This window comes from Drosophila erecta, unplaced genomic scaffold (assembly GCF_003286155.1).
Source record: "Drosophila erecta strain 14021-0224.00,06,07 unplaced genomic scaffold, DereRS2 tig00000000-arrow-pilon, whole genome shotgun sequence".
NCBI classification, from domain to species: domain Eukaryota; kingdom Metazoa; phylum Arthropoda; class Insecta; order Diptera; family Drosophilidae; genus Drosophila; species Drosophila erecta.
The window spans coordinates 24,767,081-25,017,851 of NW_020825194.1; the positions used below are offsets into that span (position 1 = coordinate 24,767,081).

At 42.4% G+C, this 250,771-nt stretch overlaps 20 protein-coding genes and 3 non-coding genes across 25 annotated transcripts; 17 read left to right on the forward strand and 6 right to left on the reverse strand.

Moving 5' to 3' along the window:
* Window positions 1-461: 461 nt before the first annotated feature.
* LOC6553312 (solute carrier family 25 member 40) lies at window positions 462-2,798 on the reverse strand. The gene is made up of 2 exons (XM_001979173.3): window positions 1,982-2,798; window positions 462-1,488 (listed from the first exon to the last, which is right to left on the reverse strand). Exons 1-2 carry the CDS (start codon window positions 2,692-2,694, stop codon window positions 816-818), a joined length of 1,386 nt encoding a protein of 461 aa, XP_001979209.1. The 5' UTR covers window positions 2,695-2,798; the 3' UTR covers window positions 462-815.
* Window positions 2,799-11,610: 8,812 nt separating this feature from the next.
* On the reverse strand, window positions 11,611-48,769 carry LOC6553311. Its single transcript, XM_001979172.3, has 13 exons — window positions 48,729-48,769; window positions 48,358-48,514; window positions 43,936-44,868; window positions 40,386-40,583; window positions 39,603-39,755; window positions 39,354-39,542; window positions 39,117-39,288; window positions 34,059-34,190; window positions 31,850-32,017; window positions 20,441-20,630; window positions 15,312-15,463; window positions 14,508-14,623; window positions 11,611-14,412 (listed from the first exon to the last, which is right to left on the reverse strand). Exons 3-13 carry the CDS (start codon window positions 44,528-44,530, stop codon window positions 12,422-12,424), a joined length of 4,056 nt encoding a protein of 1,351 aa, XP_001979208.1. The 5' UTR covers window positions 44,531-44,868; window positions 48,358-48,514; window positions 48,729-48,769; the 3' UTR covers window positions 11,611-12,421.
* Window positions 48,770-66,779: 18,010 nt separating this feature from the next.
* LOC113563754 (acetylcholinesterase-like) lies at window positions 66,780-110,305 on the forward strand. The gene is made up of 5 exons (XM_026976100.1): window positions 66,780-67,404; window positions 99,692-100,058; window positions 101,585-102,489; window positions 110,035-110,198; window positions 110,265-110,305. Exons 3-5 carry the CDS (start codon window positions 101,840-101,842, stop codon window positions 110,303-110,305), a joined length of 855 nt encoding a protein of 284 aa, XP_026831901.1. The 5' UTR covers window positions 66,780-67,404; window positions 99,692-100,058; window positions 101,585-101,839.
* Window positions 110,306-117,942: 7,637 nt separating this feature from the next.
* On the forward strand, window positions 117,943-135,143 carry LOC6553308 (neuroligin-3). Its single transcript, XM_026976107.1, has 10 exons — window positions 117,943-117,967; window positions 125,822-126,097; window positions 126,989-127,186; window positions 127,825-128,217; window positions 128,785-128,821; window positions 130,771-130,983; window positions 132,649-132,787; window positions 133,036-133,187; window positions 133,365-133,477; window positions 133,599-135,143. Exons 1-10 carry the CDS (start codon window positions 117,943-117,945, stop codon window positions 134,738-134,740), a joined length of 2,688 nt encoding a protein of 895 aa, XP_026831908.1. The 3' UTR covers window positions 134,741-135,143.
* Window positions 135,144-148,928: 13,785 nt separating this feature from the next.
* Window positions 148,929-149,900, reverse strand: LOC113563755. The gene is given in 2 exon segments (XM_026976108.1): window positions 148,929-149,095; window positions 149,774-149,900. Coding segments are annotated over 2 exon segments (294 nt in total).
* Window positions 149,901-152,981: 3,081 nt separating this feature from the next.
* Window positions 152,982-162,984, forward strand: LOC6553284. The gene is made up of 7 exons (XM_026976109.1): window positions 152,982-153,296; window positions 153,937-154,403; window positions 155,386-156,566; window positions 158,243-158,514; window positions 160,740-161,142; window positions 161,385-162,284; window positions 162,346-162,984. The coding sequence occupies exons 1-7, from the start codon at window positions 153,250-153,252 to the stop codon at window positions 162,802-162,804; spliced, it is 3,729 nt and encodes a 1,242-aa protein (XP_026831910.1). The 5' UTR covers window positions 152,982-153,249; the 3' UTR covers window positions 162,805-162,984.
* Window positions 157,213-159,582, reverse strand: LOC6553285 (esterase B1). Its single transcript, XM_001979167.3, has 3 exons — window positions 159,413-159,582; window positions 158,852-159,318; window positions 157,213-158,534 (listed from the first exon to the last, which is right to left on the reverse strand). The coding sequence occupies exons 1-3, from the start codon at window positions 159,457-159,459 to the stop codon at window positions 157,348-157,350; spliced, it is 1,701 nt and encodes a 566-aa protein (XP_001979203.1). The 5' UTR covers window positions 159,460-159,582; the 3' UTR covers window positions 157,213-157,347.
* Window positions 162,924-165,115, forward strand: LOC6553283 (esterase B1). The gene is made up of 5 exons (XM_001979165.3): window positions 162,924-162,959; window positions 163,120-163,269; window positions 163,324-163,600; window positions 163,658-163,805; window positions 163,877-165,115. The coding sequence occupies exons 2-5, from the start codon at window positions 163,247-163,249 to the stop codon at window positions 165,061-165,063; spliced, it is 1,635 nt and encodes a 544-aa protein (XP_001979201.1). The 5' UTR covers window positions 162,924-162,959; window positions 163,120-163,246; the 3' UTR covers window positions 165,064-165,115.
* Window positions 165,116-165,393: 278 nt separating this feature from the next.
* LOC113563731 (esterase B1) lies at window positions 165,394-168,132 on the forward strand. Of its 2 annotated transcripts, none has more exons than XM_026975831.1 (5): window positions 165,394-165,463; window positions 165,523-165,796; window positions 165,950-166,100; window positions 166,847-167,580; window positions 167,642-168,132. In XM_026975831.1, the coding sequence occupies exons 1-5, from the start codon at window positions 165,450-165,452 to the stop codon at window positions 168,092-168,094; spliced, it is 1,626 nt and encodes a 541-aa protein (XP_026831632.1). In that variant the 5' UTR covers window positions 165,394-165,449; the 3' UTR covers window positions 168,095-168,132. The 2 variants fall into 2 exon arrangements, with proteins under 2 accessions (XP_026831632.1, XP_026831631.1); XM_026975830.1 differs by having other exon boundaries at window positions 165,396-165,463; window positions 165,520-165,796.
* A 786-nt stretch (window positions 168,133-168,918) lies between these two features.
* On the forward strand, window positions 168,919-187,554 carry LOC6553277. Its single transcript, XM_001979159.3, has 19 exons — window positions 168,919-169,049; window positions 169,147-169,450; window positions 169,577-169,727; window positions 170,571-171,304; window positions 171,369-171,807; window positions 173,763-174,418; window positions 174,515-175,356; window positions 176,579-177,096; window positions 177,163-177,371; window positions 177,583-178,086; window positions 180,897-181,772; window positions 181,902-182,347; window positions 183,009-183,027; window positions 183,216-183,385; window positions 185,265-185,577; window positions 185,959-186,109; window positions 186,169-186,732; window positions 186,795-186,964; window positions 187,022-187,554. The coding sequence occupies exons 1-19, from the start codon at window positions 169,039-169,041 to the stop codon at window positions 187,493-187,495; spliced, it is 7,551 nt and encodes a 2,516-aa protein (XP_001979195.2). The 5' UTR covers window positions 168,919-169,038; the 3' UTR covers window positions 187,496-187,554.
* On the reverse strand, window positions 173,720-175,722 carry LOC6553281 (tubulin alpha-3 chain). Its single transcript, XM_001979163.3, has one exon. It carries the CDS (start codon window positions 175,190-175,192, stop codon window positions 173,840-173,842), a length of 1,353 nt encoding a protein of 450 aa, XP_001979199.1. The 5' UTR covers window positions 175,193-175,722; the 3' UTR covers window positions 173,720-173,839.
* Window positions 176,058-177,507, forward strand: LOC6553280 (reticulon-1-A). Its single transcript, XM_001979162.3, has 3 exons — window positions 176,058-176,244; window positions 176,579-177,096; window positions 177,163-177,507. The coding sequence occupies exons 1-3, from the start codon at window positions 176,225-176,227 to the stop codon at window positions 177,474-177,476; spliced, it is 852 nt and encodes a 283-aa protein (XP_001979198.3). The 5' UTR covers window positions 176,058-176,224; the 3' UTR covers window positions 177,477-177,507.
* On the reverse strand, window positions 178,088-180,044 carry LOC6553279 (esterase B1). 2 transcript variants are annotated; one of them, XM_026975833.1, is made up of 4 exons: window positions 179,992-180,044; window positions 179,660-179,933; window positions 179,456-179,606; window positions 178,088-179,403 (listed from the first exon to the last, which is right to left on the reverse strand). In XM_026975833.1, the coding sequence occupies exons 1-4, from the start codon at window positions 180,003-180,005 to the stop codon at window positions 178,220-178,222; spliced, it is 1,623 nt and encodes a 540-aa protein (XP_026831634.1). In that variant the 5' UTR covers window positions 180,006-180,044; the 3' UTR covers window positions 178,088-178,219. The 2 variants fall into 2 exon arrangements, with proteins under 2 accessions (XP_026831634.1, XP_026831633.1); XM_026975832.1 differs by having other exon boundaries at window positions 179,660-179,936.
* A 400-nt stretch (window positions 187,555-187,954) lies between the features above and the next one.
* Window positions 187,955-188,669, forward strand: LOC6553332 (ubiquitin-conjugating enzyme E2-18 kDa). The gene has a single exon (XM_001979158.3). The coding sequence runs from the start codon at window positions 188,130-188,132 to the stop codon at window positions 188,589-188,591; it is 462 nt and encodes a 153-aa protein (XP_001979194.1). The 5' UTR covers window positions 187,955-188,129; the 3' UTR covers window positions 188,592-188,669.
* A 1,971-nt stretch (window positions 188,670-190,640) lies between these two features.
* On the forward strand, window positions 190,641-196,905 carry LOC6553331 (esterase B1). The gene is made up of 4 exons (XM_001979157.3): window positions 190,641-191,087; window positions 193,862-194,174; window positions 194,798-195,685; window positions 195,889-196,905. Exons 1-4 carry the CDS (start codon window positions 191,041-191,043, stop codon window positions 196,363-196,365), a joined length of 1,725 nt encoding a protein of 574 aa, XP_001979193.1. The 5' UTR covers window positions 190,641-191,040; the 3' UTR covers window positions 196,366-196,905.
* Window positions 196,906-206,128: 9,223 nt separating this feature from the next.
* LOC6553329 (esterase B1) lies at window positions 206,129-217,108 on the forward strand. Its single transcript, XM_001979155.3, has 5 exons — window positions 206,129-206,727; window positions 213,834-214,146; window positions 214,243-214,393; window positions 214,448-215,184; window positions 215,558-217,108. Exons 1-5 carry the CDS (start codon window positions 206,684-206,686, stop codon window positions 216,020-216,022), a joined length of 1,710 nt encoding a protein of 569 aa, XP_001979191.2. The 5' UTR covers window positions 206,129-206,683; the 3' UTR covers window positions 216,023-217,108.
* LOC6553330 (growth hormone-inducible transmembrane protein) lies at window positions 208,819-210,310 on the forward strand. Its single transcript, XM_001979156.3, has one exon. It carries the CDS (start codon window positions 209,022-209,024, stop codon window positions 210,117-210,119), a length of 1,098 nt encoding a protein of 365 aa, XP_001979192.1. The 5' UTR covers window positions 208,819-209,021; the 3' UTR covers window positions 210,120-210,310.
* A 618-nt stretch (window positions 217,109-217,726) lies between the features above and the next one.
* On the forward strand, window positions 217,727-218,026 carry LOC113564859. Its single transcript, XM_026983892.1, has 2 exons — window positions 217,727-217,807; window positions 217,864-218,026. Exons 1-2 carry the CDS (start codon window positions 217,773-217,775, stop codon window positions 217,985-217,987), a joined length of 159 nt encoding a protein of 52 aa, XP_026839693.1. The 5' UTR covers window positions 217,727-217,772; the 3' UTR covers window positions 217,988-218,026.
* A 1,230-nt stretch (window positions 218,027-219,256) lies between these two features.
* Window positions 219,257-223,936, forward strand: LOC6553328 (esterase B1). The gene is made up of 4 exons (XM_001979154.3): window positions 219,257-219,510; window positions 222,012-222,324; window positions 222,387-223,098; window positions 223,156-223,936. The coding sequence occupies exons 1-4, from the start codon at window positions 219,470-219,472 to the stop codon at window positions 223,779-223,781; spliced, it is 1,692 nt and encodes a 563-aa protein (XP_001979190.1). The 5' UTR covers window positions 219,257-219,469; the 3' UTR covers window positions 223,782-223,936.
* Window positions 223,937-231,902: 7,966 nt separating this feature from the next.
* On the forward strand, window positions 231,903-231,975 carry Trnav-cac. The gene has a single exon. It is a non-coding gene; the product is annotated as a tRNA-Val (tRNA).
* A 1,677-nt stretch (window positions 231,976-233,652) lies between these two features.
* Window positions 233,653-234,994, forward strand: LOC6553325 (deoxynucleotidyltransferase terminal-interacting protein 2). Its single transcript, XM_001979153.3, has 2 exons — window positions 233,653-234,189; window positions 234,606-234,994. The coding sequence occupies exons 1-2, from the start codon at window positions 233,719-233,721 to the stop codon at window positions 234,972-234,974; spliced, it is 840 nt and encodes a 279-aa protein (XP_001979189.1). The 5' UTR covers window positions 233,653-233,718; the 3' UTR covers window positions 234,975-234,994.
* Window positions 234,224-234,539, forward strand: LOC6553326. The gene has a single exon (XR_046823.1). It is a non-coding gene; the product is annotated as a small nucleolar RNA U85 (small nucleolar RNA).
* A 327-nt stretch (window positions 234,995-235,321) lies between the features above and the next one.
* Window positions 235,322-235,394, forward strand: Trnav-cac. The gene has a single exon. It is a non-coding gene; the product is annotated as a tRNA-Val (tRNA).
* Window positions 235,395-250,771: the final 15,377 nt, after the last annotated feature.

The following is a 250,771-nucleotide window of genomic DNA, read 5'->3' on the forward strand; positions in this document are numbered from 1 at the left end:
CTGTTTTTTTGACAGTCTGCTTCCGTAGTTTGTGCTTGCGAATGCTTTGTGTACTTTGTGTGGTCCTTAATAAAAACAAAGGACACGTAAAAAAAGAAGTTTCCGCTTGGGCAATTTTTTTGTAATAGGCGAATCATTCGAGCAAAATGGCTGTGGGTAAAAGAAATAAAGAAAAACACACTCTTCTGGCCTAGTGAAATTGAGTTTAGACTGAGGCCCGCGGGGAAAACGCAGGCTTCTTAATTACTCGCTAAAGTTTTTGATATTTTCGACTGTGATTTATGGATTTTCTGCACTCTATCACTGAAATACTTTCGGTCCACGGAGCCTTGGTCGCAAATGGCATGTGCAGTGGTCGAAACTCTGGCAAAACGTGACTGGCCGGCAAAAGAAATTCGATTACTGTTGCCGGAAAATGCCGAACCAACATGTGCGAGAAAAGCTAGCGCATTTTTCCCCGCTCCGTTGCAGCTCTGAAGTCAGTTTACCTGTCTTCCAGCTCTTTGGCATTTCCGTTTAATTCGCCTTTGCACTCGCTTTAATTGCAGTTAATGTAAATGAATGAATATTCCATTAAATGTCAACTTGGGGAGTGGGTTTCCCGGTATCCGCCGAGCAGCAGCACCGAGCAACAGGCAGCCGGAGACTTAAAGCTGCGAAAATGGAAATTGATTTTCCGGCTTCGCCTTATTGACGTAACACGTAACTCGAAAAGCGTTGCGCAGGGGTTTTGAGTCGGGAATATTGAGTCGTGTCGCCACCCAGGGTTTACATAAAATATGCGCTCTTTATTTACAAAGGAGCCACCCCACTCCCTACTCAATGGCATCATCCTTGACTGTCGTGGCTTTCGGGTTGTCCAGGAGTAGGGCCTCGTTATGATGCCTCACGTTGTAATGGAAGAAGAAGGACTTGCTGTACTCGAAGGTGGAGATCATTATGGCGCAGGCAGGTGCCACCTTCAGGAGCCTGGGTCCGCATCCTGCGAAGAGTCCCCTCACGCCGTGCATCCTGTAAATGCCTGTCAGTCTGCTGAAGGTCGACTTCTTTCCGAAGTCCCTCGCCGGCGAGTCCGTGAAGATGACCCTTTCTCCAAACTCAATCTGCTCGTGCGTCTTGACCACGTCGAAAGGAGTGGTCACGATAGCGGCCACTGTTCCCGCCAGCACACCTGCCAAGAAACTCAGACTGAACGAGGGCTGTGAGCCATGGCCCAGACTCTGCTTCAGGCTCTCGTAGATGGGCCAGTAAATCCCCGAGAAGGGAACGTCCCTGAGGATCGTGGGCCGCAGTCCCCGCCACAAGCCCCAAACGCCCTGCAGGGCCACCACGCTCCGGACGAACTGCAGCATCTGGGCGTAGGTCTGCCGCTGGGCTTGCATCTTGGTTCTCACCAGCTCGATGGGACTCACCACCGTAACTGCACAAATCCGAGCAGTCACCCCGGACATCATGGGAACCACCGACGGTAGACTTCTCTTGGTGTCCCTAGAGGTAGGTACAAGTTTAAATCCTTTAAAATCAGTTATCCTTAGTTTATATTTCTATATAAGTTTATATGACGCTTTTAGATTTCCGTAGGAGTTAGATAAGCCGTACGTCAGAGTATTTAATGCTTTTAATGCAGCACACACTTTTTAGCTGTCTCAAATATGTGTGTTGATAAACCTTAATTTAACGGCTTTCCATTTTAAATAAATATTTTAAATATAGTATTGCCAGTTCTGTGTGAACACAATAACAGCCGGCTTCGGATTATTCTCTTTCAATTGCTTATATCTGCAGTTTATTTGTTATCTAGAGCTAAAACGATTTTAAAATTTATTGAAACTAAATGGTTATTACTGCGCTTTTGCTAGCCTTTTATATGTACATTTTTGCTTCGGAAAAGTGTTTAAAAAGCGATTCATAGAGTAAAATACTGGTATAAATAGTACTTTTAATTAAAAGCTGTATATCGGGATGAGTATGTATAACGTACCTGTTTTCAAGCTGACGGGGCTCCGGCCTATTACCATAGTGGCGCTCGTACATCTGGAGGTATCTGGCCTTGAACTGCTCATAAGCCACGAAGTAGATTATGGTGGAGGGCAGGGCGGAGACGAGGGTGGGACCCAGGCCGGACCACAGAGCGGCCAATCCTTCGTGCCGGCTGATCTTCATCAGAGCATCCCAAGAGCTGGAAAACTGTGGTCTTGGCCTCATGCTGGCCAACTCGGGGCCATTGGGTCCACTGGCGAAGAGGTGGTCCATCAGCCCGTTCGAGTAGAAGAAGCACTTGTGGGCCGGCGACTGCTGCGACTGCATGCGGGTCTTAATTACGTCCAGGGGCGTCATGAAGCAGGCCGTGATCATGGCCCCGGTGCAGGCCGAGATCACCTGTTGCAGCGGACGGATCCGGAAGCGCGGATCGCTCATCACTTTTCGGGGCGCCGAATTCGAATCCGTCGCTCGGTCGATGGCGTCATCTTCCCGCGGGCTTTTTACGGGCCTGAGATTGCTGTCGCCGGAGGGACCACCACTTCCACCACTTCCACCGCCTCCACCGCTTCCACCGCTTCCACCACTTCCACCTGATCCGCCACCGCCTCCACCGCCGCTAAAGGACCTTGGGCGGGGTCCTCGACCCATCGAAATCTCCGATTCAGCTGGATTCGCCTCCGCACTGGATGCGCCCGAGTCTTCCTTCGACATGGCTGCCGTCTCCGGTGTGCTAGAACAGTTGAGGGAGAGTCGATCTGGTTTCCAATAGCATTTGTAAATTTACATTTATGAATTTCACATAGCTTGGTGCCAAAAGAAATTTGTGAGAAACATGACGTTTATGATGGCAACTCTACAGAGGAAGGAATAGAGTTGGCACACACTTTCCAAAGAGAAAGTGTAACTAACTTCTTGTTTTAGTTATAGATGGCTAAGCCGCGCATTGTTAATGGTCCGAATAGTCCGTGGCGGATTTTAATTGGTCTTCAAAAAGTTGACTTCGCATACACTTCATGGACAATCTAAACGGGCAATCGTTAATGTTTTTATTCAATTATTCACGGTGAAAAAAGTTGCTCGTTCACTTCGCTTCGTTGTTGGTGATTATAAGCTCCATTCAGAACATTCCTCTTTACTTATATGATTTGCCATTCCATCGCTCCTGCCAAAGCAATTAAAATACTTTTGCCCCAAAGTGAAAGAAAAAACCCATTCATTCCGGAATTGTTGTCGCTCCTGCTTTACTTTATTTTTGGCAATTAACATGCAGTACTCTCAATGCTGATGGCACTCGCACCGACTGTATCCGTACTTCCGCCCTCCATTTTCCGGACCCTGGCAGCTCCAGCTCCAGTTCCAGTTCGAAGGGAGGCGGTGTTCATTATGCCAAAGGGGATCCAATCTGCATCGGGAGTTTTGCATCCCACATCAACCGCACCTCAAGTCATCCCGCCTCGCATATGAAAATGTGTCAAAGGTTTGACGTACTCGAATGGGGTTCATGGGTTTGGGTTTGCTGCTGGGTCGATTTTGATTATCCACTCGAAACATTTCAGACGAAAAGTACATTTTACATATTTAAATTTAAACAGTTTCATTTAATAAACACATCAAATGTGCCTATATGTTCGTTAAATTTAATTTTGATTTTAATTATTAAGTTCACCACAATCAGTCTTTTGATAGACTTTTTTTTGTAACAAATGTAAACAAACATAAAGTTTTTGCTTATGTCCTTACCTGAAACAAACCCACATTTTGTTGGTGTGTTACTGCCCACAAACCAAGTTGACTGTTGGCGGAAATATAATTGACATCAACATTATGACTCTATATGGATTCCTGTATGCATTTGACACATGTGCCACCAGCTGACGTCGATTATTCGCACTAAGATCATGGCACGGCGAACATTTTTATTCAATCTTAGTGTAAAACATTTTTTATAAACGTACCTCGGGCCTTACATTTTATTAGTATTATCTACTTGTGTAGGGAAACTCTTTTGGTAGTGGCAAAAGTATTTGAACTATCTCCTAGGTACCTTTTTTATAATTATAAAATTATATATATTAAAAAATTATATAATTATATATATTATATTTATAAAAATACCCTTCGCTTGTAGCAATAAGCACAGGTGATTTGTCAATAGGTATGTGAAGTGCGCCAGTCGGTCTTCCCGTCGATTTGCTTGTATAAAAGTAGAGATCTCGGAAACTATTAGAGGTAGAATATTTGTGCAAGTTTTCTTTAAGAAACTACTATCGAATCACCAAAAGGCATAGGTGCAGTCCCGAAAGCAGTAGTTATCCTTGTTTCATATTACTATCTCCCTGGCACTCCCTTTAGCCTATTAACGGGTATCTGATAGTAGAGAAGCTCGACTTTTTTTCTCTGCTGCTTTAAACCCAATTTGGTTTTCTTAAGTGGGCTTTCTTGCTGTCGAAATCCTTTGTTGCTTTTGCCAAGGCCAGCCTAGAACGACAACAACATCAGCAAAGAATCCTTGGCAGAACATGCTGTAGCTCTTCTGGAAAACACGAGAAAATACTCGCCGAAGAAAAATTAGGGATGTTAAAGAAGAGGGGAGGTTGCCGGAATGTTACTCTGATATGATTTCCTTGCTAGACAAGTTCTTTAAAAGGTCACGACAAAAAATGGAGTGAAGTGAAGAGCAATAAGCGCAACTCACGACAATCTCATTATACAGAACCTTTCCTGTGACCATTTATATTCCGTGTTGTTCTGGTTAGTCCTTCACCGAATGCATTACCCTAACATTTGAGTTTTAATTTCACCTATATTTAGGTACCTTATTACTATGTAACGAAAGATCTCTATATAAACCCTTTTCTTTGAGTAATATGGATTGGAATCCAGAATACCCTTAGGCAGGGTATGCAGTAGTGCTAAAAGGAGGCCAAGGAGGTGCGTAGGCAGCTTGCAGGTAAGTCCCGAGCGAAGTATGCCAACATGCACATGACATACTAACTAGCGCTGCTTTGCATCGCCTCACGTCCTCCCCCGTCCAAGTTCCCTTCCGGAATCCCATCCGCTGCGTGACAACGTACCCGTCATCACATCACACGCAGACATTGTCTTACAGTTATGACTGGCGTTGCTATTTGGAATTCGACACGTACGCGGGCATCCCAGCACACGTAGGACGGTGTAATCCCGGGAAGGGATGTGTCAGGAGGTGGGCTTGGTTGGTGGCTTGGTGGTGTTCGTGGGGCAGCTTGTGCCGGTGTCGATTTTGACACGTTGCCAGTGTGTGGGAACTGGTAATTGTGGTGTAAAACTGTAGAATAACAGCACTTAGCTGGCTGCTAATACGAGCACGTGTCTGCTTTGTTGCACAACACGGCGTATGCGCAATGCGCAGCCCGTGCCCCGTGCCCCGTGCTCCGTGTCTATAATAAAAACTGCACAACACGAGCCCAATCGATTCGAACTCGTTGGGCTTTCAATTTGTCATTAGCAAGCTCGATTAATTACGAATTTCTGCTGTTAATCAAGTCCTCAGGCAAATGACTAGTCGGTTGGAATTAGAAACATTTGCCCATGTTATTATCTACATGGCGTATTCGCCCCAAACAGATATTAATTATAATCAGCTTAGAGCTGGGCGTTTTCGATTAACTGCTGCCAACTCATATGCATATTTTTATTTAATTAAAGTCGAGTGTAAACAGCCAGGGAATGTTGACAGGCGTCGGTGGAAAGCGATTGAAAGGACTTCGACGGGTGGATTCGACATATGGCGAGCCAAGGAAAATTCACAGACCCAAAAGTCACAAAGGCCAAAAAGGGAAAAGGGGAAAGGGGAAAGGGGAAAAGGGAAAGCGAGGGCAAGGCAAGGAGAAAATGTGGCACGCGGCATTCACCGCACAATTCCATTACGTAAAGCAAACATCAGATGGCGTTGGCTGCGCGGCATGATTGCGTTTGGTGCTTCTTGCGGCTCCGCACCGCCCTGCCCTTGTGGGCGTGGCGCCAGTAAAGGCAACATATTGAATATTGATGCGCATCGATTTCGACTTGAAAGCGGGAAGGTTCCAGCAAGCAGCCCACACACGCTTTCCCTCTCTTTGTTTATAATAAAAACATTTGCAATTTCTTGCAGTCACGCAGTGAATGGCATTTAACACTATTCAGCCTGGTAGTGGTCGGTAAAAAATTAAATTGGCTACTAAAGTGTCGAATGTAGCAGAGGAATGTATAGTCCGCATACTTAAAAGAGATTATAAAACCTTAAGCAGTGAATTGGTAAACATTTTTATGGACGGAAAGGGTATATACATGGTTGGCTTATACATATTCAGTGCTTTTGGAATTCGATATATTATTTTATTTAGTGAAATGGGTGCCCATCACATACCTATGTACGTTTTGTTTATAATGATTTAGAGCAAGGGACTTCGACTCAAGTTACCAAGGTTCTGCACCGCCAACTTATAACTTAAGCAACCCGCCAGTATCTGGAATATGTATTTTTTGTTACCCTGCCACTGCCTTCATGAAGAGATAACTCGATTCCGGTCGAACTTTTGACAGCAGAGTGTAAGTGCACTCAGCGCAGTTAACTGGCTGCGGCGTCTGCGAAGCAATTTGTGAACGCTCGTCGAGCATTTAAAACAATTGGTGCCAAACAATTACGCGGAGGGTGCTCTTCGGAGGAAAAGGAGCGCATTGCGTGGAAGGAAGCCAAAGAGTTCCTCGCCAAATTAGCGACAAATGTGTGGCGGCGGGCCGAGGGGGCGTGGCTGGGGAAGGCGGGCGGGCAGACTGCGACCCAAATTGCAAATTGCAACAAACTTGAGCCAAAGTGGGGCAACGATGGCGACAACGAGCGCGACGATGGACGCTTTGTCTGCGTAAGTTCGTAATAAGCAAATTAAATGCCAAGGGAATGCGGCCCTGCAAAGTAGGCAACAATAAAAATCCAGCGGCTGCCAATACGAACGGAATGACTTGGCGCATTAACACCCCGATGGCTCCACATGCCACATGCCACCAGCCACCAGCCACATGCAGCAGAAGCGCGATATCATGGGCGTTAATTGCCACCGAATGCATAATGTTGGGAGGGGGAGGGGCAGTGCGAAATGGGAAATGGGCGGCGGGGCGTGGGAAAACTCCACCGCCATGCTTGAGTGGTCCACACGAAGCGATTTTCGTAGCAGAGATGGCTAAGATTTCTGCAGTAACTCCCATTGTTTCGCAGTAACTTTAGTTACTAGTCACCTAGTTGTCTTTACTGAAGAATATATCATTGCTAATTTCCCTTTAAACTTTAATTCATTCTAGCATTTACTTTACTTAATGCTTCTTTATTCTGCTGCGTAAGCTTTCTACGTTAATTTAAGCTTTAATGTTCATTTTCTGAGTGTTCACTGAGGTTTTCGATGCGAATAGTTTGTATGGTATGGACAAATTTTCCAAATGTGTAGAGCAGTAAAACGATATGCAATTTGTAATTTTAGAAAAACCCAGATTGGGGAAGCATTTTCTCCACTGTAAGCTGGACCAAATCACGTTCTGCATAGCCTTCTGCGCTCTTCTACACTTAAATTTACTTTTAAAGGATCCCATGCGCAGTTTCCCCACAGTCCTTACCGAGTTTTCCTTGTAATTGCAGTTTTGCTTTCGCTTTCCTAGGAAAATATTTTTGATAGAGGAGAAGCGAGAACTAAAATATGAAAGCAACAAAAGTCGTAAAATATATATAAATAAAATGCGCTCCTCCATAAATCGCATACGTGAGAGAGTCCATGTGGGCGTTAGTTTTTTCGCTTCGTGCGTGCTGACTTGCCAAACATCCTGGCATCCTGGCACCCTGGCATCCTGGCATCCTGGCAGAGCAGCAAGCATCAGATCCTGGCTGAAATTTACAAATTTAATAAAGGGAAAAATATGATGGATGTAAATGCAAATGGGTCTTGTCTACATTTAAGCGCCGTGCAATGTGTTTTCGCAGATAAAATGGCTGTTATGATATGCTCACAGTTTTATTTATTTAAATTTGTTTCTGATGTGCAAAACAGTAATCGGGTAAAAAAAACAAACTATTCAAAACGCATTAACATAGTTTAGCATACTTAGGGCGAAGGTCGAAGGGCGAAGGCTTCCCACGCATTGGGTTTGGCCTTTTGCACTTGACCAATTTAAATAAATGGCTGAATATTATTTTATGGCGCCGAAATTTTACGTCCCATTGAACTTTGTACCGCAGAACAAACAAATAAACAATAGATAGGATTAATTAAAAAAAATGGCTTGCACCACAGGGCTCAGGCAAAAAATGTGTTTAATTAAATATTTATATTATTATTATTTTGCCCCATACTAGACCATTTCTGTGCACTTGCGAATTTATATTCATTGAGGTTTTCGATGCGAATAATTTGCATTTAACACATGCGCACAGTCTACAAGCTCGACCGCAAAATTACATTTAATTCTCGCAGCACAAAATTATCAACCAGCAAATCCGTTTATGCACTTGATGTCCTTAATGACTTTTGTTGTCCTTGTTTCTGTGGCTGTTTTCAGTTGTCTAGTCGCCCAATACAATTAATTAAACATTTTCCATTGGTATAGAAAATTGCTTTTTAGGTCTCATTCAACGAAAGTTGAATTCGAACGCACGCTAATGTTTGCCAGCAAATTATTTCCCAAAATTAAATTAGATATTTGCATATTATGCGTGTAAATTACCAGGACCAGAAACACGCCATCCACTATTTTTTATTTGAACTGTTTTAAAACCTACCACCGATAAACAATTTTTGCAAATCCAGCCCGAATGATTTCCGTGCAATTTTATTGTTTAGAGCAGCATTCCTACGCCTAATGGCCACAAAGCTACAATAATTGCTGAGCTTTAAATGATTTACCACTGCTCATACCAGCATGCAATTGCGTAATTTGGCACCTGTTAAATTATTAAAATGTTCATTATAAAGTCAAACAGACGACATGAATGAAAAAGTATGGAAATAAGGAAACATAATTTGCATGTGTGTTTATTTGCAGTCGCTGTTTTTGTTTCGGCTCGCATGCAATTGGCCATTTGCATTGTGCGCAATGTTTAACCAGCTTATTGTTCAAGGCTATTGATTTGAAGACCGGCTGCTTTGTGGGCATTGCACATGCACATTTAATAAATAATCGCACAAAAACAATAAAAAAAAGTGCATTAATTAGTCATTAGGCACTTCACGAAGTGAACGAAAAAACCGTGCGCTATTAAAATCGTTGTGGAGCATACGCATATTATATTAGCCATGTCGCTCTCAATTAGTTGCAATTACAGAAGATTAAATATGTACGCCGTAATCCGTTCTGTATCCAATTTAAGTTAAGCCGATAAAGTATTTTGGTTTTGGCCATGGCCTTCCTGTCATAACTGCTGCCCCTACTCCTCGTTCTTTTCGGCCTTTTTCAGTTAACCGGGAACTAGGGAAAGTCCCCGAGCAGTAAATCAAATCAGAGACCAGAACGCCATACTAGTATTTATGCATGAAAGGCTCCCCGTACTTGTCCCCACATTCTCGTTATTTACGATCCGCCCGCCCCTGCATATTTGACTTTAATATACTCTCGAGTTACTCTAATTTGTGGTTGTCAGCAAATTTTGGACAACAGTACTGCCGGCAAAATCTGCTTGGGGAATTTAATTTTTCTTATTTCTGTTTTGCGTTTTGCATTTTGCTTGTGGCTGTGGCTGTGTTGCCTGGGAACTTTGATTTGTTAGACTCAACTATTCGGCTTCTGCGGCTTTCCATGTTAGGTTATGAATTATTCAAGCTGGGCAACCAAAGGAGGCGGGAGATGGATGTGCTAAATTGATTCAAATGCTCAATATTTAATGGGGTATAAGTGTTTTTAACAATCGCAAAAGTGATTATGGGAAGACAGCTGTTTCTGTTCCCGTTTCCCTGTCTGTCTTTTCTTTTTGCCAATGTTCCTTGCAGAAATTCCATTACACGCATATCCAGCAAACAAACGTCCATTTAGCACTTTGCAACTGGCCACAAAAGTTGGGTTGAGTTTATTCAATTCGAGTACCATTTTACACATTTCGCACTTCACCGACACAACCGAAGACTGCGCACAAGGAATTTCTTCCGGCGAAAGAAAACTCCAACGATACATGGGCCACAGAACAAACTTGAGCAGAGAGGCGACAGAGGAAAATTGCGGAAAACTGGCCACAGCAATCTGATGGACTGATATGGAAAGCTGTAGGAAATCAGCAGCATGTTTTCCTTGAGCAGAACACAAATGTCAACACATTCTACGTCAGGTTGTCCAAGCGGTTATTATCGCAATTTATGTTCTCCTATGGTGAAACAGAAAGGATAAAATGCTTTTCGCAGGACTCTTGTGCTGCCCAATTAGTTCGCTCCGACAGGGTATTTTCTTAAAACTAAGGGAATCCTTGGCCAACGAAATTATTACTTACCTGTGCTCGCACAAAACGAGGCCCTGGGAAATCCGAAAGGAAAACTAGGAACAATTCATGGGTCAAGCAATATAATTACGAATTTTTAAGGCCGCTCCGGGGGGAAAACATTTCTGTTAGCCCTGTTTATGGCGGAGATTTTCAATTTCCCGTAGTTCGAAACAAACTTTCTGCGAAACCTGCGCAAGAAGCAAAAACAACTTGGAGACAGAGTCATTTGCATAAGGGCCCCACGCAGAAACGACACAATAACTCAATTCGCAGCACAAAAGCAAAAAAGGAAAATCAAATGTGCCACAAAGGGAATAAGGCATAAAAACCAACGCAGAAACTTTTCTGCCCAGGCAGTAAATCCTGCAGGATATGGCCCTAAGCTTAGCAACACAACGCACAACTATTGTTCGGCCTCGAGGGGAGCGACAACTTTGATGTCCTGGCCGGGGACAGATCCCAGTTTTAGGCAAGTGGAGAAGAGTTAACAACTATGCCCAAAACGCCAAATATTTGAAATATGTGTAGCAACGAAAATGTTGACGTTTGAACTGATTTCCAGGCGGTCTCCACAGTTCAGACTCCATCCAAACACTCGAAAAAAGTCTTTGCCGCGAAGGATGTGCTTCTAAGTAATACGTAACAATTTAAATTAAAATAAAGCTTTCAACTGCATAATAAATTATACCAAATTACAGGCAAATGTGCCGTGGACAAGTTTCCTTAAAACTGATTTATTTATATAACAGGAAGTCGAAAGTGCATATTGTTTTAGGCAAAATATGCCAAATCATATCGTCGAGTTTTGGAGATGTGTCGTTTCTTACCTCGAAATTTTGAAACTTTGAAGATAAACGCTGAAACTTTTTACGAGTGATTGGCTGGCGAAATGTTGTGGCAAATTAAGTTGGCGGCAGTGCGAAATTGCGTGGCCCGGAGAGTATTGGCAACAAAATTCACAGAGAAAACAGAAGTCAAACATGAAAGAGGAGCAGACATGTTCGTAAGTAGCTTTTGTTTGGTAAATTGGCGGCAACAATAGTTGACACAAGTTTTTGTGAGCGAGTGGCAAAATTCAAGGCATTGTTATTGGCAATTTCAGCTGCCATTTTTGCTGTCGCTTGTCATGGGAATATATAAAATCAGCCGCATAAAAATTGTTTTCATCTCTTGAATTCACTATATTTTCAGTATGTGCACATGCGCGGATGCTAGCTTATGATAAACCATCTTTAAGTTTAAGCAATGAAAATCTTTATCTTATAATACTTGATATTGGGATTTTGGGCGTTCATAAAACCTTCTTGAGTCCCTTGTTCTTCAGCTTAAACTACGGGTAATTATAACTTTAATTGTCCCTAACCTATTTTGTTTTATTCTAATTGTTAAAGAATTTATTAAATACTGCGGCTAATTTCGGTTAATCGGCTACTAAAGAACACTCTCTCTGTAATATTTCAAAGTATTTTTGCTAATTCCTCCTTTGTCATCACTTGTATTTGTGTACAGATACAACTCTTTTAGGCAATCCGATTACATTTGGACTTAGTTGGTAGATTTGCAGAAAAGGAAAACTGTTCAATGTTTCTTGTAATCAATCTAAAACAACTTGTTAAAGCTACCTAGCTATGCAATATTCTCTGGGAAATTAGTTTCCCTGACGGGAATCGCTGCTTATATCGATATGGCGAACATTTGCCGCAATCTCCAGGGGAACCTCCACTGCAATTTTCTTAACTAATTTACGCCGGCAGAAACTTTCTAACCACGGCCAGTGCCGCCAAGTCAAAGATAAACTTTACACCAAAATGTATTATTAAATTTACGCAGACCCGTAAAATTTCAGACCAGAGAAAACCGGAGAGATGGCATCCGGACAAATACTGGAGGGGCTAGGCAGACAGCTGTCTGTCGCCGCATTGCGGGCACGGCGGGAAGTCCTGAAGGATTCTTGGCAGGCGCTCCCTGGAGTTTCTATATATTGGTTGTAATACTTCGGCCGGGAGCTGGCTGGATCTGCTGCAGCTCGGTGCGTACGGTTCCAGTGGACGAGGAGGAGGAGGAGTCCGTGGTTGAGGCGTAGGATGCCGACGAGCCCGATGATATAGTGGAATCGGTTCGCTGCTGGCATCCCAAGGGATTTGCGGTGTTGTCAGTTGCCGTTCTTGCTTGCAAATCCTTTCCGGAAGCCTGCCGCTGCAATTGAGGAATGCGGCTTGCTGTTGCTATTCCCGTTGCCCCAAGAGATTCCCCAGCTGGTCCTCCGGGCGGTGCTGGCTCTGACTGCGGCTCCGCCGGCTTTGTGGGTCTGGGAATGAGCGAGTTCCTCGAGGGCGATTTCATGGGCTGCGCGTACAAATCGCCGTTGGGCGCCGCCCAGCTGCAACTTCCTGGACTGGGCCTAATCGCGTAGATGCACTCGGTCCGCTCGCCTCCCTGAGGGGGCGTGGTTTCGTGGGCCGGCGGTACGGACTCGAAGGATTGAAAGGATCCGCTGAGAGCTGTCATCGCCGACGACTCAGGCATTCTCTTCGCGCGCTTCAGACTGGAGGCGGGTGATTTGGGCACGATGGGACCGACAATGAGAGTGTTCTGTGAGATTTGGGGCTCCTTGAGGTCCTCGTCCTCGCCTCCGCAATCTCTGGCCACTTGGAGTGGCGAAGTGGTTATGTTGCTGCTGTCCCTCCGCCGCCGTCCAAGCGTATTGCTAATCGTTCGCGGCGGCGGCAAAGGAGCGTTGAAATTCTGCGGCGGCAAGGAATTTCTCTTGAAGCTGCTGTTAACTAAATCCTGTGTTGTGGGCAGGACCTTGGGGTAATTACGCTGCCGCAAAAGCTCCAACTGCTGAGCAGCCGTCAGCGGTATGACCTCCAGATCATCGGAGTCGTCTCTGCTCGTCACGTTGATATCCACATCGTCGGCATGCACGAAGCTGGTGACCTGCTCATCAGCAGCCAGGATCATGTCCACCGGATCCGAGTGGGAATGGGAGTGGTTCCTCAAGGGATACTGCTGTTGGAGGATGTCATCACTCGGCTCGGTCAGGGCCGAGTGTTGTCTCTGGAGGAGCATCTCATAGTGCTGCGGCTCGTGCATGTGCTGGGGGATGAGCAGAGCTGCGTCGGCCACCTCTATATCCTGGCAAATGATCAGCCTGCCATCGGATGAAATCGGCTGTGGAGGCGGAGTGGCCGTGTTGAAGCTGCCCGATTTCGGGGGTTCCTGACTCGACATCCACTCGCAGACTTTGGTGTGGGTATCTACTGTGGAGCAGCTCAGCGATCGCTGACCTGTCTTGATGGCCTCATAAGTATTTGATTTCCTGGTCATCTCCAGAACGAAACTGTCGTCTCCGTCGCGGGACTTGCTGCACCGCTTCAGTTCCTCATCATTGGCTCCATCGTAGCTGAGGATGGTGCCGCCCAATTTAGGAGCCGGGAATGGTAGGGCCTTGGCCCTTCGGCGGCGCTGTCGCAGCAAAAACGTTACATAAATCAGGAGATTGAGAACTATTATAATGGTAATTAGGGCTATCAGTAGCTGCATCGTGGCCTCGGACTTGGCAACTGTTTCAGGAGGCGTCTGAGGCCGATCCTCCGCGCTATCCAGTGGGCTTGTGGAGGTCACCAAGTCCTCGAACTCACTACCGCCCTGCGTCTTGTGCACATGACCGAAGGTGGGAGGAGCATTGTACATATTTTCCGCCGCTGTTTCGGTGGATTCGCCACTCTGTGCTGGTCCAGCAAGACTGGGCTCCTGGAGGAGCAGCTTCAACGTCCTCACAGGGTCCTCCGCTCCGTGGTCCCTCGGTCCGTACTTGCTCATGTGACCGGTAATCACCTCTTGACCGGGCTTCTGGAGCTGCTCCTGAATGGCCGCTATCTGGTTGAGCTCGTCCGGGAGCTCTTTGTTCCAAAAATTCATATAAATCTGGCGGTACTTGTAGCCCACCGTTGGCGGAATGCCTGGATAAAAATGAGAATAAAGAAAATGGTTTAGTTCAATCGCTATATTTTCCGAGAGCGTATAGAGCTTCCAGTATGCAATGACATGCACCTACCAATATTGAGGTATGCCTGAGCCCTCCTGTTGAATTCCGGCCAATCCAGGTCGTAGCGATCCCACTCCAGGGCGTGGGAGTTGAGGAAGATACCCTTCCATGGTGCCTTCGGATTTCTGGAAAAGCAGCATAGCAACCCATGAGAATTTCCGCCAACGGATATGTTGTCGTCTGGTGCACATTTTAGTCTCCACTTTTCCAGAAAAGAATCCCATTTTATAGACATAATCCGGCCATTCATTTGCTCATTTAAATGATATGGTTATGGCCAATAACCACAATCGCCGGCAGCCGAATGCCAAAACACCCTGCTAACGATCTCTGATTTCAGCTCTGATTGCCGCACCCATTTCCATTTTTTGCCCGGCCTTTTTTTTATCCATGAGCGGTGGTGGCCACTCCAACTAATAATATTTGCATGTGCCGCCACCCAATCCGGCTGCTGTAGAATAATAATAAAAGCGGCAGTAAAAATTCTATTCATTTCGCTGTCCGAGCGTTGCAGATTGCAAAACGTGCCGTATTCGAAGGCAAAGCCAATGCCAAACCAGAGCCACTAGTCGTTACCATTCCAGAACTCATGAATATCCCACACTGCATCCGCACCCGCATCCGCGCCCGCATCCGCACCCGCATCCGCACCCGCATTTGCATGCAGATCTGTGACTCTTCGTGTTGATGTTGATGGCCCTCCCAGCTTTATATTCCCCAGCCGTGCAGTACCACAAGCTCCCCAGCTAACTTTCTCCAAATGCACTTTTCACATCCGCCCTGTGGACCGAAAGTCCAGCAGGCAGTACTCACCCGGTCTTTACGAAATTCGTCCAATATGCCATTACCGCCTCGGAAAGCAGCTTTTCCTGCACCGTGTAGTTGCCGCTGGGAAAGGGACCTGCGGCGGCCAAAGGAGCGCCGAAGATAAACGCCAATTCCTCGCCCATAATGCTATGCGGTAGCTGTAAGTGAAATGGTATATATATCCAGTAAATATATATGCCAGTAAATCAAGCCGCTAGTGGAATACTCTAAAACGCAGACCATTAAAGAGCGTTGTGGGCCTATAGCTATAAATAATAAAGCATTACGGTAGGATGTAAGTGAATGATTTGCTTTCAAAACTAAAGGAGCACCCAATTCCTAAGATAAGCAGTTGTGGCACTCCAAAATGCCACGAACTTTAGCCCTTCCGGTAAAAGTCTTGTTCCCTTATTGTAAATACAGACTTAAGTCGCACACTTTATAAGAGTCCGCCTCGCAGGGACTCTGATTTAGGGAAGGAAATGTTTTTCGACCGGCAAAATGTAATGCGGTTGGAAAGTCGGTGGGCGACTATGAGATCGGTGTGAAATGTTTTCAGCAGTATTTTAACGGCTCCTTTTGGCCATTGTGACCAACCGGCATCAATCTTCTTAGACGGCCTGCATAAATATTTAGCTACCCGAAGACAGGACGAAAACCAGGACGAGGACGACAGCGAGGACATGGACGGGGAGGAGAAGACCGCCGGAGGGAGTCGCTGAATGTAAGTAGGTAATAAAGCCAAGTTTTTATTGTTGCCATGAAAAATGTAACAAAGTCACAAAGCATTGCTGTCTGAGCACATCAAAATGCCACTTTCCCGGAGCTGCTGACTGTTCTTTTCGGCTTGGTCCTCGGACGATGTCCTCTGCGCCGCTGAAATCTTTTATGGCATTTATGAATGATGAATTTCGCTTTTGATTTTCATTTTGCAATTGTATGGGAATTTGACGAAACGGGCAAACGGAATTCAATATGGCAAGACATGGTCTAAGCTTTTTGTTGAGCGTTCTGTGATGAATATACACGGTTCAATGGCCCCATAATGAAATCAAAGCGATTCTTTAAGGTTTTCCACGATTCGAACAGATTCGGCAGACTGGTTAACATTTTGATGCCCTGCCGGGGAAATGGACAGGGAAATATTTTCATATCAATCAAATTGAGTGCCTGCAAACACTAATATTGTTTGTATTTTTTGCGTTTGGCGAAAAGTATTTTGCCACAGCACACATTTTACTGCAAGTGCTTATGCTGCATAAAATCGAACCATTTTAATTAAATACTTCCGCTTTAATTCTGCAAACTCAGAATGCATAACTAAAGCATGTTCGTAAATTCGCCAAACATAATTTATGAATTTATTCGATTAGCCGAAACGTGGGCACTTCCTGTGCCAAATTTTTTATTGGCAAGCGATTCTCGCTTTAAAAATTACCGGAGCGGAGGCGGAAATTCAATTTGGAATAAATGCGCAACTTTCGTAATTTATGCCCCTCCGTGCGCCCACTCTAAAAATTCCTCCTTGTGCCCACGGCAACGGAAACAACAATTTGACTTAGCGCCATTTGTCGTAATAAACCTAATGGAGTTAATGGCACTCGCAGCGTGTAAAATTTCCAAAAATATTTCTCCGAATAGGCCTTTAGGAGGTCTTAGGATCAGTAACCTGAGGCAATTGCCTGGGCGTGAATTGGCCAGGAGGCCATTGCTGGGAGGGAATTGCTGGCCGCACCATTTGCCTTCGTATTTCTATAATTTTATTGGATTACGCAAGAGATTACGCTTTAATTTTGTATTTCTGGGTGCTGGTAATTAAATATTTTCGCTCGCAGAATTTTTGGCAAAAGTACGATGCACATTAAGCGGAACCGCCACGTTTTTTGGTATTTGCCAAACACTCGAGTTTCGGAACCTTTTTGCGGATTGCGGTCGCAAGTTTCAACCACGCACCAAAATAAAAACTTTAGTTTGAGTCATATTTATTTTATTTTCATAAATTTCTTTTCCTTCCTCAACCATTTCGCATTCTTATCAGAAGGAGAAAGCCCGTCGAGCGGCGGGAATGCCCAAATAGTCGAGGAAAAAACTTTTCAAGAAAAACGAAGGCGACCAGACGGGACATACTTCAAATGTTTTTTATTTGTGGGGTTTTGCGGAAAATTCTTGGGATGCTGACCGCGTTTAGAATGCGATGATAATGACGTTTGTCTACGTGGGTCTACGTTTGTGTTCCTGGGCCCCAGAAAATGCTGGATTTAATATGGGAAACTTATTAAACTGTCTTCGAGCCAAAGTCGTTCTCATCTCGTTTCCCTCTATTATGCCTAAATAAATTGGAACTTGTTTTGCCAAAGTTTTCGGCTCGCTGAGTTTATTGCTCAGCTTGGGAAATTAGAAAAGAAGAATAGAAAAATCTCCAGAGCAGCAATTTTGTCGAATCCCCATCTTGTTTATTTCTGTGCCATTTTGCGTTTTGTCCTCGGGATTAAATTCAGTTTGGATGTACTTAAAGCACAATTCTGATTGTGCTGGCACTTGTGCCAGTAAGTCCAGGCAGTGGATTCTGCTGACACCCTCGCTGTCCCTGGGATCAAATCAATTAAGCCCTTCCTAAAGCACAACAGCCATGTGGCCGGAATTATCTATGCGTGGAATAATATTCGCTTTTTTTAACAATCTTAACAATCGCCTGGAGGCGCAGCTTCGCCCCAGCAGAATAAAATGGAGCGGTCGGACACTTGAAGCCAAGTGCGTAAGTAGTCTCTCTGGCACATTTTGAGGCCGAGTTTGGGGCAAACAGGCAAGACATGTGCCAAAAGTTTCACAATAAGCCCGCGGCCCAAGGCAAATAGTCAAAAAGTGTGGGCGCTGAGTGCTGAGTGCTGAGTGGGCGTGGACCAAGTGAGTGGCTGAGCTCGAGATGGAGTGCAGAAGCGCAGTTTATGCACAAATTCATTCGCATTCAGGCGAGTTCTTGGCTGCGGCCCTGACAAGGGGAAAATGCGGCAACAGAGCGATGTTGGCATAAATAAAAGAAGCGCCAGCATGTTATGCGATTGTGTGGGCCTTAAGTTGTCTGACTGTTTTCCTGTCTGGGCCCCAAAGAAAAGTAAAGAAACAGCCACAACAAACAGCAACAGCAACAGAAGGTTGCGTTGGCGACAGCCAGCGATAATTTGTAGGCACGGCCGAGTATCCTTGGGATCCGCTTTTCATGTTCAAGGATACTCGGGAACGGCATGAAATATTTAACAAAATTTTATTCTGGCAATTTATTCGCACTAATGCGATGCCTGGCTGCAGAATCCGCCCATATATCAGGGGGCATAAAGATGTTCTTTTAGGCGATTTAGCTGCTTTCAGTCGATGGCAAGCGTTGGCCATTTATCAGACTTATTCTCATACTTTAATTGTGGTCTATTAAAAAGTTGTTGCACTCCACTCGCCACAAGCTGTTGTCGCACTCGAAAGGCCATGTTCATCTATTTTGCAGTTGCAGTTTGTTTTATGGCCAACTGGTCCGCAACTATGGCCATAAAAATTCGCTTAGCACAAGTCTAAAAGTTGCCAAAAATATAATACGAAATAATAACTTTCCGCTGGCCGGCGGGAGTGTCGCCTTTGTTTCGGATCCCTGTTTGAGTTGTTTTCAAATTCATTATTTCTGTATGGGTTGTTGTGGAAGTTTTGTCTCCGTCTGGTGAGCAATTTCTGTATTGCCATCGGGGTTTTCTCAGTTTTTTACTGCGAAGGCATTGGCGAAGCTCAAAGGACCCTTACCGCGGGGAAATCAGTGGGAAGATGAAAGGATTTCCCTGAAAATGTTTACTTACGCAGAGCGCCCCATTTGCCTATCAGTCCAATCATCTTAATTACAAATCAATAGGTCCATTTAACTGTAGAGTAGCAGAGGTCCTAGGCCAAGACAGCTTCATAGCAACACAAAGCTATCTATGCCAGGCAATCAGTAACAAATCCATAAGCATGACAAAACCATAAAACCAAGCCAACTTGGATGGACAAGGACACAGATAGCCATAACCATAGCCGTTCTGCTCCTCCGCCCCACGAAAGTGATCCCCTCTCGGACTCAAATGAACCCAAAGTCAAGAGGATGCTGTCTACTTAGCAAACTGTTTTTGTTTTGAAATTGTGTCCTTTCTCTAGTTATACCCGTTACTCGTAGGGTAAAAGGGTGTACTAGGTTCGTTGAAGAGTATGTAACAGGTCAAGGGAAGCGATTCCGACCATTTAATGTGTATATATTCTTGTTCAGGATCGCTAGCCGAGTCGATCTGGCCAAGTCCGTCAGTCTGTCCGTCTGTCCGTATAAGCACCTCGATCTCTAACGGCCATAAGCCGCCAATTATTTTTCGTTTTATTATTTGTCGTGCCAACTTCTATCTTATAAATTATATAACTTACAACTTATATAACTATCTTTTAACTTATAACGCCTACAAACCGCCCAAGACAGTCACGCCCCACTTTAAAACTATTTTTAATTTCATTACATTCTATTAGTTTTCCCATTTTTTATGGATATGCCAGAATAATGTTGAAATGTAATGTTAATATTGAAATGGGTATCTGGTAGTCGAGGATAGTCTATAGTTCTCTCTTGTTTTGGCTGCACTAGGAAAAATGGTTTCAAAAGTGATTCCTCAGTATATTTTTTTTATATACACCCAATACAACCCAAATTGGCATTTAGAGTATTTAAGTGTAACTACGAGAATAATGCGAATTAGAGGTATCCGCAGTATACTGATATTTTTTCTCTTTGTGCACATATTTAGCAATTTATGAGTTGCTGAGGGGTTCAATGCCTTCATTACGATCATTCCCCATTGGCAGCTGCAAACTTGCGAATTGTTTTGGCCAAAAAGCCAAAACAAGCACCGTCAGCCTCGCCAATGATGAACTGAATTCAACGGCCCAGTGCCACAAACTTTTCAGCATTATTGTTCCATTATTGGGTGGACGCAGTGCGGTTAGCGGAAAGGAAAGGAAAGAATCCAGTACATTATGGAAACTCATTAGATGCCAACTCACGCTGAGTTTAATTTAAATGCGCTGTAGAGTATGTAATTGGAATCGCCGTTCGGGCATTGAGGAGGGCTAATACTTACGTGGGCAAACGGTCCCGTCGCGCTGTTATGGCCAAATACGTACATATAATTGCGCCGATTGACATCCGCGTGGAACATCCCGGTTTGCAGCAGTGGCCCGACCACGCGGGCATCGGACAGTATGTCCAGAACCACGTCACGGTGCTCCAAATTAGTGGCCTTAATCGGATTGTTGTACATGTCCTGGTATCTGCGGAGAGAGAGAGAGAGAACAGAGAGTGTGGGCAGATCGTAAGTGTAGGCCACGAAGCAGGCAGACATCAACGCAACGTGGCGTATGCGTAATGTGCATTGTTAACATTTGGTGGCTCGCTGTGGTTATGGGTGTGCGTGTGGCACTCGTTTTGTGTATTTACTCTCGGTACGTAAAGCTTAATTACGCGGTTGGCTTTTGTGAGGAGCACCCCCCGTGGGACATCCAGTCAACAATGGACAACAATGGGGACTAATGCCGAGCATCGCGAATCAACCAAGGAACTAGCGCTGATTGCAATTGATTTTTGTGAAAGATTTACGCTCTAATCCCGGAACAATTAAGTGAAAGCCCCACGAAACAATGTGGAGTCAGCCATTGTTTGGGTCATTTTAACGTGTAACCTGAACTTGGATACAGTAGTGGAAATCTACTTTATAAAACATTTTATATATGGAACCCAACTGATGCATTTTAATACCTCAATCCGCTTATTTTAAAACAAAGCTTGTTACAGGTACACGGAACTTTAATGTCTTTATCTCTTTTGCAAACGTCTCATTGCGTTAAAGAAATACACAATAATATACACATTTAAATAACAATATAAAGTTTGACAACAAAATTCAAGATTAAACTTTTCGTTCGTAAAACTTCCGTTAAACTTTTCACACTTCACAGATTCAGCAGTTTGGGAGTGCTTTAAATGTGACTTTAATTTGTTCTTTAAAAGTTTGCTGTCTTCCACCTTGTTTATAGCCTGTTTGGTATTTATCACAAATAAGCAATACTGTTAATACATACAAAGGTATACCTCTCAGGTATAAAAGAAGCTAAATTCATTTAACAGAAAAAGACGGGCCAACAATTAAATCCAGCTTAAGAACACCTTTGGTAAAATGCCTCCCTGCTCTGGTTTTTCTCGAATACATTTGTTGCCCTTCACTCATACATTAGATACATCGGCGTGCTTCTGGTTAAGTCCATCCCAGCATGAAATTATTATGGCGCAGCGGGAAAGACATGGGTCTTGGAAAAATACAGAAATCCCTCTGTGGCTGGCTTGTGTTCATGTCAAGCACAACACTTGGCCTTTTCTAGCAGCTGTTGAAGCAGGTACAACGTGCCACAGGACACACAGACTCACACTCACTCCAAGGAATGTGTACGCCGGGTTTTCAACGTCTTGGCATGGCCTAATGGACAAATAAATAGAGCCATATTTTCCACATTTTCGTACGGGTTGTACTTAGTTTTCCTCTGCTGCCCGGATTGTCTGTTTGTGTTTTGTGTGCCACGTTATGTATTTTATTGTCGGCTACTTAAGTTATGCACTTTGACCTCCATTCAGACAGCACAGTCTACGTCGACCCCCCGTGAAGAAGCCTCGAGGAAGCAAAGTCAGCAAACGACGGGGCGTACGGTGCCACTCATGAATGTATGGCCCAAGGCGGCTCGCAGGACGCCGCGCGTTTGCTCTACTTGCTGCTGCTTATGCAGGATTCAAAGGACATACCCACAGCAGAGGCCGCAAATATAGGCCAAGCCTCTGCCAGAAGTGATAGGTGCCATGTCAGAAGTTTGGGACTCCAATTAATAATTTTCAAGAAAATTATCCGGTCGATTATCGAATGTTTGAGAGTATTCATCCATGTTTGTGCTCCACTAACTTCCGCTTCTGTATATCCAGTAGCCAACGCCGGAGGCACATGTTTGCATTGGAATCGTAGCCTTCGCTTCGCTTTATATTTATTTGCGGGTTCCATTGTAATCCCATCTAGTTGAGCAGCGCTTAGAGCGTTAAGATGGCAGTGCGCAATAAATAACAAGAGTGAGCTTCAGATTCTCCTTCAGCTTATTAGTAAAAAAGCGTTTGCTATACTTTTGGTGGTACATATGCTGAGGTTCCCGCAACAGCTCAGAACTTTGATCTCATTATGCTCCCCACAGTGGCGTTATTATAAGCTCATCGGAAAACCCGCACCAACCATCGACTTAATTAAAAATGTGTGCCACCATGATTATTCCGTTTGAGGTGGGGGTGGAGAAAGTTTTTAGCAGTCCATGGAGGAAGCAGTAAAAATGTGTCGTTGCAAATATAGTTTGGAAATCACGCGAAACGCTTGCAAAAACAAACGGAAAGTCGAGCAAACAAATTTTGAATGCCACCAGACCAGCACAAATGCTTAATTAAAAGTTGGACGAATGCGCATTTGGGAAATCCCTTGACAAACATGGAATAACCCGAAAATGTGGTGCTCTCGCCAAGGAAATAAGATTACGAGCAAAGTGGGCGCCAAACAAACAATAAGTGGAACGGTTCCGGGACTAAAGCCATACCAAAGTTTCGTGCCACCGACAATATAATTAAATATATACACATACTTGTGTATTTAGGCGACAATCGTACCTAAAACACACTCGCACCGCAAAACGACCCACAAAAGCCTCCAAACACACGAAAACACTCAAAAGTAACCGCAGAGCTCTCGAAACACCGAAACACCACACGGACACACATGCACTCGCACACACACAAACGCCCCCGACAAATGGCCACCGGAAATATGCACAACAAACACTCCCAAGTATGCAGTGGAAAAACACACCCAACAAAGCCGGCAAACACACAACGCATAGAAGGCGAAGAGGGGTTAACAAAGCCGGCTAGCGTCATTTGCTTTGCTACCGTGCCAGTGCCACGCCCACTCCTTTTTACACCTTGAGCGCAGCCCAAGGAATGACCATTCGGGGAACTCACACAAGTGCGCTTCCGTTTGGCAGTAGTGTGTGATTTCCTTAATTGTATTTTGTAAACTGAGGTGCTTTAATGACTGAGGTCAGTTATTTTTGTATTTCAAATGGCTTTCAGCTGATTTTAAAGATTTTATTTTGTAGTACACAGATCTTCAAAGTAGGTCTTTAAGAGTACTTTCCTGTATTGCATATAGGGTTTTTGCATACTGTATTTTCAGGAAGAGGTTGTCTTTCAACGAGAAGAGAAGCGAGCAACTAGGCATGAATTAGAATAAATAACAAGGCAAATTAGCACCCCAGTTCTTGTGGCCTAGCACAGGCAGCTCTTCGCCCCAACTTGGTTGCACAGTGTAGGTTGCTGACTTCCGCTGCTCGTTTCTGGAGCATGAAGCAACACTCACATTTAATTTCCGAAGAGCGTATGTGACACTTTAAATATTTCCGCACTCAAACAAACACTTCTCCGCCAGAAACACACACTCACGGACGGAGGCAAAGACGGATGCGGATGCGGATGCGAAAGCGGAGAGACAGATTCAGATGCAGACTGGGCCAGTCGGAGGTGCCTGCCGTACTTCTGGCCGGAGAGCCTGGTCTCCGTCTCCGGCTGTCTGTGTGCTGGCGCACAATTTTCCAGTGCACTAGATTTTTGGCAGCTGCAGAGCTGTAATGAATTTGTTGAGGAGTTTGCTAATGAAGTACGACCGGTTTTTCGAATAAAATGCAATTTGATTTTAAATTGCATTAGGCGGAAATTGCAGAGAACGGGAATATGCTCCTAATGGCATTCAGACGAGTGGACAAACATCGGAGCAGATGTCCTGGTCCCAAAATTTGTATATTCGCCTGGCGTGTAAGCCTTGCCTCACTTTAAGTGGGAGCAGACCTCCGACATTTAAGCACCACCTCAAATCACAGTTCGCCCGCGGCCAGGAAAAAGGGGAAAATCAAATCCCTTTAATCACCCAGAACAGCAACCCCCCCCACCCACCCGATATGCCCCTGAGCACAACAAGCAAAGCGAAACAACTCGAGCCCCATATCATAGCCGTGCCATAGCCATACCGACATATAGACACGGATGCGGACCACTAACTGGCGTTAATGCCCGACTTCGGCGGGGAATAGTGCGGGTTCATGAACCCCACTTAACGTGGATGTGTGTGAGGGGGCAGGTGGAGCGGTTCGCCCATTAAGTGTTGAACCGCTGCCAGGCTAAACAGCCAAGGCGGTGGAGGATGTGTTTGTGTGCTCGGCTACGTAACTCCTGCTACGTCCTTAATGCTAAAGAGCGATGGAGTGTGGTGGGAAGGATACTGATACTATATTTTGCCGCGGCACAGGACATTGTAGATCATGTCCATAAATATTCAAAGGCAGCATCAAAATGTGCACATTAAGTCTACTGCTCTAGAAAGAGTATTGATATCTTTTGGGCCTATAAACCTAGCGCCTCCCAATTATGTGTATTAATTTCTATAATCACTGCTGACTTACTCACTCGCTCCATCCTTATTACAATTTAACTGATACTGCTGTTGTTGATGGTAATGGTTGGTTAAACCAACGGATTTCGGGGTCCAAAGTCGAAAATAATTAACCGACCCTTGCTGTTTTTATTTAAGTCTGTATTTATTTTCCGCATATTTGTACTGGCCACTTCATGCTTGCCAAATTATTAAAGTTTCACTACACAAATTCGCCACTAATGCACTGGTCGACATGGCAATTGTTGAATTTAACAATTCACGGCCTTCGGTAATATGCCAGATTTCAATTATTTATTGCGTCCGCGTGGGCTTACAACAATTTCTGGTCAGTGGGGAATATAATGTAATATATTGCGTATACGCCCCCCGATCCGCCCCAAAAGCGTTTGCCCAAATTGCTTTGCCGCATACGCAAACTGTGCCGCTTTCCGAGCCTGTATATATACACACAGATACACACATATGCACACCCTCACACACACACAGACACTCACATATCCCCCAGCGCTGACAAACGATTATGAATAACTGCATCGCGCCGGGAAACGCGACCACTCATAGTGGCGGGCGAACGGGAAAATATCTCAGCGAGTGCCGTGGAGCGCGTGTGTGCGAATATTTATGCCGCTCACTGTGCAATAAGCGCCATTTTATTACACTTGAACATCTACACTGAGCAGCCGAGTTGAGCGCGGATGCAATAAGTGGTCTGGGTGTCTAAAGCCCAGAAATGTGAATAAAATATGCAAGTAAAGAGCTTAGCTCATGTCCATGTTGTGGAAAAGTATTTTGTACACGATAAAAGCTGGGTAATGCGAATTCATGCCTATCAATAATTTGGTTTCCCATTCAAGTATTTTATAACTTCACTTTAAGCACGCATGATTGCAGTTATGGGGAATAGGTTCTAGCTCATGGGGAACTATGTTATAAAATATTCACCTTTTGCTTTAACACAAACCTGCCCATTTAAACTACCTGAAAGCTTATAAAATTACAGAAAGGCTTTCGCACTTCATGAATGAATTTTCTCTCAAAATGCTCACCATTTCCATATTTGGCCAGAAAAGAAAAACACTGAAATATGCAAAGTAAATAATTGCTGGGGTTTGAGAGCTGCTCTCCGCCCGGCTGCATAATCGAAAGTTCTTAAAAATGCATGTCAGCGGGAGAGCGCCCCAAAAGGGGCGTGGTCGGCGTCCGAGGACGAGTGCATGTGGGCCATCAGAGGATGGCCAAAACAATCGCTGAGCTGGATTGAGTTTGAGCTCGCGTACACACAAGAGGAGTGGCAAAAAGCACGCATGTAATTTATGATGTTTCAGCGTGTAAACAACACGTTCCGAGCCGTCGAAAAAAGAGGAGGCTGCAACACGGGGAAGCATGCATCTGCACTAGTTGCAGCAACGTGTAATTTACGAGGGAAGTTGGCCAAATAAAACGGGAGCAACTGGTTCAAGATGCTGCCATGGGATACATGGACATGTCTATGCGGAACAAGAGCAGCTGCAAGCCAAATGCATATTTAGCAGGGATATTAAAGCGAAAAGCGTACGGGGCAGCAGCAGACAGTGCCATTTAAAAGTTTATGGCTCTTGCATCGCACACCCAGGGGCCACGCCCACATCATTGTTCTGGCCAAAAGCGGTTCGGAATTGGAGCTGGAAAGTCAGCTCATGAGGTATAAGGAATGACTGTAGTTATGGAAAAAAGAGCTCAGGGTATTATTAATTATTATTAAATGCGGAAATCAGCCAGGACGATACTAAAAATATAGAGACGAAAGGCGAAAGGACTTTAAAAGAAATCGCGTTTAGGTATCTGCTCTTGGCTTTCCCACAAACTGTGGCCAAAACTGGCAGCACTGGCCACAATGTGTGCGAGTTCCTGTGTTATTATCCACAGGCCGCGGATAATAAATTCAGGAGCTGAACTTCGGGAAATGCGCCGCCTGTCGCCAAGGATCACCGAGCCGACCCAGCGCTGCCGTGCATATTTTCGTAAATAATACTATAATAAATAAGTTTATGCTGTTAAGCGTCTGCTGGCGGCCCCCGGCATTGTTGGCCCGCTCCCACGGGCCCTGTTATCTATGGGACGCGTGTCTGGAGCGGTTTCATTGCGGAGTAAACAACTTTGCGGTCAGCCGGGTAATTAAGGAGCCCGCTCGAGGTTGCGGTTTATAAATGGCTGAAATTAAAACGACAATATAAAGCTGTCAGCGACACTTTGAGTAGGGTCAATTGTGTCGCGGCCAGATAAGCCAGGGATTAAGCGACTAAGCAACAGTTTACAAAGATGGCCGGGAAGATGACGAGGAATAAACTGGCGATGGGCGGCAATGAAATTCTACAAAAGTGGGGCAGCGGGCACTTCTTCTGTACAATGAAAATTCAATTCAATCACACAGCAGACGTGTTCGTGCTGATTCGATTTTCCCATCTCAGTCCGCAAACAAATTAAACTCCTATGAATTCAATTTGATTGCATAACAGCACAGCTGAACTCCTTGGGAATTACACCTGCAACTTCAACAGCAGCTAAAGAACCATCTTGAGATGAAAGCAGAAATTTGGCAAGCTTAAAAATCCCTGCTCCATTTTCCTTCTCTCTGAATAGTGCAAGTGAAAATCCCCAGAACTAAATCGCTTCCGGAAGTCGGCTGTGCCCTCAAGTACAAGATACGGATACAGCACTAAATAATTGCCTGTTCACTCCGACAGTTTTCCTCTCTTGGCCAAAAACAACCACAACCTGCCAGACATTTTCGATGGCCCCATAAATCTGAGCCGGCTGAGCGAATGTGTGTCAGCTTAGCGTTTAAAAGAACAAGGCAATGCTACGGTAATGCCAAAATAGCCAATTTCATGGCTAGTGTAAATCAAACACACCTGCAATTAGGACCACGACCACACGTGCTCGACACCCACCTGGAGCCTCAGCTGAGGAGCGGACACAGCTATTTGGGCAACGGCCCCAGAAACAATTTCTGGCAATAGCCGGGCAACTCATTAACATGCAGCACTAAGTCTACACAGGAAGAAATACCACAGCTCCGGATTGTGGCCAATATGAGAGTGGCATCAGTTTATACATGTATTCATAGCTTGCATATTGAATGTAGATACGGAAAAGTAATCAGTAATGTAATAGAAGGTCTTGATAACTGGGTACTACTGGGTACTGTATTATAGTTACTATTTTTAACCGGGAGAGCAGTATATTTTTTGGCCTGTACCTTCGCTTTAAGGCCTCTTAGTTCTGTGGCCATTGTCTGGCCCGTTCTGTTGTTGCTGGACGCTGGAGTAGCTAATTTTTGGGGACCACAGGTGCATGGGGGCGTGGGGCATTTGCCTCCGACGGTGTGGAATCTTTAACTGTATCTGACCAGCCATTAAACGCAGCCATGGAAACACGCCTCGGGCATGCTAAAAGGGGTCGGATAACAGGTCTCCGATCCGGCTGAAACCCTAGGCGCCTCGAGCCGAGCCGGCCATAATCCAAAAACTGTTCAGAATGGCGCAATGCCTAAAAGTTTTCAGTGCTGGCCAAAACTTGCGACACTGCAGCAGATAAAATGGCCCAGCTGAAGAGGATATGCTCGTAGAAAAGTGCATTCGAGGGTCCTTGCAGCGCCACTTTGAGCTGCTTTGAGTTGGTCAGAAATGAAATCAAGGCACGCGGCGGAAGCAATTGTGTGCGCTTTAAGGCGCCTCAAAGGAGGATTATAGAATTCATAGCGGGCTGCGGGAAAATTAAATGCAATAAGCTCTAAAGGTTGCCGGCGAAGTCTTAAATATGTATGAGCGAGAATATTATTACTCATATTCCCTGTCAGGCAATCTCGGATAAAGAACCCTACTTAGATCAGCGCAAAGATGTAAGTTAATCATCTTAGAGGTTACACTGTAGTAACCGTAACCCCTAAATAGTTATATAATATTAAAATGCCTTTTAAAACAGGGGAGCAGTTATTAGCTATTACACCAATGTTTAATGTAATTCTTACAATTTTTGTATTAAGTTTGATTTATTTTATGCTTGCTTCTAATGCTTTGGATAAAATATTAATTTTATATTATATATTTTTACCCGTTACCCGTAAAGTAAAAGGGTATACTGGATTCATTTAAAAGAAGGCGGAAGGCAGCGTTTTCGTCCATATAAAGTATATATAATCTTGATCAGAATCAATAGCCGAGTCGATCTGGCCATGTCCGTCCGTCTGTCCGTATGAACGTCTCGATCTCAGGAACTACAAAAGCTAGAATATTGAGATTAAATGTTGAGTTGAGTTTATTTCCCACTCTAACGCCCACACTTTTGACAAATGTTTTGATATTTTTTCAATTTTTTACTAGCCTTATAAATTTCTATAGATTTGCATTTTGCCATGCCCACTCTAACACCCACAACCCCCCAAAACTGTAACGCCCACACTTTTAAAAAAATATTAAGTTTTTTACATTTTATTATTTTTTTCCCTAATTTCTACCGATATTCCAGAAAATATTGGTATCTGACACTCGGGGAACTAAAATAGTAATTTTTTTTAAATATATGTAAACAAATTTACATACATATGGATACTACTGATCGGAAACGACATTTATTTTTTGTTGTGATTTACCTGATTTTGTGTTTGTTTTATTAATAATATACTACATATGCTATACTACGCATATTCAGTACCGATGTAAGCTCATTATATTAGTTGCACACTAGTGTCAAGTCTCTTAAAAATGGCCGTTCTATTAGCTGTTGGTATTTGACAATATTACACCTTATTGAGATATTTGATCTACATCGCAGGCTCATTTCTTGAAAGTGTACGCCATTTGAATAACCGGATTGAAGTAGGTGCAGGACATACAGGACCTGCGGGCGGCGCTTGATTGTCAAAGGTGTCGTGTTGAACATTTGATCAACAGACGAGTGCGGGCTAAAGGACCTGGAATGTGCCCCTTCACCTATCTTTCAACTTGAGAGACACCCAGGCTTGAAAAAAGTCAGGAGTCGAAATGAAATAAAACGAAGCACAAGCACGGCTGTCCGTCAATGACTGACTACGTTTTCCGTACGTTTTCCACTGCCTGATGTCCGATGCCCGATGGCCGATGTCCGATGTCCTGGAGTCCCAGTGCTGTTTGGGCCGCCATTTAATTCAATGACGGACAACAAAGCATTGCCACTGGGATGCAGTTAAGAGAGCAGTGGAAAGCGCCAAATATGTGCAAGCAAAGCCTGAAAGGCTGGCACTTCCACTGCCGCGCCCACACACCACATGCCTGCAGCCACCCACCCAACACCACCCACCTCCCACCGCCCACCGCCCACCGTCCCCATACAAAACAATTTCCCCTGGAGAGTTTCCATGTTCAGTTATTCGTATGTGAAAAAGCGCATCTGTTGTTGATTGTGTGGGCTTCCTTTCAATCGTTTGTTTGTCCTTCTTTTTTCGCTCAGTTGTCGTTGTGTTTTTGCTTATTTGTTTGTTGTTTTGTTGTTTATTCTTATGGCTGCTGTTGTTGCCTTTCAAGCCGTTACTGTTTTTGTTGCTGCGGGTGTTATTGCTGTTATCCGCTCCAGGCGAATGCCAGCAGCTTAGATAGTTTTTGGACCACTTTCCGCCACTCGAGGGGTATTCCAAGTTGGTAGCCCAGTTTGTACCGAACTGGTTCTGGACTGATACTGAAAGTGCTTTCGTAAAATTGATTGAAGATATCACCGAACAAACTCAATATCTGCATGCCAATTACCCGAAAAGATACATTTAAGATCGTGGAAGAGTCCTTGAATGTTATATTACCATACCTTATGTATTAGTTGAACTATCTGCTAACTTATTTTCTTTTTAGAAAGTCAGTTATAGCTTAATAATAAATTTAATAATGATATAGAGCACTTTAAACAAAGATTAAAAAGTATCTACCAAAAGTGATTTTATTCATTTATTAAACACCGATAAACTAAGTTAGAAAGACAACTCTATTGACAGTAAAACCACCTCCTTTCCGAAAAAAAATTGTTATTAAATTGAGCAATTTATACACTCCATTTAAGTTGGAGTTTAAAGGGTGTTTTGTTTACTTAATCTCAGAATCTGAAGAGCACGCACAACATTCGTTGTCGGCCCGAAAGGATTTTCAGTGTACATGTGGCATCGTCTGGACATTCCGCTTATAATCCCTGGTGGGCATCTTTAGAAACAATTGCATCTTTTGTGCAAATAACTTTATGGGATGACACCGAAAAGGGAGCTCAGGACGCCCGTTTTGGAGCAAGAAACGTTGACATTCAATGGACGTCGGTGGGTGGGATTTTCCCCTAGTGCCAGGAGGTCACTGCTGTGCATTGTGCAATTTATTTATTGCATATAAAACTTTCCCAGGAAGAGAGAAGGAACAGGTCCAGCAGCAGGACGAGGCGGAACAAGTTCTGCGAAAATGAGATAGTCGGTGGCATTGTTTTCCCCAAATGAACGGAGTAATGTAGACCCGCGGGAACGAAACCAGCTCAAAGTAATAAGCAGCCAGCTGATGACATAATAGTGCTCTCCTGCGGATCACTTGGGACAGTCGTTTATTATAATTTATGGTGGCTGCTCCAAGGAGCCTGCCCGACTACTTTCAAACACATTTCCGCACGGAATAAATTTCACTTTAAATTAAACCTTAAAGCCAATTTGGCTTCCGATGACGTCAATGCCGGAGTAAAGTAAATTGCCTAACCGACATTCCAGGCGGGCGTCGCTAATCCGCGGCACTTAGCAAACAAATTGCCCCACATAAACAATTCTAATTGAGATGAACGATAGGGCCGTGTCCTACACCCATGCAAACCAGTCAATCGGATCGCTCGCAATCCGGCAACTATGTTAAATGCGCAGTAAGTTAAACGGCTTCGGGCCGCGGGCTGGCCGGATTTGCATTGCCCACCGTCATAAAATGGAGCATAAATTTCACTTACTTCTTCAGCGTGGCAGCCAATGCCAAATCGGGGCGTACATCGAAGCGGCTCTGCATATAGAAGCGCAATAAATTATCGCGTTCATTTTCACGTAATCCTTCCTCGAGTGCTAATGCGGCCAGTGTGTGATAGGATTCTGACTCCGTGATGCCGAATAATAAATCATAACTGAAAGAGACAGCGAGAACGGCGTGAGAGAGAGGGCATGATGCGGTGGAGACGGTGGAGAACATGCACAGCTTGTGTACTTTTGTGCACTGCAAAAAGCAGGTGCAGCTTGGTCCACTCAAGGTGTTACTACAGGGGTTAAGGCAATGTATATGACCAAATTGAAAGGCAATCCTTGGGAAACCTAGTGCACAGAAAAGGAGACAAGCTTTATCACTCATACGCAGTGTGGACAATGGAAAGTTAAGTTTAAAGTGATTTTGTTTGATATGCTAGCCATACGCGGGCTTTAACAGGCAGGCTTAAAGGTAATCTATTTTAAAACAACTGATTCCAGCTATGTAATCAATATGCACACAACCTTTCATCGCTCAGTGCAGCAGTCCAATGAATCCCATAGAACGCAGTGAACAGCACTAAAATAAAACGAGTCCTCGATCCTGTGGCGTAACTTGTTACGCCGCCTGATAAATGGTGCGACTGGTGCTCGTCTACGAGAGCGCTGTGTGGCCAGCTCCAGGGATCCAGACCGGATCCCGACCAGGCCGCCACCCTGGGGAGGCCCTCGAGCGAGCAGCCGGGCATTGTCTTCCTGTTGCGCCGTGGACATGGCATTAAAAGTTCCAGCCAAGTTGGGCCGGAAAGTTTGCCCCCATAAAAGTAAATGCAAAGCTGCTGCAAAACTTGCTAAATTGAATGGAGCTGCCAATGGATTCGCAACTGGACACTTGAGCGTGCTCGAGGACCACTTTTCCTGCGCTCCTCCGGGAACCTCACAACCTCACTCATTTGGGAAGGCTTTAATTCTTGGTCATCGCTGATTAGGGTGATTAAAAGCCCAACCTGGACCGGGGGTTACCGGTCGAGTGAAACGTGCTTCCACCTCAGTTTCCCAACTGAACCGTGACCTGCCTCTCTGCGCCCGGAACCCGGGCTGTTTGCCGTAATTAATGGCTCTTCCTGGCAGCTATTATTCTATTTTTCTCGGCACTGCGTGTCAAACACGTTTGACTTGCAAAAGGATAACAATTAAAATCAAATTAATCACGCATTTTATTAGATTATACCGTGTTAGGTTGACTGAATGGCTGAGCAGCACGTGCCCTCCGGGAACCGGAATGGGGAATCCCGGCTGAGGAGTCCGGAGTCCGGAGTCCTGCGCGGAGTTGAGTTATTACTTGTTGCCCAATTGATTGATGGACGGGTGTAATTTCGAAGGGCCCGTTGCGACGGTGCCCAATCCCTCAAAGCCGCTCTTTGATGCGACCCAGGCCATTATTTGTATTAGGCTTATTTAATTTGATTTTGGCACACGTCGAAAATTCAAGTGTCTAATATTTAAGCTCGAAGCTGGAAAAAGCAGCTTTCAAATAGCACCAAGTGATCTGATAGCTATATTAAACGACGGCCCTGTGATTTTGCTAGTACCATTTAAGGTTGTAATAAAATAAATGCTACCATTCTAGGTTCATGTAATTCAATCGAATCCATTTTTCTCCATGCAGAATCAATATAACTGTTGGTTTTCAGTGTTTCACCTTCGCTATGACCGCAGCTGAACCCATTTCCCGTGCCGAAATAGTGTCTGGAGTCCCGAGCATCTGAAATGGACCAAACATGGGCGCAACGGATGTTGAAATGGATGTTTTTCGAGTCGTAATTTGCTTGATGATAGCTGAGCTAACGCCAACGCAAAATCGTCGCGTTAAATGGTTCACCCCAGGCCCGATTTTCACACACGATTTGACTTCACCTGAGGGCAAACACATGCACCGAAGAAAGAAATAGCAGACGCCTAATCAAGTAACGCACAATAAATAGTCCGGTGAGCTGTCTGTCCGGGCCAAAAGCGGATGAAAGGGAGTGTTTGACAGCTCCCCGAAGCACGGAGCACCAGTAAATATCAAACGCAAAGGAATTGGCAATGGTTGGGAAGGCTCCCTAGGTTAGGGAAAAGCAATCGCAATGGATAAAATGGGTAGAAATGGGTAGAAATGGGTAAAATGGCTAAAAATGGGAAGGGGGGAATTGCTTAACAAACCGGCTGAAGTGCTCCGTATAATGCCCCATGACCTTGTACGGCTGATTTGGTATTACATGTCCATCGACAATTGGACCCAATGATGTTGAAAATTGTGTGAGCGCCGTTGGTATGTGCAAGATATCCTGGTAGCTGCAAAGAAACAAGAGCGCCAAAAATGCGTTAAAAGGCCTTACAAACGAGCTGGGTATAAATGTAGCAGTAGATGGATATGTACTTTCTAAAGGGTCTGAAAACGCTCCGCTGGCTGACAGCGGTCACTTTTCACTTTGATTTGAAATTTCTAATAAATTTTATGTGTGATTTGTTGCCGGACAGTAACTCGCACGTACCGCACACACGTGGCCCCATAAAGCCAAACGAGATGGCCTACAAGATACACATATGGCCTTAAGGGCATTGCCAAATTACTACGCAGAAGATTAGGAGCGTCCGCGTGGAGCTCTAAAAAATAAGTATGGACAGGACTTTACTCATTATTCGAGATCCAAGTAATATTTAAGAATTGTGCAGGGCTTCAAAGCGCAATGCCAATATTACACAACATTTTTCGTTTTATAAAACCAGACAGAGGCTATTTTCACACTGAATAACTTCAGTCTTGCAGCTTGATTGCTAAGTCAACAAGAATTTAAGACCTGAAATAATTTGCAATTCCTAAACGCAAACGTCTTCTTAAGTTACGTGTCCAAAATGATAACTTCTAAGCCCAGCCAATAAAAGCGTTGGAGCTCTGAGGTTTCCCATTTTCACATATTTACATTTTCTTTCCAACTAACCAAATGCCTTCCATCAACGTAGGTGCTCTTATCACTGGCACTTGTGTTACTTCCTGAAGTTATGGATTTTTTCGTAAAGTATTTTACCCATTCAAAGCCATAATAGAGCCGCAATGCAAACCAATTCCCACGCACACACTCGTAGGGACTTACACTCGTATTTATGATGTGTGCGTTTTGCCAATACAAACAGGGGAACCCAACCTATTTTCCGACCTAAAAAAGCCACGTGGATATGAAATACAATCAGCTCACATACCGAATGCTCCTGCGATTTCTGGTCTGAAGCTGCGCTTGCTGCAAAGCATTTCCGTTCGCTGCAATATCTACGCTTTTGCTCTTTTTAGCCGCTTGGCTGGCTCGTTTGGCCTTCGTTCGGGCCAACCCACCGCACCCACGTATTGATACAAAATTGCAGTGGCAAAATGGTTCAGTTGGGTGCCATTTCTGGCATAGTTTGCATAAAAATCCACATGCCAGAGCTCCGGCTGAAGTGTCGATGGCACAGAAATTGGCACAAATTAAGAAAAGGACCAACAAAATCGACAAAATCGACAAAAAATATAGCCACAACAATCGGGGGAGAAAAGGAGAATTCTCGAATATTTTGGCCGCCGGAGTTGGACAGTTGTTATCTGGGAAATTCAGAGCAGAAATGAACCAGCCAGCTGAGGTGGAAGTGCTCGGAGTTGAAATTCAAATGAACAATCCGCATGCTCAGCTCAGTTCAACTCGGAGTAACCTTGGACCGAACCAAGTCCACAGTCATAATATTTGGTCCGCCTTTCGCCAATGATTCTGGGAATGCGGCTGCATTAAAACCCCAGGCACTCTTAATCATTCCGTCCTCTACGCTTGAATAAAACCCGAGTAAAAGCAGATCTGGGGGAGAAATTCAATTGGATGCGATGCCAAGGATGCCTGGCACCCATTCACATGCTAAGCCCGAAAAAATTCCGAAAATTGCCATCTGTCGGTGGATGTGTGTGTTAATTCACTCAACACCTTCGAATCCCATTGAAGAGGGACATTATCGTAATCCATTTAAGCCAAGAGCTGACTGCAGCAATCGATGCAATGCCATCAAACACTTTCGAGACCAAATAAAGCTGGCCCGCTCTTTAAAGAAGTTAAGCTGGGAGACACTTTCAAAAAATGGAAGTTTACAATTGCTTTTTGGTTAAGCAGAAACAAGTTTATGCGCTCAAGTATAGGTAATGCTTCATATACACATAATCAAAAGATATGATTACTAAAAACCCTATTTTATAATCAAGAAATTAAGTGTTTCAATGCATATTGCCATAATTCGCTTTTATATAAGAACGAATTTCTGTTTTTCTAGTGCAGCAAACTTCTGCAGCACATGAGCCTGGCTTATGTGGTCATCCTGGGCCTGGCTATCGGCACTTGGCCAAGTTTAGGACTGAAGTCTGCACCGCACGGCCACAGCTACGTGCGCTTGTGTTTTTCTCTGACTTTGACAATTTGTGGAAGCTAAAACAATTTTGGCAGCCGGGAAAGTGAGTTGTGCCCCTAGATTCGGGATCCGGAAAGACCACTTCATCGTCGAAGTTGTCGCTGCTGCGAAGTTGTTCGCCATGGAACAGTGTGATTTATGATTTTCATATGGGCAAGGGTTTATCTCCGCCCTGGTGTTGCCTCTTATTAGCTCCGCTGGTGCAAAACTGTCACAAGTTGAGCTGCAACTGCGATTAACTCGTTAGACACACAATATGTGCTCTCTATATATATTATTTTGTGTGTGGTGGCACAAACATAGATACTGGAAGCTGGGTACTGGATACTGGAAACGAAATGCACAATTTGTCAGTGTGCTGGTGGCAGGAACGAAGATTGATGATGTCCTTAAGGCTGCATGTAGCTACTGGAAAGACACACACACACACACACTCGTTTGCAGCGAATCCTGTGCAGGCAAACCGAACATTTATTATGCCCCAGTTTAGCCTTGTCTCTAGTACGGCTATAGTTTTAGTTCCGGGCCTGCTTAAGCTGTCTGTATCTGCTCGCTTTTCATTTAATGAATTTTTAATATACCTTGCGACCCGCATCGCGTATACGCGATGAGGCCGAGTTGGAATGCAACAACTGTTATAAAATACTTGAAAATACTTGCCGATGTCATGAATTTTGTACTGTGAATGGACTCTTATAATTCAAAAATGCACAAGCAAAGTTTGCTTTACAAAGTTCCTGCAATCTTAGAGTGCAATCTAATGAAATGAATTGCTCTTTTAAACGCCAAGTGGCCAATCAGAATCTAAGGCATTCAGATATGCATTTTAGACAATAGTTTAGGCAAGCTCGGCCAGGAGTAAACAAAGATCACAGGCAGGCAAACACATTAGGCTGGGGAAATAGGTAAATAATTTGAATAAATTAACAAGTTGGAAAAGCACACATTGAAATCAATGGCCAGGATTCGGGCAGAGGTTCTATTAAATATTTAGGAAGCCTAAGACCCGGAGACAAAGACTTATGCCTGTTTGTGAGAGTGGGTTAAACAAATGCGACTGTGACTCTCCGTTTGTTTGCACGAGTAGTTGTTACCTGTTTGTGTTTCAGTGGTGTGGGAGTATGCGTGTGTGTGAATTGTGTGCCTTTGCAGTAAAAGAGATGAGCACATTTGCTCAGTAATTCATGCATAATTCATTGCATTCATTTAACACTCGCCCCGCCTGGCACACATGCTACTAAACCTCTACTCACTCACTCATTCACTCCCTCCTCAGTAATTTAAGTAAGCTGCCACACGAGGCTGCGATTCCCAGGCTCAAACCGAAGCTTAGCTCATTCATTAAAACATTTCGAAACTAACCCTTTAGTTGAGGTATTCCTACTTGCCGAACGGCCTTGCAGATCGAAATGCTTTATATGAAATAAATGCAGTCGCACAGAATATATTCCAAATCATTTATAGATAATCATTGCAATTCTTAGCTGATGCAAACTCAAATCTCTTTCAAAATTATGTTCTCATGTATCATTCATTTTTAGTATTACAATTTGTTTACTGATAGTGCAACGCTCGAGATAATTTACCTCTAAATTAGGTTTTTAAAATGGAGCTGAATCCTTGTATTTTCCATACTGGGGTAGCCTAAAACAGTCGTACGCCAACTATTGCAGCAGCAAAAGTTCTGGCTCGGGTTTTCAAGTTAGTGTGCCAATTGGTATTAAGGACAAGAAAGCAAGTAGAAAGTTTCAAAGGCGCACACACACGTGGAAAAACCGACTGTTGCCTCACAGTGTTTGTTAGCGGAATGCATTCGAATGGCTGGAAGTTTGTGGGTGAGTGTGTGCTGGCTTAATTAACATAATTACTATTATTGTGCCGTTGTTGATGTAGTTTTACATATTATGTGACATGCGCCTTTTTTCATTTTCTATGCAAATTGTTTTTTAGTTCGCCCTTGTGTGCTGCGCATACAAATGAACTTCCTTCCACACAGGCGAAGTAAGCCCCACATGCATTAAATGCTGACAAATAAAAAGTGTTTTAAGTCGCGTTTACTTTTAAGTGTTTTAAAGCTCGTGCTCCAATGGAAAGGGACACTGGCATACTGATAGGATAAGCCGCTGAAATGCGGCAATGAATGAGAAATGGAATAAAACGGCAAAATCCTGCGAAAGTAGCAGCAAATTCATTCGTAAATTAAGTCTGCTTCTGTAAAATACTTGAAAAATGAAGCAATTATAAAGTGACTAAGCTGAATCCCTGTCATCCATCAGCTTCGAAATTGATGTTTCCCTTTTACTGACCTACTGTTCCTGGTAATCGCCACGCAAATTTTAAGCCATCGTCATTACTCCCGCTTAGTCGAGCTCCTATGAGCCAAGTTAGATGGGGAAGTTGAGCCCAAAGGCCTTTACGCCTCATTGACACCATGGTGCTGCAAGCTCGTAAATTCAACGAATCATTAGGCAGGTCACAAAGCCGCCAAATGCTGTTGGCCTGGCGAATTGAATCAAAGGACACAAAACACTATTCAAATGAAGATGCCAGTGCAAATGAAGTAGACAGCACTGAGCGAAAATAAGTAAAATAAGTTCGAGCTGTAAATCCAAATGAGCTGCCAAACAGCTAACGAATCATACGCAACAGGCGATGTCCATTCTTGTGCTCTTAAAATTAATTTCTCTCCGTGTAGACCTTTGAAAGCATTAGCCGACATTACGGCTGTTTAAAGCGGTCCGCATATCGCTGATGCGGTTGTTGGCGCCTAAATAATTCAATTGGTCGCGGACTACTCACCGTCGATGGCGCAAACAGTCGAGCAGGACATCGTCGTCCTCCGCCTCCACGTGCTCGTTGAGCGGACATTCGAGGGCATGGGCGATTTGCATGGTCAATTGCAGGGACTGATTGCTGGCGGCCCAGTCGGACATCGCGGATCCGGACATGAGGATGGCCCTGTGGAAGAGGCCTGCGGTGGAAGGGCGGACAATGTGTTCTCATCGAATTATGCCAGTCGTAATCCAGCCGACTCACCTGAGGCCACCGGCGATACCATTAGGTAATTGACACACGCCGCCCCCGTGCTGTGCCCCATTAAAGTGACACGCGAGTTGTCCCCGCCGAAGGCTTCGATGTTCTCCTTGATCCAGTGTAACGCCGCAATCTGGTCGAGCAGCGCGTAATTCGCTATATTATGCGCATCGATGCTCGGCCGCAAGAATCCTGTGAGCGGCCAACCACTGGTCAGTTTAGTCTGAAGGCAGAATTCTTGGAGGGACTCACCCAGCACTCCCAATCGGTAGTTGACGGTGACCACAATCACCTCTCCGTAGCTGGACAGCACGGAGCCATCGTAGGGATTGCCGCTGTTCCACTCGAAGGACTCGCCGTGCAGATAGACCAGCACCGCATATTGCTTGGGGGTGCTTTGGGGCTCTAAATGTAACATACAATTTGCATTCAGTTTAATTTAGTGATATTATTCAAAGGGGAAGCTATTACTCATGGTAAGGTTTCTATATCAAGATTTTTGACTATGCTCTACTATCGATACCCGTTACTCAAATGAAGACGGACTTTCTGGCGGCATTGAGTCTAAAGGATAGCCCCCCTTGCACAGTTTTTGTGTCTAGATGGAATACACTGGAAGAATATTTACTGCCGAGATAAAGTGTCTAGAACATCGCCATGCATTCTTTAATAATTTGTGGGCGTTAGAGTAGGCAGCGTTAAAATGATTTTGGCAAACCGATGGTAACTGGCAAGTCAAGTAGAAATATGAAGAAGTCATTATTCAAAAGTATGCACTTGGGAGATTCCGAGATTCCGAGATTCTGACGCTCATCCGGACAGACAGACGAACTGATGCTGATGAACAATATATATAGTTTATTTACACATGGCAACAAAACGAGTAACGGGTATAAGACGGCTAAGTGAATTAAGTGAATGCTACACGTTAAATGCATAACATGATAAACTGAAGTAAAGCACAATGTATGAGATTATTTGAGATTATTAATGGGATTTTATCAGTACTCCGACACCGTCACATTTTGGACCTACCTTCATGGGGCACATACAGATTGAGATACAAGCAGTCCTCGCTCTCCGTCCGCAGATAAGGCAGCAGGCGACTCAGGTGTTTGTGCCGAGCCCGGGACATGTTTTCACTGCCGTGGGGCGAGAGGTCAGGTAACTTCTGAGGACACACGGGCGGAAGATGCCGCGCTATCTTCAAGCCCTGCCAGGGCAGTGGGGCACCTGGAACCACAGAGGATAACAAAAGCCAATTACACAGTTCTACACATAGTCTACGTATAACAGTATTCAATGAATCGATGTAAATTACTTGTAGAATTTCTTCCTTGCCCACAAGAATGCCAGCCAATTTTCTTTCCTAGACTTTGATATTAATACTTTTCATATTATTGTAAAACAGTATTTTTATTACTCAGCAATAGTAGCAAGGAAAGGTAGCACAACGATTTCACGAACTAAATTTCTAGCGAACGCTGCACAGTTCTTAAAGAATTTAATATCCCCAGCAGAGAACTGACAAAGAGGTCACGCCGAATGACATCCTAACCCATTGTGGCCAAACACATTTCGCTTTTCTCCTCTGTTTCGCAGTCATTCGATGGCTTGCGAAGCGCTGTGGCCAAAAAGTCAATTCCGTATTTATGTAACACGGTCAACAGGCACTTGAAAACGCCATAAACAAGCAAACACACCACAGAGCTCGCACATCCTGCACACAAGTGCCATCGGAGACCAAAGGACACTCGGTGCTCCGTATTTGGTCCTGTCTGGATCCGATTCGTGGCCAAGTTGACTGCGGTTACGCTTTGGTGTTGCAGTTAACGTCAAACCGTGCTCGCAGATGCGGAGAATCGTCGGTGAGTGGACAACCACGATTTGGTCAAGTTAGTTCGGATTCTGGTCTCTGGTCTCTGGTCTCCGGTCTCCGGTCTCCGGTCTCCGGTCTCCGGTCTCTGCTTCCGAATCCAAACCCAAATTCCTGCGGTTTAGGGGATGCTGAGGGACAAATCAGAGCAGCTGAGGGCAATCCATCTCGGTGGAGAATTGGCAAATCGCTTACAAATTTTGACACCGCATTGTTACGGCTTCAGATTGTTTTGCGGTTATTTAGGGACGATCGATATGCAAATGCCGTGGCTTATGCAAATTAAGTGGCTTCAATCGCACGCACAGCTAGCTCTGCAAATATTACCATAAGTTCGAGCCAATGCAATGAAGATATTAGCTCAGCTTGAAATTAGCTTACAAAAATTATTAAAATAAATAATTGCATCATTTTATTGCGTAAAGAAATGCTTTATCTCGAAAATACATTATCAAATGAAGATTCTTCGCAACCATATTATTTTTTTTCTAAAAGTTACTACTCCTCATAACGCTATACGTTATAAACAGGAGGCAATCTTTGCAGATTACACTTTGTTAAATGGTAGTGTTTTAATTGTTAATACAAAATTGGCATTTAATCGTGTAATAAATCATTTAAATCATTAGTTATAAGTGGAATTCGAACTAGCTGGGCTTTCTTCACGGCACAATCGTTAAAAAAGAGGGAAAAAAAGAACTTTGAACCCATTTGCGATTAATTATCCCAATCATGTTTAATTAATAGTACAACTTGAAAAGCAATGTTTTTAGCACAACAGCATTTATATGCCCCAAACAGGGTACAAATCAATGCCAATTCCAATTTCGTTGCTGACTCGACGCTCCAGAAAAATAGGCAACATTTACACTTTGACACATTCGAAGCGGACGAATTTCATTTCGTCGCGTTATTGAGCCCATAAAAATGCGACGAAAAGAGCAAACTCCAAACGCGGATTCAATATGCGGATGTGAGCATTATTTGCATTTTGTTATTAATAAATTTCGCAGCAGGCAAAGGAAACGGCTCCAGAAAGATGTGGCCGAAATGGAAAACGTGTGTATTTGTTTGGTTGTCTATCACACAAACGCACAGGACTCTGTTTGCATACGGGTTTGAATGTCCCCTGCTTTGACAGGCTCTCTACACATTACGCATACGCAGCGTGAGCATATTTGCATTGGCTTATATTTGCGGGGCGAATTTCAAGGCAAGTTGTATCAGCGACAGCCTGTTTGCCCTGGCACACTCACAACAACTTCCCCCGACACACACGTCCGCGCCGCCCCCCTCCGCCGCCCGTTGTTGCCACTGCTGTTGATGTTGCTGCGGTGCAGCAATGTGTTGCTGCTGTGTGCCGCTGCTGTCCTCTCGGATTGAGTGCACGGCGCTGAAGTGCTCAATAAACTCAGCGCGACAAACGGCGAAGTGCAAACTGAAAGCTGAAAACTGCCTCTGGAAACTGCAACTGGAAACTGCAACTGGAAACTACTACGACACGCAAATCGCGGCCAACACTTTCGACAGCCTTTGGGCTGTTAATTTATTGTCTTCACGTAATGCAATTCGGAGGACCAAGGCATGTGACGCCGCCAACACTGCAAACATATGCTTCGACTGTTTGGACTTTAACTATTTTTTACTATTTTTTAAATGACTGCAGATCTGATTTAAAAGTTTAATCTCTACTAATCTGCACATACAGATTTTAGTAGCTGATACAAATAACAATGTCCTTGCCGTGGGAAAATAATATTCTTGGTGCACAGCACGTGCAGCCGGAGGAGCAAGTGGAAGGCGGAAGTGGCGGTGGCAACAATTGAAGCTGCGGCCTGTTTATGCCCAGAACGGCAGGATGCAGGCCCGAAGTTGGCTGAAGTGTTGGCAGCTCGGCGGCCTCAAATCTCACAGACAAGTTGGCACGGCAACGAAGCTCGTGTTTTGATAAGCAAACTTTAAATAGATATAATACCAGCAATTTTCACTCTTAATTAAACAAGCAAAATATCCATGCAACCATGTACAAAGTGCGAAACATAATCGCCCAGCAGATGGCAAAATAAAAGAGCGAGAGGCGGGGACTTACACTGCAATCCTTGTAAAAACAAGCTGCAATAATAATAGCCATCCGAGACAGGAAGCCACACACAGGGACGTGCTTCCATAACCAACATCCTGCCAGATCGGTGCTACAGAGGGCACATGTCAAGTCCTGAAAGCCTAATGCCGGGCCAGCTCAACGATAATTGCCTGAATTGCAGGCTAAATTCTAAGTGCCCAGCAGCGCTCCCAGGACCAACAGGATGTTGCAGGTTGGCAGGGAAGTGCGGCTGCATATCGGTTGTTGGAGGAGTGCCCGCTCCTTTTTGAGTTCTGGGGTTTTTGGGGTTTCTGGGTTTTCGGGTCGGCCTGTTGGTGCTGCAAAGTGGCAATTTGCCATCATATTTGCGGTCACAAATAGTGCTCCTGCCTGCGGCGGGCGGGCAAGAGGATAGAAATAGGTGCTATTCCACCAGCAGGCTCGCTATCGTTACTTATATTACGAATATGGCCCATTTCACTCATTTGTACTAACCTTTACTTATGCAAATAATAGTTAACATTTCATTATGGGGTCTTGAAAACCGCTCTAGTTCAAAGTGACTTAAAAGCTATGTAGAAATCTCCTGTTTGAAAATAGAGTTAAAGACTGTTTCGTACACTCACCCGGTGGCATGAAGCGTCGATTTCCGGTGGGCGCCTCCGCGTAGGGAAGCCCCAGAAACTGGTCCACCTGCCGCAGCCCGCTGGTCACCTGGAAGCGACGTGTGATGCCCATGAGCCGGCCCTGCTTCACCTGGATCTCCTGGGTGTACTGCAGCTTATCGGGGACCACGTGTCGCCTCTCCGGGTGATGAGTGGTTGACGGCTCGTCGGTGGCCAAAACTGCGACCACGGTGTTGCCAGTGGCATTGGCTTGGTCCAAGTGGCTTGTTTCATCACCGCCGAAAAGCTTGTTCAGACTCTGCCTGAAATGCAGCTCCAAGCTGGGCGGCGGGGCCTTGGCACGTAGCACCGTCTGATGGCCAATTGATCGTCCCGGAAAAGCCGGAAAGTCCGGCTGAATTGTCGTCGTGATGTCCCCGACAAGCCGCGATTGCTTTGGGGTTTCACGCAATTTCATTGCGTTTTCCAGCTCATTTCCTTTGTGCAGCGGCTGCTCTTCGGCTGCCACGCCCATTGGGGGAACGTGGCTTAATAGCTCGTGATTGCCGCCAACAGTCAGCAGAAATAGCCAAAATGCTGCCAAACGAAACTTCATGGCTTTGTTGTCCGCCTCCGGGACCTGGACTTTCCTGCTGCCTTCTGTGATATTTCGATATTAATTTCGGTCTTACACTTCCCGCTCCGTCCAAACTTTTCACATTCCGCTCGTGTTTGCCTTTCCTGTTTGGTTAATTGTTCTTTTCCCAGCGGCTTGCTGTTTTCCTTCTTTGTTGCGTAAAACCAAATGGCTCACATTTTCTGGACGCCGTATTTACATGGGTTTTCTTTGAGCGCCTTAAATAGTTTCGACAGTTTATTTACTCGCTGTTTTTAGCCTGCTCCTTTGTGCTGCTCCTTTCTGTATTTAATTTCATTTGCAACAAAAGTTTCGTCCTATTTTGTATGCGAAAAGAAGAACACCAAGAAAATGTTGGAGAGAAACATTAGGTAAATTGAATCAGCTCGGCAATTCCATTATTTTTTAATTTCAGTTTCTTAAGTTTAGGTAATACATTTGTTGGTCACTAAAGAAACGTGCAAATATCAACATATACAATTAAGCACCTTTAAAATTACATTATAATCGCATTTATGGTACAAACAAGGGGAACCTTTATAAATATGTAATCAAAATTGGGTAGAGAAGCAAGTCGGTGCATCTTAAATTAATGGGCCATTCTGATTGAGTCATAGCTCAGTTCTCAGTGCCTCTGCATTTTCCAATTGACATGCCATCTCTTGTGTGTCGGAAAATCGATGTGCTGTTCATTTTCAAAATCTCAAATATTATTTTAGAACTCATCCATGGCATGGTAGAGTTCATTTATTTATAGCGGCCCATTAGTTATGAATGCTCTTAGACTTTCGACTTTGTCAAATCGATTCAATCGGAGTGAACGGAAATGAAACAAAGGCAAGTTCCTACGCTTTTCGTCATAAATGAGATAAGAGTTGCCATTAAATCCAACTTTGTATACAAATCGGGGCGTCGAACAAACGTCCGTCTTTCAAGAATCCTGACATGTGGAAAACGAGCTCCGAAGGCTTTTCGCAATTTAGTGCCGTGTAGTTTCACATTTGCGTAACGTAAACAAAGAGCATTCGGAATAAATGGAATGGAAGATTTCCCATGACGATTAATCATAAAAGCAGGAATACCAATGAAAAATCAATTAGGTTCTTCTGTTTCTTTCGATCTCGATTTATGTCGACACGCCAACGAAGTGAGCTAATTTCGCTATAAAAAGTAAAACAAACGCAAAATCTAAAAACGCCAAGGAATTTTAATGTTTTTTTACGAGCGTGCTAAGAAAAGCGCAGTGGCGTAGGGAGGGGGAGGCACATGGGTGGCACATGTGTGTGCGGACCTCAAATGTGTGACAGAGTGTGGGTGCTCTGTGTGTATTCGTAAGTATATATCAAAATAATCACAACGCACCGACACACTAAAAGCATTTTCCACAGTAACAACAAACTAAGTAGAACGCGGAAAAATGTACAAAAATATTGAAGGAAAAGGCAGCAGCCGAAAAGTGAACGCCCTTTTAAAGCGCCGATGTATCGTTGTTTATATTTTAATATATACCACATATACGCTGCATGTTAATAAACAATACACTTTAATTCACTAGGTGCAGCTTTAAATTTGGAAGAAATATTTAATATTTAACGTAAACATTCTATTTAAGGTACAAAATGCTATTCACATCTGAACTGTGAAAAGTATTGCCTATTTACTTCACTTCAACAACAACCTAGAAAAAAGTAAAAATATCTTTAAGCGATTTTCCTATTTATTGCATTTTCTGTCCTATTTTTTAGTGCCTCTGTTTGCTTCTCCGGACATGGCCATGTGTGCATCACAAACACAAATAAATGTCAAGGTACATTTGCTGTGAACATAAATTGACCTTTGCCAAATACGAAACACGAGCATTTGTATTAAATACGAGAAAGGGAGTTCGAGCACTTAAAACTTCCATAAATTCCGCTACCAACTCGATCGAGGGCTAATTGAGTCGACATAAACGAATGTTGCTTTTGGGCCAGCTCGCTATAGCATTTTGTATAGTATTTTTAGAAGCAAACGAAATAGAAATCAATGCTATTTCTGTGATGTTTTCTTGGCAATCTATGGGTTTAACGTTCCACTAAGTGAAAGTAAATTAAGACAGCTGTCGGTGGCCATTAAATGCAAATTTCGAAAAACGAAAGCCAAAACTGCAGGAGCCAGTGGAATTGGTAGTCATAAAAAATAAATACAGACGCAGGATAGAACACAGTGGCAATGCAAATTTAAGCAGAACGCACACCGTTAAAAATAAACAGCAAGTGCTTAAAAATAAAAACGAATGAGAGAAAATATTCACGGAATTTCGCTGCATTGTCCGTGCACTCCACGAAATGTCGTCACCAAAGGCAAAAATAAATAAATAGAGGAATGCTCTAAAATAAAGGAGAAATCACAAGACAAACTTGCCAGTTGGCAGCTGGCGAAAGGAAACGCACCGAATGGAAACAAGCTGGCAAAATGGGAAAATCAGCGAGAGAGGAAAAGCGCAATTGGAGCTTGGACAAAGCGATTTGATTTGATTTGGATTACTCTGTCGCGAAGTCACTTATTTTCCGCCGGTCCACTTGGCCTGGTCAAAACAATTCGCGGAATGCTTTTCGTGCTCTGTTGCAGGCTCTTAGCCGCCCATTCCGCATTTGGATGGCAAAAGGGCGCTATTTGTGGGTCAATTGAAGTGTGCTGCCCGCCCGAATAACTTCAAATTGGAGCGAAAGGCGTGTTCTTACCCCTGGACCGCAGAGTCAATGTTGCAACACTTCGACATAGTTTCCGAGCAGCTGTGACACTGTCATAAATTATATTCCACCAGCGGTGTAACAATCCCGGCGAGAGTTGCTCCAGCGCTTTTGTGATGCAAATGATGGCAGAAGGGCCTCGTAGCCGGGGTCCCATGGGTTAGGCACCCTTAACCTCAGGAAAATAACGTTGTACAACACGCGGACGGACACAGCGAAATTTGCATAATTAGCACAGAAATGTCGGCGCATTGAGAGCTGTCACTTTTGACGCGCCAAATGAAATGGGAACTATAAAGTACGAGCAGTACAAAGTTGTCGAAACCAATTCTAGCCGACTTGCAGAAAACAAATTTGGAAGCTGGCAATGCAAAACAGCGGCAAAAAGTTCAACAAACCCCAGCCAAATGCAGAAGATCGTGCCGAACTATTTCGAATTATGCGATTTATTTTTGGACCCCCTCGCAAAAACACACGAGTGGGCGGTGGGCGTGGCGAGCTATCGCGCCAACTAAGTGCACTGTTTATTTTTAAATAATTCGGTTACTCGCAACAGAAGCAATTTAGCTAAATTTGTTTACACAATTGTTTTGTGCAATGCAAAGGGATTTAGTTTAAAGCCCGAAAAAGCTAATTTGCAATTGGGAGCACCCGAATTTGAATCCAATAAACACCTCGAAATTTGTGTAGTCGGATAATCTGCGAAAGTATTCGGATTATATTTGTTTTCTATTATTAACGTTGCTTATACATATGTTGAAATGTTTACGAACGTCACACATCACTGAGTTTCAGAATATTTCCTCTGTTTCGCACTTTCGCATTTCGCATAGGGGGAAATTTCCCGAGCTCCACAAGAAGTTATTTCACTTGATTTACTCGAACAACGAACGGAAAAACGTGTAATATATTTCCACATTTTTATATTAATTATTTTGCATATTTTTCATCGTGAAGAGGATTCGATTCTTAATTAACCCAAATATTTCTTTTGGAAATGCATTTTCACGGGCTATTTGGCCAATGCATTGCCGATAATTATGCGCGTTGTAAAATTGAAAACTTGTGCCTTACCAATTTGCGCTTGATTTGTTGTATGTTTGATCTGCCCGAAAAATGCGCAAAACGATTTTGGCAAGGACTCTGTTTTCGTTTGTCACTTTCTGCGGTCTTGCACAAATAAATCGAAAACTTTTCGATTATTTTTCATTCACTAACGACTGCACCACACCTAAAATAAATCACTGTGCCGACTTTACTTCTTCGAACTGATTAACTTTGGAGCCTCCTGCGCGTAAACATTTCCACTCGAGCACTTGGCACGCGCTCTGTTTTTGTCCCCCTTTTGCAGATATTTTCTGGCGTTATTTTTGGATCACGTACAAGATTTATTTCACTGCTTTTAGCTTGCCACAAGACTTCCCCTGAAGAGCCGAAAAACTCACAGCGATCAACATCCGACACGATCCACGTTCAAACTGCAACTGTTTGGGGACTATTCCGGCGGAAGAACATCTGAGCATTCTCGAGATCTTTTCTCTTAGATACGGTCTTCTCTTAGTTGTGAGTATTTAGTTTTGTACCGCGAAACTGGCGCATTATCTACTGTACGCATATATATTCGATTTTGCCATTTTCAAAAGCTAATTGGAAGAGTTTTTGCTAAGGCGCCTCAGGTTATCAGTATAATATTCCTGATTTGTAGAGCTCTCTTAACCGTTTCTGAACATATATAAATCTGAGTTTTGCAAATATTATTTACGCGTTGAGCACTCTCGTTTCTGCATCCTGCACATATCCCGTCGACTTCCTCCATTACCATAATTATTATCATATAAAAATTAGTCATTAGCAAGAGGCCTTTCATTACCTTCAATTTCCCAAAACTTCCTGGTCATTACCATATCTCATTTGGCGAAATTTCCACAACTTCCTCTTTAAGCACATGTAAATAGACATCTTTGGGAGTCGGGTGAAAAGATTTTCCTACTCCTCTTATCTAAGACTTCCTGCCGCAAATCTATCTCCAAGTCTAAGTGCGCAGGCGGGAGCCAAGTTAAAGTCTTAAATCAGCCTGGCTCTTGGCCAAGAAGTGGGGAAAATGCAAAAACTGCCTATGACCTAGGTCTACTTCTATTTGCCAAGGCTTTTTGCATTGCAGTAGCTAAGTGACTTGTTTGACTTCTTCATTGCGCCTTCACTTCATCGTCAATTTGGCTGGGCCACTACACAAAAGGGAGGATATCAAAGGGTTTTTTTCAAACTAGGTAAGGTTCAAGTCTCAGGACTAAAAGAAATACCACTAGTGACCTGTTAGATAGGTTTTCTTCTTTTAAAGAGGGTAAATCTAGTGAATGTTCCAAAATTTTCTCTTACAGAATTTTATTCGCTTTAGATATTTAGTCGTTGGCTTAATACTAATGCTGACTTAAGTCTAGACCCAACAACCCATATACCTCACATCACCGATTTGCGGCATGTCACCTTTCAAGCCATTTCAGTGTGTGGAAAAGGAAAAGGGGAAAAACGGCCGACAGCTTCGCAGAGCTTCACGCCCGGCTTTCTTTTTTTTGGCCACACACCTAAAACGCCTTTTCGGAGAAATTGAATTTACCAGCTTGACATGTTCGAAGTAACTCGAGTACCTAATTTACGACCATCAAAGTGCGCCAATAAATTTTCTTTAATTGCAAGTTAATTAAAATCGAAGCCCCGTGCCCGAGACGCAGTACTCGAACCAGGCGCACCGAAGAAGCGCCATTGGGAACGTCAGCAGGGCATTTAAAAATAACCAAATTCGACGTCAATGCGGCGGCACACATTCATCCCAAACGCCCAAACATCAATAAAGCAAGCCATACAAGTTTCTATGAAGCAAGATAATAAAGGCGGAAAAAAGTTAAATTAATTTTTTATGTCTTACTCGAAGAGTAAATCGAGAGTACTAACAGGTAGAAGGAAACGAATCGAACCTACAACTTACATATGTTATCGATCTTGTCCGTCCGTTTGTCCGTATGAACGCTGTGATCGCGGGAATTATAAAAGAAAATGCACGCAGCCGTTACTTCAGAACGTTGCCACACCCACTTTAATTTAATAAGTGCCTTGCACTTTGCCGCCCACTTTGTGACAATTTCTATAGATACGGCTAAAAAATCTTAAAATATCACTCTCCTCTCTTACTAGCTGAGTAACAGGTATCTGATAGTCGGGGAACATTCTCTCTTGCCTTCATCTCTGAATGGGAATGCAAACTTAAAAAACAATTTGGTCCGGCCCCAATTGCTTATATTTGAACGAGTTTAGCTTGCAGGCTGTCAATTTATCGAAAAATACATTTCTCAGGTTGAAGACATTTTATTATTTATGCCTGTTATATTTCTCAATAAATGCTCGTATTTTGTTCTTATATATTTAGATATATATTTAGTTTTCATATTTATGGCGCTTGAGGTGCCAAATGGATTGCATAAACAAATTAGCCCAGTTTGCTTACGAATTGAATAGAAATTGAAAGGATAACTGCAATTTCAGCAATAAGTTTTTTTGGTGAGTGCGTTTAGTTTTCTACAGAAATACAAAATAAAAATGATGTGGATAAAGAAATCTTTTCTCGTTTATTAAATAATAATAACATTCGACTTGTATTTTCCCTTACTTTCTAACCCAAACATTTTCTTACTCATACTGAAACAAGATAAATTCGGAAGGCCAAAGCTTTCAGTAACTATATACATAAAAAATATAAGAACAATAAATGAAACTGTGATTTAATTTCCAATATTTTTCAGACCGTTTCTATGTATATTATATATCCGGGTTTGATTAAATTTAATCAGAAAATTTGTGTTAAAAAAATGTCTGTTTAGCGAAAACTTATGCTTATGATCGAAAACCACTAAATACAATTATGTTTCCCATTTTTTCGAATATTCATTTGACAGCATATATAATTAGCATATATCTTCGTTGCCTTTGAAACTTTTTTGCCTTAGCTTCGGTTGTATTTCAGACTTTAAATAACTAAGCTGACATCTGATTTCTTGCTAAATTCCCAGTCACAATCCTTTTTGGTGCATTGAGTCAGGGATCTGGGGTCGAATGACTAGCAATTTGCAATCTAATTAACTTCGATTCCAACGACAAGGACATTTACATAATTGCATTTCGTGGTGCATAATTCTGCCAAGAGACACGCCCAGTTTCAGCCCTAGATAGGAAAAAATTAAACCGTCGCAATCAAGTGAAAAACGAAAGTTGCCCATGGCGCAGGCGAAAGGATAACTGAAAGAATGGGACTGAAATTAGAAAAGCTAAATGACACAAAAAGCCAGTGCGAACGTAATTGTGTTTTGCCGCTGCCACTGCAATTGGGTCCTGGTTCTGGCCATATGGCGGCCACATTACACCGAGTTAAACGAAGGCCGCGGAGCACAAAAAAAAATCAAGGGAAACCGTCAAGGAAGAGGCAACGGTGCCAAATGAAAGCCAACTCTAATTAAGTCGGCAATGGCCAAGTTGCAGAAACACAAAAGGAAAGACGAAAAGAGCGTTTACTTACTGGCCAGAATCAGGAAAGATGCAGCAGCCATTCCCATAAAGGAAAAGCCCAGCGGATGATTTAATTCGGCAGTGCACTATGTTAAGCCAGCTTATTTGGTGCTAATTATATGCCTTTAGTCGGGAAATTATGAATGCAGTTGGGTTCGCTTAGGTTGCCATAGATGGAAAGTATTAACCCAAAACAAAGCGAAGGAACTGAAATGGAGAAAGCGGCTCTAGACGGAATTAAAGTGGTTAAGTATTTGACTTCAGGCTGCCAGCGCAAAGTGAAGTGCAAATAAATTAGACAAAAATTGCTCTAGAAATGCCCCAAGAAATGCACTTATCTTTGCCTTGTTGACTCGCCAAAAAACTTGGTAAAGTGGAATACAAAAAATGGAGATACACAGGCAAAATTGAGGAAGATTCTTAAATTGTAACAGTAATATTATTATTTTGAATGCGATTCAGCAACAATTTAAAATCAAATGTGCTGAACAGTAGTTATTTTAGTCCACCTTGTATATGCAAATATATAAGTATTCGAACATAAAAGATACGAACATACAAAACCAAGAGTCGAGTTCCTCGACTATCAGATACCCCTTACTCAACTGGTGGGAGTGCAGGCTAAACATTTCATATCAAAGTTGGCAGCAAAAAAATAAAATAAATAAAAATTAAAAAAAAAGTTAAAAAGTTTAAGAGTTGTAGACGGTTAGTGGGCGTTAGAGGGGGCGTGGAATTAATGTGGAATCTGTGGAATGTGCCTGATTATTCGCAACTTTCCAGCTTTTATAGTTCCTGAGATCTCGAACTTCATACGGACGGACATAACAGTATATGTATATAATACTTTATGTTCATACTTTCCATACTTTTCAACGAATCTAGTAAAACCCCTACTGTACAAGGAACAGGTATAATAAAATACGAAATATTCAACCATTTTTCCGGCAAGAAAAAAGGCAAGTTGAATTATTGCAAACTTATTCTCCCCCGCTTCATTTTGGCTGGAATTCCGCTCCGTAAACTTGGCCCGAACTTCCCGCTAATCAGGGGAAATTTCTCTGCAGCGGAACGAGTCAAATTGAAGTGGTCCAAAACCAATTGAGCAGAAAACACAGCCAGCGGCAACCAGAACTGCCTCATGGGCTTTGGGGCAGTAAATTTGGCGTAAAATAGGCTATTGATTTTCAGCCCAGCTAGGCTAACTGGAATTTAACTAAACTTAGCTAAAGCGTTAAGAGACTAGGCTCTTTGTTGTGGTCTGTGTGTTTAAGGTCCCCTGTGCATATGCAAATGAAGCAGACAGTGAATTCATTCGTTTGCATTTAAATCTGTCCAGAGACGATTTCGTTTCAAATCTGTCTTTCACTCAACTGAAACTAAATGACACTCGTTTACGAATATCGCCCTCGAGCCATCCCGAAAAGAGGTGTAAATAAGCACCGAGTAAACAAAAGCCGCAAAAAAGGAATCTAAACGTTGACTAAATCAAAACGGACCCAGTCCTCTGAAAATGGGGTCCAGAGCGGAGTCTCCTCTTCAAGTGGTCAGCCGTGGAAGGTTGCGAAAAAAGAAAAACTCTGAACGACCGCACTTCGGACTGTCACTTGTATTAAAGGAAAAACGCCGCAGGCATTTTAAGTGTTGTTAATGCTGATGCGGCGGTGGCGGCGGCGGCACGAAAGTTTTTCCAGTGAGCAAATGAAACAAGTTTTCCTCTAGTTTCCCTTTTTGAGCAGCCAGCAACTCACGTTCCCGTTCCGCGCCCGCCCATTTTATGCATTTATAAAAACCAGGGGGCTCAAACTGAAAAACAAACCATGAGGAGTGGAAAAGTTTCGACACTTTTTGTTAACGCGTGGCTGCTTACGTGTGTGTCATTTAGCCCAAGTCCCAGTTCCCTGCCCCTTTGCTGCGCTTCTCATTTTGGGTCAGTTTCCATTAAAGTGGTGGTCAGTGGTGGGTCTGTCCATGCAAATGGCATCCGAGATTCCGCACAACTGGAAACTAAAATGGGATTAAATAATTCCTTTCATCGCACTCTCTTGGCCGTTCAGAAAGCGACATTAAGTGCGTTAGATAGCAATTTAAGTTTGGATAATATACCCCATACATCTAGATACGTTTTTTTGGCATCGGCTTTCGCATTAATTTAAACCAACCTAATTAAATTACCTTTCAGATTGGTTTTTCTCTCCACTGGACTGTTTATTAATTACGTTTTGAGCTAGTTTTTCAGAGCGCTCTTTTTGCATTGCACAATTATTTCACAAGGACCCTGCCTTTTCAAAAATGAATTAATCGAGATGTCTTTGTCATTTGCATTCAATTAGCCATTTATTATTATTACCCCTTTTTCCATCGGGCTCCTGTGATTATTATACATTTTGCAATGCAAATTTCGCGAGCATCTCGGCTTGCACCTTTCTGGTTGAATATTCATGATCATTTTTATTCCCGAAAGGACTCCGATTATTTCATAATTACGACAAAGGCAGCTGCAGCGAGGCACATTATGAAAATGGCATGAAATTAATTCGTGATATCGAAAAGGGAGACATCGCAGCTCCGGCCGAAATGTGCGCATCTGCTTCGCATTATAAATATGTCATATCCTGTTTCCTGCAGGCACACCGAGCAGCTTATCAGACCCACTTGCAACTGCAGTTACTCCCCTGAAGAAGCCTCAAAGGAAGCGCATCTCCCCATCTTTCATGTTGTCAAAGGGGGAAACACACCAGGCAGCCCGGGAAGCTCAGGCAAAGTAGCAATTCAACCGAAGGTTTCCTCATTTGCTGCACGCCACTGAGGAGCTGAATGCAAACAGGGACCGGTGTCTTCTCTTCCAGGTCCCTGTGTAAATCGGCGCAAAATGGTATAAATTTCCCTGCTTATTTGCAATGCAGCTCGATATACCCTCATGTGCTCTTGCGTATTAACTTTGGTAATGCACATAGATCTATGTAGACCGGGACACAATGCCAATGGAAACAACGTATATAAGAAAACAGTGCAGGGAAAAAACGGGGTTTGGTATCTGTTTGGTAATGTTGGGGGCTAAAAATTTGTATAATAAAATTGTAATAGTGTCGAGTACAGCAAGAGTCTTCCGTGAGTCTAGTGAAAAGCATAACCGGTAAGATCATTGAAGTGTTTCTTTCAGCCACAATCTTGTAACTGTACCGTTTGGCATATGCGTAGAAGAATACCTTACAGTTCTTGAAAATTAAAAATAATAATTAAAAATTAATTTCCACATTAAAAATAATGTACTGCAGAGATGTATTACAGCTATCACTTAAATGTGATAATATATTTTTACCAATTTCATTTACATTGCCTGCAAGTAGAGAGTCCGATATTCGACCTCGCCCTGATTAATATATTCTTATTCTGCTTTATTTCTGCACTGTTTGTTGTCTTTTGTGCTTTTTACACTTCGGGACTATTGTCGGCTTAATTGTTGTTGTGCCTTTTCCTGGTCCCTCTGCCATTGTTGTTGCGCATATTGTTTTTGCTGCTGCTGGCTGCTGGTGTTGCTGGTTGTAAGTGGGAGTGGGTGGGAAATGGCTGGCTGTCTGATTGTTGACGTGGCTGAGAAAGCGCACACTTAAGTGCACTTGAGCGTTTTTAATTAAAACGCAATTTTTCAACGAGCAGAAGTCGACTTGCTGAGCAACTGGGCAGACAAGTAGGTACCGGGCTTGGATTTTTTCTAAAGTATTCGCACATTTTAGTCCTCAAAACACAACGCTCTTCCATGCTGCATGCAAAGGAGCAACGCAATATTTTAAAGTATCTGAAGGGTGGTTCCAGGGTGAAGCAGTTCTGAAAATCACAATAAATCCACATGCATTGCTTTGCATTTAGATTGCGGCTACACACATCAATCGCGCTGGAAGCATTACAAGTAAGACCGTCGCAGAAGACCTCTTTCAATCAGAAGTGCTCCTGGCAACACCGGGGGTCTTTTAGTGGGGATTTGTTTTTCGCGGACGAGGAGACAACAGTTGGTGCCTCCGAAATATAATCAACGTCATCATGCAACCAGTCAACCAGTGCAACTTTGTAGTGCACCCTGTTATTTATGCAATTCCCCACTATGCACCTAAAGAAGATTTCTCTTTTCCAGACTTCCTTCTGCCTCAATATTTAATTATACTTATAAAGTTGTTCGCCATAAATTAACATCCAATCTTAGAATTGCAATTTGCGGGTTATTAAAAATTTCGAATTGAAATATTACTATTCAGTAGAAGGAACCCAACTAACATATTATTTATTATTTAACGAAATAGCGTTTTATTATAAACTACCTTATAGTAGCTGTGGCTGCAGTAGTGTAGGGCACCTAGATTTCTCTCAGTGTGCTCTGCTACTGATGTTGCTATTTCGCCGGATGATGTGACTGTGGATGAGCATGCTGGAGATGATGATGATGACAACAAGTGCACAACCCTTTGGCCCCCGGCGCTGACTCCACTTTCCGGGCGTTTGATGGCTCCGGCTTTGCGCTGTGCCCGTGGAGGATATGTACATATACGTGCCCGACGATGAGGGGCATGCCACATTTACCCGCTGCACTTGCCACGCGCGTACCAAAATAAACACGAATTTCATGTACTACCTCTGTCGAAGCCTGTGGCCCGCGAGGGTTGACAAAACAAGTTCGCAAGTGCAGCAATTTGGGCGGAAAAGCCGCGCAGATTGGAAGGAAAATGGACTGCTGCTGCCCGAGGAGCAATTGGAAATTTCTCTACCACTAGTAGAAGAAAAGAGTTTGCTACTTGTTTTGGAACAACGGATCACTAAGATCAACATACGGATAACGGTCGCAGTTCATTGCAACCTGTCATCGTTTTTAACTTCACGTAGAAATATCAGTGACTACTTTAATTAGTAATTAGCAATTAGTATTACATTTTTATACCCGTTACTCCTAGAATAATTGGGTATACTATATTCGTTGAAAAGTATGTAGCAGGCAGAGGAAAGCGTTTCCGACCCAGTTCAACTTATCTTAATCGGATTTTGAAGTGGTATACGGCACCATTCTCTAAATATCTGCATTTAAATTTAGAAATTAATTTTATAAAAATTTTGTTGTACATTTTTTGATGCTATGATGTTAAAGAAATTCAAAAAAATTAAGGAATGTTCCAAGGCTGAAGTTCTAAAATCCCTAACTTATCTTAATCTAATTTTGAAGTGGCATACCTCTAAATGTTCCTGTGTAATTCTCTACAAAATGTTTAATTTATCCCCAATTTCTACCGATATTCCAGAGAATGTTGAAATTTCCCGTTTGCACTACTAGTAGCTTAGTAAAAGGTATCTGATAGTCGAACAACTCAACATTCTAGCATTCTTCTTGTTTATTATTTAAATGTTTATTATTATGATACTACCATCTTTCAACATGGCCTAGATGTTGCATATTAGTTTCCTGTGACCTATATGATTGAAACAGGAAATCAATTAAAACCATCCACTCCCAAGCAACAAACTAATCAAATTCATAAGAAAAGCCATTGCAAAACTATTCAATACCGAAACCAGAAACCAAGACATGGCAGCCGTAATTAATACAACGTCTTCGAAATTCATATCATAAACCCACACAGAGTTCGAAGGACAACTGCCGAGGTGCAACACCACCACAGGATCCGCCTGCAAGGACCAAACGACAAATTAACAATAACTAATTGGAAGCTAATGGCCCATTCAGGCATTTACATCCCAGCCAAATTGGCAGCAGCAACAATGGGCGCCCATTCGTGACAAGAGCCACTCTGGTCGAGCACCCATAGACGTCTTCTCTAAGCCGGAAAATCCGAGCATCCTCAAACCAAGAAATACCCCATATTTCGGCATAATTAGCACACAGCCTGCAGCACAAATATGCAAACACGGCTCACACAGAGCGGACATGGCTCGCAGTGGAGGTGGTCAACTTGGCCAAGCCGGAGCTTGGATGCCGTGTAAAATATTTCCAGAGATGGTGTTTTGGGGAAATATTTAAATTGGCTTTCAAATGATTTTGTTTCCTAAGAAAATTTTAGGTACTTAACTTAAAAGAGATTTAGAAATTTGGGATATTTCAAACATACCAATTAAGTGAAGTGGCAGATATTGGAACCCAAGCATTGCACTAATTTAATATAAGCTGTATAACCAATGGAAAATGATGCCTTATCAGAAAGAATAAATGCGTCCACTTAAAAATTTAGCTACGCCGCTATCTTAATAACTCGAAAAGCAACTCGACTCGGCGTGGAGCCCATAAAAATCTCCTCGCACAGTGGCTTCTGGTTACTCCCAGCTTCATATTGACACATGTGCGTACGTGGTGTCTGGTAGATATGCATGGAGATATGGCAAACAGCTTGGAAGTTGGGCAGACACATCGTGCAAATGTGCGAACTCATTAGAGAACTCCGGCCGCAGTGAGCCACTGCCAAGAGGAGGCAATTAGAAAATGATTTAGCGCAATTTTCGATGTGATTAAAAACGGCGTCAGCTGACAATTTAAGACGCCATTTACGTGTGCCATTCAACAGCCAGAAATGGCAAATAAAAGTTTATGCCAAAACCTGCTAAAACGGCTGTAAAGTAGTAGGCCGGCTGCCTGGGAGTTCTGCTGCTAATTAAACGAATAAGTCTACCGCGGCTCGAGATGAATTGCCGGCGTCTTTGTCTTCGCATTCCCTTTAGCATCTTCATCTGGGCCCAATACTCAACTCTATTAGCATTACCATTGCCATTACCATTATCATCGCGAGCTGCAAAATAACTCAAGTGGCACGGCTGAGTGGCGAGATAGTTGGCGTGCCTTTAGTTACCAGTTGGCAGTTGCCAGTACAGCCCTTTCCCTGTACCACGTTAGCATTCCTGGGAGCGTGGATAGCCGTCATTCTGAGCCGTCCTTGGAGGTGGGAGTGTGTTGATGGGTGATGGGGCTCAGACTGACAGCCATCCTTCGCAGCTGTCTGCATCAGTCGGCTAATGGCCGCTTTGCGGCTCAAGTGGCAGGCGCATCGTGCCGCCCGGGAAGTCATGAAGTATTTAAGCCAAGCTGCAAGTTTGTGCAAACTCAAAAGCCCCAGCCGGGCACTGCCTTTGTAATTTGCTTAAAGACCCCAACCGCCTTGGAATGGAATCGGTTCGTTGGTTTGCCAACTTCTAGGCCATGAATTTGAATGCGACGACAGCAGGTTTTTCAAAGAGAGTTTGTAGTTCCTTTTTAAGAAATTAAATAATCCTAGCAAACACAGTTTTGCAGAATAACTGCTGCATTGAAATTAGTTTATTCATGTTATTCATATCATTCGAAAGACACTTCGTTTGGCCAACTGCGATTAAGCAGGCTATAAAAGAGCATATAACAATTTCGCGACTTTAAGCTTTAAGGCAATTCGCATTGCCCCTCCAATTAAAACGCGCACTTGTGCATTCTGTTCACTCAATCTATTTATTCAACTTTTCAAATTTTCCTGATTGTACCAAAAATGCAAATTTTCAATAATATGATCCCGGCTTCATCCATACCCCTATTTTCGGGTCAAAGCATCAGGCCAAATTTCGCGACCATTCCCCGATTCTCTGGTCCACCTATCGCATTTCATTGTTAATAAATTTGGGGCTTCATACATTCATGGAAGTTTTCAGCCCCCCATTCGCGCACCAGCACTCAATTTGTTGGCAAAAACTCCCGAATTGAAATCAATTTCGGCTCGCAACTTTCCAAGCCCCAAAGCTGTCAAACCGGGGAAAATGTTCAGAAAGAGGATGGGCGCCTCCAGGCAGCACTAAATCAATCACTTAACTATTTCCCTGCACTTTCAGTGCAATTTATTTACCAGTTCGCCGTAAAGAAAACGAACAGTAAGCCGAACGGAATAAACAAAACAATTGGCCGTGTGCAACCCGAAATAAAATCTGAAGCAAAAGGAAAAGCTTGAAATCATACAACATTTTTATAGAAAAACTCAGCCCAAAAACTCCCCATTGTGTGTTACTTTTATATACTTTTTTCTTGGGTTTGCGAGAACATACGCCAAAGCATGTTGTTTCTATGTATCGCTGATTTTGTTGTGTTATTTGTTGTTTATTGTTATTGCTGAAAAATGTATTTTATTCGCGTAGGTCGAGCGCTCCTATCTAGCTGCAAACAAAAATGCTCCAAAGGCTTTTGTTTGGCCCATATTTTTGGTTGGCAGTAATGCACAGAAATTGCTTACAACGTGTATTAGCCGAGTTTGATGATGCCCTTTGTCAATGCGGTGATGACACCGAAAGGCTTATGAATTTACACAAATGCCAGTTTATGACGTTGAATTAGTCCATCAGTTTTTCGGAATTAAAGGGTATACAGATTTGATGGAAAAGATTATTGCACCTGGGCTACAGTATTTTCTACATGTGTATTTTCTAAAGTGTAGTATGCAAATTGCCGAATGTGCTTTAAAAATTTGGTTTTGCTATTTTTTGTATTTATGTACTGAAAGTTGCTCGCACATTTTGTGCTTTGTAATAATTCTAATACTGCATATTTCATATAAATTCCATATTGAATTGCAAAAAAGTTGAGTGGGGAAGCTCGTTCGTTCCATGCCAATGCATTTTTGATTTTCAATTCCCGGTTTATCTGCACAGTTCAGAGTGAAATTTATTTTGCATGGTGTGGCAAGTGCTTTTCAGCATTTCAAACGACTGCTTTTCCTGCGCTCATTTATTAAAATCTTTGGGAATCAGACGCACTGCTAGCTGCTAAAAATGGCTGCAAATTTATGCATCGTGTCTACGGACTCAGTCGAACTAAACTGCGTCCTCAGATATAATCAGCGAATTTCCATCGAATTTGAATTCCCTAGTGACGACAATTTCCCGCTTATTGTCGTCCGCCCGCCATAAGGAAGCTAATAAGGGAGCTTGGCTAGGATTCCGAGTTATCATCCATCAATTTCCTTTTTATATTTTATCTTTGGGCAAGGCACATGTGACATTAAGTGCTGAAATCAAAAAATATTCAACAAATTTAAAGTAGTACTGTAGAAATGCTTGCTAAGTTAAATATAAATTACTTGATAGTTTGTGGCATGATGTGGAAAATATCGTATAACATAATAAATTCTAAGAAATATTTTAAATACATAGTTTACATTAACTGATTTAATCCAAGCGTCCCATTCAAGCCCATTTCAAGTCCCCTGAAATTTTTGTACTTAACGTCCCCGGAGGACAAAATAAAAAGTGTTTGTTTACCTTTTTGATGGCGTCGGCGGTGGCGGCGACAAAACCAAATCAAAACAACACTCGCGTCGCTGGCTCTCAGTTCAAACACCCCGCAGTCAGGCGGCAGAGGTCCCATTCGCATCCCAAGATGTTGTTGATGAGGCGACCTTTGCATAAAGATGCCATCCAGCCTCCTCTGCGGGCTCGATGTTATGCTAAATTTAAAATATGTTGCGGTAGAGATTAGGATCCGGCAGAGGGAGGGAGATGCACTGAGCAAAGTGCCGAACACCTCCTATGAAAATAGTTTCAAAAATGTAGTCCAATACAAGAAATGGAATTTCCCCGTGGTTTTCACTAATAGTGCTTAGTTATTAAAGCACACAAATGTATGCTGTAGGTACATAATGAGAAGTGTTCATATAAGGGAGGCATTCAATAAAGTAGTTGTAATAGATGGTGTTTATGAAACAAGTATACATAGGATGCGATCTCCCCATTTCTACATTGCATTGCAAATAAGTACTCTTTTTCCAGTGTACATTCCGCAGCTACTGCTTTACTTTTGCGCTCCCCTTGCGACATGTTCCTTGGGTTTTGACGCTGGTTGGCTGAGACATCTACCAGCTAACATCTGGCGTGGCATATCACACACGCGTGCGCGCTTTAATTAGCTCCTGGTAGAGAGGAATATCGGGGGACATGGTGCCCCATGGGAGGGGATACCCGGGATACAGTGGGATTGCGCACACTGCTTGCACATGTCTACTGGTTCGGTGTGTTCCCCCTGAGTCTGGGGAACCCATGGAATAATGGCTTCGAGAACTCGTGCCGATGTTTGGCCAGTGCGAACTCAAATTGCCAACTGCAATATGCGAAAATATAAATGTGGTGCGCAATTAACGACTGGGGGAAGAAATGTAAGAAGCTTTCTCTAACAAATCATCAATATGAATCATTTAACATTATTTCTTGACGATTGTTTTTCCTACAATGTTTTTCCTCGGAGTGTGTTTAGTGCGGGCATGCAAATGTTGGTCATTTAAAGTCAAGTCCGACTATTGTCGGAATGTCATGTTCCAAAATTGACCAGAGCACTCGGACTGGCATCATCTCCAGCACTGCTCCTCCGTCGAAAGTAGCCATTGCATGAGAAAGGTTTGTAAATTACATTTTTGAGCGCGCTGTGAAATGCAAGTAGCTAAGCGTCGGGTATCGATGCAGATTGGCTTGGAGCACAGCAGACACATGGACACCCAATGAGAATGCAGCTTAAATTGCATATGCAAAAGCTGGAATGGCTACACCAAAAAATATTAGGTTACAAGTTCATAATATTTTTACTTCTAGCCCCATATTGCTTGTATAACTACTAAATACTTCGAAATGGCTACATATGTTCATATTTCTCTAGAGTCTTATATTGAATATGGACTCTGTAAAAGTACATGATTTATTATCAACTCGTGATAAGCCAACCAGCTTTCGAACATTTTCCTTCTGTACGCATTCTCTCTTGAGTGGAAATGCATTTCGCTTGGGGTTTGTAGTTGCTGTAGTGGCTCCCATATTGCGAAATACTTACCCAAAACCAAATGCATCATCAGCATACTTACGGAACACCCAACACAAAATTTGATTTTCAACTGCGAAGGTATGTGGTGAGGTATTTGCCAGGGAGATGGACATTGACCAGCTGCCAGGCTTCGTATCATTCACATGCAGATGGAGTCGGGCCACCCGAAATTAATTCTACATCTTCCATTAATTTCATCAGAGGGCTCAGTCATCTCCAAAGAAAAAGTACATTCCCTCGTACAATCGCATTTCCGTTCATCATTCTATTGTTTGGCCTTTGGCTGCCAGACGCAAAACCCCTAGCAACATCCAAGAAAACGAAAAAAGGATACGGAATTCGAGACACGAAGTTCCTACGACTGTTGCAGTTTTGTCCCTGAAACGGGTGCAGCGGTTAAATTGTCCGTGAAGGATTTATTTCTTGGAAATTATGATTTATAAGGCCGGCAGCCAGTTGCACTCACAGCTTTCATGCGACGCCACAGACAAAAGGAAACCCCAAACCTAAAATCATTGCCAAGCCTCAAACACACTCCTATGCACCACTTTCTTTTATTATTTTTGTCCGTTGACCCCGATTCTTACTGTTCAAATCTCTACCTTTTGCTGAAAGAAAATGTGAAATTAAAACTGAGTTATTCCCTGCTCTTAGCTGCAGGTGAGCTATATTTTTTGAAAAAGCCGCAGTCAGCATATCCTAGCAGCATTTAATTTAATGCTCCTAAAAATGCATTTTTCTAATAATCTGGAACGACCATCCGTAACAACATTTTATTTAGCACTTGCATAAAATATTCATAAATTTTACCATTGCCAATGAAGTGCTATTAATATTAAGTAAATGAACTTATTTATTTTATTTTTAGTAATGAAATGAACTTCAAAAGCAAATTGGAATTTATCAGAACGCAGCTGGCGGAGATAAACAGAACTAAAACTAAACAACTACAAAGCACAAGGAACCCAAAATTTTCCGTAGGAGCTTCATGTACCGTGAAAGTGCTTTCGCTTCCTGGAAGCTCTTATTATTGAAAGGGCTGGGAAAACTAAAAGGATATTTTTGTATGAAGCTTTGGTTGGGGAAAAGTTTTTGAGTCCCTTTGCTAAACTTTTACATATGGTTCTTGTCCTTACTTAGTTGAATATTTAGGCTGTAGCGGGCTATCAGCTATAAAACTCGAGTATGAACACCAAAATTGTAAAGATGGTTCAATTCCTTACTTAGTTCAATATTTGGGCTTTAGCAGGCTATTAAACTCGCAAATAAACCTATCCCAAATTGATCGTTAATTCTTTAATCTAGAATAATTATTCTAGTGTCTTTGACTTAACCATCCCACAGACATCCCAGGGTTGTATCCTGTACAAGCGGCTCCCCTGGAAAATACGAAAATAGCTCCCCCATTTCGTGCTAAGCTTAGAAAGCTCATCTGACTCCTTTATTGTATTAATCGATAGGTATTTTTTGAATATTCCGATTTTTGTTTTTCGGAGCCTGTTTGATTTGATGACAGGGTTAATTTTCGAATTCCGAAAAGATTTTAGTTCATCAATGAAAAAATCCTCTTTAGTAAGAAAATGTTTGGTTTGTTTATTTCTGAATAAAATTGTGGCCAGCTCACTTACACAATCCACGATGTCAGCGGCGATAAGATTAATAAGATCCTTGTAAAATTTATTAAAAGCTGTGGGAGCCCATGCATCTTTGATGTCCTCTGTGGATCGGTTCTGTGGGCGGACCGTGCTTTGTGAGTGGAGATTCCTGTTGTTTCGGGAACTCGGTGTCGACGTAGTGTTCTGGTTCGTAGGTAGCGATAATCTCGTTGGCATTTAGTGGGTCTTTAGTTGCGTCCTGAGACTCCTCCGTATCTAATCGAAATTCGTCCAACCAAGGTTGCCGCTCTCCCTAAGCGGCACTCAAAATCTTCAGTTATTGTATACCATCAATATGCCCAGCGGGTTATCTGGCTCCCTAAATAATGTAAATCAAACATTAGGAATTAGAGTATCACAGGAATTTAGTATTAAGCTGAGATTCTATTCTTATCGTTGTCCTTAGTCAATTAACGGGACATTAATTGGACTCAATAAAACATAAACGTTTCACTATATACCCATCGACTAGTGTGCCCAGGTAGTGCAATGGGTTTTAGTCCTTTCAGGGATGGTCAGTCCAAGTGTGACCAGCTGTGTATCGTTCGTTGACGCGTTATCGGTATCCTAGTGTTGCGCTGTGTTTGAATTTGGGCGGGTGTTTGAATTTGTTTGATATCTTTTAACTTTATTATTTGTCTGGCAAAATAATTTTGAATGACGGGTATCTGAGAGTCGAGAAAATCGACTTCTTTCTTCGATTGTCTTCTTTATATTAACATTTTTCTATTTTAATTGGACATGTGGGAACTTCGGAGCCTGTCTGGCCTTACCAAATTAATCTTAAGAAATTTTGATAACAATTAATACAAACTGAGCGGTGATTATGCGCTCGAGGTGAATTCTAAGCGGTGATTCACTTATTTAAAAGTAATGAATGGATCTGAGAACTTAAGTTGTCGTTGATACCACTTTTATCTCACTTTCGGTTCTGCCGTTAATCCTTATCGATTTTCTGATCAAGACTGGCCTTTCCTGAAGCACCTAACAGCTGCCTTACCTAAAGGCAATGGTAATAAATCTATAAATTATTTACACATATTTATTTACCTTCCCAATTATATGCACAATGCCAATTCCAGATTAGTTTTTTCAGTTATAGTTTTTTCATGTGTATTGAGAAAGCCAGGTACTAGTTGATGTTTATCTGTAAATTAGAGCTTAAGCTAATTGTTAACAGCTGACTTAAAAGATAAATTAAAGATTTTAATTATTAAAATGGCAAAATCAAAGGAGCTTTCAGTTGAGCATTGACTAGTGCATCTGGTACTTCTGCATCAAAATTAGTTGAGTTTGTGGGCGTTAAAGTGGGCGTGTAAAAAAATTGTTGGTAAACCAATAGAAATAGCGAAGACATATAATCAAATGAAATAAAATCAAAACATTTCCTAAAATTTTGATCGTGGCAGCTTAGGACAGCTTGTAGGCGTGCCAACATCAGGAATCGAATCTAGTATACCCTTTTTTTGTACGAATAATGGGTATAAGAACTGTGTACAGTTAAAACGAAGGGCACACTTTGACATTAACATGACCAGTTTTAGTTTTAAATTGTTACATTAAGAATGTTTTTTAAATAAATCATCAAAGATATTTAAGGGCATAGTAATTTATTTATTTATTGTACGCTGTATGCTTAGTTATTAAAACTAAGTTACAGGATGGGTATCAGCCATAGCTGCAGAAGCTTTATTCTAATACTTATTCTCAATTTTTCCTGCTATTCATTTAGCTGTGTAATTGGTATTAAAAATTCACGCCACTCGACTATAGCGTTCTTGTCAACAACTCAACAATGTAAAACCCAATGAAGATCATGTTTATTTTTATTCAAATTTTAAAATGCTTTCGCAGGCATAGTTAATAGTTTAGGGCGTTTTGGTTTAAAAATGGATTAAGTTCAACAATGTTATAGCAAATCGATAGAAAAACGAACGAATAGTATACACTTTTACTCTACGAGTAACGGGTATAAAAGAGACACCTTAGCCACTGTATATAAAATTCTGCAGTGAAATACAAAGGCCTTCCTTCTACATAAATTAAATTAGTTGGCAATTTGAGCTGTAAAATAGCATAAGATAATCATAATAATAATTTTTAACTTTTTTCAAACCCATGTTAGTTGTATTTTTTCCTTCCTCTAGCCTAGAAATATTTGACTGTACTTTATCCACGACCTGATGTTCGTTAGCAACAAGTTAAGAGAGCTAAATTTTTTCGAAGTACAACAAAAAGGGGAGTTTTCCCACTATCGAAAAGCTTTCCCCTTCGAAAGGAGTGCTTTTCTCTTGGGACTTTTAACTCAAAAAAGCCAGCAAATGCCATGCGCCCGCTCCCTAAAATTTTAAGAGCTCTCTCGGTTAGTTCGTCGCCCGCCCGTTTGGCGCTGCAGTCGTCAGTGCCTTTGAATCGGCTACGCCCGAGCGAAGTTGGCCGAGAGGAACGAACGGCATCCTGTGGCCTGGGCCTCTTTTTGGCTGGCTGAAATGGCGAATTTCCATGTCAGTTCACGTTCGATATTTGTGTTGTTTGGTAGCGGCAATCGGGCGACCGTCCAAGCGCCTTAAAAACGAACCGAGCGCGTCGCGCTTATTCCCAAAAATCGTTCTCAAAAATACCACCCAGCGAGTGTGTGTGAGTGCGCGATTTGGCTATGATGTGTGGCTGTGTGCGTATTGAAGTTGTTGCATTGACAAGGAGCGACCAAAAACAACGCCCAGATAAGTAGGCAACGGATATATCAACTTCTTCTGACCTACTCAAGAAAATATAACGAAGCTAAAAGGCAGCGAGCAACGACGGAATTCGCAAGGAGCCAAGCGAAAATTTAAGTTGTTGTGCCAGTGTGTGTGGCTGTGCTCAAGTGTGCGTGTGTGTGAGGCGCCAACTTGCCCCGGCAGAAAAATATAAATAAAAAGTCAGCCAAATGGCAGCCCAAAGGCACAAAAAGTGAAAAGCATATCCCACAGAAAGAAAGAAATATTCAAGAAAATTAAATTCTCCAGTGAAGTGTGACGGAACGAAAAGCCATTCCGGAGAAAGTACGTACATTTTGCAAATCAAAGCAGGGCACTAGGATCCGGTCTGGACTATTAAACGGTAATTGAGTCATAAATCAAGCCATAATTAAACGAACTCACTGCTTTCTTTGGTCACTTCGCCACGCGAGATTAAACTTGAAATGGGCTTTCGGAGGCGATAAAAGTGCTTGATGTCGAAAGAAAACGAAAATCAAACTTCAGCCCGACCTAATCCATCATACGATGTACCTCGAAAAAAAGCGAGAAATCACATGGACCATGAGGGCTTCTTCCACTGATTGATTAGTTGTCGACTTGCGGGCACGCACAAGTCAAGTGTTTTGGCCACGAATATTCTGGCCGATTGGCGCCTTTCGTTATTCGATTGCCCTTGTTGTCTGCCATACAAACAGACAATCGACCTCACACCCTCCAGTTGAGCATTTGACATGAGCAGCGCAATTAGTCCACAAATCGGATTCTGATCCGCGACCTGCCAATGAACCCTGTCAGTCATTAGAGTTCAATTGTTTGCTGCTTGTCGCTTTGTGTATTTGCATTTCAGGCAGGCCCTTTTTGCACTCGGATTTTGAACATGATATTCCGTTGCTGTGAATGCAATTGCTCATTCATAATCCATTTATCCTCGCATTCAGCGAGCTTGTGAAACAGCAGCAAATAAAAAAGGGGATACTTGAAAATCTGAGCTATCATTGCAGTCCTTTTTTATCTTAGCTGTTTGCTATTTTAAATGGGATGGCAATTAGAGAATAATAAAGTTACGAACTTATAAGTTTAAATAAGTGCAATTAGTTTCAGTTTAAGCCAATGTATCTATGACCATCATGAAACATTTCGCTTAATATCTGCCTAATATAACCTGGTGAATGCGAAACACTTGAAAATTATCATTTTTTCAATATTTGTAATCCACGTTAACATTCAACTTACTCTGTTAACAATAAAATATTAGTGTTCAAAAGGATTGCAAAGAACATTTGTTAATTTTGCTTAGGTTTTTCTGCTCTAATACCTTTACTTGATTTTCTTTAATTATACTGAAACAAACCCAAAAATCATTAAGAAATTGTATAATTTATTCCATGATCGTTAATATTGCACTTTTAATGCTGATAAACATTTTACAGAATTTCAATAAATGATATATTTCTTTTAATGAACGAAACATCAAAATGAATCATTCGTTAATCAAAAACAATAAATAACACCGCAGAGAATCCATTGTCATAAATGTGAAATGTAAAATAGAAAAGTACTATTTTCGCTCTGTAATTAAATTTTAATTCGCTGCAGCATTATTCAGCTGTGTAGTTATTTTTCACCCCAATTTGATTAGGTTTGCCGAACAATAATGAATATCATGGTGGATTTCCCAAAAGAAAATTAACTTTTCTTGGCGCGTGTTCGCCCAGCACCCGCACTTGAGTTTTAATTAAATATTAATTTTGATGAGAAAATAATACTAGCACATTAGCGCGCTGACCACCACCAACGGCGATGACCAATGTAATTATTTGCCAGGACCGGAAGTGCTCACTTCATGCATAGCCCTGGCTAATTCCGAAGCTATATCCGATAGCTCCTGGCGATGGTGCTTAGTCGCTGTGATTAATAATGCCTAATTGCAAGTATTTGCGCCAGAGGAAAGAACTCCGCCCGAGCTGCGGAGGGACCCTTCCCCTTTTTGATTGATTGCCACATTTTGTCGCTCTAATACCGAGCTGCCTCGGATAAGTTCGTGGAATCCTTGAGTCTGAGCTCTGTGGATTTCCAGGGGGCTTGGCAGGGCGCCACGTTGCGGCACTTGAAAGCTAATCAACAATTAATGAGCAATTAATATGCAAAATTTGGCGCAGGCTATGGCGTGGTGATGGGCTGGTGATGTGCAATCGGGCAAGGTTTAAATGCATAAATTAATAAACGCTCATTCGATGCGCTTTTCAAGCGATGATGTCGCTCATTAGGCACTCACACACACATATGGGTTAATGAATTTGGCATGAATCAATTGGGAAGCTCAAATAAATCGACAACAATCGAGCAATGTTATATCAGTTAATTATTATGCAGGCGGAAAAACTGTAGTATTTTATTCTCCTGGCGCATCAAAAAAGTAAATAAACTGTAGCCAATAGCAAACATTATAAAATATGCTGCGCCTATGAAAGATTAACCACTTTTTGGTAGCCAACAACCTGAAATATGAATAAGGTTTATTAAATGGCAACTCCAGCAGAATGATTTATTAATTTCTTCCACGTCGAGCTGAATTTGATATGTGTATAGCTAACAAGAAAGTAATGGCATCTGTCATTGATATTGTAACGTGTGCTGATATGTGTGACAAATGCTCAAAAATATATTATTTTCGTAAAATGGCAATTAATTTTTGATGCCCAGCAAAGCACATTAAACAACTAAAAGCCGCACCAAGCAAACATTATGTTTATTTTAGCTTGTGCCATTTACTTGGGTAACAACAAAGTGAGCATTTCGCGAGCGGCTGGCCAAATTCATTTTCAGTTTCCAGCAGTGCTGGGTAAACTGTGCCGATAAGAAAATTATTCTAACCCAATGTTGCCTGGCAATTGCAGTAATAATATGTCACGAATCCGTGCAGCTAAACATAAAATAATGGCAGCCATAAATCATGGACATTGGCCTTGTCAAATGGCAAGAGTTTGATATATTTGCGGCTGGCGAATGCCAAAACTACACGCAATCGGAATACCAACTCAGACCGCAATTGAAGCTATTTGAATAATAGTCGGGTAAAGTAAATTAAAGTAGACCAAATGGGCCCCAGTTCAGACTTGCTACTTGAATGGCTGGCAAATTGCAGTGTAGTTGCTTTCCAGCTTAGATGCTTACACAGTTTCTTTATGTAAAAGTTATCATTTTATATTATCCCGTTTGAAAAAAAGGTTTATTGTTATTTTAGGCGGTGCAGTACAATCTATTCGGAATTTATTTAGCTTATTTAGTTAGCATACACATGAGAAAATTGCTATGAACACCTTAACACCTTGACATATTTTCTGTACAACAATATGTAATTTATAAAATTCGAAATCCCGACCATACATCATTTAAATCACCCTCCATCTGAGAAGCTGCGAGTTGTTTCAAATTTTTTCCCAAGAACTTTACCTCAACTTTTTCTCCATACTTTCCTTCTTCTGTCTGGGTGGGCATCAAAAATGTTGTTTAATTATGCTAATTTAAATTCTTTTCGCTCCGAGCTAATTTTAAACGCATTGCGTGTATTTTCGCGCCAATGCTTTCCGCTCCATGGCTTAATTTCTCGTTCCAGCATGGGCATAATTAAATAATATGGAGGCACACGTTGTCTAGCAGAAAAACAGGAAAAATCGAAAGCGAGGGGGAGGAAACAGCACCAAATGTAGAGATTGATGAAATCGACTCTGGCATTCATTATATTGTTTTGTTTTGCTTTGGTTTCCTTTCATTTTCTTGATGAGGGCAATTAGCAAAGTTTTCCAGCGAAGGCAAACAAGTGAAGCACACTTTTCCGGGGGGCTCCTGTCGCATGCATAGTTTTCGAGCAGCAGGACTATCCGCCATGTAATTGAATATTAATCATACGCCACCCACGCCCATAACTCACAGAAGGGGCGTGGCATTTGCATGGCAGGCTGGACAGGTGAACGAGAGACCCTGCCGCGAATCGAATGCATTTACCAAAGGCAAAATAAGAGTGCCGTGTATGCCAGCAACATTTATTTATGCAACAACAATGACAACAAGGACTTGTTGTCCCCATCCTGTCCGGAACCGAAAAGTCCACCTACGATAACTTCTGCCGGGCACCTGGCATCGCATGCGGGGCCATAAATAAATTTGCTCATATTTCAGCACATGAACAATAATTAAATTCGTTTATATGGCACATGGGATCGGCTAACTGTTCGGAGCCCCTTTTTCCCCGTTTTTTAACCCACCTTGGCCATCATCTTTGCAGTTTTTTGCGCTGACTGCTGACATCCATAATGGAATGAATGCTGATGCTGCTGCCCAATTAATTGTTTTTACTGCCGTTCTCGGTTGAATTTATTCTGCAGTTATTACACCCAGCGATTGGCAGACTAGCAAAGAGCCATATGGGTGCAAATAAATCCCAAGTTTATGAGGACGTACACCAGCTGCAATGAAACCGAATCCCCTTTTTTCGATTGATAAAATCGAAAATTAATTAAGGATTTATTTTGGCCTCTTTCTGGTGGTGCCGTTTAATGGCCTTACGTTTGTTTGATGGCTTTGAATATTCAATGTTTTTTCCATGAATAAAATTCAACAAATGGATTACCAAAGAGTTACTTATGCTCATGAATGGATTGCCTTTATGGATTGGCTTTATCTTGAGTTTGTAGTGTAAAAATCACATTTACTAGTGCATGAGCTTTCTTTTTGCTTTAATAATTAAAGTCGCTTTACAAGGCTTTTCATTCAATTATTATTAAATCTTTACATTAACGGGGCAATTTAAATCTTTGTTGCAATTATATCTTTCCATTTCTGATCCCGCAGAATTCCTTTGACCTTTTTATTTTCCCATTCCGAGAAGCAAGGCGAATATAAATTGTACTGTGGCAGCAATTAAATGAGCAATTCTTTTTCCTCTGAAACATGTGATAAATGTATCTGCGGCGGGACTTTCAATTATAATTAAAAAAACACATCTCTACAGAAACATATTTTAAAAGCGCATCAGAAGATCTGACAAATATTGATTTAAATGTGAGAGCCAAATTAAATTTGCATACATTAAGAATATGCCACATCACCCTCTGCGTTGATAAGTTTTAAATTTCTGACAAGTTGTCGAGGGAATAATCATCGCCCATGGCACTCGTTAAGCGCCAGGAAAGGGAAGCTTTTTTTCAAATCCGCCGAAGGACCATAAAATATCAATGTCTTCTCCTGCCAGCTCCAACTTAAGTCATTGCGTGTTGTGAACTGCCTTCAAGGACTTTCACGACTTACACTGAACAAATTTGTTTCTGAACCTTACTTTCATGTACCAAGCTGCCAAACCTATTTTTAACCTGGAAAGCAATTTATTTTAGGCTGTCAAGAATGTTTCAACTTCATTATTAAGAGACGTTTAAATAAATACGTCTGCCAGACATTCTTTCACGAGTGATTTTTTCACTCAATTACAAAGTCACACCTTTCCAAAAAACATTCCGAAAGGCGTTTTTCCTCCAGACATGCCAGTAAACTCTTTCTCCATGATTTGCTGGCGATTTTTGAGATCGCCTGCTATGAGATAAGCGGCGCAATGAAACACATTTTGCCTGGAGCAACCCCTTTACCCATTTCCCTCAGCTTTTCGTCTCATAAATGTTTTAACAGAGTGCCATTTTGAGACGAGTGTCACTTGTCTAAAGACAACAGCATCACTCACGCTCGTGTGAGTTCTTTTTGGCGAATGAATGATGAGGGGGTTCATCGCAAGCCGAAATTTGTTATTTTCTCACTGGCTTCTACTTAGAAAATTTTAATTTTGAAATGCCTGCCAGAATGCCGGGGGTAACTTTGGTATTTACGTTGAGGTTTTAAGTGACACGACGACGAGTTAATATCATAAAAATATGAAAATTGTGTCAGACGCAGGCGAAGTCTTTGGCGTAATGGTGGAAAAGAGGAGAAGTCTAATGTGATGTCTTGTACATATGTTTACAGGCAGATTTCAACTCACTTAGACAACTTTTTGATGTAACGCTCTGGATAGGAAATACTCGAGTAATTACGCAAAATTGCACGACAACTGGGGCTGTTTTCTTTTCTGTGGGGAAATCAATTCCCCTCAGCGCAAGATATAAATTAACCCACAAAATCCCAGATAAATATCTATTAGCCAAGCCGAAGAAGGCAGTGAAATCTGCTCGTGCCACGCAGTGTAGGACATAAACTTCACACGCTGGTCGCACCCATGACTTTCATTAGAGCCAGAATTGTTTTTCCTACTTGGCCTGGCTTATTTATGGCGCCCAAGGAGGAACGGTTTTCCTTTTGTTTCACTTGGTGGGCGATAATAAAAACGATGACGAGTATGATATGCATGTGTGGCAGCCTGGTCGGGCAATGAAACAGTCCAAGATAAATGGCCCGAATCTGGAATGCACAGAGAAACGAGTTTCGGAAGTTTCTCAATCCTTCTGACTAAAATATTTGTACTCCCCTTGTAGATATTCCTTACTCCCCTTGAATAAATAGAAAAATTCAACTAAAGTGGAACAATATATTTTTAATCTTGTTATTTTATATATAAACGGTATACATTCTTGTCAAGTAATGGGAACTACTTGAATACTGCATTCACTTTCTGTTTGTGTAAGCCAACCGAAACGGAATCGCAGGCAGACCAATATCAAATCATCCAGTAACATAGAGTACAATGCCGGCGCACTTGATTTATGTTTATTATGTTGCCCTGCCAATATAATGGGCCAGGATCCAGACCACCCCCGTTCCGAACTTGTTTATTACAAGACAATGGCGTTGACAACGGAAAGAAACAAAACAGAGGGCACAGGAAATATGGTGGCTGAGGAAAGAGCACCGCGACTGGCAATTAATATTCCATTCGCCGGCTCTGTCAATAGTTAACTACTTATTTTCGAGGCACACAGCGCTGTATTTAATCATTCATTCATTCGCTTTCCGTATTCAAGAGGCATTCACTTCGCAGCGAGGGAACCTTCAAATGGGATCCATTATGAGTCTGATGCGCAGGACTTGATTAATTGAAAATAAACCCGCTGCTAGACACTCAGTTTCGGCAACAAAGCCAGAGTCATCAGCTGAATGGGAAAAATTGAAAAACAAAACTGCGAGGAAAATGGGAAAATCAGAAAAATACGGAACCGACTACGGGACTATTAATGCCCATTTCAGTGCAATGCCAAACAATGCGAATGCACATGAAGGGAAATGAAACTTTTGTGGTGCATCATCCGGCGACAATGACATTGGCAGAACAAAACCAGCGACTCGCTGGCTGTGCAGCAATAATTTTTAATCCGCCATTGTTGCACACGAATCTCCATAATTACTGCAAAAACTTTTCTGTTTTCAGAGCACTCTTTTTGGGCGCCGCTAACCTTGAAATCACTGCACATCGAGTTTAAGGCTCCTTTGGTGAGTGAGGGTCGGCGTGCAACGCGTCGTATGCGTGATTTTTATGCAAATAGCCAACAATACGCAAACAAAGTCCAATGGCAGAGCGTTGCTCCATTTTACGGCTTCAGAAGGAAAGCGCCGGCGAGCGTTGGAGTGTGAAAATGCCAGCTTTAAATAAATTAAACGTAATGCGAACAGTGTGTGTATGAACTGGTTTCTGGTTGGTTTGCTAGTTGGTTGGCTGACTCCGAAGGGTAATTTTTTCAGTGGCTGCATGAATAGCATAATTTGTCCAGCGAATTGGGTCAAATTCAATGGCAAAGGAAGCTGAAAGCGTCAAATTCTGAGCACATTGATGTCAGGTACTGAATATTAAATTCAAGAAAGTTAACTTGTGTGAAAAACCCATCGTAATAATTTGGTTAGTTAAATTAATATAAATAGGGATTGTATCTTTTTTTTTTTTGAATTGCCACATTGGTTGGCAAAATGCAACACAAAATAGTTTGATTTTAAGCAACAAATATAAAATTTGTAATGTTACATGTATGTAGTACCTTTTGGCTTATAATATTTGCACATTAACAGGAGTAATTATCATTTGAAGCGTCTTTTCCTTTTGTCCTGTCCAACACAACCACAACCATTTTAAAGGCACACTTTTTCCGTGTCCTTTTTCCTTTGCCAAACCTTGACTCGCTGACTGATTGCCTCATTGTGACCATAACACACACCCAACTGGCTGACTGACATCTGATGTTCATTGTCAAAAATGCATCACAGCATCAACAGCCAGCCGAGAACTGTGCTAATTTGTTTTTGCACTTGGTGTCGTGTTTGCCTTATGTGTTTTTTTTATGCCATGGCCAGCTGGCCAAAACAAAAAGCAGTGGAAAAAACGCTGCAGAAAGACGGGGAAAAGCGGCAGGCAGACAGCATGTCAATCAAGCCCACGCTTTGGCTGAAAGAAAAACCCCGAAAAGGAAAAACGAGGAGGCGACAGAGGAAACGCCACCAGTGCAACAAAGTGTCTTCATTTTCCAGCCAGCAACTGCGACGCCGAGGAAAAGCCGGGTTACCCGGGTACCCTACGGCTGTCCGCTGGATGTAACTGCTGCACCAAGTTATGAAAACAAAATTAATGTCAGGCGCTGTGGGTCAGGTTGGTTTGCACACCCCGCTTAACACATTCAGCGGACCCTCAAAGGGGTTGGTGCAGAGAAAAACAGTACCGCATGATCTCATATCCATCTTCATTACTAAATTGAAGAAGCTGTATAAATCTGGGATGTATTTAAATTGGTAAATGCATATATTCTCTAAGGAAGTCCTCTCATTGAATGTTGTATAATTTAATCAACTCCTGAACAATTATATACATTATGTGGTGTATAATTATAACGTGGTTATATGGTCGAGCCAAATTTTTTAGAGTGCGAGTAACAGCTTTAGGTCATCAAAGCGAGTTTAGTTTTCGCCCTGCCACTCACGTTTTTGCACTGCCCGTGCCGCCTTTTCCGGCGACCTTGTTAATGACAAACAATATACATAGTTTGTGCGATGCTTTTTCATCTGACAAATGACCGCTTGGAGGCTTGAGTAGATGTCTCTGAGCAAATTCACAGCATCAGGCGTCTGTCAGCAGCATTTTTCCGAGCTGATTTTTCCGAGACCCTAAATAAATTCTCCTCGTGTAACTTCCTATGCTGTCTGGCCGGTCATTTTATGTGCGCAATAAAAAGAAGCCATTTCTTGGGGCTTCCACAGAGCGGCAGCATTAAGGGGCTGACTTTATACACAAACTGCGTGTACAGAGGAAGGAAAATCCCTGGAAAAGTATAATGAGGACTAATAACCAAGTGAGAAGCGCACCTGGTTTTTAAAATTGCAAGGCACTCTCCCAACAGGTGAAATTTAAAATTATTTTGTTATGTTGAAAAATACTAAATAAATAAATAGCTAAATATTTTTATAATATTCTTTCATTCTTGCCGTTGCCGAACGGTCATAAGGAAATGGTAAATTTGGTAAATTATCTTTTCCAGTCTACAAAGCTGTGCGCTCATTCCTAACCCCGTTGCCTAGATTTCTGGCCGACGGAAATGTCAACACAACAACAACTTGCCTTTGGACTTATTTTTATGACCCGAATTATGCAAAATTTGTTCCGTCTTTTTATTGGCATAGCAAAAATGTTTTTAATACGCAATGGTCTGGAACCAGAGTGATAAGCCTAAATTGAGGCAGACCTAAGCAGACAACTGCGAGGAGGTATAGGGAAACACACACATTTTTTTATTTTGCAGTTTATTTTGCAGCCCAGGCTGTTGAGCTTTATTTCTATTTGGGGCCAGCCCGAAAATTTCCCATAAAATATGGGTCAGTCCGTTGTTGATTGAGTTCTGAATGGGCACTGTGGCTCAGTTACTGGTCAGTTGAACAGTCTGGCATGTGAATCAAGTTGTGAGCGGGGAGGAAATAGAAAGATAATACAAACAAAAAAGAAAATGGTAAAACAGTGAAGGAGTAAAAGTGAAAATTATATAAACATGAGATTCGGTTCTGTTTACTTGGCACATGTTTGGACCAATCTGTTGTCTTAACTTTTTGGATTGGAGCAAGACTACTAAAGTTGTAGGGCAGGGTGATCGTTTGAGTGATAGATTTTAAGCAGAACTTAAATGATTTGTCATCGAGATCATTAATCCGCCAGTATTTTTTAAAAATATTTCACGATCGTGTTTGGTTTGATGTTGAGTACTGTCGGCATTTCTTCTTTCCATAAATGTTTAACATAGGATTTATTTATTTAATGCAAAAACTCGGCAAAAAACATATATGGCAAGGAAAAGTTTATAAGGAGAAAATGAAACAAAATAGCTGAAAGACTCCATCAAAAGACTCCAGTAAAATCTTTAATAAAAACCATCATAGCCAATAAGTTCATATAACAGCTTATTTAACAGGGTTTTGTACTAACTGGGTACTTAAGGGTATCATACATAGCCAGTCATTTAACCAATTTACTTCCAATCTCGGAAAATGCCAGCAAACTAAAATTCAAGCGGCACGCAGAAAACAAATGCAATTAAATTCTGCATACAAACACACGCAGAGTAAGAAATCTAGGAGTCCCGGTCGCAGGCTGCGTAATTTCATTGCATTCAATTACATGCTGGCAACAATAAAATCCTTGAACTGCCGGCCCACATCCTCCACTTTCCTAAACCACTTGGGCTGACCCACTTGAGCGACCCAGTACTTGAAAATGAGTCTCCAAGGAGCGCGCCACATTTCTTCCTCCTGCCGCCATTGTCCTTGATGCTGTGCGCCATTTTATAATAATTGCAAGAATGGGGAGCAGGACGAAGGCGGGGACGGTCTAAAGGAACCGCCTAAAAACAAATTGTACGCGACCCTCAACACAATATATTTTTAGCCAGCACACGCCCACCCCAGAATTCTTCCCCATTTTTGTGTATTTTGCTTGGGGTTGCTAGATTTCATAAAAGTTGGTGTGTATCTTTCATGTGTGAAGAAAATCAATGGCTTTAAAAACACTTCTCTTGCTTGATTTATTTTACTTTTGTGGCAACATTTTTCTTTACTTCTATTAGCAAATAAAACAATTTTTATCCCGCTTAAGATAATATTTTTTTAATGATAATGTCGTACTAATACATTGCTTGTCAACTTTTGGCAGTAACCAAAAATAAACATTTCCCATGTTACTTTGAGGGCAAACAAAAGGTAATCACTTTAAGCCCAAATTTGTCCCACTTAAAATAATATTTAACATCAATTTGCACACATAACTGATTTAGTTGGCCAGGTCAGGGTTGGATTTGAACAATTGATAGCCAAGCGAAATTGAATTCACAAATTGAGTTTCGGCTAAATGGCAAGCAATCAATAATAATCAAGTTTCAGTTGAATGACACTGATTAAAAATGAGAGCTGCATTGCGTGATACAAAATTGTTTATTTCTAGATCGCATTACACAAAGGATGTGGCTAAAAGTGCACTGAACACCCCTTTAAAAAATAACCATCCACAGAGAAGCATTCCACTATCAACATGCTTTTGATTCGTGCCACTTGTACGGTTTGCTCTTTCTAGGAGAGCCACCAGATAACAATCAACGGCAAAGCCAGCACTCAAGCCACATCCACCACTCAGTAGTCCATAGAAACAATTCGGCCCGAATGCTCCCTTCGATCCCCGGGCGGAGCTTTGTTGGTTAGCACATGTAAAATGCCAAAAACTTTGAAAAGGAGCCAAAGCGATAGACATCAATTTGAAAAATGGTCCAACAGAGCAGGAACAACCAAAAACAAACACGGCGAACAATGGGCTGCCCAAAAGCGGTGGCAGAACAAGAAGGATGGGTTTCTTTCATGATTTCGATTTGGAAGCACCCTGTATTAGGATTGTCTATATGTGCAGGAGTATTATCATTGTGAATTAGTGGTTTCATTTATAGCATATAGATATGACTTTCATTCGGTTCCCGTAAAAGGTGTTGTTTTATCCGGAAAACTCAAAGAACTGTTCTACGGATCAGTCCCCACACAACAACAGCCATCCAAGGACCTATACTTAGCGTTACTTCTGTGCTGGAAATTTGAGCAGTATAACTTTTGACAGCCAGCTCACACGGACACACGAGATTGCCCTGACCAGCAGGAAGCGAGCAATAAAAAATGTTACAGGGTGGCAGGAAGAGCAAACTAACGGACACTTACTGGCACCCACACAGAGACACACTCACACACACTCGGGCGATGGCTGAGCCATAACAAATGCTTGGCCATACGTCACTCATACGCCAGGTAGCCCGGCAGGATACGGTGCAGGTAGTCGTCCTAAGCTGCTGTACACAAAAAAAATAGGAAATGGAAGATCTCCAATTTGTTGTTATAAGAAGCCATTTAAAAAATATAAGTATTTTCTGATTGTAACTCTATAGTTCTGAGCTACTTATAAAATACATTTTTTGTATATTGTAGCGAGCTCAATTATTTAAAATAAAACATTTGTTGTTAATTAAAAGGAAGCTTGCATTCTTAAACAATTTTTTAAAATTTTTAATTTTTTAAAAATCGGTTAGTCGGTTCCAAAATCGTTTCCTGTGCATCAGTGAGCTGCGTCATGCGTACTCAAAATGAGTGCCCTTCGCCAAACGGGCGTCACCGAAGTGCTGGCTAGCTGGGCAAAATTCAATAAAAACAAATTGATTGCTTCGGAGGATTTGCGTGCATGCTGAAAGGCAAAGGTAAACACCATCCGCATCCGCATCCGCATTCGCCTCTATTCGGCTTACCCCACCTTTATGTTAAGTGGCACCTGACAGATTGTCAGCAGAAGCGAGGGCGACAAACTAGGGCTGCAAGCTGACTTTTGGAAGGCTGGAGGGGGTTAGTACCTCAAGCACGTCGGTCGATCAATATTTGGCCAGCGGCGAGGATTTATGCCAGCTCATTTGACTGCGTGCCTGCCGTGCAGTCCCAGTGTTTCCGACTTGACAACTTGATTTGGATGCGAGAAGCCAATGCCCAAGGCCTGGTCTATTCGCTAACACTCACATGCCGTGAAGTCCTGGCATAAATTCCAAAAGTAGAAAACATCGTTTGTTGCTCATTTGATGTGTGCTCACGCATGATTCCAGCGGACTTTCCGGCTGTGCTCCAAGGCGATTTATGTGAAGGACAGCAGAAGTTTGCCTTCGCATTTTGGCAAGGGGCATAAAACACATTAAAGTCCCTTTTACGACCGCCATAAAAGTCAAGTCAATTCGCCTGCTTGACCCTCGAAGAGCACAGAAATATTGTACTAAAAAGGTAAACATTAAAAAATCATGAAATCTCTACGAGCTGAGCAAAGTGAACTGAAATCTCGAACGTAATGATATTTCTTTCGGGATTAAAGAATATCCATAGAAAATTTTAAGCAGCTACGGAAAATCTCCTCGAGATAGATGAGAAACCCCTCTGATTCCATATTTCTCCTCTTTCATTTTTCTAAGGCATCAGCAAGCCATGCACTAAAAAAAAAGATGTCTAGGAAAATCATTAAATTAGCTATACAGAATTCACCTGCCAACTTTCATTGACATACACAGAATACACATTTTGCAAATAGCCTTACAAATGAATTGGGTATTTTAATTTTCCGATTACTTAGGAGAATTGTTACAAGTGCACGAAATCATTTGGATTCCTTCGTCACGAGTTCCTGCTCAACCCAAGCAAAATCCCCATCACAGCATGAATTATTTCGAGTCCCTGCCACACGCACACTGTTAAAGCCTTAGACAGCTATCAGAAAACAATACAAATCCATGGCGTACAAATATAAACATTATTTAAATGTTTCCCAAAAATATGCTACAGAAAAAACAACAACTCCGAGCAAATGTAAGGGCGGCAGCAGTAAAAAGTGGGACATAAAGGGGCCAACGGCGAAAGGAAAAAACGAAAAACAAAAATCAAATAAATGGCAATTTAATACACTCAACATGCCATTTAAAAGCACCAACGATTTCTGTTTTTGTGTTGAAATTGTTATTGAAGCAACATAAATTTGCCCCACGAGTCGTGTGGTGCAGTTGTTTGAATATGGCCGCACAACAAAGGAATCTCTCCCACACATGGGATGTGGCGGATTTGCCAAAGGGTTTTACGCCGAAATCAACCAAAATTAAATAAAACTCGAACTGGAATTGTTTGCCGTATCTGCGAATGCGAATGCGTAGTCCAATTTATTTTGTAAGCCGCCGAAAATGAAATAAAAAATCTGTTGACCAGCGCCATTGCAAATGCGATAACGGCTAACAGCGCCGCCGGATGCGACTGCGAAGGACATGCAGGACACGCAGGACACGCAGGACACCCTCAGCCAGCACATTTTGCTCGGCATACTTTTGGGCGCGCAGTAATTTGCTTTATTTAATTTTGGCCAGTCGTAAATCTGAGCAATCAGCGTCGGAAGACAAACAGGCCCTGCACAATCAATTAGCATCAATTAAGGTGCTCAATGAGGCGTGGGACGTGGATCCCAGATGCGGGCGATATGTCCACGTCCACCCGCCCCAAACTCGGCTGCAATTCCAAGCTCTTGCTGCATTGTCCGTCATGCAAATGATAACTAATTAAATGCGGATGGGAAAACTGCCGTTTGTGCTGGCCGACGATGCCGTTTGCTCTGTCGCCTGCAAACTTGTTCGAGCGTTGTGTCAACTTCTTGCACAGATAATGAGTTAATGAGTTTGTCAAAGTTGCTGCAGCACAACTTGGCCAAGAAGCGGGGCCTCTCAGCAGCAGCCAGTTGCCAAGCAGGCGGTTGTTGCAAAACGCCAGGGGAATCTCCTATGTTTGCCGTCTGAACTTGGCGAAGGATGAGTTGAGCGCGTTTCGTAACTCTGGCTGCCATATCCCATTAATTAACAGTAGGCTTTTAGTTTCGCTCACTTTAATAGTAAGGAAGATTGTTGGAGCTGTGTTCCTATCACTAGGTACGGCGACACACAAAGTATGTCTCTTTAAAACATGTTGCAAACTTAAAAACTGTGCAACAACACCATTTAAAAATGTTTAGCCATGCCATTCGCGCAGCGAAAGAAACAAATAATATTTATTAAGCCTTGGGCCTATGAAACCGGGCCAGGGATACAAACGAATATAGAAATATATTTCAAGGCACAACTTCAATTGTGCCAATAATTTTGGAAATTTATGGCGCAACTTCTTGATTTCGCATTGAAATTTTACGCACTACTTGCTGCAGCCGGAAACTTTGACAATAAGCAGCAAAGCCAAAGCGTCGAATCCAAAGCCGGGCACACATAAAACAAAGCAAACGACCAGGCAAACAGTGGGTCACACATTTTATGAGCCAACTCCGAACGAAGGGCACTTAAACCGCAACAAAGTTGTATGTGTTTAGACTGAAATCCCGCACCCAGCCCACGAATCCGACCCACTTCGCACCCTATGGCATAAAATCGGGCGCTTCAGCTTTTATGTGAATACTTTCGCCAAATTTATTTATACAACTCGTTGCCTTTTTAGGGATATTTAATGGCACAACGCTAGTGCTCAGACTGTATTTTAATTAAGACATTTTCTCAGACGCAGCCCAAATTTGCAATGTAAATGTATTGGAATTGGCCCTATGAATACCTACTATCTACCCGTCCATCAATAAATCACAGTAATAAATAGCATTTCTATCGATTTAATTACATTATTGGTCAATCGTTTTAGCTCGGTGTGGCGTTATTAGTCATAGGGACTTATTAGTTTCACGGACACATTCAGAGAAAATAACATTTTCCAATGAAGGAACTGCTATAATTTTAATAAAGATATTATGCTTTGCCGCAAAAATATTTTATTTTGGTGATCTTACCATAAAACACTCAAGCGCAAATCCACTAAAATAAAAAAGAGTGTAAGTTTATTTTCTGTGGTTGTAATTATCTAAAAGAGGTTAAGCTTTAACCAAGGTTAAAATATCTATAATCATATACCACACATTAAATATCAAATAATTAAAAAACTAAGTTATTTAAAAAACTACAACTGCTTATTCGAAATTATGGGAACAATCAAGCTTAAAACTAAGTTGTCCTCTAATAAAATCTGACAGTTGATAGCAAAGTAAGATAATAATAGATGGATTAGTAGCTATGACAAATAAATAATTCGTTTTTACAGTACTAATTAATATTCTGTCTTCATTTTCTTTCCGTGCTCTAGGTGTTTTTGAGAATTAAAAAAGAACACATTTCTGCGGCTTCGGTTAGAGTTCACACTGGATGACTTGATGACAGCCCAAACATTTCAATTTCATGCGCTATGTTATGGACGCTTAATGAAGCCGCAAGCATTTCAGCTTGCCAACCGCATAAAGTCACACGCCCGGCGCTTTTCACTGCCCCTTTCTCCGGCAGATGGCAGTTTATTAGCCAATTTAAGACAAAAGCTGCGACAGGCCACTCCAAACCATCCTGGGTCCTTCACTCTTTGCCTGTGGTGCGTTTTATGTGCTGCGATGAATTCTGGCGGCGTTTTTGTCGGGCTGCCATTCACTTAATGACTGAAGTACACACACACACAGAGAGAAAATAGGAGGTGCCTCGGGGGCCACGCCCCCTGGAAAAGTGCAACTGTTTAAGTTTCAAGGCGCCCCATCCCCAGTAGAAACTGTGACAAGTGTTTGACTTTGTCTTTAGTTTTCCGCCCGCTTTCCACAGACTTTTCCGCCGGCTTAGTAAGTGGCACTTTCTCGCTCTGACATAACGTTAATTATACGACTCGTTGACCGTGCTATTGAGCTCAGTTTTTGGCTTGAAATGTATAAAACTTTGTCATACTTACCACTCGTCGCCAGGGGGCATTTCCTTGACTTTTCCCCGGTTTTCTCAAGGAGTGCTGGGGGTTGCCAACTGTCACTTAAGTGTAGTTAGTGCTCTTAGGAGATATCTAATTCTAACTAAAGCCCTTTTTTACGGAGCCTTTACCTTCCTTGTATATTATATACCTCTGTTAAATAAGCTACTTTTCGTATTTAATGTATGACAGTGTCTAACCTGGTCAGTGCAGCCCTTGTAACAACTGCTTATTGCTCCTACTTTCAGGTATGTGAAGATTGCTAAATTGAATGTGCAGCAAAACGGTAAAAGGTAAAATATTAATTGAATTACTTCCAAGTTCGCCACAAAGCCACATTACCACATGAAGGCCAAATATTTGACAGAGGCAGCTGCATGAGTAGACTCAACGCACAGCCGCAAGGACTTTATGCTGCTGGTCCTGGTGCCGCTGCCAAAATGCAAATCAGACCAACGCATTTCATGCATGCCTGGCACTTTGGCCCACCGTCAACAGAAGCGAAAGCTATCTAGGTGGAAATTACAAGGAGTCTAGCAGATAATGCTGAATGCCAAGCCACGGCCAGACAAAAGCGCTTCCTGAGTGCGGTTAGCTTGGAGAATTTTCCCAGCATCCGCTGCCCATTATTATGTGCATCTATACTTTTCCATTACGGCTTTTGGAGATGCGGCATAGCTCTTCAGCTGGGAGTTAGCAAAGTGCCTAAGCAAGACTCGATGAAATTAGTCTATACCGTTAAGGATATTCGTTACGTATTCGTAATATTGTCAGCCCAAATTATTCCAAGCATCATCAGCAACTGCTTGCGCTTTGGGTTAAAGAATATTGGTATTAAACAGAAGATAATGTATAAGTTGTTTTAAGTGTTGAGGTGTTCACTGTAACCTGAATACGTATAAGGCTATACGCCGATTCGGTTAAGAATTTAGGTTTGCAAGCAAATCGTTTGCATAAAACATGAATAAATGTTCCTTTGTTACCAATACCCTTCTCTTAGCCCCAAGACCTACAGCTTTTCGCACTTCGCCAGAATGCCGCAGACACTGCCATTCTATCATTTATTATTGAATAATGGAGTAAATGAAGAAACTTGTTCGGCCGCCCAAAGCCCATGTGTGCGAGCCAGCTAAATTTATAATGCATTGTGGCTGCTCCTGCTGCTGTTGCGGTTAATGAGACTGCCAGCCAGCGTTTGACCTGCCAATACCCCACTCCACATATCTTTCGCACGTGGCAGCCACATGGGTTACGGTATAGATAGTTCCTTTTCATTAGATTGCATAATCACCTGCAGACACCAGGCATTGTGCGCCACTACACGTACATATTTGCCTTTGTAATACTTTATTTTGGCAGCAGGACTCTTTAACTATTTATGTGCCCGAGCTACACACAAACGCACTTGGGCCCGAAAGGAAACTTGCAATTTTGGCCAGATAATTGAATATTTAAGTTGCATCCAGACCGAAAGATACGTAAGCTTAACAACCACATAGTATTTATTGGAATCTAACGGATACATGACTGTGTAATCACAAGATAAAGCGGGCACTGCTACTTGTTTTCATAAGCAGGTAATTTTAATGAACTGAATGCGGTGTGTATATTTTGAGAGCCTTACGATGCATTTGTCAAATGGCATTAATATAAATTTGCTTCGCGCTGGAAATTACAGCGACAGAGGATGTCCCAATTTGCCATCAATGTGTCAAGTTGAATTTGAAAGCTGCTTAAAATCTTGAACTCATAAAGCTGTGTTCCACAAAATATGAAACAAAAGTTAAACACACATGCCCGGAACAAAGACCTTTCGCACACACATATGGGAAACCCAAAAATAATAAAATGTCCTGGGGAGAAGAAAACATTCAAATCGTTGCGAGAATCAGGCCAAGCTTGTGCTTTTTTTCTGGTTAGAGGAAACTTGGATACGGATACGGATTGGGGTTTCTGGTTCGCCGCAGCCACTGTGCGGGAATATCTATGCCACTCCCCACATTTTTGTTTATTTTCCAGGTCTTTGGGGAGGCATAAATAATAAGCAGCTGCAATTGCCATCGGAAAAGCTGAATTTTGCCGTGGCTGCGTTAAATATTTATACTTTTTGCTGGCTGATTCAGTGCGTGCCACATATAATAGCATCACTCTCGGTGCTCACATCACCGGCGTTTCCAGTTAGTTGATTGGAGGGCTAAGTGCACTGCACTTTCATACACAGGCAACTAATTGGGCTAACTGTCTGACATAATCAGATTATTTCCACTGGGCGCGCCTATATTCTACTATTTTTACGGACTATAGTAACTTTGGTTTCGAGCTTGCATTCCTATGAATTTTAACTGAGAACTAAGTGAGGAAAGGCCTACATTGTATTAATACACTTACGCTGTATCTGCTAAGATCCATTCTCCATTTTAATTTTAACCGATTTAAGAAAAAGAGTGTTGCTCTTACCCATTTTTGTGCATAGGAAGCCTCTGAACTTTCGACATTGCTAGGTTTTTTCTGTGTAACCTCAGGGTCCTGGAGATGCCAGGAGGTGTCCTGTATATGTGCGTGCCTCACATGCAAATGCCATTAGGGTTTCTTGCCGGGGGCGTGTCTACGCCTTAATTATGCTGCAAACTTGCCACACTCGATACTGCTGGTGTGCACTAAGAACCAGTGGATAGTGGCATTTATAAGCATGTGGTCTGCCCACAATTAGCAAAAGTTGCTGCAGGTGTTTCATGCACAAGTTGCCCCAGGTGCAGGAAGCTTCGATTCTACCCCAATATTCCTCCTGGCTGCGGTTTTATCTGTATTCCATCGCAACCCCTCCTTCTGCCGGGCTTGACACATAATGAAACTTGATTTAGCTGACAGCAAAAAGTCACGTACAATGGTGCGTATTAGTAATCTTGTGTTGACTTTGTTAGCAAGCACTTGAGCATGTCGCAACGGAAAAAGGTCCCTCCCATATCCCCTCCCTCCATAAATCGATATCTATACATCCATACATAGTGGAATAAAAAGAATGGGGGAATATTAGGGAAACACATAAGTGTCTACGCGCCGGTTTGTGCATCCTAACTGGGTTAGTGCATAGTTTCGTAAACTTGGCCAACTTGATTCGCAAAAGGTTGTTCTTAATAAAATAAGCTACTTCCGCTTCCTTGGCTTTCATATAGGAAATTCCGAATGAATAAATATAAATGTGTAACCTAAGTTAATTATCGCAGCTGTGCACTCTTAACATCCAAAAAATAATAATATGTAAAATGTTTCGTATCTTTACAAAATATTTACACATAATTTAGATTCAAGGGTCGGTCTATACATTTTTTTAAGACAGCTAATATTCTGGCCATAGGTGTTTCTGGTAGAAAGCCAATTGCATGTGGCCAGGCATTTTGTCGGCACTTGTCTGGCGTAATTACTACACGCATTCAACGAACATTTGACAGCCTACCCACTTGGTTAATAGAATTAGATCATAAACCGCTTTATTGTCTGCAGTTACGAGTATTACGCTACACAACAAAGCATTTTTATGACAGCCCGCCGATTCGCTCCCCCTGGAAATTGGCGAAAAACTCCGAGCCTGAATGTACCTCATTAAATTCAACGCCTCCCTTTTGCATACGTATGTGTGTATGTGGGCGGGACCAGTGGGCGTGGCCCTGCTGGTCAAGCCATAAAAAATGGAACTCATTTCGGAGAGGAAAATGGCGAGCTCGGTTGACGCACTGCAGGTGCGGCACATTACACCAGGGGATTTCGCTAGTCGTTTTGGTGAAAGTCTTCCTTTATGATTGTTACGCTGCCTATGCTTGGCTAGACAAAAAAACAAGGAGTATCTTGGGGTATGCTTGCAAAATGATTATATAAAATGTAAACACTGAAATTCGCACATTAAATATTCGAAATATTAAAGAAGATCCTACGAAGTCTTACTTTAATGTACTTTTTCGTTTAATTTTTGTTACTCCAAGAGGCTACCATCTTTCAAACATCCAATACATGACATAAAACTTTAAATAAATACAATAATTTCTTCATTCAAAGGTTGTTATATGATAATAACAGCAGCGATAAATGGTGCTGACATAGCATTAAGGAATATCTACATACCTTTAGCCTTTTCGTGCGAGAAAACAAGAACCTCCAGCAGACAAAAAGGAAAAGTACCCAATATAAAAAGGGAAAAATGGAACTGGCAACAAAACACAACTAGGGAAACTAAAAAAAAACGGGAATAAACAGAGGCAGGCAAAAAATTGCATGTTGCCAGCTAACTAAGACCTTGGCCCGAGGGAATTAAATGGAAGAGGCAGGCATAGCCAGAAAACCTGAGGAAAACTAGAAGCTGGCTAGTAATTATCGGAAAAAACTGCATGGTGAATTCCCAAACTAGCTTGGATAGTTGAGCAGTAAGCGTAAAACAAGGAAATTCTGCCACAAGACTCATTAAAAAAAGTATTTCAAGCTACATGCCTAAATAGCAACATATCTGCATTCTATGCATCAATTTTAGAGAGCACTTTCTTTTGCTTTATTCGTAAAACAAGTGTGTTTAAGGCATCTTTTTGCCAAGTTTCAGGTTTCACCAACCCCATACACAACTCGAATCTAGAGCGTGAAAAATCAGCGACACTTGTGCTCCCGTTGGCTTGTTAGCCATCAGCAGCTGCTGCCGCGGAATGTTGGTAGCGCCCCAGAAAACGGCCCCCAGGCCCAGTCAACGGATCTGCTGCCACATATCCCTCTTTTTTCTGCAATGTGGGCGGGTGGATAGGTGGCTGGGAAGCTGCGCTAACAAGATTCGACATTTGAACGAGAGTAATCCATCAGCTAACGTGGAGTACAAAAATGGATTAAGAAGAAATGTGTGTGTATAGCATAGGGAGGCGAAGGTTTCAGTTTCATATCGGGCCACGGGTTTTTCCTCCTATTTTTAAATCGCTTTTAATGTGCGGCATTTGCTCTCGTTTTTCTTCGCTTATCCAGCCGCTAGGATGTGCTTCATTTTTCACAATGGAATGAAAGTTCAATTATTTGATTTGACAGGCCCTGCCAGTAACTGGCATCAAAGACGACGGCTGCGAGCATCAGATTTTCTCGCACACAAACAATCGCAAGACCGACTGCCACAACATATTTTATATAGAACATGACTTTGACTGCCCCATTGAAGTGTAATTTATTAACTTCCCCGAAGCGAAATCAGTTTTTGCGTTTGTCGAGCTCTGAATACAGTCGATCGATAAACCAATCCCTGTCAATGCTTCAAATCGAGTTGAGGAGGGCAAAGGGCAGAGTATCAGTTCGGCAGTGTTTGCAACCTAAACTTTTCGTTTAAAGCCAGGAACATTTCGTATTCTAACATTGCGGACAGAGATACACAGATAAATATTATCTATTTATTTCCCGTGGAAAGAACTCCCCTCACTGGGCATTTCGTGGATTTCCGTTGGTGGTAAAAGTTTGATTAGCCCCAGCAAATTAAGGTGAAATACACAAATCCCGATATCTTTTCCATTGCTACCCTCATGGCCTGTGAGCTGTGTATTTCATGGCTCGGCTTACGTTTGCGATAAAGACGAACCCATAAACACACTCTGTTTGTTTATGGTCCGTGGGCACCGATGGCGCACATCCACCTCTTCGATCCAACAAATTTTAATGAGCGGGCAGAGCCCATCTGCGGGTTCATTTTTGGGATCAGCCCGCAGTCAAATAAAATGCTTTCCCTGCGGTTTGGTAACCCGAAACAGAAACTGTTAGATTTTATTTGCTTTGTGGGCGATAAGTGGTTGACAATGTGGATTTTGCTTTGCATTGAACCAGCAAAATGTCAGGTTGACTGGCTGGTTGGTAAAATGACTTTGCCAAGGGCATAATGGCCAGGTTTGAGTTTTTCTTTGACTGAAGTTCTAAATTAAATAATTATATGGTATTTAAATGTTGATGTGCTAAGCAAAAGCAAAGCAAACAGTCGCCTCTTTCTTAGAACTTACAATTCCAACGGCTTGCTGTAACACTGAGTAACACTCAGTCGAAATCCATTCGATTCTCATCAATTTTCAAGTCAAAGGCCCCACCGAATCACACAGCCAATCGAAATTCCAAGTGTGAGAACCAATTTGCGACTATTAAACGGCCCCAGAAACACAAGGAGCCGTGTATGCCAAAAGGATCCGATCGAAAAGGAAAGAATGAAAGCCGTGCGGAGCAGTCTGCTGTGCAATGCATTTTGTGTGGGTGGTGGATTCGGATACAGACGGGATTTGAATGGCAGCAAAGCCAAAGCGAGCAGTCAAGTGGGTGGGTTGTACACTGAAAAGTAGGGGAGCTTACCATTTAGGTAATTCCTGGTCTTAAACCGTATTATTAAAAATTAAATATCAAATAAAAATAACAACAGAGCTACGCATTTAGTGCTTCGATGCCTAAGTGAATATTTTTTGCATTATTATTTCGACTTCCAATATCCGTCTTCTTGTGCATCCGTGTATGACAGCCAATCTCGGGAAAGGCGACAGGCAGGCTAGCTGAGCTACGACTACAAATTGCAGTACTTGTATCTAGATACATTCGCAGAGCGGGCCAGCCACTGAAGCAGAAAGTTTGAATGGCTGAGGGTAAAGTGGATAAAGGCAGTCTGGAAATATTTGCATAGGTGACTACCCCCTTCCTGCCTTTACGCTTTCTGGCCCCTTTTTCCCTGTTTGCTCGCATATTGATATGCTTTTGGCCTTTTGTCGACCCTAAATGCCGGGCTGAGCGCTTAAAGGCAATCAAAATCCCTACTCACAGATGCGTTGCCTAAATAGTTAAACGCGAAATCCCCGGCTGGAATTGAGCCAAGATTTGGAAAGCGGGTGAGTGACTAGTTTCCCTTTGAAATTTGTTTGACTTCGCTACTTGCCATAACCCAGCTGCTTCAAACTTGTATGCTTTTCAGCGGAGTTTTCGGGGGCAAAAAGCCAAGTCGTGTTTAAGTTTGGCGATATGTGGCGGGACTGAAAGGACATTTCTCGACTTCGAAGGGAAGACATAATTCCTAAGACTAACCAATGAATAAGGGAAAACTTTTCAGAAGAGTGTTGAATGTAAAGAATCAGCAAATATGAAACAAATCGCAGCTATAAGAAAATTAAATTCCTTTACCTTTTTGGTAATTATAAAATAGCAAATTAGTACGAAATTGTAGAGTCCAACTTGAATTCAGTGAATCATAGTTTTCACTGCAAAGGGTATTGCTGGCTTCGGTTTAGTATTCGCTGATGCGATTCACACCAACACGCCCACATTAACAGCACTCACCCTGAAGTTCAGCCAGGAGGTCACAGATTGCGTATACGCCACGTCTTACGCTCGCTGGTTAGGCGAAACCTGCTTGCTGCCTGTGGAAACTAATTAAAATATGCACAACTTGCCAAAATACTTAAAAGCAACACATGTGGGCCGAGACGTGGAATGAGGCACTCTGCGGCATGCAGAAAATGTTGGTAAACGCCGCTTTTGCAGTTTTTTGTAATTTTCCACTCAACAGATTTCTCGGCTCCCTTGTTACCTGCCATTCTATATGCCGTTTACAAAAAGTTGAGGGAACCTGGCAGAGTGGGAGTCTTAAATGCTAGAAACTGGCTGCCTTCACAACAAATAGTTTATTTATGCGCTTATTCTTCGTTATATATGCACGGGCTTTTGTGTTGCGTTGAGAATTAATTTAAATTTCTTTCTTGGTTTCTGCTTAGTTGCAGCCAGGAGTGCAAAATTATGTGGACAAAGCAGCAGTGTTGGGTATGAATACATTTTGCATACCAGAAAATGGATGTGCTTCAGCCATGAAGATTTTAATGGACCCTGAATCCCAGATGAAGAGCTCGTTTTGCAACAGATATTCTGGGAAAAGGGAGTTGAAAATGGCTACGTTTTCATTTCGATCATTTAAAACGGTTGTTATGTAAGCCTTTGCGAGTTATCTCCTACTTGTTAGTAGGTTATCTCCTTAGCTAAACGACGTCCGCTGTTTTTTCTAAAGTTTTTAACTAATTTTCTTGTTTTCGTGTTGGGAACGCGAGTGAGCCATGCCAAATAGAAGCGCTGAAACTGGCAGAGCAATCTCACGATAAACTTTCCTGTGTCCTCCGTGCCGCGGAATAGATCAATTAAAGAGATTTGTTTGCAGCTAGAATTTTGTTTTCAAAACAGAAATCAGAAATTGAATGCATTCCTTCAGTTTTAAAGCCACCTGCTACACGATAATTTAATTGAATGTGCCAGCCGAGCAGGGCGAGTAATTAAAGTCTACGTTCGAGCTGGGCGGGGCGTTCAAATTAAGCCGAAACAATTTGGGTTGCCTTTGTTTATGCCATCGTTTGGCCAAAAAGCTAGAGCGACTGGGAACGCGCCAGCAGGCCACTTGACGCCTAATGACCAATTTAATGGGAAGGCGGAAAGCTCCATGGCGCTTTGTGTCCAGAGAACATTTGCAAATGAAATGGCCTGAACAATGTCAGGAAATTCGAGGAGGGATTGGCGGGGAGAGCAGTTCGACTGCCTGCCGATTACCTGTTCGGGTTGTTAATTAAGTTTAGGCAGCCTAAATGTTATGGCAAAGTTTTCTATTACCGGGCTGAGCCGGGCGGAGAGACGGGCACACGTTCCTTAATGAGGCACGTAGGCGTATGAGTAACGCAGTCAAACAGGTGAACTTACGGGACAGACGACGTGACACACTGCGTCCACCACTTAGACAATGGGGCGTATGCGTAGTGCACAGGATAATCACCTTTGCTTAATTATGGCCTAGATCTGGGGCGGGAATGCTTCTTTCAGCTATGAACCGTCCTTGGGCATTCAACTGGGCTGTACAACTGAAATATGCATGAAACTCAATCGGGGAATTGAAAAAGGCCCCCGAAATATTCCATCTAACAAATTTTGCAGCCAAAAGTTACCGAACCGAGGCTTAGCATGTAATACCATCCGTAACCCAGGAGCCACCCCACATATCTCCGTAATTCGAGACTTTTTCTTGCTGGTGCTCACAACTTTCACTGCTTGAAAGTTTTCGCACATGAGCTTCAAATTGCGCGTATCCCCCCCAGGGGAAAATGCCAAATGGTGGGGGCGAGGATGTAGGATGTAGGGCCCGAACTGAAATCGAAAATTGTTTGCCAAGCGAAGCGCTTAGCTAAATGTCTTCCGTGCCAGTTCTCCACTGGGAGGATGTCGATTGTTGTACAAGCCAGCGAAGGAGGAGGACGTGTAACTGGATAAGGAGGAGCTAGAGCGCAGGATAGGGGACCGTTTTCGAGTGGAGCAGGTGCACTCTTGGCCCACCCATTAAAACGAACGACAAGTGCAAACATCGGAGTCCCACACGGGAAGAAATAACAAAATGGATTCTACTTTAATAGCTATCTACAATCACTTTTTCTTTGAAAAATTCTGAAGTTCTTCGCGAAATCGATTTATAATTGGACTGGCAATTAAAACTTTATTTTACTTGCGTTTTGTATATACATAAATCAGACAAATCCTGGAATCTAAGCATTTCTGAATAATAAGCTAAGAGTAAAATAAAGTACAGCTAAAATGATTAAGTGGTTAGAATATCATTTCGATATAAATACAAAAACTCGAGGAGCTTATTCCAGTTTAAGAACTGTTCTTCTGTTTCTAAGCTTTTTGATGTATATTCTTGCATTTTTCATTTCTTACAATGCCCAATATTTTGCCAGTGCACCACGGACCACTTGGAAAATCCGAGCTCCCAAGCCATATTGGTGTATTTACATGCAGACAATATGAAGCAGTCGTATATGTTTATAACATCCGCAAATTGTTGAAGATAACAATTATTGTGCATTGAAAGCTGGGGAGTGAAGCGCAGGACGAGGGGCTAGGAGCACTGGAGCAGTACCAGCCGGAAATGACAGTTTACGGAAACACACAAAGCCAACAAGGACGCCAGGACCAAGGACCAGGACGGACACAAAAGCCAAGCCCAAATAGCCTGGAGATGTGCCATTAGGGCGGTCACCACCCTCCAGAGCCCCACAATTCTACCCACTTTGTGGTTAAGCAGATTTTTTGCCCGTGTGCTGTAAATTTTGCAACTTGTCTGGGGATAACTATTTCACCTTTACAGCTGCTGCTGCTCCTGCTGTCTCCCCAGGTGTTGCTCATTAGTGTAACAGGCTTTCCTATGCGGTAAGGTTGAGATTGTTCGGATTGAAGTATTACTGCCCAAGACTTTGGCTTGTAGCGTGAGGTTGATACTCATTAGGACCAGATTTGGAGTTGTTCTCAACAGGAATTTAAACTAACGTGACAGCTGAACAGGACGAAATGATCTGGAAAAGACCACAAATGCATAAGCAAATTAAAATTGAGTTGGTTTCAACTTATAAGAAATTGAAATACATCAATAATGACTTTCTTTTTCCTTTGTGAACGCGTATAGAGAGGTTCTTGGTATCTGAACAAAATCTTTTCCAATAAGATGTTGACTTTTAAGCCGCCTCTTTGGGTCAACCTAATTGATGTCTATTGTCTGGGCAGAAATGAAGTGGTTATCCCAGCATGTTTTTCCCATCAATACTTTGTTGAAAGGTCAATTACGGTTCGACCATCGTGTTATGTAACTCTATCCAGCGTTGACCTTGCATTATTTGGACCGGGTGATTTGCTCTTGCATATTTATAAGGCGTAGCGAAACAAGCAAATGTATTAACTAAGTGGGCAAGAACAAAGCCCAAAGCGAAACAAAATGGCGCGGAATGCTCCTATAACCGCACACACACACACAAAAGCCCAAAGGACTAAGGACCCGTTGTCATATCGCGCCAGCAACGCCCTCATTGAGTAAACATTGAGTCAACACTTCCGCTAAGATAACATCAACATGGCGCCAACATTATGGAAGGGCCGAAAGCGATGGCCAAATAGATATTCCATTGCAGATAACATGAGCCAAAAGACAAAAGCGAGGACAACGCAGGAGCAAAGCGAAGCCGGGGAAACCAGAGCGCTTAGCTCTTGGCCAACGATTTTTACCCAATAAATTATTTTATCTGCCATTTCGGCCAAACAAAACAAATACGCAGAATGAAGGCCGCGTCTCACGGCATAAAATGGAATTAGGAACGCATTGAAAGACACGAAAAAGAAGCACAGAACGACGCCGACTGCTTATGAAAACGTCATTAAAATACCCCAAACAGCACCTAGTTCCATGCCACAACTACCAAAAGTAATCCCGCACAAAGCCAAGGACGCTGCTTGTCGTGGGTGGAAATTAATTAAGACTAACGCGCTCAGTCGGGATGAATATTTAGGGCTTGTGTCCTTCGGCGTGTGCGGTGCAAATTGATTTGCGTGCGGGTGTGTTGCCTTAGGTGTGATAGAGCAGCGGGCTGATAAGGATTAGAAATGTCGGTTAGAGATTGCGATTTTGAAAGTAATGTTTTCTGTGTGCTGTTCTGTTCGGCTTTAAAAATTCTGAAAAACCAAATATGCGCACAGGCTTAAACCACATAGTAAAAGCCCTAGGAATATGTTATTTAAATGGCAAAAGTGCTAATAATGCAGCAAATTTGAAGCCTGTTTAGGTTTAGTTATAGTGCTTTATATTAACGCTGTGCTAAAATAATCTTACAGGTTACGCAATTGCCATCCCTTGCCATGATAATTTTTAGCTTCCCGCCTCCTCCACTTCTTGACTTTGCCAACTCTGCCTGCCGCGCCCTCTACCCTCATTATTTGGTCTGGCTTACGGGGCGTATGCGCAATGTCTTCGCCTGCCGATGAACGTTGCCTGCGTCATTGTCGTCAATTATTTTTGCATGTGTGTTGCTACGTAATGGCGTAATGTTGCTTTAATATCATTATTTCGTCATTTGCTGTTGGTGACCCCCCAAGGCAAAATTATTTCATGCGACGCCGACTAACGAATTCAATTTGCGAGTTTCTGGCAGGGCCGAAAAGCGCAGGAATGATTGGGAAGAGAGGCTGGAATCCCCTGGTATCGCATTATTTGCCAATATTAAACGATAATTTATTTCCAACTGCGTCGAAAATTTGCCTTCGAAATTTGTTAGCCGCAAGCGCTTTATTTATGTCATGAATGAAAAGAGAATTGTAAAATCCGAGGAAAATTAATTTTCCATGCATTTGCCGGACCCAATTGTGCGAAAAATTTATTGCTGTAGCTAATGTTCGGCCCAAGGATAGATACATGTGTATATCATTAGGAGAATTCCTAACGTTGAACTTTGCATAATTTAAACATTTTCTGATTGCGTTCAGTGCAAAGTTTAAAATTGCAAAGCTACCATTATAATTACACTTAAGCTTACTCTTCTTGCATGTTGCCTATTGAAACAAGGAAACAACTCATATAATTAATAATAATTCATATAATAACGGGCCAAAAAAATAAAAAGTGCGCCATTTGCATAGGGTTAACAACAATCTTCCATTGCCGCAAATATTTCACATATTTCAGTTACATAATCATTTATGGTAATATTAAATACAGTTTCGAGCTGCTTTAAGCCGCAGGCCACAAACTCCCCGTTTTATTTGCATTTTAAAATGCAGATGTATTATAATTCGCGCACAGTACTTTTTATCCCCACTACTTTGCAGATATTGTTTGCTATTTTCTTCTCGTTGACTCTCAGTTGCGCTCTTTGTGATGAAAGGCAGTTTAATTTCTTCCCTCGCTGTTGTGTAAGCCATTGTTTTGGCCATTTTGGTGGCAGAGGGCGGATTCCAGTCATTGGGCCGAGTAGTTGTGCACTTGCATACATAAATAAAGGACGTGGGCGAGCAAAAAATTATAAGCCTTTGTTTGTTGGATAGCCAACATAATGAAAGCTAAATCGCAGCAAAAAAGAGGCTGCCCATTAAGGCAATGAAGAGAGGCAGATAAAAAGTCAGACAGTTTTTCTCGGATATTATTATCAAGAGACGAACTCTGGCATGCAAAATGCATTTGGCTAAACTAAAACGTAGTTAAAAAGTCGCATTATTTCCCATCACTTGAAAAGTTCTCCACCCACTTAAATCTGCGTTCTTCTTTTTTTCGTTCTTCTTTTGGTTAACTCTTTTGCAGATTGCATTTTTCGCTCATATTTTCTTGAAGCGAATTTCTCACATTTTTGCATAAATTTGCATGAAAAATTGCAGTTTGAGTTGGTCCGAGTATCTGTCTCCTCTTTGGTCTCTTTTCGTTTTATCGGACGGACCTTTTTGCAAGAACAATAGTGGTCCTTGCTGTGATGTGTTGGAAACTGTTAGTTTACCCTTTGTGGTCCCAGATATTTACTAAAATAATTATAATAAAAAGTCCAGACAGTCGATGCTGAGGGGTCTCGCACAAAGCATTTCCATAATACACTATCTCCTCTTCAGTTTTCCTGACTTTACACGGGTATTTTCATACCCACTTAGGCAAGGCAAGGCAAGACAGTCATTTCAATAAACTCAAATAACAATGCCAGGGCAAGTAAGTCAGAAACATTTTCATTTCCATTTCCAGTCAGACAACTGCTAAACAATTTCACTTCCCATTCCCTATCCTCTATCAGTTTCTCTGCCATTCCTTTGCCTTTGGGTCTGGATTTCTTTTTATATTTCGTTTGGGTTGCTTCCACAACTCGGTTAAGCACCAAAACTGATTAAATTTCCGGAACTACATGACTGCGAACGTTCCAATCGATATTCTATAAAGCTATTTCTTTACACATACGGCCACAGCGGGAACGTTGAATATTTATGTCTTTCAACAAATTCAACTTAGTTGGTCACACAGAGATAGATTCAATTCTACCAACTAAAAAGGAACTTTTAAAACTTATATTACGATTAAGAAGTGTTACAATGCTACAAATACAAACACTATTATTTTTGAAACAAACTACTTAGTTGTTATCAATCCCAAAACATCGGATTGAAGCTCTTCTCCATGACTCGTCTGCTTTTATCAAACTTGCAGTATCCCTTGGAGCAGATAGATTCCGAGAAATCGAGGCAAACAAATATACATTGCACCTTGGGATTGACCAACTTTGAACTCTATGCTCATTGTGGGCAAGCCGCCTGCTGCCCCCTTTCTAATTGCTTGGCCCACAATTCTTAATTTAGCTGTGCTACTTAAGCAGTTTACTACCTCGGCGGCAGCGACTGCTCCTCGTCCAAAATGCCCTTTCATCCACCCTCGCCCCACCTCAAAAGACAAATTAATGACCCTTGGACCGGGTGAAATAGCTGGAGCTGAGGATGCGGATGCGAGTGCGAGTGCGGATGCGGATGCGGAGGCTCCGCCTAGCTGGCGCGGAATTTATGGAGCAAAGAGCTCAGAAAAAGTTGCGGCAGGCGGAAATTGCGGCCAGTTGGAAAGTCAAGAGACTACTGCTTGCTTTTGCTGGAGATGTTATTCCCGACCGGCTTTCCATGATAAAACGTTTTCCATAGCAATTCCCTGGGCCGCTTATCGCGTTTTGATTTTTAATTAAAGCAAAAGTATTTCACAAACTGGAATTTCGTTTCGTTTATTTGCAATTAAATTAGGCAAACAACATGAAGACACTCTCGAATCCAATTATCTCTGCGAGAACCGAGATACAAATTACAAATGTGAATAAAGTCGTTCCAAATACTTGTATACAAATTTGAACTTTTGACAACTTTTTGTTTTAAGTCCAAAAGTTCGCCAAGAATTTTGGGAAAGAATCAGCAAAGTTTGAGATGTTTTTCCTGTCATGTAACAAGCAGCATTATTGTGCACACAGAGATTTCGAGTGCGTTTGGCCTGAATCTTAGTTAGACTTCCTTCAATTATACTCAGATAGCAAGAAAGTAAGCGGGGCACGGAAATGTTAAAGCTGTTGGTCGACTAAATGGATATTTGTACATTTGTCACACTGTTTAACTTGAGGATTCCACCGCAGTGTGACGGCTCTCAACTCATTCACAATAGCAAAATAAAACAAAGCGCCTTTGCAACAGTGCGTATGATTTACAATGTTTACCAGAGAGTGGGCCGCAGTGAAGTTAAGTAAAGTCACTACTTCTGCGGACAACTTGACGATGTTATTTGTTGAGCAAACTAAGGAACTCGCACTCTAAAATCCCTTCTGGCCTGCCCCCTGTTTACTTATGTGATTCGACTTTCCGGTCCTGGCCTGGGGGAAATTATATGCGGGAAATGTAGTCAAAGCTCGCATAATAAATGAAAAGCATCAACAATCCAGCGAACGCCAGCGGTATGATTTGATGGAATGCGGGAATAACTCAATTTCCAGGAATACAATTAATTCAACTAGTGAGCCGAGGATTATAGGCGAGGCGGCAGCCGGGTCTAATTACTTTGCTAATGATCTGCATAATAATTAACTTACACTTAAGGGCATCACATAATTAAAATGTTCCACCGGCTCCGAGTCTGTGATTCAATTAATACCCTGCAGATAGCTCGCTCGTCCTACGGAAATAAGTGTACTTTGGTTTCGTAGTGCTCATGCTAATTATTAGCTAACAAAACCTTTATTAATCAATCGAAAGATTTAGGAATTTAATGAAAATCAGGGCAACATAAATTCCGTTTTGCTTGCCTAACTAAGAAAAAGTAAAATATGTATTCTTCAGCACAGTTCAGTATATTTACTAGATATCTAGGCAAACAGTTTTGCCTCTAAATACGCAAATGGTTCGTGCCGGATAATTACTAGCATTGTTCAAGTGCCACATGGGCTGGAATGAAAGGTCTAATAAAGTGTGCCATCTCTCTGATCTGATTGCAGCATAATCCGCGATGGAAGGACGCCAACTGGAGCCCCAGCAGCAGTCGGCCAGCGCCTTGTGTTCCTTCTCCGAATCCTGTTCATCGCTGAGTACCTGAACGTCTCCGAGGAGAATGTCAGCTTGCATGACAATTGTAGCGTGCCGGCATTCAGAAAACGCAGCAGCAGCAGCAGCAGCAGCAGACGACGCGACTGAGCGAGCAGTACGTGAAGTGATTCTCGAGAAGGAGCGGGAGTAGGACGAACAGGACGCGCTGCGGCAGGAGCAAGAACATCCCACACCCGACTTCCAGCGCACATGCACGACGGGAGGGCTTAGCACCTGCACTCGAGCCGCAGACAGCAGAAGAGCCAACGCACGGAATAAGTAAGTGCCAGCTGAATAAAAATGCCCTCTTCCTCCGAAAAAATAAGGTTTCTGGGGACAACGTACTGCTTTTCGGCTTATAAGACAGTGGAACACCTTTCTCACGCCATAAGTAGAACCTTCAAGAAAGCAAGGAATTACTCCTCGTAGAAGAATCAATGTTGGGGGATTTTCGCAGAAATGAAGTTATAAGAAAATGTCTCTAATAAAATTATTATAAATATTATTGAATTATTTAATTTGCATTATGTGTTAGTTATATAACATATATATAAAGGAAATATAATGCTTTGAACGGCCTGAAAAGAACCCCAAAACCAATCCGTCAATAAGCCTTATGCCAATTCTGTTAATGGGCCGCCCATGTCCTTCGTTCAACTCTTTGCATTGTTGATCCAATGACCGAATGTCAGTCAGGCAATGAGAAGGCCACAGCTTTGTTCCCTGCACCAATGGCCTCCATCGCCCACTTCCTAGTCATTCCACGTAGGCATTCCCCTCGGTTGCCAGGAGTCTCGGGTCTGCCTGCCTGCGAGACTGACATGTCTAGCATATGCAAAATGCCAAATGTCCTGGCCACCCAACCCAGCCCACTGCCCTGCCTGCCCACCCACAAAACCCCTTCGTTTGGATGTTGTTTTTGTCAACTACAACAAGGGCAAGGACACTACACCAAGTGCAAACAAGGTGATGCTCCAGCTGGCAAACATACCGAAAAACAAGAGGGAAGGCTACAGTCGCGTTCTCGACTATCAGATACCCGTTACTCAGCTAAAGAAAGTGCGAGCGAGAGACTTCAAAATTCGTTTGGCATATCGCTAAAAATTGGAAAAAAACCAATAATAATAATATGAAAAGAAATCAAAAATGTTTTCAAAAGTGTGGGCGTGACAGTTTTTAGCGGCTTGCGCGTTAGAAGGGGCGTGGTAAAATACCCATTGCAATTGGTCAAACTAATTATAAAATGAAAAGAAAGTGGGCAGATCAACTCGTCTAGTTATCCTGATCAAGAATATAAATATGTATAGGTTCAGAAGCGCTCCTTCTACCTGTTACGTACTTTCCAACGAATCTAGTATACCCTCTAACCCACGAGTAACGGGTATAGCAAGACGAGTACGCAGTGGGCGGGGCATTTTGATCCATTTCGTGAGCCTTTCTATTAAGGGGAAATGCCGAGTCAGAATACAAAACGGCAGAAAGGACAGAAAGAAATTGGCTCAACGAACACACTTCACTGAATTGCCCTGAAGAGAGAACCAGAGCCGAAGAGAAGAATGAAGAGTAGTAGATGAAGAACAGTTCAATCCGTAGCTATTAAAATGCAATAAAACACATTTCAGAAGTGGACCCATATATTTATAGATATAGCAAGTTTCGTCTTCTGAGCACTCTAAATTACATTTTAATTGAACTAAAATTACATTTAAGTGGTATATCTGTTCGTTGCTTCGCAAATTTTCTGTTCATGGTTGAATAATTGACCCCAACGTATTAATTTTAACCAAACCCTTTTTTCATTCCAGTTGTCTGAAACTGCCATATAATATTTTGCACAAGCCCAACAGAGTATCGCTGTAAAGTAAAATTGTATACGGGAGGCAAAAAGCGAAAATACTTGCTGAAACAAGCAAAGCGGAAACCAGGCCACGCCACAAACAGCTACTTGTGGTCAATTATACAAGGGCAGAGCGGAAAAAAGATAAAACACCAGTCGGACATCAAGTTGTCGAAAAAACACCGACAACATTGCGACGTGGCCATTTTGACCAATAATAATAATGGTTATGCTGCTCTCCAATCGACAACTCCCGCCATCAGCAGCAACGAGAACGCGGCGGAAAGTGCCGCCCACGGGGAGGAGGTCGGGGTGGGCGTGGTCATCTCTGCTGGCTCTGGTCCTCCTGGACATATATGTGTCCCGATGCTCGGCAGCCGGCATTAGCTATAGCAGCAACAGCGGCAACCTGAGCACTTCGCAAAAGAGTCCCGCGTCGGTGAATAATGGCGGACTCGTGCTGATCGGCTCCAGCAGCGCCACTTCCAGTTCCGTGCCCTCATTATCCCTCACTTCTTCATCGTCGGCGGGCTTGTCGTCCCCCGGCAGCAGCTCATCCTCCTCCTCATCCGCCACGAGCAGCAGCGGATCCAATGGCAGCCGCAGTGGAAGACCCACTAGCAATACCAGCAACTCGAACTCGAACTCCAACTACAGCCCGAACCATGATCAATTACCCGCCCAGCTCTCCTCGCGGATTATCAACACACGCAATGGCGCCATATCGGGCGTAATTGTCCAATTAGACGGAAGGCACTTGGATCCGGTGGAGGCGTACCGGGGAATACCCTACGCCTCGCCGCCGGTCGGCAATTTGAGATTCATGCCGCCCGTCTCCGCGGCCATGTGGTCAGGTGTCAAAAAGGCGGACAGGTGAGTCGGCTCTAGCATTTTAGCGCGGGGTATCAGGAGCCATTAAGCTGGATTAGCCCAAGTTACTTCCATACACTCGTATTTTACTAGGAACGATAGTACTTTGTAATATAGGTTTTAATTAGACTTAAAGAATGTTAAAAAGCCCTTGTAGAAACGACCCTTACTATATAATATAAATAATATATTTTTACCCCAATTGTGTATAAAGAAAGTGGTACATTTCATTTTGTTTTCAACCAAGCTCCATAATTAGTCCATCCAATCACATTAGGAAAATCCCGATCCGTCGTCCAAGTAATTACATAAATTCGCGGAGAAGTCTGCCGACTTTCATCGTCTGACAAAAGGCTTTGTCCATCTGAAAGCACTAAATCATCACCCAAAGTGTTGAGTGTGATTTGCCTTTCAAGTGCATAAAATGATCAAAATGCCATAAGTCAAGTCTCTCAAGAGGGCCCAACCATTGTCACCTCAATTAACTGACTCATTATTGAGTCAAGTGCGCAGGCGGCGGTCCGAAAATGCTAAAATGCTGAAATGCTGAAAGCCGAGTGTAACTGAAAGTAATGAAAATAATGGAAAATGCTACAACCCGTGCCCGGCCGGCGACAACAATGGACATAACGATAATGGCTTCTGAAAATAGGGAATGAAAAAATGGGGAAACACAAGTCAAAGGTCAACTTAGTCGGCCGACTTCCTCGCGGAATATCTCGCAAATTAAATATTTACGCCGTCCCCGGCAGCAAACAGCGCTACGGGAAAGCAGAAAGCAGCAGCTACACAGCGGCATCTAATTTACAAATGCTCCCAAGTGGCAAATCATTATTCACAAAGATGCCCAGAGATATTCCCGGCCCTTCGCATTCCCACTCCCATTCCCATTGTAAAAAGGGAAGCGGCAAAAGTTTTTCCCCTTTTCCCGGATGGAAAAGGGCCGCGAAATCGGTACGGCACACAGCGCGGCCCGGCAAATAAAATATAATTTTTCAAGTTTAACAAAGAACACCACCTGCGGCCGCGCAGCAGACAGATGATTCTCGCATTCTCGCATTCCCGAATTTCCCCGCCAATTTTTGGGTAATTCAAGGCCTCCTGCGCCGCATCATCTTCGCTTTTCCGGATAGGTGAGCGGCTTTATTTGTCAGTCCGCCCTGTTGACAGCGGGGGTCAGCCGCAAAAGGAGCCAATAAAACGGCTTGAGTAATGGTCGGAAGATTTTTCAGCACGTCAGCGTAATAAAGTTGTCCATGGACAGTTGGCACAATAGGTCATTAGCCTGATTTCGGGAAATGGATACCGCCTAGGATACCAAGCTTAGATACCAAGTTGTTACGTGGTTTCCATTTTAGTCCTTGTGCAAACTTTTCTTGACCTTTGATTAATTTTTCCCGATACGTCAGCGAGGCCAGCAGACAATATAATTGCTTGATTCAATTGCTAACATTAGTTTTCCACCTTTATCATGCACTCGTCACCTGTCATATTCTGCCCTTTGGACTAAAGTTGAATTTCACATTCCTTTCCACCACAAGTTACTCGTCAACTTTCGTCGGCCCCATTGCGAAAATAATTTCCCGCATCCACAAAAAATGGAGGCAAATAAAATAAGGAAAATAAAAAAAGAGAAAATTATGTCCACACATATTCCTAGCCCGGCAAAGGCGGAGGCGGCAGCTGTTCATGGCTTTGACAAGCCACGCGTGTCACCACCAAGCTACCAAGCCACCAAACCACCAAGCCACCCGGCCACCCATTGTAGCGCCCTCCACCCACTTTTGCAACCTCATCCACGCATTTTCCGCCGCAACGTCTTTAATAAAAATGAAATAAATTCCGCCAGCCACCTTGCACTTTGGTGCTGTTGTTCCAACGGCTGCACATTGGTCCTGGCCGTTGCCTGTGGCGTAAGGATTATGAAAAACAAGCGGATTAGTGGCCAACCTCTCCTGACCAGGTTCCAGGTTCCAGGAGCTCGGGACCCAGGGTCCCAGGTTCTGGCTCATAAACGGAGTGTAAAAATCGCAATAAACTGACGAGTTTTATGCATGACGCCAAAGTTTTTAATAAAGACGAAAGTAAAAGCTTGGCGCAAAAACGCTAAGTGGAGGAACTCAAGTTAACGATTTTCCTAATAAAAAAGCGCATTAATGAATGACGGGCAGGAGGTGCGGTGAGGGCCACCAGGACCTCAAGGACCATCAGAAAATGCGTGCAGCAGTTCGTGAGGCATCTCTTTCGCACCGGCAAACAGAAGCTTGCTCCGTCATTAAAAACGTTAATTCCAATTTGAGGCTCAAGAGCAAGTGGTAACCGCAAGGATGCGGAGGGTTAAGGGCCGAGAGGGGAGGTGGGGAGGCGGGAAGACATCTCCAGGACATCAGCCGCATAAATTTCCGACTGCCTCAGCGGCGGCGGTACAAACTGTTGCCCGTTTTAAATGAAATTGCGAAAATTCATTTTAAATTGGATTTTATTTAATTTGACTGAGGCAAGAAAGCTTTACGCCCGAAGCACATTTTCCGGGGAAGGTGTGAGTTCTGAGTCTGTGTCGCCAGCCAATCTAATTTGTGTGAACGTTCGGAGGGATGGAAAAATCAGGATGAGGACGACAACCTTCTGGCCCGTTGGCCACAGGTAAAATTAATCTATTTTACTTGACGTGGCCGCAATGTCGCGTATAATTTTATGCGATCCGGTGCCCTTCGTTCATCACCTGCCCATTCCATTAAAATCGGCACTGAAAAAAAAACCAGTACTGGCACGTAAATGTCTCTCCATTGAAGCTCTCTAGAACTATGTTGCATTTTAGTCGGCCCAAAGATAAACGAGATATTTAATATTGTTGTGAATTATTCTCCCGGTGTATGCGTGTATTTTTCTGCTTGGCTAAGATTATGCTTTTGTTTGATGTATTCAAGCCGAAAACGCCAGCGGATCTGGCCGGACTTGTGTCCTGGCTACCATTTACTTACCACAAAGCGTTCGCACTCCTCCTCCCAAAAGTACGCCATTATATCCCCAAAACCCTGACCCTTGAAGCTTTGTCTGCTCTTGAGTCTCTTCCCCTGCATGCGGATTAATCCGGCCTTCCACTCAAATGTACACAAAACTGGAGCATTTGGGGCGAGCTTTGCTTTATGTTTTGTTTGTGAATTCCAAACTGCATGTATTTCGTAATAACACAGGGGAATGGGCAGGAACCATGGCTATAACCAAAGGCACTAGAATAATAAGATGCGTAACGGCCATACATTGGTTTTGCACTATGCAGCCACTTTTTTGGTGGCGGCAGTAATTATGTATGTATGTATGTATGTATGCATGTATGTATGCATGTATGTATATATGTATGTATGTATGTATGTATGTATGTATGTATGAATGTATGTTTGTATGTTTGTATGTATGTAGTGTATGTGTATGTGTTACTTGCGCAAAGTAGTAAAAATTGTCTTAAATAAAGCCTGAAGAATGTTTAACTTACTGTCGGAACGCATAGTTATTGCCGCTTTTAATAATAGTTTGGCAAAAATCTCCGCCTTTTTGCTCTTTATTCAATGCTTTATAAAAAGTGTTACAGTGATCGGATTTAGTTCAAATTCGGTCCAGAAGGTTTTTTTGCGTCAAATCATGCGGCACCCAAACATCAAGCTTTTTTTTGTATCCAGCCTTCTGCAGATGGTTTAAAATGGTTTGGTGACTAACTCCCATCTCCTGGGCGATGTCACGAGATGCCACATGCCGGTCTAGCTCGATGTATTCCATGATTTGATCGGTATTTGTCGTCACAGGTCTTCCGCCGGCTGGCTTATCCATGGTGTCGTTTTCACCGGCTCTGAATCGTCGAAAACATTCCTCCGCGGTTCGAAGTGATAGAGTACCATCCCCCAAAACACCATTAGTCTCACGGAACGTTTCTCTAGCGGATTTGCCTTTAACGAAGGAAAACTTTAAAATAGCGCGAATTTCGGCGTTAGTGAACTCCACGTTTACACGTCTATAACTGTTGAACGCAATATCCAAACTAATCATGCATAGCGTCGTTTTGTAGGTTATGTCAAGACCTTTCAAATTATGTATAGTATTGCCAGATACGAGGTCTGTAGCGCTTTGTACATAGCCGCGAAATTCAAAAGACAAAAAGGCGGAAGGGAGATATTTGCCAAACTAATATTTGCTTAGGAAAAATATTTTCTTGTAGCCCTATAATTCCCAACTGGTTCTAGCGAGGACTATAAGGCATGTCTTCAAATTTCGAGTCGCAAAATAGTTCAAGTCATCTCTCTTACCGGACGAGCAGTGAATGTAGTGTATGTGTAGTGTATGTACCGGTGCATGTATGTACGTATGCAAGTACGTATGTATGTATGTACGTATGTATGTACGTACGTACGTATGTATGTATGTATGTATGTATGTATGTATGTATGTATGTATGTATGTATGTATGTATGTATGTATGTATGTATGTATGTATGTATGTATGTATGTATGTATGTATGTATGTATGTATGTATGTATGTATGTATGTATGTATGTATGTATATATAAATGTATGTATGTATGTATGTATGTATGTATGTATGTATGTATGTATGTATGTATGTATGTATGTATGTATGTATGTATGTATGTATGTATGTATGTATGTATGTATGTATGTATGTATGTATGCATGTATGCATGTATGTATGCATATATGTATGCATATATGTATGTATGTATGTATGTGTTACTTGCACAAAAATTCGAGAGAACCTGGTGAGCCAGCCCGAAAAAATCGTGTGCAAAAAAATCGTATGGCGTTACGCATCTTATTTACTTTTGACCGCGTGCTTTGGCTACAAAAATCTGCATGGAAAACAGGTGAGTTTGAGAAATGCAATGCGACATTAGTTGTTAGCCATCAGGCAAATATGTTTTAGATGTTCAGCCTGTGATGTAACAGTCTTCGCAGACTTGTAGTATTTTGGGAGCATTTCTCTTAAACAAGTTAGTCAAATATTTAGTACGGAATTTAAAATTGGAAAGGAATTTAAAATAAAAATAAAAATAGGACGACATAAATGAATTAAAAGAACGAGCGAGTATTTCAATTATACACATGATAATTCGTATATTTCAAATGTTCCACTATAGCTGAAATTATACAACAATGTTGTGAACTAAATTCAAGAAATCCATTTTGAGAACTCTGCTTAATTTCGAAAAGCAATCCTACTTTTATCACATATCATCACAGTAAAATGGAAATAGTAAAGCATAAGATGGTTCTAAAGTGAATTGCCCCACTGGTAAACATGATTATTCGCCCCACCCCCAGCTGTCTGTAAAATCTACAAGTAATTATCAAGTTTTTAATGCCCTGCCATTGCAAATGCAGCATCGATGGCGAGAAGAACTCACCCTGACCTTAATTGCGGCACCCGCTTTATTAGCGCCACTCAACCACTCCCATCCAGCAGTCTACATATAACCCACCTGCACCACCTGTATTGCGTGCCACCACCCGTTCTTATCTGCGAAAGTTCAGCGGTTGCAAAGTGGCATAAACAAGATCGCTTGCCACTTGAGAAGTGTGCGCCATTCGTTTGCCAGGGGGGCAACATTAAAAAGGCAAAATGTGGCTTTTATGACCTCGAACTGGGGAGGATGGAACGGGATTTCGTTACCTGTACCCGGGACCACTGGCAACCACTGGCAGCCACTACAACTACGCGAGAGTTGCCGTAAAAACTTTTCACTTTCATTATTTTTAATATTTTCTGCTCATCCAAGCTGCTCCAGCTCCAGCTCCCGTTCATGTGGCTGCAGGGCTCGGAGGTTGACACCATGTCCGCTACATTAAAAAAAGGCTAAGGGAAGGGGAGCCCGAAAATGAAACTTTTATTACCTGCCTTATTGTTTTGCCATAAAATTAATGATTATTATGGCAATCGCATGGCCACCACAAGCGTCCATTAACTGGCGACCCACTGAGGGTCAGTTCCGAGTAGATTCCCAATTTTCTGCGAGGCGTTTGGAATGCCATAAAAACCAAAAATTAAATATACTCGCCCTGGTAAACAAAGAGCGCAGGGGCGGTAATAACAAAGATAAAAGGGCAACAGCGAAATAAAGTTAAGGAAATTAAATAAAATAAATTCTCGTTTCGCAATGTCATTAATGTTAATGCATTTCGGTATGACTGGAAGAGGAAGCCTCATAATGGCCAGCAGGCCGGAGGAATGGAGGAGGAGCTCCCTCTTAAATGCTCCTATTGATTTTCGCTTTATGACAATTTGATGGCCAACAGGAGTTGTGGCGGTTAATGAGTTAAGCCGCCTATTTGAAGGGATCTCAGCGCTCAACTATAAATTAGGAGGAACTCTGACGGCCGCAAAGGCTTTATGAATGGAGTTGAGGGCTTTTCCCAGACAAATCGGATCGGCCTTAATGCATTACTGTCCTCAGATTTCCTTTCGTTCGTTTGCCAATCCTATAAGAACCTCTACTGAAACAAATCTTTAATGAATTTGAGCGAAATTTTATCTAGGCAGTGTGTCAATGGAACACAGATGGGTTCAACTTGTCAGAATGTGTATAACTCTTCCGTATATAGATCGGATTAAAAACAAATAATAACACTGCCAGATAAGAGCAGATGGCAGAACCCGACTTCTGGAACACTGGTGAAAAATATTTATTTGCAACGTGTACTTTAAAGTTTTCCCTTTTAAGGCAATCTGGCTGTTGAACAAAATGTTTAATCAAGCCATTTTAAATCCCTTTTTTTCTTTATAGAGATTAGGTAATTTCGAAAATATTTTATTTGACTATTTTTGAGCGAATTGAAGGCTGTACGTTGCTTTTCAAGACCTCAGTAAAATATGTTTCTTTTTTAAGTTCAAGAATTAAAAGTTATTATAAGTTTCTTGACCTTGCTGAGTACCATAATTTAGTTGCGGTGTATGCGAGTCCCATCAGATTCATAAATGAGCGCAAAGCCAAAAAAGAGTACGCTTCTGGCATTTGCATGGCCTGCATGTGGGAATAGAGGGAGGAAATCGGTAAATTGCACTAGTGCACACACAAAGGGAGATTTGCCAATGGGGAAAATCGAACGATAAGAGCCAAATCGAAAACCAATTTACCAAGATCGAAAATAAGCCTCGGCCAAGAGAGAAAAATGCAGAAGCGAAGAAATGGAAAGGAAAGGAGACAAATTCACAAAAACAAATTAAAACGCAAACTTTGCGTTCAAATCAAAAAGCTGTTATTGCCAAAAGACAATCACAAAGTTGGCTTTGGTTCGGTCTCTCCTCAAGTCATTACAAGCGCGCCTGAAAAAAACCTGAAAGATTACACAATTCCGGCAAATTAATCTATTTATAACGACATTTGAGGCCGGGCATAAAAATAAGCCTATTTACCAGAACTTTTTTCGCTTGTATTTTTATTTTTCGGGGTGAGCAGACCTTTTTAACAACAAGCGAAATGCCGTGATGGAAACTTTCTCCTTTAACAAGCTGGGCACTCAAATCTTTTTCGATTTTGCAGATTCAGCCCGGTTTGCCCGCAGAGATTGCCGGACATTCACAACGAGACGGCGGCCCTGGAACGGATGCCCAAGGGCAGACTGGAGTATCTGAAGCGATTGCTGCCCTATCTGCAGAATCAATCAGAGGACTGCCTCTATCTAAATATTTATGTGCCCATACAAGGTGAGTGCGGGGCGAAAGTGGGTTTTGGCTAACACCAAATAAGTGTGCTATATTTTTTGCACCCAGCTAAAACCGAGAAAAATGACACGACCATGTCGGGGGACTGAGTCTTGTTTATTTAGCACTTTGCAAGGCATTTGAATAAATTGGCAGCCGGCTGGTAGGGGGAAACTCGCCTCGATTTTTCTTTGCTCCGTTAATCCCTAAGGCCAACGCCAGAAAAGGGTCAGCGTTGGTAAAGTTTAAAATATCTTTTTTTAGCATTTTTTTTTTCAGGGGTTTTAATATTTTTTGGGCTTGCGCTGCACGCAAACGGACAAATACTTGAGCATTTTTCAAATTCCGAAAGGAAAATACGCTAAGCCGAAAAGAAGGTCCAAGGACCCGAATGCAAAGTGGCCAAATTTATGCCTAAAAGTATGTCTGGTCCTGTCTGGAGAAAATCCAAAGCGATTTGCCACATTTGTCTGCAGCAGTTTGCTTCTTGAGCTGTAAAAGAGTGAAAGTAGTTGGGGATCCATTAAATTTCATCTTATAAATTGAGTTCAGTGTGGTATAAAATGGGCACGGGAGACTTCATTTAACTCACTAAACTCAGACGAAACAAGTATAAGTTTGCTCGAATTTACTGCCTAACGCACTAAAACTTATACTTATCCATTAAAGTATCCATGTATTTGTTCATTTTTGGCAGTAAGAAAATGTTGTTGGACTTCAAATTGGGTTTGAGGGTTATGGAGCCATTTAAATAATGAAAAATACCTTTATAATCCCATAGCCTTAGAGTCCCTAAACTTCGAGACTTGTATGTCGCTAGAAAGGCAGGCACCAGGTATCTGGTAGTCGGGGAAATCCACTATAGAGCTCTCGCCTGCTGAATCTTTTATTATATTTTTTAATATTGAGTTCTTTTCAGTTGAGCTCGAGAAAATCGACAATTGCGTCCACTCTCATTGAGTCTGAATGCTCTTTAAATATTCAGTTCTTTTTGTATCGATCTGTCTGGGTGTCTATACGTCAGTCTGCCAGTCAACTTCAGTCGGCCACTGGGAAATGCAACGGCAGCAAACTCCAGCGACGCCGCCGCCGTTCGACAGGGTAGTAAATTACATTTTAATTAAAACCCAAAGGAGCACTGGCCTTGGGGAATCCGGACGTGTAACTGGGACTTAATGGGAACCATCAGCGGCAGTCAGTTATCTCAGCTAACTGAGCCAACTCTGACAACTCAAATAGCGCGCCACCTGCCAGTAGAGGAGTCGAATAGTGCACTGCGAATCGAAGTAAATTTGATTGTCTATCAGCGCGTTAAGAGCTAAATTTAATATACTGCTCGACGGCAATGGAGTTCAGCCGCAGAGCGACTGCCACAGTCTGTCAGCCAGTTCCTCGCCAAGACAGTCGTCCATCATTTGGGGAGACAGTTGCCTTGATTTCAATGTTGCCGCTGGCTTTCAATTAACTTACAGTTTGCAGGGCGTACACTTGTCGTGTTTGCTGAGCTCCCCTCTCCGAATGGAATTTAGTTATATTTTCACAGCTTTTTGACATTTGCAGTTGCAACGTAATTTAAGATGGTATAATTGTAAATTTAGCATAATCAAATACAACAGTGCCTCTCGGCTTTGATTTTGATTCATTTACGTTTTGTATTTGCCCTTTTATCAGTCCTGATATCAGTCGATATATAAGTATAGAAATATCTACTAAAAGAAGTACTTAATAAATGACCGCTTTCAGTGGTTGTTTTTATTATTTATTTTGAGGTCAAACATGATTTCTTACCCACTATAGATATACCTTTAAGCCCCACAGACCCTTGCATTAGGAGTGTCCAATCACGTGAATCTATGTTGGTATAACAACGGTTCACTTTTTCGGCTAGCCGATAAGGAGAATGTCGCCTTGTCTCGGCATGAAAAATGAATAAAAGTAAATACCTATAGAATAAATAAGGATTCGCTGAAGTATGAAAGAATTTACATTTTACCTGCAATTTGTCTTCGACAGCAGATGGCAGAAAAGGTCTCTGCCGATGAAGGCGTGCCAACTCTGCTGAGTTGCAAGAGTTTTCATTTCTTTCCATTTATTTCTTTGGGAAATTATGATAAATTGTTTGCGCCGAAACTTGAGACGCGGACCCAAATTGAATTGGAAATTGTGTACGTTTTTTGAGTGCAATGCTCGTCTTCAAGGGCGGCTAATTGAACGAGCAATTTGTCGAGGGCAAGCGCCAGTAAAAGGGAAAATTAAATGTCTGGTTTTGATAATTGGATAAGCAGTCCCTGAAAAACAGGACAACTTTTTGCGCACAGCAAAGGCAACAGATACAAGGACATACTTACAAGGGATAACAAACTCATCCAATCAAGGACCTTGGGCATTTCATAATAAATCGTTTAAAAAGGAGACAAGAAAACCAGAATATGTAAATTTTTTACAGTTTATCTTAATGAGCTGAAGCCTACGTTTTTGCTTTGGGTTTCCCAACTGTCAGAAGAAATAAGTCATTATTTATTTTTGTCGGCTCATGTAGAAGTGAGTTGTGAGTTAGGCACAAAAAGGTGATACAAAGCCGAGCTAAATTGATAATCGAATATTGATGGGCAAGATGGGTGGAAATTCAAAAAATACAATACAACCCACAATATTATAAGCCTAAAGAGTTCTCTCCGTGAAAATATGCCATACAGGTTTTTAATTCAGAGCCTTCAAGGTGATCTTACTTCACGGCTGAATGCCAAAAGGATGAAAGATTGTGCAGCTCTTTATGTGTGAAACCCTACTCCCCTCAGTTTCCGAATATGAATTTGCTGCGTTAAAAGTGAAAAATATACTTTTTTTATCCTCCACACACACAGAAACACAGACGCATACGAGCGCACAAATACGCACATAAATCCCTTGTGCCTCCTTGGTAGCTTCTTTTTGAGCTCCGTTCACGGGATTCGACGAGCCGGAATTCGAGACTGTGGACTCGGACGGATATGCAGCTAGTTTAATCTACTTGGACATGACAATAAAATTTATATAATCTTAGCTTTTCTCTGCTTTGGGCCGCTGCTTAGTGAAGTCCTTTCTCGCCTCTGTGGCTTTTATTTGCTCCATGCCATCGCCACTGCTTTTGCCAGCGTCTTGCTCTTCATTTGGGCCCTTTCCCATCGCATCGCATCTCATCTTATTTTATTTTATTTGCTGCCTTTTTACGGCATTATTGTTGTTGCCGTGTCCTTCGGCGCTTCCTTTTAAGTCCTCGGCTTGTTCTCGCTGAGAACAGCGTAGAAGGAAAATGTAGAAAAAAAAAATATAAAAAATAAACATACAAATGCCACATTAAGCATGATTTGCCGCTTTTCCAGGCAAAAGTCCATTGGGCTTTTTATTCCCCTAAAACCGAGCCCCTCCGGGTTTTGGACCCTCATCTGGTCTGCTCGTTCGTGTGTAGATTTCAAGTTTATCAGCTGTTTGAATGTTGGCCATATTTTGTGCTTAACTGACTTTTGTTTGCCCACTGAGAAATGGCCTCTATCCCCTTAATCGGGGATTGGTGAAAAATGAATGTCATAATTTCTAATCTCTAGCATTTCCATGTGATTAGGCTCTTCAAGGCTCACTTAATGGCGCATTATGAGAGGGCTTTCTTGCCCATTGACCAATTGATAAATGTATTCCTGACCTCTTTATGTTTGAAAATGGAAACAGTTGCATCCATATTTTCCATAAATCCATCGCAGCATTGCAGGCTGAACTCCTAATGAAATATTTCCTTTGTGTCTATGGTTTCGACTGAATCCAATAAGCCAATCGAGAGTTGCCAAAAGCCTGTTTGATTGCGTAAACCAGAAAATAAGCAAATATTTATCATGAGCACTGTACGCAAGCAAAGTGGGTCATTGGTATTAATATAGGCACACAATAATGAAAAGTAGCCCAAATTTGTGACACTCGATTCGAAGAAGCAGCAACTCAGATAAACCCCAAAATGAAATGTAAATGTAGGGAATAAATAGAAGAAATTTAAACGCAAAGAATGATTTTAGGGAGAACTTTATTTTCTGTGTAAAGATGCCGATTATAACCAATCCTCCCCTATCCCCTAACCAATCAAATGGGGAGATCCAAACCCATTGAATACACATTATTAATGAGGCAAGGGACGTGAAAGGGGACGGCAGATTGATGTGCGCCCGAGTGCGTGCCACATTCCACACGCAAACGGCGGCACAAGTCAGTGGGTCCCGAAAGCGGAACCGGAAATCGAAACGAGAGCCGCCTGGTGCGTGTTGCTGGTCACACACGGAAATGAAGTTCTTCTTAACTTTTTTCGTCTGAGCTCCGCCGGTGTGAGAGAGTTATGCATATGAATGCCAACAATAGGGGGAAGACCCATTCTGATACACAGTAGCCGAATTAACACGGAATAAAGCGGCCAAAGGAAAATAGACTGCAGAGCTGAAAAAAGGAGAGAAAAACAAGTAAACTTTTTACTTTGTCTGCTCCCCGTAAACTTTGCCCAGCAAATATTGCAGCTGGATGTGATTGTCGGTGGGGGCGAATCGAGTCAGACAAAGACCAGAATGAGGTTACTTTTCTCATTTTCTTACGCCAGACACAATTGCCAAACGCAACAAGGGGAGTAGGAAACGGAAAATTTCGAAATTACATTTATTATTTCCCAGCCCCTGCGTACCATTTAGTGTCAAGTTCTCAAAGATTTCCATCAGCATTTTCATGTCTTAAAGCGTTGGCTTGATTTGTCAATGCAAGGGAAGCGGACTTCTGAAATTTTAATCTTCCATTTACGGAACTGAAATTTTGAGGAAAATTCACAGGATATTTTCATAAATTTGCATGAATTTGCATTTGAATTCATAAATTCGCCTTGAATATAAACGTTACTTTCGGAAGAGATTGACGAACTTAGCATTTTTGTTTTCTAATTATAAAAAATTAGTTAATTATATAAAAGCACATTATTGACTAAATATGGTAAATTTCTTTACGGAAATTGTATATTAAAAAATCGAAAAAATACTATTACAACAATTTCACAACCTTCAGTTTCCAAGGCTGTCCAATTAGTAGTAAGCACCCATTCTCGCATTTAGCCCGCTAGTCGGCCTGCAATCAGGGCTTAAACAAGGACCCACAAATCGATTCCCATCAGGGGATTCCCAGGACATAAGTACACACATCAAATCGCTCATTTTGCGTAACTCCTTCGTCGAGACAGATAGTCACTCGTCCTTTGGGATTGTGTCTGCGTTTGTGTTGCTGATTGTATTTGCTGCTTGCGATTGCAATTTCCTAGGCTTTGCCAACATACAAGCATACAATACAAGCTTCTACAATAACTCTGGAATAACTACCTACAAGTGACGATAGAAAGCCATAAATATGAGCAGAAAAAGCGGCTGACAGAAAAGGGGCGTCGGAAACTTTTGTCAACTCTGTGTTACAAACGAAGCGCTTGACTACATATTGACTTTAACTGAAAGCGTTTATGGTGATTGTGTGTGTGTGTACATGTTTATGTGTGTCGCCGTGACTCTTTACACTGCAGAAAACTATTCCACTTTCTATATGCATAAACAATTCACACAAAGCGTAGCACATTACGAATTTTCCTAAAGTTTCAATCATTATGATCTTATCTAAGATGTAATTGAGCCGGAATTAACTGCTGAATTAACTGTTTCCTGATTTTTCCCTGTGCAGATGCGTTCTCTGATGGGCCTGTGTATTTGGTTGTGTGAACGTGGAGCGCTATCAATAAATCTACAATATGTATGAAAAGCAAAGTCTCTGCTGATGGCCGCCATTTGTGTGTAAATGTGCGCGTGTGTGTGACGTTTTTCCACTTTTCTTCTGTCTTTTACAGTTATGAAACAATGTTGCATGACACTTCTGGCATTTTTTCGTTTTCGGATATACTATCATCTTTTCCGTTGCAGTTTTTAAGCATTGTGTACGTGGAAGAATAGTACTTCTTCTCTAGATGGGCTTTTCTAAGTTCATCAAATATGTAGACATTTTCTAGTAAATAAGGAGCAAAAGCTAAGCCAGTAAAATCAACGACGGGTTAATTCGGTAATAGCAGTATAAATTAAATTAAATAAAAATGTAATTACTGTTTTCTGAGCTAAACTAAACAACTTTCTATATTTTATGCCATACTTTATTACTTAACAGAAAACTTTAAGTTAACTTATAGCTACGGGATTTGTAGAGCACTGCATATTCGCTGCTTGACATGTCGGAGTTTATATATATTCCGCTTTTATACAAATTTAAATATTCAATATTGACACAGAAAATTGCGCTTTTAAAGCGCCAACCATATTTATAGCCCCGCTGGAAAAGCCCAAACGCCACCCAAAACCACCTTGTAAAATGTGTATTTTTGTTTTTCCATCCGGGTCACTCACACAAAGTTTTCCATGTACACACAACCAATCACACAGACACTGTTAGGGCCGTGGAACACTCAAAGCCAACGTATAAAATATGCATGAAAAATTTGTCACATCTCGGGCAAAAGGTCGAAGAGAGTTCACCTTCTCAATGGCCACTTGACCCTCGAAAGTGAGGTATACATGTAGTGAGAACCCAAGGCATTGAATTTAAATTGCGCATTAAATGTGACCAACAGAATTCGACCATTTTAGTGTGTGTGGTCGTTTCTTAAGAAATTGATAAGTCAAAGTTCATAATTGGCTGCTTACGCCTCCGACTTTTTCGGGGGTCAGTTTGGAATTCGGTCATTTACAAAATAAGGAATACTTTTCCGGGCAGAGTAAGCAGTGTGTGTGGCCAAATTGAAATGGAAAATGTGCTAGTCTAAGCAAACAGAACTTGCAAATGGCACCCAGTCCGTCCAAAGGAAGCGGAAAGTGACTTTTATTGCATGCACTTGAAGCATTTCCCCCAAGACATTTCCCCGAAGGACCTTCCTAAGTTCCTGTTTTACTTCCATGTGTTCGTGCACTTAGCGTGTCATAGTCTAATTACAGGGCGTTATAGTATAACTACTGACTGCCATTTTGCATGCTAGCAGTGCATTAGACACATACCCACGAATTTGTAGCGGCATGTTGCAAACACACAAAAATCTGAGCTGTTGGCTTCAGTCGAGCGAATAGGTGAACAGATTTACGTATTTTGGGGGTTCGCCTAATTTGTGCAACAAAATTCCTAGGACTTCCTGCCCCGTTTGCATTGCAACTGCACGAAAACTAATCTTTGCTTAAGTGAAAACTAAATTCATTTTTGATAGTTTTGCGGGTAATCAAAAGAGCTGTGCAAATGAGACCTTTAGGTCTTAAATCAAAAGTTGTTTTTTTCTTTACCCAACGTAATTTACACAACATTTAGAGGCTTCCAATTCATTAGCTCTTCATAAATTCATCAAGACAAGGCGTTGGGTTTAATAAACCTCCTTAAATCTCACATACCTGAACTGCCTTTAAATGGACCTAATCGATTGCATGATCAAACTCAACTGTCAAGACGTTTTTTGAGATTTCGCTTCATGATTCCGGGAAACACGAATTAAATTGCCTACAAAAATGCTCTCCATCGCCACTCAAGCCGGCCAGATATCACACCACACATTGCCATTTATTACCTCCCGCACACTTGACTGCCTAACTGCCACACGAGCGTATATAATATTTCATTATAAATTACACACGACTTACGTCAATTTGTTTTCGGTGGCCAAACAAAAGTGAAGTTCGGCAGGATGGCAGGATGGCAGGATCCCATAAGTAAGCCATCGCGCACACACTTACGCACAACATATGACGGCTCAGTTTATTAGACAGCAAAAACGGAAGTGGCCATAATTTACTAACGAAGCCATAAGAGGAAAATGGCCGGGCAAACAACAGAAAGAATGGCAACCGTAAAAGAAAATTTATCAATCAAAGATGGCAGGAAAAACGGCGGAAAAACGGGGAAGAACACTCTCGAATAGTTGTAGCAATAGACATAAATTTGCTACAACAGGCAGATCGAACTACTTGATGGCCATTAATATTTTGACAATTTCTCGCCGTATCTAGCGGATATTGATGATGCCGACGATGGATGAGTTTTTGTGCTTATTTGTTTATAACACATACGTCATGTTAGTTATTGATGAGCTCGCCATGTGCAGGCCATCAATTATGTGCGGACTTTTTCCCGTGGGTGGCACAAGGCGCACGGAGTCGTTAAAATGCAGCATAAAATGCGAATAAGAAAGCCCCAGTGTAAATAGGGTGCACATTATGCATTCGCCCTGGTGTCCCGGCACAATGTATGACACATTTACGGGGCTGCAACAAATGCAGAGAGCTGTGCACAAAATGTAACTGGGACGCAATTATGTGGCAGATTCCACATAAATTGCTATGGGCACGGGGGAAAATCAGGAGGGGAAAACTATTAAGGTGGCGAAGCACTTGCTTCGATTTCAAAACGACTTCCAACCAATTCCTACTCGCCATTTTTTCCCAGTCCGCAATTTTCTTAAGCAGTTTTACGCCTGAACGCTGACATAATGTTGTTAACCGATAATACGGTGAAATTGAAAAGGGTATGGAAACGAAAGGAAAGCTGGCTCCCAGCACAGCAGGACTTGCAGTCGTAGTCAGCGGCAAAGCCACACAAAATCTCTCACGACAAATTGCATATTTCAATTTGCAACAACATTCAGGGCCAGGAGCCACATCGAGTCTCCCTTCTGGTCCAGACATGCTACTTCCGCCCATCCAGCCCCTTATCTTCCAGTTGCAGCGCAACACTTTGGGAAAATACCCACCTAATTTAAATAACAAAAGCCGTGGTTTTGAGGGGCGCTGTCGGGGAATTTCTGTTTCGAAATAATAGATTACTCTTTTGTATCTTTTAGCATTGCTAAATATCTTGAAACCGTGCGATACCTGTATATTAGTCAGGCGGATATGGAATATCTTTATCCATTTGGTGTTTGCTCAAATTGACATTTTATATTACTGCAATATTTTTCCGCGGTGTGCAACGCATTTAAGTGCTTTCGCTTCCACAATTCTTTTTTAGAAGTCATATTGGTTTCGTTAGAACGCAGTCTCACCTGAGCGCTCGTATGCAAAACGCCGGCTGGCTGGTTTAAGCCGGAGTTAAGCTGATGCAAGGGTTAAGCGGTAGAATGCATTAAGATTAAGTGGCCGGGTTCGGTTTCTGTTTCTGGCCGCATCCCAGGCACCCATCGCAGGATCGGCTCCTCTGGCCTGCAGAGCCATTTATTACGTATACGCCGGGTGTACCGCTGGCTCACATTAAGTCCCTACATGAGTGTAACTAGCTTGCAAATGGCAGCTGGAGGTACTTGGGCTAACAGGTGATGGGCCAAGTGCATCGTAAAGGAAACCCGAAAGCCAATGATTTCCAGCAGTAACATTTCAGATGACATTTCGAAGGAAATTATCATACACGCCTGGATTTTCCCTTTTCGGCGCGGCAAATACGAGAAAAATCGGGAGGATCTCGCACAATGCGTTTTGAGTTTGAGTGAACGTGTCCGGGAGCATCATAATATTTTACATTTTTATGAAGTGCCAGACGCTGCCACAGGGCCAAGGCAATAAAAATCGTATTTTGTGGGTTGTAAAAGTTCAGCAAAAAGCAAGAAAAAGGGCATATCGAGCGCTGTTGGTTGCCAGCAACATTTGCCATTTGCATTTGACTCGTTTTGGTTCGTCTCTGCAGAGCTTTCCCTTATTTTTCTTTTAATGATTTATCGGCATTTAAGTGTGGCGTGGGCCAAGTGACGCATCGTAAAGTTTTCCACTCTCTGTGTGCGCCTAATTTAATGCAACAATTTTTTCTTCACACTTGCCTGCCACTGGGTTTTCCCCAGCTTCCCCGCTTTCCTGGAGCATTTTCCAGTCGCATTTTCCGTGTGCTCCTCCCATTCATTTCGGGCTTATCAGCGAGGAAGCAAAGGGCATTTGTGTGGGTGAGCGGTGCTCGTGTGTGTTGGGTGTTGTGTACATGAATGTAAATTGAGTTTTGGCGGGCAAAGTACTTTGTAATTTATGGCGTGCAATGTGCGTAAGGAGTCACGTGATAACTTCATACTTTCCCGCTCTCGCAGACGCATTAATATTTCTTTTATGAGCCTTTATGTTTTTTATTTATGAGTGCTTAGCCGCATTTTGCATGACGAAATCATAATTTCAGCCCTCCTTCGTTTTTGACATTTTGCTTTGTTTCCTGCGGTTGGTTCCATCTAATATATTCGCAAAGTACGTGCAATATTTTAAATGCCAAGAATTCATCCGTTAGGTTTATTAACAATATAGAGCCACAGATTACTCGAGATTAGATGGCTCATTTAGGTTGAAATTGTCAGCTCTTCTCCAGCTGCGTACATAATTTAAACTTCAACATTTTCAACCCGCCTTGGAACTATTCGAAAACTTTCTTTTGCTACAATTTGCGGAAGCTGCCACCCTGAGAAGTAGAAGTTTAAATGACTTTTTGCATTTACGAGTATATTTGCCTACTCACTCGTGCCATTTGAGACAAATACTAAGTGGAAAATCAAGTTTCTGCCACTGACCAAAGGAACTTTAATTGGTATTTAACCAATTGACTTTTGGCTAATCAATTTTAGCAAAACATTTTCCGGCTTTCCCCAGCATAACTTGAAATTACCACTTATATCTTGTCTGCCAACTGAATTATTCAATTCACTTATGGGCCCTTGCTGTTAGAAGTTACCAACTTTGTGTGCTCTTTTTTCGAAACCCCCAACTTGTTTGTGTAATCTACGAACATCACTTAAGCCCCATAATGCTGGCTACAGTTTAACCAGCTTTTTAAAATTACAGGAGGCGACAAAAATATCGAAAAAATATTCAACCTGCTTCATTCATTTGTACGAGCTAAAAGTTTCGCTGAATTGAAAACATAAAAATGGGACGGAAAGGAAAACTTAGGCGAAAGTAATAAACTACGAAACCCGAAATGCACTCGCCACCTAAAAAGCCAGAAGGACGGGGAAAAAGCTGTGGGACAACTTCGGTTCAGGAGTTAAGGGGACCAGCAGCTTGGCCATAAAGTGCAAAATGTCGAAAAAATAATGATAGAAAAGGAAAACTTACGTGACCGTAACTGTGTCACCTGAATAACTCAGAGACCGGCGAAACACTTCCACGGACCAAAAGCCCAATGAACCTTAAATTGAAGACCCAGCGACTCTGCAATTTATTAAATCGATACACTCTGGATACAAAAAGCACGAACCAATCTGATGGAAAATAAACTGACGAAGATGGTTCATTTTTTGTTAAATACACTCTAAGCTCACCTTGTAGCAACAAACAATTAGAGAAAATTCTTAAATGCAGCAAACAATGAGTCTGCACAAGTTCATTGGAAAATACGTATTGGGTGTTTACCAATCAAGAACTGCATTTTATTTTAGTTTTCTGAAGCAATATATTTGCGAGCACAGCTACATAAGGCCCCTTGACCAGAATTTGCCGTACTTGAATGAATGCACTTGGTGTACAACAATGGACGACACTAAACTTGAAGCTCAACGAAATGAAATTTTCTCGCTAGAACCTCGATGTACTGAAATGAACTAGATTTCTGCAGCATCTTCCATCGAACCCAAGTAGCATTGTTTGGGAGCAGGAAATGAAAGGCTTTCTCTAAGGTTGGGAAAAGTCTAGAAACTACGACAATGCGGCTGCCAGCAGGCCAAGTAAAATGAGTTGAGGATATTGATTTCACCTAGTTTTTGGTTGCCCGAAGGCTGTTTTCAGACACAGTTTCCCTCCGCCTTATGCTCCTGGCTTGCAACTTTTTTGTTCATTGATTTTGTTTTGGGTGTGAAAATGTGTGCCATAAAACAAGCAATTCAATATTGTGTGCGCACACTTGAGAATGAATTTCGATAGCAGCAACTTTATTATCAACAAATTGTTCTACATTTTCGGTGTGTCAACTAAACTTTGCTTGCGGGAAATGTGAAAGAAAACTTCGCCACACAATAGGGATAGGAAAACCTTTACAAAATAATAAACAAATTTAAAATATATCTTAGCTCTAAATTAAGAAGTAGAGACAAGTATGAAGCAGATTCCAGTTCCTATATCAAGTTGCCACATTTAATTTAACAAAAATGGCAGTCGAATTTGCAAATGAACAAATGGTATAATACTTTATTTAACAGTCAAAAATGTAATCCTGCCAAACGCTTTTATCTCTTCGCCAGCTGGCTTATGTATGTGAGTGCTGATTTGGCTGAGTCAATCACATAGTTTCATTTATTCAGACACTGTCAACATTTTTTCGAGAGTTGGAGCAATATGACTGCTATTAAAGGGAAAAGCGCACATTTGGAACACGCCACAAATTTGATTAGATTTATGCCAGTCAAAATAACACTGCTCCGAAAGACGGCAACTCCCAGCGGCAACTTTCAGTCGAGACTGCCTGAAAAGCTGACTTCCAAGTTGTGATTTTCGGGTTGCAAATAAGTGGGACTGACTGAATGGCAACCGAGCTCAGCGTGAGCATGTAAATTAAAACATGTTCAACTTATTAACAAGCCCGACAGTGGGCCCCGAAAGTCGCATTAGTTTTCCGGCAACACACATTTGTAGACGCGTTCCTACAAAATATTTACATTTGCCGGAATTATGCGGAGCAAAGTTTTTGCCAAGCACCCGGCAAAACTATTGTACAACTTTTTTAAGGCGTGCGTTGTAGGCGGTTCCTGCTAAACTTATGTCTGACTGCGATATGATGGTGCACAGTGACTAAAGGTCTTTTTAATTAGATTTAATTTGGCACGAAACAAAAATAATAAAATAAAATAAATGTCCAAGAAAAGTTAATGCATGGCTTATATGAAACTCTTGCCTTGGCTGACTGTAAAATGTGATATATGTTTAGGCTTTCGATCCATTACGTTCTATTCAAAGTTTGAGAAACACAGTTCTTTCGAATTAAATGCTGTTAGCTCTTAGCACTGCTTATAAGGAACCACTTTCTAAACTCTGGTTTGCTTTTCTCAGTGCACTACGTGTGTGCTGACTTCTTCTCGAGGGCAGCCATAAAAGTTTAATTCCTTTCTCTCTGGTTGTTGTAAGTAGCATCCCCCGGGGCCTACAACTTGCAGAAAACGTCGCCATTTTTGTTGAAATGACAACAAAAGTTTTCTGGCCGGGTTTTTGTGCGGGTGGTCGGAAGTTTTGGAGACAAGTTTTAAATGCTGTTTGCATGTTACGTGGCTTCCCCTTCACCCTTCAGCCTTCACCCCTCGTTTTGGGCAGAACCTTTCTGGCCTCAAATTACTGTAATGACTGGGGGCTTTGAATTTTTGCGGTCTTCAAGGAATTTACAGCTTGTTACATTTAAAAAGTTCCATAGAACTAATATAGAAATTTGTATTAATTTTACGGCGTAATTTGCTGAAATAAAATTCTACATTCCGAGTTGGCAATTTTCTAAACGCTCAAGTACGATGTACTTTGAAAGATTTGCAAGTGCTTAAGAAAGTGTGTTTAAATTTAATTGAACGAATCAATGTGACAGTTGCCTTATTGGAGTTACCTCTCTTGAATTTAAATATATTAAATATATATAAAATATATTTTGTACAAATAAACGAGTTCTTGGTGTGCTCTGAGCTAATTCCAGTTGTAATGTTTAGGAGAGAAAATGACGGACGTCATCGTAATAGGCCATAGAACTTAGAACGTTTATTGTCGGAACTGACATGAATCACAATTTAAAAGTCATTGAAAATAGCAAGCGCTCTTGGTATTTCGGAGAAATCATTGAATTAGCTGGAAATGTGAGAATTGTGACACCGCATGACATCAAGGCGAGACAATTTTTCACACATATTGACTTTGGTTTCCATTTCGTGGCACGTTAACACACAAGGACTGTTTCGCAGTAGGTTTTGGCCAGGTCTCAATAGGTATCTATCTATATATGTATACATGTGATGTGGATCCCCTCAATTCCTTGCACGAGGTCCACACACGTGCCACGAGTCAGTCTTTGTTCGCGCTATTTATAAAAGTCACTGACACAGTAACTTGCTTTCCTCCTTTGGCCTTTATGTGGTGCTCGTTTCGCCACTTCTTCCAACTCTTGGTAGCCAAACCCCCATAACATCCATATACCAAGCCCAAGCCCAAGCCCAAGCCCCCACCCAACGCCTCCTCAACTCTTTTTCCGCTTTGATAAGCAGGTTCTTTTGTTCCAGCGAGGAACTTTCTATGTGGGCAGCAGGCGAGAAACCCGTGCTCATATTGCTTTTGTTATCCTTGTTGTTGGGGCTTTTGTTCGGTGGGTGGCGACGGGGGCGACTCTGCCCGATGTTGACTAGCTCAGATACAGCGTGTACTCAGATACATGCGATATGTATCTACCAAAGATGCAGCTGCACAAACTGTGCTTTCCTCCTCGCTTCCTTCTTTTCCAAAGATAAATTTATGTTTGCATTTTGCGAGCGATTTCGTGTTCTCTGCTCCAAAGTGGGTTTAGTTTTACTTGAAGCTAACCTTAAAGTGACGCCTTACTTCTTCAGCATTCAAGTTACAGATTAAACTTCAATAACATCAGTTCTCCTTCAATTTGGTTGTATAAAAATATCAGGGAGAAGGCAGAACTGATACTCCGTAAGTAAAATCCTTTCAATTTTGGGAAAGCCCAAAGATGTAACATGTCAAATAAATAATAAACGTTTCTAAAGTTACTTGTTGTCTTGCATTGTTTCATTTTTAGTGACTCTTAATTATTTTCTGAGCATTTGACGTTGTCGGCCTAACGTTATTTATATTCTATCATAACAAGCAATGACAAAAATGCAAAAAGAAGTACTGTCAAATGGGAAGAAGGTGTTTAAGCCTTAATCCCCAAATGTGCCACTTCAAAGGCTCACACCTATTTGAGGATTACTTACACACACGTCAGCAAAGAGGGATCAATTCACTGCCATACTTTTTCTTTCTGAGGAAAAAACCTTTCGATACGTAAATATCCTAAGCTCCAAAACGTGTCCGTTCCGATTAGGATCCACTAGACCTGGAGAGCCTTCGATGACTTGGGGCTTTCGTCGCAGAAGCCAAGCGGGAAAAAGAGTTGTTTGCGTCTTATTTGGCTATTTTCAGGGCTTAGACGCTCATTTGTCTCTGAATCGAGCCTGATTTAATGCCTTGTTTACCTATTTTCGTAGGCAGAGCTGATTAATGGTTTTGGCTTCTGGGCCAGCGGTTTAAGGACGAAGACCGTGAATCTCTGCTACCGCAATTATTTCCCTCATTGGAAACTTGAAATATTTCTGCCGGATTTCCACCGGAAAGACAATCAATTTCAGCTTTCCCATTATAAAATTTATCTCCGTCGTTTCCTTCAATTGAAATGGCGTTAATTAACATTACTTTTTCATGTCAATGCACTGTGAAAAATCTGCAATGAAAACTGAAATATAACATTACACGTGATCCTATTTCCCGTCCTATTTTGATCCTATTTTTGTCGATAAGCTTCAGGAGTTTATTTAATTTTTTTAACTTTTTAAAAACAAAATAAAATTTTCAATAATTTGATTTCTCTGTACTTTACAGTTGGATCGCGTGACTCCTCGGGCAGTTCTTCGTCTTCGTCTGCCGGGTCCTCGACCTCCTCGTCATCGGGAAGTGGAGGCTCCAGCTCATCCTCCTCGTCGTCTTCGTCGTCCTCCTCGTCGGCTGGAAGTGGAAGTCCCGCCAAGTATCCGGTGCTGGTCTTCGTGCACGGCGAGTCATATGAATGGAACAGCGGCAATCCCTACGACGGATCCGTGCTGGCCAGCTATGGACAAATATTGGTGGTAACCATAAATTATCGCCTCGGAGTGCTGGGTAAGTGCTCTGCACACTCAAATCCTAATGCTAATTGATATGCGGAGTGCATGACCAAAAGGACGAGGGACAGCCGGACGGACAGGCGAGTGAGGTCAGTGCAATGAAGCGAACGTGGGCCAATCCAACGACCAACGACCCTCTCCCCAGCCTTTCAGCCTCCTTGCAACCTTCTCTCCCAGCTGCAACATCAACTGCACTTCCGCTGCAGCAGCTGCAGCTGCAGCAGCTACCAGGCGTACATTTATTCCATAATCCAACTAATTTAGCTGCAGTCTGGCTCAAATCGCCAGCGGCACAGTGGGTGTTAACTTGAAAGGTAACAGTTTGCATATTGTGCTATAGCTTTCAAAATAAATGAATTTGAAAGGACACAATTCAGGTTATCAAGCGCTGCCAAGAGACTCTCCATTTAGTTCTGCGACTTGTTCGATAAAAGGATTGATCACTGCTGTTGCTTATAAATTTAAATTGGCAAAAAAAGTACGAGTATTATTTAGTTTCCGGTAGCTAATTTCACCACTGTGCCCGATACCCCGTGTAAATTCAAATGCACAGACGAAATAAGTGTGACCTCATTTGGCGCCAACCCCATTTCCTTCAGCCTTTCGGCCGCCCCTCTGCTGCTGCTGCTGCCGCTGCTGCCGCCGCCTCTGTTGTTGCAGAGGAAACGGAAGTGCTGACATCATGATTTGCACGCGTGACTTTGCACATTTTCCGCGCCCGGGAGAGCGGGAAAAAAGAGTGGCGTTTGACATTTTAAATAGGCAAAGCGACCGACGACTGACTGCACGAGTACGCGGCGAATCGATTAAATTTCCATTCGCGAGCCAATCAGGCGGCAAGGAAAACTGCTGATTAAGTGCGGGAAACCCCGGCCACTACTTGCAGGCTTTCTGAATGCCAACACGGACCGCTACTCCAAGCTGCCGGCCAATTACGGCCTGATGGACATCATTGCGGCGCTGCACTGGCTCAAGGAGAACATCGCGGCCTTCGGCGGGGATCCCAACAGCATCACCCTCGCAGGACACGGAACGGGAGCCGCCTGCGTCCACTTCCTCATCTCGTCGATGGCCGTGCCGGAGGGTGAGTACTGCTCCAATATCAAACTGACCGCAGCAGCATGCGTACATGTGGCAGGCCCCATTCATTTGTCACTCGGAAAAGTAGTAGGTTTTCCATTTCACTTTGAAAGGGTTATTGGTGCGGTGTCTTTAACTTACCCACAAAGTCGCTGTTACTATAATATAAATATAACATGGAATATAATTATAAATAGAAAAGTAGTAGGTTTTTCCATTTCACTTTGCAAGAGTTATTGATGCGGTGTCCTTAACTTCTCCACAAAGCCGCTGTTACTATAATATAAATATAAAAAGGAAAGTAGTAGGTTTAACCATTTCACTTTGAAAGAGTTATTGGTGCGCTGTCGCTGTTACTATAATATAAATATAATATAAATATAAATGGAAAAGTAGTAGGTTTTCCATTTCACTTTGAAAGAGTTATTGGTGCGATGTTTTTAACTTCTCCACAAAGCCGCTGTTACTATAATATAAATATAATACATATATTATATCCTATAAATGAAAAATTAATATTTATTAAAATAAAGATATCTACTGTTTAAAACACCTATTTTATGTACATTCATTACAACTAACCAAAAACTACAAAATACTGGTCAAGTAAATAGTGTTCCCTGCTTTCTGCCCCTTTCCTAGGCCTGCTCTTCAACCGAGCCATCTTGATGTCCGGCTCAGGGCTGGCCCCCTGGTCCCTGGTCAGTAACCCGGCCAAGTACGCCGCCATCGTGGCCCACCACGTGAACTGCGCCTCCGACCTCCCGCACGCCCACCTCATGAAGTGCCTGCGCGAGAAGACCCTGGAGCAGCTGCTCAGCGTGCCCATTCGTCCGCCGGAGTTCGGCTTCGCCTTTGGGCCCAGCATCGACGGCGTGGTCATCGACGGCGGCGACTACGTGCCCCCCGCTCCCGGATCTCCGGCGGCCCAGGCTCAGGCTCAAGCTTCCACGGCCGCCGGCAACGGATTGGGCGGGGAGGCGGGAATCGCAGCTGCGGGCGGCTGGGGAACACCGGGACAACTCGAGAATATCGGTGGGTTTGACACCCAGCATTGTGGTGCTATTAAATATTGTTTTTTCGACTGTGTGCCATTAGATTAAAATGTATCATTTATATTCCGTGCTTCAGCATTGGTGAAATCCAAGGCATATTTAAACTATAACATAGTAAGACTTTTCTTGTTTAGTTTTCATAAACCTAGAACGCTGAAATAATTAACTCTATGTGCTACCATTATAACAAAATTAGGTTTTGTACAAAGTATTCATAGAAAATGCCCTCTGCTTCATTTAATTAGGGTATAAAACGAAAAGGGTTAATTAAATTCATTACATTTTGTATTAGTGCATCTGAACGCGGTTTTCGTTAACTCGCAAATTACTTTCATTTCCTTTGCATAATTAAAATAAATTATAATGCGATGGCTTGCCCTCTCCACCTTTCATCCCAACACGACTCCAACGGCTTTTCCTGATGATGATGATGACGATGATGATCTTAACGATGATGAACATGATGTTTCCTCACACATATGGTTGCACGAATGCCCAACAACACTCACGCTTCCCCAACGCGCGGCGGACTTTTTAATTAATGCAGTATTAATGAGAAAAACTGCCATTAACAAGTTGTCAAGGTAAGTTGGGCCAGACCAGCAAATGCTTAATTATTTTTACCTGAACTCCTGCCCCCACACAAACACGTGCATATGGTGTGATTACACAAAGCAAAAACACTCAACCTTGCATTGTGTCGCTATTTCAGCGTATTTGTAACGCATATCTTTGTATCTAAATATGAAAATGGCATATGCAAATTCGTTTTATACACTTCTTATGATAAATGCTTACACTAAGTAAGGCGTGCTGGTTTTCAGTGCATTTTGCAGTGCATGACTCGAGTAAACAGAGTATGACTATAATTAATCCAAAGTTTCGACTTCTTTTGGCCAGCTTGTGTTGAGTTTGCTTTGTTGGGTGTCAAAGGAGCTTTATCTTGACCTCTGCACGGCACGAGCCGTTAGTTTAGTAAGCGATAAGATTTGGCCACAAACCTGCTTGGGGCTCACTTGCATATAATTAATTTATGCACATTAGGCACGCAAATGTGGGGCTTCCTTTCGTAATGCTCAACTCGCTGCTGGCCTTTGTGGCTTTTGTAGGTTTCTGTAGCCAGTGGTGTGGGCCACTTGATTTATGCACTTTATGTCTGAGCCATTTTACAATGTTAATATATATTATTAACAGCTAATTAGCTGCGATTCCATAATTGATGTGCGGCTGCTGTTAGCCAAGTGGTGTAAGCTACTTACTTACAGGGTGGTTGCCAAAGGAAATCTTACTTTAGATTAAAAACTGAAAATACTACATTTACGTTAATAAGTGGAAGGGAACAGCCCGAAGAGTAAATAAGTAATGAAACAGTAATTGAACTATTGAGTTTTTAAGAGAGTCAAATGGAAATATTTTTGAAAATAATATCATTGGAGTCTACAATCCCATATTCAGGGTAACAACTTATGTGCATATAGTATTTGCAATCGCTGGCCAGCTGCATTGCAAGTCAAGCAGCGCTGCCAACTGCAATTGAATAGATAATTAACAGGGAATTGGACTGCCAGCCAATCAAACGCACAGTCAATAGTTAATGAGAACTCTTTTTGCGTTGAAAACTGGAGCACTTTGGAGTCCTGGCTTTGAGCTGCAACTCGAGTGCAGCGTTGCATTGTGGGTCGGTCTAACATGAATTTATCTCTGTGCGCTTTGTAAACTGTCAATGTCCTGGGGGCTATTAGTCGCTCGTCCTGCCAAAGGAGTATAAATATTTCTTTGTGCACATTTAAAAGCAATTTGCCGAGCACACACGCACGCCGAATATCCAAAGGAATTCCATTAAACACATGCACAAAGAGCAAATAAAATTTGCCAAATATAAAGCGCAAACCTTTCAACCGACCTAACTCTCCTTTCGCCTAAGTCCATCGTACGCTCTGCGTAAACAAATAGGGCAAAAATACATTTAAAATTGCAAATGCTGCCAGATATGCCAGTATCCGCATGTACTTGCCCAGCTGCTTTTGGCCAAGAGCTGCTTCAAAGTTTTATATCTATCAAGAGTGCGGTTAGCTGCAAGGGCGTGCTCCAAGTTGCTTAACAAATGAATGGATCTCAAGTTTTCGGGCCAAATTATTGTGGCAGAGAGATAAATGCGAATTGATGCTTGAGGAATGCAATTTGTTGGTTGCAAATTCGTAATTACAAAGCATAACTTAGGTCCGACAGAGAACTTGACCAGTGCCCTTGGTTGACTTCTTAATTCGTGGGAGACCACTTATCGCAGGAACCTCCTCCTTGCAATGGCTTATCAAATTTGGAATCCCCACTTACACAACAATATCGCTACACAAAAAAATACTTGTCCAGGCAAGAAGGGCTTAGTTTAGTTCATGCAATCGTCTACAAACTGAGCGTGGCACCCCAATAACCTGACGGAAATGTCCATCTTATTCGTAAGGATTAACCGAACTCCTTGAGACCTTCTTCGAGTGCACAATTTGACTCCTCTTTCTCAATCGCATTTTCCCAGATACGACCTGATGGCCGGCGTGACACGTGCCGAGGCCTTTTTCAGCTTCAATTCGGGCGACGTGCAATATGGAATCGAGGCGGATCGACGGTCGAGAATTTTAAAGGCCTACGTACGGAACACGTACACGTTCCATTTGAACGAGATATTCGCCACGATTGTCAATGAGTATACGGATTGGGAGAGGCCCGTGCAGCATCCAATTAATATCCGGTGAGTAATTGCGTTTGTATGCGAACCCGAGCCCCTGGAACCCTGGAACCCTCGAACTCCAGACTCCAGACTCCAGACGGGCGGAAGGGTGAAGGGTGAAGGCGGGGATTTCGGGATTTCAAGCAGCCAGGTGGCTGGTGTGTGCCAAATAAATATTTCGTTCTTAATTAAATACGCAGTGACATGCCCGATCTGCTGCTCCGGCGCTCGCTTGCCAAGCAGGTTTCAATTAAAGGGGCTTAAATGAATCTTGATTTCAGTCTTGTGGCAAATGAAATGCAAATTTTTGTCCATCCTGCCTGCCGGTCTTCATAAATAATGTTTGGCTGCAATTTGTCGGCAAACGCATAAGTTTGTCGCATAAGTGGCACGGAAATTGCCAGCACACACGCCCAATCAAATATATGATTTGCTTTTCATTTTTCGATTTCAATCAATATTTATGTTTGCGACTAGGTCACAGTGACAGCGCAGAATGCATTCATATCATGTCCAATGTATATTTCGACTCTCGTTTCGATTTCCTCAAACAATTTATTTGTGTTTGCATAATTTATGCGGAATTACATTTCAATATTTCCAAAGAAATACGCCAAACAAATTGATTCCCCCCTGCAACACCCGGCGTATACTTAATACCGCCTTTCACAGCCCGCTGCCAAGCATTTCCCGAGTTGTGCGGACGTGCGTTAAGTGGCCTGCAATGGAGCACGATGAGGCAAGCGTTTCACGCTCCAGCTCCGCCAAGGCCGCACTTCCCTGGGGCATTGATCAGCGGTGCCGGGGGTGGCAATGCAGGTGGCAGGTGGCAGGTGGCAAGGTGTCACTCCGTTCGAGTGCCAGCAGTACAAGATATGGATTTGCCATTCTGTTCTGACGACGTATACGGCTGCCACAACAACTCTAATTGAAGTGAATAATACCTAGCACAACTAAAGAAACTACTTTTCGAACTACTTTCGTATAACCAAGTTTCACAACAATCAAGAAGCTGTCAGAAAACAGCAAAGTAAGGACATGTAGCAGTTGATTTGATATTCAATATTGATCGCTAATGTGGGCCAAGGGTCTTAGCTCACAGATAACTTGTTAATAATGCAGTTTCCCGGTTTTGTAGGCAGTTCACTTAAAGCATTATTTATTAGCGCACATAGTGTCGAGCATTAAAGAACGAAATGTGCAAGGACATGCCAAATAATAAAGAGCGAGGGACACAAATAGCTCCTGGTGGCTGCATCTTTCCTGCAGCGAAAAGATATGCATGCAAATGCGCCAAATGGGTTTTATTCAAATTTTCCGTTGCTGCATTTCGACTGCTAGAAAACTAAACAAACTAAAAAAGCGCAAAGGGCAGACAGACAAAAATAAGGCAAATGCGCAAATCGGACGGGTGCAAAAAACTTAAACCGAAATAGGCTTAGGCCAGCGTTGAGGGCTCCACTCGGTAAACAGGTAAATACGAGCCACATCAACTAAAGTGGCAGCACTCAAAGTGGCTTGTTAGTTGCGCACTTGAACACAGCTCGATGGGCGAAGAGCAATGGCAAAATAGCCGGAAAATTGGAAACGAGCTGAAGCGCGCCGGCGGGCAAATATTGAAAAATTGTTATTTGATTTTAATGTTGGGCTTTTGCCCGCATTTCCGCATTTCCGCATTTTCCGCAGCGACGAAACACTGGAGGCGCTCAGCGATGCTCAGGTGGTGGCTCCGGCGGCTCAAACCGTGGATTTGCATTCGGCGGACCATCGAAACTCGTACTTGTACGTGTTCGACTACCAGACGCGGTTCGGTGATTATCCTCAGGTGAGTTCAAGTTCAATGCAGACTATCTATAATATCACTAAGTTACTTTAAAAAATGCAGGCGCTCTTTAAGAGCTCGCTCTTATGTGCAACAAATTAGTTTGTACAGCATAGTTTTAAGATCCCTTAGAGATTCCTCTTACACATTCCAAATATTCCAATTAGTCAGATGCAGCAGCCCTAGTAAGATCAGGGTCAAGTGTGGTGGGTGGCACTTAACTTGGTTTCCGCTTTTCCGCCATTTTCCAGCGCCAGGGCTGCATTCACGGCGAGGACCTGCCCTACATCTTCGGCGCCCCGCTCGTCGGCGGTTTTAATCACTTCACGCGCAACTACACCAAAACCGAAATCAGTCTATCGGAAGTTGTGATGTTCTACTGGTCGAACTTTGTGCGCACGGGGTAAGTGCAGTTCTGAATGCTGCGGGCACGCACACTGAGAAATATTTTGCTCCCCTTGATACTGAGCCATTGTGCTAACTAGACGTATATTCTCTCCGTGTGCCTAACTCAATTCAAATTTATGCCGGCACTATGCATCCATTACCGGTACTAAACACACATACTCCCCATTCGCAGCAATCCAAATGAGCAAATGGAAGCGGAGCATGGGAGTCGCCAGGAACGGAGTCGCTATAAGACAATCGAGTGGACAGCCTACGAAAGTGTGCACAAGAAATACCTCAATTTCGGTGAGTGTGCAATGCAGCCTGTCTAAGCCTAATGCATTTTCAATCGAGTGTCGCTCATTAATGTTATGAAACCCTGATGATACATTTGCCTTTCACTTTGCCTCTCAAATGCTTCCTATAGACACCAAGCCCAAGCTCAAAAACCACTATAGAGCGCACCGCCTGTCCTTCTGGCTGAATCTCATCCCGGATCTGCATAAGCCAGGCGGCGACAATGTGCCCGCCGCACACCACCAGCTGCACGACGATGACGACGAGGACAACAACATAGCCAGCGACGCCTCCGTGAAGCCGCTCAATCCGCCGTACATTTCACGGGCGGCGAATGCGGCGGCCATGGCCAACTTTACGATTTTCACCAACCAGGTGTTCTCGCTGCTCAATCTCAGTTCGCCGTCCTCGTCGCTGCAGAGGAACGGGACTCGCTACGGGGGCGGTAAGATATATCCGGACGACATGATGGACGGGGATCCGGCAAGTGGGGCGGCTAGTGCCTCGCAGGATAACGATGGGTTTGCGGCCTACTCCACGGCCTTGAGTGTGACTATCGCCATAGGCTGCTCGCTTCTGATCCTAAATGTGCTGATCTTCGCGGGAGTCTACTACCAAAGGGACAAGACACGACTAAGCGAACCCAGGCCGCAGACCAAGCTGAAGAGGCAGGAAAACGGACAAATGCCGAATAACATATGCGGGGACCTGGAAACTCTGACCATCCACGCGAAGAGCGATCCCGCCACAATACTGTCGCACCACCATGCCATGCAGCACCACCAGCTGCCGCCGCCGGAATTCGCAGACATACCCCACCGAGCGCCGCCGCCTCCGAAGCACATGAAGTCCCTGCAGGATCCGGGGGGCGGGGGCTCGGTCAGCGGGGCGGTGGGTGTTTCCGGTGTGGTGCAAATGCCGCCGCCACACGCCCTCCAGGTGATGGGCAATCAGTGCGGCACACTGACCAAGAAGAGCTGCATGAAGCAAACCCAGGCCCAGGCCCAGGCCCAGCAGCACTCGCCCGCCCAGCAGCAGCAGCAGCAGCAACAGCAGCAGCAGCAGCAACATGTGGTCACCCATCAGCAACACTTGCAGAATCATCATAATCAAAGCATGACCACTGTGCTGACCACGACCGGTGGATTGGTGGTGCCCGCGCCACCCACTGTGCCGGTGATTGTGGCCTCCACCACGCAGCACCAGCAGCATCAGCATCAGCAGCAGCAGCAACAGCAACAACATCCGCTGATGGACGAGCTGCGTGTGTGACATTAATTGACCGTGCGTTTTAAATGTGACCTCTAAACGCACAGCCTCCTCAGCCCTTCGACCCGAACTCCTTTCCCAATGCGTTTCAGCTGTCTCTACATATAAAGTACATAGGGTATATGGTAGCCCGTAAGTGTGTAAGTGTGTGTCAGGAGTAAGAGCTGTGTCTATCCAATGCGCACAGACGCTTCTCTCCGCTCAACTTTGTTGCTAGTTGGTTTTAAAAATTACCCTGTAAATAGTTAACCAAGTGTAGATTGTTGTCGAACTCTTTATCAAGGAAAGTTAACTTGGAATTTCAACTAAGCTGCAAAGTGTTCACCAAATCGTTTCAGTGATTATTTTCTAAAACATAGCAAGTAGTTTGCACTAATTTATAGTTACAGTTTCCTGTAGTTTAATTTATCCGTATTATATTATGTATTTTTTACTTAATATTGGTCTTTAAAATTATATTTCTGGACGCTTTAGTTTGCAAAAATATCTATCTCACTTATATTTCAAGTAGTATTTTCCAAGTCAATATGTGTTTAGCAACTAATTAGGACCAATCAAAACTATACGATTCCAAGTTACAGACAAGTTTCCTTCTCTTCCTTCTGTTGACGTTAGTATAAAAAATTATGGTAGAATAAAATAGGAAAAACTAAGAGTATTCTGAATGCAAAAATAAAAAAGAACATGAATGTTATTCTTCCAAAGACTGAATTATAATTGTGTATTGTGTGTAAATAAAACTAGTTGCAGAATTAAAAGTACTACTCTATACGTACAAACAAACGCTCCCATATAAATATTTTAGTTTTCAGAGGTATTAAAATGAGAACGCAGTTTTTAACCAAACCGAAAACCAAATGAAGTAACCCAAGTCCAAGGAAAATGGCAACCATGAAATGAAATCATGTACAGGTGAAAGGGAGCTGCTCCTTTAAGTTGTGGCAGAAGATTTGTAAAATAAAGCTGTACAACTACCCCGAAAAAACAATAGACGTAAACTAAACTCATACTAAAACTGAACTAAGCTTTGGTCGACAGAAAACAAACGAAACAAAGGCAAAATTAAATTAAACTGTTAATTGTAAGCATGCAGGTACTTTGTTATGTAACTAAATAAATATTTATATAGCTATTAAAATTAAATGCGTACATAAGCCCACACAAAATAAAAAACAATAATTTCCTCTATATAGCTATACAAATTTCCAGCTGCGAGAATAGTTAAAAATTCCATTAGGAGTTAAGCGGGGCAATTGAAATGCGCATTGAAAACATAACAGATATTCATTACTTTTAGTTTTTGTATCCACTTGTTTTTTTTCGTTCCGAATAATAACTACTTACAAACAATTGCCCAAAATTGTAACTAAAATGGAAATGATACCCGAGAAAAACAGGTTGGGAAATTAAGCAATGGAACAGCTCATTAAAGTGGAACAGCACGAAAATGGCAAACAATTTACGGCGCTTATTAAAATACTTGTAAATTATATAAACATATTTAGCGGCAGTGAAAACCAAAGCGGAAAGCAAACTATAACGAAAAATGGAAACCATTTACAGCCCGATTGAGAATGTATAAGTTTATAGCTTCTGTATGCATATACATACATCTAAAATAAAATCTATATATTAATGTAATGGTGTAAACTTAGAATAATTAGCAAAATAATACAACAAATATATATATAAATAATATATAGAGTGCTGCATAACTGGCAAAACAAAAGGATACTACTAAAACCAAATCTCATGAAATCTATTGCGTTAGAAAATGTGTAACGATTGTGCGAAAGGGAATTAGCATTAACAAATTCGGACTAATCGAAGTATAGAAAAGCCAGAAACACATAAAATTAAAAAGCCCATGGGAGAAGAGAAGCAAAATTAGTTTAATGGTTTATAACCAAAATGTGCAGCAAAACAACTGGCAGGCACTAAGATGAAATAAAAATTTAAATAATAATAAAGTTGCAAAAATTATAAAAATTACGACTGAGGTGTTTTAATACGAAACGCAGCTAAACAGGTAAGAGTTATTCGTTAGAATTCATGTGGCACTTGATAAAAATACATTTCCATTTTGAACTAGTTTTTGTATTTCAAATTCGCTTTCTTACGGATCCCAATGACAATCATTTAAATTGCCAAGCCGAGCCATAGTGTTAAGTAATGGAGGCATGTGAGCTTTAAGTTGCCATTGAAGCGTTAAGCATCTGCACACACGAGCGCCAACACTCGCTTATTGAGATACAGATAGTTCCCACATCTTTATGCGAAACAAATATGGCTCTGGCGCTCACACAGATACTGGGTCCACACATCTACAGCGCTTAACCAAATATTCGCAGCGCTGCATCCGCAAGGATAAAGGAAAAATACAGACTGCGGGGGGATAGTTGGGTGGGTGCAGACTGAAGTACAATAATGGTTCCATTGATAGCAAAATAGAATGCGCAGAGGAGCTCGCTGGAGATAAGTTTCCTTAACGAAAGCGAAAACGAGATGGATAAGAACGCAAAATCCATTGAAAATAGATTTATTATGTAAATTTGGCGGGCGTAAGTGAGTTCGCCATTTCTCCATCAGTGTCTTTAATTTTCAAAATAGAAAGAAAACCGCACTCTTCCTCGAAGCACATACATATACGCCTAACGTTATAATTGAATCAAAACAATTTGAAACTAGCTTAGCTTTTGCCTTCTCTCCTTTTTTGGCTGATTTGTCTGATTTTGATTACCCCTGACAAAATCCAATTGAAAGTCGCAAAGCAATGGTGCGAAAAGGCGAGTCATGGCATTTAATCCCCTTGGAAAAAGTTTCATTTTCGTAATTCAGCTTTTGAGATACTTTATGCACACATTGGTCGTACGTGTTGTTCCTCGTCCGTTTCACTTAAAATCAGAAACCAAGATGGTGGGCGTTAGTCAAGCTGTGTTTAATTTATTAGCCCAGCACGGCAAAATTAAATAATAAAAGTCCTCCAAGTGGCTCCCCTCATCGTGTTTCCCTCTGTGTGTGAGTGAAAATTATCACTTTTAATGCTGCCAAAAAGGTCACAAGCCAGGGGCGTGGCGCCTCCTTCGACCCTTTGATGGGCGTGAGGCCAAAAGCAAATGGCTGGCGAGCTGAACGTCCTGAACGTCCTGCCGTTACCCGAAGTCCTGACAAGTTGATAATTTATGTTGCGAAATCTGCTGGAAATTGCCTTATACGCTAATAAAAGTATTTCCAAAGGGGTAGCAAACAACTTAATTCAAGGTGATCCAGATTTGCACGGAAACTACAGAGCACTTTTGGTTGATGATAAGTGTTTTCTTATAATAAAATTTCAAGTTCACTAGATGTAATAACATTCCATTTTAATATTTATAAGAAGTGCAAGGAATAACGGCATGTTGATTAGCCCAAATCCATTAAAATAATGACTACAACCCAAAACAAAAAGGAAGTTAAATTCGCCAACCCGGAGCTTGTATCCCCTTGCAGTATTTATAAAGCAAATAAGGCCGAATAAGGGCACTTTATGGTCAAGATGGTCATATTTTTCAATTCAGTTTTCCACTGACTTTAATCAAATTAATACCGAAGCTTTATGTTGCCGGAGGAGTAGTTTATGCCAAACATATTATTATGATAAAAAATGAAGTACATTTTTTGTTTTATTATTTCCATGTCAGCTATATGATATAGTGGTCTGTTACGACTTATATAATTAGTGCCTGAAACACACAGAACACTTTTGGAAACGTGCCATGCAGAGGCATAAGCCTGATATATATATGAATAGGAATGATATATAAAACCCGTATATATATGTACAGACTAGTATTGCAGACTATGTATCTGACTAGTCGGTTTCGGAAGATATCCCCATTACTCGAGACGCGAACTTATCGTCAAATTGTAATTCTCTCTTTCCAGACTACCATTCTGATCTTCAGGCTGGGCAAATCTATGGTGGGACTTTTGGAAGCTTAACTGTTTCCAGTTTTATAGCACTTCACGTTAATCCCAACCAAAATTGAGTTCGGGATTGCTCAACAGAAATTGGTCGACGAACAAAAAATTCGCACAATTTGCGGAAAGTTCGTTAATGTTTTTTCCAGAAGCCGTTGGAAAAGTTTAAACGAAATCGAAGAAAAGTGGCTGAGCAAAAAATGTTTTATACACTATAGCAGTTTTTCGTTGGGTAAACTTTATTTGGATGGCAATTAGTTTGTATTATTTTTCAGTTTACCTTGCCATTTATATTTGTTCTTGTTGTCCCAGTGCCATAGTTGCATTTTTCAACTTTTAAAATATTTATATAGTGTGTTTTTGCAGCTTTTGCATGCTACACTCGCTCTTTTTTTTTTGGTAACCAGGTGAAAACAGGATTCACTACTATACGCTTTTTGAATGCCACAGAAAGTTTTATTAGTTGCTTGACCAATACCTTTCTTTTTGCTTCCCGCGTTTGGTTTCCTTACAATTCCCGTGGCACAAAAACCAGAAATAACAAAGTTTGCCCATTGTCTTTTTGTCGTTGCTGAGTAAAAACTTTGCACTCTCATTCAGCAGCCAGATAAACTCAAATCCAATTGGCAACAGCTATGAATAACATTTCATTTAGACCTTGAAACCGTTCAAAACCGTCAAAACCGCTCATTGTTTCCTCAAAATCTAATTAGATACACTACAAGTGCGTTTACAAAGTCTCTTTTAATCACTGAGGATGGCAATAATGGCACTGCTGTATTTTCGATCCGCCTTATTCGATACAATCCCCAACTAACCCAAATTTCGCACATATATGGAAACCATAATCTATCCATTCAGCCAAATCAAATCGAATCCCAAATGCAGCAAAGGGGAAAGGAGGAGTTCTTACCTCTGATGCAGCGCACTCTGAATACCGAGAGGGGAGCATGAAGACGGGGTCAGTCCCCAATCCATCTACATCACTATCCCTCAAACCCGACCCTCCTCATCGCCTCCATCGAGGGTCACACTCGATGGCTGTCAATGATAGCTTCGTTCCGAGCAGGGGGGGGGGGGGGGGGGGAGTCGGAGGCACCAACTGCCCGACAAGTGTCGTATGTCGTACTGTCTAATGTTAAGCTACTTTTCATGTATGCCCCAACATCCAATCCCTTTCCTTTAGTTGTGGCAACTTCGAACTTGCGCACGAACGCACACAGAAGCAAATCAAATGGATTGGCCGAGGGTTCGACCACAGGATACCTCGTTTTGGAGAGCCATACCCTAAGCCAGTACTTCAGCAACAATTAATGACGTTAATACCTAACACCTTAGGAAATATTGATCAATAAAAAATATACAATCAAAAATTAAACGCTTGACAACCGTTTTGCATACACTTTTCGTGTTCTACGCACAAATCGCAACAATTCAGAACGAACTAATAGGTGTTGGTTCTTCTTTATCACTTCGCCTAGAAGGTATTATAGCAAACGCAAGGCACATACTAAATAATGTGGAAAGGGAAACTCATCTCCCATCTGAGGTCTCCTGGCTCTCAACGCCAGTTAAGCATCGCAATTATTCATGTTTATGATGCGATGACACTGCCAACTGTTCGCCTTTCTTCAGAAATCGGGCTCCCCTTTACTTTTCACTTTAAAATAAGTCAGTAACTGAAAGGGGGTACGGCAAAAATTAGCAAGTTGAGTCACGAGCATGGCATCAAACTGGTTAGGATTAAAAAATTATATATTATCGAATGGATCGTCATTGACTAAAGCTGTACGTATTGCCTAGCATACTGTTTAGACCCGAATTCGAAGGTCCTTAGGACTTCTAATTAATAACAAACTCCGTTAGCAGTGCACACTGTGCGCACAAGTTTGCACCCAACCATATATGTATCTGCAGTCCGCTTAATACCGATAAGCACTGGTTAAGACTCATAGACAATAAGCAGATATAATATAAAAGGTCGAGTTACAGTCATGCTTATCTTTGAGTTAGAAGTATGCATTTTATTCACTGGGTTATTCACTGCACTTCATTCCCACTGGATAATTTAACAATTCGAGCGACAGTGTATGGGCAAAACATGGCTTAAGATAGGTAGACACCACATTTGACCACCCCATCTCCGCCCACTTTGTACTTCACCCCCAGCATACTGTTCTAAACTTAATCGTGTGTTCTGCATAAGATTATGAACACGAAACTAAACCGGTAACAAGAAACTTCAATTAGAGGTAAACATTTTGATTAACACTGGAAATGCGACGGCAGTGGATAAGTTTATCTGACCAAGTGCAGTCTAAGTTGGCAATCGCTTCCAGCTTGACGACAATACAGCACAAAAATTGCTTTTAGCCAAACGCAGCGTAACTTTGCTCAATCAATTTATTGGGGCAAGTTACAAAAAAAAATAAGCGGAGAAAAAATTGCACGTTTAATGGAAAAAGTTTTTGGCGCCAAGAAAAATGCCGCTAATTTGATTGTCATTAGACAGCGAAGGCGAGAAACAAATTCATCCATCCTTCTGCATGCCCATAATGCGTACACTTAAAATATGCATACAAATGTTAAAATGTTAAAAACCATAAATGATAAAATCTCCTATAAAAACATTATCCCTATAGGCATCCGTTCAACTACTTTGGCCAGATTAGTTTGGACTATTAGGAAATGTTTTATACAACGGGCTTAGAACTAAAGCATTTTAAATTTGAGTGCTATTATGTTTGTATGTATCCCCAGATGGGCTAAGAAAGGTAATGCATATAATTGAATTTTTACACAACTAAAGAAGAGGCCTATTCGCCAAATGCCTTTGTTGCTAGAAAAGGCGCCGTCGAAAAGATGGTGATGAAGACAGCGGAGAATGCCGGCGAAATTAAAGTGAAATTGAAAAAGTTTTATGAGCTTTTCCTCCATGCACCGGGCCCACAAAAAGAGCAGTCGGCTGGCTGGAAAAGAAAGCAAAATATTACACAGCCACCGACGACGCGTAAAGAAGACAAAAGGCCAAAACGAGAGGGAGTGCTTTGAGACGGGAGTGGGAGCGAGAGGCTGAAACGCTTTGCCACCGCTAAATTGCCTTCCGCTTCGGAGTCGGGGGGCATAACTTTGTGCAGCAGGTTGCTTAGGTAACAGTTTTATGTAGTTATCCCTCCGAGAGCCAATAGAAAAACGATGTCGGCCTACGTCCTCCCATCCCGCACATCCCGGTAATTGCATAATAATTGCAGTGGCAGCTCCACCAACAGCAATCCACACTCTGACAGCTCTGAATCATCCGAAGGCGGTGGCCACGCCCGCTTAAACTAATTTTCCCATAGAATTACTTTGGATGAGTTTGGTAATTAATGGCAGCGGCTACGGTGAGCAAGTCACCACACAGAGAGAAACATTACGGGACCCTACCAAATATTTCAAATGGCTCATAAACATACTTTTAATCTATGTCATTTTAACCTACTTAAGTTACAATCAATTCATTTCGCAAGGGGTTACATTTACAAAAGGGATTCTTTTATTACTATATCACACATATTTTTGGCAGCTTAAAGTCCTGGGTTTCGGAAGATATTGGCATAGAAACTTTGTCAATAATTCATAATATATATCCAAAAGAAAGAATAGAGAACAATATAGTTGAATAGTCGAAAAATGAAAAAAACAGATACCATTGCTCAGTCAGTGGAGGTGCGAATGGAATATCGATGGAAACTGCGGAAAAAAAATATTATTAAAAAATATATATATGTTTTCCAAAAGTGTGGGCGTTGCAGTATTTAGCCGTTTGTGGGCGCGGCGACGTCATTTAAGAAACTAGCACTGCGTCCATATCTCTGGAATCTGCATGCCTTGTTTCAACTTTCTAGCTTTTATAGTTCCTGGTATCTCGACGTTCATACGGACGGACGGACGGACAAACGGACATGGTCAGATCGGCTATTGATCCTGAACGAATCTAGTATACCCTTTTACTCTACGAGTAACGGGTGTAGTAATGTCTGAACCCAATGCTAGCTACCTTATAGTCAGTCAATAGCATGAAATTACCTTACATACAACATGCAAATCAGGCTCTTCAACGAAGCTCAAAGTATTCAATCCATGTTGAACATGTTTCGGTAAGGCAGTTAAATTTGGAATCTTCATGAATGAATTTTTAAAGAGTTGTAACAAAGTAGGGTCCACATGAAATCTAATTTAAAGAACAGACAATTTTTTCAACTTCACCTTTGAAAGGCTTAAAGTGACAATAAAAAAGTAACCCGTTTAAAGGGGATTGTAAAACTTCGTTTGGTTATTTCACTAACAACATCTGGCTTAAGCTTCAAAAGGATATAAACCTCCGTCTTGCCGCTTCGAGGTGGACCACACGGCGTATGAGCAACATGCAGATGCAATCCGCATTCAAAGTTGCAGAGCTGAGAGTCTTAAGAAAACAGCACCCAAGGACACTAGAATGTCCATTCAGTTGAACTGCAGGAGGTCCTTGGCAGCTGCTGCTATTAGCACGTGGCCAGGAGTTGCTACAAAGGGATTTGACACATCCCGATAGACATGGAATTCACATTTAATCTGGAGCTACTAAATGGATTCCAGTTGGCTGGCAAAGCAAAATCCAGTCAAAGAAGGGGTGTCACCCTTTAAAATTGACTTTTCGTCGAGGCTTTTTGGCCTTCGTGTGCCAGTTTCATTTTAAAATATAAATACTGCAGTATTTGGCTTTCTTAAAAGACGGCTTAAGTACTAGATATATTTCACACAAGGCAATATACGTCAGAAACTAGTTTCCCAAGTTATTTTACTTCAAATGCAGTTATTAGCTTAATTTAAATACATGTTTCTCAATGATGATCAGAATTAATTTGTAATAACAATTTTATTTTGGAATTTTGTTAAACACACAAAGTAATCCCGATATATGCAAACATATAAATACCATGTATATATTTTTTGGTTTCCCATTCACTTTTTTCTACGCCTTTGTTTACCATTTAATTATGTGTTTTATCTTAGTTTTTCATTAGGCTTACAGTTGACTGCACAATTGGAATTAGATTCCAGCTTCTGAAAAATATTTACGCTGCAGTGTTTGTTCAGTGTTAATTTAATACAATCAATTATGTGGGCTTAACAAATAGTTTTTTAACGACTTTATTCGACTCTCTATACGGGTGTGCAATGCAAACAATGCAATTATTTGGCTGATGTAGCTGATTTAAGGTGATATGTATAATATATTACCTCATGGTAATATATAAACACACAAGAAAAAACTTACACTAAGATGTTTGCTACTATTGTCCGAAGCACGATTTTTAAAATGAAGCGCACTAAGCTCACTGCACTTTTCAATAAACAATTAACGGAAAACGGGAAATCATTAAAACAACAATTAATTTTCATTGACTCTGGTATCCATTATTGCGGTCATAGCCGCAGCTCCCAGTTGGCTCATAATCGGGAGCACCTCCCACCCAATAAAACTGGAGCCGTAATGCCAACGAGTGCGATGTGGGTGCAATTTGTGCATTGTTATGTTTCTGGGAATATCTGTTGTGCACACACACTCGCGCCTGCCAATTGTTATTATTTTTCTGTCAATTTTTGCATTTTACAGAAATGTTATAATCCCAGCCCCGCGAGCAAACATATCGATCGAGCGCAGTTTTAATTAATGCAAAAGCAGTAGCAACCATTTTTAATGTGACATTTGAACATGTTTGCGGCGGGAATCGAAATACAGAGAGATTCCATTTAATGACTTTGGCTATGGCTATGCCGTTTTCAGTTTAGTCGTCTTTAAGGATTGGCATCGCAAAACTGAGTGAATTTTACGAGTCCAATTTGTTTTGCCTCTTTTGCATTAATTTTAATGCATCGCCTGACTAAATATTTATGCAATACACAACGCCCCATTGCACATTTTGGTTGCAGAGCATCCGGGATAAAGGGTTGTCCGGGTTATTTCATTGGCTGCGCTCGCCGGATCGTTTGGGCTGATGGCCTTTTGGTTATATTTATGAAATGGCCCCGAAAGGCAGAAAGCGTTTAATGTCAAAGCGGTTCAAAGCGACTTTTAAATGAACTTTGGGGGAATGCCCGACGATATTGAATTTCTTTTTTCCCGCTTGCAATTGTGACACCGTTTTCGAAAAGCTTAGCTTTACGTACCACGGTCAAATACTAGAACACAAGAATAAATATCCCGAAAAATTATCCTTCGTGCTCACGAAATATGCCCATAATTGTATACCCTGCCTCGCGACCAGCAAATTTTCGAGCTAGTCCTCCATTATTGAGTGGGGTTTGCCTTTACATATTTCAAGTTAATGCTATTAAATGGTAAAACGCACACGTTCCACGCATTCGGGGCAAATGGGCCGTTGACCCCGGCCCAGGTAAATATAAATAGTGAGGGAGTGGCGAAAATCCGACTGAACAGGTGCATTTCCCCCTTCGTGCGCATTCAGCTGTGCGAAACTGTGCCGTTAAAAATTTGTTTTGGCTTACATTATTTATGCCTTTGGTAAATGAGTCCAGCCTCCATTTGGGGTGCCCATTCAGTGGGGGATTTCGACACGGCGAAAGGTTGCAATTGGAGTTGCTTAGTTGTTAATGGAACCAAACCAAATCATGTTCCACTCGCACACACGAATTTATAATTTGAAATTATTATACGGTTTCATGGCTTATTTCGGTTTGTTAAGTTTACAGGCCTCAGGCAAGTTTAAACATAAAGATGGTTTCCAGTTTCATGGCTGCACATTATTGTGATACATTTTCCCCAAAACAAAACAGTAGCAGATATTCAAATTTTATGGCAAGTATTAAATTGGTTCGAACCACGACGTTAATTTGAGATTGAAATTGAGTGAAATTAAAATATAATCTGAATGCACTAAATATTCATTGAATAAGGGCTCCTTATGCCCTTACTTAAAAATGTAGTCTAGTTACCCTTCTGCAATCGTCAAACAAATACAATTACGGCGCTGAAATTGGAAATTGCAAAACGAAGGAAAATGGAACAACAACAAATAACTGTTGAATAATAAAGTGTATAAATGGGAAATTCGCTGCCAAACAATAAAATTGCTCTAGCAACAAAACAAACACAGCAGGGACAAAAATGTTATTAACACAAATAGAAAATAAACAAAAACTGGGGGGCGACTGGGAAAGCGACATTTTGGATTCCGCGCGCTTGTTTTGTGTTTATTTTTGTGTGTGCAACAACCGGGCGAAAAATAAGCAACAAAAAAGAAATTTGCATAATGAGGCTATTATAATTTCAATTAAATTTCTCTATGCCCGGATTTTTTCGGCTCTATCCCCTATGAGCCAACCCGGTGGATGACTAACGACCACGGAACTACAACAAAGGCCCAAAATGGGCTTAGGCAGCCTCGAACCCGTGGGCGAAACAGCGATGTCAACAACAAACAGCAATCGCTTTAATTACATTATAAATTATGCAAACAAAGTATGTGCTAAAAAAATGTTGCAAACGTGTGTTAGATGTGGAATTATAACAAATTGGGTCGAACGCAGCTTCTGGAAAAATAAGTCAGAGTAATATTTGATCATGGATAAATTTGTAATGCGAACGTAAATTTACATGAGAATGTATAATACAAACGTTAGGATTACACTAAAAAACAATGAACAAACATATAATGTCAAACAGTTTAGAGGAAAGTTTCATATATGAACTATGCTTAGAGTAGTATCTACCTCTTAACTATTGTTACTCAAGGTTCAAGAAGTCTTCGCAAACCATTTCCGAACCAATAAGCCCTTGGGTTTGCTCAAAAGTGGCTCCCATCCCACATTTAACATAAGTTGGCAAAACAAGCATGGCAAGCCGCAACATTTGCATACCCAAATGGGCTCACAGCGGCCCATTCTTCCATGCCAAAAATAAAAAGCCCGTTGTACAGTTGGCTGCCATATTTCGAAGCCTGCCAGTGTCAATGCAGGCGAATGTCATAAATTTCGCCTGCAGACGGCCAAGATGCAGCCCCGCCCCGCCCAGCCGCCTCCGCTGCAACTGCGGCGCATAAATTTCGTTCCAATAAATTTAAATTAGCAGAATGTCAGGGGGCACGGCTCCGGAACAGTACAGCTACACGAGGCAGGGCCGCCGAGTCTGCTGCACACAGTATTTATGGCTCCGATCCGGGGAGTTCGGGGTATAGAGTGGGGCAAGCTGGGGCAAACTGGGGAAAGGACGACTAGGTGCGACATTGTAATGAGTGTGGTTCTGCGGCCAGTGTCGCCACACCTAAGCACATTAGGTTGTTGCTAATTAGCGATGTCTTCAGACGGGAAGGATTCTCGGAGGAGCTCTGCCCCAAATTAGATGATAAATCTCTGCGGGCATATCAGAATGGAGATACTTTAGGCCTCCATCTCCATCTCCAGCTCGGCTGGGTACTGATTTTTTAACTATTTTAAAGTTCAATTGCATGTAACTCTAATTATAATTAGCAATCCACTTTATTATATGACAATTCATTAAAATTCGAACGAATTTCAGGCCGCAACGAAAATTGCACAAAAAATTGCAATTAAATTTGAGCTCTTGTATTTTCTATTTTTTCATTTTGTGGCAAATGTGCCAAGCCGAAACTAATTCCACTCAGAATGACGATCAGATAACAAATGCAAATACAGCTTATTTATTCAACGAATCTGACACAAGATATTTGGCGTTTACCACAAGAACTTTAGCAGTTCTTATCACCTAAATTGAGTTCGTGAATTTTCTTATGACAGAACAAATCAAAAAGAGTTGAGATGGAGGAGCATTTTCTCATTTTCCAGACAGACAGCATTAAATATTAAGAGAGCAGCCTCGACGATGTCAGGCAAGTAATTTCTCAAATTGCAAATGACTTTGCAATTGTTTGAGGGTGTAAACTTAAAAGCGGAGGTCCTGGGAGGTGGGACACCATTTCCAAATGCATCCTGTGTCTTATTCCACACAGCAAATGGCTGGGACCCCACCAGAGTCATCAATATAAACCGACCAAAACCACAGGCAACTAATGACTAACTGCATAAGTAAAGCGGAGGAAGGCGGCGTTCGATATGATACCTTGCAATACCCTTATTGCTTGCTGAAAGTGAAAAAACTCCACAGTAAAATAAGGAGTTATGGTGAATGTTAATTTAAATCGTTTCTGTTCATTTCAGGACCCGAAGCGTTTCTTAACTAACTTAAGGCGTAAAATACATGCTCAGAAAGCCCAAATGCGGTGTTTATTGGGCTGGGGAAATAGCTGCAGTACCCCGTGCTAGGGTATAATGAACCGAACAGTTTGGAGAGTTACTCTTCTGGCCGGCCAGCAAAATAGTCCCAAATGTCCATGAGCCGAAGCCACCAGCGCAGCAGTTTATCATTGTGAGAAAGAGCCCCGGTCCAGTCCGCTCCCCATCTCCCTCCCACACGACAGCCGTCTCTTTCGGAGCTGCCGAATCAGCAGTGAAGGACAACGATGTCAGCAACAGGAACAAAGGATGACCTCCGCCGCCAGCAGTCCATAGCACACCATGGCATTCCATTTATAAACCACCAAAACGAGACGATGACGATGACGACAACGACAACGACGAGCATTGACCAGGAAGCGAGGGAGAGAGACGGAGGAAGGGGCCATGGAAAGAGACGGCCATAGGAAGTGGCAGAGGACGGCCAACTGCAAGAAAATGCCACAAAACTGTTTGGTTTTCTTGCATTTCCAGATCCCCGCCCAAAACGCCCCAGCGGCGAGCAAGGAAAACAACGCACCAAGTCTTGACAGCTGACATCTTGGGCATGGAGCAGCCGAAAAATATTCAGGGCCCATTGTTGGTCCTGCGTTCCCAGGATTCTGCAAGCGACAGCTGAAAAGTAAAAGTTCGTCATTCAATCTATGCGTGTTTTTGAGCTTAGCCACGCCAATGACAACTTTCTCTGGAAGTTGCAAGTTGGAACTTAAGATTTGCTAAAAGGTGCTATGGTAAGTAATTTACGTCTGATTGTCTTAAATACATGATTGCTGTGCCTCATGAGCTTTACAATTTAATTTACAGTTGCATTCTAATGTTTCACATTTTATATTATTGCTGATGTGCTTTACTGCCCCCATCAAACTACTTACTTTTATGTAAGTTTTTGGTTTGAAACAGCGCTTAACTGTACACTCCTTTGGATTCGATTATTCCCCTAAAATAATCCCTCGCTTGGGTTAACCTGACCCGCATTACTATAAATATGCACTCGTTTCAAGGATACCTTCACGGACCGAGAGCGACTCCAACCTGACCTATTCCAAGCCCTGACAACGAGCTGCGAAGCCAGCAAAGCGTGAAATTTCAATTTAACCCATTAATAAACCCAGCTGAAAATCTCCGGCGAATGCAATCAGGAGCACAGAGAAAAAGACACAAAAATAGACAATAGTCAAAGGCGGAGCGATCCCCCAACTATTCATATCCCACCCCCAGTTTCAGGTCCAACTCTTTGGTTAGTCATCTCTTGGAGCGGCAGCGGCCACAAAACAACTTTGGACTACATTTCACAGGAGCCTCACACACACACACACACACACACCCAGGCACACACACACACCCAGGCACACACACAGAGAAGCCCATACAAAGAGAGACAGCGGCTGCCACGCCCACAATTTAGACGATTTCACACAACAGAATCGCACGGGGGCGGGGCGATGCGGGGGTGGGGCAGCACTTCCGTTTCCGCTAGCTTGCACTGATTGTTTTATATCCTGTCAGAGGACACGCCGTTGCCGAAATTCACAAACTTGTTTTGCGCTTTCTTGGCGACTTGACTAAGAAGCGGCCGATGCACTCAGCAAATATTTGGCAAGCAATTCAATTCAATTTGAATTTATAATAAATTTGTAAATATAATAGTGGGTTGCAACAGGTTGCAACTCTTGTAGGTAAATGCATGATTTACTAAACTTTTAAGATGTAGCTGTAAGTATTGTTTTGCCTCTAAAATAATTACCTAAGTTATTTGGGGCCTAGCTCGCCCCTTCCCAACAATTCTTGCAGTGTAGTGAGATAGTGGATTGCCGGATTTCGGGTCCCTCGACTGTCGTTGCACTGCTGCGGCATTTGAATGCGGTCCTCGTCCAGTGGCGTCCTGCGAGAGAGCCCAGCATCCTTGCATATTTAATCAAAGTGAATTACAAATGCCACCAGACAATGACAGTGGCAACTTGGCAAATGACGATGGAGTCGCCGCCGTCCACGCCCCGTCCTTATCAATTTGAAAGTGTTATATATAACACCAGGACCAGCGCCAAGATAATGTTTCATTGTTCGTTGAGTAGCGCGGGGTGTTGTAGCTTGTAATTTGCGTTAGCATGATCAAAAAGCATTCAGTTAATAATAAGGCGAGCAGTCCATTATTTAGTCATTGATGGGGCCGCGCACTTGGCGCAAATGCCAGGCTCCCCTCGGAAAAGTTAATTTATTTCTTTTTCGCAGCTTCTTTCCGGCTGCCGAAAAGAATGTATCCAGAGAAAGTTAAGTTTATGGCTTGCACCTTTTCCCCGTGAACGGCAAAAGGGCCCTTAAACTTCCCTCACCTTCGCTCTTCAGGGGCTTCCCCTAGCTTAACCCAATCTCAGCCCCTGGGCGACAGTTTAATAATTACTCATTTTGCTTTTCTAACCAAAGTACTTTGCAAAAAATGGCAAAGTAAATTCAAAACGGTCTCCATTTTCCATATAAGCCCTCGCGATGTTAGCGCCAGTGACTTGTAGTTAATTTACCCTTTTCTTTTAGGGCTTGATAAGATTTTCAATTGTTTTTTGGGTTCGCCATTTTTTAAAAGTTGTATTTAATTAAAAACGATTTGACCTTTCTAAGCCGTTCTAGGAATCGCTTCATTTGTAAGAAGAAATATTATTTTTATGTTTGGTTGTTGCGCAGCCCCTAATTATTTATATTGCTACTGCCGTACCGAACTTCTGCATAATACTAACCCAAATTGTAAACGTACTGCCTACACAATGAAGGGACAAATCAAAATCAGGCGCGTGGCAAATCGAACAACTTTCCCAAAAATATGAAAACAATTTTCCCAACTCGAATTTTACATTCCCGCAGGGGCCCGCATAATTTTTGACCCACACACACTTTTCTACATTGCAAATTCGAATAGTTCGGCCCAACAAGTCAATGAAAAGTCCCTGTGGGTGCAATAAGATGGTCAGTAGGGCGTAATTGGACCCAAGGCAGCAAAGTTTCTAGCCAGACCCGAAGAAAAATATTTATGCACTGCGGTGGGTCGCTATCGTTTTACGGACTTTGATTTTATGACTACTGCATATGTGCCATGTGTAAGCCAAGTTCCACACTTTTCCGCTTTTCATTTTGGCTGACAGCTGCTGCGCCACTTTCAATTAACCCTTTTGACATTGAATTCACTGCTGCTCCTGGTGGCTCACATCGGGATTAGAATGCTGGAAATTTAAGACCCCACTCCCGATTCCTGCGCCCGCCGAATGTCTCCGTGTAATTTAATAAGCTCCTCCATGTAACCAGCTCGCGAGCCCGACTTCACCTCTTCTTCCACTTCCCTTGGCTTAAGCCTATAATTTACAATGTTTCGGCTGGTCTTGACTTGGCATCCCCTCATTGGTTTCAGGGAGGGGCGGGAAAAAATTAGCATTTCTGTGCCGCTGCCTACGATTTTCGGTAAGCATTTTTTAACTGGAAATTAAAGTGCGCGCAAGTGTAATTAAGTAGCTGCTCAAATTAGACGAGCAATCCCTTTCTTGGCCATTTCTCAGCAGGCCAGTCGACTGTAAATGGGTTAAACTCTTGGGATTTATGACAATTTTTTAATTACTTGACGCAGCCGTCCGTCGCCCCTTGCTTTTTTGACTGCCTTATTAATCAAAATCGCTTGCGCGTAAATAAACTTTTTTCTATCACATTTCCCCTTGCTTGTGAAGGAAAATTTCGAGACGCATATGCAAATTCCATAACTTTACATGTTACTCCAACAAATTTCATGATAAAAGTTTCGCATTTTATGTTCATTGCGATTGTTCACAGCTTCTTTGAATTTGAATCGTGTGCGACAACGAATTCTTTGGCTTTGATTGGAAATCCGTGCAATATATTTCCCAAATAGGCGACAAAGTTCACAACAATTTACTTATGGAAAATTAGACAAGGAACCTAATGAGAATTGGAAATTGGTAACCTTCGTCTTGATCTTCTGAGAACGGGGAAAATTAAAGTCAGTAAAGGTAGCAGATGTAAAAACATTGATTTGTTATTTAATTAACTTAATACAGAGCTGCTTCATTAAAGATACACATAATGAGTTGGGTATTACATTTTTTTCATTTATTTAAATGGATATTTTACGCAATCCATATACAAATATGTAGCAATAAGAAATTCAGAGCTCTCATCTGGAAAAATCGTTGGTCGTTTTCTATGTTTGCCCTTTTCTAGGTAACCATGAAAGTACCCTTTTTGGAAAATGATATAGTGAAATGATATAGTCAAGGGAAAATGATATAGTGACTTTGAAATACTTCTTATAACAATCCGGCTATTAAAGAACTTTTTGTAGAAGCGAGAGACTGATTATTAGTACGGGTTTCAGATATAATTATTCGTATTTATAAATATAAAAGAACATACTCCTAGTTTAAATTAATTAATGAGTTTGCTTCAATATCAAAAAATTTTTTATATTTTGCTTAAAGCTAGCTTAAATGTAGTTTACAGAGATTAGATTTTAAAGGCATCTTAACAGCTGAAAAATTTAAATTATATTTAATATTACAATTTGTGGATTTAATATTTTAAAGCAGGGAAAAAGTGGTACAAAACCTTAAACAGACCTAGCTTTAATAATTACGTATCATGACTCTTTTTTTCCAATCAGAAGCTTGAGCTTTAACAGCGAGCGAGGAATGCAAGCAGTGCAAGCAGTTCATGTTAGCTGCGCGCGCAGCTATAATTCAAATGTCAGCATGATTGCTCAAAAACGAATCCATATTTTTCGCGCATTTTATTATGAAACCCATTACGGCGACAATTACTTGACCTATAACCCGCTGTCAGTGCACATGAACTGCGACTTTATATCACTTTCGAGAGCTCGCAGAGTGATCATTAAAAAGCAATTACACGGAAGACGCGAAACAGCTGTCTTCTGTGAGCAGCTCTGCCCTCGCCGCTTATCAGTCGCGATATTCAGCTCCAAGATTCTGCGCCATATGTTTCGGTGCAGCGGCGCAACCCATATTGCGATAAGGGGCAATCGTGATTAAAGCCACAACTGAATTGAGGCTGCTGTGGGCTCACTGGCAGTCGAACTGATGGATCGGATTGTTCGGTTCCATTGCACGATTCAGTTGTTCCTCGTCAATCGCGACCTGCGGAAGTGTTCATTGCTCTATCGTGCTCCATCGTATTGTAGTGCTGATTCTGACCCTTGAGTCTTACACTTAGTAGCTGTGAATACAATTGGAGTGGCGAGCGGATAGATGGAGATCCGAGTGGGAGTGGGCGATCTGCTGAAAATGGGCACCAAGTAAGTGATCACTTGGCAATTACAGTAAAAGCTCGCTTGGAGAGACCCCGTAGTGTTCCATACTACTCAATTGTATTCTAGTGCTCAGCTGAGCGCAGAGCTTAATCGTGATAAGTGATAAGGTTTATTGTGCCATGTATTAATCACAAATAGTTCACTGTTTTAACGCAGATTACTGAGTGGCAGTGCTGACATTTAGTTTTTTGACTTGAAAGACTTGAAAGATTGCCACCCAAACGCCAAATATGATAGGCAAGCAGGCTCTTTATTTTTAAAATATTCACTTCCGGTTCAAGGCTCTATAGCTTAAATGGCAGGATACCAAAGTAAAACTAACATCGAATAAGGAGCTCGAAATCGAGCTAAGGCTGTAGATATCAAAACGATTGCTGTTCCAAAATTGTTGACCGACATATCAGTTAACCAAATGAGCTTTTACTGTATTCAACGAGTACTTCTTCCGCTCTCACAATGATAAGATAAGAAAGCTCCAACTCAACTCCCAAAGACCTTAACGCATAATCAACCAGTTGTTTATGAAGAATATCATATTATAAATAATACATAACTAAATAAAAAGAGAAATACTATTTTGTTTTTTTAAATTACAGAAAATATCAAAACCTCTTTTTCCACACAGGCTCATTGGCCACAAGATCGTCCAGTACCGCCTAGGCACAAAGCAGACGAAGGTGGTCTGCACCAGGGATGGCCAGGTGCGCGGACATCGGCGAAGAACACTCTACGACGAGGAACTGTACTTCGCCTTCGAAGGAATCCCCTTCGCCCAGCCGCCGGTGGGGGAGCTGCGCTTCCGTGCCCCCCAGCCGCCACGCCCCTGGCTGGGGGTGCGGGACTGTACCTACCCGAGGGCCAAGCCCATGCAAAAGCACTTCGTGCTCAGCATCGTCGAAGGCAGCGAGGATTGCCTGTACCTAAACGTGTACTCCAAGCGCCTGAAGTCGGACAAGCCGCTGCCCGTGATCGTCTGGATTTATGGCGGTGGATTCCAGATCGGCGAGGCTGGTCGGGACTTCTACAGTCCAGACTACTTCATGCAGCAGGACGTCGTGGTTGTCACATTCAATTACAGGGTGGGCGCATTGGGTAAGCTTCCTAAGTTGTTTACTTTTTCGTTAGATGATGTGATTGCAACATTATACAGTGTTGGAACAAATAATAGAAACAAGAATCGCTCCTGCATGCAAAACAAAATTCCTAATTATGTACGAAGTGTGTGTGGATAAACACTAATATTAAGCCAATAATATAAAGATGAAAAAATATTTTTGTTCCTTATTGTGAAATATACTTATATATGCATTTAAAAAAATAATGATTGAAAAATATTACTTTCGTTCTGAGCACAAAATTTAAAATCAATGATTCAACCAACGTGTTTCTATTATTTTTTCAACCACTGTATATAACTAGATATAAAACATATATATTTAATATATATAATATTATGCTTGTATAAACGTATACTTCACTTGCCACATTCCAAGCTTAAATATTCATTAATTTATTAATATTAATGAATATATTTAATATATTGTTGAAAGTGAATAGCTCTGTTTAACGTTTGTTTTCTGGCTTGTGGAACCTTTTTTTCACAAGTTCAACACTGCTATGGAAAATATTAAAATATTAAATGTTAATTAGGAATCCAGGTTACTAAAAATCTTCCCTCTGCCTTGATGCTACTTACCTTCGGAGTAATCATCATGCGAATTACACGGTGCAATTCCCACCATGCAAACTCAATTTCAATCGGATTAATTGCCCACTACTGCCACCTCCAGTCATAAAATCAGCATTACTATTATTATTGCCGTTTAAGCTGCTATTAAACTGGAGAGAGAAAAGTAGGCGCTTTGATAATTATTACCTTAACGATCAATTAAAATGACTGTAAGCTGCTCTGTATCTAGCGATCCATAGATCAAAACTGGATTTATTATATCAAACTATGTATTTTTAAGTTACTATTGCTGGGGTATAAATTATAAAGCTGTTAACAAGCTGTTATTAAGCTGCTAACAAGCAATATAAAAGTCATAATTACTAACACACAACTTTGTTTCAGGCTTCCTCAGCCTCGCGGACCGCGACTTGGATGTGCCAGGAAACGCTGGTCTCAAGGACCAAGTGATGGCCCTGCGCTGGATCAGTCAGAACATAGCGCAGTTCAATGGAGACCCCCAAAACATAACGCTGATGGGCGAGAGTGCGGGCGCAGCCTCCGTCCACGCGATGATGACCACAGAGCAAACCCGAGGGCTGTTCCATAAGGCCATCATGCAATCGGGGTCCATGTTCTGCGAGTGGGCCAACGAGCCAAGTGGCAGGTGGGCATACCGCCTGGCCTGCCAGCTGGGATACTCGGGCAGTGAGAACGAGAAGGAGGTGTTTCGATTCCTCCAAAAAGCGCCCGCCTCCGAAATGGCCGCACAGGGAATTACGCTCGTCTCCCAAGAGGAACGGCGGGAGTACGTCCTGTTTCCCTTTACTCCCGTGGTGGAGCCCTATATCACCAGGGATTGCGTGTTGCCCCGTTGCCATAGGGACATGCTGCCGGGCGCTTGGGGGAATGACCTGCCGCTGATACTGGGGGGCAACTCCTTTGAGGGCCTCTTCGCCTACCAGAGCACCCTGCACGACGAGGAGCACATGCTGAGTGCCTTTGAGGTCCTAATTCCCCGCGAGGTCAGGGAAACGAGCACCCAGTCTCACCTCAAGGAGCTGCTGCGCCAGTTCAAGCTGGATAACTTCGAGGATGCCACTCGTGGGCGCATGGAGTTCAATGAGTGCCTGCATATACTGTCCATCAAACACTTCTGGCACGGCATCCATCGTACTGTACTGGCCCGCCTCAGCCACGCCCCCACTACGCCCACCTATCTGTACCGGTTCGACGTGGACTCGGCCCACTTTAACCACTTCCGGCAGGTGATGTGCGGAAAACACGTTCGCGGAGTCAGCCACGCCGACGATATTTCCTACCTCTTCTACCACATTCTGGCCAGCAAGGTGGAGAAGTCTTCGATGGAGTACCAGACCATTCAGAGACTGGTGGGCATGTGGGTGGCCTTCGCCCGGAACGACAATCCCAACTGTCCCCAGATCGGGCCGACCACGTGGGAAGCGCTGGAGGAGCAAGGTCCGCAGAGGTGCCTCAATATTGGAAAGCAACTGGAGTTCATTGTGCTGCCGGAGTCCAAGCAGAATCGGATTTGGGATAGACTCTACGATAGGCACGACCTGTTCTAGATGGGAGTAACCTTTGTAAATAAATTGCAGCTGGGTTTCCCACGACGAAATTGAAAATAATTGTAGTCAATTATTTAATTTAATTTTTTATGGTCGTCAAAGTAGCCTGCTTTAATTGGAAATGATAGTTGTTGGTAATAGTTGTTATTTGTATAAGCAAGCATTAGGAAAGTAAGTTTTAAAAAATATGTTTATGAAAATACGTTGCTTAATCTAGTTAAGTAAAACTGGTTTGCGTGATAGCAATAATCAAAATGCGAAAAACAAGTCGCCTTTGCCAGCTAGTTTTCCATCAAATGACCTCAAACTTGATCTTGGCAATGATTCAACCATGTTTTCGATTATAATGGGATTAAAGGCCAGTGGCAACTATGACATTGTTGTACAGAGTTATTTCCATGGTAAGCCTAACTTATTTTAAAACCGTATTTAAAAGAGGTTTGATTATGCCAATAAAAAATATAAGAAAGGAAGTCCCCACTCTCTAATTTATATTTACAAATAAGCACGACCGACAACCAAAAATACTTGCTTATCTATGAACACAAAAGTGCAAGATTTATAATTAGAAATTAGTTCGTGATTAAGTCTAGAAGTCTTCAAAGGCACTCTTTGTTATAATCAAAAACAATTTCAACATCTATACTGTTGCCAAAGCGATGGAGATACCTTACTATGTATAAGTATTTATTCATCATTAGGGCAAAGGAAAAAGTGGAATTTCGAAACGATATTAAATAATGTAAGTAAGTAAAGTACATTGATGAAGACTTGAGCACTAGAAGAGAGCCTCCCTGGGATAAAAAGTATCCCACACCGCCAGGCAGTCGGCCTCCGGCAATTCCCGCATTTCCAGATCGTGGCTGATGTTGAAGCACTGCTCCACGGCGTTTTCCATCGGCTGTACGGGTTCCCACTTGGCAGATCCGAGTTCCGGGCAATTCGGATCCCCGCTGGAGGCAAACGACGTCCACATGCCCACCATTCTCTCTATGGTCTTGTACTCCATCGACGACTTGGCCAGCTTGGAGGCTATGATGTTGTAGAACAGGTACGACAATTCATCCGCATGGGCTACTCCGCGAATCCGATCGCCGCACACCAATCGCCGGAATTGGTTGAAGTGCGGGGAGTCGAAGTCGAAACGGTAAAGATAGGTGGCGCTTTTGGGGGCATAGGACTGGCGGGCGAGAATGAAGCGATGCGTATCGTGCCAAATCTGGCGATGCGAATATATGTTTAGGGCCGCAAAGACCTCCATCGATTCCTGCATCTCGTTGTTGAAGTAGAGTTTCTTTAGTCGCCTGACGAGTAGATCCTGCCCTTCCAGACTGCTGGTGTCCCTGACCTCCCTTGGGAGGATGTTGTGAAAGTTTTTCAGGGCCCACGGGTCGTTTCTCACCAATTGGTAGGAAAACAAGCCCTCGAAGGAGTTTCCGCCGACAATAATGGGTATGGCGTTGCCCCACGCCTTGGACAACAGTTCCTTGTGCCTCTTGGGCACCACACAGTGGTCGGTTTCGTAAGGTTCCACCACGGGACCGAAGGCGAACAGTAGGAAGCTCCGCACCTCATCCCTACTGATAACGTCCTGATCAATGGCCGCTATCTGACGAGCGCTCACCTTGCTAAGAAAACTTAGTACATCCGCGTCCTTCTCGGCGCCCTTATAGCCCAGGTTCTGGGCCAACCGGAAGGCCCAGTTGTTGTCCGGACTTTCCGCCCATTCGCTGAGCGCACATCCCGACTGCATGATGGCCTTGTGGAAGAGACCACGTGTTTGCTCCGTGGTCATCATCACGTGGACTGAAGCGGATCCTGCACTTTCTCCCATCAGTGTGATGTTGTTGGGGTCGCCATTGAAGTGGGCGATGTTCTGGCTTATCCAACGCAGAGCCATTACTTGGTCCTTCAGACCCGCGTTTCCGGGAACATCCAGCCTCGGGTCCTTTAGACTGAGGAATCCTAAAAGGGACATTATGGCATTAGTTTTATATTAATTGACTGAATATTTACAAATTTCTTACTACTTTAGTTTGTTGAATCAATAATCGATTCCGACTTGCCACCTACTATAAATTTGTTTGTATACATTCTATACCTATTTAGTTAATGACATTTTTTCTTATTAATGCTGATAAAGATTATTACGCTGCTTAAGCACATATACTCGTACATGGTGGAAACACTACCTTCTATTCCCAGTTTATGTGAATGATGAACCCCTTATCAAAAATGGATTATTCCCCCATTTCCTATTCAGTCACATAGTTATTCCTCACCTAGTGCTGCCAACCTGTAGTTGATAGAGACGAATACCACTGACTGCTTCATGAAGTAGTCGGGACTGTAGACGTCCCTGGAGGCCTCGCCCTTTTGGAAACCACCGCCATAAATCCACACAATCACGGGCAGCGGTTTTTGCGACTCCAGGGCTTTGACATAAACGTTTAGGTGCAAACAGTCCTCACTGCCCTCGACGATTCCCAGCAGCATGTTCCTCTGCATCGGCTTGGACCGATTGGTAGTGCAGCTGAGCACTCCTTGCCAGGGATCCGGTGGCTGAGGAGCCCTGAACCGGAGGTCACCCACGGGCGGCTTGGCGTAGGGAATACCCTCGAAGGCGTAGTACGGCTCCTTATCATAGACCGTCTTCCGTTGGAGTCCGCGCACCTGTCCGTACTTGGTGTCCAAAACCACTGTGTGGCCCGTGGAGAGCCGGTACTGTTGCACCTTGTGGCCCACCAACCTGAGGAAGAGATTGGAACTAAGAACTTGGTCCGAAGCTAACGATTGCCAAAAATCACGACTCGTGACCCTTGGCCCTTGAGCTAATTACTCACTGCGCTCCCATCTTCAGCAGCTTGGGCCATCCCACTTGCATCTCCATGATTTTGTGTGTTTCTATTTGTTAGGATTATATTCCGGATCCACTTCGCTTGGAGGACCTCGCAGTGTTTCTGGTTCTGGCGAATATTCCCGTGCGACTGATCGAAGAAATACATGATAGCACCTTAAATCAGGAGAGACGGCGGAAACACTTGATTATACATTAATACATATAACTATATAACTATATCGCGGCACGATCTTTGTCGAGCACAGCTTAGGTCAGCAAAATAGGTCACTGTCTTGCTTCAAAGTATACGTAAAATGAAACACATCCTATTCGAATATAAATAGAATAGCGCGTTAGAAACTAATTTGTATTCATTAAAACCATTAAATACTAATAATATTCAACATATTTTTAAGTTGGGAAAATGCAATGTTGACCTCCAGTGTAAAAAGTAGTGCGCATTAATTATAAAGGGAATTTTACTTTTTAGCTATACATATGTACATTGGGAATATAGTTTTCGAATTACTTGTAATACAAAAAATATTAGGTATATTATTAAAAAACTAGTACAATTTTCATTGGAACCAGTTACTAATTTAAGCAACATATTTGTAATATTTTACAAACACGGAATTCTTAAGAAAAACTTATCACGTTTATTAAAGTAAAAACAAAAAAAGCTTAACAAATATACTTTTACATATTAGGTGTTAGCACGGTTGTAATATTTTTACTTCTTAGCGGATGTATTCTGTATTTTGTAAATCGTTTTTGGAACGTTTTTAAAAACTAGAAGAGGTACATTTATTTCGACAAACGTATGCATTTATTTCTGGCTCGTTCGTGCTGTTGAAAACAAATATTCAAAAATGTATTAGACGCATGAATATTTCTTGAGGTAGGATTTGTGGTTTATTTAGGAATTCGATTGTCCTACACCAAATTCTCAACTGATCTTATGCAGCGTTTTCGATCGAATCGGCAGAACTGCAACTTCTAATGCTAAATTGCGTATAATGAAAATGTGAATAAGCTCGAGTTGATCAGGTAGGGAAAACACTGTCTAAAAAGATAATAACTTATAGCATTAAATAACAGAATTGTACATGCATCACTATGTGGTACGCGACTGTGACTGCTAGCATATCTCGCTGTTAAGAACAGAGCTGCTTCTGTTGATCGCTGAAGACGCTCTCCTTCTGTTATTGCGCAGTCAGCTGACTGCGACATTAAGCTTTTCAAACACAGTGCCACAAAGCTACAAAGCAAACTGAAAATCAGCTGTCTCGAATTTCTCCGATTTAATTTCATTTGTTGCGCGACAAAAGGGCCCTAAATGTTCTTCCGCTGCAAGATAAAAGGTTGCTAGCGCGAAGCCAGCACTTAGCAGTCGAGCATGGAGAGGTAAGGTCGCAGCAGCAGCGCGCACTCCGCGGCAGCGAACTAAGTTTTCCCGAATCCTCCAGCTTGCAGGTGAACACGACCAGCGGACCGGTGCGCGGAAAACTGTGCACAGCTGTGTACGGCGATGAGTACGTCAGCTTCGAGCGGATCCCGTACGCGCAGCCGCCGGTGGGCCCGCTCCGCTTCAGGGCCCCCGTGCCCGTGGCGCCCTGGAGCCAGCCCCTGGACTGCACCCAGCCCGGCCAGAAGCCGCTCCAGTTCAACCACTACTCCCAGCAGCTGGAGGGCGTCGAGGATTGCCTGTATCTGAATGTCTTCGCGAAGGAGGTACCTCTGCGGGATCGCTAAGTATTCCCTCTTCAAGGCCACAGCTTACTTGGGCTCAGAGCCAATAGCATTGATAGCAGCAGGCGCTTTTCCAGCCCATGAAATTGTATTGTATAACCATTTGAAGTTCAGTTCATATAATACTTCTTCAATGAAGTTTTTACTGCGAGACTAGGGCCTTTCTTGTATATCGACACATAACCCAATCCACCGTTCCTAATCCTTTAATACCTTCGATACAGCTGGACTCCCCCAGGCCTCTACCGCTGATTGTGTTCTTCTTTGGAGGTGGCTTCGAAAAGGGCGACCCCACCAAGGAGCTGCATAGTCCTGACTACTTCATGATGCGCGATGTGGTCGTAGTCACGGTCTCGTATCGCGTGGGTCCCCTGGGATTCCTGAGCCTGAAGGATCCTGCCGTTGGAGTGCCCGGAAATGCAGGCCTGAAGGATCAGCTGCTGGCCATGCAATGGATCAAGGAAAACGCAGAAAGATTTAATGGCGATCCCAAGAACGTGACCGCTTTCGGTGAGAGCGCCGGAGCCGCTTCAGTGCATTACTTGATGCTGAATCCCAAGGCTGAGGGTCTGTTCCAGAAGGCCATTTTGCAATCGGGCAATGTGCTCTGCTCCTGGGCCCGCTGCTCCATCCAGAATCTGCCCCATCGGTTAGCGGTCAACCTGGGTATGGAAAGTGCCGAGCATGTAACCGACGCCATGGTTTTGGACTTCCTGCAGAAGCTGCCGGGAGAGAAACTCGTTCGACCATATCTACTCAGCGCAGAGGAGCACCTGGACGACTGCGTCTTTCAGTTTGGACCTATGGTGGAGCCCTATAAGACGGAGCACTGCGCGCTGCCCAAGCATCCGCAGGAGCTGCTAGACAAGGCCTGGGGCAACAGGATTCCGGTGCTGATGAGCGGCACTTCCTTCGAGGGTTTGCTGATGTACGCCCGGGTCCAGATGGCGCCGTACTTGCTGACCAGCCTGAAAAAGGAACCAGAGCACATGCTGCCACTGGATGTCAAGCGGAATCTGCCCCAGGCGCTGGCTCGGCATCTGGGCCAGCGACTGCAGGAGACCCACTTCGGCGGAAGCGACCCTTCTTCCATGTCGCCAGACTCCCTAAAAGCGTACTGCGAGGTGAGATGGATAAGTTCTTTACATCTTGTGATTTGATAGATTGTTCGATAACTTCTTTCAGTATGCCAGCTATAAGGTGTTTTGGCATCCCATTCTAAAAACGCTGAGATCCCGCGTGAACAGCTCCAGTGCATCCACATATCTTTATCGATTCGACTTCGACTCTCCCACGTTCAATCACCAGCGATTGAAGTACTGCGGGAACCAGTTGCGGGGCGTAGCCCACGTGGACGATCACTCGTACCTGTGGTATGGAGCCTTCTCCTGGAAGCTGGACAAGCACACACCCGAGTTCCTCACAATCGAGAGGATGATTGACATGCTGACAAGCTTCGCGAGGACATCGAATCCTAACTGCAAGCTCATCCAGGATCAGCTGCCTCGTGCCAAGGAATGGAAGCCCCTGAACAGCAAATCAGCTTTGGAGTGCCTCAACATCTCTGAGAACATCAAGCTGATGGAGCTGCCGGAGCTGCAGAAGCTGCGGGTCTGGGAAAGTGTCTGCCAATCAACGGACTAGCCCAGAGTATTAAATTTCCTTGCCAAATTTGTAGCCGATATCAAACAATTGCCGAGTTTCTACAACACAAATTTCATTTGGAACTATATTGTATAAAGTACCCATACGTTATGGGGGCAACAAGTATTTGTTGACAACCAGTCAAATCGATAATGGTAAAGGCCTGGCGCACAAAACCAATTTTATGACTTGTTGCTTTCTTCCCAGATTCATTTTTTACTTTCCCAGAAGCCCATCTGCATCCGAATCTTGAATGTGAGCCATTCAAGATAGCCTACTTTATAATTCAATTTCTGTCCCCTTGTTTATGTGCAGCAAACTTACCCCTGTTTGAGATACGAGCCGATCCGAGTATATTTAGGTTGATAAGCCGCGGCTATCGATAGAGGTGCTCATTGCTTAATAGTAAGTGAAGCCAGTCAAAGCCAGAGGCGGACGAGAGATGTCGGAGATGTCGGACGACTAGTAGGAGCACTCATTGAAATCCAACGGAAATTTGTTAATTATAGTTTTATTTAGCATTGACGTTGCACCCGTGGTGCAGACCACACATGGAAAGGTTCGGGGAACCCTGCTTAAATCCCTGTATGACGAACAGTTCTACGCGTTTGATGGCATCCCCTACGCGGTTCCTCCGCTGGGATCTCTTCGTTACAAGGAGCCCCATGACCTCAAACCATGGCACGGGATTCGCGATTGCTCCAAGCCGCTAAGCAAGTGCCTGCAACTGAGCACACTAACCAAGCTGGTAGAGGGCTCCGAGGATTGCCTCTACCTGAACATATCAGTAAAAACTGTGAGTCTTGTACTTTCTGGAACTGAAGCCCAAACACCAATCATTTGTTCATTTCAGCTAAACGGTGATCCCATGCCTGTGATGGTCTACATCCATGGAGGCTCCTTTAAAGGCGGAGATTCTTCAAGGCGTGCCTGGGGTCCCGACTATTTTATGAAAGAAAACGTTGTGTACATAAGCATTGGCCATCGACTGGGACCCTTAGGTGATCTTTAATAGAGCTAAAACAATTGGCATTCGATAACATTGCATCTATTTCATGCAATCCTTTCACAGGCTACCTCAGTCTTAAGGATCCCGATCTTGAAGTTCCCGGCAATGCTGGATTGAAGGACATAATCCTGGCCCTCCGTTGGATCAGGGCAAACGCGGCCAACTTCAATGCGGACCCTGAGAGAATCACCATCTTTGGTCACAGCTCCGGCAGCATAACCGTTCAGCTGTTGCTGGCAAGTCCGCAATCAGAAGGCCTTTTCCATAGGGCCATACTTTTGGCAGGAATTTCAATGGAGCTGAATCGGCTACCTGAAATGGAGTACCGTCTGGCCAAGTATTTGGGCTACGAGGGCGATAATGTCGATAGCCAGGTCTTGGCGTTCCTTTTGAAGGCAGATCCCGAACTGGTCGTCTCCGCGGACCTTTTCACTCCACTGGAAAAGAGCAAGGGTCACAGCATGCCCTTCAGACCCAGCATCGAAAGCTACGCCACTCCCAATGCAGTGCTCCTTGCCGAGCCCGTTGACCTCCAACGAACTTCGTGGAGCAATCGCATTCCCATCATCTTGGGCGCCAACAGTGGCGAGGGCTTGACTATTTTCAACTTCCTAAAGATGAACCCTACGTGGCTGAAGAACGTTCAATGCAACCCGGAGCGGGTACTGCCTTGGACCCTGAGAAACCGTTGTGATCCTGGACAGCGGCGCCAACTGGGCCAAGCACTGATCCATCACTTCTGTCAGGCGCACGGCCACGAGTTGACTATAGATCACACTAACGGATTGGTGGAGCTCTTCACCCACAGCTTTGTGCATGCAATGCACCGACTAATCCAATCCAGACTCACTTACGGCCAGGCGCCCACTTACCTTTATCGATTTGACTTCGACTCGCCGGACTTTAATTTCTACCGCATTCGCTTCATGGGAAAAGACCAGAGGGGAGTTGGACATGTGGACGAGCTGGGGTACATTTTCAAGCTTCCAGCCACCTTCAAATTGGACAGGACTCGACCAGAGTTCACAGCCATTCGCCGATTGGTGGCCATGTTTGTGCACTTCGCCGCCACCGCGGATCCAAATGCTCCGCTCACCAGATCTCTAGTGGATTGGCAACCCGTAGCCCGATTCGGAAGTCGAATGCTCCTTAATATAAGCGAGGACCTAAAATTTATTCCGCAGCCAGAAATGCCGAAGCTAAAGCTTTTCGATCGTCTTTTTGAAATGGCTGGAGTACCTTTATTTTAAGAACCCTATCTTTTCCATCTGTATTAAAGTCGAAATATAAAAAAGTTTATTCATTAGAAATAAACAGGTATATTGTTTGAATTGTCCACAACCATAGTTAAAGGCTCAAAGGCCATTATGTACATTTTCAAAGCTGTAACGATTTAAGCTTATGCCGTAAATTTATTTTTATTACTTTTAAACTTTGCCTTTGACAATTCACACAGTTGAAAGATAAGGTGCGTCGCAAATTTTACCACATAGGTGTGAAAGCTCGATCACCAGACAATGTTTTGGCCCCCAGTGTGGGGCTTGAACTTTTCGCGTTGCTTTGGCGTTGGATTAGCAAGCTCATTAGTACAAAGTACATTGGAGTGTCGACACCCACCGCGCACGCATGACCCTTAATGATGTCCGAAAGGTGAGTTCTTGAAAACCGGAATCGCCCAGAATTTTATCTATGGAGCTTGGTTACAGCAGCCTGGAAACTTGCGAACTTACCCTGCCCGTGGGTCAAATTAGGGGCGTTAAGCGCCTTAGTCTCTATGACGACCCCTACTTCAGCTTCGAAAAGATCCCCTTTGCGAAGCCCCCGCTGGGAGAGCTGAGATTCAGGGCTCCAGTGCCTGCGGATCCGTGGAGCGGAGTTCTGGATTGCTCCCACTACGCAGAGAAGCCAACCCAGAGGAGTTTGCTGACTCGCGTTATCGAAGGCGGCGAGGATTGTCTGTATCTGAACGTCTATGCCAAACAGGTTAGTGTACTGCGGGCTATTTGGGCCATCATAATGTATGTATTATAGATTTTTAAAATCAATTTACGATTGTGCACATATATGTATACCCCCCATAGCTGAAGTCGTTGCCGCAATCGATTATAATGACTGATAGCCGATTTATTTTTGCAGTTGAAGAGTGACAAGCCTTTGCCGGTAATGGTATACATTTTTGGCGGGGCTTTCACCATAGGCGAGGCAACCCGTGAATTGTACGGCCCGGACTATTTTATGGCCAAAGATGTTGTTCTTGTGACGCTTAACTATCGCGTGGATTGTTTGGGTGAGTAAGCTGAATCTGATAGCAATTATCTTATCAATCAAAACAGTTGTTTGGTGCGCCTGTTTTTGTAATCTATGGATTTAAAATGACCGTCTACTTTTACTGGAAATATAACTATTTATACCAGCTACAGAATAAAAGACTATACTATATTCCTAAAAAAATGAAACTGACAGAAAGAGGCGTTTCTAACACAATAAATTATATACATATATTATCCGTCTGTCTGATATTTTATTTATGATATGTAAGCTTTAGTTTAGCCAAACCTTATTAACCACTAAAGATAGAGACTTGTGTTTTTGCCACTTTCCCTCGATTTCTATAAGGAAATCAGGCATTTCTTCACATTTGTGTTGATAACGATACGAACAATTTATTTATAAGTTAAAAGCGGCAAACTCATAAGATATAACAAATCAAAGCACCTCCGGACGAGGTAAAAATCAACTGACGATCATAACTGACGAACATAAAAGTTATAATATTAACTTTTGTGATGGAAAATAATTTTTCACTTTTAAACATACTATATCAAGATGTGGATTTGTTTTATATATTTTTATTTAAGTTTTAACATAAAACAAAATAAATGTATTTATTAAAACTAAAAATCACTCTACTCGAAAATTCAATTTCTACACATTTCATTGGAAGTCAATTAAGTGAATGGTAGAAATGCACACTCACATTTGTTAAACAAATTTAAAGTAAATCTTTTTATTCTATTGCCCTATTTCCTAAAGGATTCCTCTCCCTCCAGGATCCGAGTCTGCAAGTTCCCGGAAACGCAGGCCTTAAGGACCAAGTGCTAGCTCTTAAGTGGGTCAAGCAGTACATTTCCAACTTCAATGGCGATGATAGTAATATAACGGTATTTGGAGAGAGCGCCGGCGGATGTTCCACCCACCTTATGATGTGTACGAAGCAGACCAGGGGACTCTTCCACAAAGCCATTCCCATGTCGGGAACGGTCCACAACTACTGGTCCCTCAACCCGGCCGAAGACTTTGCCTTCCGCCTGGCTCAGCAGAATGGTTTCACTGGCGAAAATAACGACGCCAAGGTACTGGAATATCTCCGCGGAGTTCTGGCTAGGGATTTAGTGAACCATAATTTGATAACACCCGAGCACCGAAGAAATGGTCTGCTCTTCGCCTTCGGACCCACAGTGGAGGCGTATGTGGGTGAGGATTGCGTGGTGCCCAAGCCGCCAGTGGAGATGGCCCGGGATGCGTGGTCCAACGATTTGCCCGTCATGCTGGGTGGAACTTCCTTCGAGGGCCTGTTCATGTATCCAGCCGTTTCGGCCAATCTCAAGGCATTGGATGAGCTAAGCAAGGATCCACTTAGGCTGGTGCCAGTTGATGTGCGCAGGGTTAGCAGCGAGGAAGACAATCTGGAGTACAGTCAGCGCCTGATCAAAGCCTACTTCGGAGATGCACCGCCCAGCTCAGGACTGTTTATGAATATGCTCGATGTATGTAAAAGACATGTTTTATAAGACTTTCTTATCAAAAATATTATATTTACTTTCTTAGCTGTATTCCTACAAAGTATTTTGGCACGGCTTTAATCGCACCTTGAACGCAAGACTTACCTATGCAAAGGCACCCACATATTACTATCGGTTCGACTTCGATTCGCCGAGCTTCAACTTCTACCGGACTAAATTCTGTGGAGATCACATTAAAACTGGGGTGGCCCATGCTGATGACCTGAGCTATTTGTTCCGGAACGTGGGCTCTTGGAAACTGGAGAAGACATCTGCGGAATACCGCACCATCGAAAGGATGATTGGCATTTGGACGGCATTCGCTGCGACCTCCAATCCTAATTGTCCTGAGATTGGCCATTTGGACTGGCGACCATCTACAAAGGATGATCCCAAGCGAGTTGTTAACATCAGCAGCGAGGTCAATATAATAGATTTGCCCGAGTATGAAAAACTTCAGATTTGGGATAGCTTGTATAAGCCAAATCAATTGATCTGAGCATACAAATAAATTTTTCCGTATATATGTTCAGAAAAGTACAGTTTTTTATACCTCGCTAAGATAAAATTAAGTTGCATTTATTTACCATTTAGGATTTCTATGATAATATTTTTCGATCTTGCCAAGTCCTGTTCCTATGAACATGGAGATATCGGGAACTAAAAGAACTCAAACAATGAAATTAGGCATGCTGCTAACAATTTTAAGCAAGATAGAATGCTATAGTCGAGTTCCTCGACTATCAGATACCCGTTACTAAGATAACGTTAGTGCGAAAGAGAAATTTCATAATTTTCTGGAATATCGAATACTTTTTTTGGCAAATCGATAGAAAATTACAAAACTAATAAAAAAAATATCCAAATATTTTTCAAAAATGTGGGCGTGGTTGGACGGTGGAGTGGGCGTTGAAAAAAGTTTTTCGGCAATCGATAAAAATTTATATGACTAAATAAAAACGCTACGAGTAAGGCGTATAAGAGACTATTGAAGTTTGGATTCTAGGAAAAATACTTTTTTATTCAAATAAATAAATGGAATTAAATTTTCAAAATCCATTGTTTTTCCCTTGCGATCGATTTATCCTTATTAACATTTTTACTGAGGGACTGAGTAACTGGTCTCTAAATGTCGAGGAACTTGTCTACAGGGTGCTCACTTGTTATACTCGATACACGCAGAGAAAAAGAGATGTGTTCAAAAGTGTGTAACAGGTAGAAGGGCTATAATGTTCGTACTTGGTAGGGGGATTACCGGCTGATGACGCCCCATTGGGAATGGGTATATTCAATACCTTCTCGGAATCCATCGCCCAGAGTCACCATATTAACCAGGTAGTCTTTCTGAAGGTATGCATGTTGTCCCAAAGTGTTTAATGTTTTACTAGTTTAAATTCAATCGACAAACGACACGAACTGGGAAAGGACGGACGACTTCTAACAATGTCGGAGAGGTACAGAATTTTATTAAAACACCCTGGCAATTTAAGAACTAGGGACAAATTTAGTGAGACAAATTAGTTAATTAATTGAAAACCGGAATTCCCCCAGAATTTTATCGATGGATCTTGGTTACAACAGCCTGGAAACTTGCGAACTTACCCTGCCCGTGGGTCAAATTAGGGGCGTTAAGCGCCTTAGTCTCTATGACGACCCCTACTTCAGCTTCGAAAAGATCCCCTTTGCGAAGCCCCCGCTGGGAGAGCTGAGATTCAGGGCTCCAGTGCCTGCGGATCCGTGGAGCGGAGTTCTGGATTGCTCCCACTACGCAGAGAAGCCAACCCAGAGGAGTTTGCTGACTCGCGTTATCGAAGGCGGCGAGGATTGTCTGTATCTGAACGTCTATGCCAAACAGGTTAGTGTACTGCCTGTATAGATTTTTAAAATCAATTTACGATTGTGCACATATATGTATACCCCCCATAGCTGAAGTCGTTGCCGCAATCGATTATAATGACTGATAGCCGATTTATTTTTGCAGTTGAAGAGTGACAAGCCTTTGCCGGTAATGGTATACATTTTTGGCGGGGCTTTCACCATAGGCGAGGCAACCCGTGAATTGTACGGCCCGGACTATTTTATGGCCAAAGATGTTGTTCTTGTGACGCTTAACTATCGCGTGGATTGTTTGGGTGAGTAAGCTGAATCTGATAGCAATTATCTTATCAATCAAAACAGTTGTTTGGTGCGCCTGTGTTTTGTAATCTATGGATTTAAAATGACCATCTACTTTTACTGTAAATATAATTATTTATACCAGCTACAGAATAAAAGACTATACTATATTCCTAGAAAAAAATGAAACTGACAGAAAGAGGCGTTTCTAACTCAATAAATTATATACATATATTATCCGTCTGTCTGATATTTTAATTATGGTATATAAGCTTTAGTTTAGCCAAACCTTATTAACCACTAAAGTTAGAGACTTGTGTTTTTTGCCATTTTCCCTCGATTTCTATAAGGAAATCATGCTTTTCTTCACATTTGTGTTGATAACGATGCGAACAATTTATTTTTAAGTTAAAAGCGGCAAACTCATAAGATATAACAAGTAGTTTCATAAAGCCACTTACAGAAATATTGAGATAGACTTAAACAAACAGTGGAAAAAAATTATAATCTGTATTAAATCTTTTAATATCAAATCAAAGCACCTCCGGACGAGGTAAAAATCAACTGACGATCATAACTGACGAACATAAAAGTTATAATATTAACTTTTGTGATGAAAATAATTTTTCACTTTTAAACATACTATATCAAGATGTGCTTTTGTTTTATATATTTTTATTTAGGTTTAAATATAAAACAAAATAGCTGTATTTCTTAAAGCTAAAAATCAACTCTAGTCGAAAATTCAATTTGTACACATTTCATTGGAAGTCAATTAAGTGAATGGTAGAAATGCACACTCACATTTGTTAAACAAATTTAAAGTAAATCTTTTTATTCTATTGCCCTATTTCCTAAAGGATTCCTCTCCCTCCAGGATCCGAGTCTGCAAGTTCCCGGAAACGCAGGCCTTAAGGACCAAGTGCTAGCTCTTAAGTGGGTCGAGCAGTACATTTCCAACTTCAATGGTGATGATAGTAACATAACGGTGTTTGGAGATAGCGCCGGCGGATGTTCCACCCACCTTATGATGTGTACGAAGCAGACCAGGGGACTGTTCCACAAAGCCATTCCCATGTCGGGAACGGTCCACAACTACTGGTCCCTCAACCCGGCCGAAGACTTTGCCTTCCGCCTGGCTCAGCAGAATGGTTTCACTGGCGAAAATAACGACGCCAAGGTACTGGAATATCTCCGCGGAGTTCCGGCTAGGGATTTAGTGAACCATAATTTGATAACACCCGAGCACCGAAGGAATGGTCTGCTCTTCGCCTTCGGACCCACAGTGGAGGCGTATGTGGGTGAGGATTGCGTGGTGCCCAAGCCGCCAGTGGAGATGGCCCGGGATGCGTGGTCCAACGATTTGCCCGTCATGCTGGGTGGAACTTCCTTCGAGGGTCTGTTCATGTATCCAGCCGTTTCGGCCAATCTCAAGGCATTGGATGAGCTAAGCAAGGATCCACTTAGGCTGGTGCCAGTTGATGTGCGCAGGGTTAGCAGCGAGGAAGACAATCTGGAGTACAGTCAGCGCCTGATCAAAGCCTACTTCGGAGATGCACCGCCCAGCTCAGGACTGTTTATGAATATGCTCGATGTAAGTAAAAGACATGTTGTTTTATAAGACTTTCTTATCAAAAATATTATATTTACTTTCTTAGCTGTATTCCTACAAAGTATTTTGGCACGGCTTTAATCGCACCTTGAACGCAAGACTTACCTATGCAAAGGCACCCACATATTACTATCGGTTCGACTTCGATTCGCCGAGCTTCAACTTCTACCGGACTAAATTCTGTGGAGATCACATTAAAACTGGGGTGGCCCATGCTGATGACCTGAGCTATTTGTTCCGGAACGTGGGCTCTTGGAAACTGGAGAAGACATCTGCGGAATACCGCACCATCGAAAGGATGATTGGCATTTGGACGGCATTCGCTGCGACCTCCAATCCTAATTGTCCTGAGATTGGCCATTTGGACTGGCGACCATCTACAAAGGATGATCCCAAGCGAGTTGTTAACATCAGCAGCGATGTCAATATAATAGATTTGCCCGAGTATGAAAAACTTCAAATTTGGGATAGCTTGTATAAGCCTAATCAATTGATCTGAGCATACAAATAAATTTTTCCGCGTTTATGTTCAGAAAAGTACTGTTTTGCATACCTCGCTAAGATAAAATTAAGTTGCATTTATTTACCATTTAGGATTTCTATGATAATTTTCTTCGATCTTGCCAAGTCCTGTTCCTATGAACATGGAGATATCGGGAACTAAAAGAAGTCAAACAATGAAATTAGGCATGCTGCTAACAATTTTAAGCAAGATAGAATGCTATAGTCGAGTTCCTCGACTATCAGATACCCGTTACTAAGATAACGTTAGTGCGAAAGAGAAATTTCATAATTTTCTGGAATATCGAATACTTTTTTTTGGCAAATCGATAGAAATTTACAAAACTAATAAAAAAATATCCAAATATTTTTCAAAAATGTGGGCGTGGTTGGACGGTAGAGTGGGCGTTGAAAAGTTTTTCGGCAATCGATAAAAATTTATAAGACTAAAAAAAACGCTACGAGTAAGGCGTATAAGAAGTGACTATTGATGTTTGGATTCTAATACGAAAAATACTTTTGTATTCAACTAAATAAATGCACTCAAGTTTTCAAAATCCATCGTTTTTCCCTTGCGATCGATTTATCCTTATTATTTTTTAACTGAGTAACTGGTATCTAATAGTGGAGGAACTTGTCTACAGGGTGCTCACTTGTTATACGTGTGTTATATGTGTTAAAAAGTGTGCAACAGGTAGAAGGGCTTTAATGTTCATATTTTCTTGGTAGGGGGATTACCAGCCGAGTCGCCGATTACCGCTCATTATCTCCCCGATTTTGGGAATAGGTATATTCAATACCTTCTCGGAATCCATCGCTCAGACGGTGAGTTCGCACGTATTAACCAGGTAGTCTTTCTGAATGCATGTTGTCCCAAAGTGTTTAATGTTTTACTAGTTTTAATTCAATCGACAAACGACACGAACTGGGAAAGGACGGACGACTCCTAACAATGTCGGAGAGGTACAGAATTTTATTAAAACACCCTGGTTATTTGAGAACTAGCCCTGCAAGTGGGACAAATTAAGGGCGTAAGGCCAATAAGGCCAAGCCAATTGATCTAAAATAAACGATTTGACGCAAACTTAGGTAAACCGATCTTACCTTGCTAAGATTTAGTTATAATTTTTAAAGAACCAATATGAAGAACCGATGTCCCTATTTCTCCTGATGAAGTAATTGGTTATTCCCGGTACTCTTCGCAGGAACTGAAAACTAAGTATATAAATATGTATGTACATATGTCCTGATTAGGATCACTGGCCTAGTCGACTACATATGTCCATCTGTTCTGCGGTGGAACGTCGAGATATTAAGAATAATTAAGTCTAGAAAGTTGGGATTAGCCCTTTTTCTTTCTTGGAATATTATGAACTTCCGCGCGGTGTGAAGAAAAGAATGGATGCAGAATGACACAAACAATATCGTTCCAGGGTTTTTATAGGTGGAATTCTAGATAATACCTGGTGAAAACATTACAGAAAAGATTTTAATAGTCGCGGAACTGGATCCATCCATGCATACGTGGAATTCTTAGTAAAGACCCTATCGTTCATTATTATGACTTTGGGAACGAACTGCCACTATTCACTATTAACCAATGGTCCAAATTTTACTACACATAGGTGTGTAAATCCCAAACCAGTGCCCTTTTTGAAGTGCAGTTTCCTGTGGACTGTGAAATGATGTATAGGGGTTTAGTTATCCGAAAAATAACTTGCTTATAAACAAGAAAAGGAGCAACTCAATAAATATGATAGAAATACACAACAATTGTCGTGTAAGGAAGTGATATACCCCATGTGTACAACTTTTTTAATGCACTTTAGGTTTTATATCAAAGTTCATCCATTTAAGTGCAATTTATACTAACTTTTAATAAATTAAAACACCAACTGGGTTCTTGGGGTTTTTATTTTCCTTTTTGTTCGCTATACAGTGTCGCAGAGAATTTATGCATGCGAGTGGGAGCGTATGAAAATAAGCGGGATTTTGAGGGATGCACACCTATCCGCTCTAGTACTCCTCAGCACCCTCGCCCTCGCCATCACCCGAGTCCATGCCGACCTCCTCGTAGTCCTTTTCCAAGGCAGCCAGATCCTCGCGGGCCTCGGAGAACTCGCCCTCCTCCATGCCCTCACCAACATACCAGTGGACGAAGGCCCTCTTGGCGTACATCAGGTCGAACTTGTGGTCCAGACGGGCCCAGGCCTCGGCGATAGCAGTGGTATTGGACAGCATGCACACGGCACGCTGAACCTTGGCCAGATCTCCGCCTGGAACCACAGTGGGTGGCTGGTAGTTGATGCCCACCTTGAAGCCGGTGGGGCACCAGTCCACGAACTGAATAGTGCGCTTCGTCTTGATGGTGGCGATGGCGGCGTTCACGTCCTTGGGCACAACATCGCCGCGGTACAGCATGCAGCAGGCCATGTACTTGCCGTGCCGGGGATCCACCTTGACCATCTGGTTGGCTGGCTCAAAGCAGGCGTTGGTGATCTCGGCCACCGACAGCTGCTCGTGGTAGGCCTTCTCGGCGGAGATGACGGGGGCGTAGGTCACCAGCGGGAAGTGGATGCGGGGGTAGGGAACCAGGTTGGTCTGGAACTCGGTGAGGTCCACATTGAGGGCTCCATCGAATCGCAGAGAGGCGGTGATCGAGGACACTATCTGGCCGATTAAACGATTCAGGTTAGTGTAAGTGGGTCGTTCGATATCCAGGTTGCGGCGACAGATGTCGTAGATGGCCTCGTTGTCCACCATGAAGGCGCAGTCGGAGTGCTCCAGGGTGGTGTGCGTGGTCAGGATGGAGTTGTAGGGCTCCACCACTGCGGTGGACACCTGCGGAGCTGGGTACACGGCGAACTCCAGCTTGGACTTCTTGCCGTAGTCCACGGAGAGACGCTCCATCAGCAGAGAGGTGAAGCCAGAGCCAGTACCCCCACCGAACGAGTGGAAGATGAGGAAGCCCTGCAGACCGGTGCACTGATCGGCCAGCTTGCGAATCCTGTCCAGAACAAGATCCACGATCTCCTTGCCGATGGTGTAGTGGCCACGGGCGTAGTTGTTGGCCGCATCCTCCTTGCCGGTGATCAGTTGCTCGGGGTGGAACAGCTGACGGTAGGTTCCGGTACGGACCTCATCGACCACAGTGGGCTCCAGATCCACGAACACGGCGCGGGGCACGTGCTTGCCAGCTCCAGTCTCGCTGAAGAAGGTGTTGAACGAGTCATCACCTCCGCCCACGGTCTTGTCAGAGGGCATCTGGCCATCGGGCTGGATGCCGTGCTCCAGGCAGTAGAGCTCCCAGCAGGCGTTTCCAATCTGGACACCAGCCTGGCCCACGTGGATAGAGATACATTCCCGCATATTGATTTCAAATGGGGTTTCCGATTCCGGGTTTCTTGTTTCGAGTTTCGGTTTCTCACACGCGACTACGGAAAATCAACGGAAAATGTGTTAAGCCTACGATTTTGCTGTCTGACTCTGCGGGCGTATACGTTGGAATGCCCGAGAATGGATTTTCAACAGACGTAAATCGCACGTAGCTCTGTTTTACGAAAATAAGCCTCACAACTCGGATATTAGATATTAGATAACTATCTATATTATACGTAAACGCGTTTTTTTAACCAATCGATTTTGCTCTGCTGACACGGAAAACCCTGTCAGGCCGCTGCTTGCTTCTTTTGTTTGAATTCGGCTTTAGTTTCGCGCTGATTTTTACACAACATTGCTAGCTCTTGGCCAATACTTGATTACCATCGGCAGGAGTGTTCAGATGCGGCTATATTGGCGCTATTTACCAGATTTCAAGATCAGTCAAATTATTTAGCACAAGCACGCTTGTTCAGTGGATTAAGTGTGACCGCCCGCTCGGAAAAATAAAGATACCGAGCAGTCTATGAAATACTAGTACTTGCTTAAATAAACCACATATTAAAAAAATTAAAATTTACGTTCTCCTTGAATTCGACTCCTAATTAACTTGAATGGGCACGGTACTTTTAATTAGTTTAATTATGTAGTGCTTGCATATACTATTTACCAAAAAGAACAAAGTTTGTAATGTGTATATTTACGGTTAGGTTATGGGAAACAAATTGAGCGTGACAATATTATGTTCATATAGCTTTAAATAAAGCAGCAAGCGACCTGTAACCAAGGCGACCGCCTTGTTCAAGTTTAGTATATTTTTGTGTGCAGTATGTTGTGAGTGCAGTACAGTGCTGCGCAGTTATCGATCCACTTTGCGCACTTATCGATAGGTTGCGCGCGAAACTAGCATGCTTTGAAAAAACGGACAGATGTGTTTTTGTATAATAGTGGTTTTGCCATTCGTGTCAAAAGGCTAACAAGTTTTTGGAATCTACTATTATTTTGTGCACTATTCTTATTTTTATGCAACGCTCTGAAGATTCGTAAGTAAAAGCGACTATTAAATACCCGCTACTCAGCTAATCAAAGTCCGTGGGTGGGAAAATCATGTGGGCGCAAGATAAATGTAATAAAATTAAAAAAATATTTTATTTTCAAAAGAGTGGACGTGATAGATTTTTCTTACAATTTTCTTTGGTTTGATGCACAGTTATTTCGAGAAACTTTTCCAAAATGGAATTTAACGCTGAATCGAGATATTGAAATGGTGATTCGAAATGTAGTCACCTCACAACCGGAAATCCTTTCACTAGTCTATTCGGTTGACCTTTGAAACATTACTCAGCTCCGAAAACATTAAACATAATTTACCCTTAGTCCACAACCAGCATCCGAAAGTGACTCTCAGAAATTCGAAAATATGAATTCCGATACTCCGTTGAAGGCTGAGGACTCCAGCCAGATGTTTATGGATCTGAAGAACCTGTTGTTGTGGCGCAATTGCCGAAAGACTTTGATTGTCTTTACGGGCATCCTGCTTTTCCTGCTGGATGTTATGGTACATTCGGTGATCAGTGTAGTAAGCATGACAGGGATCACAGTTCTCCTGGCAGCTATTGGCTATCGCCTTCTGGTGCAGTTCTGGAGGATCTGGAAAAAGGATGGGAACAAAGATCAGATCTCACGTTGCTATCCTCACGTGAAGATTGAAATTCCCCGGGAGGAGACTCTTCAGCTGGCCGGAAAAGCAGTTGTCCATCTAAATTCAATTTTAAACCGTTTGATTGAACTGTTGCTAGTGGAAAAGTGGGAGGATTCCTTAAAGTTCCTTGTTTTGCTCTGCGGCTTCAATTTGCTCGGAGATTGTTTGAACGGATTGTCTTTGCTTCTATTTGGTATGTGCATGTGTTTAATATGGTTTCACTTTAATTATGCTTGAGATGAATTTATTTTCCCTGTAGGACACGTGTTTATTTTTACCCTACCAAAACTGTACGATTCGTATAAGCTACATGTTGATGTCCAGATCCGGAAATTCCGTGTATGCAAGAAGGATAAATCGAACGTAGTCGAAGCTAAGGATGAAAAAACGGATTGCATTCAAAAAGAATATACGCCGGAGTCACTATACAAGGGTCAGGAATCCAATGAGGGCAAAATGCTGTATGAGGTATGCGATAATGAGCAACTTCTAAGTCTCCTGGAGGAGGAGCACCGCAAAGGATGCCGTTGCCGTGATTGTGAGCACGGGGATTTGCCTATTGAGGCACACTGAACTATGTTCATTTCAAAATGAATCAACCTTTGATGTTATTGTTCAAAATTAGAGTAGTGGAAATATATATTCCGTATTTTTTCCACTAATATTTTTTTCTAATCAGTTGGCCATCCTTATTACCTCATTACCTAACTTCTCCGATTTATTCAGGGTCTCGGGAACACATTTAGCTTGGATCAAGTCTACCTTCTCTTTCGGGTCAAAAATAGCATTTGACTATGACATGTGGAAACTCTGTCAGCCGAGAATTCGAAGTCGGATCAAATTTTTCAGACTCCTAATCCCGCGTTGTGGTCCCGGCTTAAAGAGGTTTTCATGCCCATCAGCAGGTGATGCGGACTCCAAGGTCGTCAATCTTTCAGTAGGGAGTGTGAAGGGTCGTCGGCTGAGCGGCATCTATGGCGACGAGTACTACAGCTTCGAGGGGATTCCCTATGCCCAGCCGCCGCTGGGGAAAACCCGGTTTAGGGCCTCCCATTCGGCAGATCCGTGGAATTCAGAGCTCGATGCTCGGCAGGAGGGACCTATTCCTCTGCAGATGGACCGACGGACGGGCAAGGTCGTCGGCAGCGAGGATTGCCTGTACTTAAACGTATACACCAAGCATGTGAGTAGTTCTTCGCAACGCCCAAATTTGGCCAAACATTTATTAACTCGGCAGGCCATCGTATCCAAACTTTGGCCTGCTCAATTTATGATTCAGTAATAAAACTGTTAAGTAAGGGGTCGGGTAACAAGGCCTAAAAAAGGGGAACTCCAGCCTGTTCGAACAGCTGGTCAAAGAGCTCTAGCTTAGGCATGGTATGCGGTATAAACCTCAGTTGCTCGTCAATGCTGAGGACCATACGAGCAGGTCCCGAGCTTAGTGGCTTCCAATCCACAAAGGGTTTTGTAAGCGGTGAATTGGGATCCGAGGTGGCGGCAAAGTGCACGAGCATTGATATCATTCGGCAAATCGTGGTAAACTCCGGTCGGGATCTGTCCAATTTAAAAGTGGACGGGTGGACATATATATAGCCCAGCTCATCCGCGTGATCAACTCCGCGCAGCTCCTTTCCCCAGTACCGAATCCGGTAAAAGTTGTAGTCCGGCGAATCGAAGCCGAAGCGGTAAAAATAAGTGGGTGCCTGAGCGTACTCCAGTCTGGAATTGATCATTCGGTATAGGGAGTGAAAGACAGCGTGGGTGAAGATGTCTTTTATAGCATCGAAATGATCCAAGCTAAGTTGTTCACCACTCGCCTGGCAGAAATACTCCAGAATTTTGATACCCATTTCACGCTTTTGATCCGAGTTGCAGGTGCTCTTAAGGACAGCGGGAAGTACCCTCTCTGGGTTGTCCCGGAACCCCTGCAAGACCTTGGGATTAGTTTTAAAGCCAACTATACTGATTAGTCCCTCATCAGTGTTAGCGCCTAAAATGATGGGAATGCGGTTGCTCCAACTGGTTCGCAGCAGTTCCTTGGGCTCCGCCAATAAAACAGCATTGGGAGTAGCATACCTCTCAATGGTTGGCTTAAACGATAACCTAATGCCTTCAGCCTTCTCCTCCGGGCTGAAAACGTCAGCAGTAACGAGCTCCACCGGATCAGCCTTCAATAGGAACTCCAAAACCTGGCTATCGACATTATCTCCCTCGTAGCCCAAACACTTCGCCAAACGGTACTCCAAATGTGGCAGAGTGTTAACCTCCATCGAAAAACCCGCCAAAAGGATGGCCTTGTGGAAGAGCCCTTCCGTTTGCGGACTGGCCAACAGCATCTGAACCGTCATGCTGCCCGAGCTGTGGCCAAAGATGGTAATTCTATCGGGGTCACCATTAAAATTACGTGCATTCGCCTTAATCCAATGAAAGGCCTTGATGATATCCTTGAGGGCAGCATTTCCAGGAATACCTAGCGAGGGGTCAGCAAAGCTTAGAAATCCTGAAATGTAGACTCAGTGTTAGGAACTTGCAAAACCTTTTAAAAAACTCACCGAAAAGTCCCAAGCGATATCCAATGCTTATGTGAATAACATTCTCTTCCATAAAATAGTCCGGACCCCAAGTTTTCCTCCAAGGATCTCCGCGAATAAATAGCCCACCATGGATATAAACCATGAGGGGTAAAGGCTTCTTGCTTTGCAGCTTTAAAATAAATAAATAGTAATAATATATCGTTCTGGAATTTAAAAACTTACCGTTTTCACTGTCATATTTAAGTACAGACAATCCTCTGAACCCTCAACCATATTTGTTATTGAGGGCACTTGCAAGCAATTGCTAGCTGGCTTGGAGCAATCTCGAATCCCTGTCCATGGTTGAAGATCTTGTGGCTCCTTAAAGCGAAGAGATCCGAGTGGAGGAGCTGCATATGGGATGCCATCAAAAACATAGAATTCATTGTCATAAAGCCCCTTCATTCGTGTTCCCTGCACTTTTCCATGTGTGGTCTGCACCACGGGGGAAGTTCCACTACTGAAAATAATATACTATTTCACTAAAGGAACAATTGAAAGAAAAATGTTTTTACTTTTCGAAAGACATTTCCGATCTCGGCTGACTCTTCAGTTTGACTGCGGGGGAATCTCAGTGCCCACTAAATACTAGCTAGATAGGAGAGTATACTCGTAAGAACACTCTTACCTTTATGACATCAGTTAGCATGCACTTTTATTAGTGAAGATAGTCTGCAATCCTTGAATAAATCTTATAAACCGTAAATAACTGGGACGGATTAAAAAGTATGTGTAAATTTAGATAAAACAAACTCAAAACAAGATAGAATGCTAAAGTCGAGTTCCCCGACTATCTAACGAGAAATTTCCAATTTTTCTGGAATATCGGTAGAAGTTGGGGGAAAAAAATTATAAAATTAAAATAAGAATTAAAAGTTAACAATTGTTTTAACGAATTTAGAAGATATATTTAGAAGATATATTCAAAAATTCAAAAATATAATATTTTTCAAAAGTTTGTTTTGTGCGGTTTTTGGGCGTGGCAAGATTTGGCAACAAACTTGCACTGCGTCTATGTTATTGGAAGCTGCATGCTTAATCTCAACATTCTAGCTTTTGTAGTTCCTGAGATCGAGGCGTTCATACGGACAACGAACGGACAGACGGACGGACATGGTCAGATCGACTCGTCTATGGATCCTGATCAAGAATATACATACTTTATATGGTCGGAAACGCCTCCTTCTGCCTCTTACATACTTTTTGTATGTATACTTTTCAACGAATCTAGTATACCCTATAATGAGAAAAGCCATGCTTAAATAAACGAAACAATTTTTAATAATTTTTTAGCAACACAATTTTAAGGATGGATATAACTTGTTCTAGCACAATTCCATTTTATATAGGCTTCTATGAATCAATTATCAATTAATCGAAAATAATAAAATAGTTCATAACTTAAACAATGTCCCCCTAGTTCAATGAATCGGAGCCACCTTTGCCCGTTATGGTGTATATCTACGGTGGTGCATTCCGCACGGGCGGAGCAGTAAGGAGCAAATACGGACCGGATTATTTGATGAGCAAGGATGTTGTGTACGTGCTATTCAACTATCGCCTCTGCGCCCTGGGATTCCTTAGTATGCCCAGTTGCGAGTTGGACGTGCCGGGCAATGCGGGTCTCCATGATCAGCTACTGGCACTTCAGTGGGTTAGCCAGCACATACGGAACTTCAACGGAGACCCACAGAACATCACGCTCTTTGGCGAGAGTGCTGGGGCGGCCTCGGTGCACTTCATGATGTGTCTGCCGCAGGCGAAGGGGCTCTTCCACAAGGCCATCATGATGTCCGGATCGATGCTGAGTCCCTGGGTGAATGCTCCCGATAGAGATAGTATATTCTGCCGCCTGGCCACCTCCGCAGGATACCAAGGACCCGCGGAAGAGGTCTCCATATTGGAGTTTCTGCGCCACGTGAATGCCGAAAAACTCATAGGCCACGAATTCATCTCACCCCGTGACCGTTGCTTTGGGTTTCTCAACCCATTTGTTCCAGTGGTTGGAGGCCTGGTTCGAGCCCCATTTCAGCAGCTGATGAAGGAGGCGTGGTCCTGCGAGGTGCCCCTGCTCCTGGGCGGCACTTCCTTCGAGGGACTGGTGTACTACCCTTTTTGTCAGCTCGATAATGGCTATATGCTGGAGCTGCTGAAGCATGAACCGGCGATGGTATTGCCTCACGAGCTGTACCAATCGATGAGCGTGGAGCAGCGGAACACAGCGGCCGAAGCTCTTGTGAAGTACCACTATGGACCGCGCGGTATCACCAAGAATAACGTCACCCAGATTCTAGACGTGAGTATCATAGGTATTAGTTACTTTTACTGCCTCACAACGCCACCAGTCCAGGGATTTATTTGTATCAGAGAAAGTCGGATACAAATATTTTACCATAAAATGTTAATTGACATATTTGATCCACAGCTCTTCAGCTACAAGTTGTTCTGGCACGGCATACATAGGGTGGTGCTCTCCAGATTATCCCACGCACAAGCAGCTACCTATCTGTACCGGTTCGACTTCGATTCGCCCAAGCTGAATCTGATGAGAAACCAGCTCTGCGGTGATGACATCAAGCGCGGTGTCTGCCATGCGGATGACTTGGGCTACATTTTCCACAAACAGGCCCAAGCGAGGCAACCGCTGGACTCCCCGGAGTTCCAGACCATCCAGCGTATGGTGGGCATACTGACCACGTTCGCCAGGACTGGCGATCCCAATTGCCCGGAGACGGGGCCGGATCAGTGGTTACCCGTCTCCGCGAAGTCTCCCTTCAAGGCGTTGAATATTGGACAGCAGGTGGAGTGTGTAACGCAGGTCGAAAAGGATGGTCTGGAGGTGTGGAATGGGCTATACAGTGACATGAATTAGTGGCGGGGTTATGCGGAAGTCTATTTTGCTATCATTTTTGTAATCATTCAATAAACTATTTTGTTTTTTACTCTAAGGGTTGGTAGGTTCTACCTACCGCAGCATTTCGTATTTATTTTCTCCGCTCAAAAAGCAATTGTGCCCACTGTTAGCTTTCCGCATTTAAGCTGATCCGGAGCTTTACGGCAACGCCCCACTCCAGTCGAAAGCTCGGTGACCGTATAAGCAAAAACAAACCGCATCAATTTGTTTATTTACACTACTTTGGCCGGCGCGATCGAAATGTTGTTGACCCACTCAGCGGGCCACTTACCACTTCTTTCCCTCTATTTAGTAGCCCTAAAATAGTCACTTGGCTAAGTTAAGATAGATCGGCTGAGAGCGGAGCACACTTTGTCAGGTAAAAGCATTTAATATATGACTCCTGGTCTCTTTATAGGTGAGATGCTTATCTATCTCGCAGATACTCCAGCAGACCCTTTAGATACCCGGTTGGTTGAAAGCAGCTCTGGCTTTCTGCACTCCGGACTCGAAAGTGCCCTTTTGTCGAGCTTATGCATTCGCTAGGAGGTGTGCCACGCCCACCGCCCACCGCCCACCATCCGACAGCCCACGCTCAATGATCAGCTTGAGCTATATCAGTTTTTGCGTTTATCTCAGCACCGCACTTGAAATACTTGTATTCTTTTTGTGTGCCTTTATCGCTCTGCCGCTCCCCACGCTCTTCTCGTTCGGTAATTTGTATTCTGATATTTGTGTTAATGTAGTATATTTTTTCTATAATATTTCTTCGGTTCTTTTCGCCTATTTGGCGGGTTCGCGCTGTCCGCTGGAATTCGATGTGGAAAAGTGTGTTTTTAATTTCAGTTTCGGTTCGGAGCTGGCGCGATACAGTACGCAGCTCGCGCCTATAAGTATCTACAAATAAACGAGTATATAAACGAGTATAGCAAAGCGATCGCATCGTGTGTGTGCTCTAGTCCATCCGATATGAATAAGAACCTCGGCTTTGTGGAGCGCCTGCGGTGGCGCCTCAAGTAAGTTTCGCCGTTGGCCTCAATGCTGGGAAATATTTATCAACTTATTAATTATTAATTTAACGGCTTATTAATGCCGAGGCGCGTTGTCTCCATACTTTCGATTGTAATTGTGGCTATGGTTTGCTTTGTATTTTGTAGCGGTTCGTATTTCGGGGTTTTGCGTGCCCACCTTTTTTACAGTCAAGTCTGCTAGGCATGACTAATTTTTTGGATGGCAGAAACTAATTTGTGGCTTCCCAATTAAGAGATCTTTGCAGCATTATGCAATCATGATGAGCATAGCAGGGGTAGGGTATAACTTTTTTAAATATAACTTTTTTGGATTGGCAACTCGTACTATTATTTGTATATTGTTTTATGCATGGGCAGTTTGAGAGAGGCAAACACAATAAACCACCGAAATTGCCCATCAAAAGCATTAACTGGCAAAGTTTTTACATATTCTGGCTTAATTCCGGAAAGTTTCTGTCGAGGGTATTAAACCGTCACTTGTAAGCATTAATCGATTAATCGTATTCATAAATCTGTATTCATTGCTTAATCAGTTTAACGTAAAAGATATTTTATATTTATTGACCAATTTACCCGCAACTTTATGGCTACAGCATTATACAAAATGGGTTCTGGCACTGTTGGATACTTTGTTTTGTGATTCAAACCTATGGCTAACATCTATAAATTCTCTAATGACGACTGCATCATTATATTCGATAGACGAGTAGCTCGTCAATATAGATAATGTTAATTAAACATTGACTACTCGCTGTGATCCCAACAATAATTATTTAATTTGCAAAGTCATCGTCATCGTCGTCTCGTATGGCTCTTATCACACATTAACCTTGATAATGAAGCCGCTTGGTAAATAGTGTCAGTTTCAGTCATTTTCACGGTGTTTCGATTTAAATGGCAAAATAAAATTTGGTCACGATGACTACTGCTAAATAGGTGTGATTTTATTTTCCTGCCGTAACGTAATGTAATAACAGTGTGTGCGGGGCTTAGAATAATAATCAGCAGTTCTACGCATTGAATTTGCCTTTAATTGTTTTATAGAATTACATACATACAATGGATTAAAGGGGAATCAAAGTCTGTTTTTAATGAACAATAAAACCAATTAAAAACCATTAAACCAACCTAAGGGCTTGGCCTCAGATAACAAACTGACACCTACTGATAAGGCAGAACAACTGCTCATGCTTATTCAATATTCTGAAGATTACTGCCCAAATGATTTAATGATTTTACTGCAAGCGATTTGAGTTAGTCCTGGGCTTTAAATTTTGGCCAGCGGACTGTGTTAATTTATCACTGACAGACGTGCCTGGTTAGCAGGTGGACACACAGTCGACTGCACCAACTAAACCCGTTGTTCGCCTGATCCTTCAGTTGTACATATGTCACACACTCAAAGAAATACTTATTTATATTTTGAATTCCTTCACAACGTCGGTGGTGCCTCTTTACCTTAAGAACTTGGTTCAGGAAGCAATTCATTTATTTCCAAATTAAATAAAGCAAAATAAAAAATACACAGATTATGTTAAGCATCCAGTATCACTTTAAACTGAACTGATCTAAAAGATATTGTTTGGCTAAGGAAATCAAGTATTCCCAAGTATTTCCAGTGTTGGTAAATTTCAATAGGGCTGGTAAATGGGTTGTGATGCATTGGATGCGATGTGAAGCTGTGGATGCGATGGGATGAACATCAGCAAAACAATTTAAATTTAATGCAATGCATGCAGTATGCCTACTGGCAGTGGCTTTGAGAATGAATTAAAATAATTGACTTTGTGACAAAAATATCAAATTATCTGGGCGCAGACCCAATATTATTATGCTAATTATTTGTGCCGTCGTGCAATTGCAGAACCATCGAGCATAAAGTCCAGCAGTATCTCCTGTCCACCAATGAAACAGTAGTCGCCGACACGGAGTACGGCCAAGTGCGGGGTGTCAAACGTCTATCACTCTACGATGTGCCCTACTTCAGTTTCGAAGGTATCCCCTACGCCCAGCCGCCGGTGGGGGAGTTGCGGTTCAAGGCCCCGCAAAGGCCCATTCCCTGGGAGGGAGTGCGGGACTGCAGCCAGCCCAAGGATAAGGCCGTCCAGGTGCACTTCGTCTTCGACAAGGTAGAGGGCTCCGAGGACTGCCTCTATCTAAATGTGTACACCAACAATGTGAGTAACACCCAAAAACCAGCCGTTCACCAACCCGTCCGTTTACCTGTTCGTCTCAATCTTTCTGTCCGTCTATCTGTCCGCCTTCATAACAATCCTTAATAATCGTTCCTAACAACAATATCGTGTTATTATTTCATAGCATCATCGCACGCCTTAAGCAAAGCGCCGCTCTGTGATGTCAAATATTCAAATGAATATTTAATAAATCAATTTCAATGATTTCTTTGCTCAAAGGACATTGCATTTTCTTGTATTGATTAAATATCTTGAAGGCAGTTAAAACCTTAAGACCGTTTTGGTGACATTTTAGAGATTGTTCTTTGCGTAAGGAAACTAAAAGCTTGTTTCTAACTAACCATTTTTGGTGGTAAATTTAAGGTGAAGCCGGATAAGCCCCGCCCGGTTATGGTTTGGATTCACGGAGGAGCCTTCATTATCGGCGAGGCCAGTCGGGAATGGTACGGCCCGGACTACTTTATGAAAGAAGATGTCGTCCTCGTCACCATACAATACCGACTTGGTGCTTTGGGTAGGCAGCGTGTTCGTATGCTAATATTTTTACATTTTAACATTTTTGTACCTACACAGGATTCATGACTCTAAAGTCCGCCGAGCTAAATGTACCTGGAAATGCTGGCCTCAAGGACCAGGTGTTGGCCCTCAAGTGGATCAAGAACAACTGCGCCAGTTTCGGCGGAGATCCCAACTGCATCACAGTTTTTGGAGAGAGTGCAGGAGCTGCATCCACCCACTACATGATGATAACCGAACAGACCCAGGGGCTCTTTCATCGGGGTATCTTGCAGTCGGGCAGTGCCATTTGTCCTTGGGCCTACAACGGCGACAACACCCACAATGCCTACAGGATAGCCAAGCTGGTTGGCTACAAGGGCGAGGACAACGACAAGGATGTGCTGCAGTTTTTGCAGCACGTGAAGGCCAAAGACCTTATACGAGTGGAGGAACATGTCCTGACATTGGAGGACCACATGAACAAGATATTGTTTGCCTTTGGACCATCCCTGGAACCATTCTCCACGCCCGAGTGCGTGATACCCAAGCCGCCAAAGGACATGATGAAGACCGCCTGGAGTAATTCCATCCCCATGTTTATAGGAAACACTTCGTACGAGGGCCTGCTGTGGGTCCCAGGTTAGATATTGAGCATTTAATTGCATTTCAATTTAATAAGTGTATTTAATTGTTCGCCACAGAGGTCAAGCTAATGCCGCAAGTGGTGCAGCAGGTTGATGTCCCTACCCCTTTCATTCCCAAAGAATTGCTAGCCACAAAGCCCAGTAAGGAAAAGCTGGATTCGTGGAGTGTAAAGATTCGAGATGTTCATCGCACCGGAACAGAAGGCACTGCAGATAATTACATGGATGTAAGTGTCGTCGCATAAGGTGCTTCTACTTTCTAATTCTTTGCTAATTCTTTCCAGCTCTGTTCGATTAACTACTTCGTATTTCCTGCCCTGAGGGTGGTCCATTCCCGTCACGCTTACGCGGCTGGAGCTCCAGTATATTTCTACCGATTTGATTTCGACTCCGAGGAGCTAATCTTTCCCTACCGCATTATGCGAATGGGACGCGGTGTCAAGGGGGTGAGCCATGCCGACGACTTGACCTACCTATTCAGCAGCCTGCTGGCTCGTCGGTTGCCCAAGGAAAGTCGGGAGTACAGGAACATCGAGCGAACTGTGGGCATCTGGACCCAGTTTGCTGCCACGGGTAATCCTTACAGCGAGAAGATCAACGGGATGGACACGCTGACACTTGATCCAGTTCGAAAGTCCGACGAGGTCATCAAGTGCCTTAACATCAGTGATGACCTGAAGTTCGTAGATCTGCCTGAGTGGTCCAAGTGTAAGGTCTGGGAGAGTCTTTTTGATGATAACAAAGATTTATTGTTCTAAATGGAAACCAATAAGAAACCTCTGATACGAAAGGGTTAAACAAAAAAACAACAAACACAAAAAAGTTCATCGACTATCAGATACCCGTTACTCAGCTGGTGGGAGTGCGAACGAGAAAGTTCAACATTCTTTATGGCATATCGATAGAAAGTGGCAAAAAATAAAAAAAATTTAAATAAATGAAAAAATGTTCAAAGGTGTGGGCTGCTTGTGGGCGTTAGAAAAGGCGTGGTAAATTTTGGCGACAAACTTACGCTGCGTCTGGTACACCCTTTAATTCCAGTAGGAATGGGTATACAAATTATATGCCTACACATAAAATCCTATATCTGCATATAAACCTATATATATTAACCCCTATATTTTGCTGTTCATATTTTATCAAAAGGAAATGATCATTTTGCATTTGTTTTTTATACGTTTGATTGGACTTGTAATTGTAAACCTACATATCTTTTACTAAGCCTACATATGTATACATTTGTAAGCCGCAGTTCGACAAGCCCGTTTGACTTTACTGTCAAGCCTTTATTAAAGCAATAGGAAAATTAGGTTTTTAGACATTTATAAATTGACAAGTTTTTTCCGAGATCTAGGGAAAACAAAGGAAAGGAACTCTGATCCCGTTGATAGAATGGCTGCCACTCGTCGTCTGACACGGGAACTCTCCGACCTGGTTGAGGCCAAGATGAGCACTCTGCGCAACATCGAGAGTAGCGACGAGTCCCTGTTGATGTGGACGGGACTTTTGGTTCCGGAAAAGGCGCCCTACAATAAGGGCGCCTTCCGCATCGAAATCAACTTCCCGCCGCAGTATCCCTTCATGCCCCCGAAAATCCTTTTCAAGACGAAAATCTATCACCCCAACGTGGATGAGAAGGGGGAGGTCTGCCTGCCTATCATCAGCACAGACAACTGGAAGCCCACCACGCGCACCGAGCAGGTGCTCCAGGCCCTGGTAGCTATCGTCCACAACCCGGAGCCGGAACATCCGCTTCGTTCTGACCTGGCTGAGGAGTTCGTTAAGGAGCACAAGAAGTTCATGAAGACGGCCGAAGAGTTCACCAAGAAGAATGCTGAGAAGCGACCGGAGTAAGGTCAGCCGCAGTTCACATTATTTGTATATCAAAATTATATATAGTTTGGGCCATGAATTAAAACTTGTCAGACATAAGTTGTCCTATTTTGAATGTTTGCTAGGACAAATATTGGGCGTACCAAATGGACAGCGGTAACTCGGCGGTGTGTCGACATAAATTGGCAAGAAAAATAGTAAAATTAAATAACTGACTGATGCTTGCGGTTGGTGAGTGTTAAAAGTTGTTTGGCATATAGCCACATTTGTCCACAATTGTCCAAGTTATATCTACGAACTGCACTCATTGTTTTAAAATGTTGTATACTACTTACCTCTATACCTACTATACGACGTAAAATTAGTTATAATTTATTACATTTCGTAATTAAAGTACAAGCTACCCGTTTTTTCACAAAAGTGAAAAATAGATTTTAGCTGCTTTTAAACAAGCAAGCACAACAAGCATTGTTGCATACATAAAGTTGCATTAAAATTGTTTTACCTTATTAAAGAAGGTACACATAGCGCTCAAGACCTATTTCATTATGTGGTTTTTGTCTTCCCAATCTAAAATAAACAGAGTCGCCCTATAAATCAGAAGTAATACATATCATTAATGGGCCTATGTAAGTTGAACTGCACTGGTCCACCTGCTTATTGCGTAGTGTTTTTGCCAGAACTGAACTGTCTAAGGGAATATCTGTTGTCTGTACAAACTACAGAAATTAGATTCAAGCCTGCTGGAGATGATGTGATCTCAATAAATAAACCGTCAAATAGGTTCAAAGCGGCGTCAGCAGTAGGCAATTGCTCGCTGAGTTTAATTGACCAATTACGTTGGGAACAAAATTTGTCATATAAAACTGTAAAGCGATTTCTGCCGAGCACAGTTAAAAGCCAGCCTTATTGACTTATCACATGGAAATTAACCTGATATAAACACGTCAGTTTGCCTGGCTTAGTGGGGGAAATTGCGGGGAAGTCGATATAATGTTCTATAATTACACGAACTATATGGTGTTACTGGTTCTTCCTCATGGGGAAACGAACACAATTACCTGGGAGTACATTTTTGATGGTCAGCAATGTTTTTATATTGATTTCGTGTAATACCTTTGTTCTATTATTCTAGCCCAGCTACTTTGCTAATTGCACCATATAGATTTATCATGGTCATATCTAAGGGAAATATAAATGTGTTCAACAGCTCAAATTAAATTAACTTAACTGCCTATTAATGCGGAAAACTGGTAATAATGTATAAATACATTAAATACAAATAAGTGCATTTAGTAAATTTGTTTAGGTAAGGTTATCTTAGGTAATGACCTGTATTTTTGAAGATGGTATATATATATTTACATGTTCTTAATTATATTAGAAAAACAAATATGCTAAGAATCAGGAAACACGAAGAAGCTTCAAACTCTATTTGAAAACCAGTAAATAAATACTTAGTTTCACAAGACATACAAAGCAATGTATAATATTTTGTTGTCTTTAGAAAGCGGTGCAGCATAAATGAAATATTCCTTTACAATGAGCTTTCCCTCAGCGATACCACAAAAAAGGTTACCAAATAACAATCAGTAAATGTAAATATTTAGTTTTAAGTTTATAGGAATCGTGACAACATTTTATTGAGTTAGGCTTCAACTATTGTAATCACTTTTGCATAAGCAGTTAGGGCAGGTCCGCCCAAGAACAGCAATATAATTAATAACAACCGCGGGGGGCTGAGGGCCGACTGGCGGGGCTTGCTATAAACAATAAACAAAGCGGCAGCAACAAAAACGATAACGCCCAAACAAAACAACGGCGCCCAGAACAGCCAGCAAGCGACTCAGTCGAGCAGACCGAGTGCCCCAAGGCATTTGTTTGAGTGCACAGCGCACACAGACGCGCGGCCAGCTAGCGCTAGAATATCACTCATTCGCCCCCGTGGCCAGTGCGGAATGGGCAAACGAGTGGAAAAATCATCACCGACGCGCTGTGTGTGCTTCTGTATGCGTGGCGAACGTCGGCGGGCACTAAACTTAGCCGGCGCTTACTTTAAATGCTCAGTTGCCGAGCGGACCCTGAGTAAAGCGCAACGCCAGCCTCAGATTCTCGGGCTTGAAGTCAGTGGCAGTGGCAGTCGTTCCGTTCCGTTCCGCGACTCAGTGCCTACTTTCAATTACTCCGCATCTAAAATCAGAGCAACAAGTGATGTGACATTGGGCGTTTGAAGCGAATACCGAATAGGAACCTTAAGTAATTCCGCGAAATATAAAAAGCTTACAAATCGAAAGTTAAGTTCCCGTTACGCATTCGCCCCGTTGTCCAGCTGGGATTTCATACAGTTGGCGCTCTCGTTTATTTTCACTGGGATTTCGAGCGGCTTGCCAATTGTGTTTTGTGTACTTAATAGTTTCGCCTATATCCGGAAGGGAATTGATTGCGGCCAGCGGCGTGAGACCACAGCAAGATGTCATTCGATATAGCCGTGGCCGATCAGATGCGCATTGCACTGAAGTAAGTCCCATAATTCAGCTACAGCCATATTCAATTGCCATGCATATTTTGACATCTTATGCATATATTTATACTTATTTAAAATGAATGTTACAGCTTTGAGCATGACGTGATTAATTCCAAGTAAACATTTTTCAATTACGCATCAACATACAATTTTATCAAGTACTGTACCATTTGGTTATTGTTTTTAAAATTGCTATTTGTCAGAAGCCCGCATTCCGCTGCACTAGAGTCTAGTAAATCCATCAATCAGTAAGGTCAATTGGGTTCCACGCTTTTTAGTACCATAACCACCCGGTTGCCGTGACCATACGAGTCCCAAGTTGAGAGGCCCTGATAAGAGAAGTCCGGCCCGCCAAGCCTCATTTCTTATCAATTATTTTCTGAAGCAAAGGCCCGAATCCGGTTCACCGTTTGGGTCTTATTAATAGTCATAAAGCCACCGATAATGTCTCGATTAGCATCCGCATCATCGGCATTGGCGATAACCAAGTCAAATCGTCATCAAAACGAAGTCTCGCCAAATTTAGCATTCAAACTCAAATATCAAATGATTACCAGACGTCTGGTGTGAACCTTGTACCTCCCGAGCATTACACACCAGTTTTGAAAATCAGTATCAGGGCGCTTGAGTGCGAAAAAGTTCAAGCGAATTATGTAGAAGCTAGTCACACACAGTTGATAACGCGTAACTTATTACTGTTACTCCTGTTTGAGCCAATTATCAATTATCGATAGCGGCCAATAGGCTGATAAGATTTTAAACTGCCCAAGCTTAACATGGTGCGTCAGAAAGAGCAACATTTCGCGATCCCCTGATTTAAGTCCTATCAGCTGAGTTCTTTGCAAAAGTATAAATCTGTCTGGTGACAAGCGAAAAATTATTTAACAAAAATCACGTTTGGCAAATGCCAAGGCAATTACAACAAGTTGCAGCTATAGCAGAAAAGTTTTAGCTTATAGGTAAAAACTTGGTTAAAAGCAAAGAAGCCGAGGAAAAATAGCAGTTAAAAAGTTAAACGAAGAAGTCAGGCAAGGTAAACAAGAAGTGAAGAAGTTCAATGGACGAATGCAAAATCTTCGACTCTTGAACAAGAAACTTGAGCTCTTGCTGCGGACACTAAAAAAACCTTTTCTTGTTTTAAATGGCCTAGTGCTTTTTTTTAAATCTCTGTTTAAACGAACCCACACAACTTTTATTTATACCAACTATTTTAAAACCAGCCAGCATTTCTAAAGATTACGATTACTCAACCAGAAATTGTTGTACACATTTCTTTGCCCTTAGTAAAATACCTAAATTGTTTTTAAAATGAAATGCGACTAGAAAAGCTAATCAAATTAGTTTGTTCAAAAATCAAGGGCCGTATAACCTTCTGGCTCGCCTTACGCACGAATGCTTGAATTTGATAGATGTGAAATGCGGAATATCATACTTCCTTTATTTTTCTGCTCGATAGAAAATAATATTGAATACAGAATGCACTCTAGCAAAATGCCATTGACCCGCATGCAATGCTCTGATGCATGGCAATATTGATTGAATTTCCGAAATTTTCCACTTTCATTTCCATTTTACATCCTGCCATACGTATTTAAACTCGTAAATATTTTGAGTTGCACGTCGCACAGTTCATTTTTCTAAAAATACAGAAAACCCGGACACACAGGCCAATGTGTTTGAAATGGAATCGAATTTGAATTCATCCTTAAATATTTATACCTGGACCATTAATCCATTTAATTCCATTTAATTCTATCTAATGGGGACACACATAAGACACAAGTTGTCGGCCGAAATACTAGTTATGCGATGATTGGATCTTAGGGCTCGGCCTCGACTGGCGGTTGTAATTAGCACTCGATCTCTAACAGATCGCACTGATTGCATCTCAGAAAAGATTTCTACTGGAATTTCCACAAGGCTGTGGCTTCAAAAGCGCCAGAAGTAGACGCCGGGCAGCTGTTAATTAATCGGTGTAGTAATAAACACTTGTAGACCCGTTTGCGCTCATGATTTGCGAGCATCGTACTTGACTTTTGTCTGCTGGGCTGGGCATTCCGTCTTCTTCTATTTTATACGGGTTTAGACATTTATGATTCCATCTTCTTTGTGGCGGCGTATGGCGATCTGTTGTGGATCGGCTCACGCGTCGTTTAAAGAGCACGTTCCTAAATGAAAACGCACTTGAAATTCAAATGGGCCGCGCCTCCATCGGTATAGGGTGTTTCAGATATGCGCAGTGTACACATTCAAATTCAATTCAATTCAGGCAGTCTGCCTCTTTTAAGAACAAATATTGCTTCTCGATTTTCCGGAAATAAAACTGCGGTTTTTCAATTTTATCAAATGGTTAGGATTAGGCAAAGTCAAAAGTTTCCTAACAGCTGACAGTAGAAAGTTCAGTGCTTCACTACATATCATCACAAAGGCTTTCCAATATAATTTATTTGAGTGAAAATATACTTTTTAAATAATAGGTATTTTTTAAAGAACTTAACTGCACTGTGAAGGTTATTAATAATTTCACTTCGCCATAACTCGCTTGCGCTTACAGGGCATCAGCCACCTCATCACTTCTCACACTCATTTAATTGGCTATTTATAGTTGATTTTGTTTACGCGCTAATTGAAAATTCACAAAACAAAAAAAAACCCTGCGACAAGCATTTGTTTACAAACAAAACTGAAAGCGAACTGCCAAACACTCCGAGCAAAGTGCCTCCTTTGATTAGGTTCCTGTTCATTTACTCACATTTCGTCCTTGCAGCTACGTCAAGTTCAAGACGAACCAGCAGCGCCTGCGCAGCAATGACAAGGTCATCGCCGACACGGTCTACGGAAAGGTGAAGGGGGTGAAGTGGCAGTCCATCTACGGGAACAACTACTACAGCTTCGAGGGCATTCCGTTCGCCAAGCCGCCGGTGGGCGAGCTCCGCTTCAAGGCGCCCGTGGAGCCCGAGCACTGGTCAGAGGTCAAGCGGTGCACCCACGTTCGCGCCAAGCCCTGCCAGGTCAACATCGTGCTGAAGCAGGTGCAAGGCAGCGAGGACTGCCTGTACCTCAATGTCTACACCAGGGAGGTGAGTCGAAGATCTGCAAAACGAGTGCAAAAGGAAGTTCTGGTGTATTGCTCGTTAAAAACAATATATTCTTGACTACCTTTTCACTTAAAACAAATTAAGTATTTCACTATTTGCCACACATTATATTTTAATCCCTAATCTTTAATGTTGGGACAAAGAATAAATATTTCGAAATATATTTAAACCTTAAACGTTGCTGGTTTGCCCTGGGAAACTAAGAACAAGCCTAAACTTAAAACTTGAAGCATAGCTGAAATGGATTAGTAAATAATTAAGGAATTAAAATAATTAAAATAATTAAATCAAAGTAAATGACACAGTATTAATGACAATTAAGCAGCGATTTACATTATACGTTACTTTGTGTTGGAAACAAAATGAATTCATAAGGTTCGAGTTATAATATGTTAGCTGAATTAAAAAATAACCAGAGCCGTGCCAGAAAAGTGTCCAAATCACATTTGATAACGCATGTTCTTAAGATTTACGACATTTTAATACACCTTTCTTATCTTCAGATAATGAATTACTATATTCGGTTCTAAGAGTTTAGTTTTATACCTTAACTTATACATTTTCCTGGTATATATGGTACTATCGTTTATTTATTTTTCTTAAAGTTACATCCACACAGACCTTTGCCGGTTCTGGTTTGGATCTACGGCGGTGGTTTCCAAATGGGCGAAGCCTCGCGGGATCTGTATAGCCCGGACTACATAATGATGGAACATGTCGTTCTGGTCGTAATATCCTATCGCCTGGGACCCCTGGGATTCCTTAGTTTGGAGGACGAAGACCTGGATGTTCCCGGAAACGCTGGTCTAAAGGATCAGGTCATGGCCCTGCGTTGGGTTAAACGGAACTGCCAGTTCTTTGGTGGCGATCCCGATAATATAACCGTTTTCGGTGAGAGTGCTGGCGGAGCATCCACGCATTACATGATGCTGACGGATCAGACAAGAGGACTATTCCACAAGACTGTTATTATGTCGGGATCTGCACTGGCGCCCTGGGCTCAAACCCCGGCCCATATAAACTGGCCCTATCGCCTGGCCCAGGCCACTGGCTACACGGGAGAGGCTAACGATCGGGATATATTTGCCCATCTCAAGAAGTGCAAGGCCAGTAGCATGTTGAAGGTGGCCGAAGATATCATTACCATGGAGGAGCGTCACCAGCGGTTGACCATGTTCAGCTTTGGACCCACCATCGAACCCTACGTGACCCCGCACTGTGTGATTCCTAAGTCGCCACTGGAGATGATGCGGGACTGTTGGGGCAACAGCATTCCCATGGTCATCGGAGGAAACTCCTTCGAAGGTCTGCTCATGTTTCCCGAGGTGAACAAGTGGCCGGAACTGCTTTGCCAGCTGGGTGACTGCGAGAACCTGGCGCCCATAGATGCCCACGTAGATGAGCAGCAAAGAAAAGCCTTTGGAAAGAAAGTGCGGGAGCTATATTTTGGCGATAGGACTCCTGGTAGGAAGACCATATTGGAGTACAGCGATGTAAGTTTTGATGTGTAAATTAAATGTCTGTTTTAAGCTTGAAGATTAAGATGCATTGCAGCTTTTGGAAAATGTATTCCTAACCAGTACATACAGGTTAACCTGTACTTACTCAGAACTAAAAGCTTATGACAGTCGATGCTTTGATAATTTAATCGTTGAAAAATCGTTTAAAACTAAAATATAAATACCTCATTTTGCAGCTCTTCTCGTACAAATATTTCTGGCACGGCATCCATAGGACTTTGCTCTCGCGTGCGCACCACGCCCCATTGGCCCCAACATTCCTGTACCGCTTCGACTTCGACTCAAAGCACTTCAATATCATGCGAATTATCACCTGTGGTCGCAAGGTGCGCGGCACCTGTCACGCGGATGATCTATCGTACTTGTTCTACAATGCGGCTGCCAAGAAGCTGAAGCGCCGCACAGCCGAGTTCAAGACCATAAAGCGTTTGGTTTCCATGATCGTTCACTTCGCCATTTCCGGGGATCCCAACATCCCAATGGTCTGTCAGGATGAGAAGGAACAGCCGCGGGGCGCGTGGCTGCCCATTTCCAAGGACGATGGGGTTTTCCAGTGCCTGAATATATCGCACGATGTGCATGTGATTGATTTACCAGAAGCCGAGAAGCTGAGACTTTGGGACGGCATCTACGACAGGCATCTCCTGTACTGAAGGCCCACCCACAGACCTCCCCCAACTCTCCCCATTGCAAATCCATTTATCCATAGCAATATAGCATAAGGTTTAGATATAGCTCCTTAAGTGGCCCTGGGGTGGCCTTAAACGCACATCAAATGTACACATGTAAATAGCGATTTTTAGAAGCTTCGCAGTAAGAGCAATTACAAAAATCTATACACAAACATGAGTGGGTAAATATTTTGTTTGCTTGAAACTTGGCCATCTAGCTTTAGGGGCGGAGCGGAATTATTTTTGCTTGCGTGATGGGAGTACTCTGTAAGCCAAAAAGTGATACCTTCATCTCAGAAATCAAACTAATTCTAATGCACTTTTCTGCCTAGGTTGTTATTATGTCGTAGAACAATATTATGTTTTTGTTCATATACTTGAGGTTTTATTATGTATATTTAGAAAGCTTAAACTAATTTTAGTATGCTTTTACAATATTGCAATATTAAATACCACTCTCCGAATTGTAATTCAATTCATCCATCCGTTTATTAATAAATCTGTTTAAATTTCCAATTTAAATTTTGGTTGGTCTATAAGCTCCATCGATTCAATAGGATGTAGCTCTTTCAAATTACATATATTTTTAAACATAACAAAAAAATGAACATTACCCCGTTTGAATGTTATACTTTGTGGTTGAGAATTCAGGAAAAATCAGAGTCGACAGCAAAGGCATTGATCTGATTAGAACTATTATTACGTTGGCTGAGTGACAGAATCACGAGTGCGTTTGCATTGGTTAAGTCCATGCGAAGCCCCCCATAAAGTATGCAGCATGTTATGATATTAAAAATACTTAAGCGCTCAAACATGACAATATTAACACCCGCTCGCCGACAAAGCCGCACACGCATACAGATGAAGGCTGTCAGGTGACAGGACCAAAAGCGCGCGCACACCTGTGCACAAATACATATGCACGCGGCGTATATCGTACTCCTCCCCACCTGTTTTACAACACCACGCTGGGCTTATGTGTATGTGTCTATGGCAACTTCAAAGCGCGCTATAAACACAAGGCACACACACACACACACACACAACAAAGTCGTTAGCCTCTGAACACCGCACACCTGCCCCACGCCACCCACCATTAATTGTAATTAAAAACTTACACGTGCTTCAAATTTACTAAGCTCGGTTGCGTTGACTTCCGTTGACCTTTGCCCAACACCGGGATTTTTTGCCGTTTTGTTTATGCTGTAATACTGTAATTATTATTTACAGGTGCTTAGCAAATTTGCAGGAACTTTCTGTTTTACTCGTTTGTCGGGATTCCTACTCTGGCAGTCAAAGAGATCGGTTGTGTCGCGCGCATGCAAAAGTGATTTATTTTTTGCTTATCGGTGCATTCCCTTTTGTGCTCAAAATAGCACAAATCATTTATTTGGGCGCTGCTTTGAGCGGTGTCGGCAGTTTGACAAAAACAAAAAGTGCATCAGGTGAAGTGCATTCAAACGGTGCTTTCTGCCCTTCGGGCAAGTCATCTACCTCACCCCGCGCAGAACTGCACAAGAGGTAAACAAACTTTGCTTATCAGTAAAACCGAACTGTTTATGCTCTGTTCCGGACATTTGGGCCCGCAAATTATTTGCTGAATATTAAGACAATATAAAAACAATGAATGAAAACAGTTTCGATGACTCTCAGCTTATAAAGAAGCAGATTGATCATGAAAAAATGTTCTCAATAGCTGGAAAATTACCTAGTAAGATTAGAGACGAGTGCCGATCAGAAATTCAACGCATTACATGCAATAAGTCTCAAAGCAGTCCCACCACAACAACAGTGACATTTTCTAGTGCCAGTAGCAGCACCATATACACAATGGCAAATCCCACAATGAGCAGCATCTGTTCTGGTTCAAGTGTAGCAAACCAAGAATGTTCCCAATTGACCAGCCCCGACATTGCAGCAAAAAATCTAAGCGGTGCTGCCAGAAGATTACTGGATGATCAAAATCGGAAAGCAGGCAAGAGAAAAAATGCAAAGCCACTGTCCCCCATCCTTAAACCGAAAAGAGTGAGCAGTACCCAGGGCCCGCACTTGGTCCCCACAATTAACCAGAAGGCAAGCTCTAGTAACAGGTTTGCTATTCTCGACACGGACATCATTACTAATGAAGAAAACGGGGAAGACATGATGTCTGAGGATGCCGATGATGCTAGTGCCCGCATGGACGAATTTCAATCTGCAGAAAACAATACTGCCAATAAATCCCAGGAAACATCTAACGCCAACAATCAACTCAAAGATTTTAAAAAACCACCCCAAATTGTTGTTAATATTAGCAACTTAAATGACCTATTTGAGCTCATACAAGAAAAGGCAAGTCTAGATAACGTCGTAGTCAAAGCTAACCAAGGGGAAACAGTCAGAATATTTCCCAAAGACAGTGACACTTACAGAAAAATTGTTAGCTATATGGATGAAATTGGTATGCAGTTTCACACTTACCAAATGCTGACAGAAAAAGCACACAGAATTGTAGTAAGGGACTTACATCACAGCACACAAAACAAAGATATAACGGCCGATCTGAAATGTTTAGGCTATGAAGTACTTCACATTCACAACCCTAGTTCAAGGGTTAATAAAGATGAAAAACTCAATATTTTTTTCATTAACATTAAGCCCTGCCCTAATATTAATGAAATTTATCACGTGAAGACCCTTTGCCGACAGAAAATACGGATCGAAAGGATGCGAAAGTCTAGTGAAATTGCACAATGTCGACGTTGCCAGGAGTATGGCCATACAGCTAAATACTGCCGCAGACATCCAAATTGTGCCAGGTGTGGTGAAAATCACCAAACCACACAATGTACACGTCCTGTAGATGCTCTGCCCACATGCTATCACTGTTCTCACGATCACATGGCTAGTTATAAAGGTTGCCATAAGTACCAGGAGCTTCTCCGCAGATCTATGGGGCCTGCGAAGAAGGCGAATCACTTAAATAGGCAGAATCATGGGTTCAACCATAGAGATCAGCAACAGTTTCCTTCCGTGCAGATTAATCGCCGTAAGAGTACTAACCAGTCAACTGAAGATCAGCAACCAACACAACAACACCAAAATATGGTACAGCATCAACCATCTATAGGCCCTGGGGTAAATACAAAAGTATCCTATGCCACAGTAGCAAAAGAATACTCTAATACAACTCCCTCCAAGGATGGACCAGCTCAGCGACGTTTATATAACTTACAAACGCAACAGTTATCGCAGCAACAACGACTGAACACTCAGCAAAATAATTCACTTGACGTCCAAGCATTGTTACAACAGCAACAACAACAGTTCCAAGAATGGCAGCAGCAAATGCAACAACAACAACAACATCAGTTTCTTATGTGGTTGCAACAGCAGCAACAAGATCAGCAACATCACAGAAATCAAACCAATCAACGACTTGAAAAGCTCGAAAGAATGGTATTTGAAATAACCACCATGTTAAAGCAAGGAGCTGGGAATGAACATACCTACCAGCTTTCTAACAACGCTCCACACCCACAATGAATCCACTAAAGATTCTTATTTGGAATGCCAACGGCATTTCAAGAAAAGCTAAAGATATTGAGCTTTACGCGCACAATAATAGCGTGGACATTCTTCTTGTGACGGAACTTAGAATTAAAAGAGGGGATACTGTTAAGATATATGGTTATGCTTTCTATCCAGCATTTAGGCCATCGCAAAATAATAATAGCGTTGGTGGAGCAGCCGTGTTCGTTAGGACAACTCTTCGCCATTTCCCGCAAAGGGTCATAGAGACACGCAGCATACAAATGTCTACAGTAAAAGTAGCTACAGGACTGGGTGACGTGCAGTTCGGCGCCATTTACTGTCCTCCCAGTGTTAGTATCGACGAAAGACAATTTACTGACACAATACGCTCTTGCGGCCAACGGTATATGATTGGTGGCGACTGGAACGCCCGACACTGGCTTTGGGGCGACACCTACAATTCACCCCGGGGGCGTGAGCTAGCGGAAGCCATCTCTATCACTGGAGCTAAGATACTTGCAACTGGTTCGCCAACCAGGTATCCTTATGTACCCAGTCATACGCCTTCCTGCATTGACTTCGCGGTGCATCATGGTATACCAGATTCCCTAACAAGTATAACACAAAGTTGGGATCTGGACTCCGATCACTTGCCTTTGATCATCAGTATTGTGACAGATAGTACCCATGTGAATCCAAGTCCACGATTAGTCAACAAGCACACTGACCCGCTCGCTTTTAGTCAACAACTGGAGAGCATGATCCCGTTGAACATCACGCTAAATTCTGGTGAAGAAATTGAAATGGCTGTTGATCACCTTACGCAAAGTATTCACAGGGCTGCGACTGCATCTACGCCTTCTGTTCCTCGGACAGGCACCCCCTATGGAATATCCCTAACAAGAGAGGCTAGAGAGCTCCTGACACAGAAAAGGAGACTCAGAAGGCGAGCAATCCGATCTCAAGATCCCTGGGACCGCATCTTATGGAACCGTGCTGCAAAACAACTACGAAATGTGGTAAGAGACCTTCGAAGTATCTTTTTTGAGCAGAAGCTGGCTTCTATGGACTATACGGTGGATGCTGGGTATTCACTCTGGAAGTCCACCAAATCCCTCAAAAGACAACCGTTCAGACAGGTACCCATTAGATGCCCGGGAGGTGAACTTGCTAAAAACGAGGAGGAACAGGCCAATTCCTTTGCAAATCATTTGGAGACTAGGTTCACCCATTACCAATTCGCTACAATGGAGCAGAATCGAGAGACGCTTGACAGCCTAGAGATACCCCTACAAATGTCGCTACCAATTAAACCAATCAGGGTTGAGGAAATTGCCGAAGTCATTAAATCAATGCCAATAAAGAAGACTCCTGGCATCGACAATGTCTGTAATGCCACGTTAAAAGCGCTACCTCTCCGAGCCATCCTATACATGGCGAAAATATTTAATGCTATATTTAGGGTGCAGTCCTTCCCAAAGCAGTGGAAAATGGCAGCAATTCTCATGATACATAAGCCTGGGAAACCTGAAGAGGATCCGGAATCGTATCGGCCCATAAGTCTGCTGTCTTCGCTATCCAAGATATGGGAAAGGCTGATTGCCAACAGACTAGGTGACTTTATTAAGGAGCGCCGTATCCTCCCAGATCACCAGTTTGGATTTCGACAGGGACACAGCACTGTGGAGCAGGTTCACAGACTGGTTAAGCACATTATTCAGGCGTTTGACGACTTGGAATACTGCAATGCTGTATTTATTGACATGCAGCAAGCATTTGACAGAGTCTGGCATATCGGCCTACTCTGCAAAATAAAAAAGCTGCTTCCAGCACCATACTATGGAGTCCTGAAATCTTACCTGGAAGATAGGAAGTTCATGGTCAGGGTCAGAAGCACCTACTCAACCCCTTGCTACATGAGAGCTGGAGTTCCGCAGGGCAGCGTCCTCGGCCCGCTGCTCTACTCAATATTTACCGCGGATTTGCCTTGCCCAAATATGCACCATATGGAAGCTCCCAGGAAGGCCCTACTCGCCACTTACGCTGACGATATCGCACTGTTATACAGCTCCAGTTCTTGCACTGAGGCAGCACGTGGCCTCCAAGAGTATCTCAATACTTTGGCTGCATGGTGCAAAAGATGGAACTTAAAGGTAAATCCACATAAGACCATCAATCCTTGTTTCACCTTGAAGACTCTCATTAGGCGCACACCACCCATACAATTTGATGGCGTAACCCTAGAACAACCTCTGCAGGCTAAATACCTTGGGATCACCCTTGACAAACGGTTGACCTTTGGCCCACACTTAAAAGCTGCGGCACGGAGATGCGGTCAGAGAATGCAACAACTGCGATGGTTGATCAACAGAAGAAGCACCATGACACTTAGAGCCAAAAGGGCAGTATACGCCCACTGTATAGCCCCGATCTGGCTATATGGAGTGCAGATCTGGGGTATTGCTGCAAAATCGAACTATAAACGCATTGAGGTCTTGCAAAATCGTGCAATGCGTGCCATCACCAACTGCCCATACTATGTACGTAGCTCAACCCTTCATCGGGACCTTAATCTGCATACAGTGGAAGAACAGATCTCAAGGCACACAAGCAGATACAGTGATAGGCTTAAAAGACACCACAGCATGCTAGCAAGACGCCTACTCCCTGCCAGGCCTCTAAGAAGGCTTAAAAGAAAGGGCTTTGCCAAAACAATTGGACAGCTTTAAAGACCCCCTCGACGTTTGAGACTCTGTTGTTAGTCTTCCCACGATAAGTGAGAAGTTTGGTTATATTATTTATATGTTTAATTGCAATGTTATGGTACTAGTACTGCATGTACGGATTCGTCGCTTTATAATAATAAACAAAAAAAACTCGTTTGTCGGGCCGGCTCTTTGGGATGCTTTAATTTTGGGGACGCCACAAAGTATGCAATGATTTCGGTCGGTAAAATGCCTACAAAGATTTTAGGGATTATTTCGTTTCTATGAGCAAACGTGCACAATAGGTCACCAGAAATGTATGAAATGTGTTACAAAAAATAAAGTATATGCTCAATTAATGATTGGAAATTTCAAATAAACGATTTAAGCGTTGTAAAATTGGATTAATGCCCCGAAAATTACAATAAACTGAAGTTCTATTCACAATCCAAATATTACTTTTACATTTATTAGCTTTTTGTAAACCTATTGGCATTCATAAACGGGTTTCTTTCTATTCCATGAGATAACATAGATTAAAATAACTTTCCCCATTCACGCCGCCACAAAGGTCCCTAGAATCGCCAGTATCAATACCATTAAAGACGGTTATTTTTCAAGGAGCTATCCCATTACATTTAGACCCCTCAAGTGAGCCCTAAGTATGTCAAATGGGTTGGTTCGGATTTTTTAAAATCACAGACAATAGTTTGGTGTCACGTGCAGAAGCGATGAAAGGGAATGGTGCGCTGATGGGTCGGGGTAATATTCAACGTCGGGACCAGGACCTCCTCCAATTATCCTTGCACAGCGAAAACAAAAACAAGGGCGCATGTTAAGCAAGCGTTGTAATCAAGTCACGAAATGGCATGGAAAAGTCACGCGAACTGCCGGAAAATTATGACTTTGCGGGCGAAAAGGGGACACTGATGAGAGGGCGTGGCAGAGGGTCCACTTTGATTTGATTCGCGTTTGAAAAATTCATGAGGCAATTGTTGCGCCGCGCGAAATGCTCATGATTATCATGTGCGACTTGAACCGCTGAACTAGAGCGCTGTTTCGCTCAGCTCCTGGACATTTGATATTCCATTAACATTTTCTTGGTCCTGTTTGTGGGGGAAATGCAAGTGAGGAGTTTTCACAAAATGAATACCTAATTCTTTGAACTTGCTGCTTTCGGAAAAACATTTACTCACTGCCCTAAATTCCCGTGCAAAATGATGAGCCATGTAGAAACCACCAAAAGAAACACATTAAAATATTTTCTTTAAAACGTTGCAATATATTAAAGCATTGTGTAATGAGCAGGAATGTTGATGTTGATACGTAAATGTCTTATTATTGAAATTTAAAACTCAAGACTCAGAGTACATTATTTAATAAAATAATCCGGAAATAGTAACCTAATCTGTTTTTTTAATATGTATATTCGGAAAGGCATTGCTTTGTTTTCAATCTCATTGTTTTCCGTGCACTCGCAAAAAAAATATGTAAACAGATAAACAAGGGATAAATTTGGGGGCAACATATGGCGAACGTAAACCCCCGAAAGCAATATTCAGAATGGCGAACTTTTTCTATTACTAATACATTTTCAGTTGCCACTGATTGGAATAATTTTGGTTTAATTAAAATCATTTCAAATCTAACAATGTGCGACAATGTGTCGGTCTGACAATGCCAGAAATAGTCGCTTCTGAGTTGCACAAAAAACGACAACATTATTTAAATTGAATTAAATGAATTAGAGAGCCAGTATATAGCAAAAAACGTGCCGACCCCAGAGCACGCGATCATTCCCAGAGAGGTTTACACAGATACACCCGGAGAATACTTTAATCCACATAGCGAGTATCTATAAAGAAACCGATTCCGATTGAAAAGCTCTGCGAGCGAAAGCGCATGGCAACATAAGCGCCAAAAGTCACGAGAGTTTATAGTACCCCCCGGCCAAGGTTATTTATTTAGCATATCATAAGTATAAACAAATCTCTCGGCTGCTCAAATGAGCATGCACTGAGAAAAACCACCAGCTCTTGGGGGTTCAAATTTTAAAAGATATTAATGTTTTCGATTTAATTCGATTTTAATGGGCAGCCCTGCCTTGAAATCTTTCTGTTTTTGCAACACAACTCTTTCAGGGGATTCCAAAGTGTTCGGCAGAAGTAATGCGATCTTTTTTTCAGTCGATAAAGCACCAAAGCTCCATTAATCCAACCCATAATTTGATTAGGAGTAATCTTCGCTGATTCCAGTCTGCGGCAGTTGCGTGCCCAACATAACTGAAACTAGAACTGACCATAACTAGAGGCAATTACTTGGGGCAGACCAAATCAAATAGCACAATAATGCGAACACAAAATAGTTTGCAAGTTAAGAGCTTTGGAGAGAAAAGCTTTTGAGCAGTGTTTGTATGGGTTGATTTACTGCTTCTTCCTTTCGCTTTTTTACTCCCTTTTGGCAGCAACAGGAGTCAGGTCCTTCAGTCAGCTGTGTTTATCCTGCCTTCCCCTGTTTTGTTTTCGTCACTTGGCTTTGTTTACTCTGCCACCAGGGGCACCAATAAAAACAGGAAAATAAGGACTTCTTCCTAATGAACGACTTTATTCTAGGAAATGTTTCCTTCTGGTGTATATTTTAATTTGAGGAAGGACGACCATTAGGATGAAGTAATCGATTTGACTAGGAAAACAGACCCAAAGATACACAAAGTAGAAAATATAGACCATCAATATTTATTAAATATTAAACAGTATACTAAAACCAACAACCTATTAAGCCTAAGATTTCTTAATAGGCCAAAAAGCGCTCATGGCTTTCTTCCACTAACATTTAACTAATATTAATATTAAGTAATGGGAAAAAACTTCAACATACATACATATGTACATACATATGAACGTAAATTTCTCACGAAGTGTTCAGCAGATTTGTTTTGTTTCAGGGGAACTTGTTGATCCAAAATACAACCGCTAATCGGTACAAGTTCTGATTTTCAAGTAATCGTCTTGCTGTTCTCCCCAAAATCATTGATCCAGCCAATCATAGTACCTCTCGAAACCACAAATAAATACACTTTCCGATTACAGCTTCTTAGAAGACCCTCAAATAAAAATTGTGACTCATTTGTACACTTTCTTATCAGAGCATGAGTGGGCCATAAAGATTACCTCCACATGACTCCCCCATAAAACATCGAATCATTCGAATCAGCGAAATCACAACTGGTTACCGGTGCGAATCAATACGATTATTGCTATCTTTGGGCTGTTTTTTTTTTTTTTTTTTGTAATATTTGTCCCTTTGACAGTGATAAAGTGGATATCTGGCAGCAGGACAAAGTCGACACGTTTTGTGCCATGTAATTGGGCAGTGAGTCAGGTACGTAGGAAAGTGCGCCCCAAAACTATATGGCATAGCACTACTGTATTATTGATAAGGGTTCCCCGAACCGTATCTCCCGTGTCTACCAATAAACGCTTTTATGTTTCGCATGCGTTCGCGAGCTTTTCGGCACGCTTAGAACTTTTTGTGCTTTGGCGGGCAGTTGACGAGCTGCCTTCACGCCAAGCGGACGCGTAACGGCAACAGATGCCAGACCACACATATATAATAATAAAGTACCATCCGTATCCGTAGCCCACAAAAGCCACAAACTACTATATACATCACCGACATCGGGCAAGAATTGTGAGGGAATCGATTTACAAACTAAGCGAAAGTTATGTGATAGACGTTTGTTTAGGAATTTTCGTATCCTGCGCTTTCGTTTTCCAACGTGGTTTCGACGCGTGTGCGTGTGCGTGTGCGTGTGTTTGTGCGCAGGACATAAAAGCTCCGTTTTGTTGATATACGCAGTCCTTGCAAGGCCACCGAACAGCTGGCAGTTCCTCAACTCGCTTAGGCATAAGCACCAAAACAATTTTTATAAAAGCGTTTTTTAAATATTTACGGAAACACCACCAAACTGAGAACAATTTATATAATTTGTTAATAAAAAGCTCGAATTCGGCCGCGTTTGAAAGGCGGCTGTTGATTTTTCAATTATACTCGAGCCGAAAAGACAGCAGAAAATTAACAACATGTCTTCCATGGCTGCATTTGATCAGTTCAAAATTGGACTCAAGTAAGTTGACATTTCTTCATTCTGATTTATTAAAGATAAGCAATAAAAGAGCTCCTTATTGGTTAGACCAAAAAGATTTGCTTGTATCCCCTTTCGAAAATGTAAATTGCTTAGCTAAGAGTGGAATGAAAATCATTCCAATTACACAAGCCTCATGACATCAGCGCATTGTGTCATCCCACTAAAGCAAACTATATAATTAAACTGCACACCTCTGAAACAAACTGAGTATTAACAAGCCTTGTGTAAATCGCAATCGAAGTGCTCATGATTTATGTCCTGATCTACAGAGCGACACACTTTGTCCAGTTCCGAACTACTCTATAACCGATGTAGATATTTCCCATAACAAGTGAAAACCACGAAGAAACAGAACTTTTTGTTTAGTGTTTCGAATTTTACCCAGCTGGGAGCAATGAAATTGCTTTGATATGGCCGAGCAGCTGCCTACAATGTCCTACTCCAGGGATTGCCTATCCTTGTGGAAGGACGCATACACATTTAATTATGGTCTATAGAACAACAATAGGTGGGGGAGACAGGTGGGGCAGTATGGGGCTGGCGGTCTCAAAAAAGTAATTTTCCGGAATGTAGCATAAAAAAAGGTTCATACTACATTTAAATCGATGTTCTGTTATATTTGAGGTAAGAAATATGCTAAATGTGCTCTGTTTTCTAACAGTTATTAATGGTACCTAGTAGTAACCTAGCCAGGTACATATTTATCTTCATTGAATTTAGATACTGCTTTTTTCACCCTTGTATGATGTTTCCCATTCATTCTGTGGAATCGTAACTTGTCTTTATTATGGGCAAACATAGATATCCACAAACACTACAACACTTTGGCACATACCCACACACATGCACATGCCGGCACATACACACACATCCACAGGGCAGACGTCACCATACGAGTCCATTGTATTTAGTGGGGTCTTTGGCTCTCTCTTTTGTCTGTGGGCTTTTTGCCGACACTTAAACTGCGCAAATAATTAGGTAGCAAACTAGAGTTCCTCCGCCAGCCCGCTCCCAGAAGTTCACGGGACGTATGCAAATTGTAGAACTATGTAAACCACAGTAAACACATCAGAGGCTGACTCACATTTGGGGCCAGCTTGCCAAAAGTCTGTTTGACGATTTTCAAAGAATGGGAATGGTGTTGAATGAGATCAGCTTGGTTTGGTGGCCAACTGGTTTAATTTCGGCCCCTTCACGCGATGATTTCATTGAATTTCAAGCGTCAAAAAGGTGGATTGTGGCGAATAAGATGTAGGGTCTGAATTGGTTTTCAATTTCTCTCGGATACTGATACCATATTATTCAAAATAATTTTATGTTCGGAATACTATTCGCTTTTTCCGAATTTAAGGTAGCACACTTTGATTGTATCTGTGAAAAAATAGATATGCAAATGGCTTGTATATTTTTGCAGTATAATGACGTCACATAACAATCAAGTTTTTTATAATCCAATTCTTCATTCGTTTGCATTTTTAAATTGCTTTTTTTTGTTTGTAATTTCTGCCAGTCGAAATAAATTCACACAGCCCACATTCAATCAGTTCGGCACACAACTACAAATTGTCGATACGCATACAATGTATTTTTATCATTTTATTAATAAATTGCTTCCATTTAAGTATCTGAAATTAAAATTTGGTCAATTCCACATTGTTATTTATTGGCTGAAATCAATTTAAGTCATTGGTTCGATCAATTGACACAGCAAACCCATCGCTTAGCAGCCACTTAACCTTCAATTTTACAATCTTTGCTGAGAATTGTCTGTTTTCTGGGCACGTGCAAAAATTTCTATAAGAGGTATAAAAATATCTTTTGGAAATTCTTCATGTTCACATCTAGCTGTCGTGAGGTTGAACTCGTTCAAAGCGGTTCGCTGCGATCAGTTTCTTCGGTAGCAATCGCCGATTTCCTCATTATAATAACATACGAGTATATAAAAAAGGGGCCACTAATTTGTAAACTTATAATGATGATAAAATAATGAATGCAGATAGCGATGAATGAACAAATTTCAATAACACATTTCAGTTATGAATTCATTTTAGATGTAACCTAGCTGCCTTTTCAAAATACATCTGCAAGCATCATCGGTTAGTCTTGTCTCAAAATTTGTTTAGCTAAATTGTTCATTTAAACTTACAGCCTGGCAAAACTCATCCCTTTCTTTTTAATACTTTTCTGACGTTGTCCAAGATACTGATACCAGATACACGCCTTCAAACTAAAAGCAAATTGTTGACTAATAAGCAGTACAAACTAATTTCAAAATGCTTTTGGCCCGTATAAGCCATGTGCTGTCAGGACGACCGATGCGGCTTTTGGGTCAGTCTGGAGGTCCTCGCTTGTGGAGCTCCGCCCAGTCGCAGATGAAGAGTAATTCGTTGGGAATGCCTTCCTTAGCTCGAGGAAAACCAGTGATTCCAAAAAGAAGTATCCAGGAACTTGGAATGAGAAGGTATTCCAGGGAGTCGAGAGATCGCGACCGTTCCCAACTGGAGAGTAGAACCAGGGGTCCCTCTCTGAAGGAGCGCATGATGGGACCTCCCAGTGAGAATGCCTACTCCATGGGCAAAGGAGCGGCCGCTGGAGCGGCTCTGATGGGTCTCGTGGGACTGTGTTACTATGGTCTGGGCCTTGCCAATCAACCGAGTATCTACGATCACTCGGTGGCGTGGCCCCAGTACGTGAGGGATCGCATTCATGCCACCTACGCCTATTTTGGAGCATCCTGTGGTGTAACGGCTGCTTCAGCCGTTGCCATTTTTCAATCGGATGCCATGATGGCTCTGATGACGCGTTCTGGATGGGTTGCCTCACTGGTTACCCTGGGACTTGTAATGCTCAGTGGATCAGTTGCACAAGGCATAGAATATCAGCCAGGCTTCGGAGCCAAGCAGCTGGCCTGGCTCGTCCACTGCACCGTTTTGGGAGCTGTCCTGGCCCCCATGTGCCTGCTGGGCGGACCCATTCTGACCAAGGCCCTTCTGTACACCAGCGGAATCGTGGGTGCCCTGTCCACAGTGGCCGCTTGTGCACCGAGCGAAAAGTTCCTGCATATGGGTGGACCGCTGGCCATTGGACTGGGCGTGGTCTTCGCCTCCTCGCTGGCCTCTATGTGGTTGCCGCCCACTACTGCAGTGGGGGCGGGACTGGCCAGCATGTCCTTGTACGGCGGACTGATTCTGTTCAGCGGATTTCTCTTGTACGATACGCAAAGGATCGTTAAGTCGGCGGAGCTGTATCCCCAGTACAGTAAATCCCCATACGATCCAATTAATCACGCCCTGGCCATTTACATGGATGCACTTAACATCTTTATTCGCATCGCAATTATATTGGCAGGAGATCAAAAGAGAAAAAACTGACCTGGTCTAAAGGGTCGGAAGATGTAAATTTAATCAGATACACCAAACAAACGGCCTGGACTTTTACCACAAATTGTATAATTGAATTATAATTATCTTTTCCATATTTAGAAGTGCATCTTTTCGAAATTGTGTGGATCTTAAGCAGGCATCTAAAAAATAACAGTTAATTATAAATGGTTTATAAAGAATAGGACAACAATATAGCAAAATTGTGAAGAGGCAACCAAATCATGTATCTATAGCGAATACTATCAGATACCCGGGACACAACCGAGAGAGATATCCAAGCATTTGGTTGGAATATCCATAGGTACATACTTTTCAAGGAATGTTGAAACGGGGAACGGGTATAGAAATTACGTGAATTTAATTTCCTTTAAGGAATCTTATGATTAGGGCAGATAGTTGATTTTTTTATTATGTTCCTTTTCTTTTCTTTATTGTTTGAACATTTCTGCGATAGTCAGCATTCATTTGTTCTGTATGCTTTGTTTCTGACATTGCGCATACGCCGCGTATAGCCGCGGCAAAAAAATTCGTTTGTGTTCTATGTGAAATTCTGTCGTTGGCAGTTCGTGCTCGCCTTCTATCTGCCGCCCACACACACTAACACGCTCGTCTACTTGTCAATTTAATTTTGCCGCATTTTCTTTTTCTCTATTATTTTTTTTACTGAAAGCTTTTGTATGGCGAAAACAATTTTTTAAATGAATAAAGAATGCAAGAATTGCCGCGACACGAGCAAGCTGACTTTTAAATTTATGTGTGTGCATATCATGTATTATAAGGATTTTCAATGAATGAGTTCAAGTTTCAGCGCATTTTTCATTAAATCAAGACACGCAAATCGGTTTATGTTATTCGTTTAATATATTTACTTTATTAAGGTTAATGAGGTATACTTGGGACTATTAAATTAGGCTAAAATCTTATTAAGTAGTTGTGAGCTTAGCGTGTATCGCGATTGTGCAAATAGGTTTTATATCTTAAACTTAATATCATCAAAATGTATTATAATGCTTGCTGTTTCTGATTTCTGTACACGTACTAATCTTGTTCAGCAAATATTCTTGGACATTTTAAAATCTTTTTACTTCCATGCCTTAATGACTCCTTGACCTGTCGGTTGAAAGCTCTTCTCTTTGCCTTCTACCATCCTATTCATTCATGGTGCCCAAGCTTTCATTCTGCAATTTGCGAATGGAGCTTTTGCAGCCTTGCCAAGGTCGTCAACGGGGCCAGAACCTTTTTTATGGCCACTACGAGGCGGAAATTAAATTGTTGCTGTTTAATATCTAGTTTTATGTGGGCTCTAATCATAATTTACGTGTGTTGTCATCTTTTTAAGAAACTAACATGGCCATGACAGTCTGTCAGTCTGTTGGCCAGACAATATTTGATACTGCTTTAGATTATACAGTCTCACATTTCCATCTATCGCGTGCCGGATTTGTCCTACGTCTAGCTGATAAGAAAAGTCGGGCAGAAAACAGAGCTTGTATGGGGAATTAATTGAATCATATGTGACATAAGCCGAGCTTATCGCTCCCCTGGGTGCATTAAACACAACAAATTTGCGAATGCTGTTTCAAAAATTTCCTACTGCTCTGTAGATAAGGTGATCTCAATTTTACGTTTGCAAGTCCTCATATTTTCCAAAGTAAATGTGCATATACCATACGTTTCCTTATATACTGACATTTTCGGAAACTTACCACGCCCACTCTAGCGTCCACAAATCGCTCAAAACTGTCACACCCACGCTTTTGAAAATTGTTTCATTTATTTGCATTTTATTTTTTCCCCCATTTCTACTGATATTGCAGAAAATGTGGAAATTTCTCGTTGGCACTTGCACCAGCTGAGTAATGGGTATCTGATAGTCAGTAAGTCGGATAATAAATAATAAATCGTTTATTCGCGTTCTTCGTTGCTTTTTTGGGTATGCTGTCGTCAGTGACGACCTGTCAAATGTTGCTAATAAGCAGCTGAATAGTTTCCATCTCAGTGTAAGCAGAATTTTCCTGTTTATTTTGCTTTAAATTTATCGCTGCCATGGCCAAAAATAACACATAAATCAATTGGGACACACAAGTTCGTTTCGCAGATACATTCTCGACGGAAGCAATGACGAGTAAAATCAAGTGTAAGCAGCCATAAATGAGTTAACATAAAATTATGGTCTCTGCATTCTTAGCATTTTGTGTATTTTTCCATAATAAAAAATAAAGTTCCATGTGCTTTCGGCATTTTTAAAATTGTTTAGTGTCCAGTCCGCCCTATTCAGGTGGGACCTTCAGTTGAGAAATAACCTTGGGACACGCAAGCCCGGCATTAGGACGCAATTTTTATAGTCGGGCAGAACCGTCATAAGCATTATTTATATTGACTTTCCTTATTTTTATAGGTGCCGACCATTAGCTCAAGCGCTCCTTTTGCCATATCAATTTCCATGGTCAAGTTTAAGGCCGCATTTTGAGATAGCCGCAGCCAAATTGCTCCGGATGTATTATTCGCATCATGTGTTGGGGCTTTGGCTTCCATCTCGGATGAAAACAGGCATCAGCTCATTCCGGCTATAAATAAACATAAATTTTGATATATTTTCGCCGCCCTTGGGGTTTCTTCGGCAGCTGATGACATTTGCGAACAACAGGATGATGACATCTGCGAGCAAAGCAAAAAATACAAAAATGCCAGAAAGTGTATCTCAGATGTAGCTTGGTTTCTATTTTATCTTCTCTGTTTATGCCAAGTAGGGACTTGCGTAGGCATTAATTAAAAGTTGAAACACGTTCGTTCGCCGGGTGAGCACATAAGCGATCAAAACTATTCTGCTTTGCATCGTTCAATCGAAAAGTGGAAGTAAAGACATAAACGGCTTTAGTTTGTATACTCGACTTGACCATTGTGGCAGTCGATAAACAAAAGACGCCTCAGGCGATCTAAAATTGGTCGGAAAGACAAATAATCATATTTGCGCACTTAAGAAATAATTCCTTCTATAAAAGCCTTGAGCCTTATCAAGTAACTTTGATGTTTTATTTAGACAAATAAATGGCACCCTGGGAAAGGTGGAAAGTTCATCAAATAAATAAAGACCCTCATTCTATTTTTAATATACCAAGCTATAAACAGTGTGAAAGGCCTTGCCTCAAAGCTTGATATACATTTAAATTCTTATTAAAAAATGCTGCATTTTTGGGTACAAAAACTACGAAATTTATAGGCACATTGGCTGTTAAAATCTGAGTGCATTTCTAAATTTCAATGGCCTTTACCCTTGAATTCCTCCACCCGAGTTGAATGACTTACACAACTCGAAAAATTGCCGGAAAATTTGTTTGGTTAGCAGTTTGTTTATCTTTTGATACCAGGCCGCGTCGGATTTTGTTTGACTGCTAGTCAGAACAAATAAGCCAAAAACAAAAAATGAAAGCCAGAAAGAATAACAAAATATTGCAAACTGATTGTCGTGGTCCCCGATAAATGGCGCACACCTGGATTGTCAGACGCGAGCTGATAAAAAATTAACCTTATCAGCAGAACACTAACGGAAAAGACGCTCCGCTCCCATCAATTTTGGCAGAGCTGACGTCGTTTATTGTGCCTGATTAATGGCTGCGAGTTCCCCTTTCGCTGCTTGGGCTTAGATCAATTGGAATATCTTGAGAAATCGCGTAAGCTCACTCCGATCCCTCTCTGTTACAGAATGGTTGACTTCAAGGTCCAACAACGTCGCTACAGGACCAGCGAAAAGACTGTCGTCAGCACCACCTACGGACCCATCAAGGGCGTGAAGAGGAAGTCCATCTACGGCCAGTCGTACTTCAGCTTCGAGCGGATCCCCTTCGCCAAGCCCCCGGTGGGCGAGCTGCGCTACAAGGCCCCCCAGCCCCCGGAGGTCTGGACGGAGGTCAGGAGCTGCACCTCCCAGGGTCCCAAGCCGCTGCAGAAGCACTTCGTCTTCGAGATGACCGATGGCTCCGAGGACTGCCTCTACCTCAATGTCTACACAAAGAATGTGAGTCCATAGTGAAGCCAGCCATCTTAAGCAAATCCTTATCTGAAAACTACTGTTCAACCAAAAGTTAATAATACTTTAATATTCTCTTCACAGTTATATCCCACCAAGCCCATGCCCGTGATGGTCTGGATCTATGGCGGCGGCTTTCAGTTTGGCGAGGCCTCACGGGAATGTTACAGTCCGGATTATTTGCTGCGCGAGGATGTGGTGGTCATTTCTATAAACTACAGACTGGGACCACTGGGTAAGATTGATGAAAATATATAAAAGTATATTTATACCAACCTAAACCTACTAGGATTCCTGTGCCTGGACGATCCCGAGCTTGACGTGCCCGGCAACGCGGGTCTCAAGGACCAAGTGTTGGCCCTGCGCTGGGTCAAGGCCAATTGCTCGCGTTTCGGAGGCGACTCCGCAAATATAACAATTTTTGGGGACAGTGCGGGCAGTGCCTCGGTTCACTACATGATGATCACAGAGCAGACGCGTGGGCTTTTCCACAAGGCCATCTGCATGTCGGGCAACACGCTTTCGCCCTGGGCAGTGACTCCTCAGAGAAACTGGCCATATCGGCTGGCTGTCCAGGCTGGTTACACGGGCGAAAACAACACCCGCGGTGTTTGGGAGTTCCTGAAGAACGCCAAGGGCGCCGATATCATCAAGGCCAATGGAGAACTCTGCATCGACGAGGAGAAGCGGGAGCGGATTGGCTTCTCCTTTGGACCCGTCATCGAACCATATGTCACCAGCCATTGTGTGGTGCCCACGAAGCCCATTGAAATGATGCGAACCGCCTGGAGCAACAATATCCCGCTGATCATCGGCGGCGTTTCCAACGAGGGCCTGCTCTTGTACTCGGAGACCAAGACGAATCCCAAGTGTCTAAATGAGTTGGATGACTGCCGCTTTGTGGTGCCCATCGAACTGAACATGGACAGGGAAAGTGCGCTGTGTCGGGAGTACGGCGATCAGCTGAGGCAGTGCTACTACGGCGATAAGACGCCCAGTCTGGACACCCTGCATGAATACCTCCAGGTGGGTGAAACTCTAACCATTACGACTGACTGGGGCCATAAATCACAAGATGGGGCTTTAAAACTAATCGTTTATTGGAGCTGGGAAATACAATAATATTCGCTTTTGGTATTAAGAACATTCCGATCTAACCAAGATGACTTAGAAATCTTGAATATTATTATTATTTTGATTATTCAGATGAAGCAAACAAGAGTGACAATGATATTGTTGTATATGGTTACATGTTTTGCATATGCTCTCCTCCACACTGTTTAAAAGATTCTTCTAAAGATTCTTCTTCTCTAGTAACACCCGCCATCTAGAGTTCTCACTAGGTCGATGTGCGCCTTAATCATACAATAACTGTACAACCCTCTTGAATATTTTCCAGATGGTGTCCCACGAGTACTTCTGGTTCCCCATATACCGCACAGTATTGTCCCGCCTGCAGTACGCCCGCAGTGCGCCGACGTATTTGTACCGCTTCGACTTCGACTCCAAGCACTTCAACCACCTGCGCATCCTGAGTTGCGGCAAAAAGGTGAGGGGTACGTGCCACGGCGACGATCTGTCCTACTTGTTCTACAACTCGCTGGCGAGGAAGCTCAAGAACCACACCCGGGAGTACAAGTGCATCGAGCGGCTGGTGGGACTGTGGACGCACTTTGCGGCATGTGGAAACCCCAACTTCGATCCGGAACAGGAGCACCTGTGGCAGCCCGTCGATCCTGCGACCGTCGAGAAACACCAGCTGAAGTGCCTTAACATATCCGACGAGCTGAAGGTGATCGACGTGCCCGATCTTAAGAAGTTGATGGTCTGGGAGAGTTTCTTTCGACGCGACGAGTTGCTGTAGGGAATCCATTTAGGATAGATATGTAGCTTTATTAGTGCAGGGTGGGTCACATTTGGAGACAAAGAACTTGAGCTTTGAATGCAATCCTTGCTTGGAGTGAAATGAACAAATGTAAACACATTTTTGCCTCTATAATCAAGGGATTATATTCCTGATGAGAGAACATTTGGAGAACTCGTCCTAAGAATGTCCTAAAGACTTATTTTTGGCAACCATGTGAACCCGCCCTAACCTTTTATGACCCGAAAAGCTTTACGTTGAAGCCTATGTTTGAAACAATGCAAAGCGTAGCTTTAGACCTAAAATACGAGAGTTTATTGTTAAGTTTGTCAACGAGGAGAATTCGAGGTGTGTTAAAGTTCATCCGTTTCTATCTATATCTTATCGGATCGAATCTGTAGAATAAGCAGGCGCACGACCTATGAGTGTGAAACAAGTCGCAACTGAAGTACCTTCTATGAGAAACTACCAAGCCCACTAAACCAAACTCAACAAGACAGCCAAGGAATCTGAGCTAAGATCTTATATTTAACGTTCCTTTAAGTCTCGCTGATATCTTTAAAAGCCAACTAATATCAAACGTATTTTATACAATTCAATTTATTCGAGATCGTTTTAAGTACTCAGCACAAACTTCAGTTAGAAGACCCATTATATATTCTTCCAGTATCACGAACGCACACATTTACAAAATGAGAATTTCCATTTGTGTTTTTTAAAGAGTATATGTATATTTAACTGAGACTACTAGTTAACCGTAACCAATTTATTTATATTCTTAGCCTAAGTCTTTTTAGATATATATCTTTTGTATGCTTAGGTTGTTTTTGGTAAAATGTTGTATTTGAACAAACAAACGATAAACCTGTCCAAGTTTTACATCATTTTTAGAATATGAAATAATGAAAACAAAAACATTTTATTTGGAGTCGTTTATTGATGTCCACAAAAAGATAACGACTGGTCAAAAATAGTTTGCCTAAGAATTCTCTGTGTATCCGAGTTTGCTGGAAATACAAACATATTGGCGAAAAGATTCAAAGTCATGTGATGCAAAAACACTTTGAAATTTAAAAATGTATTTTATGAAAGAAAAAAATAAACTTTGTATTTTGAAACAGAGAAATACAACATTTAACAAGTGCTTTGAAATAGTTCTCACACAACTAAAATGAGAAGGTTTTGGGTATCTCCGACCAAACTGAGGCACTTTAGCCTCATTCCGAACAAAAGTGTACCGAAAGTCTTTACCAACTGGGATTTCATTCAGCAGTAAGTACGATAGTTACCCTAATGAAAAACGTAAACTCAACATGTGGTAAACATGGTAACATGGAGCTGCGTCATTCATTTTTGTCTGGGCCTCATGTGAGTTATCAAACCAACCAAATTGCCACAAGTTTTCGCATATGCGTTGATGCGAAAATGTTACACTTAATAAAAATCGCGAGATGAAATACAGCGTGACTAATTCCTTGCTAATTGGAACCTTTGTGATTGGCATCTGTTCGTTACGGTGATGAGCTCTAATAAATGTATAATAATGTCCAAAGTGAATGTCAAGGTATTGTAGTCAAAGTTTGTTTGATCGGTTCTACCAAATGTCCGCCGATTGTGCAATAACTGCGAATCAGCTGTCAAGTGCTAATTGTTAGTGTAATCCAACTCGGAAACCCAGCTTGCTATTTCCATATCTGATCATGCATCTGTGCATCAGTAATATTTGGGACTCCCAACTGGACAAGTCGAGATGGATGCACTTCTGAAAATTGTCTTGTTGATCACGTAAGATTAGTTCCCGATTTGGCGAACCTTAGAAATATAAAGCCACTTGTTTTCAGCTTCTATTTTATTGCTGTAACCCTGCACTTGGGGTTGTGTGACGATGTACCTTCCGCCGAGGCAGACACAGTCGTAACTGAAAGTGAAGAGCACTACACTGCATCCGATGACTTCGACTATTAAGCCCAACCATGAGTAAATAAATGTATCTTTCAGCAGCGAGTCCGTTTTTTTTATTGACGAGAGTCAGCGGCAACTGTGAGTTCCAAAACGTCACATGAACGACATTTGTAGAACTTAAGTTCGGGAATACCGGGGCTACTGGGCCATATCAAGTAATCGTTACGGCTTCACTGTCATAAAATATGTTTTATCTTTCTGAAATTTATTTCTAGAGTACTTACAAATCACTTCCTTATCAGTTGGTGGGTGTATTTTCATATCATAATATGCCATGCCCATATGGAAAAGTGTTGTAATATTTCAAAAGATATATGACTCTCTTATTCAGCTACTTTATTTGTCAAAAAAAAAATCTTGGTAAACCCAAGAAAATGTAAACTAAAAAAAGACGAAAGTTTATTAAAAGACAATATAGGGTTTTTTGGGTATGTTTAGGCTGCGCTCTTCAGGAAGGCTTAAAATAGCTCTAAAAATATTTAAAAAAATTAATTAGGTTCGTGTTCAAGGTTATCAGAGGCGTTGGATTTTATAGGTTTAATTGATTTATAAAGCTTGTAAAGCTTGATCACACTTTTGAGTATCACAACATTCAGCTCCGCCGCGCGCGCAAAAGCTTGTCAAAGAAAACTTTGCATACAACTTGCTTTGATACCCAGTACCATATATTCAAACTTTGATCTTTTTGATATACATATGTATGTATGTATTCATATTTTGTATTATTATAGTATATAAAATAATATAATTTATAATTGGACAATCATCGAGGTGCAGTAAGGGATAACAAAAGATCATCAATGTGAATGACCAGATATATAGGTATGCTGAATTTAAAAACTTAATCTGTTAAAATCTAAAAACTTAACAAAAGAGAACAGATAATAGAAGTGCAAATATTGTTTTAATATTATAATTATATATTATTATTAATATTATATATACAGATATTATCTTAATTTATAAGAAAATTCTACAATAATGCGATCTAACATTCCCGGCGTTTAAGATAAAAGAGTGGATAGGATGGATATTATTATTCTTGTCTATAGCAGAAAACGCCATCTAATTCCTTGGCCTTTATGAATTAAGATGACTGTGTTACGATACGACCCACTTGTACTTACATACCCACAAACACTTACATATCATAACAGTAAGAAAACTCGGAAAGTGAAGAGTAAAACCGGTATTTTACAGAGCGGAGAGTTAGTAACCGAACAGCTGATTCAAGTGAGAGGCGCTTTCGCCGTGCAATCCGATCCCACCGGTCAGTTGGTGCCGCACGCTCTTGAAGAGCGCTCTGGTTGTTCCGTTCAGCGATTAGCGATCGTTTTGTTCCAGCCGGTTGTGCTAACTTGGCTAGCTTCGGGTTTATTGTGACACTTTCCCCAAATCGCCCGTTTTCGAAGCGTGTATAGCTGCACATAGATAACCAGCGTGTCTGGGTGTTCATGAAGAATAGTGCGCGATAAGGCATTCGATATGGCAACCCGCTTTATGGATATACTGAAGCTGACCTTTAAGTGAGTCTTCACAGTGTCCGTTAAACGGATTTCTCTGTTTTGAGGTCTCGCGTCTTGGTTTTGCAATAGCTTCTGCCCAGCATGCATACAAATGCATACGTGTGCACTGGGAAAATATTTTTGAGCAAGAAATATTAAATGGAATGCTTTTTATTGGGCAAATAAATGTTGGCATTTTGTAAATTTTTCCCAGTGTAATCTGTGCACACATCAATTTATGTCTTGCGTTGGTGAAATTGTTGCGCAGACTTTGCTGCGTATTGGTTATTATACCCGTTACTAGTAGAGAAACAGGGTATACTATATTCGTTGAAAAGTATGTAACAGGTGTAAGAAAGAGTTTCTGACCATATAAAGTATATATATTCTTGATCAGGATCAATAGCCGAGTCGAGATTTGTTTTCTTTTTTCCAATTTCTATCGATACGTCATAAAGAATGTTTACCTTTGCGGTTCGTACTCTTAGTAGCTGAGTAACAGGTATTTGGTAGTCGAGGAAGTCGACTATATCGTCGTCTCTTGTAGTTTTATGTATATATGTTGCTTGTTTTCAGTTGTTTTGCATAAACCTAATAATGCTGCTTTTTCCCTGCCTCATTTCCGTCCGTCTGTTTCCTCGGCTTTTTTATCTTGTTTTGTTTTTCACCCATGATTCAGCGATGTTACCATTGTTGCGGCATTCGTTGGTTTTTATTGTTTTTTGATTTGTGTTTGCTATTTTTTGCACGTTTTCGCAGGTTTATTACCAGTTTTGCGGGTAGTTAGTATTTTTAACATAAATTATTGCATAGCCACACACAAAATTGTGTTAATTGCGTGTATCTATATTTATTTATCACTGTTTGTTTGTGCGGGCTTTCAATTGAGGAAGTCGGGGAAGTAGGTTAGGTCAGTTAGCAGTGAATCAGACAAAAATATATAGAGTTTTCTATTCCTCTATATTTAGACACAAATAAAATTAAATTACCATGAAAAAAGCGTGACAACTGTACCTTTTCTTTGAAGTTTTTGCCGCTTATTATTATGATTTCAGCTGATTTAACATTTATTTAATTTCGCTGCTAGTTACAGTCATAAAGAATGGATAATCGTTGTCTACATTATACCACTGCTCAAATCGCTTTGTCAAATCGCAAAATTGCATGTTCAAGTATGTATAAACACGCGGAATTATACTGATAAGTTGCCCGGGTACAGGGTTCATTTCAGGTTTCCCTTATATTTTTGACTACGGGCATGACAAGGCGGATTTTACATCAAATGCTCTTAATTATACATTTCTTTTCGCGATAGATACAACTCTGATATAATACAAGCTCATTTCTAGTTTGTTTTCAACGACTGACCTGAGATACAGTCGCTTATATTGTTAGTCATCCTATTCACTTTGTTGCCAAGGCATTGACTTTTCAAATCAACCGTTGAACACACCGTATCGCACTGAACTGATTGGTTGTCGAATGCTTTAATTAATTCTTATACGACTAAACTTAATTTTGATTACATTGCGCACCTGCCAGGTGATCGAAGTGCAATTTGAATGGTTTTCCAACCTAATAATGTGTGAAACCCTAGGCTAACTGAGTGAATTACTCTAATTTATTACCTTCATTTGTTTCGCTCAACTGCTTGTCTACTGCTTATTAGGCCATTTAAAACAAACTACACTGGCGAAAAATATTTCAATGACAAGCTCAGATCGCCCAGAAATATTTAAAGGCGCTACGTCTTGGAAGTTGGCTTTCACGGACCCACAGCAGTCACGTACCATCCAATCCGGCATCCAATCTGATCTCGCCTTTCTCTCAATTCCAAACGTAATTACCGATTTGTATGCATTCGTGTGCAATGATGTTGAATCAAACTATGTCAGTGCATTTGAAGAACGCCAGTTAAATATACGATTTGTGCCTCCATCGACGGTGCGCAGTGCGAGCAAATAAAAATAGGCCATTTAATGCATTAAACCGTTCACGCCCACCCACAAATTAGCTATAAAATCAGAAACAAAAATCTTAGGCATCAAAATAGAGAACTGGTCGTGCATAAAAAACGTGAGGCGTTGAGTTGAGGTTGGTCAAAAGCCGTTGACAATTCGCCATTCGCAAGACTTTCAAGCCAACAAAGACCTCCAACGACATTGAAAGTGCTTCCCCGGCAATTTGCTGTGCGACTGGAGCTCACTGCTTAGTGTTCACTGTGGTCATGTTCCTAGTGCGTGACTGTGGTGGATGAGTAGGATTATTGTATATAAATATTTTGATGAGGAGTTGCCTTTTAATAAGGTAGTGTGTTATGACATTTCCAAGAAGTTTCCAAGCCACCTGTGCCCCAATTCACGATCCTATGCTCGTAATAAAATTATTCCTAGCTTCTAGAAATTCGCGGTTAACAAATAATCGCGGAGAAATACTATTGTTAATTTAATAATTATTTTTACTAGGTAAACCAAAAACTGTTCTATTCAATCTAATCTTTTGATAAACAATTTTTATTACAGGGTGCTGAGTTTTAAGTACGAGCAGCGCAAGTTGGCGACAGCAATATATTCCGTAATAAAGACGAAATCAGGTCTTGTGCGGGGAGTGAAGAGAAACACGATCTGGGGAGGGAGCTACTTCAGTTTCGAGAAGATTCCCTTCGCAAAGCCGCCAGTGGGGGATCTGCGCTTCAAGGCCCCCGAAGCAGTGGAACCATGGGACCTGGAATTGGACTGCACTTCGCCGGCAGACAAGCCCCTTCAGACACACATGTTTTTCCGAAAGTTCGCGGGCTCAGAGGACTGCCTCTACTTGAATGTGTATGCCAAGGATGTAAGTTTTGGGTATTGCATGTGCCCTACAGATCTAATCCCAGTTTATGATTTCCATTGCAGTTGCAGCCGGATAAACTGCGTCCCGTGATGGTTTGGATCTACGGAGGAGGCTTTCAAGTCGGAGAAGCTTCTCGGGATATGTATAGTCCTGACTTTTTCATGTCGAAGGATGTGGTCATAGTCACCGTTGCCTATCGACTAGGAGCCTTGGGCTTCCTCAGCCTGGACGATCCGCAGCTGAACGTGCCCGGAAACGCCGGCCTCAAGGACCAAATCATGGCCCTCCGATGGGTACAGCAAAACATCGAGGCCTTCGGCGGTGATCCCAGCAATATCACACTCTTTGGCGAAAGTGCAGGAGGTGCCTCGACCCACTTCCTTACACTAAGTCCCCAAACCGAAGGGCTTATTCACAAAGCTATCGTAATGTCGGGCAGTGTTTTGTGCCCCTGGACGCAGCCTCCGCGAAATAATTGGGCTTATAGGCTGGCCCAGAAATTGGGGTACACTGGTGACAACAAGGACAAGCCCATCTTTGAGTTTCTGCGATCAGTGAGTGGCGGGGAGATCGTAAAGGCCACCGCAACAGTTCTCAGCAACGATGAGAAGCATCATCGGGTTCTTTTCGCCTTCGGACCTGTCGTAGAACCTTATACTACCGAGCACACTGTGGTCGCCAAGGACCCGCACGAATTGATGCAGAATAGCTGGAGCCACAGGATACCCATGATGTTTGGGGGCACCAGCTTCGAGGGATTGCTATTCTATCCAGGTAAATGTCGTTGATGCTTTTCTGTGTAAGCGCTAATTACTTCGCACTGTTTTCCAGAGGTTTCTAGGCGGCCAGCAACCCTGGATGAGGTGGGAAACTGCAAAAATCTCCTGCCGAACGATCTCAGTCTCAACCTGGATCCCAAACTGCGTGAGAACTACGGCCTGCAACTGAAGAATGCGTATTTCGGCGACGAGCCCTGTAACCAGGCAAACATGATGAAGTTTCTCGAGCTGTGTTCGTATCGAGAGTTCTGGCACCCTATATACAGGGCCGCTTTGAACCGCGTCCGCCAATCCAGTGCCCCCACCTATCTGTATCGATTCGATCACGACTCAAAACTGTGCAACGCCATCAGGATTGTACTTTGCGGTCATCAGATGCGAGGTGTTTGCCATGGTGACGATCTGTGCTACATTTTCCACAGCATGCTGTCGCATCAATCCGCTCCCGACTCTCCGGAACACAAGGTTATAACCGGAATGATCGACGTTTGGACGAGTTTCGCTGCACACGGCGACCCCAACTGCGAAAGTATAAAATCGCTTAAGTTTGCACCCATCGAAAACGAAGCCCATTTCAACTGCCTCAATATTGGGGATACGTTTGAATACAGGGCACTTCCGGAATTGGAAAAAATCGAGCCGGTGTGGAACAGTTTCTACGCACCAAACCAACTGTAGATGCAGTGCATCATTAATGGGGCTTTATAGCTTTAGTTGTCTCAATTCCATGGATTTGGATAATCTTAACTTGTGTAAATACGTTGTACATATTGATATGTTGATTAATAAAAAAAGTCCAGTTTTGAATGATTTGAAATAATTATCATAATTTAAAGAACCTTTTAATAATGCATCGCATGAAATTAAATATAATAGCAGTTAAGTCGCTCCGAAGCGGACTGGCATTAAATTAAATAAATGTTAGTATCTTTTAGCTCAAACCAGTTAAATACACTTACAAGTATTTAAACGTCTATGGCGTCTACAATTATACGAATTTTTAAGATACTAACACTTCGCCTTAAGATTCAGTTTAGAGTCGGTGTCTTTTCCAAACCTGCTGGATTTTGAGCGTTTATTTCGTCGCTCATCTGTACGGCTAACACCAGGCAGAGCCATCAACGCATAGCCAACCCTTCCACCCACTTGGCTATATGCTGATGTGACATTTATGTGTGTAAGCCGACTCTTGACAATCAAAGGGGACAACAATTTCGGCAATGCCGCCGCCCACAACGATGGGCAGGATGACACCAGGCAGCGTGGGAGTGCAGAAAGAATGAAAAAAATTCCATTAAAATTTTTGCAAGTTTTTAATTCGTTTTTTAGGCGGCGGGGCTTTGCCGGAACACGGCCCAAATGTTTGTGTGGTAAATGCAAAGGGGCTCGTTCGCCGTGTGCTCGGGATGCGTGTTCCCGTCAGCAGCGTGAAAATTCATTTTGTGGACAGGCGGGGTGTTCGCCGAGAGCTGGGAAATTTTTCGTTAAATTTTCCTATATATACAATTTTTTGTACAGAATTAGACTGTGTTATGGTCATGGCTGTGGCATGCGCCGGGCGTGACCAACGGATGGGGGTTTTTAGGGGGTGTTCCAGGAGGGGTTAGCGCCTGGATCCTGTTCATGTGCACGGGGTGTAAAAATGGGCGTTAACTCAATAAATTAGAATTTTTTCCGTTGCACAAAATTGTTTGGGAATGCGATTTCTCGTTTTACACATTCCTCTTTCAATTCCTGGCTCTGGCGTTTGATTAAATATTTTTTCAATTTGATTTTAATGAATTTGCGAGCAGCTTCAAGTTTTCATTTCTGCCGAATGGATTGGGCGAATTTCATATTTCAGTTTTAAATGCGTTCTCTTAGAAATCTTTAATTGTTCTGTATTTAAAAAGTTATTCTTATAATATATGTACAATCAGGTAAATTCTGTAAAAAACAGTCTGCTTAATTCTTAGCTGTGCACTTCGTAATCAACCTATTTAAAAACCCATTTTAATTATTTTTCCAAAGGTTTCACTTAATGCACATAAATGGTGTTAAATGTTGAGGTTTCGCAATATTGTTTGGTTTTTTCTTTGCGAGTCCTTCGCTGGAATAGTTTTTGTGATGGAAGTTTAGCAGTAAATGTTAAACAAAAAACTTTTACCCTGACCACGGCTTTTAAATGCATTTTCTCTAAATAGACACTCAATTTAATTTGTTTTGGATGCTACATATTTTTGCACTCAAAGCCTGACGTTTGTTTTTTGTTGCCAGTTGAGATGAGAGTTTCCTCGCAGCTTTCGAAGAGCAGCACGCACCTGATCATCGCTCGCGGTTATTAATATTTTCGCCACTAATCACCAGAGACAAGTCCACAATTAGTGGCACAATTAGTGCTTAGTGACATCTTGAGTCACTATCAGTGATAGTAACGTGCCAGTGCAGTGATCTTAAAACTATCAAATTTAATTAAATTGTGCTCCGCTGTCCAACGGCCACGTGCCGGCAAGCTTAACACAACATCCGTTGGAAAGCTTAACAAACATCTGTGAGGAGCTTACCATTTGGTTCCAGCAGCAGATAAGTTCTGGCCTATGTATCAGATAGAAGCTTTTAGTTTCTATTCTGCCCCAAGATCAATTGATATTATTGCATACTCTTAGGCGTGCGATGAAACCCGGACAATTTGACAAGCCGCAGTCAACGACTACTAGTGCTACTAATAAGAACAAGGCAGTTCTAGGAGAGGAACTTAGAAATGCCGTCAACGCGCCCTCAGATAATGATACTCTACAAGTATCCGATTTTGCCGCCACAGCAGCTTCATTGGCATCTGCTTTTTCGAGCGTCAATGGGTCCACATCAGGAACCGCCTCGCGCTACCAAAGCCCTGCTTCAGGTGAAGCCTCGCAGCGCTTTCAAACAATAAAGCGCAAGTCATGCGCCTCCCCAAAGACTGATGGGAAAAAAGCTAACCTCGGCAAGAACGGTGATAACGTTCCCATACCTCAATCGAACTATAGTGGCAGCTCAAACCGTTTCGAATTGCTAGCGCTTCACCCAGATGACATGGAAGTTGAGAACGCCAACGACGTGCTATGTGAGAGGCCTAGTACAAGTCATCAAGCTGCCATTGCTGCGGCGAAGCGGGCCGCTAACTCTCCTGGCACCTCAGGTTCTCCCAACAAGACGCAGCCCAAACCACCGCCCATAGTGATGGAAGGTATTGAAAACGTCTCTCTGCTCATGCAAGAACTCAGGAAAATAATTGACATAAATAAAGTTGAAGCTAGGGCTTCACTTGGCGGTATGATGAGACTCTATGCAAATGACGCTACCACTTTTCGTAGCATTGTCAGTTGGCTTGAGCAGGAAAAATATGAATTCCATTGCTACCAACTGAAGGAAGATAGGCCGTTTAAAGTCTGCATTAAAGGCTTACACCACAGCACGCTTCATAGCCAGATTAAGGAGGATCTGGAAAAATTCGGACACAAGGTGCTTGACGTCCATCTGCCCCAGAGGCGCAGTGAGCCAGGCACCCCTGTAGCCAAGCCGGTAAATATGTTCTTCGTGAATATTGCCGCCGCGGCCAATAATAAGGAGATCCTGCTAGTCAAGGCACTTTGCCATATGCGGGTTATCGTTGAGCCCCTCCGAAAGCGCAATGCTGTTGTGCAATGCCATCGATGCCAACAGTTTGGCCATACGGCTAAATACTGTCGTAAAGCGCATATTTGCGTCAAATGTGCTGGCGAGCACGCTGCCAGCAACTGTACTAGGCCGCGCAGTGAACCGTGCACGTGCTACAATTGCGGACAACAGCACCCTGCAAGCTATTCAGGGTGCCCCAAATACCAGGCGTTCCTGCAACGATCTCGGCCCAAGCGTGGAGTTGGAGCTCGGCCTACTGTGAATAGCCAAACCGAGACAAATGATCAAACTAGGAGCAGACCAAGAGTAGCCACTCGTCAAGGTGTCTCCTATGCAGATGCAGCTAGGGGAGGCGTGCATGTCTCTCAACATGAACAGCAGAACAACCCAAACATAAACCAACGAACCAACAGCCGCAACCGCTCGACATCGAGATCTCGAGTTGCAGCTCAACGAGACAACAACCGCAACCGTTCAGCATCGAGATCCCGAAATACGGCATATCACTCATCTCTTGAAAATAACATTGAAAACATGATGCGAACCCTCAATGGAAATATCGATTCACTCCGCTCGTTACAGGATAAACAGACGGAGATGATGATGATGATGCTCAAACAGCAGCAACAGCAGACACAGCAGCAGGGGCAAATTCTTAATTTGCTTGCTGCCCTCCAAGCGCAACGATCAACAATATGATGCCGCTGCGCATTCTAATGTGGAACGCCGATGGCGTTTCCACGAAGCTGCCAGAGCTTGAGTGCTTTGCGCGACAAAATAAGATCGATGTCATACTAATTAGTGAGACTCACTGCCGAGGAAACTTTGTGCCAAAAATATATGGTTTTGATGCATATCCAGCTAATGATCCAAGTGTTGGCAATGCTAGAGGAGGAGCTGCGATCTTTATAAAATCTAGCTTGGTGCATTATCCTCTGAGCCCTGTTACCAGCGAAAAAGTACAAATAGCGTCTGCAGGAATAAACACAGCGCTTGGTGTGATCGACTTTGGTGCGATTTACTGTCCTCCTCGTTTCACATGGACAACAAATGAATTTGCTGACATACTACCGCTAAATCATCGAAAATTTATAATTGCAGGAGACTGGAATGCATCTCACTGGCTCTGGGGCTCAGGAAGATGCAATCAAAGAGGTCGCGCTCTCGCGGATCTTATTCTTAGTACGGAAGTCAACACGCTGGCTACAGGCAGTCCTACTCGGTATCCGTACGGTAGGAGAGGAACTCCAAGCTGCATTGATTTTGCAGTAACGAAAGGCGTTCTCGATATTCATGCTTCCATAACATCGGCTCCTGATCTCAGCTCTGATCACCTGCCTCTTATCATAACGCTGGATGTCACAGCATTGACATATCCTACAGCAGATCGATTGATAACCAGACACACCAACTTAGAAATGTTCTGCGGTCTTCTAGAGCAATCTCTGTATCTTGATATAGAAATCAACTCAGAAGAAGATATTGAGGACGCAATCAACCTATTTGCTGTAAAGGTGAAATCGGCAGCCATAACAGCTACACGAACGTTGACACAGAGACCCGTAGCAGCAGGTATACCCCTCACACGGGAAATTCTTATTTTAATTGCTGAAAAGAGACGACTTCGGACAAGATGGATGAGGTCCCGCCACCCTCTAGACAAATTAGAGTGGAACAGAGCTCAACATATTCTCCGTAAGAAACTGGTGGACCATAAAGCTGCATGGTTCGACGAGAGGCTTACCAACACTGGTACTGGAAGCGAAGCGAGGCATTCTCTATGGAAAGCGACGCGTAGTATAAAAAGGAGGTGCCCCAGGAAGGCACCACTAGCTAATGAGAACGGAACATGGTGTCGTTCTGACAAGGAACAAGCGGAAGTGTTTGCTAGGCACTTAGCTGAACGGTTCAAGCCCTTTAACCTTGCCAGCCAACAGGAAAAACAAGAAACGCAGGAAGTCCTCGAGCAAGCGCTGCAAATGGATGCACCGATTCTCCCGTTCGACCAATGTGAGATATCAGCGATCATAAACCGCCAATCCTCTAAAAGAGCACCAGGCCACGACATCATCTGCAACGCTACTCTGAAGGCGCTGCCTACTCACGCGATCTCTTACATAACGTTGATCTTCAACGCTATGTTGAGGTTGCATTACTTCCCTGCCCAGTGGAAATTTGGCTTAGTGAGTATGATCCACAAGCCCGGAAAGCCAGAGAGTGACCCAGCATCCTACCGGCCAATCAGTCTCCTCCCATCAATCTCGAAGATCTTTGAGAGACTTATCTCTGCCCGAATTGCTGGGATAATGTCATCCAGAAGAGCCATCCCTGATCACCAATTTGGATTTCGTGCAGGTCACAGTTCAATAGAACAACTGCACCGCATCGTTGACCAAATATTGCAAGCCTACGATGAGAAAGAATACTGCAATGCGCTCTTTTTGGACATTAAGGAAGCATTCGACCGAGTCTGGCATATTGGCCTATTGGCCAAAATAAAAATGACACTACCAGCACCGTATTACTTGCTAATGCGGTCCTACTTGGCGAATAGGCAGTTCGCAGTACGTTTCCACTCCGCAACCTCAGGGATACATGAGGTCAGTGCAGGAGTGCCTCAAGGAAGTGTACTGGGTCCATTATTGTACTGTCTGTATACCAACGATATGCCGCAGCCAAATGCTAGTATGGACGCCAACCCTGACAGGATGACTCTAGCCACTTTCGCCGATGACGTCTGTGTTACTTACAGATCATCCTGCGAATATGAAGCAGCAGACGGCCTACAAGAGTACGCTGACAGGTACGAGAAATGGGCAAGAAGATGGAATATTGGCATAAATGGTCAAAAGTCAGCTAACGTGTGCTTCTCACTAAGGAGGAAAACACCACCTGCTGTTCAACTAGGTGAGGAGATGGTACAGCAGTGTAGTACGGCCAAATATCTTGGCATAACATTAGATCGCCGGCTCACATTTGCTCCCCACATAGCAGCCATCAAAACAAGGGTGAGAGCAGCTGTGACAAAGCACTGGTGGCTCCTAAGAAGCAACAGTAAACTCTCCACCCGAAATAAGCTCACCCTATACAAGCAGGTCATTGCTCCCATCTGGCAATATGGTTGCCAAATCTGGGGGATAGCAAGAGATAGCCAAATCAAAAAAATTCAGGTGGCCCAGAACAAAATAGCGAGACAAATTACAGGCTGTGAGTGGTACATTCGAAATAGCGTGCTACATAGGGACCTAAAACTAGTTACGGTACTACAACAAATCAACTTCCACTCCAGTCGGTACAACTCAAGACTGATGAACCACAGGAATCGTCTCGCTAATGATCTCACCATTACTCGACCGAGGCAGAGGATCAAAAGACGTCAACCAAGAGACTTAGTGCTAAGATAACAATAGCTTAATAGCTAAACATTAATTATAAAACAACATGAGAGTATTAGACCAAACTAGAAAAAGCTATATTAAATATTCCCTATAGCCGGAGCGCCAATTGGCAGAAACAATAGAAAATAAGGTAATAAAAGGGTTCATAGCTATCCTGTATATCTTAATAAACTACAATAAAAAAAAAAAAAAAAAAAACTTTCGATACCCTTTCTGAGGGTAAGATCACACCTGTTTTGCCTTGAGCTTGTGTTTTCTGGCTTCACTTTGGCCCGAGGCTTGCATTTGCCAGACTTCGAGCTTAGAATTAGAATCAGATTTAAGCAGGCCACGCCTTCTGTATACCACTTCGGGTATACGTCGGGTATTTTCCACCTAAGCAAATACGTAAAATATTAAACATTTCAATTTAGCTTCAGCCCAATTTATTCTGGTTTGGAAAAACTTCATTTTAGTTCGAATGAAACACTAGCGTTCCCAACAGATTTTCATTAGCCACACAGTTATTACCGCACAGTGTTTTATCAATAAATATTTTAGAGAGGTAATTTCGAATTCGTTCTCCGCTTGTGCACTTTCATGGTTCTTCGGTGTTCTTTATTGCTACGAATAAAGTTTACGACTTTAAAAACTAGGTTCGGTATAGTCTGTTGTGGGCGGGTCAAAGGTTTCCCGCCGAACTAAGTTACTCAACCGAGAACAAGCAATAAAGGGATGTGGTCTATGACATTTTTGGGCAGGAGTAAAAATTATAATAATACAGAGGCAATTCCATTTATAACTTGTTTAATTATATTCGATCTCCAGATATCACTGCATATAAAATAAATGTGCTCTTTTTTCAGCTCAGTAAACCTGAACAAATTCCAGTTTGCTTCTAATAATGAACACAAGGAATTTTTGCCATTTTACACACTATATTGGCAATCAAATTAATTAATGTGTGAATGGAAAAGTCACCAAAGCGTTTTGCACTATTTTATTTAATTAGCACCAGCTCAATGTGCAATGAAATTAATTATCTGCATTCGGTTTAATGCGGCGTGCCTAAGTAAAGTAAAATGCTGGTTGATGGCGCTCAAAATACAAATAAACCTGCGAAATTGTGCCAGATTAGCTCTGGCTTTTGCAAAATGAAAACTGACACTTTGTCCCGCTTAATTCGTTTTAGTGCATTTAACATTTAGAATCAAATTAGTGGCGAATTATCTAGTTCACTTTTGTTTAGTAAGTTTGACATATACCCCCCTTGCTTTTCAAAACTCACGATGCTTGAATGTAAAAATCATTTATAAAAAAGGGGCCAACCCATAACGAATGATGACAGATGTGCAAGTCAATATAATATAATATATTATAATGTGAGTAGATAGCAATCCCAAGCCCTGTATAATTTATTCGTATATCAAAAAGTAGTTGGCTTACATAAATGATATGTGCACAGTTGTAACAAGTTATGTAGGCGACCACTTAACCTTGACCACTCCGGTTACAAGATTTTGGCCCCAACTGAATCATTGCCGAAATAATTTTATTTGAACCGCGTTTGTATATGGTGCAAATATTCCTAAAATGTTTCTGCTAAAGACCACGGAAATTAGTCCCTGGACGCCGCGTACGTATGTATATAAATATGGTTATCTCGGGCTTTTAATAGTTGAGCTTGGGACATCCAACCTACCTACCTGTGTACATATCCAAGAGGTTTACTTTCTAAAAAGGCTGGTACACCGCAGGTGCAACATTGGACGCAGTTTCTTCAGCTGTTTCCGTAGTGTAGCGGTTATCACGTGTGCTTCACACGCACAAGGTCCCCGGTTCGAACCCGGGCGGGAACAATTCCTTTTTTTTTTTAGCAAATTATTAATTTTTGATAAAAAAAAATTTGATTTTTTATTGGTTTTCTTACATTTGAACTAATTCCAAAATGTAAACTTCTTGCTTGACACATATTTCAAAAGATATAAATGCGTGCTTGCATGCAAACAGCTGAACATAAACAGGTGTAATCTCAACATGTTGGGAACTCGAACCCAGCCAAGGGCGAGTCAGAAATAAATTTTTTATCATATTCTTAAAATGTTTTTTTTTTTACATTTCCCCAATACTCAGTACCCCTGAAACGTAAATTACTTCCACATATAGGCTATACTTTTGCTTTTGCCTGCTTTAATGCGCAAGCAAAGGCGAAAACCCACCCCGATTTGGTGCGCACCCAGCACGTCTGGCTACTGGCAGCTTGTAATTCCCAAGTGCTTATTCGAAAAATGGGTAGTATAAATACGACACCGGCTTCCTTTTTACTCGGAAGTGTATTCTGTGATTGTTCTGTACATTGATCGATATTCAGGTAACTGCATCTGCTTATCAGATCTGTTCAGAGCCGACCCTCCGTCACACCTTTGTGTTTCCCAGTAATTCTGCCTGGCGTTGCCGTGGCTCCTCGTCCGGATCGGCTTTCCGCTGCCTTCCGCCGGACAACGACGGGTTATCCGGCGGTCGACGCACGGTCACGCACCCCCGATCCGTCGCCCCCTCCGCCCCGCGTAGTCCGGTCTCGACCGGGAGCCGTATTGGGCGGGGACGGGCGGCGGTCCGGTGCTGAAGCCGGCGACAGTTGCCCGAGTCAGCCACTTTCAAAATTTGTTGGTTAAGTAACTTAGTAGCTTAGCTTCGGATTTTCGTAACAAATTTGCTGTTCAGAACACTTCCATGTACGCGGCATTGCCGAGCAATTTGCCCATTCTTTTGCTGCCGCGAATAATCTACACTACCAATAACATTGTACTCAACTACTTATATAAATGGTAGTAACTTGTTTATTTTACGACCTTGTTACAAAATGACATCCTGTGAAGTGCATTAATGTCCAAATTGGTAGCTAAAATGGAACCCCAAATGGGTTTTTGACAGACAAAAATACCTAAGATAGCAGCATGTGTTACTTCTGGGATTACGATACGAATTTCGACTTACATAGGTGGTTTTATGTCTTAGGATTAATAATGCAGGTTTAACAAACAAAGGTATGGCATCAGGATTACATTGAGGCCAATTTTCTTCCCAAGACATATGGTACATAATTACATACATGCAAAGTTATGTACAAATTTACCACTAAATTCACAAACAATTTAGCAGCAGTGGATTTGCAGTTGTCAGCCCTATTCAGTTCATAGATCGCCCAAGACGACTGTATTGTTTGATGTCGTCGGACCTACATATCTTTCGGAACTAATATTATTTGTGAAAGGTTTCTTATGACAGCAGGTATTGCTTGAACAATTGATGGTTATATATTAATACGGGAAAACATATATAAATTAGGGGTATTCTATTGGTTATTAAATCGATTGTGAATTGTTTAATTTTTAACTATGCAGATCAATACTTCGCAGACAATTAAAATTGGGACCAATTGTTTTTTAAACTAAAATTATTTCAGTAGCTAAGATTCAGGAACACCCTTAGCAAGAGCTAGTATATTCAAAACTAAATGAGGCGCAATTAGTACATTTTTCTGCTTCTGCTGCACGGTCACACTGCTTGCATCTTATAAACAAGCGTGGTCGCTGCACAAAATGGATTCTGTATTTCTGGTAGACACAACAGGCCGCCAGGAATTCAATGGCGAGCAGCAGCAGGAAATTGTGTACAACAAAGAACTGCTCCTGGCAGAAAGTGACGCGTACAGCTCCGGCGAGGAACCAACTGAGGGCGCAGTGGAGCTCTTTGGCCTGAAGCTGAACTGCAAGGAAGTGCTCGATGTTGTGAGTTCCCTACCTGACCAAAGGAAGCCGGTCTCCAAGGTTGCCAAGCAACTGGAGGACCTCGGCGAAAAGGTAGAAAGTGCAGTGGAGAACTCCAGCAAACCGAAAGTGGTGCCACGGAAGCGGGTAACAGAACTGAACCATGAAGGTCCGCACCTGGACCTGCGGCGGGAAAACCTGGAAAGTGACATGAAGAGAACGAAACAGGCCTTGAATCCAGGTCTGGATCAGTCGCACGCACTTCCCACCGTTGGAAAGAGGCAGCAACCCCTCATCAACAGAGTAAGTGTGTAGCTATGTTGTACAAACACCCTTTTGCCCATGATGACATATTCGACATCGGAGTTTGCGCATTGGCGACCGGACCTAAGGCTCAGACTTTAGCAAATTTAGTTTCATCCGTTGTAATCTTTGCTGCTGCACTCCAGAATTGGCAGTAGCCGTAAGGCCAGCGGGACACCACATGCCAGGTATCAAGACTATTATCTGTCCTTAAGTCCTAGACAGATAGTTTAGTTTCTGGCTTACAGAACACCCAACTAGAAATGAAACACGCACTATTGTCGACCCAGGAGCCACTTAGGTCCAAGCTATTTGCCATGGTGACGACGTCTTTAGTAATCTGAATGCAACATATGTATCTGCAGTAATTTCCTGCTTACAACTTGCTGTTATTTCTAATCGCCTTCTTTTTTCAGGCTGAACGCTCCAAGACTAAGGGCAAAGGATGGTTTGATCTGCCCGCAACAGAGATCACCGACGAGATGCGAAACGAACTGAAAATAGTTCAGATGCGATCGGTTTTGAACCCCAAGCAATTCTACAAGAAGAATGACCTGAAACGTCTGCCCAAATTTTTCCAAATCGGAACTGTGTTGCCTTCGCATTTGGATCACTACCAAGAAAAGAAGTCAAAGAAGAAGCAGTCTCTGGTCAATGAGTTGTTAGAAGACGAGAGCTTCCAGAAGTTCAACAAGAGGAAGTACAACGAGGTTATTCAGCGCACAGACAAATACGCCTATCGGAAAAACCTGAAAAAAATGAAAAAACTTAAGAAAAATAAATAATTATTTAATATTTTAAGCCCAAACTTACTTGTCGCTCTATTTCATTTGAACCTAAATGGATCCCATAAATAGTCAAGTCAAACACTCGTAATTTACGAGCCTAGAACGTACATTAAAGAACAAAAGCGAAGGATCCTTATGGTAAAAACCTCTTCTACGGAAAATAAGATTTTATTTTTGGGGTTTCTCCAAGCTGTTATCTTCTTACACTTGTTTTCCTTTGGCCAAATATTTGAAAATATATTGGATATTGGATTTATTATTTTTTTTTTCCTTTGTGTGTTTAATAGTTCACTAGGAATTGCAATATGTTTTTTGGGTGATCTCTAAACTACGCTCTTCATCAAGTTTCCGTAGTGTAGCGGTTATCACGTGTGCTTCACACGCACAAGGTCCCCGGTTCGAACCCGGGCGGGAACAGTTCTTTTTTTTAGCATTTTTATTTTGTGATAAATTTTTTTTATTATAATTTTTGTTACATATCAGTAGTGTGTGATCAACTAATTTATAATATAAAAATATAACAACAGATCTCAGAATTCCCTATAAAGCTGTTCCTGGAGTAAATGTACTAAGAATCAAGGCATACTTTTAGGCATCATCTTTGAAAAACCCACAATAATTTCATCCGGAACGCCGCCGCACCGATATATCGTATGCCTTGGCAAAAATTTACCCATTACAGCCCCTTCATAAAACTTGTAATGTCTCGTGGTGCACCAGAAACACATTAATTCACATTTATTTACTGTATCAGCTGGCTGCTATTGGACGGCAACTTTGGCGCACTTTGCATTTTTATTGCACAACATCCGGAGGCAAGGACTCTTTACAGCATTCAACTGCGAGAGATTCGGGCGGACGGGAGGGCAACCCCAAGTCGGCCCCAAAGGGCCATTACCACAGTACAGGCGAAGCTGCAATTACAAACAGTTGTTCAACTGCTTGACTTAAAATGCAGCGGGCCAGTGGCTTGAATGGGGATGTCCCGACCCCAGTTCGAGTATCTGTATCTGTATCTGTATCTGAAGCCGTCGTTTGTGGTTTACGGATTAAAGCGCGAACATCCGTGGCAGCGCGGAATGTCCGGATGACGAGCCGCGCATGCGTCCCCGAAATCCCGTAGAGCCCCGCACCCCGCAGGACATCACCCTTTAACCGTTACCAGTAACCCGTAACCCGTAACCCGTAACCAGAAACCCCAAACCCGTAATCCGCCATCCGGGGTAAGTCCTCGAGCGGGATCACGGGCCACGGGGTCGGCGGTGGTCAATGGCGTCCGGTGTCATTGCGTTTCCGTTTGAGTTGGCAATTTATACAATTTTTGCTGGCGCTGCTTGTAAAATGGAAAATGGAAAACTTTGCCACCGCCACCGCACATTTACTTACTATGCGGCTCGAGGCTCGCACTTTTGTACGGCCTCCTCGTTTGGCAACGTTAAATTGATTTATAATTTCAGCCCGTCCCGGAGTTGCGTTTTAACATTTCCTGCTGCGCCCAGTTCCCGTTCATTTGGCGCTTTTTAATTCGCATTTTTAACGCAGCGATCGGCCGAGTTTTCCCCTCGGAAAAGGATTCTTTATAGCGCAAATGTATGCGTTTTCCACGGCATTTCATGTTTGTATGAATTTTAACGCCAAATTGGTAACTTGCATGCATATCATATACGAGTATGGATTTTCCCTTGTGAACGTGCATACATCCGTATATGAAAAGTCCCCCGCATTTTGCTTTTATTTGTGAGCATGCCGCACAGCCTTTAATTAAAAGTCAAAGTTCAGCAATTGATATCGAAATCAATTTATGAGCGGCCTGCTTTATTTATCCTTTTGCTGTTGACGGAGTTTCGCCACCCAAGTCGGCCAATCTGTATTTATGGGTCAGCAAACATAACGGTCGGAGAAATGTATAAAATGCGCTTTGTGAAGCACAAAAAATCAGGAATCGCTCGGTCTTTTGAGCGCCGAAATCAAAGCGACTTTTGTGCCAACGTTAATCACATTAACGATGCCGAAGTATGTACAATGGGTGGCCATTTAGAGGACTCCCAGATGCACAGGGGGAAAATTAAAGAAATGTAATTCGCTTAAAGTACTTATCTTCCGACTGAGTGATAATTTAAGTATTTATTTAAAATTATTGAAATGTTTCTAGCTCCTTAAATGAATTCGAATACTAGTTGCTGGTGCTGGTGCACCTGATTTGAACAATGTTCAACTTCGATTTGCTGTTTTCGCAGTGTGGCAGTGACGCATGTCATCGGCGAATCAAAGAGAAGCGTTGGCATAATGTACTGAAGGCAGTTCGCTTGGAGGGAACCTCACAAATAACCAAAATAATGCAGGCCACACAGCTCGGCAATGATCAAGAGCAGCGGAAAAGCGGAGTAAATGACAATAATGACACAATAAAAGGACTGTTGAAATGCCGGCCAACTGATGGCAACTAGCAGACAAAAGCTGCCATTCCCATTGCCATTGCCAATGCCATTGCCACCGAGCCGAGCCGCATGACAATAAAATGAACGTTAATAACGATAAGATAAGAGCAGCTCAGACGCACATTTGCGGTCCGGGCTCGAGGACGGGGGCAAATGTTAAAACAATAACCAGCTAAATGTTGTTGACGGGGTGGGGGAGCGTGACCAGGACTCGGAATTTGTCCGCCACTAAGCTGCGAAGATGAAGTCTTCCATCCGAAACGAGTGTCAACAGCATTGCGCTGCTCCGCGTACCAAAGATTTTCCGAAACAGCTTTCCCCCGAAAAGGACATTGGACATTAAATTCGCTTTAGTTGGGGTGGGGAGCTGGCGAAATGTATCTGTTTGAATTGTGACTGTCATGTCGCGCCATGTTGAGGGGATTTAATAAATTAATGATAATAACTCTAATAACGACTTGATAAAGATGATGAAGAAATGTCGCATTAGCTGATGCCACGCTTATATAAATTCCTTAAAGTTCAGCCGTAAAGCCCTGATTGCCTGTTTGGTTATTTTCTTTTATCAAGGATTTTGCAAGGAAATACTAATTTTACCAATTGTTTCAGTAATCAAGCCGAACTTTGAGTACATTTTCATTTACCTAAATGAAAAGTAGAGCCAGGCTACTTAATCTATCCATATACGTCAGGTAAAAATTGCTATAAGCAAATGTACAAACGAACTCTTTAAACTTTCAGACTAACCAAGGATATCCCTAAATACCATTTGACAAATCGAAAAGTTTTCTTTTTCTGGCCAAACTCTCACACGGCAAACCGTAAGTACGCTCCAATGATTCCAATTCGGTTGTTGGCCCGAAACTTTGTCGGGCTTAAAGTTTATGACGCAGGTGTTTGCTTTGGATTAGAGCAGCCGGCAAAAGCGGGGTAAAAAAGATATGGGATTACCTGGCGTATGAGCAACTTCTCTGGCCCTGAAGTGTGAGTGCTATAACAACATTCCGGTGACCGAGGAAACCTCAGGATTCATTTTCCAGCTTTTCAGCACAGCTGACCACAACAAACAGCCTACAATCTCCCACACGAACAGACAGATGAGTGCGATGGTGTGTTGGTTGCGTGTGTGTTTCTGTGTTTGTGTGTTTGTGGATCAGCTGAACCCACCTACACTGGCACACTTAAAACGTTGTCAAAACTATGGCACAAACATGAAAATTGTTTTTAAATTGACGATGAAAGGCAAATCCATGTGTGAACAAATCGATTGAGGACGCACACAATAAATGCCTGATTCCTGGCCTTTTTCCCTCATTAAGCTGTTCATCCTTCTTGCGGATTAAGCTTCCATATGATAATTCTGTAGTTTTTATACGCTTATTGTATATATATTCTGCATTGAGAATTAAGAACAGACAATTAAGATGCTTAGGAAATAAATTGCTTTAAGCAATTTAAGCTATTATTATTATTATTTCCTAATTAAAACCATTTGGTTTTTCATTATTTAGCAAAAACACCCGTTTATCATATATCTTTTTTTTTTGCCAATGTGAAATTAAAATTATTTCCTCTCGTTCTCACTATAGCGCTCTATCTTGCTTAAACTTATTAATTAATTAATTAATTTTGCACACACAATTTGTTTATCCCAGCGGCGACTTAAGCAGTTTTGTCATTATTGTTGTTATTTAAGAAGCCTCCGTTATATTTTATTCACGAGATTATTTTTCAGTCCATGTTTTCGTAGATTTATTTATGACTTTGCGGGCGCGTGTTAATATTTTTACGAAATAATGTAATTAATAAGCGATAGGCAGCGTTATTGGGACCGTATTAATTATATCGGATTAAAAATACATTAAAAAGCATAACAAATGCGTGGGAAATAAAAATATCAGCAAGGTGCATAACCCAATAATGTGCATATACAAAGTGTAAGAAGCACAAAAAGCGACAAATTTTATCTCTTTATCCTTCGATTCGATTTCAACACAAACCATTGCCGGCTTAATCTGCCTTATTAATATCAGTTTATGCAAATTTAAATATACGTTTACCCTTAAATCAATAACAGGCCGGACTCTTTTAAGTATTAAAAATAAAAACGTCGCATTTGTTGTGCTTAATTAACGGCGACAGACGAATGGCCCGTCGCACTATCCATTACAATTAATTGTTTGCATAAAGTGGTTAAGAGTGGTTAAGTAATATCGGATAACGCCCTCTGATTAAATGGACCTTCATCTAATTAAACCCAGGATGTCGTTAAACAAATTTTATGCGAGCCTCTGCGATTCCGGGCTGACTTTAATGAGGTTCCCGCAACTCAGGCCTTTCGGAGAAAGCAATTGCATTAACATTTCTCAAAGTTCGCTGTAGTTTGTGCAGTTTTTCAACTGATTGCAGAAATGCGAAAGAAATGAATGCATAAAAATGCTCTTATTGACAGTTTCTGCAAGAGTTTTCCGCTCGGTTGTTGCAGCTACTCGAGCCATGAATACCAAAAGCAAAGTGTCTGCATTTGACAGACGAAAACAATGGTTCGAGGGAAAGGCCGTGGGAATGCAATTGGCAGTTGGCAGCAGGGGGTCAAAGGCGAAAAATATCCTTTTAATTCCATTGAGTGCGGGGGCATGAGGAGTCTGGGTGGCTGGTTGGGGGTCAGGCTGGGCGTGGCAGTCAAGGGCGGGCTCATAATCGATTCCATTATTTTTGCAAGCGTAGTCAAACTTTTTAATTACACTTTGTTACTGCATTTGCAACTTTCCGAAAGGTGTTATTTCTTCTCCCCCAAACACACAGCTGCACATTGGGCAAACACTCTTAGATAAATTGGGCAAAAGGTCACTCATTCCTCACCTCAAAGAGTTCTTTGAAATCTTTGTTTTGCTCATTTCAATGTTATTATAATTACGTTATTTGCATTGTAAACCATCTAATACAGCTTTGAGTCAACTGTAAGCAAAGCGAAATCAAATACTTTTTGCGAACTTTCCTTCTTTACACAAGATGCTCTTTGACACTGTGCAGCTTTGGGATTCGTTGCAAAGTCTATAATAACAAAATTAAATTTATGCATCCATCGTTGCGATTTCCCCCATTTCCCGCCTTCCCCCTGCTCCTGAGCACACGACACAAGTTTGTGCAACACTTAAACTTTAATTGTGCAAAGTTTTTGACCATGTCGTGTGAATTTCCTGTGCATTGTGTGCGTGTCTTTGTGGGTATGTGTTGATAGATGGCGTAGAGAATTTCGCAAACGGGGTCAGTCCACGTCTGGGATACCAAATGCATAAAGGATTAGACACACACACACACACGCCAGCTCGCACATTCACAAGCTCAACCGAAGCAGATTGCAAGACTTCTGAAAAATGACTGGCACTCGAATGCAGAGGAAAAAATCAACTTCAGCTTTTCCAAAATTAATAATAACTCTAAATCTGTTGAGTGATGTAGTCTGAAGCAATTCGATTGCCCATTAATTTGGGCCTTTAGAGGACATGCCTGAAAATTAATTCCAATAATGCAGATTTCTCACAGTGCAGCTGTGCTTGTGTGTGTGTAAGCCGCTTGATGTCTGTTTGCCAAATGGTTTAGCACACTCATTGGGTGCCGACCACAAATTCAATTTGCCTGATAAGATAGAGCCAGAGCACACAGAAATGAATCGAAACAAAAGTGTGCCCACAAAGAAAAGCAAAATAAAAAGGAGTGTGGTATATGCGCAAGAAATTGGCAAAGGTCAATTACCATAATATAGCCGACAGATATATACAATAGTTGGATTTCTTTATCTATCGTTCGAGGGTATGCTAGAAAGTGGCCGACACGAATATCCCAAAACTAAATAATGAGATGCAAATATTTTAATGGCACATCCACAGGAACACACAGCCAGTAACACAGACACGACCATCCCTTAGCCGTAACTTCATTTATTTTGAAAAGCTTGCCTTTGGGCAATTTGACTGCCTGTGGGGTGCGTCGCTCTCCTGGCAACCGGAAAACTCAGAACGGAGAACGCAGAACGCAGAACGTAAAACGGACATCGGACATTGGACATCAGACAGGGGAGCTGTCGTCGTTGGCCCCCAAGTGAGAAATATTGTTTTAGTTTATCATGACAGCACTTTTACAAGTTTAAACTGCTCATACATTAATTAAAAACTTAATAAAACACACACAGCACGAAAAAGGCAACCTGAGCGAGAGCTGAAACTAAAACAGATGTAGGTATGCTATGTAGATGGATGTTCAACATGTGTAGCACTATTAATTGCTTTCCCGTTTCTCCTGCTCTTATTTTCTGCTTAAAGGGTATCCCCTCGGTTTTAGCCGTGTTTAAAGGGCGCCGGGGGAAGGAAGCAAATTGCTGCACACTTTCGAGGACCTTCCTAATTGCACAGCAATGTTGTTGACACATTTGACCAGCCAGTAAACAAGGAGAATGTCAGCACGGACTGCGCTCCAGAGTGCTGACCCAGCTGCAAAAGAATACCAAACGAAATTTGCTTACAGTCCGCTTTTTTTTTTTTTTTTTTTGCCGAGCACTGTGACACGGTGCAACTCGAAAGGGTATGGGATGTGCGGAGAATGTCGAACTGTTGCCCGCTTTGAGGAGTTTTTAATTCGTGCAGGAACCATCCAAAATACGCTCCTAATTTTATAAAGGAAGTTAAGACAATTTTGCAATTCAATTAAAACTAAACGTTTTTGTAGAATATGTTTTAGTACTATTTCGTATTTGGCATGTACATAGAACTTTAACCAAGTTTAGTTGGCGATCATCTATCAAATCGTATCACGGAATACTTGGACCGAAAGAAGAGGGCAGACCAATTTGTTTATTTTAGTTTTCAGACCTCGCAGACTCGATAAGATGCCTTCAAGCCAGGTTTTCCCATATGGCCCACACTCGAATTTCCGCCCACATGCGGACTGATTGCAAGACGCACCATCATTTTGCAGTATAGGAGCTCAATTTTGCCATGTACAATTCTAGCCATTCCCTATATATCTTGGCCGTCCTGTTTTCCGTTTTTTCTCATTTGCTGTCTTGTTATATTATTTTTGATGAATTACTCTGCCTGCGCCAGCATTTTGCATAGAAATCGTTGAAAAGGGTTTTCCACTTTCCGCCTCTCGTCTTGATTTATTACTCCACCAAGGAGTGGAATGAGGCAGATCCGGAGTCCTCACATGCGTGAGCGCTTTCAAGATATTGTTTTTAAATTCATGCATAATACGACATCTGTGAGTTATGAGCCTGTGTGTGCCGCCTCAAGCCCAACGAACTCGAGGGTCAACGAACTCTCAAATCGGAAGTGGAATCCCATCCAACCCGCCAAGCCAAAGATCGCGATAAGTTCTTTGACAAATTTTCTAATTTGTCATCTTGTCATATCTGATCAGATCTCTGAGCTGCTGCATTTGACATTCAGATTTGGAAGCAGCCTGGTAATGGTAACTGCAGTTCTCCGTACAAATTTCGAGCTTCCTGCACTTCCACTTGTTGGTATTGGTGCCTGTCAAGCGCTTTACTTCCGCTTACACACACACGAAAACAGTGCGGCTGTCAAAAAAATAGTTCTCGAGTTATGTTCCTTGAATCGAAAAAGTACCAAATAGTTAATGGTTTGCTATTATATGTTTCGTATTCAAGAGATTTCCGCGTTTAATAGTTGAAAACTTAATAAAAAATATACTTTAAACATTTATTTTTATTTCAAAATGTAGCAAGCTCGGAATGTTTGCAATTCTAAAACGTTGAGCTTAACTGTTGTGTACATACATGGCCCAAACCTGCCTGTCTTTGGCTCACAGTTGGCTACATTTTTATTTCAAATTGGTCATTTCCGATCATTTCTGCAATTTTCATTTGTCGCCCGACTGGTCGAAGGAGTGGAAGCCTAGGAGTCCTGTGGCCGCCAGGACATGTGTGCTCCATCATGCAGTCTGACTTGGAAACTTGTTTCCGTTTGACATTTTCTGAATATTTCTCATATTTATATGCATGCAGGCGAGAGAGATAGCGAGCACCACTCCCGGAGTTTTCCTTCTAAACAAAAGCCATTTTCCGGCACTTGAATTTCGCCCGGCTTTCCTTTTAACGAGCTGCCATTCGCCTCCCTTTTTCCCGCCATATCTCTCTGTGTATATCCATATCCGTGGCACATATGCAAGTTTATATGGCACTTCCACACACTCGCACTGGTGCTGTTTAATTTGCATTTTTATCGATTCGGAAGGAGCTTAGCTTTGTCTTCGCCATATTCAGTTGATTCACATAAAATACCCATAAAAATGTCAACGCATAAGCAGCCAACTCAAACCCGAAACCCAAAACAGCTCGCATTTTCTCACTAAGCCTTACTTTTAAAGTGTAACATTCTTTCAGGGCGGAGCTGGGGGTTTTAAAACACAATCAATTTTATTAGCCGAAATAAATTCAATTCCTGGCTCGGGGGCTAATGGGGAAATAAATCCGAGAAACTGCATCAACTGAATTCGAAAAGATTTTAAGAGAAGTCTGCCAACTGCTTAAAAACCAATTTTATATTTTCAATTTCAAAAGGTTTGGTTTAGTATTTGGGATGTAATTAGAACTTTATCAGTATGCCATTTAAGGCTCTAGCCCATTTCACCATAACTAAATGTAATACTCGTGCTATATATGCCTTTTGTATCCAAAAGTTAAACTTTATTGGCTTTTATTAATCCTTCACTTAGAATAAATAATGTGATTTACATTTGCCAAGAGATATGCATATGAGTTTCAGGCAACTTAAAAATTAATTCAATTTCAACTGGGCAAATATTCACAAGGTTTTCGATTGGAATGGCTGGACTCCACAATAAATATTGACAAATGCAAGTACCAAACAAATAATGGCTGCTGTCTGTTTCTTATTTATGCCGGCCACAAAATTCATTAAGCCACAGTACAAAAGAGCCCGGCTATAACAAACAGCAACTGGTGAGGCGACGAGTTGGGAAAATAGAGGGGCGGGGATAAAGGGCAAGGGCGCAGACAATATAGGCAAACAATGAATTGAAAGGCATGCATATTTAATTGCTTATGGAAATTGCATACAAAACAATCATAAACTTATAGATTCCAATTAAATACCCCAGCCAGTGTGGTGAAAGGCCCGTAGGATGGTGCATGTAAATAGGAAAAATAAGTAAGTGCACAAGCTCCTGATTCTTTGTGATGCCGAGAAACTGGCTTATTGGTGAATCACATTACGTATACGCCCTGCACTCGAAGTGCTGCAGAAGCCAAGGCAAGGACTAAGCCGGGCTAATAGCTTTAAATAAATAAAAAACACAATACAATAAAATAGAGCAGAATAAACCAAGGAGGGCAGGAAGTGCCACAGATAATGCCGGCCAATATACAGTACATAATACGCAGGACAAATAGCAGAGGGCACACAGCACTGCTCCGGCTTTCTGTGCATATGCCAAAGGCTTGGGCAAATCCACTTCCGGCTAAAATGCATTTAAAGCAATTAGCAATTGTGTGCGCTGCAAATGGCATTATGACGACATCCGAGTTGGGGAAGATGTTGGTCGAACGACTGCAGGCAGTTGGATACGATAGATTTCATATCATCACTTTCAAAATAAACTTTCAGTTGGACAAGGCGATCAAAGAAATGCTGTTTTCAGTAAATAAATATCTCCAACTTAAGCATTTGAAGTTGATTTATTATTAAAATCTCAGGAAATATATCCAATATTTTAAGAATTTCGCAAATGCATTTAAAATATTGTAGTCCAATGGCTATTTACCAGTATATTTTTGTTTAATTTATTAATTATTCAGAAATCCATCCCCAACCACTTGGCAATCCATACCATTTCCATTTGCTGACCACAATGTTGACTGGGTTCTGGCTTTGTTTCAGCTGCTCTACAGCATAGACATGCTGCCAACAATCACAATACAAATAATAACAATTCCCCAACCGACAAACTTGGGAATACAAAATAAATATGTGCAGGGCAAAACAAAAGCATGGCAGAAACACTCTCTCTCTCTTTCAGAAAAGGCCGAGCAGCATCAATGTCACTGCTTACATTTGTCGCAGGACACTGCCGGCCAAAAGTCCTGGCACACTCGCTGTAGCTGGAAAGCGTTTGGGGAAAGGTGGAAATCGCAGGCAATTATAATAAGCAAGGAACCGGCAGGCAGCCGTATCAGGAACTTGTTGTTGCACTCAGACAAAATCTCAAGCAAAGCACTGCAAAAAATATCGTAGCTGGAATATGCACTCCAAAAATATGAACTCTGAAATTTGAGGAGAGAGCTCAAACAATAAGAGAACCCACATATTATTTGAAGTTTAGGTTTTATAATGCATTAAATCTTAGTGGAAAGAACAAGTAAATGAAGTCTTTGAATTTTCAAATTCAACAAAGATACTTTAATAAAACTATTGTAATATTTATTTTCACATATTTGAAGTTTCGATTTTATTGTGCATTAAATCTTAGTGGAAAGAACAAGTAAATAGAGTCTTCGAATTTTCAAAATCAACAAAGATACTTTAATAAAACTATTGTAATATTTATTTTCACATATTTGAAGCTTCGATTTTATTATGCATTAAATCTTAGTGGAAAGAACAAGTAAATGAAGTCTTTGAATTTTCAAATTCAACAAAGATATTACAAACTATTGTCATATTTATTTTTTCCCGGATAAATCGTTTTCCAGTGCACTTAAAGATACATAGTTGGCCGACGAATCCTTGTCGTGCTCCTTGTTCTGCCGTTTGTATTTGTCCCTGGCAAGTTGGCAACACTTTTGTTTACTTTTGCAGATTTGCAGGCAAAAACAAAACAACCGGAACCAGTGGCAGGCGTTGCCCGAATCCATTTCTGTCAGCTTTTGGCCAGAGAAGCCACCAGAAGGAGTTGCGTCCGTGGGCCCAGGGAGCAGTCGTCCTCCAGGATGGCACTCTGCAGGGTTTTCAGCACTGCATGCACTGCTGAAAATGCATTCGGCAACAAAAGGCTGTGTGAGCGCCACACAATTATTTGAAAGTGCAATGCGAGACGGCCAGACAATACACCGAAAAAGGACAAGTATTGTAATAACAATTACAAGGACACGCCTGCAGTCCTGGCCGGTCGGCATTAGCCGAGGTGCTGGGATACTCGTTCTCACTTTATTTGAGCTTAGTGTGGCGCTCCGTTTGCTAGCCGGTTTGCTGCTATTCAGGTTTAATTAACCTAAAAGTGCTTGCATTATTTAATTTTATTTTCTGTCATTGTTGCCGGCGTTGCTGCACAGACAGATACTAATTTAGTTGAAAGCAAAATTTCATTAGCAGTGAAAACGTCGCGTGAAAATATTTATCTTAAGTCCTTTGTTTTTGTTCAGCGCCTGAAGTTGCATTGTTATCTCCGGCTATTATGCTGTTGTTCTTGCTGCTTTCTTGGAAGGCAAGTCAATTGAAATAGGAATTTAATTGAACCTGACAAATCACTCACTTCAAGATCTCCTCTCTTCAGGGCAACCCCACCATTATCGCCTGCAAAGCACCCTAATCAATCAGTCATCATAGTTCATTGTCCGTCGGATCGCAAGTACTATGCAAATTGATGCACTTGATAAAACTTCGATTTCCCCTATGACCTCAGCTATAGATACTTGGCATCCGCATCTGCACTCTGCACTCGCATGCAAATATAATATGCGCGCTTGAAGAGGAAATGAAATCAGCAGCAGCTCGCTGAAATTGGCATAAAGTCGGAGTGCGTTCGCTGGTCATATTGCACGATGATACAAAATAGCAAGCCATTCAAATGCCAGCGATGGAAATGGCGTTTTCATGCTCCTTGGCTGCTCAATCATAAAAAATTTGACTTTCGTATGGCACTTTGGGGGAGCATCTTCCCCTTGCCCGACCCAAAAGTCATTGAATGCGCTGTGGGAGCAGCCAAGAGTTGAACTCTGCGGTGGTGATTGGGAGCAATCGCTGGAAAGGAATTTCTACCGCTGAAGGCAGCGCCTTAATTATAGTTATTGCCGCATGCATGGCACAAAATATTTTCCTTTTTAATTTTATTTGACCTATTTCGAAGGGACTCGCTGGCATGTAAGCTGAATTGTGAGTTGCGTAGGAACCTAACAAGTGCAGTGGAAAGTTAGCTAAAATATGGTAAAAGAAATGTAAATATAATTATAGAAATTGGGCGAATTTAGGCGAATGCACTACTAAAATAGTGCTTGTATAGGGAAAATATTCAAAGATATATTTTTTATGGGGAATATGGAATAACACATATTTTTAGCGCGTGAACTGTAAATAAAATCCAGTAAAATGGGAAAAGTAAAAACTCATAGCATCATCGTTAGCAAGTCGGCATGGAAATTAATAAATATTCGATGCTGCAATCAGCATTAGACATAACGGGCTCAAATGATGCGAGGCGTTGCATTAAAAGCGAATATCGAAGGTTCGCAGCAACAGTTGCATTAGCAATAAGCGGAAATGGCAAATATCTGACTCCCACACCCACACTCACACCCACACACACACGCTCGTACCGCTTGGTCGCATGCAATCTAGAAACGATTCTAAACAAAAGGAATCCGCTTTCATAATTTCCCCATGGAGCGCGCATTCTTTTTATTGCCACTAAGCGACCGAACAAACGACCAACCGACCCACCGATGTAGAAATAACAATGCAAACAGACTCGGCCCACACACACACACACACACATACACAGGACTACCGGGGCGCACACAGATACACACCCCCACACAGACAGTGATTCGAGAAGTCTCGGCTCAATTACAATTGCAATTGTTTGCCTGAATGCGTTTTGGTTTCGCGCTGGGCTCTCCTCGCCACCCAGCCACGCCCACAAAATGCTGAGCCATTTTTATAAATGATGTTCGCAGCGGCTTTTCCGACTCCCTCGCCACCCCCTCATTTGCCACCCCTTCTTTATTATCCGCCATTTTCACCCACCGCTCTGGCTGCGCTTTTAAGTACAATTGCATTCTTGTGCCACTTTACCTTGGTTTCGACTTTAATAAAGGCTCGCAAGGCTGAGGCCTTGGCTGCTCGGAATAATGGCAATTTCGGCTCTAATTGGGAACAACTTTTCCACCGCTGAGTGGCTTAATTGAAGGGCTGCAGATACCAGAAATGATGTGCGTTATATGGGTACGGATTCGGGAAAGTAAGCACTATTTATGGGTTCATACGAAAGTATTTCGAACTATAGAGGCATTTCAGCCTTGATATTGATATTGATATTAACTGCATGACATATTTCATGAAACGGATTTCATAAACGGATTAATTATTATTTTAGTTTTAAGATAATTGCCGAACCACACTGGCAACAAATATTCTTTGAGTTCTTGCTCTAGCTTAACCCAGTTCACTTTATAAACCTACGAGTATCCCGCATTACGCATTCGCCGCGTTGTCAATCGGCCTGTAATTTATGCTAATGCAAAAAACCAGGCCAAAACAGTGCGCTTATCGCCCTGTCATTCACATTCGGCTATGCAAACATTGCGACCCAATAAATCAATAACTCGAAATTATGACAACCGGGCGTATGCGTAATGTGAGTGCTGATTAGAGCCGCGTGGGGCGGATTGAGGAGCGCGGAGTACCACTGATATTGTACACCAGGCGATGGGTTCAACGACTCCATGTCGCGGTGCATATGGGTGGGGTAACCCAGATTTGAAGTACGTTAAGTCTAATAACTGCTCGGCCCTCGCCGCAGTTATTAATAAGCAGAAGATGCAGCAACATCGGCATCGGCAGGAGGTTGCTTAAGTCTTAGGCCTGGGCCTGGGTTTTTAATTTTCCACAACGCTGCGCAAAGAAATAGTTTCGTACGGCTTTCCACTCCCTGTTGTTCTTGTAGTCACTCAAGTGTCCCACGGGGGAGCCATAAGTTTTTCCTTACGCTTTTTCGGGTTGTGACGGCGCGTTTATGAAGCGTTTGATGTTTGGATGGAAGGGAGGCCTCCAGCCCCAGTCTGCATAGTTTTTCCGCATTGGTTATATATTGATGCTCAATCAAATTGATCTCTTTGTTGTTGTGTTTATTGATGCGGCAATTTAATATTAACTGGCTCGCTGATGCATTCAATTTGGGTTTGGTTTCCCCATTTTTGTTTTCCCTGCCGACCATTAATAAATATTAAATGGCGAGCATGGGACAGACCTGGGAACCTTGCAGCCTTCGAGTGCTCACTAAACCCAATTGGCTTGTTGTGTCCCATGTGCAAAGAGTGCATTAACCCCTTTTGCGGTTTCTTCTGATGTAGTAATCCCTTGCGGTTCGTGCGGTTTTCTAGCCACATACTTCATCACAAAGACCCCAAAAGAGTCAATGGGGTTCGATGAATGTTTCCGCACACTCGAAGAAAAAGTAACTGCACGGCTGGAGTTCTGTGGTTCAGAGGAAAGTTTGTCGTAAGGCTGCCCAATCAAAAACTTCTTTGTGTAATTTACTTTATCTGGGTTATCCCTTTTATGCAGTAAATGTACTGATACTCGAGTGGTTTTCCTCGGTGCACTCGTAACATATAATCTCGACTTCATCTTCAATGATTTTTGTAGCTATCTGCATAATCTGCTTTCAAAGCCAACCACTGCGTAATGCAATTGTTGACCACTCACAAGTCCCTCCATAATTGCTGTTCGATTCATTCAAATCCATTGAATGTCCTGGCGGGATGTCAGTGCGGTTTATCCGCTTATTCATTGGAACATTCCGGCAAATCGCAGCCGACTTGGGTGCTATCCTCGTGACAGGCAGACAGAAATGCCGCTGACATGACCGGCCATTGTCTGGCCTGTGTCTAAAGGTCTAAGCAAACAGTGGCCAGTGGAGTTTCGCCTTCTTTTTGCCGGCTGTCGCCTCTGTTGACATATTTTGTATACCCAACTGTCTGGCCGCGTCGGGACTTCAGAGGAGTGATTAAAAAAGCCAACCTGGGGTGCAGAAAATAATAAAAATGGGTCTGGCTGGCGGAGAGGTTAAGCAACTCGCAGTTGGCTATCTGGACAGCTATCTGAGCCTCCGTTTTCGACCAAACACAGGTGTGCATTTCGTGTCGAGACAGCAATTTATTGAGCCCCGATAAGAGCGCTGTGTGTGTGCAACCGGATGAGGGAAAAATAATTGGATACAGTTTACAATTGCATTGCGTTATCCTGTAAAAAAATAAGTGCGATAAGAGAAAGTGAATGGCTTAAATCGGTGCGATGCGAAGCGTTTTAGAAATACTTTAAAAAATACCAATTTAATTTTTGAACTCTTTAATCTATCGAGCACTCAAATGTTCTAACAAAC

Bases quoted from the DNA above. Each gene is read 5' to 3' on its own strand.
- LOC6553283 (XM_001979165.3), top strand. From the start codon at position 163,247: ATGTCGGAGATGTCGGACGACTA. The intron at 163,270-163,323 runs GTAGGAGCACTC...AGTTTTATTTAG, and splicing joins TCGGAGATGTCGGACGACTA to CATTGACGTTGCACCCGTGG. The intron at 163,601-163,657 runs GTGAGTCTTGTA...TGTTCATTTCAG, and splicing joins TGAACATATCAGTAAAAACT to CTAAACGGTGATCCCATGCC.
- LOC6553312 (XM_001979173.3), bottom strand. From the start codon at position 2,694: ATGTCGAAGGAAGACTCGGGCGCATCCAGTGCGGAGGCGAATCCAGCT. The intron at 1,489-1,981 runs GTACGTTATACA...ACCTACCTCTAG, and splicing joins CCCCGTCAGCTTGAAAACAG to GGACACCAAGAGAAGTCTAC.
- LOC6553281 (XM_001979163.3), bottom strand. From the start codon at position 175,192: ATGCGGGAATGTATCTCTATCCACGTGGGCCAGGCTGGTGTCCAGATT.
- LOC6553284 (XM_026976109.1), top strand. From the start codon at position 153,250: ATGGAGATCCGAGTGGGAGTGGGCGATCTGCTGAAAATGGGCACCAA. The intron at 153,297-153,936 runs GTAAGTGATCAC...TTTTCCACACAG, and splicing joins CTGCTGAAAATGGGCACCAA to GCTCATTGGCCACAAGATCG. The intron at 158,515-160,739 runs GTCCTTTAGACT...GCGCGACAAAAG, and splicing joins CCGGGAACATCCAGCCTCGG to GGCCCTAAATGTTCTTCCGC.
- LOC6553280 (XM_001979162.3), top strand. From the start codon at position 176,225: ATGCAACGCTCTGAAGATTC. The intron at 176,245-176,578 runs GTAAGTAAAAGC...ATTTACCCTTAG, and splicing joins ATGCAACGCTCTGAAGATTC to TCCACAACCAGCATCCGAAA. The intron at 177,097-177,162 runs GTATGTGCATGT...TTTTCCCTGTAG, and splicing joins ATTGTCTTTGCTTCTATTTG to GACACGTGTTTATTTTTACC.
- LOC6553285 (XM_001979167.3), bottom strand. From the start codon at position 159,459: ATGGAGATGCAAGTGGGATGGCCCAAGCTGCTGAAGATGGGAGCGCA. The intron at 159,319-159,412 runs GTGAGTAATTAG...TCTCTTCCTCAG, and splicing joins CTGCTGAAGATGGGAGCGCA to GTTGGTGGGCCACAAGGTGC. The intron at 158,535-158,851 runs GTGAGGAATAAC...TGTCCCTTTTAG, and splicing joins CTACAGGTTGGCAGCACTAG to GATTCCTCAGTCTAAAGGAC.
- LOC6553331 (XM_001979157.3), top strand. From the start codon at position 191,041: ATGTCATTCGATATAGCCGTGGCCGATCAGATGCGCATTGCACTGAA. The intron at 191,088-193,861 runs GTAAGTCCCATA...TCGTCCTTGCAG, and splicing joins CAGATGCGCATTGCACTGAA to CTACGTCAAGTTCAAGACGA. The intron at 195,686-195,888 runs GTAAGTTTTGAT...CTCATTTTGCAG, and splicing joins CCATATTGGAGTACAGCGAT to CTCTTCTCGTACAAATATTT.
- LOC113564859 (XM_026983892.1), top strand. From the start codon at position 217,773: ATGGATGCACTTCTGAAAATTGTCTTGTTGATCAC. The intron at 217,808-217,863 runs GTAAGATTAGTT...ACTTGTTTTCAG, and splicing joins AAAATTGTCTTGTTGATCAC to CTTCTATTTTATTGCTGTAA.
- LOC6553330 (XM_001979156.3), top strand. From the start codon at position 209,022: ATGCTTTTGGCCCGTATAAGCCATGTGCTGTCAGGACGACCGATGCGG.
- LOC6553329 (XM_001979155.3), top strand. From the start codon at position 206,684: ATGTCTTCCATGGCTGCATTTGATCAGTTCAAAATTGGACTCAA. The intron at 206,728-213,833 runs GTAAGTTGACAT...TCTCTGTTACAG, and splicing joins CAGTTCAAAATTGGACTCAA to AATGGTTGACTTCAAGGTCC. The intron at 215,185-215,557 runs GTGGGTGAAACT...AATATTTTCCAG, and splicing joins CCCTGCATGAATACCTCCAG to ATGGTGTCCCACGAGTACTT.
- LOC6553325 (XM_001979153.3), top strand. From the start codon at position 233,719: ATGGATTCTGTATTTCTGGTAGACACAACAGGCCGCCAGGAATTCAAT. The intron at 234,190-234,605 runs GTAAGTGTGTAG...TTCTTTTTTCAG, and splicing joins AGCAACCCCTCATCAACAGA to GCTGAACGCTCCAAGACTAA.
- LOC113563754 (XM_026976100.1), top strand. From the start codon at position 101,840: ATGGTTATGCTGCTCTCCAATCGACAACTCCCGCCATCAGCAGCAACG. The intron at 102,490-110,034 runs GTGAGTCGGCTC...TCGATTTTGCAG, and splicing joins GGTGTCAAAAAGGCGGACAG to ATTCAGCCCGGTTTGCCCGC. The intron at 110,199-110,264 runs GTGAGTGCGGGG...TTTTGCACCCAG, and splicing joins TATTTATGTGCCCATACAAG to CTAAAACCGAGAAAAATGAC.
- LOC6553328 (XM_001979154.3), top strand. From the start codon at position 219,470: ATGGCAACCCGCTTTATGGATATACTGAAGCTGACCTTTAA. The intron at 219,511-222,011 runs GTGAGTCTTCAC...TTTTTATTACAG, and splicing joins ATACTGAAGCTGACCTTTAA to GGTGCTGAGTTTTAAGTACG. The intron at 223,099-223,155 runs GTAAATGTCGTT...ACTGTTTTCCAG, and splicing joins GGGATTGCTATTCTATCCAG to AGGTTTCTAGGCGGCCAGCA.
- LOC6553311 (XM_001979172.3), bottom strand. From the start codon at position 44,530: ATGAAGTTTCGTTTGGCAGCATTTTGGCTATTTCTGCTGACTGTTGGC. The intron at 20,631-31,849 runs GTAAGTGAAATT...CTCTCTCCGCAG, and splicing joins TTGGCTGCCACGCTGAAGAA to ATACCAGGACATGTACAACA. The intron at 15,464-20,440 runs GTAAGTATTAGC...TTTCACTTACAG, and splicing joins CGACGGGACCGTTTGCCCAC to CTACCGCATAGCATTATGGG.
- LOC6553277 (XM_001979159.3), top strand. The intron at 183,386-185,264 runs GTAAGTTTCGCC...GTGCAATTGCAG, and splicing joins CGCCTGCGGTGGCGCCTCAA to AACCATCGAGCATAAAGTCC. The intron at 186,965-187,021 runs GTAAGTGTCGTC...AATTCTTTCCAG, and splicing joins CTGCAGATAATTACATGGAT to CTCTGTTCGATTAACTACTT.
- LOC6553308 (XM_026976107.1), top strand. From the start codon at position 117,943: ATGGCAGGATGGCAGGATCCCATAA. The intron at 127,187-127,824 runs GTGAGTACTGCT...CCCCTTTCCTAG, and splicing joins GTCGATGGCCGTGCCGGAGG to GCCTGCTCTTCAACCGAGCC. The intron at 128,822-130,770 runs GTAAGTTGGGCC...GCATTTTCCCAG, and splicing joins GCCATTAACAAGTTGTCAAG to ATACGACCTGATGGCCGGCG.
- LOC6553279 (XM_026975832.1), bottom strand. The intron at 179,607-179,659 runs GTAAGTTTTTAA...TTTATTTTAAAG, and splicing joins TAAATATGACAGTGAAAACG to CTGCAAAGCAAGAAGCCTTT. The intron at 179,404-179,455 runs GTGAGTTTTTTA...TCTACATTTCAG, and splicing joins ATATCGCTTGGGACTTTTCG to GATTTCTAAGCTTTGCTGAC.
- LOC6553332 (XM_001979158.3), top strand. From the start codon at position 188,130: ATGGCTGCCACTCGTCGTCTGACACGGGAACTCTCCGACCTGGTTGAG.
- LOC113563731 (XM_026975830.1), top strand. The intron at 165,797-165,949 runs GTTAGTGTACTG...TTATTTTTGCAG, and splicing joins TGAACGTCTATGCCAAACAG to TTGAAGAGTGACAAGCCTTT. The intron at 166,101-166,846 runs GTGAGTAAGCTG...TATTTCCTAAAG, and splicing joins CTATCGCGTGGATTGTTTGG to GATTCCTCTCCCTCCAGGAT.